The 288,358-nt window shown below is 45.8% G+C and overlaps 4 protein-coding genes and 1 long non-coding RNA gene across 16 annotated transcripts; 3 read left to right on the top strand and 2 right to left on the bottom strand.

The window, feature by feature from the left end:
* Positions 1–32,219: 32,219 nt before the first annotated feature.
* Positions 32,220–37,698, bottom strand: LRRC52 (leucine rich repeat containing 52). The gene is made up of 2 exons (XM_053245898.1): positions 36,996–37,698; positions 32,220–32,479 (listed from the first exon to the last, which is right to left on the bottom strand). Exons 1-2 carry the CDS (start codon positions 37,696–37,698, stop codon positions 32,220–32,222), a joined length of 963 nt encoding a protein of 320 aa, XP_053101873.1.
* A 33,155-nt stretch (positions 37,699–70,853) lies between these two features.
* ADCY10 (adenylate cyclase 10) lies at positions 70,854–191,775 on the top strand. 10 transcript variants are annotated; one of them, XM_053246705.1, is made up of 36 exons: positions 70,854–71,816; positions 79,918–80,029; positions 82,757–82,861; positions 84,464–84,502; positions 85,933–86,076; positions 91,586–91,791; positions 96,739–96,829; positions 98,466–98,554; positions 99,424–99,615; positions 100,920–101,041; positions 112,038–112,114; positions 116,416–116,605; positions 118,734–118,793; positions 125,493–125,642; positions 131,769–131,964; positions 140,019–140,109; positions 142,401–142,680; positions 143,532–143,668; positions 147,972–148,094; positions 152,492–152,776; positions 154,250–154,606; positions 157,835–157,906; positions 160,176–160,247; positions 161,423–161,476; positions 165,883–165,937; positions 174,420–174,651; positions 175,262–175,369; positions 179,029–179,204; positions 181,306–181,465; positions 182,185–182,389; positions 182,471–182,567; positions 185,042–185,157; positions 186,644–186,761; positions 189,245–189,440; positions 190,643–190,831; positions 191,438–191,775. In XM_053246705.1, exons 2-36 carry the CDS (start codon positions 79,996–79,998, stop codon positions 191,636–191,638), a joined length of 5,019 nt encoding a protein of 1,672 aa, XP_053102680.1. In that variant the 5' UTR covers positions 70,854–71,816; positions 79,918–79,995; the 3' UTR covers positions 191,639–191,775. The 10 variants fall into 10 exon arrangements, with proteins under 10 accessions (XP_053102680.1, XP_053102683.1, XP_053102684.1 ...); XM_053246706.1 differs by lacking the exon at positions 70,854–71,816 and adding an exon at positions 71,832–71,961; XM_053246707.1 differs by lacking the exon at positions 70,854–71,816 and adding an exon at positions 72,000–72,234.
* Positions 141,951–173,168, bottom strand: LOC128323485 (uncharacterized). Of its 2 annotated transcripts, XR_008306289.1 has the most exons (3): positions 173,053–173,168; positions 144,288–144,510; positions 141,951–143,622 (listed from the first exon to the last, which is right to left on the bottom strand). It is a non-coding gene; the product is annotated as an uncharacterized LOC128323485 (long non-coding RNA). The 2 variants fall into 2 exon arrangements; XR_008306290.1 differs by having other exon boundaries at positions 141,951–144,510.
* A 12,472-nt stretch (positions 191,776–204,247) lies between the features above and the next one.
* NUF2 (NUF2 component of NDC80 kinetochore complex) lies at positions 204,248–239,760 on the top strand. 2 transcript variants are annotated; one of them, XM_053249412.1, is made up of 14 exons: positions 204,248–204,590; positions 206,192–206,315; positions 208,333–208,407; positions 209,798–209,874; positions 210,783–210,844; positions 212,190–212,287; positions 213,154–213,227; positions 223,545–223,641; positions 225,644–225,706; positions 226,838–226,975; positions 228,232–228,372; positions 229,468–229,643; positions 232,253–232,388; positions 233,214–233,324. In XM_053249412.1, exons 2-14 carry the CDS (start codon positions 206,193–206,195, stop codon positions 233,307–233,309), a joined length of 1,356 nt encoding a protein of 451 aa, XP_053105387.1. In that variant the 5' UTR covers positions 204,248–204,590; position 206,192; the 3' UTR covers positions 233,310–233,324. The 2 variants fall into 2 exon arrangements, with proteins under 2 accessions (XP_053105387.1, XP_053105386.1); XM_053249411.1 differs by lacking the exon at positions 233,214–233,324 and adding an exon at positions 238,952–239,760 and having other exon boundaries at positions 204,250–204,590.
* Positions 213,784–220,282, top strand: LOC128324629 (uncharacterized). The gene is made up of 2 exons (XM_053249413.1): positions 213,784–214,180; positions 214,365–220,282. The coding sequence occupies exons 1-2, from the start codon at positions 213,937–213,939 to the stop codon at positions 215,063–215,065; spliced, it is 945 nt and encodes a 314-aa protein (XP_053105388.1). The 5' UTR covers positions 213,784–213,936; the 3' UTR covers positions 215,066–220,282.
* Positions 239,761–288,358: the final 48,598 nt, after the last annotated feature.

Below are 288,358 nucleotides of genomic sequence, written 5' to 3'. Positions count from 1 at the left end.
GAGTTTTGGCAGGCTCTTCGTCTGTGGAGACTTCTCTCAGGGAAGTGACTGGGGCCCCTAAAATGGCGGTCAGGGAACGGGAGGTGCCTACAACCCCAATGACTTTAGCGATACCAAAGTCTGTTCTCCCAGAGTGGCAGGCTTGGTTTAAAAATGCAATTATCGATACTGTTTACCAACTTAAACCGCCTAAGAAAGATAAAAAATCCTCTCGTAGGAGGAAGAGGGAACCATCCTCCTCGGATAGCGGTGCTTCTAGTACCTCCACTAGCCCCCCTCCTAAAAAGGCCAAAGCAAAGCGCAAGCATCTTAAATCTAAGAAGGCTCCCACATGTAAGAGTGGCACGCATTCTTCTGATATCTCTGACCATGAATCTGGAGACCCAAAGCCACTGGACCCCAGACCTCTGAGGAAACCTAACATAATCCCCTCCCAACCTTTAGAGTCGGAAGGGGAGGAGGGACCCATCAGGAACAGGGACTCACCTCAGGACCCCGAACTCCCTGACAGAGAGGATGGGGAATGGTCAGGAGGAGAGGAAGGTGAAAATGCTTCTGTCTCCCAAAGACTTTTTGTAGCTGAGGACTTCACTCCTCTCATGACTAGAATCATTAAAACTATAGGGCTTCAGCAAAATGCAAACCCCGAAACGCAGGCTACTGAAAAAGGGGACTGGGTGTTTCCAAGAGCAAAACCGAAAGACGTGCTGTTGCCCCTACCTGATTTATTCGCGGAGGTGGTAAAACAGGAGTGGCAAGCACCTGCAGCCAATAAAAAACCATTACCTATTTCTAACCGTTTTTATTCCTTCCAAAAGGAACCCTCTGAGCTGTTCAAGACACCTTGTATGGATGCACCAATTGTGCAACTGGTGTCGAATTCCCTAGTCCCGCGGGACGGAGAGGTCATGCTAAAGGACACAGCTGACAAGGAAGCTGAGTCAGTGTTTAAGCGTACGCATGAGAATTCTGCGCATTCCACCAGGGCAGCAGCAGCTGCTTCCGTGGCAGCAAGCTTCCATGGCAACATTCTCTGCTGTGGATAGATGATTTGTTGAACGATCCGCCAGCGGATTCCGCGAGGTTTAGGCAACAATTGGTTAAAATACAAAAAGCTCAGGCTTTTATAGCAGACGCTACCTTGGACTCTATAAGATACTCTTCCTGGGTACAGGCAGCGTCAGTTCTGGGAAGGAGACATCTGTGGCTGAAGAATTGGGCTGTAGATAGCACCTCAAAGAGTAACCTTACTGGGGTGCCTTATGATGCCACGAAACTTTTCGGGGAGGAAGCCTTAAAGGATGTTCTTGTAGAGTCTACTGACAAACGCAAGACCATGCCCACTGCTGGGCGCAAACCTGATCGGCCACCTTTTAAAAGAAATAATCAGCAATCTCAGCTCTTTTGAGGTTTCCGGTCCTTTAGGGGCCAGGGCAGGGACAATAGGCTGCAAAGAGGTTCCTGGGGTCATCAACGTGCCTCCTACAGGGGTGCAGGCGGCTTCAGACAGTCATCTACCCAATCAAAGCAAAAGTCCCAGCAATGACTCAAATCCGGTTCAGCTGGGGGGCCGCTTGTCGCAATTCCTCCCTGCCTGGGCCTCTTCGGTAACAGACCATTGGGTACTACAAGTGATTCAGTCCGGTTACAGGATAGAACTGGATGCCCCTACTCCCTGCAGGTTCCTCCCAACCCCAAGGTCCCAATCCTGGCAGAAGCATTCCGAAATGCTTCAGGCCATCCATCATCTTTTGGATATAGGGGCGGTGGAACCAGTCCCAACCTGCCAGGAGGGGAGGGGCGTTTATTCAATACTGTTCACCATCACTGAGCCACCACTGTTCACCGTCCCCAAAAAGGACGGTTCAAGGCGGGCGGTGCTCGACTTGAAATTCTTGAACAAATCCGTTTAAAAAAAGCGATTCCGGATGGAAACGTTGAGGTCAATATCGGAAGCTTTGCAACACCTGGACTTCCTAACATCAATAGATCTAAGAGAAGCGTACCTACACGTGTCAATACACCCAGAAAGCAGGAGACTGCTACGCTTCAAGTACGCAGGACGCCACTTCCAGTACACCGCACTACCCTTTGGTCTGTCAGCCGCACCCAGGATCTTCACCAAGGTCCTCGCGCCTCTGGTGGCATACCTTCGTCTGTGCGGAATTCATCTTTTTGCATACTTAGACGACTTGCTTCTGAAATCGAACACAATGGACCAGGCGAAAAAGGACCTGGAAACGACCATCGCAGAACTGGAGTGCCATGGGTTCCTGATAAACCGGCAAAAGAGCCAGCTGACGCCAAGCCATCATCTTCGGCATCTGGGCGTTGTAATCAACACCGCCGAGGACCGTCTGTTTCTTCCGTGGGATCGCTTCACTACGCTTACTCAGGAAATAAGGTCTATCCTGGGTCCTCCATCTGCCCCTCTAGCAACTCTAGCAAGGGTGTTGGGCCTGATGGTGGTGACTATAGAAGTGGTTCCCTGGGCGCGTTTTCACCTGCGCCCACTTCAATGGTTCCTGCGCCCCTTTCAACTGCAGATAGCACAAAAGAAAAGACTGTCTCTCACCCTGCCCCCTCAGCTTCGGAAGGCACTTCGCTGGTGGCTCAGTCCGGACAATCTGTTCCGGGGGAAGGAATTTCTGGACCCCCCAAGAGTCCTGATAACCACGGATGCAAGCGACCAGGGCTGGGGAGCACACTGTCTCCGCCTCTCGGCTCAAGGTCGTTGGGACAAAGACGAAAGTCAGCACAGCATCAATTGGAGGGAGCTTCGGGCCATCCGCTTGGCTCTGGAGGCATTTCAGAACACAGTCCAGGACCGTCACGTCCTCATCAAAACGGACAATGTGACAGCAAAGGCCCACGTGAATCGTCAGGGGGGAACCCGATCGAAGTCACTCAGTCTAGAGGCCAACTTGTTGCTCTCATGGGCGGAGAAGAACATCAAGTCCCTAACAGCACACCACTTGAAGGAGGAGCTGAATCGGGTTGCAGACTGGCTCAGCAGGGAAGATATCCATCCCGGGGAATGGGCGCTGGACCAAGCCGTCTTCAAGCAGGTCACGGAGCGGATGGGCATGCCCATAATAGATCTATTTGCCTCTCCAAAAAATGCGCAGCTGGAAAGCTTCATGGCAAGTTTTCCCTGCAAGGAAGCAGCAGCAGTGGATGCGCTGTCCAGTCCCTGGTCAAAGGGCCTGTTGTATGCTTACCCACCTACACCCTTGCTGGCCAGGGTCCTTCGAAGGGTGCGGACGTTAGAAGCGCACATCATTCTCATAGCACCTTTTTGGCCCAGGAGACCATGGTTCTCGGAGTTGGTACACCTCGCAGTAGCACCGCCCTGGGAACTGCCAGTCAGCGAGACCCTCCTGTCGCAAGGGCCCGTTTGTCATCCCAACCCGGGTTGGTTAAAGGTGACCACCTGGAAACTGAGAGGGGTCTCCTGAACCAGTTTGGATACTCTCAAGGGGTTCTTCGTACTATGCTAGCATCACGCAGACCATCTACCAACCGCATTTATCAGTATATCTGTCGAGCCTTTCTCCGTTGGACATCATGGCATTCCATACCTAGGGGCACAGCAACGCTGAAACATCTCCTGCAATTTTTACAGGAAGGCTTAGAAAAGGGACTGAGACCCAATACCTTGAAACGCCAGGCGGCATCACTGGTCGCTTTGGTTTCCAAAGGAGCACGCTCTTCCGCCCAAGCGGCTGCCCACCTTCAGAGGTTCCTAAGAGGGGCTACTTTGCTGTCGCCTCCGGTCATTCACAGGTTTCCCTCATGGGATTTGCACCTGGTCCTGAAGGCTCTCCAACGATCTCCTTTCGAACCTCTTTCGTCTATACTACTCAAGACCTTGTCCTTTAATTTAGCCTTCTTGGTGGCAATTACCTCAGCCAGGCGTATTTCAGAGCTGCGGCCGTTGTCGATTGGAAAATCACCCATTTGCATGTCCAAAGGTTCCATCAGTCTTTCATCAATCTCAAGACGTATTCTTACCGTCCTTCTGCCCGCATCCGGTCCACGAGCAAGAAAAGTTATGGCATAAGTTGGACGTTCGTCGGTGTCTGAAGAAGTACATCAGTAGGACTGCAGCTTTTCGCACCACGGACTCCTTGTTCATATCCTTCAATCTGCGATCGATGGGGTCAGCAGTTACCGCCTCAACAATAGCCAGATGGATCAGAGCCTGCATAGTGATGGCATATGAGGCACAGCACGCTACACCGCCGACACGTATCATGGCACATTCTACCAGAGCAGCAGCCACCTCGGCGGCTTTTTCCTCTAACGCCCCAGTGCAGGACATCTGTAGAGCAGCTACCTGGTCTACACCATCAACATTCACCAGACATTACAAAATTGAATCCTTTGCCACCATCCAGGCGGCTTTCGGCAGAAGGGTTCTCCAGCGGTACTTCCCCAGGAATAGTCAGGGGCGCCCCCGCCCAGTGTTGGCCAAGCTGTGGTATGTCCCCGGAGATGTCCCTGGCAGCAAGAACTGAGAAAGGAGCGTTGGTTTCACGTACCGTGAAGGCTTCTTCTGGTTCTTGGTGCCAGGGACGTCTTGACCCACCCAGCTGGGCATCTCCTGCCTATTCCTGGTCAAATGCCTTGTTAGCTTGGGTCTGGAATTATAATATTCGGTTACATGACAACATTTCCCCCCTTGAGGGTGTTAGACTATTGCCGTTGTTTTCTTACCTGTTTTTCTTACCTATGATGTCAGCCCATCTCTGGGATCTGTAAGAAACAGCTCAGCCGAAAGAACTGGGGTGGGGTTATCCCCCTCAACCCCGAGTGGGCATGTATCTTTCTGTCTTCCAATCAGATTCTGTCCTGTCTCAGAGCTAGTGGGAGGGGATAACCTGGAGATGTCCCTGGCACCAAGAACCAGAAGAAGCCTTCACGGTAAGTGAAACCAACGATCCTTTTTGGTGAGGTAAGAAGAACACTGTGGTTTCCCAATGGGGAGAGATGAGCAGGACCTGGGCGTGCAAGAGCTTTTCTTGTGCCGCTGACCAGGGGCGTAGCTATAATTGAACGAAAGGGTTCAAAGAACACGGGCCCTCAGCTCCTGAGGGCCCTCCAGCTCCACCCCTCCCTATTTTCTTCATTATCTCCCTCACTCTGGGGGGCCGCCAGAGAGAGGGATGAACACAGGCCCCCTCTCCCCTAGCTACGCCCCTGCTGCTGACACTTGTGCCTTTTCCCTCATTCATGAGCTCTGGTTTCACACTGCAGGATACTCATCGCTAAATGTTCGTGGTCAACCCCAGACTTGGTACATTATATTGGTGCTATTTTTGAAGGCAAACACACAACTCGCTTGCCTGAAATAGGACTGGACATCTACCCTGACGTGAGAGGGACTGGAGTTTTAGGGAATGTATTGACAGATAAAACTAGTTTTGGGTGGTATAAAAATATGTTTAAATAAATAAATAAAAAATAATAAAATAAAATAAAATGAGGATACCTATGACTACTTTCTGGAGATGCTGACTATGAGGGTTAATGTAGAAGTACTCCCTCTAGGGGTCAGTAAAATATCCCCAGGAATTTCAGGCACTGGAGAGAAGCTAGCAGGGAAGAGGGGTAGCCTGAAAGAAGCAAATGAGCCTGTTTGGCTTCTGTTGCCCACATGGTACCTCTGCACAGCTAGCTGCGTGAATGAAGAGCTTGTCTGCATGGCCAGTCATATTTTGTATCACAGCTACTGTGGTAACTCAAGATGCTGAAGCATAGCTGGCCTACTTTTAGGCAGGTATTTATTTAAGACATAATGTGGGAACAAAGAGTTGGGTCTGAATCCAGGAAACTAGGTTCAAGTCTCGTGAGCCTAGTCTCCTTCAAGTCTCCTGAACCACCTTTTAGGCAGAGTGAGGCCATGGCTTGAGGCAGCAAATTCTGGGTGCCTCAAGATGCATGCTGTGTGACTATGAGGGAGGACACTTGGATTTGCCACTTGGACTGCCTTTGTTGTAATAATGTGACTCATATGGACATGTGTTGAGAGTGAATGTGGAAGTAGCCACAATGTCTGAAGTCCTTGCTTTGGCTAGCTGGAAAGATATTTGCAAGGTGTCTCGGGGCATACAGTATCTCCACTTTAAACCTCTATCAGTTATATCCCTGCTAATTAATTCCTGCTAACTTGACAGAGGCACCTTTTAACGTGGTGATTCTCTTTGTTGAGCAGGGGGAGAGTAACTGGCCCTATCCACCCCCAGCACAGTACCTCCAGTGACAGTTGCTGGTGTCTATCTTAGGTTTCTTTTTAAATTGTGAGCCCTTTGGGGACAGGGATCCATCTTACTTATTTATTATCACTCTGTGTAAACTGCCCTGAGCCATTTTTGGAAGGGTGGTATAGAAATAGAATAAATAATAATAATAATAATTAATTATAATATAATATAAGCGAATGTAACTGGCATAGTTTCTTCCCACAACTGTTCAGGGCTAAAGTTTGGCGAGCGTGTTGGAAAGGTTAGCAATCTCTGTCCTGCCTCGCAGAACTAGTTTCCAGGCTTCCTGGGGGCAGAGGGAATGCTGCTTCAACGATGTGGCTATAGTGTGGTATAGGTATGCCCGATGAAACTTTGTATGGTGTACGAAACTGGAACCCTCTCTTTGCAAAGTGTGCAGCAGAGAAAAACAAATTCTACTTAATCGTCCTCTTTACCACCTAACCACTTGTGGGTTTTGTCTTCTTTGGGCTCTTCAGCTGTTCATAAACCAGCACATTGTGGAGGCCAACCAGGAGATGGTGGATTTCATTTTCAAATGTCTCGGCCATGACAATGCTCGGGTACGGAAGCTAAGCCTCCAGGGGATAGCTCTTCTGATGAATTCAGAAGTGGTGAGTGATACCCAGAGAACTAGAGCAGGGGCCAGGGGGTAGACGGAGCAACCCTGACCCCGGGGAGAAAAGGGAAATGGTCTGGAGGATAGAGTAGTACATTGAGGAACTACTGCGTGGAGCTTTTGCACCAGCAGCGACAGGCAGAGACTGTCGAGTATTGATAGAAGTTGGCTGCTCTGCCCCTTCATGGATGTCAGCTGGGTCCTGATCCATGGCAAGTACAAGTAATTGCCTCTTCCTCCCAAGTGGGAATGTGGGAACATAAGCTTCAGGAAGCTTCACAGATGATTCATCACTGGCTGTGAGCTTCTAACCTGGCCTTGTTGCTGCTATCCCTGAGGTCCCAGGGCGTGGTGACTGGAGATCTGGAACTGGGGCAAGGCTCCAGTTGGGGGTCATTTGATCCCTTGGCATCTCAACCCCAGTGGTCTGGGTGTCATCAAAGGAAGGCAGACTCTAGCTGTCCCTCAGGACCTATTGACTATTCGGGATCACCAGTCTAAGGAGTTAACAGCAAGGTCCTGATCCATGTCCTCTCCAGAGCGGGGCTTATCAGGGTCTGGGTATGGTTGAGTTCTAACACATCCAAGGAGGGGAAGCACACACAGGTTCTCTTAGGTGGCGCTGCATTTTTCAGCCCTGATGCACTTTAATGATGCTTCCAGCATAATGCTTTACTCTAGCTGTGAAGGCCATTGGTGGGAATGTTGTGCTCTAGAAGAGAGGCAGCGGGAGATTGAAACACTTGATACTGCAGTTTGCTCCAAGTACTTGTTTGTCGGTCAGGAGCAATATTTCTTTTGGACCTGCTGTTTTGATAACCTCTGTGGCCATGTGTATCTGACTCCATCTGGCAAGAAGCTCTATGTTTGGTGGAAGGGGGTTGGTGGTGATTCCATTGAAACCTTAAGGGCCCAGGTTCAAGTCCTGGTGTCTCCAGTTCCAAGAAATGTACATACTGTAGCTCTACGGGAAAAGAATCAAAGCTTGGAGAGGAACTGCCAGTCAGTAGACAGTACTAGGCTAGACAGACAGACAAACATGTGACTCAGTAGAAGGCAGCTTCATTCTATTTACTTACATTGTGGGAGATACTGTGGGAACATCACCCTCAGCAAAGGATCTGTAGCCATTTCTAGCAGCTGCTGAGGTGTGGAAACTGAGAAACTGCTGGATCTCAAGAGTTCTTAAAGGAGCCATCTCTTTTGACTAGGACCCTTGGACTATACCGGTGGCTCTCTTAAGCTCACTGGGAATGGCATGCAAGCCAGATGTCATTCCCGAGCTAATGATGCTGGTGGAAATTGCCCTCCACAGTAGGGGTGTGTCCGAACCGGTCTGGAGGCCATTCTAATGGCCTCCGAACTGCCGGACCGGTTCGGACTGGGCCGGTCCGGGTCCGGGTGGGGGGGTCTCACTTTAAGGGCGGGAGGGCTTGTTTACCCCTCCCGCCTCTTTGCCCCCGTCAGAGGCCGTAATCTATGGTAAAATTGGGGCGCTGGAAACCAGCCGCCCCAGCCGCCGCCGCTTCCGCCGCCCCCCCCGTGAGCAGATTAGAGAAGGAAAGGCTACTGCCGCCCTGCCGCCCCGCCACCCCCCCACGAGTGCTCACCAAGTTTAAAGAAATTAGAGAGGAGCTCGCGAACAGAGCTCCTCTCTTATCGAAGCCTCCGGACCAACCGGGGCCTTGGGCGCGTGCGCACGCGCGCTAGAGGTCTTTATCCACTAGAGCTTTTGCCGGAGGCCCGGTCTACCCGCCGGGAAGAAGCCGGGTAGACCGGGCCTCCGGCAAAAGCTCTAGCGGATAAAGAGCTCTAGCGCGCATGCGCGCGCGCCCAAAGCCCCAGTTGGGCTGGAGGCTTCGATAAGAGAGGAGCTCTGTTCGCGAGCTCCTCTCTAATTTCTTTAAACTTGGTGAGCACTCGTGGGGGGGTGGCGGGTGGCGGGGCGGGAGGGCGGCAGGGCGGCAGTAGCCTTTCCTTCTCTAATCTGCTCACGGGGGGGGGGGGCGGCAGAAGCGGCGGCGGCTGGGGCGGCTGGTTTCCAGCGCCCCAATTTTACCATAGATTACGGCCACTGGCGGGGGCAAAGAGGCGGGAGGGGTAAACAAGCCCTCCCCGCCCTAAAATGCAGGCCCCCCTTCGGTGCTGGTCCGGACTGCTCCGGACCATGCACATCCCTACTCCACAGTGTCAATGGAGAGAGAAGAGAGGCGTATATGCGGATGCTGGCATTCATCTACTGTGGCTACATTGCCCATGTGAGTATTTTGCATTTGCAAGGCAGCCGAATGTGTGTAAGCCCCTCTTCCTTGGTTCCTGGCAGGTGTGTGTGTGTGTGGTCTTTCTTCAGACTATTGATTTAAATCCCTGTCCCATTTGTCTCACAATAGGCCCTCAAGGCAACTAGCTAAGAAGAAGAACACTCAGTCATGGAACCATTTAAACATGTTTCCAGAATTACTGCTAAAATCCATTCCATATCATTGACCAACACTTACCAATGAGAAAATTAAAGAAATTATAAAACAAAATCCAGCTCAGAAGTCCTGGGAAAAAGTAGCAAGTGTCCTGAGCATTGCTGATGCAATTCTACTCCAGCAGGTCTAGTCTTCTAAGCTGTCTGGATGGCAGAGTGTCGGGGGACCCACATGTTTGTTTGTTAGTTTATTTAAACATTTCTATACCGCCCAAAACCTACGTCTCTGGGCGGTTGTTAGCTGCTCTCAGTTGCTTGAAGGAAGAGCAGAGTATCCGTTAAGCCAATGCATAACCAATCAAACCAGCAGGCCCCAAACACTTGGTGGAAAATGAAAAGGCATTGGCCAGCTTTCTGAAAAGCAGGCCTCTGTTGGGAAGAGGTTCTACAAGGAAGGCTCCACCAAAGAGAAGGCCCTGCTTCCCAAAGAAGCCAAATTAACTTCTGGTGGGAAATGAATGCCAAGCTGGGCCTCTCCAGAGGATCACTGGAGAAGAAAGTGCTCCCCCCAGTGTAGAAGCTGAACATGCCTGGTCTGTGGGATTTGACTGCTTCTCCTGACTTTCCATTTGCAACAAGTGCCAGGAGCACTGGCAGGCAATATTCAGTGCTGCTGAACACAGCTGGATACTAGTTGAGGTGGCAAAATGGATGCCGGAGTGCAGCAGAGTTGCAGTAAGGAAGTGGAAACCGCCTTTGGGTCCCCTGCTCCTCATCTGCCTAACCAGAGCTGCATGTATCCTGCCATTTCACAAGCAGAGAGAAGCTAAGAAGAAACTAAAAAGAAGTAATGCCCCAAAGATGGGTGCCTGCCTCCTTCCCCAAGATAGTCTTTATCAACAGGCTCAACATTGTTTTTGTTAACGACTACATTGGTGGCAATTCTCCCTCAATGGGGGAGTGTATCTGGTGATGCTGGGTTGCTCCTCCCACCTGCTCTGAGACAGGGTCAATCAGGTGACAACAGGGGACTTCCTAATACTGCAGCAGGCCCCGGCAACAATGCTGCTGACTTGCAGCACGGCCTACCCACCCTGGGAGACAACCCGGGAGAACAACCCTAACCTAACAGAAAAATTAATTTAGAATGTTCTATGGTGCTAAATAGTAATTTTTTTAAAGGTTATAAATATTCTAATCCTATCCATCTCAACTTCCTGAGTAACAAATAAAAAATTCCATGCAGAATACTAAATGATATATGTAATGAGTGCAAATTCCATTAACAATGCTGTTTATTAAGCTGATGGATGAATAAAATCCAAGATAGACAAGGGAAATCCAAAAACCTAGAAAAATGCCAGGAATATTCAGTAACTTTAAGATCCTTATTCTAATAAAGCAAGAACATGGAAAAGCTTCTCCTTCAAGCTTCCCCAGTAAAAAGCTTTCTCTCCAATATTAATTTCATGGTGTGAATAGCAGATGAAGGAATTTGGACAAAAGTACAGAATTTCAGTACTAAATACTGTTAGCAATAAATGCAAACTCTATTAGTGGTGTTAAATTAATAAACAGAAAAAGCAATGAGAAAAAATAAATGCAGAATTCTGTGCCAAATCCATGCAGCAAAATCTTAGGCGGATCATAGTAATCACTTCATACTTGCTTTCTTCTCAATGCTGGCTGTCTTCTCATTACACAATATAACTTAGTAACCTTCTAAAAAGTCCATGGAAAGTTCAATACGTTCAGAAGGTATTTTCAACTATATGAGTGTCATTAAAAACAAAAGAGATAACTACAAATAGATCTAAAGTCTGATAAGAGAAGATAAAAAGACAGATTTTGAACCTCCTATTTGGCTCTCCAAACAATCAGAGGGCTTAGAAAAGTAATTAGAAAAAGTTAATTATTGGAGAGGAAGAAACCGACTATGCAAAGACATAAGATATAGATATTTTAAATGCAGAGCCAAAACAAAAGTCCCAACCCATACACACCAAGTACAAAATGTTTAAGCAAATGGTCATGTCTGGTATATTATTTTTTTAAAAAGAAATGAACCTTAGGGAGAAATTGGAGAGAAGGGGGAAAGCTAATTCAAGGAGAAAAAGGGAAAAGATTTTATGAGTCCTTAATATGGGGTTCCTCAATGCAAAATCAAGCAGAGAGTAAATACATCTGGAACTCTCAATCTTCTGGGAATCAAATATATCTTCAATGCCATAATCTAATGCAATACTACCAAGTCGCACTTCAATTTTAACCATGATTTGAAAAAAAGAAGAAAATAAAGAAAAAATATTACCCGTGAGTATAATGATTTCCCTTTTCACAAGAATTTTTGATTACAGCTGCTAAATTAACAGGGAATACTTAAAACCGATTCTACATGTTGGAAAAGACTAATTACACATACAGGGCAAAAATATAACACTAATTATATTAATTAACTAAATGTATAAACTGATTTCCCTAATCTCTGTAATACTTTTGGAAACTACAATAACAGGGAATCCAATGAGAAATTTCAGAAATAAATTCCCCTATATGTCTTTAAGCACAGATTTCCCTGTTCACCAATATCATAAATTTGCTATTTCATCCAAGGGAATAAAATGCATATATTCATATTAGATAAGCATATAATAATAGCCAAAATAACCAACCAAATGTTTCAATTGTATTAACCTAAATGTATACATTTTTACCTTAAAATAAACCAAAAGAATTTAAAAATCTCATTAATGAAAAAAGAGGAGGGATAATAAGGGTAATGAATTTAAAAGGTAAAGGAAAAGGAAAAGCATAATATTTAATTCTCGAGTATTATTTACTTCTCAACATCAAAGCAGAGTCCCAGAGAAAAGTCTTTGGTAGTCCTTCAAGGGGTTAACAAGAAAGTCTTAAAAACATTCCTGGTAGAAAGATAAGAAGAAACTCTGCCAAGAGACTAAACACTGCCAGAACTAGTTCCAAACAAAGAGAAACTTGCGAATGGGAAAATGTGTAATCAGGTCACGTATGGGAAAGTTTTAGGTCTTCTATTTTGACCATTTCAATTTCAAAAGTTGAGTTTCAGGCCAGACTTCTGAATAGGGTTTACACTGTTGAATGATATTTATACTCCATCAGCAGTGATGAAAGATATTCATCTAATTATTATAGAGCAAAAATAAAGAGAGTCCAAAAGTTCCAAAAAATGCCAATATGCTCAGTTATTTCTTTTCTCCTATTTTCCCTTCACTATAATCCATAATATAATGAAAGGGAGGCATCAAAAGATCAGAAACTGAAAATTCCCTTTTCATTTATCTCTACAATCCTAACCGATAATGTTGCTAAAAGTTCCAGCTGTATTCAAGCCATTAAAAACTTTTTAAAAAACCCTCATTCATCTATCCCATCCCAACTTCTGTAATGCTACTAAAAGTCAGAAACAGAAAATGCTGAGCAAGAAGCAAAGAACTTGATTACCAGCAATAAAACACTTTTATCAGTCCCGGAATTCCAATGCTGTGGTTAGAGTTCAAAATGAGAGTAATTAGTCACTAGAGCATCAAACGCTTTGCAAAACCTCTCACAGAAATTCTTCAAAATAGAACTAGAAGCTGATCAAAAGTAAATGCTGAGTTCTGCTAAGAATTTAGCAGTAAAATCACACGGTCATGTAAAGCCTCATTCCCCTCACAGCCGACCCTCTTCCTAAAATTATATATTATTTAATTTTTTAAAATTAAAGAATGAATAAAGGAAAGATACACTAAAAATGTCCAAAATACCAGAGATATCTAACATTACAAATTGTTACCAACATTGGAAAAAGGAGAAAAACAACAACCTCTTCCCTCACTTATCACTGCAAATTTCCTCCATGGATATGGGTTAATTGAGACACCTCTTACGTTCTTCCAAAAATGGCTTTATTTGTATATCTTCTAAAAATTGTCTTATTTTTTGAGGGTCTTTCTTATCTTCTTTGTAGAGTTTAGAATAGTATTCCACTAATTGTTCAGTCATTTCATCATTAAACATAACAAATTCTCTACCATTCCAAATCGATGTTATAGTTCTCTTTTCCTGTTCCTTTCTTAACTGATAGGCTAATAACTTATCAGGTTTGTTGCCTTTTTCAAAGTATCTTTGTTTCACATAAGTCATATTCCTGAATGTCTCTTTGGATTTTATAAGGTCCATTTGCTTTTGAAGTTCTCTAATATTTTGCCAAATATTTTGGGAATGGTTAGTCTTGTGAAGAGTTTCTAAACAGTTTAGTTCATTGGGTATCCAGTCTCTTTGCTTTTGCAAGTCTTTCTTCCTTTTAGAAGATTCAGAAATAAGGACTTCCCTCATAAAGGCCTTGCTCAACTCCCAGACAGAAAAAATAGAAACATCAGAAGTCTTATTTCTTTGGAAAAAAATATGACAGTTCATTACATTTCAAGAGCACTTTTTCTTGTTGTAAAAGAAAATTATTCAGTCTCCACCTCTTTGGTCCAATATTTGAATGTTGAAACTTTACTATCAATGGATTATGGTCGGCATATGTAAGAGGTGCAATTTCTACATCATGTATCCTTGGGAGTATTGACTTTGAGACCATACACATGTCAATTCTGGAATATGAATGATGAGGTTGAGTGGGGAAAGTAAAGTCTCTTTCTAGAGGATATTTATGTCTCCATGCGTCTTCAATCGATAGTAATTTCATATACTCAAATACATTCTTGGGCAGCTTTCTTGAGTTCACTTTATGTTGTCTAGATTTTTCCATCAATGGAGAAAGAACAGCATTCCAATCACCAGAGATTAGGAGTTCACCCTTGACAACATCCAGCAGTGACTGAAAAAATGTTTGGTAAAATTGAGCTTTGTTATCATTAACAAAGGAGCATAAACAGAAACGATGGTAATTTTCGTTTGTTGGATAGTATGAAATTTAAGTATAATAAATCAGCCGAAGTCATCCTGCATTTTTCTAAAGTCCAGTTCAAATTTTTAGTATAAATTGCTACTCCATTTTTCTTCTTGGGACCAGAGGCAACATAACACTGACCCAGTGCCTTACAAGTTAATAAGTTGGTGTTGCTTGCTTTAATATGTGTTTCCCGAAGACAAATTATGTCGGCTCCTTCCTTCTTCGATTTTGAAAAAAATCTTCTTCCTCTTTGATGGGCTATTTAATCAGTTAATGTTAATTAAAATTAATTTTTTTAAATAAGCCATCCCCTCTGAAATCTTCAGTTGATCAGTAGACTAGTAGGCAGAGGTCATTAACTGGTCATTTTTCTGTTCCTCTGATAAATCATCAGCTGGTTGGTTCGAAGCTGTTGTATCCAGAATGTGTAAAGATTCTAAAAAATATGTGGCATCCGAAGGTGTGAAAATCTGTGCCCTCCCTGATCCAAGAATACTTCTAGACAGAAAGGAATATGCCACCTGTAACTTATTTTTTTATCTTGAAGTACAGTTGTAAGGAATTTCAGTTCATGCCGTTTACGTAAAATAGCAATTGGAACATCTGGAAGGATTTGTAAACTGGTATTATGATATTCCAAAGGAGATCTTCTTTGCATCTGGAGAATTACTTCTTTGCTATTTTAACTTAGGAATTTAACCAGAATATCTCTGGGAACTTTTCTCTCCCGGGAATATCTTGAATTCAATCTGTAAACTTCTTGAATATCCAAGGGACTTTCAGAATCTAGATATTCCTGAAGCAAAGTTTCAACAGCAGCCCAAAGGTCCCCTTTCCCAAATTCCTCAGTTCACCCATGAATTTTTAAATTAAATGCACGCTGCTGAGATTCCAGGATTTCAATTCGATTTTCTAATCACCTGAAATCTGCTTCTTGGGATGTTTTCTCAGCTCTTATTTCCTCTTGTATTTTAACAACTTGAGATGAGAGTTGGTCATGTTCTGCGTGTTTCTGGGTAACCTCATCAAATCTTGATGTGATCTCCGTCTGGAAACTATCAAATTTAGCATCTAGGCCTTAAATCCAGGATGAGACACTCTGTATTTCCTTAAGAAACTTCTCTTGAAATTTAGAAAAAGAGGAGGAACCTTCTGTAGTTAATAGGCTCTCAGAGATGTCAGGATCCTCATCAGAATCTTTTCTGGTCTTTGTTGGTTTGCCTTTTTAATGCATTATTCTGATAGACTTTGCGCCAAAATATCTGTACATAGGACAAAAAGGATATCCAAAGGGGATATCTAATAAACAAATTCCCTAAATAGACCCACAGCTGTTAAATCACAGGGAAATATAGAAATATCTATCTATCTATCTATCTATCTATCTATCTATCTATCTATCTCCAGATGAATTCTCTATTCCTGATTAAGTTTTATGCTATTTAAAATACAGGGAATATCTAAATTCAATCTTCCAGTAAAATTATCTAATGTAAATAAGTTCTATCATATATATATATATATATATATATATATATATATATATATATATATATATACAGACCAATTTATGTCCCATGTATTTACCTATATGCCTTTGGATATAGAGATTTCCCTATTCCCAAAAATTTGAGTCACCACTCTTCAATGACAAGGAATAAACCAGTTGTAACCTCTTATTCAATAGACATGTATCAATATGAATATGCAAATAGGAATAAACTCAATATATGCCCATTTATCTTAAAGCTTCACCAGAAATCAGTAGGCCTAATGAGACAGTCTAATTAAATATTGCCTAGGTATAAAGTAAATAATATTTAGTATTACTAGCATACGTTTAGATATTAATATTATAAGTCAGAAAAAAAGCTGATAAGCAAAAAGATCAGAGTCAATAAGAACACAATAAAAGATTCCCGTACATTAAGACTTTTCAAATGCTCACTGTATCTCTAATGGAAATAATAGCTAATGGAAATAATAGCTACACAGCCAAACAGGGACTTTTTTGGTTCATTCAAAATTGGACAGTCTCTGGTTCCATCTTGTGGTGAAGAGAAGCAACTGAAGGTACTGGTGTATCAAAGTTATTGCTCCAGCTGTGATAAAATGCATGGGAATCTGAATTCTTATGCTGTTTTTGTTCTGTAAATTGCCCAGCCCAGAGTAAATAAATCTTCTAAGAATCTTCTTCCAAACGTTCCCAAGTAAAAACAGTAATCCAGTTAGTACCTCAAGTAATGAAGACACCCTCCTTTACAGTTAAAATCCAACGAAGAGAGATGTATAGTCAAGCAATATGTTTACGCAGCATAATTTTTTTAAAAAAAAAATTAGTCTGCCTGAAAAAAGGCTTCACTGAATGAAAGAACAATGAGCTTGGAAAGTAAAGTCTATAATACAAAAGCAGGCATTTGTAATCCAACAACTGTGGAAAAGATTGAAGGAAAAAAAATGTAAAAATAAACAAGGAAAAAGAAAAAAGAACAGACAACCCAGCAAGACTTAACATTGTAAAAGATAGCCCAAACCTAAAAATTAAAAACACAGCCGGAAACCTTCACTGTTAATGAGTCTTAATCCTGCTGGTAATAAATCTTGGAAAGACATAAAACTGCTGAAAAGGAATTACAGCCAAAGCAACTAAGTGCCAAATACATAAATCAGTCCCAAAGCTTAGGTAAAGTGTCTGAGTTCCAGGAAAACCAGCAATAGATGGGGGAGGGGGGAGGGATTTACTTGAAGAGTATGATAATCCTAAGAATTAGAATTAATCCAAGTTCTAATAGTCTAAGAATAGCTGAGATGAATAAAAGTAGAGAGTAATAATTAGAACATGGGGGTAGGGGGGATGGTAACCATAATTACATTTCCAACATCATCTTCTCAGATCTGGGCAGGCTGATGGTATGCCGGAGAAAGGATTCCAAAGTGGAATCCTATACAAAAAGTCAAATCGATGCAGGAGATCCCTGCTGTCAGGAAAATCCAGCTTCTAGCCTCTGTTTCAGCTTCTTCGAGTTGGTTAGTTGCAAAAAACCTGAGAGACGCAGGAGCAACAAGAAATGCTCCCTGCCGGCACCATGATGCCCCTCCCCCTCTCGGCCAACCTTCTTCCTAATGCTATTTACATAATTACCTCAAAGTCAGTAGGGGGTTCAAAAATGGTAAAAACAGAAGAAGAAAAGGTAAGAAAAAGATCTTGGGAGCTCAAAAGCCATTGTCATCTCAGAGATTCAATAAGAAAAACAAAAATGAATAGATAGTAAGGCATGGTGATGTTGGGCTCTGCAAAAACTTAAGCAGAAAAATCAAGTGTGGGTCATACAAAGTTCTATTCCTCTCCCAGTCAATCTTCCTCTTAGCGCCATTTCATCTACTGGGGGGGTCCATGGAGACTCAAAAATGATAAAGTCAAAATATAAGAAAGAAAAATGCAGAGAATCTTGTTAACTTGAATTCCAGTGTTAAGCCATGGTCGTCTCAGAGATTTATTAGGAAAGAAGTTAGAGATAAAATGTAGGAAGGTCGTCCTTCACAAGGCTGGTGGAAACCTTTCTCTATTCAGCCTGGTGCTTAAAGCAGAAAGGTCTCTCCCGGGGGGGGGGTCATCCAGAGTCCTCTAGACTTCCCCAAGGGGGGAGGGGAAGTTCTGCACACATTCTGATCTTCATCTTGCTGATGAAAGATAGTTAGACCAAACAAGAGTGAAAATACCTGAGAGTGCTTCCTTCCAGGACACCATCTTTGCTTTTGGTCTAAGTCCACTCTTGCCAGGTGTATTTGCTAATGTATAGAATTTACCTACTGTGCCAAGGGACTTGCCCCTCCTGGTGGCAGTATGGCCCATTCAACCAGAAGCTGAGCTACCTCAGTGGCATTGTACAGCCTGGTGCTGCTGGCTGACATCTGCAGAGCTGCTACATGGATGTCTTTGTTCTCTTTTGTTAGGCACTATAAAATCCAGAGTTAGGCCTTGGCGGACATCACCTTTGGGAGAAGAGTTTTACAGCAAGTGGTTCCACAGTAGGATTAGCCTGTCTCCCTCTGACTTTGTTTGTCTATAGGGGATCTGGTAGGTTCCTCACTGAGGGAGAATGAATCATTGACACTCACCTGAAAGGTCATTCTCCTCAGTGGCAGGGAGTGTATCCGCCTTGCCCTTGTTTACTTTGGTAATGTGTATCTGTCTGTCTTGTCCTATAAGGCAGTTTCCGCTCTGGGGTGGTCCATCTTCCTGGAGCTTGCGATAGTGATAAGAAATATTCCTTGAGGGTTTACTCTTCCTTGCGCTTGTTGTTTTCATTTATGTTTTGTGTTGTCAAGGTTTGTTGTTGTTTCTTGTTCATGATGTTTAAAGGTAGAGTTCAGTGGCACCAGAGCAATTCTCTAAGACTTCAAATTGAGGATGAAGGGGTAGCTCATCCCAGCTCACCAGAAAAAGTTGTTTCCTGATTGGCCCTGTCTTGGGAGGAACAACCCAGCATCACTGGATACACTCCCTACCACTGAGAATGATCTTTCAGGTGAGTGCCAACAATGCATTCAAACCTTGACTTTGATCAGAAATTTTGTGTCAACCATGACTATACCATCTGTTTCAGTACCAACAAAGTGAATTTCTTTAGTGTGAGTATTAAACTTTCAACTACTATTCAACTTTACAAATCAATTGGAAGGAACAACAGCTGCTGCGTTCTGCTTTGCACCTGGAGACCATGTTCCAGACATCTAAGACACCATTCATGTCTCCTTGCAAAAATTCACCATCTAGAACCACTTCGGTGATGACACAACAAGCATTGGAAGAAGAGAAACATCCTCCTATTGAGTCTAGAGGTGAAAATTGCTACCAACTATTTCCTCAGTATGATCATTGCTGGTACTGTATTGCAGGATCATGGTACTACATTAGGGAAGTCAAAAGCCATACAGAGTTGGACTGTGGTTTCTTCCACCTGGACTGTGAATCCAGATTTCCAGAACCATACTCTCTAGTGTCTACGATGGGAGATTTCATGCACCATCTGTGACAACCAACTACCACAGCAATCCCAGTAACTCCTATCACAGAATCATCTGTTGCACAACTTACCTCAGAACCATTTAGCTGGACTCTTAGTACCCCTTGTTCAAGTTTGATGTACTATAACTTCATATTTGCACTGATTGAACCAATCTACCCATTACTCATAAACATTTTATTTTCTTCCAAAGCAATGCATCTGCCTTATATATTGTACCACAAAATCATACAGGTATCATCTCACACTGCGCAGGAGATAGCAATGGTAAACCTCTCCTGTATTATACCAAAGACAACCACAGGGCTCTGTGGTTGCCAGGAGTTGACACTGACTGATTCTTTGCCTGCTGTGCAGAACATCTCATTATATTTAAGGAAGACAAAGCTGAAATTCCAGGACTAAACTTACATCTATCCCAAAGAACTGTGGCAAACTACTATGGTCTTAATCTATGTTAGATGGTCAAAACCCTGCCACTTTAAGACCAGAGTTAAGGCTATTTCATTTTGGCTCAAACTCCACAAAACTGGAGCACTGGAACACAAGGCTAATGCCTAAATAGACATGCCATGTGATCTACAATGAAGTTTTGCAATGTCACAAATTGTGCTTGCTTCCAATTTGCCCTTCATGTGCACCCACATTTTTCCTTGGTCTTTGAGGCCCAAATCAAGATGAGCATAGTGGAGTGCCCGGCACCAGCCAACTCACCCATGATTTCAGTTTGGTGCACTGAAGACAAGTTGTAAGAGAATTATTCTCCAATCTATAAATGCTTGCCTCTCAAATGTCTTCACACAAGAATTATTCATATGTCCATAGACAGCTCCTTGGAGGCATGGTAACAAAGAAAGCAGATCTCCAAAATACTTAGAGCATACTTGGTGGTAGGGTGGGGCGGGGGAATAAATTGAGACCTCTTTTTTAAAAAATAGCTGCATTAGCGGCTGATAAATTCTATTTAATGTTATAACCAAGTTTATGAACAACATAATCTATTGTCAGTTATGGAGCCGTTCTGGGAAGAGCAGAAGGTTTCAAGTTCCCTCCCTGGCTTCTCCAAGATAGGGCTGAGAGAGATTCCTGCCTGCAACCTTGGAGAAGCCGCTGCCAGTCTGTGAAGATAATACTGAGCTAGATAGACCAATGGTCTGACTCAGTATATGGCAGTTTCCTATGTTCCTATGTTTATCGAATATTGGTGGAATAAGGCACATTCCTCACAAGATACTTCACAAGAACAAATGCATTCTGAAGTTACAAGAGCAGCTCTGCCTGCCTATTTCAAAAATGCATACATAAAAGAAAAATCACACGTTTTTCAGTGATTCTGTAAACTATCTCCATCTGCTGACACCATGGAAAGCAAAGATGCATGGGGACACTCTCTCCTTACTCCATTCCTGCTGAACAACTGGGTGCCACTCTCTGCCTGCCTTGGGTGCCCACCACTCAACCTGTCCATCATAGCAAGCAACAATGTTTTTAAATAGAGATCACTTCCTTCATACTTGCCCAATGAACCATAATCTGCAGTGGACATATACTGGCCACAATCAAGAGAAAAGCCTGGTTAGCTCTATTCATAGCAAATAGCAAACTGATTTTAAAAATTATTTTCCTTCCAACCGAATTAATTTCTCCTCTATGTACACCACACCCAGATGGAAAGTCACTTCTGCAGTTATTTGAAAAGCAGTTTAGACTCAGAAATCCATGCATATGCCCTAAAAGAACTTTTGGGCATCTTATGCCAGTTTCTAATCTAATTAGTCCAGTCTTACAGTTTTCTGTTCCTTCCAATGTTTTATGGCATGTCATTTTGGGAATTTGTCATAAGGCTCTGCATACAGAGCAGTTTAGAGAGCAAGGGATGTTCTACACTAATTCATCCTGCCTAAATCTGTATCAGAGGCTTAAGCCCAAGGTGGCTATGATGTCTGTTGACGTAGCAGGAGATTCTTTGGAGAACTCTGAACATTTGGACTCTGGAGTGCCTATACTATACAAATGCTGACAGAGAGGCTATAAAACTATGATCGAGATGTTATATTAACTTCAGGTCATTGGGCCTAGCTCCGATAACAATATAATGCTTATCTACTAACGTAACCTGAGCTGGCAAGATTCATGTAACATTGATGTACTGGAGAAAATTGTCAGTAAGGATCAATAAGGTTATTTTGCATCTCTTCAGCCACCCCTTTTCTCAGCCTTTCCTCTCAGCCATTCCTTGGAGCTAAAATGCTGCACTTTTAGTCACATAAGAAAGAATTCAGAGACAGCAAAAATCATGCTGTTCCCTATTCAAAGATTATGGCTGGAGAGAACAATAGAGCTAAGTGAAGCTAGCAGAAAGACACTTTTCTATGGAGAGAAGGCTGGAGAATTCTGTGAAAGGGCAACCCAAAGGGAGGGAGATAAGCAGTTTTGAACAGAACAGGCATGAAGTGAGATGACTAAAGAGCAACTCACTTAGAGATGTTTGGGCTGGCTGGTTTTGACTTCTGGCTTTTGGGGATGAGCACGGAAGAGTGAGATGCTCTCTCCAATAACACAGAGTCCCTGCTTGTGATATTTACTGAAAGGCAGATTCAAAGTAGAGACCTGTCCTGTGTTTTAAACCGGGTGTATGCTCTCAAAAGGTCCCAAGACTCTTCAACATCTGTGGCCAAATTCCAGCGAGTACCAGCCTTGAGTCCTAACCTCAGTCAAGCTGCTAAAACCTGGTAATATGAGCACAACCTTTCTTGAGACCCTCAGCTCCACTCCCTCTCCCATCTTCTATTCCAAATCTCTCTCTCTCTCCCTTTGCCCCTTCTTTTCTTTCTCTCTTATAATCTTATTATTAGTAATTTATATATATTAGTTATTGCTAATCATTGAGTCAATAAACACACCGCTTGCCAGTTCTTATCTTTGCAAAAGCTTTTTATTAGTTTATTAAACCTTTATAAGACATTTTGTGTCTGTGCTTTTTCGTGGCTTCTGCCAAGAAACTGCCATATCTCACAAAGGAACCAGAGGGCCCCAGAGGGTAGGGTGGTCTGCTACTTTTCCTCTGAGGTAGTTCCAGAGCATACACAGAGTGCAAAGTAAATGGGAACACAATATCTGAGATGCCCCTTTTCCTGAATGATGTATGGACTTCAGATTGAAGACCTAGGACTTTGTGAATTGGGCAGGTCCTTGGGAGCTGTTTTGCAAGGATCTCAAATTGATGACACTGGAATCCGGCAGGTCCTTGTCCTGCAAGGATCTCAAATGTGTGATATTTAATTGGGCAGGTTTCTCTGCTCTAACACAGAGAGATCTCAAATCAATCTTTGGGATACTGGTCAAGTATCTAGCTCTTGGTCAGATATTTTAAATAGACACTTGTGATAAGCTGGACAAGGTGCTAACCCTCTTGGTTGGAAGCTTTTAAATTGGTGCACACTGACATCTAGTGGCAAAACGGAATTCTGCACAGAATTTATTCCTGTTAGTCTTCTGAGTCAAATACCCCTGGGACACAACAGGATGAGAAAGCAGAGGTTACATTCCTCCCCTCCAAACAAACACAGACAAAGTAGCCAGCAAAAGATCAGACTTATCAATAGCCAGCCAGCCTACTTGCTCTCTAATCAAAATGGTGATTGGATTCTTCTGAGTAACGAAAAGAAAAAGACTCCCCAACCCTCTGGGCACTCTGATTGGCTGCCTGAGGAGTCAATCAGCCTAGACCCCCTCTGTTTGGTTTATAGGGTGGCCCTAAGACTGCCCACTTTGCAAAAACAAAAGTGAGCCTGGTTATTGGTTCCTCTCTTATTAATATAAATATTTTAAAAGATCTGGGGCTTTTCATTTGTTCTGTGATACCGTCGCCCATCCTCACAACTCTTAAAGCAGCAGCAGGCTGTAGGCAAGAGCATCAAGGAACAACAGAGGGAGCCAGTAGGCACACAAAATGGAGACAGAGACAACATGGCTGACTGAGAAATTTAAGGTAAGTGCCACTCACTTGGCCCATAAATAAGATCTGCCACTGTTTCATGTCACTAGTGCCAGCTTTTAGTCTGAAAGCCACTGCCCCAGACACTGCTCTTTCTGAAGAGACACACAGAGTTGCAAGCTCCCAGACTGTGCAAACAGGCTTGCAAACAGGAAAAAGGGAATTTTGTATGGAGTTCAATGGGGACAGGTGGGAGGAAGACCAAGTGCTCAGGAGTTTCACACTACATGGACAGAGAAGCAAGTGTTGTGGTGTGTCCTGCAGGGAATGTGCCATGTTTATTTTCCTCCCTGAAGATCAGCTGCTTCAAGTGCAAACTTGTAGCCCTGCTAGAACAGAAGGTGCAGAGGCTTAAAGCCTCTTTTCACTCTGAAATGTATCAGGGTAGACGTGGAGTTTCGGAACAGGACAGAATAAGCTCTCTGAGAATGACCACAGGAGGAAGAGGATGAGGAAAGCAAATGGAAACATGTGACACTAAGGATCAGAAGACATTCAGTTCCACTGGAGCTGAACAACCAGTACAAATCTCTACCTTTGGAGGCTGACCTACTGCCACCTGGACAAGGATTGCCATCCCAAGCTGCACAGAAGAGAGAGGAAGATGCCCAATCATCTATAACTGGAAGGAACTCAGCTACTGCTGGTAGGAGACATGTGGTGATCCTGGATGACTCTCTGCTGAGAGGGATCGAATCAATTGTGCCCAGACCTAACACATCACTAAGAGAGATATGCTGCCTTCCCGTTGCACACATGTGGAATGTGACAGAGAGATTGCCGAGACATGTCAGACCGACTGACCACTTCAGATCATATAAATCTTTCGCCTTTCACCAGTCCTTTCCATAGGCAGTCAAGACTCACAAAAAGAATGCAGGGTCCTACATATAAACAGCTGGCTATGTGTCATCAAGAGATGTTTGGATTCTACAGTATCTACATGAGAGGGTGCACCTCACGAGGACTGGGAAGAATGTGTTTGGCAGGAGCTTTGCAAACCTCATCAAAAGGCTTTCTGAACCAAATGGGAGAGAAAAACAAAAGCCCAGTACCAAGTATATAACCAGGTACTAGGGAGATGAAAACATGTTCCAAGAGCAAGAAAAAATAGAGAAGGGGGCAAGGAAGCTTGTGGACCCTGGTGTCTATACACTAATGCGCAGAGTTTGGGAAATAAACAGGAGGAATTTGAAATCCAAATGGAGGAAGGCAAATATGATATAAGTATCACTGAACCTTGGTGAGATGAGACTCATGATTGGAATCATCATTCCAGTCATGAGATTCTGGAATCATGACTGGACTCTAATGCTTTAAAAGGTTCAAAAGGAATAGATCCAACAACAAAAAAGGGGAGGTGGTATTACATAAGAACAGCCCTGCTGCATCAGGCCCAAGGCCCATCTAGCCCAGCATCCTGTTCCACACAGTGACCCACCAGATGCCACTGGGAGCCTACAGGCAGGAGCCCTCTCTTCTGCTATTGGTCTCCTGCAAATGGTATTTAGAGGCATCTTGCCTCTTAGTCTGGAGGTGGCCTATAGCCCTCAAACTAGTAGCCATTGATAGACCTGTCCTCCCATGATTTTATCTAAACCCTTCTTAAAGCCATCCAGGCTGTTGGCTGTCACCACGTCTTGTGGTAGAAAATTCCATAGGTTAATTAGGCATTGTGTGAAAAAGTACTTCCTTTTGTTGGTCCTAAATTTCTTGGCAATCAGTTTCATGGGATGACCCCCAGTTCTAGTGTTGTGAGAGAGGGAGAAAAATTTCTATCAACTTTCTTCACATAATGCATGATTTTATAAATCTCTATCATGTCTACCCTCAGTCATCTTTTTTCTAAACTAAAAAGCCCTAGATGCTGTAGCCTTACCTCATAAAGAAGGTGTTTTAGGTCCCTGATCATCTTGTTGCTCTCTTCTGCACCTTCTCCAGTTCTATACTGTCCCTTCTGAGGTATATGGTGACCAGAACTATACACAATACTCCAAATGTGGCTGCACCATAGTTTTGTATAAGAGCATCTCCAGCCTCAGAGGCAAGATGCCTCTGAATACCATTGTTTGTAGGGATGTACAAAGTGATTCAGATTTGAATCAATTCAACCTGAATCTGCTGAATCTGAATCTGGTGATTCGAGCTCAAAATGAATCTGCCCAGACACTCTTGACCAAATTCAAGCTCGAATAGAATCACACCAGATTTTATTCAAATCAATTCGAGATTTGGGTTCCTCCTATTAATTCCCCCAAATTACCAGCTTTCATTTTTAAAAAAGAAAGAAGCTAAGCTCTAGCCTGTGTAGAAGTGGAGTTATGGAGCAAAATGTGCTGTCACTGTTTTTCAAGTCTTTGGATTCTTTGGTTTATAATAACTTTTCCTCAAATCTTTATGAGGATTCATGGCACACCTTTTCTTCTGTTCATTTTGACTGTCTTTGGTCAGTGCCAACTGGCAACTGCCATGTGTCAACTATACCCCCCACCGCAAGTCAGTGAGGTACTACTCAGTTTATGTTCTAGGAATTTTTCAAGAGTTTAGACTCTTTGGTGTCTAATAACCTTTCCTCATAATGCATCCCTATAAGGATTCCTTACACACCAAAGAGTCTAAACACCTCCAAAATTCCTAAAATATAAACCGAGTACCCCAGTGGCTTGCGGGTTCGAGGGTAGTTGGCACATAGGATGCCACTAATTCACCACCCCACCAGTGGGGAAGCAGTGGGGTCAAAATTAACAGAAGAAATGAAGGTGTGCAATGAATCTTCATAAGGATTCATTATGAGGAAAAGTTATTATACACCAAGGAATCCAATCACTTGAACAATAGTGACTGCACATTTTGCTTTATAACTCCACTTCTACAAGGGCTAGAGCTTAGCTTTTTCTTAAAAAAAAATTAAAGCTGGAGATCCATGTTAGGGTTAGAGACAGGGTAACTTCATATCCCCATTATTTCCTTTGACAGAAATATACAAAATCAGTAAAAACTAAAAAAAAAATCATTAAAAAAATCAACCAAGTGCCCCACTGCCTTCAAATAAGGCTGTTAGGTGGCACCCATGGGGACCAACTGGCCACCCAAATTTGGTGCCCCTCAGACCTTTAGAAGTGGGCCAAATAGATCCAAATAGAATCAAATCCAACTCAAATCCAATCTGATCAGATTCAAGTTTCCAGATTTGAGTTTGAATCAAATCTGGATGATTTGATATCAAATCTGGATGATTTGATATCAAATCACAAAAAATTAATCTGTGCTCATCCCTAATTGTTTGTAAATAATGTATATGCCTGCACAGAAATCAGTGGATCAAAGCATGAAAATCCAGTTGAAAGTATCTGGGAGAAAATAAAAGGAGAGAGAAATAGAAACAATAACCAGATCACTTTTATCCACATGACATTCTCAAATAACTCCAAAAAGTTAGTGAGGAAAGACCTGCCCTTCCAAAAGCCATGGTGGTTCTCCTTCAGCAAGGCCTGTTTTTCTATATTTATCCTTAAATATGCTTTCCATCAGTTAAGCTAACCAGCCTGTAAATTTATGGATCCTCCCTGGATCCCTTCCTGAAAACTGGAGTTAAATTAGCTACTTTCCAATCCTCTGTTACAGAGCCTGATGGTAGGGGCAAATTACATATTTTTGCTAGGAGATCAGCAATTACACATTTGAGTTTCATGAAGCCGCTCTGGGAAGAGCGTTCCCTCCCTGGCTTCTCCAAGATAGGGCTGAGAGAGATTCCTGCCTGCAACCTTGGAGAAGCCACTGCCAGTCTGTGAAGACAATATTGAGCTAGATAGACCAATGGTCTGACTCAGTATATGGCAGTTTCCTATGTTCCTATGAGTTCCTTCAGAACTCTTGGGTGGATGCCATCTGGCACCGGAGATTTGTTAATTTTTAGTTTTTCAAGACAGTTTAGAACATCCTCTCTAATAACCTCAAATTGACCCAATACTTCGGCCTCCAAGCCTGAGAAGCTCAGTTTCGGAAAGGGTATATGGTCAGTATCCTCTGCTATGAAGACAGATGAAAGAACTCAGTCAGCATCTCTGCAATCTCCTTATCCCCCTTAATAATCCCTTTCATGCCCTCATCATGCCCTCATCATGCCCATCATCATCATGCCCTGGTGGCGCAGTGGTAAAACTGCCGCCCTGTAACCAGAAGGTTACAAGTTCGATCCTGACCAGGGGCTCAAGGTTGACTCAGCCTTCCATCCTTCCAAGGTCGGTAAAATGAGTACCCAGAATGTTGGGGGGCAATATGCTAAATCATTGTAAACCGCTTAGAGAGCTCCGGCTATAAAGCGGTATATAAAATGTAAGTGCTAAGTGCTATCATTTAAGGATCCAGCCACCTCCCTGGCAGATTTTCTGATGCTGATGTTGTTTCCCATGACACTTCTAGCTATATGCTCCTCAAACTCTCTTTTTGTATCCCTTATCATCTCCTTGCATTTCTTTTGCCAGACTTTATGTTCCTCTCTGTCCTCTTCATTTGGGCAGGACTTCCATTTTCTGAAGAAAGTCTTCTTCCTTTTTATCGCTTCCCTGACTCTATTTGTTAGCCACGTTGGCATCCTCCTAAACTTCGTGGTATCTTTCCTCCTTCTTGATATACATTCTAACTGAGCTTCTATTATTGTTGTTTTGAATAAGTTCCATGCTTACTAGAGTGATCTGACCCTCCTGATTTTCCCTTTCAGCTTCCTTTTAACCAGTCCCCTCATTTTTGAGACGTTTCCTCTTCTGAAGACCAATGCATCTGTGCAACTGATAAAATCAGTTAAACCTGCTAAAGCCCCGGGCAGCGATTGTATTAATATTGAGATCATACGTCAAAACCTGGATTGGTGGGTGCCTGTCCTGGCTTCCCTGTTCACATACATAGATAGAACTGCTAAAGTCCCCTCAGATTGGGGTGTAGCGATAATAGTTCCCATCTATAAAAAAGGGTGTCGAACTGACCCATCAAACTATCGACCTATAAGCCTATTAAGTATTATTTCAAAATTATATGGCAGACACCTTTTGGCTAAACTTACCGACTGGGTGGAAGCCCATAATGTTCTCACCCCTGAACAGGCAGGCTTTCGCCAAGGGCGGTCCACTACGGAGCAAGCATTTATACTACAGCACCTAGTAGAGAAATATTCTAGTAAGCCAGGCTCTGCCCTGTACACGGCCTTTATAGATCTGAAAGCCGCTTTCGATTCGATCTCCAGAGAAAGACTATGGGCAAAGCTGCATGAGTTATTTTTGGATAAGCGCTTGTTAGTGCTGATTTACAAACTTCATGAGAATACCCACCTAAGAGTCCGCCTGAGCGCACAGGGCCAAGTCTCGGCTGAAATTCCTACTTCCAGAGGGGTAAGGCAGGGCTGTATTTTGGCCCCCATTCTATTTAATATATATATCAACTCTATTATTTCCATCATGAGTGTCCCCTCGATCCACCCCCCCAAACTGACCCATAAACATCTTGCCATCTTGCTGTATGCCGATGATATGGTCCTTATGTCCCTGACACCGGTAAGATTCAGACGGGCCCTTTCATTGCTCAGCTCCTATTGTGCTGAAGAGCTTATCGAAGTAAACTATCAAAAACCTAAAGTGTTAGTTTTTGCCAAGCGCCCCAAACGCCACATATGGCGAATGAATGGTCATCACTTGGAACAAGTTAAAATCTTTAAGTACCTGGGCGTGGTTTTCCACTCCTCGGGTCAGCGCCAGGCACATCTAAATTATATTGTGCAGAACGCCCAAGCCTCAGCCCACCTAATCAGATCCTTTTATTTTACAAAGGGGGCTCTTTGTATTCCAGCCGCTCTTAAACTATTTTGTGCCAAGGTCTACCCTTTATTATTATATGGTGCTCAGTTGGGCCCTTTTGGTAATTTCGTCACACTGGAAGCTATCCAAAAAAAGTTTATTAGATCTATATTGCAGCTTCCCAGATGTGTTCCTAATGCTGTCATGAGGCGCGAGGTGGGCCTTGGCTCCTTGGAAGTGGAGTATTGGAAATGCATTTTTGCATTTTGGTTAAAATTAGTCTTTTCTCAATCTGGACTTGCCCCCTTGGTATTAATTGACAATTTCGATTCTACCTGGAAGCGTCTTGTCAAAACAAAATCCCAATCTTATGGGTTTTCACTGGATATGCTTATTAGTTTGGGTTATGATTGTGCTGGGAAGTATATTAAACAACGTATTTCTGACACTGATTTACAGTTAGAAGTTGCCCAAATCCCAAAAGGTGTTTACCTTGGAGATCAGCTTTTCAACACAAAACCCGCTGCATACTTAAATAATATTTCTTTTTCCAAGTTCAGACGGGCGCTATCTTTAGCTCGATTAAATGCGCTCCCTACAGCGGTGCTCCAAGGGAGGTTTAGGGGGGTTCCTTACACATCCCGACTTTGCGGTTCAGGCGATATTGAGACTACTGAACATGTTATTTTACATTGTGACCTCTACAAGAATGATCGATCAACACTTATCTTGCCGTATCTTGTGATGTTTCCTGGTTATCCAGATGAGTCACTCTTAAAAATTTTATTGTCAAATTTTAATCATAAATACACCAACACAGTGGCTAAGTTTTGTTATATTTTATGCAAATTACGTTCTGTTGTGTGTGATAATGTTTCTGGTCAATGACCGAAATAAAGTATGTTCTGTTCTGTTCTGTTCTGTTCCAATGCATCTGTGTTGGACTTCCTTGGCAGTGTTTCACTCGCACATAAGCTGAATTGGATCACACTATAGTCACTATTCCCCAATGGTTCTACAACTCTGACATCTCACCACTCAGGTTCTGGGCACCACTCAGGATTAAGTCCAAAATCACCTTCTCTCTGGTTGGTTCTGTGACCAACTGTTCTAAGGCACAGTCATGTCTAGAAATTTGGCCTCTCTATCAATACCCGCACATGAATTTGCCCAGTCTATGTGAGGGTAATTGAAGTCACCCATTATTATAGCTCTCTCTCTCTTTGACACCTCTCTGATTTGCTTCTCCAACTCCAGGTCATTCTCAGCATTTTGATCCAGAGGGCGATAGCACATCCCTAGTAACACATTTCGTTTCAGTCCTTGTATTGTCACACAATGATTCTGTGGAGGACTCTGTTCCTCTTAGGTTTCCCAGCTTGTTAGATTCTATCCCTTCTTTAACATACAGTGCTACTCCACCCCCAACCCTCCCTTCCCTGTCCTTTCTGTAGAGTTTGTACACAGAAATAACAGTGTCCAACTGGTTTTCCCCGTTCCACCAGGTTTCCGTTAAGCCCACTATATCTATGTTTTCATTAGCTACCAAGCACTTCAGCTCTCCCATCTTGGCTCAGAGGCTTCTGGCATTGGTATATAGACACCTATACACCCAGTTGCTTACCTGGCACTGGCGTGTGCTATCTCCCTTACTGTCCTTTTTGACCAGCTGTCATGTGTTTCCATCTGCTCTACTCCTGGCTCTACTCTATCCCCTTCTGGTTTATCTGAACATTTGCACCCTCGCGAACGTGTAAAAGGACATGGGAAAGGGACTAAGTGTTTTAGTGGATAGCAAACTGAACATGAGCCAGCAGTGTCATGCAGCTGTTTAAAAAGCTAAGGGAGTCTTAGGCTGCATTAACAGAAGCATAATGTCCAAAAAGCAATAGTTTGACTCGACTATGCACTGGTCAGACCTCACGGAACACTGTGTCTAACTCTGGGCCCCACACATTTAAAGGACATTAATAAACTGGAATGGGTTCAGGGGAGGACAACAAAGATGGCGAGGAGTCTGGAAACCAAGTCCTATGAGGCATTGTTGAAGTATGCATTGCTTAGGCCAGGCTAAAAAGACTAAGGGGAGATATGATAGCTGTCTTCAAATATTTGAAAGGTTGTCACACAGGAGGAGGAGTGGACTTTTTCTGAACTGACTTAAATCTACAAGGAAGCAGATTTAAGCTAGATATTAGGAAAAACATATTATCTGTAACTGCTGTTCAACAATGGAACAGTCCGCTTTGTGCAGTGGTAGTCTGTCCTTCACTGGTGGTTTTCAAGCAGGGGCTGGGCAGCCATCTGTCTGGGATGCTGTAGCAGTTCCTTGCACTTGGGTGGGGGTGGACTAGAAGGCTGCTAAGGTCCCATCCAACTCTGCTAAGGTCCCATCCAAGTGCAGTTCCTTGCACTTGGGTGGGGGTGGACTAGAAGGCTGCTAAGGTCCCATCCAACTCATTCTATGCTTATACACCTCTTTCTGTCACATTTGTCACTTGCATTTTGTTAATTTTTAACACCAAAAGCTTGGTTTCATTGCATTCCCATTCGGATCTTGCAAGATACTGCTTTTTAAGATGCTATGTGCATTTACTCAGAAGTACATTCCACTCCCTTGAGAAGGTCTTACTCCCAAGTAAATGCAAATAGGACTGCAGCCTTATAGTGTGGTCCTAAACATATGTACTCAGATATAAGTCCACCTGTGTTTAGTTGGGACTTGCTTGCTACTAAGTATACACATTTAGCAAGGAATAAGTCCCATTGAACACAGTGGCTGACATCCAATGAAGCAACAGTATAGCATCAGAGCTTCTGAAGAGTTTTAGACTAGCGTGCACTGGTGCTGGTGTAGAGGGTGGGATGGGGAATTTTGACAAACTCCCCTTCCCCCAGAAGCACTCTATGCCACCCAAAAAATATGTCCCTGAGAGCTGCATAACCCTCAGGGACATTTTTGATGGCATAGAGCATTTCTGTGGCAAGGGGAGGTTGTTGAAATCCCCCTCCACCCACCAGTGCATGAGGAGTACAGCTGAGTTAGTTGAACTCTTCAGACACACTGGTGCTTCTCCCATAGAACAAGTGCTTCATTCGTCTGGATGTCAGCCAATGAGACTTATGGGTAAACATAAGGAGGATTATGCTGTTGGTCTATCTACAAGTCACACTTCAGAGGTGAGTTCTAGTGGGCTCCTTCCTCTTCATCATCCTCTTCATCCTCTTCTGTGGCAGTTAAGAATTCATATATCACTGCGCACACTCCTAAGAGCCAGGCCAGCACTGTACCGGCAGAGAATATACAAAAGCCAACCAGCCCCAGGAAGAGATAGTCTTGGTCATCAAAATGGATGTAGCACTTGTAATGGAGTTGTTCCTGTGCCTCTTCCAGCATTCTCATGCCATGCACAAAAGCTGGGCTGTAGCAGGTGACATTGTCAGGGTCTGCAGAGGAAACACAGGAGTGATAACATAGTTTGTGTTTAAACTCATGTCTATTGAGGACAATTTGTGCCGGCAATTTTCATCATTTCCAGGGCCGACCTTTAAAACCAACATGTAACATGAAGCCCATCTTTGTATGTGGGTTGCGTGTGGGGTTTGGTTTTTTTAGGAGTCCATCTAAAATGGCAGCCTGGAGTCTCTTCCATTAGGAGGATTAAGTGGACAGAATCACTGGCTGGAAAATGCTGCAAAGGAAAGGTGGATGTTTGAATCTCTAGGAGGAAGGGTTGACTGAGAATTTATGAAGAGAATACATTAGTGGTTATCTGAAGGACCACCTGCTCCCATGTGAACTAGACTTGCTCCATGTGAAGTGAGGCAGGTGGCAACTGGGGACAGCACTTTTTATGTGTTAATGTCCCACTTCTGGAACTTACTTTCCACACACACTTGTACAATGCCAAATTTCTTTACTTTTGGTTCCAAGCTAAGATTTTTCTGTTTCCCCAGGTATTTGAAGTAAGGGACCAACTTGATGAAGATGTCTTTAAAATCTCATCTAGTCTGATCATAAGATAAATGAATGTAGCATATTTGAATTGTACAAGTAACATTATGCACAAACCTCTTTCAACAGTGGGATGTGCAGTGTTATACAGCTTCTAAAACAACTAATGCAGCCAGATCACAAATAATAATAGTTTGATTTTGCTACACTGGTCAGACCTCAGTTGGAATACTATGTCCAGTTCTGGACAGCACATTTTAAGAAGGACATTAACAAACTGGAACAGGTACAGAAGAGGGCAACAAAGATGGTGAGGGGTTCTGGGAACCAAGTCCTATGAGGGACTGTTTGAAAGAGCTGGGTATGCTTAGCCTGGAGAAAAGAAGACTCAGGGGGGATATGACATCCATCTTCAAATATCTCAAGGGTTCTTGCATGGAAGGAGGAGTAGAATTGTTCTCAGTTGCTCCAGAGGGCAGGGCTAGAACCAATGGGTTGAAATTACAAGGAAGCATTTGAAAGCTAGATACCAGGAAGGATTTCTTAACCATAAGAGCTGTTCAACCGTGGATCAGCCTGCCTCATGCAGTGGTGGGCTGGGCTCTCCTTGGCTGGAGGTTGTCAAACAGAGGCTGGATGGCTTTCTCTTAAGAATGCTGTAGCAGTTCCCTGCACTGAGCAGAGGCTTGGACTAGAAGTCCTCCACGGTCCCTTTCAACACTAACATTCTAAGAGGATACCATCCCAGATAAAAGGTGCGACACTAAAATAGGCTCTTAAAAAGATATTAAGTTGTCACAAACTAGAGTTGAACTCAGAAGGTCCAAATTTTACTATAAGGTTGGGAAGTCTAATACAAAGCACCTTCTGGTTGAATGTGATAAATATTGGGAATTTAGCTCCCAATTTTTATTTTTTATTTTTTTGGGGGGGGGGTGTTTGAACTTGTGCTCATTGCCCCACCTCCCATTCTGCACGTCAAGTCCTGTTTGCTACTGAGGAGGTCACAAGCATTGTGTCCTGTGATATTTTCATTGTTGTTCAAAGTGTGGAAAACCCACTAGGTATACTGAAAGTAGCTCTCTAGATCAGAGCCAAAGAATAAAAAGAACTGGAATCCTGCTCCATCATTCTCTACAACTCTGTTTTTATCCCTGCTGGGGAAAATATATTTTCTTCAGCAAGGGTAAAAGTACTTGGGGCAGTGGCGCTCTTACCCCTGGACTTTGGGGCCGAAATCCAGTGCATCTACATCCTCTGGGGGCCTCCAAATCTCCTTTAGATTGTCCCAGGTGGTGTGGCTGTTGTTAGTCTGCACTGTGCCGGGTGGCCAGGTGTGATTATGACCTGTGCCGGGTGGTTTAGAGGCAGAGGGGCGATTGGGGAAAGAAATATGTGGGATGGGAATCTGTTAACCTGCGTGTTGAAATGTTTCTGCTACTTCATATTTGCATAAATACACCCCACATGTTAAAAATATTTTGTCAAGGTGTGTGTGTGTGTGTGTGTGTGTGTGTGTGTGTGTGTGTGTATAAGGGGATGCTGCTTAACTTGCAGTGGGAGGGGAGCCCCCAGGGGTGGTGGTGGCCAAAGGCCTTTAGGCTCCAAAATGACCTAAGTGCACCTTTGACTGGTGATTTTGGGCAGGGAAACAGCCCATTGTGTTCTCTTCTCCAGTCTTCAAATTGAGCCATAGTGATTGCATTTTACAATATCTGTCCTTTAATGAATCATGGAACTGCATGCAATGTGTTGTTCCACCTTATAGTCCTTTTGAGATAAAGAAAACAGGAGATAAGAGTGTGGTCAGGGAACCCATCATGAAACATCTCACCACTTTAAGAGTCAGCCAAAGTCTGTAAAGCTCCCATATTTTGCCACACTTCCACCTTCCAAAATGCAAATTTTTCATAGATTTAAAAATATTTTGAATTTTTGTTCAGCACCCAGATTTCCATTTTTCTCATTAATTTTACATTCTACATTTGGGAGGAACTTAAATGAACTTCAGGCTACTTTAGGCATTTTAAAGACGCTACAACAGATAAAGTGAAAGTGACTCACTTCTTTTCCCAGCACTTCCACTTCACACTCATAAAGCAGAGGTGGGAGAGACATCCATTGGTCTTAGTCCATTGGTCCACATGGCCCAGTATTATCAACTCTTGCCAGCAGGAAATCTCCAGTGTCTCAGGCAAAGGGGCATTCACAGCCCTGCTATCTGAGATCCTCTTAACTGGAGATTGTACCTGGGACCCTCTGTGTGCAAAGAATATGCTCTACGTTATGAGTGCTCCTGAGCCAGGGTGTTCTCCTAGCGCAGAGACAAAACATGCACCTTCTATTCTCAGATGTGACCCAGAAGCATGGGGAGAACGTGGGGCTATTACCTCTTTTGAATACCCAAAGCAGCTCTGACTTGTCTGAGGAAGCTCATGGTCACCACCATGATTTGTACACACCACAACTGCTGAAATGATTGCTTTCAGGTTGCTTTCAGGCAATCTAGTTTCACTGGACTCTCACCACTTGCAAGTGCAGGCTCTGCACCTTGTTGGGGGGGGGGAGTGCTGGGGACAGGTTGCCTGAATCCACTCTCACATGATAGGCAGTGGTGGCGGTCAAACTGAGCCACTAAGTTATTAGTAGGACTATCTTGTGCCACTAGCTGACATGGAACAGGGTGTGTCTTATTTCACTTCCAGAAGGAAAGAAGAGCCCTTGCCATCAGATAAGTTTACATCCAGCATTAAAGTTTAACCGCTGCTCGCACACAGAGCCTAGAGAAATGCAAAATGATGTGTCTGGTTAACACACACTGTGTTGCTGAGCCGCAGAAAAGCTAGAGAGGAGTAGCATGACATAAGTCAGAAATGGAGCTGCTTTGGCTACACAAACCTTCTACCCTTTCTTTCAACTCTTCACCCTTCCTTCTCTAATAGTCATGATCCTGGCATAGAAAATTATCCCGGCAGCGTAGTTTTGCCTGTGTGTGCAAGAAAGAAGAGGCTAATCCAGAAAGAGGGTGCCCTGACATTAATAGGAGAAGCTTTGATTTCAAGAAGTGCAAGGGAGAAGTTTAAAGGTTTTGCAAATCATATGAGGGGTTGCCAAGATTGTCAAAACAGCACTGCTAGCATTTGGGGTAATATGAGAGCCAGCATGGTGTAGTGGTTAGAGTGCTGGACTAGGACTGGGGAGACCTGAGTTCAAATCCCCATTCAGCCGTGATAATTGCTGGGTGACTCTGGGCCAGTCACTTCTCTCTCAGCCTAGCCTACTTCACAGGGTTGTTGTGAGGAGAAACGTAAGTATGTAGTACACTGCTCTGGGCTCCTTGGAGGAAGAGTGGGATATAAAATGTAATAATAATAATATCCCAACAATTAAAAAGCAATTCCAATAGAATGTTATGACCTCAGCAAAAGTCATATGCAATCACGTGTAGTTTTCTCACTCAGAAATTAATCCAGGGTAGTTAATGAACAGCACTAGGGAACTCCTGTGGTCTTGACTGGATAATGGGCAACAAGGATACCACCCAAATAGGAAGGGGGGGGGAGTGTGTTTCCCCACTATTCTTAAAGACAAATCATTTACTCCCCATTAACTTCAGCAATTAATTACTTAGCCGTTACTTCACTTCTGTACTGTTGCATTGCCACTTCAGTGGGAAGTGAATGACTGCTCTTCCTCCCTGCTTTGTCCCTCAGACAAAGAAGATAACTAGTGGCAATTCTATATTCTTTTACTCTAGGTATAGAAGTAGGGAGGGTTTGTTTGTTTGTTTACGGCAAAAAAGGCACCCTGCTCAGAAGGGCAGAGGTACGTACACTGGACAGCCAAACTATTTGCACCATCTAATTCAGCCAGCCCAGGGGAAATGGTAGCAGTGTAATGCCAAGCCACGGGAAGGCAAGCATGAATCTCACAGGTCATTTGGTGAGAAATTCAGCACTAAAATGTCTGTTTGCGTATAGTTGTAGTTTCTAACCATGCAAAACTCACCTGAGACAGTCACCCCACTTCCTTTCATCCAGCCAGTCAGTTCCATAAAGGAGCAGTTGCAGAACCAAGGGTTCCCACTTAAGCTCAGGCTCCTCAGGTTTGGCAGGTCCCTGACAGTGCTTGTGTCAAGGAACGTCAGGCTGCAGCGACTCACGTCTAGGTGCCTCAGCCAGGTGTTGTTGGCAAAGGAGTCCTTCTCGATCTCCACCAGACCTGGGTTGTCTGAGAGCTTTAGCACCACCAGGCTACTGAGCTGTGAGAAGGTGCCAAATGTCACTTGTGTGAGGTTGTTGAAGCTGAGGTCCAGGTAGACAAGCTTGATGATGCTGACAAAAGTGAAATCCAGGTTCTCACCGAGAGCATTGCCGCTGCAGTCTAAATAGATCAAATCACTGAGGAAGTTGAGCTCCACTGAAGGCAAATAGCTGAGTTTGTTTTGAGCCAGGATCAGCTGCCTGGTGTCCAGTGGGATTGCTGCTGGGAGCTCTTCCAGCTGCTTCCCTGTGCAGTTCACCGTCAGGTACTGGCAAGTGCATTCCTTTGGACAGCTCATGCTTTCTGCTGCCCAGCTGATTCCTACAAGCAGCACCATCCACCAGACACTCTTGAAGCTGTTTGAAGGGGACAGGATATGGCACCTCCAGCAGCACACCTCCCTCTTGACAGCCTGTTGGTCTCTGTGCAGTTCAGGGAGCAAGGCCATTTCTTCTCTGGATTAGCCCTGAGGGGAGCTGAGGCTGTCTGTTTCCTGGGAGACTCTGCTCAGCAAGATCTCTGGCAAACTGCCGGCTTTATGCACCTGGGGCAGAGAGCTCATCTCCTGGGAAGTGCAGAATAGCTGCTTGCTGCTGGCAGCATCTGTGTGTCAAGTTGACTGCCAGTTGACACCTGTGTGTGACATCCCTGGGTAAGTGCATGAACAGAGAGGTTTTGGATAGGTTTGTGTGTATATTGAAGGTGGGGTGGGTTATGTTAGTGGCTGACACATGTGCCAGCTTCCAGGGTGAATGCCTGGACTTTAGGATTTCTAAAACTGACCAGGCAAGTAGAGTTGTATGAGGGACTTTAACTCACATTTTCCCTTTCCCCACACATACAAAACAATTGCATTAGGGAGAAGGCTAGGCTCAACTCTTTCCCATTGATGCGAATATGGTGTCTAGTTTTCTGCATGAAAAGAATGATCTGCTGCTTGTGTGAAGTGAAGTATGTCTTGTATCTGAAACACTGAGGTACCTAGAAAGCTGTTCTGTCTAGGCAACAGAACTCATTATTCCTCAAAAGTAGTGGTTTTATTTGGAGCCATGGCAAAATGGGCATTGGAAACTGTGGGTTTTTAACCACCAGGAACTGGGCTACAATGACAGCAGTCTATATGGGACTGGACCACCAGTAGATTCAACACATGATTGGGTAATGGAGACCACAAGCACTGAGAAGGTACTCACCAGTCCTCTCACAGCACACCTGGCAGGAAACCAATATGACTGGCAGGCATGGGGCATTTTTGAGCTCGGAGGTCTTCTGCCCAGATCAGAGGCATATCTAGGGAAAATAGCGCCTAGGGCAAGCACTGAAATTGCGCCCTTGTCCAAACAGGAATGATGGAACTTGTAGTCAACAATATCTGGAAATCCCTGTTAAAAGGAACACTGTACCATCTAGGCATGGTTGTTGATCAAAACCTGAAAACATGAGCCATCTCTGTAAAAGACTTAGAACAACAGTCAGGAGTTATGTGAGGATTCCAAGTATCATTTTCTCTGTCTCATATCATGCTTTTTAAAAAACATGACTTTGTCCTAGACTAGAGGATCACCTGCCCAAATAGCCACTAGCAAAATAGGGGAAGAAGAAGGTGGTGGTGTGTATGTGTCTATAAATCAGTGAATGATTCCTGCCAGCCTTTGTCTTACGATGACTGTTGGCTCATGATGGGGTACAGTATATGTGCATTCACCACACTAGTGCTTACTTTGACACCAGGAGGGAGGAGGATACATTAGTTTGCCACACTAGATAGAGGAATTTTCAACAGGAGCAGACAGCCAAGTTCTGCCAGGGCCAAAACAAGCCCCTGCCCGACTAAGAAATCATTGTAATTTGCCCCTTCCCATCACAAGCAGTGTGCTGTTCTTTTATTATTGATTCTAAATCTCAGATATCCCAGTCATGGATGGAAAATTCAAGGTCAGTTTACAAGAGACACATTTTCTACATGGAAGTTTCTTCTGTGCAGGTGTTGTGCAGAAACCCATGTGTAGTGACTGCCAGGGACATAGCAAGGTTGGAATGGGCCAAGATGAGATTTTAAAATGGGCCACCAGCCCCTCAATGTCCAGGGCCTCCACGCACCCCAGGCCCCCAAGGATTTAAGTCTGATATTTCAAAATAAGTATGCTGCCTGGAAATACATTTCACTGAATACACACACAGACACTTCACAATATATAGTGATACTAGTATTTTAAAGCCCGTTATAACAACGGGCGCTAGCTCCCCCCCCCTTTAAGCATTCTTCCTTTCTATTGGGTTAAATTTTTAAAAGGAAAATGCTGCCGCCACCGTTGCTGCCGAACTTCCACCCTGCCTCCCAGCTTCCGAGACCACCTTACCCCGGCTGAACTAGCACCCTCCCACCCAACTTCCAAGACCACCTTACCCCGGCCCATGTCAGTTGGGCGGAAAAAGTCCTTAATTGAAGAGGGAGAGAGGAACTCGCAAGCAGAGCTCCTCTCTCTGCAAAGCCTCTTCCGGAACTGGCGCTTTGGGCGCGAAGGACACCTATTGGGTCCTTCGCGTCCATAGTGTCAGTTCGGGCAGAGCCTTTGCTCAGAGAGGAGCTCTATTTGCGAGCTCCTCTCTCCCTCTTCTATTAAGGACTTTTTTCGCCCAACTGACATGGGCCGGGGTAAGGTGGTCTTGGAAGTTGGGTGGGAGGGTGCGAGTTCGGCCGGGGTAAGGTGGTCTCGGAAGTTGGGAGGGGGGGTGGGAGTTCAGCGGCAATGGTGGCGGCTGCATTTCCTTTTTAGTGCTGTTTACGGCCTCTGCTCGGCCCCTGGTCCATCTCCTCTTGGTGAGGCGGCGGCTCTGCCGCCGCCTCGGCCATTTTCCCCCGCCGGCTTCTCTCCTGCCTCGTGGTGGCCGCTTCTGGCCTTGCTGCGGCCGGGCGAAGCGGCCAAGATGGCGGCCTGGTCCTTGTCTCCATTTCTGTCTCGGCGCGTTCTGGGCATGTGCTCCGCGCATGCCCAGAACAGACGAGGCACGAACGCACGCTTGGTGTCCGTCCACGGATGGACACCAAGCGTTTTATTAGAGAGGATACATTGAGTACTATATATTTGTGCTACTTTTAATACCTAGAACACACCAGAAACACTAATTATTAAAATGGCCTCCTCGCTGCAGATTAGCAAAGAAGACTTTCAGCCATGCAGGGTGAGCCTATGTTTGTTTTCTCAGAATTCTTGAACAAATTCAGTAAAGTTTGATTCCAGGAGGTTTTTCACATGATGCTTTTAAAGCCCTTTAACACACATCTCCTCTGGAATGGAGGTTCTGCATTCACATGTTGTCCAGATGTACCCTGAAGTCCTGTGAGTTATTGGAGAGCAGTTCACACACAAGAAAAATAAAATAAAATAAAAGCACAACACATGCTTCACAGTTCTCACTCAGACCTTCTGGGGTGCAAAACAACTTGAACATAAGTGCATTTATACATGAATGAATGAATGAATAATATTGTTTGTTCCAGACTTTTTGTAATTTTCTGCAATGAAACAAGCAACAGGCCTTTTTAGAAAGTAAAAAGCCAGAAATTTAAAGCCAGAAATTTTTCAATCTGTTTTAAATTAAATATCCAGAGACTTCTCAGTCTCTCCCCCAACACCCCCATCAAAGCCCTATGGCAAGCAGATCCCTATATACCTGGAGTGGTGGGCGGAGGGGGGGGTAACCACAAAAAGGAATTCACAGTCTACCTTGCAAAAGCTGTGTCGGATGGTCTGGGCAGAGAGTCTGCTGCAGAGAACTCTTCCTGCCTCCTTCCTGGCTTGCTGGGGCATGCCAAGTTCAGGCTTCAGGGAGGCCCACACGGAGGCCTCTCTGGAAGCCCCGCCCACCTGCCAATCAGCTGAGAGGCGGGGAGAGAAGAAGAGCTCTCTGCAGTTTGCAGGCTGCTCGGATCCTAGGCCCGAGCCGGAGGGCAAGGCAAGCAGGATGGCAAGTGGCTGAGGGGCCCTGGGGCAGGGCCGGTGGGCAATGGGGTGGGGGTGGCAGGAACTGGTGTGGTGCCCCCTCCTCAGTGGCGCCTAGGGCACGTGCCCTGGCTGCCCCGCCAAGTTCCACCCTTGAATGCAGGTGGTGTCCCTTTCTCTTGACAAGATGCATCCTTCTTGCCTCATTGCAGGCACTGTCATGGTTAGGTGTGCAGTGGCTTGTGATATCCATGTTGAGATCTGATTTGGCTATTTTGCTGAGCCAAGGCAAAGGGATGTGTATTAGTTGCTAGGCAACAGCAAGGGACTTTCAGCTGCTGATTTGTTGGCTCCCCAACCACTGGGCCAAATATCCCATTTACTTTTGGAGTTGGCCCTGGGCTAGCATATATTGATACAGATATGAACTATTCCCTATCAGAAGAAAAGAGAGAGAGAGAGAAACTATTTGCTAAATGTGCTTACAACATTCAGCCATCTGGTCTTGGCAAAATAAGGAAATTCTATCAAAGTAGTTCCATTTTTATTAAGGGGCATCCAAAACAGTCATATCTCCTGGAGCTGTTTATTTCTCTTAAAACGATTAGTAGACTAAATGTTGGTCACTCTGGCCAGGAAATTGAATCCTTTTAAGAAAATCAATGTATGACCATCCAGTTAGCATAATGTTAATACAAAGTAATAATGGTGTCAGGATTACAGAAACTCTCTCTTCACTTTTAAAAGGAAACTGACATTGAAGATTGGATGATATTCCTGAATCATTGCCATAGGATCAAGCTTGTTGCCTAGAGCTGTCTGAATCAGGCGCACCATTTGTCTGAAACATCACCTCTTTGCATTACTGCATCCATGGGCACAGCACTCCCACGGTGATGTGTTGTTCTAGGTGCAAACACTCAGCCCAATGTATCCCATTAAGAAGGCATCTTCTGTTGATTCTAATGATTCTTCTCAGTGCATGCACAATGAGTCTCAAGAGCAAACGTATTCTTGTCCTTACACTTGACCATCTTTAAGGGCTCTTAGAGATGGTCAAGGACAGGCATTCGACCACTGAGTTGTGTAGCTAATGCAGTGGTCCCTGCATTGCTGTCTTATTTCATTGTCATATCAAATCTAACATCTGCAGTGACAAGTGTTCTCTTTCAGGCTTTCCTTCTTCTCTCTTCTCTGGCAGAAAAACAGCCTGGAGGCTAAAGGTCTAATCTCATTGCTGATCCTGCATTTGGGAGGAGGCCTGCTATGTAGGGGGCCTCTTCATTCTCTTTCCCTGAAGTATCAGCAGGGATGGATTGCCCTGGGTGGAGGTCTGATACAGAGCTCTCATGATATAAAGGTGGTCTCCTTGGGTTCTTCTGCCAGAGTACAAGCAAGGCTGGAAGGTCTTGTGAGGTGGCCTGATATGGAGGCTGCCTTTTTTGGTTCTTTCCTGTCATGCTCTGCAGAGAGCCACACCCACGGCTTTTCTTCCTGCAAAGGAAATGGAGGTGCCACCTCCTAGCTGTTCCCCCAGGGCCAAATCAGTCACTCAGTTTGACTCCGCCTGGATCTAAGCCTCCAGCTGCTACTTTGGCTCTTGGTGGAAAATAAGAGGGCTGGAGAATAACATTTGGCCTCGAACTTGGGCCTTCCAGCTGTTGTTTGATTACAGCTCCCATAGTCCCCAGTAGTCACAGTAGCCAATAGTCAGGGTTGATGGGAACTGTAGCCAAACAGCAGCTGGAGGGCTGGAGTTGTGCAGCCCTGCCCTAAATCAAGCTTCCTCTTCCGCATCACCATTCCATCCTCTTCCACACGGGGCAGATCTCTCTTCAGGGCCAAAATCCAGCCTCCTAGCCATACATGTTGGGGCAGACAAGCTCTGTATGAGCCTCCTGGCAAGGAACTGTCTATCTTGAGCTACATCTTGAATCTCTCAAACATCTCTTGGCCCTGAGTGGACTGGCCAAGAGAATCTTTTCTGTAGCTGAGTTTGACCCAAAGACCTTTTTACCCAACTCTACCCAAAGAATATTCAAAGCAAGACAAATGTATTTTCTTTAAAATAAAACATTTTATTTTTTAAAAAACAATAAATATGCAAGTTTTATTGCTGTTCTATCTCTACATCCTATTAAAACAAATATTTAATTTTTAAAAAATATATACACAACATTTTATTGCTACTTATGTAAATAGTAGCACAGTTGTCTCTTTTAATTTGCCTTCCCCTTCTTCCTCAGCAACGTCCAGCTCCCTTGGAGGAACCACGATCCCCATAGTGGCTTCCACCCTGGCCAGTCTGCTCCTTAGCCGCCTCAACTGTCCCCTCAGTGCCTTGAAGCTTTGTAAGCATTCCTGGCAGCTGCGGATGTCTCTTTGGCCTTGAAGGAGAGAAAACAAACAGGGTGAAGGGGCCTGTCCTCCACCATGTCAGTCCCTGCATGGACTTCTAGTCCCCTTCCATGCCCAGCACAGACTCCTCCTCTCTGTCTTGAAAACCCTCCATGGCTATGTACCCCCCGGTGAACTTGCACCTCATCAGGTTGATTTTTGCTCTTCCAGCTTCTCTGTCTTCAGGAGCCACCTGAAGGTCTCCTGCTCTCTAAATCAACTCTTTCTCTTCCCTCTCGCTGACCCTTGGGTCTGGAACAGCCACTCAGATGTGGCCCCTCATCTCTCTCCTATCCCTCCAATGATACCTGAAAACCCACCTCCACTGCGCAGCCTTTGGCGTAATGCCTCAGTAGAGGCAGCTCCATCGGCTTGAATTGAATGCCCCTTATACTTTCCTCTCCCATTCCTCCTCTTCCTCACTTCTCTCTCCAAAGCCAAACTTTAGACTGTATGCTCCTGGTGGCAGGGAACCTTTGCCCATGTACATTGATGACACTATAAGGAGGATTTGCAACATGCACAATTGTATATCATCCTCCTTGGTTTCCTGTTTCATCTCAGCTTAAACTCAAAAGGGCTGATATTTGTTTTCCTTTTAGCATTCATATTCTGCTCTTCCTCAAGCAGCTCAGGGAGGTTTATACATGATTATTTTTTCCTCACAATAACCCTAAGAGGTAAGTTAGGCTGTGGGACAAGTGACTGGCCCAAAGTCACCCAGCGAGTTTTATGGCTGGATGAGAATTCAAACCTGGGTCTTTCTGGTCCTATGGAGCTGCGGCTGAAATACATACACATCTTTCCCCCACTTGCCCCCACCTCAGCTTCCCTCTCCTTCCTCTGTTGTATCCCTGCCTCAGTTTTTAGACTATAAGTTTTTTAGATTCTAAAATCACAATGAGGATGGAAAAGGTAGAGGTTATGGAGTGCTGCCTCTGTGAGACTTACGGTCACGCAGCTGATGGACCTGCATCTCTACCAAACTCTGCAGAGTTCCTTTCACATTGCTGAGGTCCGGCTCCAGAGGAGGTGGGGAAGGAGGAGGAGGTGGAGAGGGATGCAGGAGGAGGGAAGAGGTGGAGGTGGAGGGTGGGATGGAGGCAACCTCCAGGGAGGCAGAGGACAATGATGAATCAGACCCAGAGGGCTGGAGAAGTGCAGCAGGGCCTGCAGGAACATCTGCAAGAGAGAAGAAGAAGCAGGAGGTCAGCTGCAAAGGCTGACATCCTACCACACCCACCATCACTTGCCCTCACTGCTCACTCTGAGAAGCTGCTTGAATTACAGGCACTGGAGCTTGGACACATGAAAGACAGAAAACGAAGGAACACTTCAGCAAGCACTGACAACCCACTCACAGGCCTCCCCCCTGAAACTTTAGATGCAGACTCAAATCAAGCATTTCAACATGAAATAAACAAAAGAGAAGTTATTAGCCCAGCAGCAATTTCAGGGGCATGCTGTGAACATAAATTCCCTTTCCCACCGCTGCAGCCGAACTTCACTGCGGATGAGCCTTGTCCGCATGTGTCCAATTTGGAGGTTGATGGCCTGGAGAGAACGAGGGAACTGTTGGGAAATGCGGCGAACCCTCAGTTCCGCAACAAAGAGAGCAAAAAGGAACAAATGTTGTATGTGCTGAGCAGGCTGAGTACTGGTGACTTGCAAAAAGGACAGTGTTAGGGCTTAGTCCATCATCCGGGCTGGGTATCAAAACTGCAGCTGATCTTTGTGCTGGGTGTATCTGCAAAAGGTTTCTGAGGCGTCGCAATACTTACGCTGCTGGACATAGTCATGCTGTAGCCATTTGAGGAGTTCTACTTCTTGCTGAAGATAATTATCAGCAATGGAAGGCTCTAGTAAAGGCTCTGACACAGAAGCTGCTTCCTTTGGAGTGTCTGTGAGGATGGAAGGACATGGCACTGAAGTATCCTAAATGAGCACTTTCCCCAGTAGGTCATTGGTGATGCAAGGTGTTGGAAGGGGCCCTGGCATCGAGGTTTCCTCAATGAGCACTTCACCCAGGATGTTGTTGGTGATGCGAGGTGCTGGAAGGGGTTCTGTCACGGAGGGTTCCTCAATGAACCCTCCCCCAGGATGTCATTGGTCAAGTAGGAGCTGGAAGGGGTTCTGTCACGGAGGGTTCCTCAGTGAGCTCTTCCCCCAGGATGTTGTTGGTGATGCAAGGTGCTGGAAGAGGTTCTGGCATGGAGGGTTCCTCAATGAGCTCTTCCGTCAGGATGTCATTGGTCATGCGAGGTGCTGGAAGGGGTTCTGGCATAGAGGGTTCCTCAATGAGCTCTTCCGTCAGGATGTCATTGGTGATGTGAGGTGCTGGAAGGGGTTCTGGCATAGAGGGTTCCTCAGAGAGCTCCTCCCCCAGGATGTCATTGGTCATGCGAGGTGCTGGAAGTGGTTCTGTCACGGAGGGTTCCTCAGTGAGCTCTTCCCCCAGGATGTCATCGGTCATGCGAGGTGCTGGAAGTGGTTCTGGCATAGAAGGTTCCTCAGTGAGCTCCTCCCCCAGGATGTCATTGGTCATGCGAGGTGCTGGAAGTGGTTCTCACATAGAGGGTTCCTCAGTGAGCTCTTCCCCCAGGATGTAACTGGTGATGTGAGTTGCTGGAAGGGGGTCCGGGACGGAGGGTTCCTCAGTGAGCTCTTCCCCCAGGATGTCATTGGTGATGTGAGTTGCTGGAAGGGGTTCTGTCACGGAGGGTTCCTCAGTGAGCTCTTCCCCCAGGATGTCATTGGTGATACAAGGTGCTGGAAGAGGTTCTGGCATGGAGGGTTCCTCAGTGAGCTCCTCCCCCAGGATGTCATTGGTCATGCGAGGTGCTGGAACTGGTTCTGGCATGGAGGGTTCCTCAATAAGCACTTCCCCCAGGATGTCATAGGTGATGTGAGTTGCTGGAAGGGGTTCTGGCAGGCAGGGTTCCTCAGTGAGCCCCTCCCCTCAGGATGTCGTTGGTGATGCGAGGTGCTCATAGAGGTTCTGGCATGGAGGGTTCCTCAGTGAGGTTTTCCTCCAGGATGTCCTTGGTCATGCCAGGTGCTGGAAGAGGTTCTGGCATGGAGGGTACCTCAGTGAGCTCCTCTCCCAGGATGTCATTAGTCATGCGAGGTGCTGGAAGTGGTTCTGGCATAGAGGGTTCCTCAGTGAGCCCTTCCCCCAGGATGTCATTGGTCATGGAAGGTGCTGGAAGAGGTTCTGGCACGGAGGGTTCCTCAATGAGCACTTCCCCCAGGATGTCATTGGTGATGTGAGTTGCTGGAAGGGGTTCTGGCATGGAGGGTTCCTCAATGAGCACTTTCCACAGGATGTCATTAGTCATGCGAGGTGCTGGAAGGGGTTCTGGCATGGAGGGTTCCTCAGTGAGCCCCTCCGCTCAGGATGTCGTTGGTGATGCGAGGTGCTGGTAGAGGTTCTGGCATGGAGGGTTCCTCAGTGAGCTTTTCCTCCAGGATGTCCTTGGTCATGCCAGGTGCTGGAAGAGGTTCTGGCACGGAGGGTTCCTCAGTGAGCTCTTCCTCCAGGATGTCGTTGGTGATGTGAGGTGCTGGTAGGGGTTCTGGCACGGAGGGTTCCTCAGCGAGCGCTTCCCCCAGGATGTCGTTGGTCATGCGAGCAGCTGGAAGGGGTTCTGGCATGGAGGGTTCCTCCATGAGCTCTTCCCCCAGGATGTCATTTGTGGTGTGAGTTGCTGGAAGAGGTTCTGGCATGGAGGGTTCCTCGGTGAGCTCTTCCCCCAGGATGTCATCGGTGGTGTGAGGTGCTTGAAGGGGTTCTGGCATGGAGGGTTCCTCAGTGAGCGCTTCCCCCAGGATGTCATCGGTGATGTGAGGTGCTGGAAGGGGTTCTGTCATGGAGGGTTCCTCGGTGAGCTCTTCCCCCAGGATGTCATAGGTGATGCGAGGTGCCGAAAGGGGTTCTGTCACAGAGGGTTCCTTAATGAGCTCTTCCCCCATGTTTTCGTTGGTCATGCGATGTGCTGGAAGTGGCTCTGGCATGGAGGGTTCCTCAGTGAGCTCTTCCCCCAGGATGTTATTGGTGATGTGAATTGCTGGATGGGGTTCTGGCATGGAGGGTTCCTCAATGAGCTCTACCCCCAGGATGTCGTTGGTGATACAAGGTGCTGGAAGAGGTTCTGGCATGGAGGGTTCGTCAGTGAGCTCCTCTCCCAGGATGTCATTAGTCATGCGAGGTGCTGGAAGTGGTTCTGGCATGGAGGGTTCCTCAGTGAGCTCTTCCTCCAGGATGTCCTTGGTCATGCCAGGTGCTGGAAGAGGTTCTGGCACGGAGGATTCCTCAGTGAGCTCTTCCTCCAGGATGTCGTTGGTGATGTGAGGTGCTGGAAGGGGTACTGGCACGGAGGGTTTCTCAATGACCACTTCGCCCAGGACGTTGTTGGTGATGTGAGGTGCTGGAAGGGGTTCTGGCATGGAGGGTTCCTCTGTGAGCTCTTCCCCGAGGATGTCATTTGTGGTGTGAGTTGCTGGAAGAGGTTCTGGCATGGAGGGTTCCTCGGTCTGCTCTTCGCCCAGGATGTCATCGGTGATGTGAGGTGCTTGAAGGGGTTCTGGCATGGAGGGTTCCTCAGTGAGCTCTTCCCCCAGGATGTCATCGGTGATGTGAGGTGCTGGAAGGGGTTCTGTCACGGAGGGTTCCTCGGTGAGCTCTTCCCCCAGGATGTCATCGGTGATGTGAGGTGCCAAAAGGGGTTCTGGCATAGAGGGTTCCTCAATGAGCTCTTCCCCCAGGATTTCGTTGGTCATGCGAGGTGCTGGAAGTGGTTCTGGCATAGAGGGTTCCTCAGTGAGCTCCTCCCCCAGGATGCCATTGGTCATGCGAGGTGCTGGAAGTGGTTCTCGCATAGAGGGTTCCTCAGTGAGCTCTTCCCCCAGGATGTAACTGGTGATGCGAGGTGCTGGAAGTGGTTCTGGCATAGAGGGTTCCTCAATGAGGGCTTCCCCCAGGATGTCATTGGTCATGCGAGGTGCTGGAAGTGGTTCTGGCATGGAGGGTTCCTAAATGAGCACTTCCCCTGGATGTCATTGGTGATGTGAGTTGCTGGAAGGGGTTCTGCAATGGAGGGTTCCTCAATGAGAACTTCCCCCAGGATGTCATTGGTCATGCGAGGTGCTGGAAGGGGTTCTGGCACGGAGGGTTCCTCAGTGAGCTTTTCTTCCAGGATATCCTTGGTCATGCCAGGTACTGGAAGAGGTTCTGGCACGGAGGGTTCCTCATTGACCACTTCGCCCAGGACGTTGTTGGTGATGTGAGGTGCTGGAAGGGGTTCTGGCATGGAGGGTTTCTCAATGAGCGCTTCCCCCAGGATGTCATTGGTGATACGAGGTTCTGGTAGGGATTCTGTCACGGATGTTTCCTTAGTGAGCTCTTCCCCCAGGATGTCATTCGTGGTGTGTGTTGATTGAAGGGGTTCTGGCACGGAGGTTTCCTCTGTGAGCTTTTCCTCCAGGATGTCCTTGGTCAGGCAAGGTGCTGGAAGAGGTTCTGGCACGGAGGGTTCCTCAGTGAGCTTGTCTTCCAGGATATTCTTGGTCATGCCAGGTACTGGAAGAGGTTCTGGCACGGAGGGTTCCTCAATGAACGCTTCCCCCAGGTTGTCATTGGTGATGCGAGGTGCTGGAAGGTGTTCTGGCACGGAGGGTTCCTCAGTCAGCTCTTCCCCCAGGATGTTGTTGGTCATGCGAGGTGCAGGAAGAGGTTCTGGATGGAGGGTTTCTCAATGAGAGCTTCCCCCAGGATGTCTTTGGTCATGCAAGGTTCTGGAAGGGATTCTGTCATGGAGGGTTCCTCAGTGAGCTCTTCCCCCAGGATGTCATTCGTGGTGTGAGTTGCTGGAAGGGGTTCTGGCATGGGGGGTTCCTCAATGAACGCTTCCCCCAGGATATCATTGGTGATGCAATGTGCTGGAAGGTGGTCTGGCACGGAGGGTTCCTCAGTGAGCTCTACCCCCAGGATGTTGTTGGTCATGCGAGGTGCTGGAAGGGGTTCTGGCATGGAGGATTCCTCAATGAATGTTTCCCCCAGAATGTCATTGGTCATGCGAGGAGCTGGAAGGGGTTCTGTCATGGAGTGTTCCTCAGCGAGCGCTTCCCCCAGGATGTAATCGGTGATGTGAGGTGCTGGAAAGGGTTCTGTCACGGAGGGTTCCTCAATGAGCTCTTCCCCCAGGATGTCATTGGTGATACGAGGTGAAGGAAGCGGTTCTGGATGGAGGGTTTCACAATGAGCGCTTCCCCCAGGCTGTCTTTGGTCATGCGAGGTTCTGCTAGGGATTCTGTCACGGAGGTTTCCTTAATGAGCTCTTCCCCCAGGATGTCATTCGTGGTGTGTGTTGCTTGAAGGGGTTCTGGTAGGGAGGGTTCCTCAATGAGCACATTCCTCAGGATGTCATTGGTAATGCAAGGTGCTGGAGCGGTTCTGGCACGGAGGGTTCCTCAGTAAGCCCCTTTCCTCAGGATGTCGTTGGTGATGCGAGGTGCTGGTAGAGGTTCTGTCACGGAGGGTTCCTCAGTGAGCTCTTCCTCCAGGATGTCCTTGGTTATGCCAGGTGCTGGAAGAGGTTCTGGCATGGAGGGTTCCTCAATGAGCGCTTCCCCCAGGATGTCATTGGTCATGCGAGGTGCTGGAAGGGGTTCTGTAACGGCGGGTTCCTCAGTCAGCTCTTCCCCCAGGATGTCATTTGAGGTTTGAGTTGCTGGAAGAGGTTCTGGCATGGAGGGTTCGTCGGTGAGCTCTTCCCCCAGGATGTCATCGGTGATTTGAGGTCCTGGAAGGGGTTCTGGCACGGAGGGTTTCTCAGTGAGCCCCTCCCCTCAGGATGCTGTTGGTGATGCAAGGTGCTGGTACCGGTTCTGGCATGGAGGGTTCCTCAGTGAGCTCTTCCTCCAGGATCTCGTTGGTGATGTGAGGTGCTGGATGGGGTTCGGTCACGGAGGGTTCCTCAATGAGCACTTCTCCCAGGATGTCATTTGTGTTGTGAGTTGCTGGAAGAGGTTCTGGCATGGAGGGTTCCTCAGTGAGCGCTTACCCCAGGATGTCATCGGTGATGTGAGGTGCTGGAAGCGGTTCCGTCACGGAGGGTTCCTCAGTGAGATCTTCCCACAGGATGTCATTGGTGATGTGAGGTGCTTGAACGGGTTCTGTCATGGAGGGTTCCTCAATGAGCTCTACCCCCAGGATGTCGTTGGTGATACAAAGTGCTGGAAGAGGATCTGGCATGGAGGGTTCCTCAGTGAGCTCCTCCCCCAGGTTTTCATTGGTCATGCGTGGTGCTGGAAGTGGTTCTGGCATAGAGGGTTCCTCAATGAGCTCTTCCCCCAGGATGTCATCGGTGATATGAGGTGCTGGAAGGGGTTCTGTCACGGAGGGTTCCTCGGTGAGCTCTTCCCCCAGGATGTCATCGGTGATGTGAGGTGCCGAAAGGGGTTCTGGCATAGAGGGTTCCTCAATGAGCTTTTCCCCCAGGATTTCGTTGGTCATGCGAGGTGCTGGAAGTGGTTCTGGCATAGAGGGTTCCTTAGTGAGCTCCTCCCCCAGGATGTCATTGGTCATGCGAGGTGCTGGAAGTGGTTCTGGCATAGAGGGTTCCTCAATGAGCGCTTCCCCAAGGATGTCATTGGTCATGCGAGGTGCTGGAAGTGGTTCTGGCATGGAGGGTTCCTCAATGAGCACTTCCCCCAGGATGTCATTGGTGATGTGAGTTGCTGGAAGGGGTTCTGGCATGGAGGGTTCCTCAATGAGCACTTCCCCCAGGATGTCATTGGTGATGTGAGTTGCTGGAAGGGGTTCTGGCATGGAGGGTTCCTCAATGAGCACTTTCCCCAGGATGTCATTGGTCATGCGAGGTGCTGGAAGGGGTTCTGGCACGTAGGGTTCCTCAGTGAGCCCCTCCCCTCAGGATGTCGTTGGTAATGCGAGGTGCTGGTAGAGGTTCTGGCATGGAGGGTTCCTTAGTTAGCTCTTCCTCCAGGATGTCCTTGGTTATGCCAGGTGCTGGAAGAGGTTCTGGCACGGGGGGTTCCTTAATGACCACTTCGCCCAGGACGTTGTTGGTGATGTGAGTTGCTGGAAGGGGTTCTGGCATGGAGGGTTCCTCAATGAGCACTTCCCCCAGGATGTCATTTGTGTTGTGAGTTGCTGGAAGAGGTTCTGGCATGGAGGGTTCCTCAGTGAGCGCTTACCCCAGGATGTCATCGGTGATGTGAGGTGCTGGAAGCGGTTCCGTCACGGAGGGGTCCTCAGTGAGATCTTCCCACAGGATGTCATCGGTGATGTGAGGTGCTTGAACGGGTTCTGTCATGGAGGGTTCCTCAATGAGCTCTACACCCAGGATGTCGTTGGTGATACAAAGTGCTGGAAGAGGATCTGGCATGGAGGGTTCCTCAGTGAGCTCCTCCCCCAGGTTTTCATTGGTCGTGCGTGGTGCTGGATGTGGTTCTGGCATAGAGGGTTCCTCAATGAGCGATTCCCCAAGGATGTCATTGGTCATGCGAGGTGCTGGAAGTGGTTCTGGCATGGAGGGTTCCTCAATGAGCACTTCCCCCAGGATGTCATTGGTCATGTGAGTTGCTGGAAGGGGTTCTGTCATGGAGGGTTGCTCAATGAGCACTTCCCCCAGGATGTCATTGGTAATGTGAGTTGCTGGAAGGGGTTCTGGCATGGAGGGTTCCTCAATGAGCACTTTCCCCAGGATGTCATTGGTCATGTGAGGTGCTGGAAGGGGTTGTGGCATGGAGGGTTCCTCAATGAGCACTTTTCCCAGGATGTCATTGGTCATGCGAGGTGCTGGAAGGGGTTCTGGTACGGAGGTTTCCTCTGTGAGCTTTTCCTCCAGGATGTCCTTGGTCAGGCAAGGTGCTGGAAGAGGTTCTGGCACGGAGGGTTCCTCAGTGAGCTTTTCTTCCAGGATATCCTTGGTCATTCCAGGTACTGGAAGAGGTTCTGGCACGGAGGGTTCCTCATTGACCACTTCGCCCAGGACGTTGTTGGTGATGTGAGGTGCTGGAAGGGGTTCTGGCATGGAGGGTTTCTCAATGAGCGCTTCCCCCAGGATGTCATTGGTGATACGAGGTTCTGGTAGGGATTCTGTCACGGATGTTTCCTTAGTGAGCTCTTCCCCCAGGATGTCATTCGTGGTGTCTGTTGATTGAAGTGGTTCTCGCATGGAGGGTTCCTCAATGAACGCTTCCCCCAGGTTGTCATTGGTGATGCGAGGTGCTGGAAGGTGTTCTGGCACGGAGGGTACCTCAGTCAGCTCTTCCCCCAGGATGTTGTTGGTCATGCGAGGTGCAGGAAGAGGTTCTGGATGGAGGGTTTCTCAATGAGAGCTTCCCCCAGGATGTCTTTGGTCATGCAAGGTTCTGGAAGGGATTCTGTCATGGAGGATTCCTCAGTGAGCTCTTCCCCCAGGATGTCATTCGTGGTGTGAGTTGCTGGAAGGGGTTCTGGCATGGGGGGTTCCTCAATGAACGCTTCCCCCAGGATATCATTGGTGATGCGATGTGCTGGAAGGTGTTCTGGCACGGAGGGTTCCTCAGTGAGCTCTACCCCCAGGATGTTGTTGGTCATGCGAGGTGCTGGAAGGGGTTCTGGCATGGAGGATTCCTCAATGAGTGTTTCCCCCAGAATGTCATTGGTCATGCGAGGAGCTGGAAGGGGTTCTGTCATGGAGGGTTCCTCAGCGAGCGCTTCCCCCAGGATGTAATCGGTGATGTGAGGTGCTGGAAAGGGTTCTGTCACGGAGGGTTCCTCAATGAGCTCTTCCCCCAAGATGTCATTGGTGATACGAGGTGCAGGAAGTGGTTCTGGATGGAGGGTTTCTCAATGAGCGCTTCCCCCAGGCTGTCTTTGGTAATGCGAGGTTCTGGTAGGGGTTCTGTCACGGAGGTTTCCTTAGTGAGCTCTTCCCCCAGGATGTCATTCGTGGTGTGTGTTGCTTGAAGGGGTTCTGGTAGGGAGGGTTCCTCAATGAGCACATTCCTCAGGATGTCATTGGTAATGCAAGGTGCTGGAGCGGTTCTGGCACGGAGGGTTCCTCAGTCAGCCCCTTTCCTCAGGATGTCGTTGGTGATGCGAGGTGCTGGTAGAGGTTCTGTCACGGAGGGTTCCTCAGTGAGCTCTTCCTCCAGGATGTCCTTGGTTATGCCAGGTGCTGGAAGAGGTTCTGGCATGGAGGGTTCCTCAATGAGCGCTTCCCCCAGGATGTCATTGGTCATGCGAGGTGCTGGAAGGGGTTCTGTAACGGCGGGTTCCTCAGTCAGCTCTTCCCCCAGGATGTCATTTGAGGTTTGAGTTGCTGGAAGAGGTTCTGGCATGGAGGGTTCGTCGGTGAGCTCTTCCCCCAGGATGTCATCGGTGATTTGAGGTCCTGGAAGGGGTTCTGGCACGGAGGGTTTCTCAGTGAGTCCCTCCCCTCAGGATGCTGTTGGTGATGCAAGGTGCTGGTACCGGTTCTGGCATGGAGGGTTCCTCAGTGAGCTCTTCCTCCAGGATCTCGTTGGTGATGTGAGGTGCTGGAAGAGGTTCTGGCATGGAGGGTTCCTCAGTGAGCGCTTACCCCAGGATGTCATCGGTGATGTGAGGTGCTTGAACGGGTTTTGTCATGGAGGGTTCCTCAATGAGCTCTACCCCCAGGATGTTGTTGGTGATACAAAGTGCTGGAAGAGGATCTGGCATGGAGGGTTCCTCAGTGAGCTCCTCCCCCAGGTTTTCATTGGTCATGCGTGGTGCTGGAAGTGGTTCTGGCATAGAGGGTTCCTCAATGAGCGCTTCCCCAAGGATGTCATTGGTCATGCGAGGTGCTGGAAGGGGTTCTGGCACGGAGGGTTCCTCAGTGAGCCCCTCCCCTTAGGATGTCGTTGGTCATGCGAGGTGCTGGTAGAGGTTTGGCATAGAGGGTTCCTTAGTTAGCTCTTCCTCCAGGATGTCCTTGGTTATGCCAGGTGCTGGAAGAGGTTCTGCCACGGGGGGTTCCTTAATGACAACTTTGCCCAGGACGTTGTTAGTGATGTGAGTTGCTGGAAGGGGTTCTGGCACGGAGGGTTCCTCAATGAGCACTTCCTCCAGGATGTCATTTGTGTTGTGAGTTGCTGGAAGGGGTTCTGGCATCGAGGGTTCCTCAATGAGCGCTTACCCCAGGATGTCATCGGTGATGTGAGGTGCTGGAAGCGGTTCCGTCACGGAGGGTTCCTCAGTGAGATCTTCCCACAGGATGTCATCGGTGATGTGAGGTGCTTGAACGGGTTCTGTCATGGAGGCTTCCTCAATGAGCTCTACCCCCAGGATGTCGTTGGTGATACAAAGTGCTGGAAGCGGATCTGGCATGGAGGGTTCCTCAGTGAGCTCCTCCCCCAGGATGTCATTGGTCATGCGTGGTGCTGGATGTGGTTCTGGCATAGAGGGTTCCTCAATGAACGCTTCCCCAAGGATGTCATTGGTCATGCGAGGTGCTGGAAGTGGTTCTGACATGGAGGGTTCCTCAATGAGCACTTCCCCCAGGATGTCATTGGTGATGTGAGTTGCTGGAAGGGGTTCTGTCATGGAGGGTTGCTCAATGAGCACTTCCCCCAGGATGTCATTGGTAATGTGAGTTGCTGGAAGGGGTTCTGGCATGGAGGGTTCCTCAATGAGCACTTTCCCCAGGATGTCATTGGTCATGTGAGGTGCTGGAAGGGGTTCTGGCACGGAGGGTTCCTCAGTGAGCCCCTTCCCTCAGGTTGTCGTTGGTCATGCGAGGTGCTGGTAGAGGTTCTGGCATGGAGGGTTCCTTAGTTAGCTCTTCCTCCAGGATGTCCTTGGTTATGCCAGGTGCTGGTAGAGGTTCTGGCACGGGGGGTTCCTCAGTGAGCTCTTCCTCAAGGATGTTGTTGGTGATGTAATGTGCTGGAAGGGGTTCTGTCACGCAGGGTTCCTCAGTGAGCGCTTCCCACAGGATGTCATCGGTGATGTGAGGTGCTGGAAGCGGTTCTGTCACGGAGGGTTCGTCAGTGATCTCTTCCCCCAGGATGTCATCGGTGATGTGAGGTGCTTGAACGGGTTCTGTCACGGAGGGTTCCTCAATGAGCTCTACCCCCAGTATGTCGTTGGTGATACATGGTGCTGGAAGCGGTTCTGGCATGGAGGGTTCCTCAGTGAGCTCCTCCCCCAGGATGTCATTGGTCATGCGATGTGCTGGAAGTGGTTCTGGCATGGAGGGTTCCTCAGTGAGCTCTTCCTCCAGGATGTTGTTGGTGATGTAATGTGCTGGAAGGGGTTCTGGCACGGAGGGTTCCTTAATGACCACTTCGCCCAGGACGTTGTTGGTGATGTGAGGTGCTGGAAGGGGTTCTGGCATGGAGGGTTCCTCAATGAGCCCATCCCCCAGGATGTCATTGGTCATGCGAGGTGTTGGAAGGGGTTCTGTCACAGAGGGTTCCTCAGTGAGCTCTTCCCCTTGGATGTCGTTGGTGATACGAGGTGCTGGAAGAGGTTCTGGCATGGAGGGTTCCTCAATGAGCGCTTCCCCCAGGATGTCATTTGAGGTGTGAGTTGCTGGAAGATATTCTGGCATGGAGGGTCCGTCGGTGAGCTCTTCCCCCAGGATGTCATCTGTGATGTGAGGTGTTGGAAGGGGTTCTTGCACGGAGGGTTTCTCAGTGAGACCCTCCCCTCAGGATGTCATAGGTGATGCGAGGTGCTGGTAGAGGTTCTCGCATGGAGGGTTCCTCAGTGAGCCCCTCCCCTCAGGATGTCGTTGGTGATTCGAGGTGCTGGTAGAGGTTCTGGCACGGAGGGTTCCTCAGTGAGCTCTTCCCCCAGGATGTCATCGGTGATGTGAGGTGCTGGAAGGGGTTCTGTCACAGAGGGTTCCTCAGTGAGCGCTTCCCCCAGGATGTCATCGGTGATGTGAGGTCCTGGAAGTGGTTCTGTCACGGAGGGTTCTTCAGTGAGCTGTTCCCCCAGGATGTCATCGGTGATGTGAGGTTCTTGAACGGGTTCTGGCATGGAGGGTTCCTCTGTGAGCTCCTCCCCCAGGATCTCATTGGTCATGCAAGGTGCTGGAAGTGGTTCTGGCATAGAGGGTTCCTCAATGAGCTCTTCCCCCAGGATGTCATTGGTCATGCGAGGTGCTGGAAGTGGTTCTGGCATGGAGGGTTCCTCAATGTGCACTTTCCCCTGGATGTCATTGGTCATGCGAGGTGCTGGTAGAGGTTCTGGCATGGAGGGTTCCTCGGTCAGCTCTTCCTCCAGGATGTCCTTGGTTATGCCAGGTGCTGGAAGAGGTTCTGGTACGGAGGGTTCCTCAGTGAGCTATTCCCTTTGGATGTCGTTGGTGATACGAGGTGCTGGAAGAGGTTCTGGCATGGAGGGTTCCTCAATGAGCTCTTCCCCCAGGATATCATTGGTCATGCGAGGTGCTGGAAGGGGTTCTCTCACGGAGTGTTCCTCAGTGAGCTCTTCCCCCAGGATGTCATTTGAGGTGTGAGTTGCTGGAAGATATTCTGGCATGGAGGGTTCGTTGGTGAGCTCTTCCCCCAGGGTGTCATCGGTGATGTGAGGTGTTGGAAGGGGTTCTTGCACGGAGGGTTTCTCAGTGAGACCCTCCCCTCAGGATGTCATAGGTGATGCGAAGTGCTGGTAGAGGTTCTCGCATGGAGGGTTCCTCAGTGAGCCCCTCCCCTCAGGATATCGTTGGTGATTCGAGGTGCTGGTAGAGCTTCTGGCATGGAGGCTTCCTCAGTGAGCTTTACCTCCAGGATGTCCTTGGTCATGCCAGGTGCTGGAAGAGGTTCTGGCACGGAGGGTTCCTCAGTGAGCTCTTCCCCCAGGATGTCATCGGTGATGTGAGGTTCTGGAAGGGGTTCTTTCACAGAGGGTTCCTCAGTGAGCGCTTCCCCCAGGATGTCATCGGTGATGTGAGGTGCTGGAAGTGGTTCTGTCACGGAGGGTTCCTCAGTGAGCTGTTCCCCCAGGATGTCATCGGTGATGTGAGGTTCTTGAACGGGTTCTGGCATGGAGGGTTCCTCTGTGAGCTCCTCCCCCAGGATCTCATTGGTCATGCAAGGTGCTGGAAGTGGTTCTGGCATAGAGGGTTCCTCAATGAGCGCTTCCCCCAGGATGTCATTGGTCATGCGAGGTGCTGGAAGTGTTTCTGGCATGGAGGGTTCCTCAATGTGCACTTTCCCCTGGATGTCATTGGTCATGCGAGGTGCTGGTAGAGGTTCTGGCATGGAGGGTTCCTCGGTGAGCTCTTCCTCCAGGATGTCCTTGGTTATGCCAGGTGCTGGAAGAGGTTCTGGTACGGAGGGTTCCTCAGTGAGCTCTTCCCCCAGGATGTCATCGGTCATGCGAGGTGTTGGAAGGGGTTCTGGCACAGAGGGTTCCTCAGTGAGCTCTTCCCCTTGGATGTCGTTGGTGATACGAGGTGCTGGAAGAGGTTCTGGCATGGAGGGTTCCTCAATGGGCTCTTCCCCCAGGATGTCATTGGTCATGCGAGGTGCTGGAAGGGGTTCTGTCACGGAGTGTTCCTTAGTGAGCTCTTCCCCCAGGATGTCATTTGAGGTGTGAGTTGCTGGAAGATATTCTGGCATGGAGGGTTCCTCAATGTGCACTTTCCCCTGGATGTCATTGGTCATGCGAGGTGCTGGTAGAGGTTCTGGCATGGAGGGTTCCTCGGTCAGCTCTTCCTCCAGGATGTCCTTGGTTATGCCAGGTGCTGGAAGAGGTTCTGGTACGGAGGGTTCCTCAGTGAGCTCTTCCCCTTGGATGTCGTTGGTGATACGAGGTGCTGGAAGAGGTTCTGGCATGGAGGGTTCCTCAATGAGCTCTTCCCCCAGGATGTCATTGGTCATGCGAGGTGCTGGAAGGGGTTCTGTCACGGAGTGTTCCTCAGTGAGCTCTTCCCCCAGGATGTCATTTGAGGTGTGAGTTGCTGGAAGATATTCTGGCATGGAGGGTTCGTCGGTGAGCTCTTCCCCCAGGATATCATCGGTGATGTGAGGTGTTGGAAGGGGTTCTTGCACGGAGGGTTTCTCAGTGAGACCCTCCCCTCAGGATGTCATAGGTGATGCGAGGTGCTGGTAGAGGTTCTCGCATGGAGGGTTCCTCAGTGAGCCCCTCCCCTCAGGATGTCGTTGGTGATTCGAGGTGATGGTAGAGGTTCTGGCATGGAGGGTTCCTCAGTGAGCTTTACCTCCAGGATGTCCTTGGTCATGCCAGGTGCTGGAAGAGGTTCTGGCACGGAGGGTTCCTCAGTGAGCTCTTCCCCCAGGATGTCATCGGTGATGTGAGGTGCTGGAAGGGGTTCTGTCACAGAGGGTTCCTCAGTGAGCGCTTCCCCAAGGATATCATCGGTGATGTGAGGTGCTGGAAGTGGTTCTGTCACGGAGGGTTCCTCAGTGAGCTGTTCCCCCAGGATGTCATCGGTGATGTGAAGTTCTTGAACGGGTTCTGGCATGGAGGGTTCCTCAGTGAGCTCCTCCCCCAGGATCTCATTGGTCATGCAAGGTGCTGGAAGTGGTTCTGGCATAGAGGGTTCCTCAATGAGCGCTTCCCCCAGGATGTCATTGTTCATGCGAGGTGCTGGAAGTGGTTCTGGCATGGAGGGTTCCTCAATGTGCACTTTCCCCTGGATGTCATTGGTCATGCGAAGTGCTGGTAGAGGTTCTGGCATGGAGGGTTCCTCGGTGAGCTCTTCCTCCAGGATGTCCTTGGTTATGCCAGGTGCTGGAAGAGGTTCTGGCACGGAGGGTTCCTCAGTGAGCTCTTCCCCCAGGATGTCATCGGTGATGTGAGGTGCTGGAAGGGGTTCTGGCACGGAGGCTTCCTCAATGACCACTTCGCCCAGGACGTTGTTGGTGATGTGAGGTGCTGGAAGGGGTTCTGGCATGGAGGGTTCCTCAATGAGCACCTCCCCCAGGATGTCATTGGTCATGCGAGGTGCTGGTAGAGGTTCTGGCATGGAGGGTTCCTCAGTGAGCTCTTCCTCCAGGATCTCGTTGGTCATGTGAGGTGCTGGAAGGGGTTCTGTCACGGAGGGTTCCTCAATGAGTACTTCTCCCAGGATGTCATTTGTGGTGTGAGTTGCTGGAAGAGGTTCTGGCATGGATTGTTCCTCGGTGAGTTCTTCCCCCAGGATGTCATCGGTGATCTTAGGTGCTGGAAGGTGTTCTGTCACGCAGGGTTCCTCCGTGAGCGCTTCCCCCAGGATGTCATCGGTGATGTGAGGTGCTGGAAGCGGTTCTGTCACGGAGGTTTCGTCAGTGATCTCTTCCCCCAGAATGTCATCGGTGATGTGAGGTGCTTGAACGGGCTCTGTCACGGAGGGTTCCTCAATGAGCTCTACCCCCAGTATGTCGTTGGTGATACATGGTGCTGGAAGCGGTTCTGGCATGGAGGGTTCCTCAGTGAGCTCCTCCCCCAGGATGTCATTGGTCATGCAATGTGCTGGAAGTGGTTCTGGCATGGAGGGTTCCTCAGTGAGCTCTTCCTCCAGGATGTTGTTGGTGATGTAATGTGCTGGAAGGGGTTCTGGCACGGAGGGTTCCTTAATGACCACTTCGCCCAGGACGTTGTTGGTGATGTGAGGTGCTGGAAGGGGTTCTGGCATGGAGGGTTCCTCAATGAGCCCATCCCCCAGGATGTCATTGGTCATGCGAGGTGTTGGAAGGGGTTCTGTCACAGAGGGTTCCTCAGTGAGCTCTTCCCCTTGGATGTCGTTGGTGATACGAGGTGCTGGAAGAGGTTCTGGCATGGAGGGTTCCTCAATGAGCGCTTCCCCCAGGATGTCATTGGTCATGCGAGGTGCTGGAAGGGGTTCTGTCACGGAGGGTTCCTCAGTGAGCTCTTCCCCCAGGATGTCATTTGAGGTGTGAGTTGCTGGAAGATATTCTGGCATGGAGGGTTCGTCGGTGAGCTCTTCCCCCAGGATGTCATCGGTGATGTGAGGTGTTGGAAGGGGTTCTTGCACGGAGGGTTTCTCAGTGAGACCCTCCCCTCAGGATGTCATAGGTGATGCGAGGTGCTGGTAGAGGTTCTCGCATGGAGGGTTCCTCAATGAGCCCCTCCCCTCAGGATGTCGTTGGTGATTCGAGGTGCTGGTAGAGGTTCTGGCATGGAGGGTTCCTCAGTGAGCTTTACCTCCAGGATGTCCTTGGTCATGCCAGGTGCTGGAAGAGGTTCTGGCACGGAGGGTTCCTCAGTGAGCTCTTCCCCCAGGATGTCATCGGTGATGTGAGGTGCTGGAAGGGGTTCTGTCACAGAGGGTTCCTCAGTGAGCGCTTCCCCAAGGATGTCATCGGTGATGTGAGGTGCTGGAAGTGGTTCTGTCACGGAGGGTTCCTCAGTGAGCTGTTCCCCCAGGATGTCATCGGTGATGTGAGGTTCTTGAACGGGTTCTGGCATGGAGGGTTCCTGAGTGAGCTCCTCCCCCAGGATCTCATTGGTCATGCAAGGTGCTGGAAGTGGTTCTGGCATAGAGGGTTCCTCAATGTGCACTTTCCCCTGGATGTCATTGGTCATGCGAGGTGCTGGTAGAGGTTCTGGCACGGAGGGTTCCTCAGTGAGCTCTTCCCCCAGGATATCATCGGTGATGTGAGGTGCTGGAAGGGGTTCTGGCACGGAGGCTTCCTCAATGACCACTTCGCCCCGGACGTTGTTGGTGATGTGAGGTGCTGGAACTGGTTCTGGCATGGAGGGTTCCTCAGTGAGCACCTCCCCCAGGATGTCATTGGTCATGCGAAGTGTTGGAAGGGGTTCTGTCATGGAGGGTTTTTCAGTGAGCCCCTCCCCTCAGGATGTCATTGGTGATGCGAGGTGCTGGTAGAGGTTCTGGCATGGATTGTTCCTCGGTGAGTTCTTCCCCCAGGATGTCATCGGTGATGTTAGGTGCTGGTAGGTGTTCTGTCACGCAGGGTTCCTCAGTGAGGGCTTCCCCCAGGATGTCATCGGTGATGTGAGGTGCTGTAAGCGGTTCTGTCACGGAGGGTTCGTCAATGATCTCTTCCCCCAGGATGTCATCGGTGATGTGAGGTGCTTGAACGGGTTCTGTCACGGAGGGTTCCTCAATTAGCTCTACCCCCAGGATGTCGTTGGTGATACATGGTGCTGGAAGAGGTTCTGGCATGGAGGGTTCCTCAGTGAGCTCCTCCCCCAGGATGTCATTGGTCATGCGATGTGCTGGAAGTGGTTCTGGCATGGAGGGTTCCTTAGTGAGCTCTTCCCCCAGGATGTTGTTGGTGATGCGAGGTGCTGGAAGGGGTTCTGTCATGGAGAGTTCCTCAATGACCACTTTGCCCAGGACGTTTTTGGTGATGTGAGGTGCTGGAAGGGGTTCTGGCATGGAGGGTTCCTTAGTGAGCTCTTCCCCCAGGATGTTGTTGGTGATGCGAGGTGCTGGAAGGGGTTCTGTCATGGAGGGTTCCTCAATGAGCTCTACCCCCAGGTTGTCGTTGGTGATACATGGTGCTGGAAGAGGTTCTGGCATGGAGGGTTCCTCATTTAGCTCCTCCCCCAGGATGTCCTTGGTCATGCCAGGTGCTGGAAGAGGTTCTGGCACGGAGGGTTCCTCAGTGAGCTCTTCCCCCAGGATGTCATTGGTGATGTGAGGTGCTGGAAGGGGTTCTGTCACAGAGGGTTCCTTAGTGAGCGCTTCCCCCAGGATGTCATCGGTGATGTGAGGTGCTGGAAGTGGTTCTGTCACGGAGGGTTCCTCAGTGAGCTGTTCCCCCAGGATGTCATCGGTGATGTCAGTTTCTTGAACGGGTTCTGGCATGGAGGGTTCCTCTGTGAGCTCCTCCCCCAGGATCTCATTGGTCATGCAAGGTGCTGGAAGTGGTTCTGGCATAGAGGGTTCCTCAATGAGCGCTTCCCCCAGGATGTCATTGGTCATGCGAGGTGCTGGAAGTGGTTCTGGCATGGAGGGTTCCTCAATGTGCACTTTCCCCTGGATGTCATTGGTCATGCGAGGTGCTGGAAGGGTTTCTGGCACGGAGGGTTCCTCAGTCAGCCCCTCCCCTCAGGATGTCGTTGGTGATGCGAGGTGCTGGTAGAGGTTCTGGCATGGAGGGTTCCTCGGTGAGCTCTTCCTCCAGGATGTCCTTGGTTATGCCAGGTGCTGGAAGAGGTTCTGGCACGGAGGGTTCCTCAGTGAGCTCTTCCCCCAGGATGTCATCGGTGATGTGAGGTGCTGGAAGGGTTTCTGGCACGGAGGCTTCCTCAATGACCACTTCGCCCAGGACGTTGTTGGTGAAGTGAGGTGCTGGAAGAGGTTCTGGCACGGAGGGTTCCTCAGTGAGCTCTTCCCCCAGGATGTCATCGGTGATGTGAGGTGCTGGAAGGGGTTCTGTCACAGAGGGTTCCTCAGTGAGCGCTTCCCCCAGGATGTCATTGGTGATGTGAGGTGCTGGAAGTGGTTCTGTCACGGAGGGTTCCTCAGTGAGCTGTTCCCCCAGGATGTCATCGGTGATGTGAGGTTCTTGAACGGGTTCTGGCATGGAGGGTTCCTCTGTGAGCTCCTCCCCCAGGATCTCATTGGTCATGCAAGGTGCTGGAAGTGGTTCTGGCATAGAGGGTTCCTCAATGAGCGCTTCCCCCAAGATGTCATTGGTCATGCGAGGTGCTGGAAGTGGTTCTGGCATGGAGGGTTCCTCAATGTGCACTTTCCCCTGGATGTCATTGGTCATGCGAGGTGCTGGAAGGGTTTCTGGCACGGAGGGTTCCTCAGTCAGCCCCTCCCCTCAGGATGTCGTTGGTGATGCGAGGTGCTGGTAGAGGTTCTGGCATGGAGGGTTCCTCGGTGAGCTCTTCCTCCAGGATGTCCTTGGTTATGCCAGGTGCTGGAAGAGGTTCTGGCACGGAGGGTTCCTCAGTGAGCTCTTCCCCCAGGATATCATTGGTGATGTGAGGTGCTGGAAGGGGTTCTGGCATGGAGGGTTCCTCAATGAGCACCTCCCCCAGGATGTCATTGGTCATGCGAGGTGCTGGAAGGGGTTCTGGCATGGTGGGTTCCTCAATGAGCTCTTTCCCCAGAGTGTCCCCAAAAACATTGGGGAGTCCCCCAGAAAATGGTTCAACATGGGTTGGGTTTCTGGGATGACCTGAAAGAGAGGAAAGAAAGCTGGAATCAGGAAATGATCGTGGCTTGTACGCCTGATAGAAATGGCCTCCCTTTTCTGCCTAGGTTAGCCAGCTCGGAAGTAGCCTGGGATTGTGGGTGAGGTGGGCCACCCAAGGAAACAAGCAAGGAATGAAGAGGAGTACATTGCATAGCACTGACTGGCAAGACAGCCCTCACCAAGTACACTTCAGAAGGGAGTGCAATGGCTGCCTTCTACCAAGTCATACTTTTGGCTCCCTTTGCCCAACTCTGGCTGGCAGCCACTCTTGTGCAGAGGTCTTTTCCTCGCTCGCTAAGATCCTTTAACAGAAGATGATGAAGTCTCAACAGGAGACCTTGTGCATGCAAAGCAATTGTTCCACTACTGGGCTATGGGCTCTCCCTTCTGTGTGAGGAAAGAAGCTTCTCCTTTGAGCAGAATGGGAGCTGATGGTTGACATGGACTATCTCTGGTTCACGAACCAACCCCCAGTTACAGCCTCTTGGCCTAGTGGGGTGGGGAGTCTTGAAAATCTGCCTGGATGCCATAGGCAGGAAGCATAGCTGTGATCTCAGGAATGCAGGCCTGGCTCCTAGAGGTAGAAAACTGTGGCCGGAGAAAGAAAAAGTCTCTTTGGTCCGAGCTCAGAGCACATTGGCCAGGAAATGTTGCCCTTGTTTTCAGGTGATCCTCCAGTTCAATCTTGACCCATGTAATTGCCAATAAATGAGATACTTTGGAAACAATTAGCTTCCTCTTCTTGAAGGCAGGGAGAAAAAGACCCAGAGGATGTCTTGGGTCTGGGTGTGGGCAAAGGGTTCTCGCAGGACTTTTTCAAAAGTGCACAATCTATAAAGGAGAATGACCAAACCTACCTGCCTGCTGCCACAGCCCTTTCCCCATCTCCTCCTCGAATGGAGGATAGCTTGATGTGACTCACAGAGCCCCCCCTCCCTTGTCTCCTCTAACACTTTCGGCTGCATCAACAGCAAAGGATAGAGGTGGCTGAATCTGCCCTCCTGCTATCCATCCATCGGATGGATGTCTGCCCATCTCTCTCTATTGTCTAAGAGAAACAATTCTCCAAGGAGGCTTTCCCTGGGGGGCTGGGGAGCCCTGAGGAGAAGCAGGCACTCTCATCATCCACTTACCTGTCAGTGTCCCCTCTTCATCTTCATCCCTGCAGAGATAAGGAGAAATATTCTTAGTAGCAAATCACAGGAAAGAGAGGGTCTCCTCCCCCAGTAATACTAGGAGTATTACTAGTATGTGTGCTCCCTCTATTTTTAATTCACATGCAGCCAAGTATGTCCTCTCCCCTAATCCTTCTAGTTGGCCCTGCTAATTTTGGATTCCATAGTTGGGAGCAGTGAATGTAATTACTGTTGAATGTCACTCACTGCATTTTGCTCAGAGTATTTTTCATTGAGGATTGACTGGTTGTGGCGGGGCGGGGGGTGGGCCTGCTCTCGTAGTTCACAGTCATGAGGCCAGCTTTCCCACCCCTCTCCAGTGTAGTTTATCCACTTTTTTAAAAGTCCCCCCCAAAGGGACACATACATGCTGTTTTGTGTTTTAAATAGGAGGGAGGCAGCCTGCCAAAGGTATCAAGGGGACAGTTGATGAAATTGGCATTTGATTCAGCAGCCAAGTACTGGCATTCTGAACATGGAAAGGAGATGGGCTCACCTTGATGAGGCAATATATGCCACACCTGGGTTTGGGCTATGTCTGAACACCTCCCCCTCATCACTCCCCCCCCCCGATCCCTTCAGCTGGCCACACCAGAGCCAAAAGCATTAAGAGGAGTCAAGGGTAGAGAAGAGAGAAACTCACTTTGGTTCTGCCTCTGGGTGAGATCTATGGGAACATGAAAGAAGAAAAGGTTAGGCATGTTCTTGGAAATAACATGGGGGTGCTGGGGGGCAGCTTTTGAAGTCAGCTTCAACTGGTGGGCAGGATTTCCCCACAACCCCCCAAGTGGGCCCACAGGAGCCAGCCAGTAGCTCCTGAGTGATACAGCTTCACCGGTCTAGGACCTCCAAGCTTAAGAAACAGTGGAAATCAGCCAAGCAGGTGACCTTCGAGGGCAGCCTGCATTTCAAGGAGAAGCTGTGTGGTGTGAATAGTGGTGGTGAACTTGTGGCCACTGAAGTTCCCACAGGGAGCACAAACACGTGTGAACACAGCAGGCTGGGCTTCAGTTCTCTGCCGAGACAGGCTAAAACAACGGAAGGGCATCTTTAAAAACCAAGTCCACACCGCCATTAGATTTTGCTTCACCCACCATGCCAGAGACTTACCTGCAGGCCACACATGACCAACAGCCACCCATCTTGACAACTAAGCTGATAAACTGCTAATAAACTGACAGTCGAAGACAGCCAATTTATCGAAGATGCTTCCGCTAATCTAAAACGCTGCCAAGTGAGCCTGCTGCAGAATCTTCGCAGGTTTCCAAGGGGAACCATGATGGCAGAATTCTGTGGCTGACTGTGAAGTCACAAGTTACTGTTACTGGTCATGCTGGCTCTGGTTTGAATCCAAACACTGTCTTGGGGGTGCAGTTCAAAGTGTCAGAGCACTAGGGGCAAGTCATCCCAGTCCTGCCCTCCCTGCTCCCCACATGTCACTTTCTATTCATTTGACTTTCCCCTTCTGTTAACAAATTCTGAAGGAAGAGGATGCTTGTGGATAGGGGTGGGCTGCAGCTGCTACTTGTACAGTTGGATACTAAGTTTATAATAAGCCTTGCATGAGTCCTCTGTAACATGTAAGAGGGCAAAGGCAACAGCCACATCCATTGCATGTCCCCAGCTAATTTCCCACCTACTCACTTAGATTAGATTTCCACCTAATCACTTGCTGAAGTCCTTTAGCTAGGAAATTCCTCTAAATCACATTCAGCACTGAGGCCTGTCTCTGTTCAGAATACACAAAAAGAAAGCCAATTAACTTGTGGAACTTACCACCTCTAGATGCAGTGATGACCACTGGCTTAGATGGGCTTGAAAGGGGGTTAGAAACATTCACAGGGGAGGAGAGATCCCTCTGTGGCTATTAGTCATGATGGCTATAGAGAACCTCCAGGTGCACAGGCAGAATTCCAGATGCTGGGGACATGCAGTGGGTGCAGCTGTTGCCTTTGCATTCTTACATGTTACAGAGGAAGCATGCAGGTTTATTATAAATTTTGTGTCCAACGGCACAAGCAGCGGCTGCAGCCCACCCCTACCCACAAGCATCCCCTTCCTTCAGAATTTGCGTACAGAAGGAAAAAGGCGAATGAATCGAAAGTGACCGAGAGGGAGGGAGGGGAAATAAGAAGGACAAAGAAAAAGGGGAAGCACAAAAAATGAAGATGGCCCACAAAGAATGAGAGGGCGCAACAGAAGGCTGTAATGCACTTTTTGTATAAGGTTATGACAATGGAAAGCAAACAATTATCCCCGCCCCCTCTGTTTCTTCTTTGGAAACAACCCACATCCTTATTAAACTCAATAGGCCCAACTGTACAAAATCTTAGTTTCTGCTGCACATAGTTTGATGCACTGCACATTAATATGCACATTGGACAAAGGGGCCTCCTCTCTGTCCTCTCAAAAGACCCACCATGGTAGCTCATGGCTCCACAGGGGATGGATGAATCCCGCTAAAGATGCTACTCTTACATTTTTAGGCATTCTAGCGATTGCCTCCTTACAGCTATTATTTCTGCCACTATATTTAAACCATATGTTGATGTTGGAAGTGCTTTTGCTTAATGTTTTGTTGACATTCTGTCAGCTGGTATGTACCCCTCACTTCCTGCCCCTCTGGCTGCTGCCGCCACCAACAGCACTGCAATTACTCTCCAGTATATTATTTTTTCAGGAAGCAAAAAGGTGTCACATAGAAATACGGAAGCACTCAGTTGCTGTTGAAAGTCACTTTGCTCAGAGTGTTTTTTGCTCAGAATGTTTTTCCTTGAGGATTGACTGGTTGGTAGGGCGGGGGGGGGGGGCAGAGGCGCTCTTACCCCCGGACATTGGGGCCCTGGTCCATGGCCTCCAGGGACAGACTCCAAATGTTCAGGGGGGGGGCCCTCCTGCAACCACCTGTGCCCGCCTTGGCACACCGTACCTCCGGTGTTGTTGTTTTGTATAATTTAAGCGAGGAGTGGCAGCTGGGGAGTGAGCTTAGCAAGACTTGCCTACCTGCTCCCCCAGTGTTGTCCGAAGTGACCGCTGGGCTTGTCTATTCAGCCCAGTGGCTCTTGATAACTGCGAGGCGCTCCAGCGCATGGCATCATGGGCTTGTGGCAATCTATTTTAACTGCACCGGTGTGCTGTAGCGCCTTGCAGTAAACAAGAGCCTCTGGGCTGAATGGACAGGCCGAGTGGTCACTCCGGCCACCACCACTGGGGGGTGGGAGGCAAGTCCTGCTCAGCTCACCCCCCGGCCCACCCCTCAGCCACACACATGCCATGGTGGCTTGAATGATGCAAAAACAAAAAACAGAGGCATGGCATGGCGGGCGCAGGGTGGCCGCTGGAGGCACCCCAATTGCCTAGGTGCATCCCTGGCACGGGGAAGGGCGGACCTGCTCTCATAGTTTACAGTCATGAGGCCAACTTTCCCACCCCTCTCCACAGAAGTTTTTCAACTTTTTAAAGATCCCCCCCCCCACAAAAAATAAATAAAAAGAAAGGACATGTTTCAGGTGAAAGAATGGCAACAAAAAGAAGAAGGACCTAGGTGAGTCCCATAGAAACTCTATATTGCACCACAAGAACCCACCCACACAAAACCTTTGCTGTATGCAATATTAAATAAATCTGTAAAAAGGCATTAAGGGGACACATTCAACTGCAACCTAATATTGTAAGGATTTTTCTCAAAACATACCAAAGGATGAAAGTTGCTGGATATTTAATATATACTGTTTTAGAATTACCCACATATATACTCAAATCAATACATAAATCCTTAAAATCATCAAAATTCACATATACAAACACATTAAAAGAACCAATAATACCCATTACGTTAATATTTCATATGGGCTAATACATAAAATCTAAAAGCACCAACTATTCTTTCATCATCCCTTCGTTTTATAACTTCATGAGTTCCAAACTTCCAAAAGGTGCACAAATGCAAAGAAGGGGTCACAAAACTCTATATGGACTTCTTGTATCACATGTGCTGGTGTTTTAAAATCCACATCCAGACACATCCTCTGTCTCAAAAAGGTGATAAAACCAGCTCCACATTCTACAATGCATGTGCAAACACTCCTTTCTGTACTGAGCTGAAAATGCCATCAAATAAATTCTGATTTTCTTTATATCTATAGCCCTATTCAGATGTTAGATTATGTTCAGATGTTACAGATGCTACACATGTACACATTTTTCTGTGAATGCTTGTACATGGATTCATTTAAAAGCTGGACCTGGGTACAGGCCCCCCAAACACAGGCTACAGATATGAAGTGTACCATTGTTTGTGCATTGAACGTAACTTGTGAATAGGGCTCATTTGTACACATAATATGCTTTCAAGGACACTGATTCCAAGTATGCTTACATGGCAGTCCAAGGAGCACACTTCAATTTCCTTAAAAGGAAACAGCACTAGCATTTTTTGCTGTTTTTGTAATATCTTTTATTGACCAACCAATCAATCAAACTATATCAGGGGCTATCAATGGCCAGTTATGGAGACGATGGCATGATTCTGTCATGAATACAATGTAGCATACGAATGTTTACAAAATATATAATGCATAAAGGTGGCATAAAGACACTGGTTGATACCAATGCTGACAAGGCACATGTGAATCCCTGTCAGCATCCAGACTTCTGCTGCTCCATTGCACTCATGGGAGCAGGGGCATATCTAGGGTGGGGCAGGCAGGGCACGTGCCCCAGGCGCCACTTGAAGGGGGTGCCATTTTTTAAAGTTAAAAAAATAAAAAATGGCCACCAAAAACAAAATGGCCACCGTGCATGCTCAAATGTCCTCTGTGAGTCCCTAGGCCATGCCAGGCCTCGCAGAGGCCATTTAAGCATGTGTGGAGGCCATTTTGTTTTCAGCCATTTTTTAAAAAAAAAAATTTTTTAAATGGCCGCTGCACATGCTCAAATGGTTATCACAAGAAGCAAAGTAAGAGCAAATGAATACAATCCTAGCTCATAAGCTTCAGCTCCGTATTCACAAGCCCTGATTCTCTGTACATAGTGCCAATCTGAATATGTGTACAGTGACTTATATTAATTTTTTTAAAAAACAATTCACCTGTAGACCCTTCGAGGGGCTTCCTGAAGGCCATGAGGGGGTCTGCAAAGGTTCCCCTCCCCCCTCTGTCCTCTAGGGCCTCGCAGGGACCATTTGAGCATGTGCGGTGGCCATTAAAATTTTTTTTTTAAAAAAATGGCTGAAAACAAAATGGCCTCCACGCATGCTCAAATGGCCTGGCATGGCCTAGGGACTCACAGAGGCCATTTGAGCATGCATGGTGGCCATTTTGTTTTTGGTGGCCATTTTTAAAATTTTTTTTTATTTTAAAAAAATGGCACCCCCCTTCAAGTGGCGCCTGGGGCACGTGCCCTGCCTGCCCCTCCCTAGATATGCCCCTGGCCCAGTTGCTAGACATACGTTTATGCCAAGAGTGGAGACATTAAGTTTCTTTTCCCAGATGTGGGGCTTTGTTCTGCTCCCATATATGAGGGCTATTGAGGTTTAATAGTGGGTGCTGCAACCACTGAGGCTCTGAAGCATTCCTTCTGGGAGTACAGGAGGACCATCAACTCCTGGTTGAACATGCAGGTCAGCATGAAATTCTGCTGCCAGTGTTGATTAGGATGGTAGAAGGCAAATGCACTGGGTCCTTGGGGACTCCTTCTACCCTTCCACCTGCCTCCCAAATGAAAGCCCCAACTGACAGCAGGCTGTTTTGGGCCTCTTTGCGTGTGTATGCAGAGGCCCAAAATGTGCTGCAGCAGGTCCATGCTCTTGCATGGGGCATCCTGGAACTTCCAGGGGCTGGTCAGCCCCCGATCCCCACCACCTCTGCCAGCTCCCTGACGGAGCCGACAATTGTGTGGGCAGCCGATCCAGCTGCCCAGGGCTCTGGGCAGTATTGTCTGAGGGGACAGCGGACTAAGCCTGCTCTCTCCGCACACCCAACAGAAGCTCTTCTCATGGATCCCGAGAAGACCTTCACTGTCTGCTGTACATTGTTTTATATGCCCTTTAGCAGCATCAGGACCCAAAGGCATTAGAAACTGAGGGGAGAATCCATGTTTGCCCAACATAGCATAGTCTTGTTTATGCCAGCTAGATTGAAAGCTGTATTCCAAAACGAGAGTGGGGCTAAGCCTTTGGGTCAAAACATGATTTTGATCCAAAAGTTGAATACATTAGCCTCCACTCTTGTTAGGCTGGCCTCCAGCTGTAGAATGCCATTGGGAATGCATCTAGGGGCCGAGAATAGAGTACACAAGAATTTTGATTGGACCGTCTCCATTTGTTTAAAAGTGTACAGAGCACAAATAGCAGCACCATACAATTGTGAGTGCACTTTAGCCTCGTAGACCTTAATTGCTGCACTGGTATACAGTGGCCACCCCTGTGGAAGAAAAACTTTAAAATAGCAGAATTACTCTTCTGGGCATTTGCCTAAGTAGGAATCACTCTGACTGGTTTGTGTACACCTTTCGAGGGGTGGGGGAAAGAAGTGAATAAAAGGAGGGAAGAGGGAGAAATGTGGAGGGAGCTGACAGGTTGGATGACTGAAGACTTGCTGAGAAAGGAAGAGCTGAAGCTGCTGGGGAATTGGCAGTGAGGGAGTTGGGCCTACTGGAACCTGCTAGGCCTTAGTTTAGAAGGCTAGCAAGCTTGTTTGTCCAGTGGTTTTAATTATACTCTTGCTTAACTGAATTTCCCTGTTTGTTCCTGTACTGTCTTTTGGATTTTTGTTTGATGATTTTATTGTTTTGCACTGTTTTACCATTGTCTCTGTCTGTTGTTTTGTTCCCATCTACTTGCCCTATTGATTTTCCACACTACTGAGTTTATGTTGTTTTTGAGAGACAGAGGTTTCAGTGACAGGGAATAGAGCCAGTTTCAAAAGGTAAGAACCCTAAACCGGTGGCAGTAGCTGTTTAGAATGAGGGCTAGCTGAGGCCAAGCCCTCACAGGGGGAAAGAAAATACTTGTTCTAAATTCAGCAGGTCCTGGAGGATTTATTTTAAGAGTTCATCATCCTGTAATCTAAGGTGAAATGCAAGGTTGGGGGAAGGGGTGTGTGGGAGTAAGTGAATTGTATAGAAACTGTTCAGAAGAAAGTCAGCAGGGATATAGGCAAAGCTGTAGCCAGGGAAAGTGGAGTCTATTCCACATCTTGTCCTGTGTGATTTTATTGTTAGGTGGGATCAGGGATAGGTGAGCTGTGGTTGTGCTTTTTTGTCTGTGGTAACACCAAGGGGAGGAGAGAACATACGAACAGCCCTGCTGGCCTAAGGCCTATATAGTCCAACATCCTGTTTCAGGTAAGGTAAGAAAGGACCCATAGCTCAGTGACAGAGCACCTGCTTCGCATGTAGAATGTCCCAGGTTCAACCCCCAACATCTCCAGTTGAAAGGAACTTGGGTAGCATGAGCTACTAATTTCCTCTAAGCTGGCAAGAGTGAAGCTCTTCCAGTCCCCTGGGAAGGAACTGTACATGCTGGCCTGGAATGATTTGTTAATTTGCAGTTGATTTAGGAATGTTAGGCCTGCATAAGAACCGCCCCACTGAATCAAGCCAAAGGCCTATCTAGTACAGCATGCTGTTTCACCAGAGGCCCACCAGATTTATTTGTTTATTTATTACAATCATTTAATATACCACCCACTCCGAAGACTCTGGGCGGTGTACAAAAACAAGCAAAGTAAGACAACATTAAGATGACATTCTAAATTAAAAACTAAAGTAGCTAACAAAAAAGAAAAAACCAAATAGGTAAACTACAGGGCAAAAGCCTGGTGAAAAAGAAAAGTCTGAGAAGCCCACATACTGTAGATCTTGCACTTGGCAGTTCACCATTTCCTGCCTCTTGTCTTTCATTTGGGGCATGTAAGCAGCTGTTTGGGATATCCCTCTGACCATCTTGGCATGCTGTTGACTTCAGGCTTCCCATCCAGTAGGCTGTTTGACAAAAAGCTGTATACCTCTGCACCAGCAGCTGAAAATACACTACTTTCATTTCTTCAGGTAGCTGACTCAAAAACAAATGATAAAGATAGTACATTCACAGTGGCCATCTGTGGACACAACACGGAACCATAGCTCCAGTGGACCTGCGGTTCCACTGCCCCTCCACTCTCCCATCTGCTTTTGTTGAACTTTATTTTTATTAGTTTTTTGTATACCAATGTGACTTTCAGTTCATCTTTCAACATAGTTATACTATAACATTCATATTTGCTCTCATATAAATATTTCACTCTCCCATCTGCTTTTGGATGAAATGGAGAGCTATCTCTCTGCAGTCTCGCTGACTGCAAGGAGGGGGAACTGGCTGTTCAGGCTTCCTCCTGTCATTAAGGACAGCTTGAAGAAAAATAAGGAGGACACACGGGTCCCCACACAGGAAACAGGCTACAAACTACCTAGATACCTGCTTGCCTAGGATACCTCTTAAGAATTTACAGCGAATAACAGCAAGAATGGAACTTTTGGAGCAGTAGCAAGATTGAGTAAATATAAGAACTGATCCTGTGACATACTACAGGATGCTTTTGATTCATTATACATCTGAATGGAACTTTTGATCACTTTCTGACCCTTCAGCCACACCCTTGGGACTCTCTCTTTGCCCTTGTGTGCATTTTCACTGTTAACATGTCCATACAATTGTCCATTGTGAAAATTATCACAGATATGTAAGAAATTTGTTTGTATGGCATTTTTTGGATACTATGGCTTTCTGGAAATATGATATTGTTTTATGGTGTGTAACTTTTCTATATATTATATACACGGTTTATATACATGTTCTTATGTATATGTTTTTTCCCCTCATTAAGGACAGCTTGCACAGCCAATAGCAGCTGGAACAATGGAGGAGCTTCCTCCCTCAATTCTGGTTGCAGAGCAGGGAAACTGCGGTGCCAGCATTCGGACATAATGCTGGCACCGCATAACCAGAGTTGGAGGCAGCAAAACCTTGTGATAACCAAAGCTTAATTCCACAGTTTGGGGAGGGAAACTGTGGGCCCATTTCTTGTCAAAACAGTGGTTGCCCGCATTTGGCCATATAGTTTTGGAAACTGGAGATGAAGTGACCTGACCTCCAGTTTTGTGTTACGTGCGAATGTGGCCAATAGTTCCTTCACATATTGTGTGTGAACCCTTTTTCCTAGCTTATCTTATGCACACATGTTGCATGCAGTTCAAATGTTGGATCAGCTCTCAATCCACCCCTTCCCTCATGCTTCAGGTAGACTGTCCATCTTATTAAAAATAGTTTGAAAGAAGAAACATTATGTTTGTTTATACACCTGACCAAATATAAATAAATCACACTAATTGAAAAATTGCAGAACTGTTCTAAGGAGAGCCACCTTCACATTTGGCTCTTCTTCACCAAACTGGAATCTTGCAGAACTGGACTTTATGCCCAGAGTTCACGCTGGAACCAAAGAATGTGTGTGTGTGTTCAGGACAGTGAAGTGCATTCGAACTTCTTCCAGCACACTGGAAATGTTACATTTCTCCATCTTCACACTCCTCTCTGTACAAAACACATCTTGCAAGATGATACCGACTATCTTGACTTACTCAGCTTTAAAATACTGGAAAGAAGCTTTCAAGCAGCTTGTTATTTGTCAGTGTTAGAATCAAGGGGGAGAGAACATTGAGTAGACAATGTAAATTAGATTAAAATAGTTTGTTCTTTAGAGAACTTGTAAAGAATCTCCAAACCCAGACTCCCAAAACCTAGCTGGGGAGGACATGTAGCAAATTTAATATAATGAGTGCCTACTCTGTATGTCACAGTATTAACACTGCACTTCTAAAAGTATCTGGAAACAACAAGCATCTATTATGAATGTGGGATATTAAAACTGCACTTCTAACACTGTTTCCTGCACTTCAAAAGCATTATGAACATTTTACAAGTGCAAGAATGGATCTTGGAGAAGGCTGTTCAACAATTACTGAGTGTTTGACCTTTCTCGGGCTTAGAAGGAGAGTGGGGCAAGACTCCAATAATCCTATTTGGTTTCCAGAGTCTTTGTTGGTCTATGTATAAATAGAACTAGCATGTGGTGGTGATCTAGAATTTGGGGAAAGCAGTGAGGTGGCCAAATTTGAAGATGACATTAAACTATTTAAAGTATTGAAACTGAAAACCGATTGTGAGGAACTCCATAAGGATCTCTCCAAATTGGGTAAGTGGGCAACAAAATGGCAGATGTGGTTTAGTGTAAATAAGTGTAAAGTGATGCCCAGGGGGACAAAAAACTCCAACTTCACATATGCATTGATGGGGTCTGAGCTGTCAGTGACTGACCAGGAGAGGGATCTTGAGTGTCAACTCAGTGTACGGCAACTGTGAAAAAGGCAAATTCCATACTAGGGATCATTAGAAAGGGGACTGAAAATAAAAATGTGAATATTATAATGCCCATATACAAATCTATGGTGCGACCACACTTGGAGTACTGTGTACAATTCTGGTCACCGTCAGGGGCAGAGCCACTATTGGGCAAATGGGTTCAAAGAACCCAGGCTGCACCCAATCAGGGGCTGCGAGTGCGGCCCCAGACACGGCCCCCCACGTCTGACATGAGACGCAGGGGCATTATTTCATTTGGGAAAGTGCAGCTGGAGCAATTCTACGATCAATCTCCCTCCCAAACGGAGCATCCCCCTCCATCTTTGCCCAGAGGCACAGAGCTGGGGCTGCACGAGGGCTTTGCTCCCCGTGTGTGGGGGTCAAGGCGCGGAGGGCATTGCCATGGGCTGCTGGGATTGAGGGTAAGCCCAGGCTGCTGCTGTGGCGTCGTTTCTGCCTGACTTAGCAGCCCCCATGTTTGTGTGGCTGCGTGGGGGGGGAGCGATGGGACTCTTCTGGGCTGTGGCGAGAGCGTCATCGTCCTCCTTGGGGTCTTTGCAGGGCCGGCAGCCAGGCGGGGCTCATCGCAGTGTGCTTCCTGCTGCGCTTCAACAACAGCCTGTGGCACAAGCGGTGTGTGCGCTGCGCCTCCTGACAGGAGCCCCTGGAGAGCAGCTGCTTCTACCACAACCAGAAGCTGTACTGCTGCCTCTGCCTGCATTTGGGGGTGAGCCTTGCCGCCGGGCTCTGACCTGGCTGGCTGGTTTATCACCCCAACCTCCCTGAGGGTGGGTCTGCATCTGCTTGCTTGCAACTGGGAGCAGGGACTCACCAAACAAGGGGCCTTCTGAGTACAACTGTAGCCCTGCAAACACTGCCTCTGACCACTCTGTGCAGTGGGAGGGTTGCTTTCACATGGGTCTTGCACGTGGGATTGAGCTGAGTGTGGATGGCAGCCATGCAGCACCCCCCCCCCCCACATCCTATGCACAGAGACCCAGGGTGGGGCTCAGAGGATTGCTGGTCTCAATATGCATTGCTATAGTCTGCTTTTCGTTTTAGCTATATTGTCCACCATAGCACATCCTAATAGGGTGGACCATATGTCCACCGTAAACGGCTTAGGCCCTGGGTATTTAAGAGAGCTTCTTCTCCACTACAAGCCCCACCGTCCATTGAGGAGGAGGTCCGTCTCCAGTTACCGCCAACTCGTTTGGTGGCTACACAGAGACGGGCATTCTCAGTCGCTGCCCCGAGATTGTGGAATGCGCTCCCTGCTGAGATACGATCCTCCCCATCTCTGGCAATTTTTAAAAAACACCTGAAAACCCATCTTTTCACCCAAGCTTTCTCAGCTTTTAAAAATTGTCTGTTTTAATTTTATGGTTGATTTTAAACTGTTGATTTGTTTTAACTTTTATATGTGTTCTAATTGTTTTATGTTAACCCTCCAGAGACGAAAGTTTGGGTGGTGTATAAGTTTGATGAATAAAACGAATAAATAAATAAATATCTCCAAAGGGAGACCATGTCTGACGTCAAACGCGGGGTGGGGGGCGGTGCCAGGAGGCCACTGCGCTGGCCGCACACAGGCCACCGCCAGCCTGGCTCCGCTCCTGGTCACTGTATCTCAAAAGGTGACCCCTGCTGACTTGGCAAAGAGGCACCTTTTAATGTGGTGATTCTCTTTATTTAGCAGGGAGAATGTAACTGGCCCTATCCACCCCCAGCACAGTACCTCCAGTGACTGTTGCTGGTGTCTATCTTACGTTTCTTTTAGATTGTGAGCCCTTTGGGAACAGGGAGCCATCTTATTTATTTATTATTTCTCTGTGTAAACTGCCCTGAGCCATTTTTTGAAAGGTGGTATAGAAATTGAATTAATAATAATAATAATAATAATTAATAATACCAAACATCTAAAACATCAAGTAAAATCAACCATCTGCTGTACATGGACGATCTGAAGTTGTATGGAAAGTCCCAGTCAGAAATCGAATCACTGCTAAACACTGTCCGTATATTCAGTAGCGATATAGCAATGGAGTTTGGACTAGACAAGTGTGCTGCATTAATAATGAATAGAGGGAAAATAAGAAAAACAGAAGGAATAGAACTGCCCAATGGAAGCAAGATCAAGAACCTGGAAGAGAAAGAACCTTACAAATACTTGGGCATTCTCCAGGCTGATAACATCGCACACACTGAAGTTAAAAGAAAAATTGGAAGTGAATACATCAGGAGAGTTAGAAAAATCCTCAAGTCCAAACTCAATGGCGGGAACACCATACAAGCCATAAACACCAGGGCTATACCTGTTATCAGATACACTGCAGGAATAATAGACTGGACCCAGGCAGAGATAGAGACGCTAGATAGTAAGACCAGGAAAATCATGACCATCAATCATGCTCTGCACCCCCGCAGTGATGTCGATAGGCTATACCTCCCTCGCAGCTCAGGTGGAAGAGGAATGCTGCAAGTCCATCAAACAGTAGAGGAGGAGAAAAGAGGCCTTGAAGAATATATCAAGGACAGTGAAGAAGATGCACTTCAAATGGTCAAGAACGAGAAACTATTCAACACCAATGAAAGAAAGCAGGCCTACAAGAAAGAACAAGTCAAGAACCGAGCAGAAAAATGGAAAAATAAGCCACTGCATGGTCAATATTTGCACAATATAAGTGGAAAATCAGACATCACCAAGACCTGGCAATGGCTTAAGAATGGCAACTTGAAGAAAGAAACTGAGGCTTTAATACTGGCTGCACAAGAACAGGCACTAAGAACAAATGCAATAAGAGCAAAAGTCAAAAAATCCACCACAAACAGCAAGTGCCGCCTTTGTAAAGAAGCAGATGAAACAGTGGACCACCTAATCAGCTGTTGTAAAAAGATCGCACAGACTGACTACAAACAAAGGCATGACAAGGTAGCAGGGATGATACACTGGAACATCTGCAAAAATTACAAGCTACCTGTAGCCAAAAATTGGTGGGACCATAAAATGGAAAAAGTTGAAGAAAATGAAGATGCAAAAATATTATGGGACTTCCGACTACAAACAGACAAACATCTGCCACACAATACACCAGATATAACTGTAGTCGAGAAGAAAGAAAAACAAGTCAAAATAATCGACATAGCAATACCAGGGGATAGTAGAATAGAAGAAAAAGAAATAGAAAAAATCACACAAAGAACTACAAATTGAAATGGAAAGGCTGTGGCAGAAAAAGACCAAAATAATCCCAGTGGTAATTGGCGCCCTGGGTGCAGTTCCAAAAGACCTTGAAGAGCACCTCAACACCATAGGGGCCACAGAAATCACCATCAGCCAATTACAAAAAGCAGCTTTACTGGGAACAGTCTATATTCTGCGATGATATCTATAACAGCAACAACATTGACAATAAAATTCAGCCATCCCAGGTCCTTGGGAAGGACTCGATGTCTGGATAAAACAAACCAGTCAATAACACCTGTCTGACTGTGTAAATAAATAATAATAATAAATAAAAATAACATTGTAGCACTGGAAAAGTGTAGAAGATGGCCAGGGGCCTACAGCACCTTCCATGTGAGGCAAGGTTACAACATCTGGAGCTTTTTAGTCTACCATGATTGGAGACATGATAGACATCTATAACATTATGTGTGGTGTGGAGAGAGAGAAAATATTCTCCCTCTCTCATAACACCAGAACCAGGGGTCATCCCATGAAACTGATGATAGGAAATATAGGAACTGACAAAAAGATGTACATTATCACACAGCTCATAACTAATCTATGGAATTCTCTGCCATGGAATGTGGTGATGGCCATCACTTGGATGGCTTTAAAAGGGGCTTGGATAAATTCATGGAGGACAGATCTATCAATGGCTACTAGTCTTGATGGCTATAGGCTACCTCCAGGTTCAGAGGGAGCTTGCCTTAATACCAGTTGCAGGGGAGTAACAGCAGGAGAGAGGGCATGCCCTCAACTCCTGCCTGTGGCTTCCTGCGGCATCTGGTGGGATACTGTGCGAAACAGGATGCTGGACTAGATGGGCCTTGAGCTTGATCCAGCAGAGCTGTTCTTATGTTTTTATGTTTTTATGTGGTGATACCTTGAGGCTTAAGGTTTGACTCTAATGCAGACCTGCATTGCTTAGCTCTACCTCCTGTATGCCTTTACCTTGTGGCCAGTCTGTTTGCCTGTCACAAGGTAGTTCAGCAACTAAGAGGAGAAGCTGCTGCCAGTTCATTGTGACACATGTCTGGCAAGAATTCTATCTGAGCATGAGTAGGAACTCTCACAGTATTAGGGCACCAGAGCAGAAGATCTAATGCCTCTCCTTAACAGCTCTGAGACGGTGCCATAATGAATCGCTTACAAACACCAGGCACTGTGTCAATAATAATGAAAGATGGGGACAAAAAACAAGCCGAAATCTCACCCCTTGGAAAAATAGCTGCTCATGTCCCTGATCTCATAGTGTATGGAGATTTCACCCAGGAAGTGCCTTGCATTGAAAGCTTTGATGGTGTTCTGCTCTTTGTAGACATTTCAGGTAGGCACAGGAAGCTCAGTAGGTGATATGAACAACCAGACCCCCAGTTATTTCCCTCATCCTCTTTTCTAGGTACAAGAAGTTTTACCTGTGGGGAGAGGGTAGCAGGTGGTGGATTATACTTGTGACCTGCTCTCAAATAGTTTCATAATGAATTTTGCAAGTTCTACACATAGGAATCCAGGTTTGCATGCATTTTATTGATTCACATATTTTTTCTCTCTGGGTACATTGGCTATGGACCTCAGGAACCTTTTTCCTTCCCTGAGTGATGTGCCTATCTGCCTCCCTCTCTGAAAATGGGAAGTTGGCCCAAGCGTAGGGAAATTTTTGTGTGTGGATGATTGAGAGGTGAGTGTGAGGAGGTATAATGGATGATGGGAGAGACTTGCAGCCATGCAAGAGATTTGTGGCAGTGTTGCCTCTTCCCAGCACTCCCCATTTGAGCCTTGGAGGTTGGCTGTGTGCCCTTGGACTGGTGCCTCATTTGGCTGATCCCTGATGCCTCTCCTATGTCCTGGAGTGGGAACTAAAAGGATGGTCTTGGTTATTATTTTCAATCTGGAGGAGTTTAAGGATCAGGGAGGTTTCAAGCAAGGCAGGGTATGAGGCTGTGTGAGTGGTAATATAATTGCTGTGAACATAGGTGGAATGGAGAGATGGAAAGGTGGAAGATGTGAGGTTTTGGAGCTTATCATGTAATGCAGATGATAAGAAATGATTTTTTAAAAATGAAAAACAGATTTTTAAAAAATTCAAATAGTATATTTTGTTTGGTTTTTTAAAAAACAGGTTTTTCTTTTAAAAAACTAATTAAAATTAAATCTGACTCAGATGATTAGTTAAGAAAACTTCATACAAATTAAAGATGTCTGACTAGATGCTTACTGAATTGTTAAATGGACAAATTAAAGCTCTTTTTTACAGGTTAGTTTTTCACATATACTTGAGCCTGTATTGTCTGAACTGGCCCAGTGATTTGGTAGCTATGATTCCTGAAGTGGAGTGGGAAATGGTGGTGATTGTTCTCTGGGTAGAAGCTGAGGAGCCCAGAAGCATACACAGACACCAGAAAAATGTACAGATGTGCTGACATGGTGCACTTTATGCTCTTGAACAATATCACACACAGGGGCGTAACAAGGCTGGAGTGGGCCCAGAGACAAAATTTAAAATGGGCCCCTCGCTGATACACACACACACACACACACACACACACACACACACACACACACTTCACAATATATAGCCATGTGACTTGCCTCTGGGGGGCCCTTCGAGGTGTGGGGGCCCCCAGGCAGCTGCCTCCCCTTGCCTAATAGTAGTTACGCCCCTGATCACACACACATAGCACACATGCATCCCAAATGAAGCCCCACCAGCTTGAAAATTAACCAGTCCACTCCAAGCCTTGCCTCCCTTCTGCATAGGGTTATTTTTGTGAATACCTCCAGCCATCAAACTTGGGAACAAAAAATTCTATATTAAAACATTATTAGAAAGCTATGGTTGAGTGGATGGGGCCAAAGAGCTATCTGAGAGTAATTAACAAAGAGCTAAAGAATACACTAATAAGTTTGACTTATTATTAGTAGTGTGCATGGTTCGGTCCGGCACACTTGTACAGACCTCCGGACCGGTTTGGCGGTCCGGAGGTCCGGATGGGCGGGGGCCTGTTACTTTAAGGGGTGGTGGTGGTACTTACCCCCCCGCCGCTCTTCCCCCTCCGGCGCTGTTCCGTTTAAAGATCTTCTTGGGGCGGCAGGGAGCTCTGCCGCCCCTGCCCCCGTCGTTAGTCCTGAAGGCTTATAAGCAACGAGCACTAGCGGCGCGCATGCGCCCTTTGCGGCACGCGCATGTCTTTGACGCTGGCGTGCGCGCGCCACAAGCATCACGTGACGTATGCAGCGTGTGGCGCATACGTCACGTGATGTTTGTGGCGCGCGCCAGCGTCAAATATGTGTGCGCGCTGCGCAGGGCACATGTGCGCCGCTAGCGCTCGTTGCTTTTAAGCCTTCAGGACTAACGACGGGGGCAGGGGCGGCAGAGCTCCCTGCTGCCCCAAGAAGATCTTTAAACGGAACAGCGCCGGAGGGGGAAGAGCGGCAGGGGGGTTAGTACCACCCCCCCTTAAAGTAACAGGCCCCCCCGTGCCGGACTGGGGGGCCTCCGGACCTTGCACACCCCTACTTATTATTGTGAAAACTATAGTTAGAGTTTTTCCCACCTAGCAATTAACAGATGATGAGGAGCTTGGTGGTCCTGGAAATGTGTCTATAGTCTTCAGGATGACATACACATCTGAGTTTGGGGTGGGAACAAAATGAAAGAAGCAGTTTGACTTCAGACACAGAACTAGAAAGAGAACTGGGAGTATTTAGTTGTTGTTTGCTAAAACTGAACTATTTATGGGCGGGGAAAATTGAGCTTTGGAAATCTAATAATTATGCTGCCTTGCTGTTGGAGTCTGTTTGCTTTCACTCATGTCTCATCACTGAATTTCAGGCTTGTGCAATAAATTGGACAATGTATAAAAACTTCTTGAACATGGAAAAGATGAGGGCAAGGGCAATAAGGAGGACAGGACCAATTCTGTCCAGAAGCATCTACCATGATGCTAACAATGCTGCTTTTCTTTCTCTACACATTTCTGGTGCATGTAAATTGCAGTAGGGAAACTTGCTGCTCTTCATCTAGTAATTTTCAGGGTGTTCATTGCCTTCCTATATATTCAGAGCCAAATTCAGTGCAGTAGGTAATAGCAGGTCAGACTGATGCAATCCCATGCAACACACAGAATGCAGGTTAAGTCCATCAGACTCCAGCTGTCCTTCCCATTTCCATAAGCTCAGCTAAAATTCATAGTCCTAAGTCATGTTTCATTAACAGCAATTGGTTATGCATGTTAAAGGTTTCACAGCGCTGACAGAAAAGTTCAGCATGAACACCAACTTGGACTGTGGTGCTGACCAGCTCACGCAGACTCTCAATCATTATGTAGGCGACATTGTGGAGGGTGAGTATGGCAGCAGAGTATGATCTATCACAAAGAGCATCCATGTGATGGCTCTATCCATTGTTCTTCCAGATAGCATTTTGTGAAGGAACACTTGTTCCTTTTTGGGAAGATAGTTTGGGCAACTGAGGGCTTGTCCAAACAGTTAATATGTCCATAGTGCAATAAATTCACTGTTATTGCTCCATGTTACAGAGGTTGTTTTAGAGAGATCAAATTCTCCCAGCACTCACATAGTAAAATATTGTTGTTTGACAATAGGTGGATAATAGGTAAAATATTGTTGTTTGACAATAGTCAGGCCATTGCTACTTGGAATGCTCTTTGGGAGATGTTTGCCCATGGATGTCTATTGAACTCTGCCCGCGATATTGTTTGGCCCTGTGTTATTTGATAAATAGCAGATGCAGGGATTTCCAATCTAGATTGGGACCACAGCATAGGGGCAAACAAGTGACAACATGCCCGCCCACCCACCTCTCATGGTGATGGGATCTGAGCTGTTGGTGACTGACTAGGAGAGGGAACTTGGGGTCGTGGTGGACAGCTTGTTGAAAGTGTCGACTCAGTGTGTGACAGCTGTGAAAAAGGCCAATTCCATGCCGGGAATCATTAGGAAGGGGATTGAAAATAAAACTACTAATATTATAATGCCCTTATACAAAACTATGGTGCAGTCACACCTGGAGTACTGTGTACAATTCTGGTCACCACATCTAAAAAAGGACATTGTAGAACAGGAAAAGGTGCAGAATAGAGCAAACAAGATTATCAGGGGCCTAGAACACCTTTCTTATGAGGCAAGGCTACAACACCTGGGGCTATTTAGTTTAGAAAAAAGGCGACTGCAGGGAGACATGAAATAGGTCTAAAAAATCATGCATGGAGTGGAGAAAGTGGATAGAGAGAAATTCTTCTCCCTCTCACATAAACCTAGAACCAGGCGTCATCCCATGAAATTGATTGCCAGGAAATTTAGGACCAGCAAATGGAAGTATTTTTTCACACAATGCATAATCAACTTGTGGAATTATCTGCTACAAGATGTGGTGACAGCCAACAACCTGGATGGCTTTAAGAGGGGCTTGGATAACTTCATGGAAGAGAGGTCTATCATTGGCTACTAGTTGGAGGGCTAAAGGCCACCTCCAGCCTCAGAGGCAGTATACCTCTGAGTAGCAGTTGCAGGGGAGTAACAGCAGGAGAGAGGGCATGCCCTCAACTCCTGCCTGTGGCTTCCAGCGGCATCTGGTGGGACACTGTGCAAAACAGGATGCTGGACTAGATGGGCTATGGGCCTGATCCAGCAGGGCTGTTATTACGTTCTTATGACACTCTGAAACCATCAAAAGCTGGTGTTGTGAAGTGGCTAAGAAATGGAGCTGGGAAGCAGGACTTTGGGTTGAATTTTGCTATGAACTTGCTCTTAGAAGCAAGTCACTCCCTATCAGCCCCAGCTGCAATATGGAGAGAATACTGGCATAAGGATTTACAGTATTTTGGCATTTAAAAGGTTTGTTGAAAAATGTAATAATTCATTTTCCCTCTAGGTCAGTAAAAGATCCTCCTATAACCCTTTTCTTCCTTCCTTTTCATGAACAGATGTGCTGATTTTTGGAGGTGATGTTTTGAAATTTGCAGGTATGGATTGTGCAGAAAAGATAGTAAAAATATGGTATCATCTAGTTTGGGGGTAAATTCTGATTATGTTTGAAAATGGAGCCTGACAATATCCCAACTCCAAAGTGGTTACTTTAACTCCAGATATGCCCCAGGTAATAATTAGCATTTATTCTCTATGTGCTGTGTTGTCACAGTGTTCTGTGTAACCACACTGATATAACTAATTACTGGATAATTCTGCCCTTTTTGAAGTTAAATGTGTTGTCACCATATGAGAAAGTGCAGCTCATGGAAGATGTGAATCAGTACAACTGTGCATCTTCCTTATATGCTGGGTTGCATTGGGCAGAATCCAGCCCAGCATCCCCTGAGATTTCCATCTCACAAGCACAGTGGAGGCAAAATTGTCGCCATACATAAGATGGACTGGTGGACTGTATATGTGGGATATACAAGGCTACGCCCACACACTTCTAGATTTGGAGACACAAATACAATGGTAGCTCCTTAGCACATTGTTCTTATGGCAGTCCCTCATATTATTCATTTGATAAATTTGTTCAAAAACCAAAGTGGCAAAGCAACTATCTTTGATTCCAGGTGGAAAGCTTGAATCCTGCTGTGCGGGCTTCTATACCTCAATTACCCCAATATGCCAAGAAAAGGCAAGAGAGCACAGTGGAGCCTGAAGTAGAACCACTGACACAGCGGTTGGGTTCAGGGTTCAGCTCAGAAATGATCTTTGGGAGCTTATAAAACGCACTTCACAGAACAGGCGAACTTTGCTTGTGCCCAAATTCTTCTCCAGCTTGGATTTAAAATCTAAGATGGAGGTAATTCCTGGCTTACCTACTACTTCACCAATACCCCCAATCCCCTCTCCCTTTCAGTAAAACCCACCTATCTGGCCAGGCTAACAGCAGCTCTCCTACCACTGGAAGAGGAAAGGAAGGCAATCAGATCTCTTCTTCACTTACCTCCCCCGCATGTTGCTAGCATGTCAGAAGGAGAAAGGCCATGAGGGCTATTGGGGAACGTTGTTTTCCCAAGGGCTACCATCATTGTAGGATCACCCTCCTCTTCTCTTCCTTCGACAGGACAGCTGCCGTATCACTGCTGACTTGGCCAGATAGGCGAGTTTTTCTGAAAGGGGAGGTGTTTGGGGAATTGGGGATTGGACAGAGAGAAGGCATTAGGAAGCAAATTTGGATTTTCCTGGAAATCAGTAAATATATTCACAACTAGTAGCCACCAAGAAGTGCAAAGTATGGATGGACACCATCCGTTTCCATTGCAGGTAACAATGCATGAGCAGTCTATACTGTAGGGATTTTGTCAGCAAATTGCTTGAGAAAGGCCAGGTGTTTGCAGACAAATGTGTCCGGATCAGATGAGGCAATGGTATCAGTGCTCCTCTAAGTCCAATCCTTTCTCTCTGACCTCCCCAGGGGATGCAATCCTGGCGCTCTGGAGAGTGGAGCGTTGCCATATCCATGACATCATCACACTGGCAGTGAAATGTAGCTTCAGCATCCAGCAAGTTTTCAGCGATTATGATGTTGAGGTGGGACTGGAGTTGAAAGTGAAAATAGGTACGGACTCTCCTCTCAGAACACATTCCATTGCTTATGAAAAGTACAAGGCTAGTGTGAGTGTTAGTCAACCCCACTGTGTGCTGGGAGAAACAGAAGCAGAGAAAGATGGAAACTGGGCCAGAATATGCAGGGTTCCTTGCTCTTTTCAAGCCCCTGGCTTTAGGCAGCAGGCAGCCCCTCTCTTTTACCAGCCATACATTATACAATACTGCACTCTTCTTTTGGTTACTGCCCCTTTCACAGATTAGCCTCTTATTCAGATTATACAGACACACAAGGAAGCCCTTCTCACTATCAGTGAGAAGGGCTACCTTCTCTTGCAGCAAGGAAGCCCGAAAGTGCTTACCTCCCCACAGGCGATCACAGAGAAGTCTCTGGGTGGGTGGATCGCCCGCCCAGATGAGCGGCAACTTCCCCAGCCGCTCTCAAGGCAGCTCCGGGGGTTGGGTACAGGGAAGCACCACAGCATGGTATCCCGCCCCCTGGAGCTCAAATAATGCACCACATGAGTGTGCGTGCATTACTGGGAGCCCCCCTCCCCCTTGAGTGTGTCAGCCGTGGCTGCAAGCAGCCATGGCAGGCACAGGATCACTTAGCTCATTTTTTGAGTGTGTCCATGCCCTAAACCTAGGTTAAGAAGCAGTACTTAAGAGGGCTTGCTTCTGCACCACTGCCAGGCGCCACACAGCTAGCCCTTCCTGGGGTAGCCCTGTCCCATCTCCCCCAAATGGCTCACAATATAAACAGAAATAAACTACAATAAAAGCAATTTAACAGAATGAAAGCAAAATAATAGCTGCATTAAAACCATGGTTCAAAAGATCTCCCTGAATCAATCATCCTCAAAGGCATGATGAAATAATGATGCCATGTCCAGCTGTCAGAAGTCCAGAAGAGATGGGGCCTCACAAATCTCCCAGTGGAGATAAAGCCAGAGGTTGGGCACTGCAGTGAAGGAGCCTGCCTGATCACCAGCCATGTAGCCTGCCCAGAAGATCTTAATGGGCAGCTAGAATTGTGTGAGAGCAGGTAGTCCTTAAGAAGAAACACATAACAAGCAAGCTATACTGTGAGCATATTGACAGGGTATAATGACAGATTTTGCATATTTGTATCTAATTTTTTTTAATGGCCACCACACTATGAGGGCACTGTCATGAGGGAGCAAAACCGGGCTAAGGGAGCCCAGCCTGGTTTTGCTCACTTGTGTGAACCATTGGGATCGCGCCCAATACCAGTGGTTATACGGCAGCAAATCCGCCTAAGTAGCCGCCAAGTTAAATGAAGTTAAGGGAGCAAACGCTCTTTTACCCTCATTTTTAAAAACAGTGAAGCTATTCTCACGACCAGCAAAAACAGGGCTTGAGGTCTGAAGGTGGGGTTAGCACTACCATGTGGAACCTCGGCAAGCTCTCAAACAGGGCTGTTTCAAAAGAGGGTCACCCAGTTCCCAGCCCCTCCTCTAAAACCAGGTTCAGCAAGCAGGGGAGGTTGCCTACCCCCTCCCAGTGCCCGTGTGGAGCCACGGAACGCTGTGGGACCCTGCTTGAGGCTCCCTCCCTGGGGATACCATAGAGACTGGATAACAGTGGGCTGCAAAGCAAGCAGAAGTTTGCTTGGGGAAAGCCTGTCCAGCAAACAGCACTGAGCTTCCTTAAAGTGGCAGCCACCTTGCAAATTAGCCCAAGGGAAAGTATGGACATAGGAAGCTGCCTTCCACTAGGGGTGTGCAATTCAGATTTTTGGTGTTTCGGTTCGGACCCGAACCGAAACACCCCTGTTCTGTTCTGTGCATGAATTTTGCCCACCCGAATCACCCCCGATTCGGTTCGGAGCTGAATTAATCCGAATCTGAATCTGAATCAATTTGGATTAGAAAAATGGGTCCTGGGGCCAAAAGAGTGGGGTGGGGTGGTAGTGCCCAATGGGTGGATGCTACCACCCAAATTTCAGGGGGATTGGGCAAAAGGCTGCTTTTTGGGGAATTTTTGAAGTTTTAGTGTCTTTGAGGCAGATCGGGGGCAGAAAGTGGGATCTGGGCCAGAAGGGTGGGGTGGGGTGGTAGTTCCTAATGGGTGGAGGCTACCACCCCAATTGCAGAGTGATTGGTCAGAGGGCTGATTTTTGGTGAATTTCTGAAGTTTATGCGTTTTTAAGGTTTTCCCCCATTAGTTAGAATGGAGGGTGTATCGCTTCATGTCGGGGGGAAAGGGGTGGCCTAGAGCGGTGTGGGGTTGGTGGTAGTGCCGGGTAGGGGCAAGGAAGCTACCTGAATTTTTTCAAAGGATTTGGGCAGAGGGCTGATTTTTGGTGAATTGTTGAAGTTCACATATCTTTAAGGTTTAGATTCTATGATAGCAGATGAGAGTGGATTCATGGTGTGTCATTGAAAATCTCATTTGCTATCACAGAATCCACACCCAGAACACCTCAGAAGCAACAAAACTCCAACATATGAAATCACCAAAAATCAGCCCTCTGCCTAAATCCTTTGAAAAAATTCAGTTAACTTCCTTGCCCCTACCCCGCACCACCACCAACCCCACCCCACTCTAGGCCACCCCTTTCCCCCTGACGTGAAGCGATTATACCTAAAGGGGGAAAACCCTAAAAACGCTTAAACTTCAGAAATTCACCAAAAATCAGCCCTCTGCCCAATCCCCCTGGAATTCGGGTGGTAGCCTCCACCCATTGGGCACTACCACCCCACCCCACTCTTCTGCCCCAGATCCCACTTTCTGCCCCCAATCTGCCCCATAGACACTAAAACTCTCAAAAAAATCACCAAAAATCAGCCCTCTGCCCAATCACTCTGTAATTGGGGTGGTAGCCTCCACCCATTGGGCACTACCACCCCACCCCACTCTTTTGGCCCCAGGACCTTTTCAATTAAAGTGAAAGGAAAGCAATTTCTGCTTTGAAATCAATGGAGGCAAAAAGGCGGGAAATTCAAATAGACGTCAAACTGAAAATGGAGGGGGAAGAAGAAGACAAGGCTGGCACTTTTCTGGGGCACAAAATGGAGACCCGAAACACCCGAAAAATTCGGACCTGAAACAGGGGTGATTAGTTTCGGGTCCAAAATTTATCGGAACTTGTTGGGGGTGATTCGGTTCGGCTCCGAATCACTCAAAATTGGTCGTTTCGGGCACAGATCGTTCTGTGCCCGAAACGTTTTGCACATCCCTACCTTCCACTGAGTCAGACCATTAGTCCATCCAGCTTAGTGCTGTCTTAGTACTGTCAACACAGACTGGCAGTGGCTTCCCGAGGCTCTCAGGCAGGATTCCTGCTCAGCCCGACCTGGAGATGCCAGGCAGGGAGCTCAAATCCTTATTCCTATAGCAGCCCTATCCCCTAAGGGAAATAGTTGCACAGACACATGTCATACTATTCATTCATTATACATTTTACTAGCTGACCCTGCACAGAGCATCTGTGTGGTCTTGCACTGAGCCTGTGGCATTGCACCCCCACAACACTCTTGCCGCCCCCCGCAATACTCTTGCTCGCTCTCGCCACCCCCCGCTCTCCCCCGCAAGTCTCTCGCCACTCCCACAACGCTCTCGCTTGCTCTCGCCACCCCCGCTCTCCCCCCGCAAGTCTCTCGCCACTCCCGCAACGCTCTCGCTTGCTCTCGCCACCCCCACTCTCCCCCCACAAGTCTCTTGCCACTCCTGCAATGCTCTCGCTCGCTCTCGCCACCCCACTCTCCCCCCTCAAGTCTCTCACCACTCCTGCAACGCTCTCACTTGCTCTCGCCAGCCCTGCTCCCCCTGCAAGTCTCCCCCCCCACAAGTCTCGTGCTCGTGCTTGTGCTCTCTGTCCTCCGTCTTTCTATCTCTGTCTCTCAGTCCTTGCTTGCCACTGCCAGAGACTGTCACCTGCTCGCCTGACAGCATCCAAGCTCCCTGCCACTTCACAGTGCAGCTCAGCCAACCGTCTGCCGCCCGCAGCCCTCAGAGCCAACTGTCCAGCCCCCGAAACTGCCCCCAGCGTCCGAGCTCCCTGCTGCTTCACAGCGCCCCCGATCCAACGATCAAACTGCTTTCCAGCCACCCTGCAGGGCGCATGGCCCATCTAGAAGAATTAATAATATAGAATATAATATCCCACTCTTCCTCCAAGGAGCCCAGAGCAGTGTACTACATACTCAAGTTCCTCCTCACAACAACCCTGTGAAGTAGGTCAGGCTGAGAGTGAAGTGACTGGCCCACAGTCACCCAGCAAGTATCATGGCTGAATGGGGATTTTTGTGCTCCTTCCTGTCCCCTGCAAGTCACTGGACAAGAGCAGGAGTGTCCCTGCCCTTGCCTGCAGCTGCCCTTGCCTGCAGCATGGTGTAGTGGTTAAAGTGATGGACTAGGACCGGGGAGACCTGAGTTCAAATCCCCATTCAGCCATGAGACTTGCTGGGTGGAGGCCATTTTCATGGCCAACAAATGGCCTGCATGCATCTGCAGAGGCCAGGTGAGTGGTGGAGCTAATCACCCACCGCAGGAGGTGCTGGGCAGTGTGCCGCTGCTCAGAGAAACTTTCAGAGGTTTATTAGCAAGGTAAGCACCTACTCATTTACACTTAAAGGTGCCTCTAGCCACCCCACCAGCAGCATCCGCACCAGCCGCTACTGTCCTAACAGGTGATCCAGGAGGATACCATAGTCAATGGTCAAAAGCTGGTGAAGTGTTGGTCCAAGAGGACCAACAGAGTCGCACTCCCCCTGTCAATTCCTAATTGGATAATCCAACAGTCCAGCCAAGGTCATCTCCACTCCATAGCCTGTCCAGAAGCCAGTTTGAAATGGGTCCAGATATTTCACTGCTCGGTTTGCAGAAGGTGAAGTCTGTGTGTGGGATTTCTTGTGGCGATGAGAACTGGGTGATGTTGATGGCCCTTCTCTTGGCAACTGCTTGTGGTCACCCTGTTTTATTTTGTTTTGTTTAACTTCTAAAACTTTTTATTTTGGTATGTTCACAAAATACATAAAATAGCATAGTTGAAATCCATCCTCATTTATTAAAAAGCAAAACAAAATGTCACCTGTTTTTTGACCCTGAGATCCCCTTACCATAACATTAAAATTTTAAAATAGGCCAATTTCAATTGCCATGTACAAGGTCAAGTTCCATCAGGAATGCATGATACTTGCATATTTTAAATCTGCCCTTTCAAATCCTACCTATCAGATAAATGAGTATTTCTTGCAAATAAATTGCCCTAGCTCTTCAAGAATTAATTAGCAATCTTTCTTACAGCTATTTTTGTACATCTCTTTTTATTTTGTTTTGCTTAAATGTGATTTCTTTTGATTGTTATTTATGAAAAGACTCCTTATGTGAGTTAGTCAGGTTCCACAACAAAGATGTAGAATGAAGATTTGTAGCTCCCCCCTCCTTTTTTTTTTTGCTAATGTTTTAAATCTTTTATTGCATGTCACTTTGGCGACTTTTTAGTCTCAATATATTTTATAATAAAACAATAATGATAATGGTGCACTTCTTGGCAGGGCTATCTGCAGGTCACATCTCAAAAGTTCTTATTGGAGACAACAGGCACCAATATTTCCTGGTAATTGGCCGGGCAGTAGATGAAGTGCGGCTGGCCCAAAACCTAGCAAAAGCAAGTGAAATTATCCTGTCACCAAATTGCTGGGAGCTATGTGACCGGAACTTAATTGAGGTCGAAAAAATTCAAGGTGAACGAGCTGTCAGGGTGAGTGCCTACAGTAGTGTTTGTTGCAGTGGAGAGCCCTGCCTACTGTTATGCTGATTTGTTTCTGTATCTAACTTTTAAACTTTGAGCAACAGAATGTGATTGACTTTAAGACAGTGCCTCTGATGGATATGTGAAAGGCATAGGATGGGGCACCACAGGGTATTGGCCCTTGACAAATGTGGCCCTTGCCTCCTTTATGTTAGCTCAAGGCTTGAGCATATGTGGCTACCTTGCACTGAGTCTGGGTGAAATGAGGTGTGTGTGTGTGTTTTAACATGTTTCACCACAATTTCTCTCCATAGGATCTATGTGGCCTGGGACACAGAATTTCAGAGTTGGTGCCACAGGCATCCTCTTTTGTAGACGTGTCTATGAGAGCTATGAAAGATCTCTCTGGAAGGGTTGCAAGCTCGAAGGGCACTAGGTCTCTCTTTGCATTGTGCTGCACTGTACAATGGGATGCAGTGCTAAACCTTATTCTCATCCCATCTCTGGGTTCTCAGCTGCTTCCTTGTGTGCTCACCTACAATCTCCAAAAGCTCTCATAAGTGCACATATAAGTTATGGTGGACAGCTTTCCATCCCAGTTCTCCAGCAGCCTGAAAAAAACCTGCCTTGGTGAAGTTAGTCCATGCTTTTGTTAGTGCATGCTTTGGCGACATTCTTCTGTAGCCTCTTTTTCTGAGATGTTTCTACCATCATTGATGCATGCTATTACGGCAGAAATTGGTGAGAAAAACTGAATATGTTGTTGCCCCAGGCAAGACATGGCTGACAAATATTTGTCTTCCACCTGTCCTGTCCTCCTTGGGAAAAATGCATTAAAATATCAGGGTGCTGAAACTTAAGAAAAACAAAGTCAACGAAGCTGTATGAGACCATGAAGAGAGCCATCTGTGGTGCTGAGTGAACAAATGGGGATGTGTCTGACCATTCATTTCACAGTCAAGTTTACTTCACACAGAGCATTATTCTGAACTAGGTAGAATGACCTTCTTCCAACCACCAGAGCCTCACTGTGCTCTGATAGGTCAGAACCATGTTTTAGCTGGACATACACACACACACATTTTCAAAGACTGCTGTCTTATGCTTATTTACTTCTGAGTAAATATGAACAGAATGGGACTGCAAGCATTTATTCTATTAAACATTGGGGTAAGTGCTCTGCTATAATACACAATGTTGCATCACAGTGCATGACTTTTACAGATAATTCATCGTGCCTGCACTTCAAACAAAGCAAATAGCAACTAAACTGCAAATTCTGAGGAGGAATGCAATAATGCACACATCAGGTTGAGCCATATATAGTGGGTTCGAAGTGGAACAGGGCTCAAAATTGGGACTGGGAGAATCAGGGTTCTTGGCAGATAGCCAAGAACCAGGGGGCAGGAGATGAAGTGCAAGTCAGAGTCATAGGGCGCCAGAACCCACATACTGTAGATTGACCAGGATAACACAGCAAGCCTTAAGTCAAGAATGAAGTCCAGGTCAAGCTGGGTAGACAAATCAAAAGTCAAGGGGTCAAGGGTTAATCCAAAGATCAGAGACACTGAGGCTATTCACACAATTGCAGAAAATTGGGTTAGCCTCAGCTAGCCCGATTTTCTGTAACTGTGAGAACCACCAGGCTCAGCTGCGAGACCGGTGGTTCTTGAGCGGGTAACCCGCTCAAGTAACCCGCTCAAGTAGCCTGCCCCTAAAACCGCTTTTGCGGAGCAAGTGCTCCGCAAACCCGATGTTTAAAATCACGAGTAGCCACAGTGTGGCTCCGCGCAGTGGCTACTCACGAGGAGACCCCTGGTGGGGAGGCGAAAAGCCACCTCTCGGCTCCAGGGGTCTCGCCAGCATGCCCTGCGCACTCACGCAGGGCATGCTGGAGCTTCCGGAGGCCTATCAGCCCCCGTTCCCCCCAGCCCCTGCCAGCTCCGTCACGGAGCTGGCAATCATGAGGGTGACCGATCCAGCCACCCAGGGCTCCCGCCCTGCTCATGTGAAGGGAGAGCGGGCTTAGCCCGCTCTCCCTGCTCACTCTCGTAAACTGGGTCTCACTGATTGTGAGACCCAGCTCACTAAGTAGCTATGCCAAAAAGATCAAGACCATGGAGACCTTGAAACTGAGGCAAGGTTTGTCTCAGGCGGGAGGTTTCTTCTATCCTTCCTGCTAAAGAGGAGCCAACAGTTGATCTCCCAGGGTGGAGCTTGTCCAGGGCTTAGAGCAGTGGTTCCCAAACTGGGATCCTCCAGACGTTGCTGAACTACAACTCCCATCAGCCCAAGCCACAATAAATTATGGCTGGGGCTGATGGGAGTTGTAGTTCAGCAACATCTGGAGGCTCTCAGTTTGGGAACCACTGGCTTAGAGGCTTAGAGACCTTCTGCAGCCTCCCACAATGGGGATGATGGACCAGATGTGGGCTAGCAAACCGAGATTAAATCCAGACAAGACAGAAGTGCTGCTGGTCAATGGAAAGGCGAATCAGGATAGGGTGATTCAACCACCTCTGCTTAGGGTTGTATTGCCCTTGAAAGAGCAAGTGTACAGCTTGGTGTTTTGCTGGACCTGGCTCTGCTTCTGGATGCTCAGGTGGAGGTGATGGCCAGGGGTGCCTTTGCACTGCTTCGGCTAGTGTGCCAGCTGTGTCCCTTTCTTGAGAAGACAGATCTGGCCATAGTTACCCACGCCTTAGTCACATTGCAGCTGGATTACTGCAGCACACTCTGTGTGGGGCTGCCTTGGAACTTGAAACTGCCCTTGAAATTTGGAAACTTCAGTTGGTGCAGAATGCAGTTGCCAGGATTTTATCTGGAACTGTTCACTTGGAGCATATTACACCTATTTTGAAAAAGCTGTACTGGCTGCACCTGCTCCCAAGGATTTCTGCCTGCTCATCAAGGTTTTCAAGGCCTTTGCTTTGTGTGCTGACATTAAGAGAGGCTGAATTGTTGTGCATGCTGGACAGGGCCTTCTCTGTTGTTGCCCCCAGGCTTTGGAATGCTCTCCTAGTGAATGTCTGATCTTTGACATTTGTGGCTGGTTTTAAAAACACAACTAAATACCTTTTTATGTGTTCAGGCTTTTACCCCTTAGGGGTTGCCTGGCCTCCCAGCTAGGGGTGTGCATGGAACCGGCTGGCTCAGTTCGGTTCGAGTCCGAATGTGACTTGAACCTGACCAGACCAGTTCGGTCCGGGGGAGGTTCGCAAATATTCCCCCCCCCCTTTTTAACCTTTTCTCTTCTCCGGAGGAGTTCCTAGGGGTGGGGTTCCACGGAGGTTCCCTCTACCTCCACTGTTCGGGCCTTCCTAAATTGGCGCGGTGGCCAAAATGGTGGCCGCCGCACATGCACAAATGGCATGGCCCAGGGCCTCACAGAGGCCATTTGTGCATGCGTGGCGGCCACCATTTGGACCACCACGCCAATTTAGGAAGGCCCGAACAGCCCAAAAAATGGGCTGAAAAGGCCCAAGGGAGGAATTTGAAGCCCGGTGGGGGGAGGAGGAACCTCCACGGACACCCCCCATTTATTTATTTATTTATTTATTTATTATTTTACACAGTCAGACAGGTGTTATTGACTGGTTTATTTTATCCAGACATCGAGTCCTTCCCAAGAACCTGGGATGCCAGAATTTTATTGTCAATTGTTATAGATATTGTCACAGAATATAGGCTGTTCCCAGTAAAGCTGCTTTTTGTAATTGGCTGATGGTGATTTCTGTGGCCCCTGTGGTGTTGAGGTGCTCTTCAAGGTCTTTTGAAACTGCACCCAGGGCGCCAATTACCACTGGGATTATTTTGGTCTTTTCTGCCACAGCCTTTCAATTTCAAATTGTAGATCTTTGTATTTGGTGATTTTTTCTATTTCTTTTTCTTCTATACTGCTATCCCCTGGTATTGCTATGTCGATTATTTTAACTTGTTTTTCATTATTATTATTATTATTATTATTATTATTATTATTATTATTATTATTATTTTCCCGGGGATTTTTTTTCCTCCCCCCCAGGAACTCTCCCAGAGGGGAGAAAAGGTTAAAAAAAAAAATCCCCGAAAAAAATAATAATTTGCAGACTGGTGGTTGGTCCTGGTCCGGATGGAACCGGGGCGGGGGTGTGTGCTTCTGGTTTGACCCCGAACCATTGAACCCCCAAACCCCTGAACCAGTTCGCACATCCTTACTTTCAGTTCTCCTGCTTCTGTTGTCTTTTTTTAAAATGGTGGTTGGGGTTTTTTTTGGTGTTTTATGATTTTTACTGTTTAATTGATTTTAAGGTTTTAAATCATGTTTATGGAATTTTACTGTATTTTAACTTTTTAAAACAGCCTTGGGATGCTTTATGAAAGGCGCTATGTGACTTGAACAATAAATAAATAAATAAAATGGACAGTAATATGCAGAGCCTTGGCTCAGGCAGAACATGACAACACATGTGTAACACTATGAACCAGGGAAGAATTCTCATAAGGAAGCTGAGTTTGTTTTGAGCACCCAATGAATTAGCTTGATTAGCCTAAACCAAAAACAATTTGGACCAGACTAGAGTACGTTGGCATTCACTGGCTGCTTCTTGTTTTCTCAAGCATTTTTATGACTTTTTCTGTAATGGGATACCCTGCCTCAGCTCTGATATGCAGACTTCCAGATGACATTGGTAACCCACAGCCTCTGAAATCATTCCTCTGTCTGGCATTCAAGAGCATCATTCAAAACCTCTTTAGCTTCTGTTCAATATGTCAGATTCCAAGGACAAAGTTTTTTCACCCGTGGAAGTGACTTTTGGGTAAAAAAAATCCATGCCTGTCCTGATGGGGCTGAGGCATGAGGACAGGGAAATAAAACAGGTCTTTATTAGTGTTGGGAAGATGACTTAAGTTGGCTATAGATAGCAGGGATGGGAATGAACACTGTGCCATGGCTGTGATTTTGTCCAACTTCAGGTGAGATACATTAAGAATGATTTTGACAATGAAGAGTTCTTTGAGAGATGCACAGCACACTTGTATCAACATCACACTTGTGAAAATTTTGGTAAGTCCTTTGACTCTAGTTAGGTGTCTGATAATTTAGTGGTTTCCATGCTCATGTATTGCTACTCCAACCCCAAGTCAAAGGCTATTGGGTGGGCAGGTTTTGTGCCCGGGAAGTGGGAGGGGAGAGCAGAGCAGATATGTAGCCATCTGCGGCCGCCTGCTTGAAGAGGAGCCACATGGTTTCTCCTGGCCAGTGGGGAAGTGAGGCATTGCCACGCTTATATAGCATGGGGTTTGCTCCTTCCCCCTCACTCCGTTTAGGCTTCTTGGCTCCCACTCACCCACCACTGTTCCCTCTAACAGGGATTCCCAGATGTTGTTCACTACAACTCCCAGCATCCATAGCTGCAATGGCCTTTGGCTGGGGATTATGGGAGTTGAAATCAACAATATTTGGGAATCCCTGTTGGAGGGAACACTGTCACCCACCCTCTACCCAGTGAGAAATTAGCTGGTCGCTTATGGGCCAACCCCTTCAGGGTTTTATGACCTGGGGAGTGTCTGGAAATGGACCACTTTTAGGGCACCATTGGCTCACCCACTCAGACCTTTGGGGCTCAAGGTGTGTGTGTATGGGTGTGTGTGTGACTGGGGCAGCTACCTCCTTGGCACAGTAAACTGTGGTGCTTGGAAGATGCTATGTTGCTTGTGCTGCTGGCATCCTTCAAGCCTGGTTGAGTCACCCACCTAGCAGGGGGTGGACCATCCTCTATAGGAGGCTGAATGCCCCTTGACAGGGGTGGAGTTGTGCGCACTCTAGTTAATGGTTGTCATGTTCTGTTGCAGATTCCTGATAGTTGTAGTTAATAAAGTGTGGCCCTAGTTGAACCCATACACATGGGAGAGGAGAGCTGGTCTTGTGGTATTAAGCATGACTTGTCCCCTTAGCTAAGCAGGGTCCACCCTGGTTGCATACAAATGGGAGATGTGATGTGTGAGCACTCTAAGATATGCCTCTCAGGGGATGGAGCCGCTCTGGGAAGAGCAGAAGGTTCCAAGTTCCCTCCCTGGCAGCATCTCCAAGATAGGGCTGAGAGAGATTCCTGCTTGCAACCTTGGAGAAGCCACTGCCAGTCTGTGAAGACAATACTGAGCTAGATAGACCAATGGTCTGACTCAGTATATGGCAGCTTCCTATGTTCCTATGACTTGTCTTCTTTGGGGTCTGGGTGCAATATTGCACCTTGTAGCCTAGTTATACTACCTTATGCCATATACTACCTTACCACTGAGTTTGGACTTGAAACTTCTAGTGCAACACCGAAACAATTTATAAAGGACTTCATTTTGAGAGCCAGTAGCCCTGTTCAATTACAGAATGGTGCATGTGCGGTGGCCATGTCCATGCTGGCACCATGCAGGGGCAGCTGGGAGAGAACACCACCGGTGCATGCTGAAAGCTGGCGAGCACCGCCAGTATGGCAATGGAGGAGGAGCAGGGATGGACCTGCTCTTCTCTGTGTTAAAGGGGCTGTGGATGCCCTCAGTTTTAAAGGGATTGTGCAGTGATTCCGAAACCGAATCGCATTTTAAGCACATCCCTAGAAAAATTATATCAAATATCTTTCAGAATATATACATTCTGGAGGAGAGCTGGTCTTTCTTAATTGAAAATGCTAATCTTCTGTCCCTAGAAATCTTGAGATATGCCTCAGTGTTGGCTCCAGATGAAGAACTTGAAAAGAGTTTGAGAAAATATGTGATGAGGAACGTTCTGAGGAAGGTACTGAGTGCTCAGATTGCTGATGATTTTATAAATCTGTATTATGATACTTTCCAAACAGTAGCCACTGACTTTAGGAATGCCTTTATCATTCTGTCTGAATATGTATAAATGCAGATTAATGAAAATGTCTTTTCCCCTTCCTTCGTGGAACTAATTCAGCCTTGTTACAACAGTGTCTGGTACAGTGTTGTATTTAAGAATGTGAAATAGGACATTCCTGGTTCAAGTCTTTCCTTGGCCATGAACTCACTGTCCCTCTCTACTGCAGCTTCCTGTCTGTAATCTGGAGACACTGACCTCCTTCACAAGGTTATTGTAGGTCATGTAGGCAAAGTGGTTTAAGCACTAGGCAAGGTCACTAGAAAATATCCAGAAAAGTTAGTCGTTATTAAGCACCATGGCTATCTTGTCCCACTTATTTTTATGGTGTTCAGTCATGACTGACTAATGTAGATGGTATTGTAACTTTGTTAATAGCAACTACATTTTTCAAGATTAAGTTGGGCCTGTATATCTGAATGTGCCTACTTTCCTTCCCCTTAATCTTTTCATGGTTACACACTGCCATGAGAAAAGCACTATGCACATGCTCAAAGATCATCCTTTAATATGCCTTCACACCTCCTAGTGATGAGCTCTGGCAATAAACATAGATTCTGGTAGCAAGCCTTAGTGAACCCCTGGTTTAAGTGGGGCTTAAAAAGGATATGCCACTTGTCCTTTTTTTGGTAACTCAGATACAATTAACGTGAATTTTTTAAAGACCATCTATTCCATTTGCAAGAGCAGCTGTGTTTTGGCTCAGGGTGGTGTAATAGAATATAAAACTCCATAGAAAAGTGAACACACAGTGCCCTATTTTCCAGATTGATGACAACCAGCCTTTGGAATATTTATCAGAGCTTCGACCTGTTACCATTGTCTTTGTGAACTTGCAGTTTGATGAAACTGCCAACGCTCTCCACTTGTGTAAGGCCATCCAGGATGCCAATGCTAAGATCACAGGAATCATAGACCCACTCAGTGGCAAGATTAACAAACTCTTTATGTTTGACAAAGTGAGTATCTAGTAGGCACACCTGCTGTTCCAGGCTGAAACCAGTAAGGGCATATTGGCAAAGCACAGAAAGAGCCACAGTAGGCCACTGGTCCCCAGGACCATGGATAGCTCACACTGGGGCTACATTAAGATAAAGCAGGTAAGGGTATAAGGCAAATTGAAGGGAGTGTTGCTCCAGGAATAGTCAGAATGAACTATGATTTTAGGTGATCCTGTGCAGAGGTGTATGTCTCAGGTTTTGCCTCCTCAGAGAAAACCTAATTGGGCTTAATTGACCTGTTCTGAAGGCATGTACTCCAGTGGGACTGTGAAGCTTTTTCTGCTCTCTACAGAATCTAGATTTTAAAATAGTGTAGGGAATTCCCAGTGCATCTGCTTCCACTTAGAAATAATAGAACCCACTAATTCAGAACTTCAAAATCCAGGGAGATATCCAGATGAGTAGAATGTAGGGGTGTGCACAAAACTGGTTTGCCTGGTTCGGTTCGAGTCCAAGCTGAACTCAAACAGAACTGGACATGTCCCCCACCACCACAACAGCCCCTCCCGGCTTAGTTCTAACATCAACATTTTTTTTAAAAAAAAACCGCCTCCAAGGAGGGTGCTGCCATGGCTGCAGGGTGTGCGTGTATCTGGCAGTTCCCACTCCCCCCACACCAGCCTCCCCCCATCTCAAAATGGCCTGGTTCAGGCCATTTTCAGCCCGTTCTGGACCCTGTACTGGCAATGGCCATTTGGGAGGCTGCCACACATGTGCACTGGCCATCTGCATGACCTGAGAGCCCTCGAGGGGGACCAGTTCTATGGCAAACCGGCTCAAGGTCAAACCGGTTCGCACAACCCTAGTAGAATGCCCATGAGTTGATTAGACTTGCAGTGAGGGCTGAAGTGTCACTGACAGTCTCAAAAAGATGTGCTCTCTATCCTATCCAACTCCCTGCAGTTGCTAATAGCCCTTCTAGCAATCTTCACTGGTGGATAATATGTCTGCCTTATCACTGCAAAAGGGAGAATTGATTTGATTTTCTCAGGGGAGTACATTTGGGACCAATGTGAAGGACAGGGAGATTTCCCATCATGAAAAGAAAGCAGCCTGAAAAGGAGAAAAGGGGTCAGGAATAATTGGAGGCTTAGAAAAAGAGATGATATTTGGAAGGTGCAGTGTGGACACAAGAAACTCTGGGACAACTCTGAGCTTTCCCTGTCATTGTCTTCTCACACTTCTCATTGCAAAAGATACTTAGCTGCTCTTTGAAACAACTCTCTCTGATGTTCTTTTCTCCTCCCCGCCCCCACCTCAAGGGCTGCACTTTACTTTGCATCTTTGGTCTTCCTGGGGATAAACAACCCAACGAAAGCACGCATGCTCTTGATAGTGCCCATAAAATCCACCTCTTCTGTTCGACATCCCTCATGAAATTAAAGTAAGTGATTGAGAGTGGTATTTGAGCGATATCGGATAGTGTTACTTGCATTGCTCAAATTCTTTCCCAACCCCCAGCCTGCAACACCAGGGACTATTATGAGACCCATGCCTTTGGGGAGAGTAACAGTTGGATGCACTCTAGTCCCAGCTGTGCATGCAGAGTATCATAAAGAAACATGGCAGCTGGGACTCCCTAAAAGTCTCTCATCTGGAAAGGTGCACCACAACTACTGGGAAGCTGCCCTGTCATGCCAGGTATAGTCCAAATTTCCTTGTACATTAACTTTGAGCAATCATAATCTGCCACAGGTGTGTTCCACTGAAACTGTTATGCCATTGTAAACTCCTTTTGGATACTTGAGCGTCACACGTTCATCACTAAAGGTTGCAATACTGCTGACATTGGTAACTACCTGTGTCATGCACAAATTTGCCCAGCTCATAATAGCTTTATTTTGAATCAAACATTATTTCCCTGGAAGTCCTTCTGTGGCCCTCAATGTAAAACACAATTCTGCACATGAGCAAAATATGTTTTTAAACTGAGTGTATTTTTGAACACGTCTAGGGTCACAGCTCAGACAGATTTTCTAGATCTTTTTTGCTTGTGGTGAGACCAAACTCTTCTCCCATCCCCTCCAAAGCCTCAGAACAGATGTAAACCAGACGCTTCTACTACTAGAACTTAGAGGGGACTTAAGTGAAAAGTTCAGAGAGAGAAATCAGCATTTACTTTTAAAATGATTCATTTTATGATTGTTGGTTTGCTTTTACTACAACACAAGTAGTAAAAACCCTCTAATTTGCAGTCATTTGAGGAGGACAAACTTTGTCTCATTACAAGCAAAAAAGCTAGAAAACAGAGCCCGGTCAGCTGGGGGGAGGGGAAACACAGAATATGGTAAGAGGCTTCTGCATAATATATAAGTAATTTGGGTTAAGAGTTTTCCAGAGTTTGGTCAGACAAACTCTGGATGGCCCAGTTCTTTGTTCTTAGGGCTCTAGAGCTTCCCTGGCCTTACCTATACTTCCCCAGAATCTTGGTTTGTTTGAAGCTTGGTTTGAAAATGCTATGGTAGTATGATTATTTGCAACCAATACTGTGTTGATTTAGAACTTCTGGGCGGGGGGATTTCAAGAGCTTTCCAATTGTGTTTGTAATTGCTGAATATATTCCAAACTGAATTCAATGAAGCTTGCCCCTTGTTACCAAAGTTTAAGAACAATGAGGGATTAGTTCATGGATTCCTGGGATCAATGCAAAATGGTGGCTGAGACTCTGACCTCCTGGTTGTATTTCAGTGACCAGGTTAGTTTCAATAATTGCCTTCAGAATTTTACAAAACTCAAGATTCTTCATATACACACTTTTCTTAGAGTACTCCCCTTTAAACATGGTGCCCAACATGTTGCACAGTCTTCTGCTGGTGTTTCTGCTTTTAAAGAAGGCGGTCTTGTGCAAGAGCAGAAATACTTAATGTTGTACACTGGCACTTTGGAAGTGCAACGTTATTGTTTCCAATGCACAGCTTTAAGTATCTGTGCTCTTGTGCAAGTCCACCAGTGCATCCTTAGACACCCACAACAGTACGGGCTGATCAGAAATGCTGACATAAGATTGTGAAGCATGTCAGCCATTAAGAGTAACTTCTCCATAAACATGCATAGACTGAGCTGAATATTTGCTAGTAATACTATTAATAACTGAACAAACTGCAACATTTAGATGACAGAATAAGTATAGAAGGAATAAGTCTAGCTGTCATAATAATCATCATTTGAAAGACGAACAAGAATACGCAGGTATGCAGTCTAGGGGTGCTTCTGGATCTGAAACTCTCCCTGGTGTCCCAGGTTGAGGTGCTTTTTATCAGCTCCGGTTGACAGTGGCGTAACTAGGGAAAACGGTACCCAGGGCAAGCACTAAAATTGCGCCCCCCCACCACCACCCCCAACATACATCTGACTGACACACATGTTTCAGAAAACTTTTATTTTAAAAATTAAAAAAAATACAAAAATTACCAATATCATACATGTGGTCAAGCTCCTATCTACCACTTCAGATTTATTTTTTAAAACTATCCCAATTGTGGGGCTATCATTAATTTGTTTGGATAGCTCATGTTAAAATGCTGGAAAACGACAAATTTCAGTATGCTGGGGCTCATGAAATCCCCAAATATTATGCGGAGTTGTACTTGGAAAAACTAAAAGAAGTGCCTGTCTAATTCTCTGCTATGCATTGTAGCATCACGATTACATAAGTTTTAAAAATAAATGGAGAATGTGACTTTTCCCAGATACTCTGAAAATAATTAAATGATATGCAGAGTAAACTGTGTCACTGCTTGGAATATATTATGGTATTTCAGAAAGACAGTAAAAATGAGAGAAAGAGCAAGAAACTCCCAGTGGGCCTTAATACTAAGGATTTCACATTGATTCAAAGACAAACTGACCATTAATAGCCATATTATTAAGACATCACATTTAACTCACTTATCACAAGAAGCAAAGTAAGAGCAAATGGATACAATCTTAGCTCATAAACTTCAGCTCAGTATTCACAAGCCCTTATTCTCTGTACATAGTGCCAATCTGAATATGTGTACAGTGACATATTATATTAATTTTTTTTAAAAAAAATTACCTGTAGACCCTTCGGGGGACATCTTAAAGGCTGTGGGGGGTCTGCAAAGTTTCCCCCTCCTCCCACTGGCCTCTAGGGCCTCACAGGCACCATTTGAGCATGTGTGGTGGTCATTTTTTAAAATATTTTTTTTAAAAAATGGCCGCTGAAAACAAAATGGCCACTGTGCATGCTCAAATGGCCTCTGCGAGGCGTGGCATGCCCTAGGGCCTCACAGAGGCCATTTGAGCATGCCCAGTGGCCATTTTGTTTTTGGTGGCCATTTTTTTTAATTATTTAATTTTAAGAAATTGCGCCCCCCCTTCAAGTGGCGCCCGGGGCATGTGCCACCCCTGCCCCCCTATAGATATGCCCCTGCCAGTTGATACACCAGCTGTGTCTGTTTCTTGAGATGAACGACCTCAAAACAGTGGTACATCTGCTGGTAACCTCTAGGCTGGATTACTGCAATGCGCTCTACGTGGGGCTGCCTTTGTATGTAGTCTGGAAACTGCAGTTGGTTCAGAACACAGCAGCCAGGTTGGTCTGTGGGTCATCTAGGAGAGACCATATTACTGTGCTGAAGGAATTGCACTAGCAAAATACAAGGTGCTGGTCATCTATATATTTAATTCTCTTAAACTATTTATTTAATTATCTTAAATGTACCCATCGCTAATCCCATGTGTGGCAGCTCTCACAAGAGTTTCCAAGCAGCTGCTGGATAGGATAGCGATGGGGACGGGGGAAAAAATAGGGATGCTGGGTGGTGGCCAGAGGAGGCAGTAGTGCTCCGGCCCAACCGGTGGGACGAGGAGCGGCAGTGGGATGGGTCAGCCACCGGGAGCAGGAGGTGGCAGCAGGCTGGCCTGGCCCAGCTGGCAGGAGGAAGCTGCTGCTGCCAGGAGTTGGTGGGTGGGCGGGTGACGGTCCGGCTTTTTGGCTAGCCCACCAGCCAGAAAGCACCGGGGGGGGGGCACGGAGGAGAAGCGGGCTGGCTGGCCAGCCAGAAAATGTGTGTGTGTGGGCGGGGGAGAGAAGTGGGCTGGCCGGCCAGAAAGCCGAGCAGGCCAGTGGGGGGAGAAAAAGGCAGTGGTGGTGGGTGGGCCGGCAGTGCAGATGCTCTGCACCCGGCCCAGCTAGTTACCTATAAAGCCCTAAACAGCTTAGGCCCTGGGTATTTAAGAGGACTTCATTGCCATAAGACCCACCACCTGCTAAGATCATCTGGAGATGTTTGCCTGTGGTTTCCGCCAACTTGTCTGGCAGCTACTCGGGAACAGGCCTTCTCCGTTGCAGCCCCTGGACTTTGGAATGCACTCCATGTTGAAATAAGAGCCTCCCCATATCTGGCAACTTTTAAAAAGGCACTGAAGACACACTTATTCATCCAGGCTTTTAATGAGATTTATCGTTTTAAATAATTTTAATATTGGGTTTTAAATGTTTTTAATCTTTTAAATGATTTTAATTGTAAACCACCCAGAGACTCAAGTTTTGGGCAGTATACAAATATTTCAAAATAAAAATAAAAATACAGCAGGAAAAGTGAAGGAGGGAAAGTGAACAAATGGCTTGGAAGCAGCGGAGGGTGGGGGAGTACTCACCTGCCAGGCACTCAGATGTTCTTTGAGCCCCTGGGCTCCTTGGCATGCTTTCTAGGCCAGTGTTTCTCAATGGTTTTGGAGTCCTGGACCAGTACATTTTTGATGCAAAGTTTCCCAGACCAGCAGTTAGTAAAGGGGTCACCCCCCCCTCACCGCCACCCCTTCCCCCAGTTATGTCATGTGCAAAGTGGGTAGGGCCCAGGGTCCACAGAGCCCAGGCGAGCTCTCCAAAGCTCATTTCTAGGCAGGCAGCTCTTGCTGCTGGATAACATTCATTTCACTTGCTTGAAATGAACATTATTGAGCAGCAAGGGCTGCCTGGAAATGAGCTTTGAAGAGCTCCCGGTGGCGGCCCCGCCAGCCTTAAATTGTTTTTTTGGGGGTGATTTTTATTAGTGATGCCTCACGGATCGGTACCCAACACTTCAAGGGCTGGCACTGGTCTGCGGACCAGCAGTTGAGAAACCCTGTTCTAGGCAATGGTAACAATGGTGACCTCAGCTTCACTCCTGAGGAAGATTTTGCAAGCCAAGAGCACTTGATGGTCCCACATATTGGATGTTCAGCACTGTCCTCTTAGAAACTGTACCCCTACCCCAGTCTCCCTCTGACAGGATGGCTGGCTCATTTTTGGATCCCCACTGGACTAAGTTGCAAGCTAGTTCAAGAGCCAACCAGGTCTCCTATTCACACAGCAGACATTGTGATGGAGGCAGGCAATACTTGCTCCAGCCAGGGAAATCAAATTGGACCAGTCAAGGCTTCTGAGGCAGAAAATGGGAAATTGACCTAAGAGGAAACTTAGAATCTGTTGGTGGTTTTCTCTGGGATTTGGAGTTGAGACCATCTCTTTTCTTTCTCCATTTTCTGCAGAGGAGTTCCCAAGCCCCTCTGTTCTAGGCATGTCCCTTTCTCATTCAGAGCTGCTTAGCTCTGCTTCCACTTGTGCTCTTTCTGGCACAGGATAGACGGAGTCCCAGCAGAGCTTGCATCTTCCCCTGCCTTTGGTACATTTTTTTATTGGCCCACTGGAGAGTTCATTAAACAAAAACGTTTTAACCTTTGAAGTATCTTTCTAATTCTCTAAGGAATATACATACCTTTGCAAAATAGGTATTACTCCCCTGCTTGGGTAGGTGAAAAGCAGTTGGGTCACAGTACTTGAGGAGTGGTCATGAGGAAACATAGAAGGAAACCCAGCTGGCCTGCAGCCACAGGCATGTGTGTGTCGGGTGGCAGGGCAGGGTGGGGGGCTATCTCTCCAGGAATATCCCAGAACCTCCCCTGAATTTTCAGCTTTCATTAAAATTAAAATCTCCAGCTCTTTTGCTAGTGGAGGTATAAGGAAAGCAAGTAGGTAGTTTTCTATCCAATTGCTCACCATGAAGTAATATGGTTAAATAACTTTCAGTGTATAACAGTCAAGCCATTTTTGATGCCAGAAGCGTCATGATAGTTTCCAGCTTATTTATTTATTTATTTATTTATTTTTACATTTCTATACCGCCTTTCGTTAAAAGAAAACCCCAAGGCGGTTTACAAAAAATAAAACATACAATAAAAGCAGTAAAAACATCAAGCAATAAAAACATCAAGCTAAAAACATATAGCGTATTTTACGGACTATAAGACGCTACAGACTATAGGACGCACCTTAATTTTAATCCAGTTTTTCAGGGTTTTAACATATTAAACTGTTATCAACTGTACCGAAAAGTCCTGCTACCGGTAGCGCCAGGAAAGGACTCTCAGCCTTGCTTCAGTTTGTTCTCCTTTCTTCTTGCCTCAGATAAGTCCTCTTTCAATTGCTGCTACTCCACTCCTTGTTTTCTCTTCAACCTGCTTCTGACTCTATTAAAAAACAACAACACCTCTTTCGTTTCCCAGCTCTCTGCTCCTCACCAGTATGCACATACCAGATGAGGGAGCTCTGCTTTCTTAATTCTTTTCACTTTCTTCACTCCTGCTAGCTCCAGGAAAGGACTTTCAGCCTTGCTTCAGTTTGTTCTCCTCGCCTCAGATAAGTCCTCTTTCAATTGTTGGTACTCCACTCCTTGTTTTCTCTTCAACCTGCTTCTGACTCTATTTAAAAAAAACCAAAAAAAAAAACCACCCTCTTTCGTTTTCCAGCGCTCTGCTTCTCATCAGTATGCACATACCAGAGGAGGGAGCGGCTACCACTTCGGCTTTCTTAATTCTTTACACTTTCTTCAGCTGAATATGCTTTCAGAAAGTAAAAAAGAAAGCTGAAAACAATGGTGTTGCTGGTGGTGATGTAATTGCACGATCGGGGAGTCCACAGCCCTAGCGGCGGAGGGTGAGCTGGAGCGGCAGTCCCCAGGCTGCACAGAGTTAATAGCATCGTTCAGCATTGTTTGCTGGGGGATACCCCCCCCCCTCGGGCAGGCTTGCGAGTAAAAGACACACCTGAATTTTGGTGGCTATTTTTCGAGTGAAAAAATGCGTCTTATAGTCCGTAAAATACGGTAAACAAGCATAAAAACATGACAACAGATAACAGATAAAAACAGAGAAGCCGCAGTAAAAACGATCATGTAAAAGCCTGGGTAAAAAGCCAAGTCTTTAAAAGCTTTCTAAAAGCCGTGATGGAGTCTGAGGAACGAATGGCCACCGGGAGAGCATTCCAGAGTCTAGGGGCAGCAACAGAGAAGGCCCTGTCCCGAGTGCACGAAAGCCGGGCCTCCCTCATTGTCGGCATCCGGAGCAGGGCCCCCTCAGATGTCCTTGTCAAGCGGGCAGCAACCCTTGGGAGCAGGCGGTCCCTCAAATACCCCGGGCCCAAACCGTTAAGGGCTTTAAAGGTCAAAACCAGCACCTTGAATTGGACCCGGAAACGAACCGGCAGCCAGTGCAGCTCTTTCAAAATGGGGGTGATATGTTCCCAACGGGCAGCTCCAGATAACACCCTCGCTGCCGCGTTTTGCACTAACTGAAGTTTCCGGATATTCTTCAAGGGCAGCCCCACGTAGAGCGCATTACAGTAATCCAACCGCGACGTGACTAAGGCGTGGGTAACCGTGGCCAGATCTGCCTTCTCGAGAAAGGGACGCAGCTGGCGCACCAGCCGAAGCCGTGCAAAGGCACCCCTGGCCACCGTCTCCACCTGAGCTTCCAAAAGCAGAGCCGGGTCCAGTAGTACCCCCAAGCTGCGTCCTTGCTCCTTCAAGGGGAGTGCAACCCCATCCAGAACCGGTAAAATCTCCTCATCCCGATTGGCTCTCCTACTGACCAACAGTACCTCCGTCTTATCTGGATTCAATTTCAGTTTGTTAGACCACATCCACCCCATCACGGCCTCCAGCCCCCGATTCAGGGCATCCACCGCCTCCCTAGGATCAGATGACAAGGAGAGATAGAGCTGAGTGTCATCCGCATATTGCTGACAACTCAGTCCAAATCTTTTTTTAATATTAAAATAGCAATATTAAAGCTTTTAAATATTAAAATAGCAACCCTGGGAAGGCGGGGATCAGGATTGGAATGCTGCCTGTCATGTGGGGAAGGATTATTTCACCATTTCCCATTGCACTGTAGTCCCAATCAAAAACACGTGCGCACACGCATGCACACTTCTGAGGGAAATGTCCCTTTGTGCCAATGCAAAGTCCCCAAATACATATTTACATTTTTAGAAAAAGTTAAAAAAAATTTGTAGCTATAGACTGGGTGGCTGGGAGACTTGCATCACTGGATAAAATGACATTAAGGATAATGGCCAGCTGGTAGCTGTGACACTAGTGCATGGAAATCACAATAGGAATTGATATGTTGTCTAAGGATAGGGATGTATCTTTCAAAGTAGAAAATATTTTACAACCAGTGTGATTGTGATATCCTTGCAAAAGTGTAAGTGTGTGTGTGTGTGTGTGTTTGAAATTTAAAAAAATAGTGGCTGACATGATGAGGAAAACTACTCAAAGTAATTCCACAATGTCTAATTTCCCTCCTTATGTCAGCCAGTGTAGATCTGGGCAGGCAGGGGAGGGGCTTGCAACACTGGCTGACATCCTGACTAACGAAGCATGTGTGTAAGGGAGGACTACGGGGATGCATCAGGAACCCTTGTGCAACTCCTCCAGTCATCCTGCCCTCAGTGATGTGTTTCCAGTCTTCCAGAATATACAAGCAGTGCTTGGAAGACTTAGCCCTCTAGTGCAACAGTGCAAGAGCAGGAGGACTAGGGAAGTTGTGCACGGCTCCTGGCACATCCCCCTAGTTCTCTCTTAAACACACACTTTATTAGTTAGAATGTCATCCACAGGGTATTAATGATATCACAGGCAATGGCCAGTTGGTGCTTGTGACACTAATACATTCACCTTTATGGAATCACCATAGGAATTGCTATTTATTTATTATTTATTTATTACATTTAATATCCCGCTCTCCCTCCAAGGAGCCCAGAGCAGTGTACTACATACTTACACTATGCTGTCTGGGCGTGGCATTGTATTTTATCAAGTAGAAAATATAGCGCAATCATTGCTGGAGGACTGTGATATCCTTATAACTGTTAATGGAACTATTCTGGAGTGATTGGCAGAACACCCCTAAATGCATCCGAGCTTGTGTGGGGGAATTAGTGAGCTAGAGTGGAGCAGTCCTGTGTCAGAATAAATTTGTGCAAAGTTCTAGTCTCAGTAAAATGAACTGACAGAGACCAAGTTAAGTTTCACGAAAATAATTGGTTTATTGAAGGATTTAGGGGTACAGTGGAGAAAAGAGTTGATTAAGGCTATATTATTACCAAGATGCGTTACAAAGATTAACCAGGTAGCTTGCAAAGAGGCAATTTAGCTTGGTGTCTGAATTAAATGAACTCCAGGCTGGCTAGAGAAAAGAAGGCTTTAAAGAAACAGGTTTTTGGATTTAAGAAAGAGCAGGGATTGGAAGAGCCCAGAGGGGCGCAGTGGTTATCATACAGCCTCGTCCTTTCATTTAGTGGCAATTGGACCTTCATGACGCAGGCGCAACCGAAGGACCTCTTTCCTCAGGAACAAAGCTGGGAAGCAGCGGGGAACCAAAAGCAATTCAGGGGTTGGACAGCAGGGGGAAATCCAAAAGGTGTCTGTTCTTCACGTGGCAGTGAGGCATGCTGGACAGATTGGGCCATCAAGAAAGGCCAGCGTGGAGGCTGAGAGCAGGAATGGCGCAAAGAGCAAGACACGGCCTGGTGTTATGGCTGGTTTCAAGTCAATCGCCCAAACTGTGGGTGACTCCAAGGTATAGAGACCAAATGAAGCACACTGGTTCATGAAACCAGGACCAGTTATAGCCCAAAATATGCCCTGAGCTGAAATACCAGCTGCTCCTCCTTCCTGAGGAGGGAAATTCCAGTGGATCTCAAAAGAATCCATTGACTTTGTTTGCTGTGCTTGAGCAATACAATGGCAGGAATGGTCAAGAACAACCTGTATATAAATGGACTGAATGAATGTGCAAGGAAGGCATATATCAGGTTGGAAGGACCTGGTAAACCAATCAGTAATTTTAATGAGCACATATCCTGAGTTCATATTTCCCACTTAGCTTTTTTGTGATGGGGAAAGGAGTAGCGTTCACAGTGCCTCATCTGCTTTCCTGCTGAGGTGATTATTGTTACCTTGTTTGAGGCAACTGTAGAGCATTGGGGTCAATCTTTGGATAGAGAGACCTTGAAGGGGAGTAAAACTGAAATCTAACTCCAGGTCTGCTTAGACATTCCCAACATAGGGAAAGGCGCGAGGCTAATCCCCTTTCAGTTCACTGAGTAGCTAGTGAACCTGGGGATGATCATCCCACTGCCTGCTAAGTGACCTGCCCCCATGGACGGACAAGTGGTGAGCCCATGATCCCGTGAGGCTCCTGAGCATGTTAAGAGTGGAAACTACAAGCCTATATTCCCAGACACAAGCAGAGTTGCTTCTGGGAGCCCACAGAATGGCAGTGCTAGCACATAACAGAAGGGCAACTTCTGTTGGGGTGGGGCCGGAGGAAAGATGACTGGATTGTGAAGAAATGAGTCCATGGCTGACCTGGAATCTCAATATCTCTCTCTCTGGCTAACATTCAGTCCACTGGGTCTGTGTCCTTTTTAGAGTGAGGTGAGAATATGGCTCCCTCAGAGCAGCCATTTAGCTCAGGTTATGAAAACACGCTCATTTTGTCCTCTCCCTGGCTGAAAAGGTCTGTTCATAGGCAGGGCCATGTGAAATAAAATGAAATGTAAAGAAAATTCTATACTGTGATAATTCAAATTCAGACCTAGAAAAGCTGAGAGGTATGATTTGTATAGTTATGTACATTAAGCAGATCTGCATATATTTCCTTCATTTCCATAACTCAGTCAGCTTTTAGTAGTCATGGGAAAGCGCACTGGACTAGGTGGGCCCCTAAAGCCTGTCCCCTTAATACAGAAAATCCTACGTCAGAGACTCCATCAGCCATTGTGGTCCACACACTTTCAAACGTATCTTCACAGTCATAAAGCACTGGCACTTTAATCATTTTTAAAAGAAGAAGGGAAAAGAAAGAAAACTGGGATTCTCAGGATGATGAATTCTACACTCATGGTTAACTTCTGAGACTTTTCCACACTTGTGCCGAATTGCAGGATCCACACAACCTGTTTATAGCTCTGATATTTAGGCTGCTAGGTAGCAAGACTGCACTAAGCAGTACTCCAAGGGTGAGGATGGCTGGAGTTCCCCTTTGGAGGCTTACTCACCTTGTGTGTTTCTCTCTTTGTAACCTAGGATAGTCTCTGTTGGGGTTACCAGTGGGCCAGTGTTCTGTGGAGTTGTCGGCCATCGTGTGAGGCATGAATACACAGGTACAGTTATGGTAGGCCTCCTGTTCCTTCCTCATGTCTTAGGCCACCCTTAGGCCTAGGGTGCAGTAGGCAAAAAAATTAGCTCTCTCCTCCTCCTTACAAGATATGAAGGCAGTTTCTTCTCATCGATTCCACCAGGGCCCGTGGTTTGTCAAACTCTCAACACAGCTTCCTTCATCTACTCGCCATCCTTCTGCTTCAGTGAGCAGCTCTGTGCTGGGACCCCTGGCTTGCCCACCCCAGAAATTGCATTTCTCAGTGGAACATGTTCTCTGGCTCTTGTTTCTTGATGAGTTGCTTGTATGAATACTCCCACACCTTACACCCTGCTGTGGACCCAGAGGATTCCTTTTCCACCCCCTCTTGCATACTGGAAAAGAAAGCATGCTGATTAAGAAAGAGGCAAGGTTACTGTACACGGAAGCAAAGACACACCTGGAAAGAAGAAAGACATTTTAAAAGGGCATGAAGAAAGTAATATAAAAATTTAAGTGCAAAGATAGATACCTGAAAGAGAAAAAGAAAAGCAATTAGATTAGGGGAGAAAAGAGAGATGTTCCATTGATGAGATGTTACCCAGAATCTACCTGCATGGTATCCATTTGTGTGTGTGTATGTATTCTGTCTGAAAGCGATGATGAAGCAATAAAATCATATTAACCCCCTAAATTTTTTACAGTGCTCAGTTGTAACAGAGGCATAGCTATGAACCACCTGATGGTCCCTTGTCCAGTCAAAAAATGCCATCCTCAATTTTTGGGGGAAAGTAGCTCTATCCCCAAACCTTGGAATTCTTCAGAATATGCATAGGTTATATGCATATGTGCTGTTATGTGCACAACAGCAGCTTTCCTTATGTCTAAGGCAAAAATCACACATAGATTATAGGGATGTGCAGAATGTTCCGAGGCAGAATCTTCTGCCTTGAAACAGGCTGTTCCGAGGGTTCCAAGCTCAGAAAAGAACACCCTTAAAGAGGGGGGCCAATTCTGAGCATGGAACGGAACTACCCATTCCGAGGCAGAACATTCCACCCTTTTCTGAGCACCAATTTGGATTCCAAAATGGCATTTGGAATGGATCAACAGAATGGGGTTGTTCCATCGGGACAACCAGCCCAACTAGTTGTTCCAACAGAACATTCCATGCATTTTGCATTCTGTTCTGGGCTTGGAATGGAACGCAAAATGCACTTTGTGAACAACCCTAGTAGATTAATCAAACCACCTGTATCAGTAACATTCACACAGGCCTAAAAACTAGGGATGTGCAGAATGTTTCATGGTCAGAACGTTCTGACTTGAAATAGGCCATAATGAGTGTTTCGAGCTTGAAACAGAACGCCCTTCAAATAAAGGGCCTGTTTCGAGCTTGGAAATAAAAACCCTGTTTCAATTGGAAGATTTTGAGTCTTCCAATCGCCATTTTGGAGGGCTGTTTTTCCATTGCTAATTGGTATTCTGGAATGGCTTTCAATTGGCTTGCGATCTCCTTGCTTCTTGGTTGGCTTGTTATCACACAAATCAAGTGTTATTGTGGGCAACTATGACCCTATTGCCTGTGGGGGGAGGGAGGCGGGAGGGGGGAGCTAAAGGAGGGGTTTTCGAAAGGAATTTAAGGGATTAGGTGGCCAGAGAGATCTTATAGTGTGCCTCTCAGGAGAGGAGGAAGGATCAGAAAGATTTTAGCAGCACAGACTGAGACTGCTAGTGGCGGCCAGGGGCCTGCTTGGCCCAGTGAAGAGAGAGAGACAGAGAGTGTCTGTGCTTGTGGCTCCTCTTGCTCTCTCCCTCTCCCCCCCCCTTTTCAGTGCCAACCAACTGCTTCCCCCTTTAAAAAAAATTCTACCAGCAGCCCCAGTGGCTTTAACTGGATGCTGCTGTGAATTTCTTCTTCTTCTGTAGATTTCTTCATCTTATTGTAGCCGGCCCCCAGTGGCTTTAATAACTGGGGTGCTGTGCTGCCTTTGTCCCCCTTTTATAGCCCCAAGCTGCACCTCTGCTGCTGTGTGCCTGGATTGGCACTCAAGCCATTCTTTGTTGCCACGAACAGCTTGTGTGCCAAGAGAGCAATGCTGAACCAGACTTTAGCTGCCGCTCTTCTCCTCAAGAAGATGATGAGTGAGCTCCAGTCCACACTGACTACTAAGGAAGGAATCGCCTTGGCAGGTCGGTTGAGGACTGAAGTGGTGTATCAGCTCATTACACCCTAGGGTGCATCCTGCCTATGTGACCCAAGGATGAAGGGCAAAGTAGTCACTCTGACCAGCTGGAGATGGAGGGTCCAGATGGAGGGACCTCCTGGCTAAGTAGCTTAGGCGAGCCCAGGAGAGAAGGCTTGGGCACAACCAGGAGAAAGGTGCTGGAGTGCCTACTGCTAATAGGCAGCATCCCTAGCAGCAGCAGCACCACCGCTTCCTGGTCCAGCAGCATAGCATCCCTGGCAGGGCCAAGGGAGCCAGCAGTTCTGCCTCAGCGTTCCACCTGCTGGAACAGAGGGCTTCCTTGGTACCTTGCCAGGGGTACAAGAGGAGCCCTCTGAGCCCTGCAGCAGTACTGAGCAGTGTGTTCTTCTTATGTGGATTTCTTCTTCTTCTTGGAGCCAGCCCCTAGTGGCTTTAATAACTGGGGTACTGTGCTGACTGAAGAAATCCACAGCATAAAGTGGCTGAGCCTTCTATTCATTCATTCATTCATTCATTCATTCATTCATTCATTCATTCATTCATTTATATCTATGTAAACTGCTTTGGGAACTTTTGTTGAAAAGTGTTATATAAATATTCATTGTATTTGTCATCATATTTGTGTTCTGCAGTACCTGCAGGAGCAGGTGGCAGGTCAGTAGACTGAGTTGATCCAGTTTTGGGCAAGACATCGCCAAGTCTGGCTGGGCTTGGCAACGGTTGCTGGACAGTTCCTCTCATGTACTACAAGCCATGTCCAGAGTGAAAAGGTGTTCTCCATGGCCAGGGATGTGGTGACACCCCATTGCTCACACTTGGATGCTGATTTGGTGGAGTGGCTGGTCTTCCTGAGGGCCAAGCTCCCCCTGCTGGGCTATCCAAAACTAGCCAAGGAGAATGAGTGACTGACAGTCAACCCCGCCCACAGCAACACCACTGGCAGCTCGCCCCATTCTGGCCAACCTCCAAAACAAATGTTTAAATCTGCCCGTTAGTGCTGCGGACACATGCAGACATGCACGCATGACACCACCATGGCCCATGATGAGATGGACTGGTGACTGGACCTCTGTGTCAGACTGTCAGCTGAGGCCCAGCACCAATCTGAGGCCATGGTGTTTTCCAGATGCAGGCAGGCAGGTCACAGGATATATGCTGGAGAAGAAGACAAAAAAGAAGAGTTCTTCTCATGATAAGAGTCTAGAAGCTTTGCTTCTCGTCAGACTCTTCCGAGGCATGATGCCTCTCAATATCAGTTGCAGGGGAGCAACCGCAGGAGAGAGGGCATGCCCTCCCCTCTTGCCTGCGGGCTCTCCAGAGGCATCTGGTGGGCCACTGTGTGAAACAGGATGTTGGATTAGATAGGCCTTGGGCTGATCCAGCAGGGCTGTTCTTATGTTCTCATGTTCTTATATCTGCACCAGTCCATGACTGCTCTGTCCTCCTGTCTCTCTATGGCAGGCAGGATGGAAGAAAGGAAAGTTTGATTTTGTGGATTTCTCAGCACTGAGTATAATATGGTGTGCTATTGCTGCTAAAACTATCTCGTTTTGCTGGATCTCAGATTGAAAGGCAGAATTTGGGTGCCTTCCTTCTTTGAGGGGGCTTGGGAGAACAATTAAAATGTGTTAAAAATTGCCAGCTTGCCTATTTCTTTTGTGGGTTGGGTGGTAGGTAGCACCCATCATGCCCTACTGCCCAACCCACTTTGGTGTCCCTAGGAATTACCCATGGGGAACAATGGGTGTTTTGAGTTCTCCATTGTTCCCTATGGCCAGAACAGTCAAAACAGTTAGCGTTTGTTCCATCAAAGCTGGCTGTTTTGACGGAACAAACTCAAAATGTTCCAGCCGTCTGCGTTTCATTTTGAGTTCGAAACGCAGAATCCATTTCATGCACATCCCTACTAAAAACCTGATGCCACTGAGCACAGTTTCAGATGTCATGTTCTCCCAGGCCCACCAATCTGCTTAGAGTGGCAAACTTGACATGGGATTTTTGGCCCAGATTAACATGGTCCTGTTTGTATGAGTTAGTAATCAGCTAGAAGAAGAATAAAATGTGTGTCAATGAGAGCATGGACTTGAATGAAAGTTTTCCTCTTCCCATGTTTCAGTCATTGGTCGGAAAGTGAACCTTGCTGCCCGGATGATGATGTATTACCCAGGATTAGTGTCGTGTGATGCAGTCACCTACACCACATGCAAGCTGCCCCACTACTTCTTTGAAGAGCTGCCATTCATTGAGATGAAAGGTGTTATGAACCCTGGAACCGTCTATAAATATCTTGGTTTCAGTGAGAAAACGTAAGTTCTACTCTACCAAGAGGCAGCTGGATAAAGAAAGGGATTTTGGAGATAATGGCTGTTCCTCTGGCTGTATAAATCCTTGAGGTGTGTCATTCTTGAATGCAGAATAGGCTCAGAGAACTTTGCCATCAATAGATTTCACTCCTAATATTCAGTGCCTGACATCGAGACCAGTAGCATGATCAGAAGATATGCCGGTGTGCGAGAGAGCATTTCTATCTGTCCTGCGGCCTCACAACTTTGGGCATGCAGCAGTTAGTTATTGCAGTTAGTAATACTTGCTAACAGTAGACACAGGTTCTTGCTCTCTCTGCTTCAATAGATTCCATGAGACGTTTCATGTGATTAGTGTGAAGTGCCTTACCGGGTTCTGCGAGCTTAGCCTGCTCTCCCTGCAGATGTTCAAACCTGCAGCCCTGGCTGGTCAGATTGGCCGCCCACACAACTACTGGCTACGTCAGGGAGAAAGTGGGGTCTTCAGGGATCGGAGGCCTCCTGGCCCCCAGAAGACCCAGGATGGCCTGCATGAACCTACAGAGCATTCTGGAGAGACACCTGAGGCTGGGAGGCTGGCTGCCGCCTCCCGGTTGGGAGTCTACATGTGTGTTGCCATGTGCCGCAGCAGCACACGAGCAAAGAAACAAGGTTAACGGAGCGCTCGTTTAAGGAGAGGGGGAAATCAGGCAGGCTAGCCACTTTGGAACCACCAGGCTCGCCTGTGAGCCTGGTGGTTCCCACAAGCACTGGAAAGCAGGCTAGACTCCTTTAGCCCGCTTTCTAGTGACCATGGGAATAGTTTCCATGACTATGCAAAGAAATCATGAGTTTTCTCCTCTTAGCACAGGAAATCTAAGCTGAGTCTAGTTGGTTGTATATTAGATACAAGAGAAAAGAACATCAAGCTTTTCATGAAGCCAGCTGTGTCTCATTCTTTCCAAGAACCTGACATCCAAAGTTTGCTGCAGAATGTGGTAGTTGACTCTGCATGCAAGCATCCTTTAGAACGTACAAGAAAAAAAAAACAAATATGTTAATTAATTCCAAGTAAGAAGCAGATGTCATCTGCCTCTCTGTTTGCATCAAAAGACTCTAAAATGACTTCGCTGGTTTCCATTCACTAAGTGTCATTCCAACATCCAAACTATATATGGCTTATTGAACAAGTTGCTCATCAACTTTAGAATTTCAGTTCCTCCCACATTCCCTTAGCACTCTGTGGCCTGACCAAAGGCTGCCTGCAGCAGCAGAACAGCTCTGCCAGTGACAACCAGAGGGGCCATGTAAGCTCTGCTTGACAAGGCCCACTGTGAAATCAGAGAGCAACCAATGGCATCGAGGTAGGGTGAAAGGGACAGCTGTTGAGGCTGAGGAGATTTCAGAGGACAAGGGAAAAGATATAGCCCAACATAACATACTTTCTAAGTATATTAGAAGTGGGGGGAAGCTGAGGTGCTATTAGCCTTCATTGACTGGTGAGGACTGCAGTCATGGGCAAATGGGCTATAGAGTGAGATGCACTCCACGGAATTATAGAATTTTAGAACAGGAAGGGACCTTGGAGCCAGTCTACTAGACCACCCCCCTGCTCAGTGCAGGAAACTGCTACAGCATCCTTGACAGCTGGCTGTCCAGCTTCTATGTCAAAACCATTTACACCATTGATTTGTCTTCAGAGCCTGCTACTACATCACACAATCACTTTTCTTGACAACAACTGTGGGTTCTGCTCCTACTAGAGGATCATCGAGCCATTGTGAGTGTGAAATATGAGGGTTCCCCCACCCCACTCAAAATATTATCCCAAATCACATGGAAGTGTGCTGAAGTATCTCAGCGCACTCAGAAATGACATTGATCAGAATTTTGCAAGAGAAGCTCCAACAGTAACATCATTCTAGAAAGCCACACCCAAGAAAGAATGTTATAGCTTATTTCTCCTTAGGTATTTGAGCACCCCCAAGTTGCACTTTTAGTTGTCTGTTTTCCCTTGCTCCTAGAGAAAGAGAAGGGTTTATGCCTGACTTCTTGTTGTGTGCTGCTGTAAGTAGCCTATTTGAGCTGAAGAGATTATTGTGCAGCTGAAATCTCCTTTTCTCCCCCCTCCACCCCCACCATCCCATTTTAGAATGATTTACAAGGCCTATCTGACCCAGGAGCAAAATGATCATTACCCTTTACTAGGTAGGTGACTTTTGAATCCCAGTCTCCTATGATGAGTAGTTACTGGGACAAGAGAGCAAGTGTACTGCGTTTGGGGGAGATGTTAGTGTGGGGTAGGTATGATTGTTCTCTGTTGGTTTTCTGTTAAGCTTGCCTATATTATTATTATTATTATTATTATTATTATTATTATTAATAATTCGATTTCTAGACCGCCCTTCCAAAAATGGCTCAGGGCGGGTTACAAAGAGAAATAAAACAAATAAGATGGCTCCCTGTCCCCAAGGGGCTCACATTCTAAAAAGAAACATAGGACAAACACCAGCAACAGTAACTGGAAGTACTGTACTGGGGGTGGATAGGGCCAGTTACTCTCCCCCTGCTAAATAAAGAGAATCACCACGGTAAAAGGCGCCTCTTTATCCAGTTAGAGTTATATAACAGCTTCTTCGATGTGGTATTTGTCTTTTACACAAATGGGCTTTGAGCATGCATGAAGACCACATTGGATTCTTCCAGCTTCAGCTCTCCTGCTTTTTGCTGGGAACCCCATCCCCAACCACTATACGTGGCTGCACCACTCCTCATCCCCTCAGTCTTTCGCTGTCTGCACTTCAGTCGACATTGTTGGATCCTGGCTGCAAGTAGAGAGAAAATATTTGTTAGTTTACGTTTATCTTTACTTTTCTTCTCCTGTTTCCCTCTATCTTGTTATTCTTTCTATCTTTATTTAGTCACTTCATTTTGTTTTTGCTTTGGTGTTTTTCTTTCCTCGGTTCCCTCCCCCGCCCTTCCGTGCCCAGATGGGTTGGGAGGACTTTGGCCTTGCTCATGGCGCACAGTGAGCAAGACAACATTTTAAAAGTGTGTCTGCTGTGGGAGCAAATTGCCACCTTCTGACACCAGATGCCTTTTTTTGTTTGGGGGAAGCACATGTTTGGGGGAAGCACATGCTCCCACTGTTTGAAGTTCACAAAGCAGGCCTCAAATAATGCCTACAATATGCTTTGTGGGAGCAGGCACTGCAGGTCTTTGAGCCCGAGCACTGATCTGGTGACCCTGCATTCACCGCATTTTCAGTTGGTACTGACAGCTCTGGTACCAAAAACACCTATGCTGTCAATGCTAAGTATTCCATCTACTGCCTCAATGTTGCTTCTGCCAACCCCTCTACCATTGGTCTTGGTGGGCTCATCATCAGTACCGGCTATTAAAAAGAAAAAGTTGTTCTAGTAAGAACTAATCAGCCTACTTTCCTTTCACTGTCTCTACATCTGGACTAAATTTGGTGCAGATCGAGGTCCACAAATTAGATCTCTTGCATCTCAAATGTTCGTGTGTCTGCCATCTTGGATCGGGGTTGATATCATCATTACAAACTGCGCCATTGAGGTGTCCCTGTGTGTCACTCACTACAGCTGTTCAAATTTGGTTCAAATTGATTAGACAGTACTCAGGTTAGTGCACTTGTGCCTCAAATATTTATGCATCCACCATCCTGGATCAGGGTGGGTGACAACATCACAAACTACACCATTGGGGCATCGCTATGTATCCATTCAGCTTTAGCAAATTTGGTTCAAATTGGTTAGACTGTCTAAAAGTTAGTGCACTTGCACCTCAAAGGTTTACGTGTCTGCCATCTTGAATTGGGGTGGATGACATCATCACAAGCTTTGCCGCTGAGGTGTCCCTATGTGTCCCTAGAGTTGTAGCAAATTTGACTCAAATGGTTAAGCGGTTCACAAGTTAACTCACTTGCACCTCAAAAGTTTATGCTTCCGCCATCTTGAATCACGGTGGATGACATCACCGCAAACTACACCACTAAGGTGTCCCTGTGTGTCACTCACTACAACTTTATGTTTTTGGTTCAAATCAGTTAGATAGTCCACAAATTAGCCCACTTGCGCCTCAAACATTTATGCGTCTGACATCTTGAATCAGCAAGGATTACATCATCACAGGCTATGCCATTGAGGTGTCCATGTGTGTCACTCACTGCAACTATACCCAATTTGGTTCAAATAGGTTAGACAGTCCACAAGTTAGCTTGCTTGTGCCTCAGATGTTTACGTGACTGTGGCAAATTTGGCTCAAATCAGTTAAACGGTTCACAAGTTAGCGCACTTGCGCCTCAAAGGTTTACGCACCCGCCATCTTGGATTTGGGGTGGATGACATCATCACAAACTATGCCATTGAGGTGTCCCTATGTGCCCCTACACCTGTACCCAATTTGGTTCATATTGGTCCAGGCATTGCATAGTTGATGGGGAGGACACACGGACGGACACACACACTGACACACACACAGAATGCCAGGTGATCTCATAAGCCTACTGCAAAGTAGTCTAAAAAGAAACACATACAACATCTCACAGTTATCTAATACATCAACTTTGATTCTACTTCCCCATCTTGTCTCCACCTATCATTTCGTTCTAACCCAATGACAGCTGAATAACATATCCACAGATCCATAGAAACATCAAAATTGCAAATATAAAACTTGTAGTCCAGCTTACAAGGAAAATCCAAATCTTGATTTTGCATTAAACCATGAACCAAATTATACTGTATAAATGGTTCCCATTTTGAAACAAATTTATCCTCTGATTTATCCTTTATGTATGAAGTAACCTTGGCCATTGATGCATATTCCCAAAGTTTAAGTAGCCACTTTTCTAATGACAGAATTAAATTAACTTTCCAGTGTAAAGCACAGAGAATCCTAGCAGCAGTTATCATATATAAAGGCAGTTCAGTATATTTTACAAGTATATAAGGTTTTGTAAAATGTAACAAAAAAATCTGGTAACAAAGGAAAGTCAATAATCAAGATTTGTTGCATCTTACAATGAATTGTCTTCCAAAATTGCTGAGCTTTGCCTCATGTCCACCACATATGATAAAAAGTTCCCACCTGATTCATACATTTCCAGCATTTACCAGATTTATTGTCCTATCTTTGCAATCATCATGGGAGTAAGATACCAGTGAAAGTACCTTTTTTACCAGTTTTCTCTTAATGTGCTATTCACCTAAATTTAATAGTCACCTTCCATTGATACTCCCATTGTTGCATATCAATTGTTTTTTTTAATGTTTTGCATCCATTTAATCATGCAATCTTTTACCTATTCCGATTCCGAGTCATATTTCAATAACAACTTGTATATAAATCCTAATAAGTGCTCTGAGTTTTGTGTTATTAATATTTAGAATCCCATCAATTCTCTAAGCTCCACCTCCCTTTTAAAAAATCTCCTTCTGAACTATACTGTTTATCTGCGAATATTGAAACCATGAAGGGGCACTTGTCCACTCTGCAGAAAGAGTCTCAGCTGATTTCATTTTTGTTTTACCATCAGTTAGATTTTGCAGATTATATGCCTTTTCTCTTCATTGTTTAATTTTTTTAGTAATTTCCTCTTTTGAAAATATACATTTATTATTGAAGTAGAGGCGATAAAGCCGGACTTATTCTTCTTTTATACCTGTCTCAAGTATTTAAAAAACTGTTTCTAATAGAGTGATTTTTAATACCTACACCTGTTCTTTTTGTATCGGTCCATAAATATTTATGTAATCCATCTGAAAGTCCTGCTCCTTTCATATTCATGATCCATCCATATGGTGCTTTAATCCAATCTGCAATCCACATCAAACAATGAGCTTGGTAATATCAAATTAGTGACAATCATTCCTCCACATTCTCTTATGTCTTGTGTGAACTTAAATTTAATTCTAAGCCTTTTATAGACCCAAATAAAAGAATTTATTTGTCTTTGCCACTCGTTCAGTATCTTTTCTTCGATTCTTATTGGTATCATTTGGAATAAAAAATTCATCCTTGGTAAAATATTCATTTTTCCTGTTGATTTTCTCCCCAGCCAGGAAAGGTTTAACTTTTTCCACCTCTGTGGATCAGCCAATATATTTTTCCACATTAACAAATAATTATTTTTGAATAGGGTTGTGTGTTTTGTTTGTTTTTCTGTTTTGTTTTTGGCCCGAATCCGAAACACTCCCATTTTGTTCTTTGTTCAAAATCAGCCAATCTGAAACACCCCAATTTTGTTCTTTGTTCGAAATTGCAAAATCCAAATCTGAAATGTTTTGGATTTTAAGAAATGGCCCTGGGGAAAAGCTAGTGGGTGGGGGTGGTAGTGCCCAATGGGTGGAAACTACCACCCAAATTTCAGAGGAATTGGGCAAAGTGCTGGTTTTTGGTGAATTTTTGAAGTATAGGATTTTTCCTATAGGGAAGAATGGAGGTTTCAGCAAAAGTAAAGCTTCATGTTGGGGGGGAAGGGGTGGCCCAGAGCAGAGTAGGGTGGGTGGTAGTGCCCAGTGGGGGCAAGGAACCTGCCAGAATTATTTAAAAGGAACTGGGCAGAGGGCTGATTTTTAAAGATGTAATGGAGTTTGCGCATCTGTAAAGTTTCCCCCCATGAATGATGGACCTCCATAATTCCTGCCCCATAACTGCACTTGGGGTGCACCAGGGTGGCCCAGAGCAAGTGGTGGTGTAGAGCACATAGGGTGCCAACCACCCCCATGGGTTGCTAACCCATGAGGTACTGGGTTCTGTTGTTTCTGAGATGTTTTGAGTGTAGATTCAGATTCTCTGGTAGCATATGAGAATGGATTCATGGTTTGTCATTGAAAATCTCATATGCTACCAAAGAATCTACACTCAGAACACCTCAGAAACAACAGAATCCAGCACCCCATGGGTTAGCAACCCATGGGGGTGGTTGACACCCTATGTGCACTACACCACCACTTGCTCCCAGCCACCTCAGTGACCCCCAGGTGGAGTTATGGGTCTGCTGAAATCTCCATTATTCCCTGGTGGGGGGGGGGACCTTAAAGAAGTATAAACTTCAACAATTCCTAAGAAATCAGCCCTTTGCCCTATTCCTTTGGAATCTGGGTTGTGGCTGGCACCCCTTGGGGCACTGCCACCCAACCCACTGTTTTGCCCCTCAGGCCCCCTTTCTGCCCCGAATCTGCCCCAAAGACATGTCAACTTCAGAAATTCTTTAAAAACCAGCCCTTTTCCCAATTCCTTTGGAACCTGGGTGGCAGCAGGCACCCATTGGGACACTACCACCTGAACCACCCTTCTCCCCCGAATCCACCCCAAATAACATCAACATCGCACATTAACAACAGCAGAGCTTTGGAAAAAATCAGGCAGATTTCTAAAGGTTATGCACATCCACATTCCCCCCGCCTGAAATGCAATTGATCTACACACAACAATGAAATGCACACTGCCCCACTGGCCAATGAGGGTAAATGCACACTGCCCCACTAGGCAATGAGGGTAACATTTACCCTTAAATTTGTTTAAAAGGAATAAGGAGGCAATTGCCAGCAGATCAGCCTATGCTTTCGCTGGCCAATCTGGAGGCTGGAAGGGCTTGAAATTCTAACATATGTCAAAACTCAAAATGGAGACTGAAGGAGAAAGACTTTTTGCGATTGCAAAATGGAGTTCCAAAGCAGCCGAAACAACAAAACGTTTTGTATCCGAAACAGGGACGTTTTGTTTTGGCTACAAAATTTTCTCTTTTGAGCATTGGGTGTTTTGTTTTGGCTACAATATAGCTGAAATGGCCTGTTTTGTGCACAAAACGTTTTGTATCCAAAAAGAAACGCACATCCCTAGAATAGAGGCTTATTAACAGCCGTTAAATTTATCCCCAAGTATTTAATTGGTTTAACATTAATATGGAATCCTTTTCTCTCTCTTTCAAATATTGTTGTTCCTCCTCCGTTAAATTCCCTGTAATAATCTGCATTTTATTTTTGTTAATCCTGTATCCTAAAACCATACTATAGTGATGTATATGTTCCATTATTGAATTTAATGAGTTCTTTTGGCTAAGTAATTGTAGGTACTACATCATCCACATATAATTTTATTTTATGTTCTTGCCTGGCCATCTTAATTCCAGATATTTTAATCTCTCGCCAACTCTTCCTTGCTAATGGCTCAAGAGCCAATATGAACAATAAAGGAGAGAGTGGACATCCCTGTCTTGTCCCTTTCATAATGGGACCTGTATTAGATATTGTCTCATTCATTATCTTCACTGTTTGTTCCTGATAAATATTTTGAATCCACAGTCTTTTCTATACACATTTACTGCTGTTTACAGCCCCAATTGGCCAACTTATCCCAGTTTTTCAAAAGCAGTCCTTCTTTCTAGTAACAGTGAAGTGATCAGAGAGCCAGCATGGTGTAGTGGTTAGAGTGCTGGATTAGGACCAGGGAGACCCAAGTTCAAATCCCCATTCAGTCATGATACTTGTTGGGTGACTCTGGGCCAGTCACTTCTCTCTCAGCCTAACCTACTTCACAGAGTTGTTGTGAGGAGAAACTTCAGTATGTAGTATACTGCTCTGGGCATCTTGGAGGAAGAGCGGGATATAAAATGTTTTTTAAAATCATGTAGAATCAGACATGACAATGAACAATGGTAATTCATTTTTGACAGTATTTGTCAGCTGATGGTTTTTGAAATTCCCTGTTTTGATTCCTGTTAAAATTAAAATAAAATTAGGAGATGCCAAGAAATCGAAAGCATTCAGATTTTGAACATTGGGGTAAAAAATTCACATTCAAAATATGAGTGCAGATTTTGAATCCAACATTTCTCATTTAAAGATGTCTCACCTGCTTGCTTCATTGTTTCCCCCCCAGGTAGAAAGAAAGAGACTGACATCTTTGAGAATTCACTGAAGACCTTTAAACAGTCGAGAAAAAGTCAAGTCATAATGTATGATGGCCCAATGGGATATGGAAAAAGCCAGTTAATGGCTGAAATTGCCTTTTTAGGGCAGGCTCCTGGCCAAAAGTTAGTGCTTTTAACTTCACTTCGTTGCATATCCTCAGCTATGTTGAAAGCCCACCTTCTGTTCCCAAGCCTTTTTAACATTCTATGCACTCAGCTCAAACCTGGGCTGCAAGAATGTATTATTCACATATCATACCTTAATCCCAAACCCTTGTTTTCAGATTACATATGCCTCAAATATGCATCTTTTCATGGGCTCACTCATGAAATGTGAAAGAAAATGGCTTCTGTTAGTTTAGGCTGCAAACCAACTTTTTTCCCCATCTAATGATGCCCAGCACATTTTTACAAAAAATTGTTTATTTGGATGTAAACAGTTAGCTCTACTTTCACTAGGATAGAGATAACTCTTTCTGGCAGCTTTACTGCAGTAGGGATAAATATCAAAAATCGATAGATTGACTGATCAACTTCAAATTAAATATACAGAGCCCTCCAACCCTGTCCTACATCTGAGCCCAATATCAAAGCCCTATGCCAAGACATTCTAGGAGATCTAAAGGGTGGGGCAAAAAGGAGGCTTTACCATTTTTAAAATGAAGACAAAAGGCAGATTCCCCCACATGGGAGTGGAATGATGGTCCAAGGGAGGGCTTCTTTTGCAGAGGTTTTTGTAATTTTCTGCCAAAGAACAAGCCACTGATAGGACTTTTATTTTTTATAATTCAAAAACTCATTAAAAACCAATAGATTGACAAAACAGCTTCAAATTAAATATAGAAATCCCTCCCACCCTGCCCCACATCTGTGCCCAATATCAAAGCCCCATGGCAAGCCATTCCATAAATATACAAAGGGGGAGTAACTACAAAATGGAAACCCCATACCTTCCCTTATTGGCTCTGAGGACAAGGCAAGCACAGCAGCACACCAGTAGGCAGTGGCAGGGTAGGGCAGAGGGTGTGCAGAGTGCTCTGGTGGGCAGCCAGAGCTGCCTGCTCTGCCCTCTTTCTTCTCTGCTGCCTGAAATCAGCCTGCCAGCCCATGCTGGAGAACTTCATGGAGGCTGGCAGAGAGGCCTCTGGAAGCCCTGTCCACCCAACAGCTGATAGTCAGGTGCGGGGAGCTGTAGTAGGCAACCTGCCCCAGCACGGGGGAGCTTCCTTATGGCCAGAGAAGCCTTCTGATGATGGCCAGCCCCATGCTGCCAGTATGCTGGGCAGGGAGGAGGCATTACAGAACCTGCACCAACTGCAGGGTGGGGAGGCAGTCACGCTGGGGGGCCCCAGAAGAGAGAGGCCTCTGAGGCCACAGATCTGAACCCCAAGGTCTGAGCCTAACAACACCTCTGTGTTCAATGACGTAGGAAAGACAATTTGTCCATGCTGACATGGCATGGAGAAGTGCCTCTCTCTAGCCAATATGTATATGTGTGAACAAAGTGAAGTGAGCCCCCCAGTATTGAAAACAGGTTCTGAGGATGAAGCCCTAGTGAGCTTATATTAACATGATGTTATATCTTTGCATCCTTGCTTAAACATTGAAAATATCAGGGAAGTAGAAAAGGAGATACTGGCCTGTCACACTATAATTTGAATCTCGGTTTCATGTAGGTTACCAACATTAGTGTGGTTCTGCAAACCCATGTCAAGGTGGTTCATAGCCCAAGATGAATCTGAAATTCCAACCTGGCATGGGTTCACACAATCACACTAATATCAGTAACTCACATTAAACCTAGATTCAAATGATTGTGTGAATTGGGCTACTGATGAGTTGTTTCATTTGCCCTCTACATAGACACAATGAGGTCATTCACACAATTAAAAAAACTGTGTTCTACCCAGGTTTGAGAGAAGAGTGTGCTTCCAATTTTTGGTTGTGTGGAAGCAAGGTAAGAGGAAAACCTGGGTAGAAGTGATTATGTGGAAGCAAGGTAGAAGGGAAACCTGGGTAGCTCTTCCTCCTGCCTTGCTTCCACACAATCACTTCTATCCAGGTTTTCTTCATACTTTCTTCCACACAGCCAAACGTTGGGAGCACACACAGCTTCCAAACTCAGGTAGAACACAGTTTTTGATTGTGTGAATGATCTCAATATATGGGTTCAATATATGGGTTCAACTATGGCCTTAATACAAGTTTGATCTGCATATTATTATTTGAAACATTAATTCTACCCAAGCAGTGTGAGCACTTATCTACCAAACTGAGAGCCAGGGAAATAAGTTTCCCACTCTTCCTCTTGGAGAGGTTGGTGATTCTTCTCTGGCTCTAAGCAGAAGATTAGATTTATTCTTCATTGTTAACATATGTAACTGTATGTTGAGGGGTCCTTAGACTTGTCAGCACTGAGCTAGATAGTTCTATTTTGGCAGGCCTGTAGTGGTTTGATGCATTAATGATGCTATTGTTTGGAGTCACGTTGACATTTTATCTGCTGCTAGTCCATGTGGTCCCTCAGCCAAGTGTCATTGTAGGACCCCCACATTAGCAGGGTGGTGAAACAGCCATGCTTCTGGCAGCCATCTTTGTTTATTAATAATGCAATGCACTTGTTTGCATCACTGCACCTAGTGACATAATGGGATGAGCATGTTACCTTATTGATAATCAGTGATGGTGGACACCAGCAGTATAACTGCTAAATAGCACTCTAGGATGCCATTGCCATTAAAGTAAACCCCTCCCCCCACCCACACACAAGGATTTTGGGGAGGCTTACCTTGGCAGCAGAGTGGCTTGGCATGCTTTTCAGCCACCACACTTGTGGCTTCCATCTCCCCCCCCCCCACCACCGTGCCTCAAGAGTTGGGTGTGGGTTCCTAGGCCCTCAGCTAGTGCCCCAGATTGCTGGCCTGTGATGCCAGCCCTGTCTGCTGCTATTTTTTCTGTTATTACTACAGTGGTCCCTCTACTTACGAAATTAATCCGTTCCGAATGCACATTTGTAAGTCGAAAAATTTGTAAGTCGAAAAGCGGTTTCCCATAGGAATGCATTGGGAACGGATTAATGCGTTCCGGAGCCTAGAAAAAAGACCCAGACCCCCAGTAAGGCTTGCAAACTGCACAGGAACATTTCTTTTCAAGAATAAACAGGCAGTAAACAGTCAGGCAAGTCAAGGAAACTGCATGTAAAATTTGTAAGTCGAGGAAACCCCATCTAAAAATTTGTAAGTTGAGGAAACCCCATCTAAAAATTTGTAAGTCGAAAAAACCGCATCTAAAACCGGATCTAAAACTGCCATTTGTAACTCGAAAAATACTTATGTCGAGTAGTTTGTAAGTCGAGGGACCACTGTACTTAGTTTAATTATTACGTTGTTATTTCTATGTGCTAGTAGCTGGCTTGGGCATCATTAGATGGAAAGACAGGCACAAACATTTACAACAAACAAACTAAACAAACAAACACTTTCTGGGAAATATGTGAAATTACCCTATGAAGATCATCAGTGCCCCTGTGGTGAGGCGGTTGAAACCATGACCCATGTATTGTTAAAGTGTTCAATCTATCAGGAGATAGGTATCAATTAACTAGCCCACTGATGAATGACTTGAAGGGACAATCTGACGATTTTGTTGTAACATGTTTACTGGCTGATAAAGATGCAACAACTTCTTATGAAGTAGCCAAATATTGTTATATGGCCACTAGATTGTGAATCTTAAAGGAATAGTTGGTTATATAGTACTGTGTGTCTTAATGCCTTAATGTTTTAATTTTATACACACACACACACGCACACACGCACACACGCACACTTTTTATTTTATTTTACTTTTTTCTTTTTAAAATTAATTTATTCTGTTAATCTTTTTGGTCAAAGACTGTAAATAGATGATGATGATGATGAACAAACAAACAAACCTTTGGGGTTGACAAGGCTGTCAGGGCCCCAGTGTTCTCCCATTCTTGTTTTTCACTCAAGCTAATAAATCACAGCAGTTATTGCTAGCACACCAGATACAACTTTCATACTTTTCATATTTTGTGCATGTCAAGAGTAATCAGGTTATATCTTCAGAATGTATTCTCAGTTCTGGTTTTGTTCACACATATTCCATGAGCCAGGCCCACTAATTTTGGCTAATGGTACCATCTCAGGGGATGAATGCTCCTAGTGATTTTTGGCAACACCTACCCCTCAGATATGAAAAATAGCATTGTTGCACTTACAGTTTTCTCTGTGTTTTCACCTCTTCTTTATCCCTACTGCAAAATAATTAAAATTGCAGTCATTTTTGTACAGAGAACAGGGGTAGGGGTAGGGTAACAATGAACAGATTGTTCAAATTACTCCATGGAGTAATTTTTGGAGGATATTCCTGCCTATTTCCATTTCTCTGACATTAATTCAAATTTATAGTAGTTTTTGTGGATTTGAAATATTGAACAGCTTTTAACAAAAACTATTTATATGCTACCTTTCAACAAAAGTTTCCAAAGCAGTTCACACAGAGAATAAAATTAAAACACCATTGATTGATTGATTGATTGATTGATTGTTAAATTTATCTACCGCCTTTCATTAAAGCAATCCCACGGCGGTTTACAGCTAAAAAAATTTAACACTAGATGGTAAAAAAGACATAATTAAAATATTAAGTGGGGGGAAAACATTAAACAAATCTGATTTAAAAATTTAAAACAAAAAGCATAAAAGCAATAAAGAGCAGCAGCAGAGAATCAAATAAATCCCTGGGTAAAAAGCCAAGATTTTACATTTTTTCTGAAAGCTGTGATGGAAACTGAGGAGCGAATAGCCACCAGGAGAGCATTCCAGAGTCTGGGGGCAGCAACAGAGAAAGCCCTGTCCTGCTTGCACGACAACCAAGCCGCCCTCATTGTCGGCACCCAGAGCAGAGCCCCCTCAGATGATCTTGTCAAGCGGGCAGCAACCCTTGGGAGCAGGCGGTCCCTCAGGTATCCCGGGCCCAAACCGTTTAGGGCTTTAAAGGTCAAAAACAGCACCTTGAATTGGACCCAGAAACAAACTGGTAGCCAGTGCAGCACTTTCAAAATGGGTGTGATGTGCTCCCACCGGGCAGCTCCAGATAAAACCCTAGCTGCCGCATTTTGCACTAGCTGCAGTTTCCGGATATTCTTCAAGGGCAGCCCCACGTAGAGCATGTTACAGTAATCCAGCCGCGACGTGACTAAGGCATGGGTAACTGTGGCCAGATCTGCCTTCTCGAGAAAGGGACGCAGCTGGCGCACTAGCCGAAGCCATGCAAAGGCACCCCTGGCCACCTGAGCTTCCAAAAGCAGAGCCGGGTCCAGTAATACCCCCAAGCTGCGTACTTGTTCCTTCAAGGGGAGTGCAACCCCATCCAGAACCGGTAAAATCTCCTCATCCCGATTGGCTCTCCTACTGACCAACATTACCTCCATCTTGTCCGGATTCAATTTCAGTTTATTAGCCCACATCCAACCCATCACGGCCTCCAGCCCCCAATTCAGGACATCCACCGCCTCCCTAGGATCAAGTGACAAGGAGAGATAGATCTGAGTGTCATCCGCATATTGCTGACAACTCAGTCAAAGTCCCCGGATGACCTCTCCCAGCAGTTTCATGTAGATGTTAAACAGCATGGGAGACAAGACTGAACCCTGTGGGACCCCACAGGCCAATGGCCACGGATCCGAGCAGTAGTCCCCCCATTGTATATTTGGCTGCTGCAGGGCTGATGGTCAGGACAATCAAAGCATGATAACACACTGAAAGATGAAAGTATTGCAATGCAATTACCTATTTTGCATCTCCAGGGGTGTCGACCCTGTCAAAAATGGTTGTGAGTCACTCTGAGCAGGGTATAAATATTAATAACAATAACAACAACAATAATAAAAAACTTAATAATTAATAATAATTACAATGAACATTTGTATCCACCCACCCCCGGATGGTACTGACCACCCCAGCTGGCTGGGGTGTACTAACAATCTGTTTGGAGTTACTGCTCTTTTGTGTGAAAGAACTATATGAATGATGCTTCAGTACTTGGGGAATTCTTATGTGGTAGTTTCCATGTTTGTTCTCAGTGCTCTCAATTTCAGCAATGAATCTCCAGCATCAGTATGCTGGAACAAGAGATGTCTTGTGATCACTTAACCAGGTATAGTGGTGTGACTTTTCATTGTTCCCAAATGAAGGTGGTTCACTTGTTGTTCTTGTAATCAAGCAGGGTTGTGGCAATAGAGCTAACAAAGATAAATATATGGCAGAACTTCTTTGCTGTACGGACACTCATGGCTATGTTCCTGGGGATTGATACCTGTAAAACCTATGATGCAAGACAGTACGTTCTTGTGAACAAACTCCGTGGGATAGTGGAAGATGAATATCTTTGCCTCCTCAACAATCTCTTCCATGTTAAGGTAAAGATGCAAGCATGCTAGATCCTTTATCTGTTCAGAATTGGTTTCTGGTGTTTGAAGGAGACTTGCAGAAGATTCACCATTCCTCAGAGATCTAAACTACATGCAGTATTCATTGTATCATTTAGTCCAAGATACTTGGTTTTTTATTAAGTTAAATAGCAGCCGCCTAGAGCCTTAGTCCAAAATGGGATGGGGGAGAGGGCTTTATTAGGGAGGGATGTGCTGTGCATGAACCAGTTCAACAGTCTTTTCCAGACCACCAGTTCGGAGGTCCACCGGTTCCACCTGAGGTCCATCGGCAGTCCTTTCCAGACCACTGGTTCAGACCAGTTCAAAGGGCCAGAGTTCGGGCCAGTTCGGTGCGGGGAGGGTTACCTTTAAGGAGCAGGGGAGGGTGCTCATCCCCCCTGCTGCATTTTCCCCCGCTGGCGCTGACTCCAAAATGGCTGGTGTGGAGCGGCATCATACCTCCTTGCTGCCCGAGTCAGTGTTGGACCAGAAGTGGCCAGTGCGCATGCAGCACCGGCCACTTACAGTCCAACACCGACCATGGAGGCAAGGAGGTACACTGCTGCCCCGTGGCAGCAGTTTTGGAGACAGCGTCAGCAGTGGAAATGTGGTGGGGGGGATGAGTACCCTCCTTTCTCCTTAAAAATAACCCTTGTCGCTGCTGAACCAGCCGAGCACCAGTTCATGCACATCCCCAGGCTTTACCCCTTTGTCCCTGCCCTGGACCTGATATGGATTCGGTCCACAGCAGGGGGTAAAGTGTTAGAACTCCTCTCTACCTACACTGTGGTTACAATTCAGATTGACGGTTTTGTGACTGGTGTTTACATTATAAACATACACATAGACATGTACATGTGTACAGACACATGTATACATGTACCACATAATATCTGACTAGGGCTTTTGTTTTTTCATATATTTCAAGACCACTGCTTTACATTCAACCAAAATACTAGTTTGAACTGTTATTTGGGTTACAAGTAGAGAGATGATTTAGACAAACTGCCCATATGATAAACATGCTTGCCCTATTCACACATTTTCAACATTTATATGAGTGTTCAGCTCAGTAATGGCGCAGCGGGGAAGCAAATTGCCTAGGGAGCAAGAGGTTGCTGGTTCAAATCCCCACTGGTATGTTTCCCAGACTATGGGAAACACCTATATCGGGCAGCAATGATATAGGAAGATGCTGAAAGGCATCATCTCATCCTGCATGGGAGATGAAAATGGTAAACCCCTCCTGTATTCTACCACAGAAAACCACATGGCTCTGTGGTCGCCAGGAGTTCACACCAACTCAACAGCACAACTTTACAGTGTACAAAGGTACAGTGATTCATATGTTAAGGTTGTTCACACAACTTAAAATGTTGGGAAGGGCTGGGGGGAAGGCAGGACACAATCTGCCTTCCCCTACATGACCGAGGGCTCACCTGTGCTCCGCCATGCCAAACAGCCACATTATTGGTGTGGTGGAGATGTCAGGAGCAGGGATCAGAACGAGGAAGTCCTCCAGTATCCCACAATGCCTTGCACAGGCAATGGAGAGGCAGCCCATGTCAATGCAGCAGCTCCCGGCTTCTTGGCCGTTCAGTGGTGGAGCGGGAGTCTGACTTCCTGGAGCTGCTGCAAACAGCCCTGATCACACACATGATCGGGGCTGTGAGGTAGGATGGGGCTTTCCCCCTTTCTCCTTGCTTAAAACCAAGATATAACTATGGGTAGCCCTTCTCTGGTGAAGCTGGGTAGGAGTGAGACCCAAGGATCCACACAAGCCTCTCTACACCCTGGTTTTTCCACTCCTTCCCAACTTTGGCCAGTCGTGTGAATGACCTTACTATGTTGAACATAGGCAAAGGAGCACATTTCCTATCTGTACCACTTTAAAATGAAAGCAGGTACTGTTATTCACAAAAAACATGTACAAGTGTACAGATATCTGTACACTAGTACAACATAATGTTTGAATACGGCTACTGGGTAGGGATGTGCACAAACTGATTTGGCAGTCCTTTTCCGGACCGCCGAACTAGTTCAGAGGTCTGGTGGCAGGGGGGTTACATTTAAGGAGCAGGGAGGGTGCCCTTAACCCCCGCCACATTTCTCCCACTGGCACTGCTGCCAAAACTGCTGGTGCGGGGCTGCTGTGTACCTCCTTGCAGCCCTGGTCAGCATCAAACCAGAAGTGCCCGATGTGTTTGATGCTGACTGGGACTGCAAGGAGGTATGCAGCAGCCCCCGCACCAGTGGTTTTGGCGCCAGTGCTGGTGGGGGAAATGCAGCCGGGAGGGGGGGAGGGCACCCTCCCTGCTAATTAAATGTAACCCCGCCCCCCGCTGCTAAACTGTCCAACCAACAGTTCATGCACATCCCTGTTACTGGGAAGACATCATCTGGGAAAGACATCTGTATGAGTGCAATCACAGCAAACTCCCCCTATAATTGAGTGGGCCAGAAAAATATCATCCGAACCAACCCAACATGTATGAGTAATATCAATATCTATAAGATGACAGTTGACCTACAAAGCCTTCATGTTATATTGATGGTGGCACACCACAACATGATTTGAATTTTTAAAAGATTAAGCTGAAATCCCATTAACATCAGATAATTGCTGCAAACATTTCACATCCCAGAATCATTTACTATAAATTAAAACCATTAAAAGTTAATGGATTGACTGTTTTACTTGAAGCTCAATACATAAAGTCTTGCCCTCTTTCACTACCTGTGTGGCAGTTTTCAGAGCTCTCTGCCCAGCCATTACCATGGTCTGAAATTTTTCTCTTTTTCCCATAGATGGCTGTGTTTTTTGATTTGAGAAGGTATTTTTGTGCAATTGCGCTACTTCAAAAGGATTTCTATATTGCTTTCTTCCTTTTGCATAGTGGGGAGTGCAAGAGAACCTTGTCAAACCAAAAAGAGAGGGGGGAAATTCAGGGCATCTGAATGAGCTTGCCTGCATGCAAGACTACTGAAAACAACAACAACAACAAAAATTGCAGAAACTTGGAGAACTTCACATGAGAACCACCCTGACAACTTTCTGCCCCTCATCATTGAGAGTATGAAATTTCCTTTGGATCAATGACTGTAGATGGGATTGATTGGTCTTCCATGCAGATATCCTTACACAAGTACACTGAGATGTAGGGGAAAAAATCGAAACATTAATTAAAACAACAGCAACCAGGCACCACACATGCACACACAGGTACTCCTTGCCTACTAGGGCAGAAAGTGAATGCATCAATAGAAAGCAGAAGGCGAGGCACCCCACCTCCTCTTGAACCCTATTGGTCAGAAAGGGGCAGAATGGATCAGGATAGATCGGGGAAAGCCTGCCATGTAAACAAAACAGCATTTGGGGCAAATGCAAGTAACAGTAATCAAACATAATAAAAATCAGCAATGTGAATGGCCACAATTTACTTTGGTTTATGCTTATGAATGCTTATATGCATTTTATATACTCTTGTCTTAACTTACACCATAATAAAAACCCCAGTCTGGGGAATCTCCAGATTGGTAATAGCTAAAAATTGGAAGAGTGCCACAGTCTGTCTACATGTAAAGAATGGATTAGTAAAGGCTGGTAAATAATACAGTTGACCAAATCAACTGAGATTGTTAAATACAGAGACAAATAAAGCTCACTTTTGGATTAAAATGGCAATGTTTTGTAAATGTTTACAAACAAGTTCTTATATAAATATAATGAATATGAATACATAAAGGTCTTTTCCTGAATGCTAGCTAAGTTAGAAATAATAATCAACCACACATACACACACATGCATATACATAGATACATATATACACACACACACCACAGTCAAAATGGAAGGTTAAATATTAATCCTTGATGTGATCCCAGTGTATTCACATCACTGGGATATATGCCTGTGCAGGAGCCCGTTCAGGAAGATTCTAAAAGCTTTGTGTTATGCTCCCATCTCTGCCCATGACGTGCATGCATCCACCAGAAGCGGTGGCCGGAGCATTGCCAACTTCAGTTCGTTTCCAACCGCCAACAAGTATGGACGCCTCAGAAGGTTCTTCTGCTTGGTCTGAGGTTCACCGCCTCAGGCCACAGATAAGTGAGAGAAAATTTTCTTCTTGTTCTTTCTTAGCTGGATTGTTTTAATGACTGAGAGAAAGAAAAAAATACTTTTAAGAGGTGTGAAAGCTGCAAGACCGCCTCCCCCTCTTCTGACAGACACTCCTTGAGCCTCCTCTGCTTAGGAGAAGAACATAATATAGAAACCTGTAAGATTTTTCAGGAATTTTCTAAGCAGACTAAGAAAATTAGGGTTTTGAGGTTGAAAGATGCACTTTACAATTTGGCGCTAAAACCGCAACCCTCAGTGTTAAGCTAGAAATACACCTGGTGTTGAAACTGACTGAACCTTTGGTGTCGAAATTGTCAACCCCATCTACTAAGCCTTCAAAGGACTCCAGGGCTCAGATGAGTCTGACACCTAGACATGTGACTCCGAGCCCCGAGGCTGAACAATCTTCAACACTGGCACTGAAGGAGAAACATGCTGCTCATAAAGCCACTCCCTCAACCTCGAAAGAGGCCAAAATGGGAAAGTCTAAGCCTGATATGAAGCAACATTCTTTGTCTTCTTCAACGTCTACTGGTCCCAAAAATCGAAAGCAAACTCAGTGTTAAAGCCATCGACATAGGAAAAGTTTTCAACATCGGGAGAATCCTTTATGTCGAAATATTCGAAACTAACCGTGCCCACACAAGTACCAATATTGCACACATTGATGTCAGGAAATATGCCAACACCTATGGTGCTGAAGTTTATGATACCGAAACTAAACTTTGTACTCATCGTCCAACAACAAAAGGAATCTTCAGGGCTGCTAACCCTTGACTCTTTGATGACAAACCATTCACTGACTGTGACTACGGAAGTTCCCCCATGCAATATTTTGGCGCTGCCAATAAGGCCAATATTGCAATGACTCAGGGGGTGTATCCATGCTCACCTTTGCGGCCGAGTATCATTGACCTCAGCAACACGGATGATATGATAGAGGTACCCCAAACTCCTTCCTTTTCGTTTATCACACTGATAAACTGATGGAAGATGAGAGATGTAACCTGATCAAATGGAAAACCGAAAAACCATGGAGTGCACACACATACAGTCCTATGCACCCCACTCCAACTCAATGAGGTGACTTTGCCTACCAGGGAAGATCTTATCAGATGTTCCCCTCTACACCGTGCCCATCCTTTAGCAGATATATACATACCGATCACTACGCCCAACCACTACGTGTTATGCTTTTCACTGAACCCTCCGGAGATGAAGGTATCTTTTTGCATCCACAAGATTTACACCATCCACGAGCTGTAATCCGCACTGTTACTTCAAGATCAGCTTCTGTACTGACCAGCCATTCAACAATAGCAACTCAGACAGACCTGACCTCACCACTCATACCAATTACTCCATCGCTTCCATTACCATCAGTTGCACCATTACTTCCTCTACAACCTGTTGAGCCTGCTCCAGCTAGTTTACAAAGTCCAGCACCAGTACCTGATTATACTACCCTTAGGGGAACCCCATCTTCAGGTGCCCCATCTTCTCATCCTGAAGACCCAGCACTGGACTCAGATACCGAATCACAGGTTATGGAGGTACCATCTGAACCGTTTTGGGCATCAACCTCTAACAAGTCACTGAAGACATTCAGGATCCTGTGTATACATTTTTGCAAACTGCAAAAACCTCGCAACCTCTTGCTTTGTCTGTGTTACTGGTGCTACAGGTTTCTAAACAGGCTTGGAAGAAACCATCTACTGCAGCATCCACTTCCAGGCACCTGGAAAATATGTATAAAGTGCAGGAAGATGGCTGCAAATATCTATTCAAACACCTGCAACCCAACTCTCTAGTGGTTAACTATTCCTCTGCCTCTCTCTCAGGCAGGAAACACGCAGCCCCTGTTGACAAAGGGGCATGAATTAGACTCCCTTGGGAGACAGTTTTACTCGGCCAGCACACTGGCTATGCATATTGCCAACTATACAGCTTGCATATCCTGTTATCAGCACTCCCTATGGGAGGGACTTGCCGAAACGAAACCAGAGGACATGGGAAACAAAGCTAGGGAACTTCAAGTAAAATCCGCAGACATAACTAGGCAACAGATTAGCATGGCCCATCACCTGATGGATTGTGAATCAAAGAATATGGTGGGTGCTATTGCTTTATGCCACCACAGCTGGCTATTTTTTTTATTATCCTGCAATATGAAACCAGGGAGAAAATAGATGACCTTTCCTTTGAAGGTGAAGGCCTCTTCAGCAATGAGACTGATGACACTCTCGAAAAGCTAAAGAAATTTAAGCTCACTGCGAAATCATTCACTGTGTTGACCAGTCAAACCAGATACCAAACCGAAACCGACTAGGGATGTGCAAACTGGTTCAGGGGTTCGAGGTTTGAGGTTTTGTCTCAGGGGTTCAACAGTTTGACTCTCGAACCAACACCCACCCACCCCGGTTCGGTCTGGACCTGGACCAAACATCCCCTGAGGTTTGGGGTTTGCGGACCGCAAGTTTTTTTTTAAAAATTTTTTTTTACCTTCTACTCCCCTCAGGGGAGTTCCTGGAGGTGGCAGTGGCAGGTGTGTGTGTGTTTGTGTGTCTGCAGAGGTTCCCCCTCCCCCCACCAGCCTTCTAAATCACCCCTCATCCCGTTTCGGGTGCTCTTCAGCCGGTTTTCAGTCTTCTCTCTCACTTACTGCCAGTATCTGGCCACCTGGCAGGGTAGTTCACAGTATCAAATGGAGCTGCAGAAACAAGATACGGCTGGCTCAGACACAGTTCTTCGTTATCGGGCTTGGCTACAAGCTGTCGACACGGAAGTTGACAAACGTCGCTTTCCAGCAGTGAATAGAAAGCTGGTGACGTAATTTATAGTACAAGCCAAGAGCTCCCAGCTGGCAGGAATTCAAGGCTTATCAGCCCTCTGCAAGAGGCGTTTACTCCTCCTGATAGTTTCAAGCCTTTTGATCCGCCTCTGTTGTGGAGTCAGTGGAGGTTGCTTGCATAGCTCCTCTTCTGATTGGTCCATCACAGTTTCTGCTGTCTCAGGTTGTTGTGCCTGCTCTGAATCATCTGCCTCAGCCATTCCTTGGAAACTGACAGCCGGGCTCTGCCCCTCAGACACCCCAGCATCGGCTGAAAAGTTGACAGCTTCCCCTTTCTCCTCGCTGTCTGAGATCGAGGGCGTGACACTTACCTTATCCAGTTCCTCTTACAATGGTCACTGAAGTACAGTGGCCATCTAGGAACCAATTGTGATGCTCTGGCCGCCCCTTCTGGTGGACGCATGGGCATTGTGGGTGGAGCCAGGAGCGTCATGTGAAGCTTTTAGAATCTTCCTGAACAGGCTCCTGAGCAGGCATGTATCCCAGTAGTGTGAATATCTAGGATCACTCAAGGATAATCTGTTACAGGTAAGCAACCTGTTTTTCCTGTTTCTCATATTGGAATGTTTACATGTGTATATTTAATATTTATTTGAGAGATGCGTGATTTTTAGATGGTTAGCTTGTCTGTTTAATTGCTGTATTCCTATTTTCTTGTAAAAGTGTCATTGTCGTTTAGAAATTTTCTTAGATTTTGGTAAATTGCATTATTGATTGTTTCTTTGATATTTCTGTGATACTGATGGGTGTTTAATAAAAGTAGCTAACATGCTTCACAGCCTTAGGAGGGCAGGGCAAGAGATATGCCATCTCAAAGAACAGAAACACTAACTGCCCTGCAAACCTGTCTTGCAGAGCAGTCTATGGGGAGTGGGATGTGATTTTTGCTTCTCTCCCCTCCCCACAAAAGCCCTAATCATTTGTAGAAATGTGTCCTGGCTGCTCAGTGAACAGGGCTTTTGCAGGGAGGAGAGATAACTGAAAATTTCATCCCCTTCCTCATATGCTTCCCTGTGAGACAAGCCCGCAGGGCAACCAGTTTATACCCACTCTTTTTTTTTCTTGATTAGTTTCCCACATCGGAAGTGGTTTCCAGGATGGACAATGACGAGAGAAACACTCAGATGGAAATCATGCTTAGACACATTCTCAAACAGATAAGTGATCTTTTTCATCATGCAGCAGTGGGGTTTCCAGAGTATACAGCAATTATACATTTCTTGGCAGCTCCTAATACACGGAGTTGATCACTTAGCTCCCCAAGACGATCTCAGATATTTTGCGGGTTTAGATGATATGTGCATTATCCTACATGATCATAATTCTGTAAAGGCAGTCTGTTGCAGAGCCCCTTGTTCCCCACTCTCTCTCCCCACTGTATATATATCAGCTGCGAGACTATGGGTGGAAGGAGGCTCCTAGCAACTGTTCCAGTTTTAGTCTAGCTATGGCAACAGCTTTGGCCACAATTTCACTCATATGGAGAAGAAGAAAAATATTTTCACATTCTACACAACCAGTGATAATGTTGATGTAAGAAAGAGAGAGATTCCTTACTTTCTCTCATATATATTAGGGGTGTGCACAAAACACATTTTGTGTTCTGTTCCAAGTATGTCATTTTGCTGCCTGAAGATCCCCATGGTGCTTTACAGTAAATAAAATATAATTAACCTAAATCACTTGAACTATCTTGTACCTAGATCACTTATATTATTTAGTGCTCTTTAAAGTGTCCAGAAGTCTGCTAGGGGAAGCAGATCACCTCAGCTTGCCTAATAATACCAGACCTGTTTCAGGCACACTGAAATATATACTTTTCTGAGTTCACCAAGGTTGCCATTTTGGATTCAAAAATGGCGGCCTTTCTGCTATCTGCGCAACAGCCATTTGTGTTATCAGCACCACCATGCAAATATGCTAAATAAATTTTTAAAATAAAATGACTGCTGTGCATGCACAGAGGTCAGAAAGACCACCCTTTTGGAATCCAAAATGGCCATCGGAATTTTATGTATTTTATTTTTTATTTTTACATATTTTTATACTGTCCAAAATTTACGTCTCTGGGCCATTTACAACAAAATAAAAACAGAAAGAAAAGAAAACAATATTAATTAAAAGCCTGGGTGAACAGATGCATCTTTAAAGACTTTTTAAAAGCTGTCAGAAATGGGGAGGCTCTTATTTCACTAGGGAGCACGTTCCAAAGCCTCGGGGCAGCAGTGGAGAAGGCCCATCCCTGAATGGCCACCAGACGAGCCGGTGGCAAATTCATGGAATGGTTGGAACGTTCCAATTGAAATTGTGTTGTTCTGTTCCAAGTTTGGAACAGGACTCCTTTTTAAAGAGCATTCTGTTCTGAGCTCAGAACACTTGAAATGCCCTATTTCGAGGTGGAATGGTCTGATATCGGAACATTCTGCACATCACTAGTATATATGCATTGTAGAAAAGTACAAATTTCAGTGTGCCACTATTCCTGAACATAATGTGCTCTGTAACTGCAGAGCCCTCACTACAAGATGACTCCAACTTTATTATAGAACCTGACCATTCATGAACAAATCAGTCTGTGTGACAAACAGGTCTGATCCTATTATTATATAGGCTGAGGTGATCTGCTTCCCCTGGCAGACTTCTGGACACTATAAAGGGCACTAAATAATATGGTCCATGATTTAGGTTCAAGATAGTTCAAGTGATTTAGGTTAATGATTATATTTTATTTATTGTAAACCCCTTGGGGGATCTTCAGGCAGCAACATGACTTGGGTCCCTAAGAATTTTGAAATTGGTCTTATCTCTGCAATAGAATATTAAAGAGAATGGAATGGAAGGATGCAAGTAAGAGGATGTATTTTTCAATAAGGACTAAACTGGGGTAAGAGAATTCCACTTTATGCTTCAGAAAAACATGTTCCAAATTAATGATGTACAGTAGCTGTAAATGGTGTGCTACTGACTGAGTAAGAGATAAGAGCTCTGTGACTATAGGACAGTGTCGCTCAACCAATCATTTATTTTACATTTCTGTAAACATTATGATCACATGATTTTGTAAACATTATGACAACATGATACTGCTCTATTGGACTCAACCGCATCAGAAGGAGAGATGGCTGGGGTGGTGGTGCACTTGTGGCAAAGTGTAGTTGTGTCATGGCGAGCCCTTCAAAGAGGCACAAGTTGAGGAAGGAGGATGGAGGATGTAGAAGCAAGGAGAGAAAGGGAGGCAGCAACTGGGGAAGCCTCTCCCTCTCTGTAGGGACAACTGCAGAGCAGCCATCTCTGGTGGCAGCAAGTATTCACAGAAGTGGTCCCTGTGAAGTGGTTCTTGCAAAAAAAGAAAAGAAGTCCTGCAGAAGGATAACCTTATTCTGAGATTTTGCTGCTATTGTTGTTGTTGGTTTATTTATTTATTTATTTACATATTTATTATTTTTAGATAGGGGATAAAGAAGTTGTCATTTTTGTAATTGATGAATCTCAGTACATTGATACAGTCTCCTGGCAATTCTTGGAAAAGATGATAAGGACTGTTCCCATATTTGTCGTCATGTCTTTGTGTCCTGACAACCGCAAGGCGCGACTGCCTTGTCCTGCTGCAGCCCGAATAAGAAACCATCATAACACTGTCTATATCCATTTAAGGGAGTTACCTCCTTCAGTGATTGTTCAGAAAGCTTGCCAAGACCTTGGGGTGGTCAGTATCGCCAGGGAGCTTGAGATGTAAGTAGGAAGTGTCTGCACATTGGATCTTTTGGCACCATTCTGTGAAGCTGAAGGCAGAGACAATCCATAGCCAGAAAGGAGCAGCAACAGTAGGATAGGAATATGCACAACGCCCCCCACCCCCAACACCCATTTTGTTACACCATTCATTTTTGTTATTAAGCGGTTGGTTCATTTGGTATTCATTCATTCATTTGTTTTTCATGTTGATATTCATACACTTTTTTCATTTCATTATTCACATTTATTTTGTTAGATTTTTTCCTTCTTCCTTTCAATCATTTATGTGACTTCTTGCCATTACCTATGGCCATGGTGGGCAGTTGAGGTCCTCTGAACAGGTACCTCCTGGTGGCTGCCATTCTCTGCCCCCATGCCCAGATTGATGCTGCACCTAGGGTATTGTGGGGAAATGGAAGCTAGCAGGAGGTGGCTTCGCAAAGGGCTTCTGCTGTCCACCAGACAAGGTAAGCAACTCCCTGAATGCCAAAGGATTAATGAATGGGTATGAATGGCATTCCAAAAATGAGCCCATTGATTGCACATTTTTAAAATTTTGAATGCATATATAATTAACATTCAGGCCCCACTGAACGCACACCCCTTATAGATAGCAGAATCTCCTTGTTGCTTGGACTAGCAAGTCAAATTGACCCAGAAGCTTTTATAGGGACCAGAGAGTACTAGCTGGCCTATTTTGACATTGGATATTTTGACATTTGACATTCCTGGCATTGGCTGTGGATCAATTGCATGTGTGCTGATGCTAGAAAAGGGAAGGTTCTGTACAGTAAATGGATTATGCCTTTTATTCCAGGAACTGTTTCTCTCTCTCTCCCCACTTCTAGATTCTTAATACAAAGAAGCCACGGAAACCCATTTTACTGTGAGGAGCTTCTCCGGAACCTCCACTTCAACAATGTGCTTCAGTTTCATGTGCTGGAGGAAGATGAAGAAAAAGAGGATGAGTGGGACAACATTTTCAGTATTTATTTTACATTTTTGTAAACATTATGATCACATGATTTTGTAAACATTATGACGACATGATACTGCTCTATTGGACTCAACCTCATCAGAAGGAGAGATGGGGTGGTGGTGTACTTGTGGCAAAGTGTAGTTGTGTCATGGCCAGCCAAAGAGGCACACATTGAGGAAGGAGGATGGAGAAGCTACTGGACATTAACTATCTACATGATATAGCTTTGTGACAGCTCTCAGTGCATGTGCGTGAAAGTGTTGGTAGTGGTGGTACTCCCATTTTAACAGGAACCAGTCGTACGTCATGATTTTTGTCACAGCCACAGCTCAGTGGATAGTGAAGGGAAATCCCAGAAGAGTTACTGTTAATGACTGAGAGCCAGCGTGGTGTAGTGGTTAGAGTGCTGGACTAGGACCGGGGAGACCCGAGTTCAAATCCCCATTCAGCCATAAAACTAGCTGGGTGACTCTGGGCCAGTCACTTCTTTCTCAGCCTAACCTACTTCACAGGGTTGTTGTGAAAGAGAAACTCAAGTATGTAGTACACCACTCTGGGCTCCTTGGAGGAAGAGCGGGATATAAATGTAAAATAATAATAATAATAATAATAATAATACTGTCACCCAGGGAAAGGGGAAGGGCTGACCCCATCCATTGCTTCTTCATTAGCCAGATGTATGTGAGGCCAGTATTAAGCCCGAGGCTTCCAGTCTTGGAGAATATCCATCAGGAGAATAGCTGCATAAACTTCCCTCAGTCTTTCCTTCTGTTGAAGCACCACTGATGGGGAGTTCGTTTCCAGAGGCGGCCAGTGAGGGCGGTGCTGGGGGCGGCAGTGAGAGGTATCTTAAAAAAATAATGACAGGTGATACAGCAGGCACTTATAAGCCGCCGGGAGCAATGGTGCCCTGCCCAGCATCCTGTGCGGTGGCTGCCACAGCTACGGCACTCACCTGGCTTGAACGCATGCATGGCAGCCATTTGAGTGGTCAGCATGGTGTTGCTAACCCTGCAAATGGCTGCTGCATGTGCACAGAGGCCAGGTGAGCACCATAGTCCTCGGTCCCGATGAATTACGTCCCCAGTTGCTGAAGGAACTTGCAGGTGTGATCTCAAACCTCTGTCTATACGCTTTGAAAACTCCTGGAGAATGCATGAAGTGCCAGAGGATTGGAGACGAGTAAAAGTTGACCCATCTTCAATAAAGGACAAAGGGAGGCTGGGAAACTACAGACATATCAGAATGATATCTGTATTTGGCAAGATCCTAGAAAAGATTTGCAGTGTATCTGTGAGCACTTAGAAATGAATCTGGTGAATAGTGGAACCAGCATGTACTTGTCAAGGACAAGTTATGCCAGGCTAATCTCATCTGCTTTTTCAATAGATTTACTAATTTGGTAGATCATGGCAATGGCATGCTCATAGTGTAATGATTTCAGCAAAGTGTTTGACAAAGTCTCCCACAATATGTTTATTAATGTTGGTCAAATGTGGGCTGCTGTTAGGTTTAGTCACAGCTGGTTGAACCAACTGTACCCAACGAGTACTAATCAATGGGTCTACATCCTCTTGGAAGGAGGTAGCAAGTGGAGTGCCACAGGACTCTGTCCTGGGCCCTGTGTTACCACGCTTGCTCAGGCACATTTTTGTTATCATTCTCTGTGACTATGCTTTTGCTCTAAGTGGGGGAATCAGCTCTGAAATTTGAAAACATGCATACAGCAATACGTTTTTGGGATAGTTGGTCATAGATAAAATCAGGTTGGTGCTAGGTTACTCCTAAGGGAGCAACAGACTCAAGATAAGGATTATTAAAAAATATAGAGGTGCTTCACGCGACCTCCCAAAAGCGGGCTAAGGGAGCCCAGCCCACTTTTAGTTGGTCATGTTGCAACGGGAGCCGCGTGGGTACTTTGGGAGCAAATCTCCCAAAGTAAACTCCCCTTAAACGATGTTAGCAGAGTAAGCGCTAACCGCTCATGGTTAGCCGTGGTGAGGCCCCATGCCATGGTGACACAAGTAGACCCCCAACTGGGAGGCTGCAGCATGCCTCCCAGCATCGGGGATCCCCCCAGAATGCCCCGTGCACTTGCGCAGAAGAGAGAAGAGAGCTGGTCTTGTAGTAGCTAGCATGAATTGTCCCCTTGTTTAAGCAAGGTCCACCCTGGTTCCATATGAATGGGAGACTAGAAGTGAGCACTGTAAGATATTCCCCTCAGGGGATGGAGCTGCTCTGGGAAGAGCAGAAGGTTTCAAGTTCCCTCTCTAGCTTCTCCAAGATAGGGCTGAGAGAGACTCCTGCCTGTAACCTTGGAGAAGTTGCTGCCAGTCTGTGAAGACAATACTGAGCTAGATAGAACAATGGTCTGACTCAGTATATGGCAGCTTCCTATGTTCCTATCCTGGGACTTCTGGGGCTGGGTGGCCCCTGATCCCCGCTGCCCCTACTGGCTCTGTGATGGAGCCGGTAGTCATGTGGACAGCCGATATGGCCACCCAGGGACGGCTCCCTGCTCGTGCTAAGGGAGCCCTGCTCCCTTGCTAAGCCTGCTCTCCCCACAAACCACCTTGAGGTGCTTTACTTTGCTCATGTGAAGCACCTCATAGAATATCTTTATCAAGAATAGAAGCACACAAGTAAACAATTGTAGTTGGCAACCCCGGGACAGGGTTCCCAACTACAAAATACCATTTCTTAAGAACAGCACCAAATTCCAATGAATGCAGACTTGAGAGGAAGTCATAGCATAGAAGGGAGAGAGACGAGGGAAGAGATGGGGGTGATAGACAAAGTGGAGAGAGACAGAGTGACAATCTGTATAACTGTCCCAGGTTTGGCTGCAAAGCTGGTGAGTGTAGAATTCAAGATTTCTGTCTTTCAATGAGAGAAGGGGTGGAAAGGCTTTGCCATGAAGACAGAGCACTGTGGGAGCCTAGGCAGATTAGGAGGCAAGTTTAGAACTTGCCACCAGCCCATGTTAGGGAAATCTCCTTAACTTGTGCTGTTAAGTATTGGGGAGGACTTTGAGGATCCTGGGTAGTCCATGGCTGACCCACTTCTGGGAGACTATGGCCTCAATGGCTGACAGGGACAAAGGTTGATTTGATTTTGGAGGGAAAGGGAGGTTTGATTTCATTGCTTATCTTTTAAAAAACCAAGGGAACTTATGCTATGCTGACTGGGTTGTTTAAAAAAATGGTTCAGAAAAATTGTTTATAAAAGGAGGTTGCTTTTAGCACAGGTTCAGTCCAAGTTGGTTGTAGCAGTCAGTGTTGTTCAGAGTCTGAAGTTACAAGTTAGAGAGCTGGCAAGAGCAGAGCCTAAGTGTGCAGTGAAGTTCAGAAGAGTACCAGGAGTGCAGAGCTGAAGAATCTAAGGAAGAAATTGCCAGCACAGTTTGAGAGAGGCTCAAGGCTGGGGCCGTAGCACGAGCTGTGGAATCCCCTGCAGGGAGTGGAGACTCTCTGAAGGGCTGAAATCACTCACAAATAAGAACCAGTCTGGGTTGGACCCCAGGACTGTAAAAGTGCCCAGGCCCCGAGGCTGCACAAGGAACAAGCCAGGTTGCTGCAAAAGGAGGTAACTGCAGAGGACTCTGAGTTAGGGACCCATTTTAGATAGGTCAGTTGGATACATTTCCCCCCAACCATTTTATTTCTTCCTTATGCTCTTATGGTAACTGGTCCCCCTGCTAGAGATGTGCATGGAACGGGCTGGGTGAGGCTCAAAGGCAGCGGGGGGTGGTGGTGTACTGCTTTAAGTGCGGGAGATAGTACACTTATCCCTCCCTTTGCTTTCCCCCCGCTGGTGTTCCATTTCCCCCCAAGTCCACTGGGGTGGCAGCGTACCTCCCTGCTGCCCCATTGCCACCTTTACCAGAAGTAACCGGAAGTATCCGACGCACCTGTGCATGCCAGGCACGGGCATGCACATGTTGCACTCACCACGTGCACATACCTGCTGTGTGTGTGCCCACCCGTGGTGTGCACGTGTGCTCCCGGCATGCACAGGTGCATTGGATACTTCTGGTAAAGGTAGAAATGGGGCAGCAGGGAGGTACGCTGCCACCCTGATGGACTTTGGAAAAACAGAGCACTGGCAGGGGGAAAGCAGAGGGAGGGGTAAGCACATCCTCCCCTGCCCTTAAAGCAGTACATTCCCGCCTTCGGACCAGCAGAGCCACTCACCATTTGAACCAGCTTATAAAGGGCCTCCGAACCTGTTCCATGCACATCCCTACCCCCCACCCCCCTCTAAGGTTATGTTGTACTAAGAAACCATCCTTTACTTCCTTTCCATATAGCCCGTGGTGTTCTCAAGGCTCAAGCCTCCAAATCACCTGAAAACAAAGAGGAGGACTTGTACATTTGCACAATCAGGCAGAATGTGAAACTTCACAATATAATGCTTCCTCCAACATTAAAAGGTGAGGAGCTGGGCCAATCTTTACAAATTTCTGCCCTACTGAGATTCCACATGGGAGCTGTAGTTGGGAAGCCAGTTTGCCAGGCAGCTCCCAAGACCCATGATGATCTTGGTGCTACTTTGAGCTTTTGATGTTTTCACACATGAGACTTCAGCTACATATGACCAGAGGTAAGGGCTGCACTGAAAATGGCATTCCTGTATCCTCCTCTGTTTTCCTGTAGCTTGTAGTAATACTTACCCTGCCATTATATTGTCATCACGGTAGAGTAAGACCTCAGCAGCCATGGGCAGAGAAAGCCACAATGTGCTGATGCTTCATCATGGAGTAAGTGTTACAACATGTCATGGGGGGTTGCAGGAGAACTTGGCATGGGGATGCCCATGTTATGTTTGAGAGCTCTGCCTTTCAAATAGTCTTGCCTCAGTTGAGTTTGTATTTAATGTGAATATAAAACCTGTATTAGCCAGAATGCTCATTTGCATTAGAAATGTCTCTTTTCTTACTCCTTTTCTTCATTAAGCACCAAACCAGATGTGTTGTCAGTTGTTTATTCATGTTGCTGTCCCTTTCATGTACAAAGCAGGGATTTGGTGGGAGGTCCTAATTTTGACTATAAAAGGTGTGCATAAATGAGAAGAGCTAAACTCTTCCTTCCCACACAAGCATAGATTGCTGCCCACTGTTGTTACAAGTATCCTCTACAACCCAGGTCACATCCAGTATCAGGGCTAGGCTGGAAGAAAGTGCCCATAAAGGCTGGAACGTGAATGGATGAATATGGCCACTTCTGTCAAATCTAGTTTTCCCCTAACAATGATCACAGGTTCACATAAATGGCATGAGAGAATCTCATAACTCAGTTAAGCACCCAACATTAAAAGGCCTTTACAGTACTGGTGTCATGACTCAAATCTGCCTCTCCCCAATTGGGGGACAAGGCAGACAAGGAGGATGCCCCAAGTCCCTAGCCCTGCTTAGAAAGATTGGCAAGACTGCTTTAAGCAACAGAGCTTTCCCAATGGAAGAGGGAAGGGCCAATTCACTCTGGCAGAAGCCATAAAACCTGGCAGTCTACTTTAAGCAGCCGCTGGAGCAACTTTCCTCCTATATTACTAAACCCAGCTCTTGTGTGTTGCTGCTCCGAACTAACTAAGGTGCTGACCCCTTTCTCCTTGGAGTTATCCAAGGTCTGTGTCTCTCCCAGATTCCTGCCTTGGCAGAGACCCCGGCTCCGCCTAGGACAGCTGGATAGGATAGCTGGGCATTAAAAATCACTCCGTTGTGACCTATGCTACAGCTAACCTAGCTCTTCTTGGGTTGGGACTGGCTCAGCCACATAACGCTTCACCCAACAATTGTCATGATCCCTGTCCAGAAAAACAAACTATACAGTCTGCCAGTAAAGTGCTGGCTGACAGGATGCTTCTCTCCAGTCCCTCTCTGGGCCATGGCCTTATGTCAGTGTGCTTCTGATGCCAGCACAAAGGGAGTGGCTGATGCAGATGTTCGGTGGGGAGACACTGCGAAGACAAATAGAGGTGGCGAGCTGTCCCAGGGCTGCCACCAACCTACTTATGTCCCTGTAGTCAATGGGCCAGAAGAGTGAATAAATGGGTTAGTGTTTACAACTTTACTAATTCAACATTTTCTATCTGAAATAACAGACTGACAGCTAAAAATGAAAAAGAGAGTTTTCCAGTGGTGATATTTATTATTTTATTAGTATTTTGGAAGTAGTAATCTACAGACAACACTCAAATCACAATATTTCTGTAGAAATGCGTAGGAATCTGCAAAGTTTTCAAGTAAAGTTAATTTAGCTAATCATAAAAGTTTTTGTCATCATCTGCCTATTTCAAAGTAGTCCTCATCTTTGTCAGCTTGGCCGTCACATTGCTCTACATGGCATATTGCCATGCATATCAAATCACTCTTCATACAAATACACGTGAGCACGGCACAAGACTGTTTGCACCTACAGGACATCAGTTCAAGAACTGAATCTGGAGCTGGTTTCCCAGCCATCCACTGAATAGTAAACACCTCTTACTATTCTTCCAGACTTCCCAGTCTGGACTGGGAATTTCTGGAACTGGGTCAGGTGGTTTTCCCAACTAAACCTTGGTCATTAGAATGGCGAATGTGCTGTTGTAAGGAGTCATGACAAGGTGTTAGTTGATATGATTCTGCTGCACCAGGGGTAGGTAACCTTAGTTCTCCGTATGTTGCTGAACTGTTGGATGATGGGTATTGTAGTTCAACAACAGCTGGAGAGCCAAAGCTGCCTACCCCTGTACTACATACATTTTTGCACAGAAGGCTATGTAGCGTAAACTCATTTATGTCTTAGAGCTATACAAACAACATGTGAAATCTTCAAGATGTTAGAAGAGTTCTGAGTTATGACATCTGATGGGTCATAAACAATCCAAAAAACACTACTCCATTTATTCACAAAAAGGACGACCCATTTTTAGATCCCTGGCCCATAGACTACTGCTTTAGAGACTAGTCACAGCGGGTTTTTCCACATATATTGGATATCCAGTTTCTGTATTTGGCATGACAGGCATACAAGCCAACTGAACACTGGTTCAGCCATGATTTTCCCCCTTTTTCTTCTTCTTCTTCTTATTTATTTGATTTCTTCATGCTTCCTCTTTGCTTTTTTGTTTTTTGTTTTTTTGAAGTGGCACATATGCATGTGTTCATTTATACATTCATATTTTGCTTTTGCTTTTTTAAAAAAGGCATACATTTTAAATGCAAAACTGCTCCGAGTGTTTGCAGGGTGTATTGGTGAAGTGTGTTCATGACATCAGAAGCTCTTGCCAGTTGGTGCCTTCCACAGCCACCTATTCTCTAGTTCAAACTGAACTGAACTGTAAACTTACGAGCTGTTTTTTAAGAGCGCCGTGGTAGAAAAAAGATCTGTTTGTCCTGAACACAGTGGCTTCAGACTAGCCTGTTGCTCTGGTATAGAAGACTCTGCAGAGAAATGGAGGGGCTGCTTCTATGGAGTGGCATCTTAGCCAGCCTGAGTCCGTCTGAAGATAGGCTCTCATAAACAGCTCCACTTAAACATTGCATCTTTTAAATATTATTTACATTGTACAATAAATTGCTTTGAGAGCCTCTTCAGGCTGAAAAACAGGATATAAAATAAATAAATAAATAACTTCCGTCTTCACCCTGATTGTTGCTGTTGAAGGTGGCTAAAGCTAGTCACACACTGGCTATGATGATCTTCATAGCCAACCTGGTTTCCCTGTAGACAAACCAGAACGCTACAGAAAGATCTGTAGACAGAAGATCCAGCTCTCTCCTAAGGCTGACACTGAGGTCATTCACACAACCATTTTTGGCAGTGGGGGGAGGCAGGAATGAACCTACCTTCCCCCCAGATGATGGATGGCATGCAGGCACACACAGTCCACACTGCTCAGAGCAGCGCAGATCACTGGAGGCTGGGGAAATGAGCCCCAGCCTCCAGGAATCCTGAAATCCACTGCGCAAACAACACGGTATATTGGGGTATTCCCCTGTGAGTCAGGTGCTCTATGCCTCCTGTGTGCGCTTGGGCTGCAGGCACACACACGATCCCAGCTTCAGGGTGGAGGGTTTAATAAGGGGCGGGTTAAAAACTTAGGCTGACAGTAACCCAGGATTGGGGCCAATCCAGGTGCAGCACACGAGCAGCCCAACCCAGGCTGGACTGCCCTAGTCTGGGTCAGTCTGCTCGTGAGAACAGTCTTAGTGTCTGTTTAATATTTCTGCTGTTTTATTCCTCTGTTGCATTTTTAAGATAACGAAGCTCTTCTCATGATCAGTGAGAAGAGCTTCTGTCATGTCTGTGGGGAGAGTGGGCTTAGCCCGCTCTCCCCGCAGACGATCAAGCTCGTAGCCTTGGGTGGCCGGATCAGCTGCCCACAGGACTGCCAGCTCTGTCACGGAGCCGGCGGGTGCTGCAGTGATTGGGGGCTGCACAGCCCCCAGAAGTCCCAGGATGCCCCACGTGAGTGCGCGGGTCATCCTGGAGATACCCCCAAGCCCGGGAGGCTGCTTGTAGCCTCCCGGCTGGGGGTCTGCTCATGTGTTGCTGCATGCTGCAGTGACACACGAGCAAAGAAATGAGGTTAACAGAGCGCTTGCTCCATTAACCTCATTTAAGGGGAGGGTGTTTTAGGCGGGCTAGCTGCCTTGGGAGCACTGGGCTCACCTGTGAGACTTGTGGTTCCTCCGACCAATGAAAAGCGGGCTAAGGGAAATTAGCCTGCTTTTTGTTGATTGTGAGAATAGCCTCAACATATTTCTCACATTATGACCTAGGTTTTGATGTGCCCTTAAATGCCTGGCTGCTTCTCTATCTGTGTTTTGGCTTTTTTTCTGGACAGGGATTGCTCTGGCAGAATTAGACAACATGACCCCTTCAGAGCAGATGGTGGTAAAATGTGCAGCCGTCATTGGTGTGACCTTTGAAACAGAGTTGCTGCTCCACATCCTCCCTGAATGGACCAAAATGAAGATGAACCAAACACTGGCAACCCTGGTGGACTCTCGTATCTTCCAGTGCTTTGGTGAAAGAAAAGAAGTGCATGCTGTGAAGAGTACACAATCCGTCTCCTCTGAGGAGCTCTGCATCTCCTCGCAGACTGTGAAATCAATAGGACAAGGGTCAGGTGAGATAAGAAAGAAAGAAGGAATGATGTAGCGAGATCCTTGAGTGCTTCTGTATTTCATGATAAACCTCTAAGGAATGTTCTTGAATGATACAATGAGGCTATTCTCATGACCAGCCTAACCCTGCCTGGTCTGCCCCAGGCAGGGTTAGGCTGGTAGTGAGAAGTGGCGGGATCCTCATGGATCCCTCCACTCCCCACCCACCTAACCCCCTTAATGAACCTGGCTTTTAGCCAAGTTAAGGGGGCTCTCGCACCCATACCCTGGCTACCATGTATTGTGTGACGCTTCGAGCTGGGTGAAGCCTGAGGAGTCACAGAGATGGGCGCATAGAGCACCTGCCTGAAGGGGGAATCCCCAATGTGATGTGCGTGCCACGCGTTGCAGTGAGGGATGCCCGGAGGCCCTGGATCCCTCCACCCTGCTCCGTGCTTCATGGATCTGCATGGATCAGGGCTGCCTGTGTGGGTGTGTGGGAAGCACGCTGAAGAGAACCTGCTTGGTTGTCTGGTGGGAAGGTAAAGTGAAGGCAGCCTTCCCCCTGCACCCTCCGGGCCCTCCCATGGCAATCATGTGAATTGCCCCATAGTCTTTCCTGCCCCATATCCCTTTTTGAGCTTCAAGCATGATCTCTGTTTGAGTTTTGACAAGCACATTGTGCTTTGGTTAGTTTGGCACCTATTTTGTGAGATGACCTGATTCATATTGTTATGCACTCCCAACTTCCCCAACCAATGAGAGTTCTGGGACAGCACCATCTGGGTTTTGGGTCCTGTTGGAGGAGAGTTCACTGGAAGCTTAATATGTCTTTGTAATATTTTGATTCTTTACAAATATAAAAGTTGAGCATCAGTTGGAGGTGGTGAGCATTATATGGACAACAAGGCAGCAACAGATCACATTGGATTCCCAGAGAGACACTACTGTACCCACAAAGTGCATTCCGTTAGTTCTCAGCTCAGTCTCTCTGTCTCATTTCTCTGAACTCAGTTTGTCTTGGTCTCACCCTAAAACTGCAATTCCTTTTACACACACATACACACCCCTTGTTTGGCTCGGTCCACTCTACTTATCTGAAGGGGTTCACATGTGCTGTGTTACCAAACATTGATGGCTTTTCCCATCATATGCAGAATATTCCAGATAGATCCCCGGATATCGCCCAATGATTGCATCAACACAAGCATCCAGTTGCTGAGCATCATTTCTCTGAGCCTGATAAATATTTGTAACACACCCTTCCTTGACTTGTTTATTTATTTATTTATTTATTTATTAAAGATTAAAGGATTTCTGAGTGTCCTTTAGCTTATTTGTTTCAGCATGGGATGCTTGCAGGGCCCAAGCATGGGGCAGGGGGGAAGGGTACACTTTATCCAGGGGACCTGGCCCAGTAACAGTAGATTTTTGCAGGAGGAATTCAGTGCTTTTAGAGAGCAAAGACTAAGAGCAAACTCCATCTTGTCTTTCAGATCTCGGACCATTGGTTGCTGAAAGACTCAAGCAAGAGGAGATGGTGATGCACTGTAAAGTCATGGGGTTTTGCACACCCCTGTTGCAGGAAGCAGCCTATGAGCTCTGGCTCAAAAGCCAGAAAGAAGCCTTGCATCTCAAGTGTGCCAGCTACCTTCAGTGGCATGCTCACCAATGCAAGTGCTGTGGGCAAGGAGACTTCATTTCCTTCCATCGCTATGCAGTGGAAGGCATGCTGCACAACATAGATACACAGGAGTCTAGAATGCAGTTCCTCACAGAGAGCACACTGAATGAGGCTGCCACCGTCCTAGTTTCTGAAATGCTGATGAAAGTGGAATTAAGCAGACGTAATGGTAAAGCCAAAATCCTTAGGTGGCACAGGGCTTCAGTGATGTTGGTGCAAGAGTTGGTTTTCCTACTGGATCAGATAAATCCCTGAGAGATTTAGGGAATTGTAGTAATCACAGGATCATGACTGATATTGCAGGGAGCCCAAAGGTCAGGAGAGACTGTAGCAAATGAAAGCCCAAGAGGGTGAGTTAAAGCTGGTGAGAGAGTTGCAGAGAAAAGCAAAGTAAAAATCTGACCAGATACAGTTCAGAGAACTACAGAGCTAGAAGGAGGAACCTTCTAAAGTCAGCTACTCCAAACCTCATATGAAGACAATATCCCCTAAAATAATCCACAGTGGATGCCTAATTCCATCTCCTCTGAAACAGAAGTCCTTGGACAGAGCTTCCCATCACGTGTTACCCCAGCGTTCTAATCCTTAGAAAGAACTTCCTTCCTTATAGTCAGTGCAAGACAAAGTTCATGCTGTGGTCCTGGTCTCCCACCCAAGACCAGGATTAGGTGTTAATCTGAGTAGTCACAGAGGGTCTTGGGTGTCAAGAGAAATCTTCCCTAATCCCTGGAGGGCTAAAAAGGCCTCTTGGGATGAGAGAAAGCGGCTGTTGGGGATTAGTGCAAGCTGAGGAAGGGGGAAAGCTTAGTAAACTCTACCCACTTACAGAAGCTGAGTCCTCCTAAGCAGTGTAGTGTTGCAGCTGCAGCTGCCTCCAGTAGGATGCAAGCTGGTTGGCCAAGATGGAGGGTTTGTTGCTTGTAGCTTACTTCCCTGTCACCTTTGTCTCCAGAATGCCACTTCAGATAGCAGAGACAGGTTCTTATATAGCTGAGTTGCTCATAAGTGGTTTTTTGACCCTGGGTACTTCCTGGCCTTAGTGACTTACTATTTCCTTCATTGGCTTGCGGATATGGTGGAACAGTCTTGTGGCAGATCTGGATTGCTTTTCCTCAATGGGTTGACTGTCATAAAGTAAGGTAAAGTGTGCCGTCAAGTCGATTTCAATTCCTGGCACCCACAGAGCCCTGTGGTTGTCTTTGGTGGAATTCAGGAGGGGTTTACCATTGCCTTCTCCCTCACAGTATGAGATGATGCCTTTTAGCATCTTCCTACAGTGGGTATAGGAAAGAATCACCCCCTTTGATAGACCTTAAATTCTGGTTCCCTTACATCCTGAAATGAAAACACCAAGAAAATTCCCTTCACCAGCTGTACTTATCCAATGCAACCTATAACATCCAACTGAAAAACATCACAATTACAGTCCAGAAAAAGTGTCAGAAACAAAAAACAAGAATTACTGAGATTGAAAAAGGATCACCCCCCCCCCCAATGTCAATATTTTGTTGAACCACCTTTTGCTTTAATAACAGTCTTGAGTCTGTTGGGAGTTAAAGGACTTCATGGCAAAGAGTGGTTGTTCTGTGCATGTGACAACAATTTCACGAGCGCTCCACAGATGTGGCTTGTTCGGGAGGGTCGCAAGGAGAAAGCCACTTCTCAAGAAAGGCCACATTAAAGCTCGTTTGAGCTTTGCCAGAAGGCACCTTGAAGATTCTGATGCCAAATGGAAAAAGGTCTTATGGTCAGATGAGACCAAGATTGAACTATTTGGCCTCAACACCAAACAGTACACCTGGCGTAAATCCAACACAGCTCACCATCCACAACACACCATACCTACAGTGAAGCATGGAGGTGGCAGCATCCTGTTGTGGGGGTGTTTCTCTGCCTCAGGGACTGGGGCTTTCGTTAGGGTAGAAGGAAAATGGATGGGGCAAAATACCGTCAGATTCTGGAAGAAAACCTGCTACCCTCTGCCAGACAGTTGAGGATGCGCAGAAGATTCACCTTTCAACATGACAACAATCCGAAGCACACAGCAAAATTGACCACACAGTGGCTGAAGGAGAAAAAAGTGAACATCCTCATGTGGCCCAGTCAGAGCCCAGACCTAAATCCCATAGAAAATCTGTGGAGAGATTTGAAGATAGCAGTCCACCAACACCTACCATCCAATGTGACTGAACTTGAACAGTTCTGTATGGAGGAGTGGGCAAATATTGCTCCGTCTAGATGTGCAAGGTTGATAGAGAAGTATCCCAACAGACTCAAGGCTGTTATTAAAGCAAAAGGTGGTTCAACAAAATATTGACATTGGGGGGGGGGGTGATCCTTTTTCAATCTCAGTAATTCTTGTTTTTTGTTTCTGACACTTTTTCTGGACTGTAATTGTGATGTTTTTCAGTTGGATGTTATAGGTTGCATTGGATAAGTACAGCTGGTGAAGGGAATTTTCTTTGTGTTTTCATTTCAGGATGTAAGGGAACCAGAATTTAAGGTCTATCAAAGGGGGTGATTCTTTCCTATACCCACTGTATATGGCTGCTGCCCGCTATAGTACCAGCGGGGATTCAAACCAGCAACCTTGTTAGTCAAGCATTTCCCTGGTGTGTTGACCTAATTCTGCTTGGGCTTTCCTTGTACCCATTGCTGTGGTTTCTGTTCAGCCAAGTGCAGCTTGGCTGTGGCACTCTACATCAAAAGGGATAAGAATTTCAGTCTTCTGGTCATATTTCTTAGACCCCATATCTGTGATCACATAGGGCCAAAGTTTTGATGGGATACCTGACCCGCTTAGCAATTCCAATGAGTTAAGTTCTTCTTGGAAGTAGTTGTAAGAAAAGGAAATATTTATTTATTAATTTATTATTATTTATTTATTATTTATTCTATTTCTATACCGCCCTTCCAAAAATGGCTCAGGGCAGTTTACACAGAGAAATAACAAATAAGATGGATCCCTGTCGCCAAAGGGCTCACAATCTAAAAAAAAAAACATAAGATAGACACCAGCAACAGTCACTGGAGGTACTGTGCTGGGGGTGTGTTAGGGCCAGTTACTCTCCCCTTGCTAAATAAAGAGAATCACCACATTAAAAGGTGCCTCTTTGCCAAGTTAGCAGGGGTTAAGTTGAAGGTTTAATTATGTTAATATGAAGGCTCAGGAACTAAGCCCACATTTAGGAACCTAATGTTTTGCAAGCTACCATGTGAGCAATCTCCTACTTCCCCACCTAATACTGCTGTGTTGCAAATTGTCCCCCTTCTGATGCTATTTTGCATGAAGCAGCAGCTATCAGGGTTATGTTACTGTAGCGTAACATGTAGGTTAGCTCTGCAATTGGGATTTTCATGCCTCAGTCTCAGATCAGCATCTATTTCAATTTGGCAGGGAGTAAAGATACCATGCCTGCAGTCCATACAACAGAATTTTCAAAAGAAACTTTCCGAATGCCAAGTAAAGGTAAAGTTATTTTTGCTTAGTTTCTCTTCATGCAGGCCTTGTTGCACATACCCCAGAAAGATGCCATATCCCGCATTTGGGAGGTATTCTCCTTCATCCTGATACAAATACAGCAAGGAGTGTTTGATCTTCAGGTGAGGGACAAGAAGCCCTTCTCCAGTCATTAATACCTGCCTCAAGTAACTTCACCTTGCACCTAGCACTAGCCATGTGCCTTGGTTCTTTGCACATCCACACCCTGCTCTGCAACATATCTAACAAGCTGATCATCCTTGAGATCCTGGCCTTGATTAGTGCATAGTCCTGGGCTTCGATGACAATGGGCTTGCCTGGCCTTAATCTCAGGTCATTTTCTCCCAAGTGAATCAGCATGACACAGCTGGCCATGACACAGCTGGCAACAGAAGACCAGAAGCAACTGGCTCCAAAGCATACAACACTTCCCATCCCAATCAAATCTGGCAAGTGAGCTGAGGCCTACTTACATTTCTGTTATTCGAACCTCTGATCCCATGGAAAGCTGTGTTGGCAGATATGTACCTGCCCTCTCCCCTCCTGCCCACATCTGTTGAAGAAGCAACCATTAAACACTTGGACACAACAACCTGCTTGCCCAGTAAAGAAGTCACACATGGGCAAGTATGGCATAGACATGACTATTTCATTCCCTGCTATGCCCTGCACTCGGAAGGCCCAGTGCTGTTGAGGGATCAGGGCCTTCCAGATCCCCTAACCTAGAATCCTCTAATGATGCCAGGACACACCTTCTTAAATCCAAACTCTACCAGCCCTGTGCCTCATGGCCTATTGTCTAAAAGCTTTTAGACCACCACTTCCTGATCCCTTATATCTGACTGTCACAGAAACCCAGAGTAATTGCCATGGATGCTACCTCGATTCATAAAGAGTGTGCTTCAAAGACAGGGGGCAGCCCTGCTGAGGGTGAACTTGACTATTGTGAACATGTGTACTCGGCCAGAGTTGTCACAGGTCACAACAAATAGTCGCTGCTCAGTGCTAACTTAATCACATGTCCCTTTTAAATGGAAGCCGCAGAAGGCAAGGCACCTGAATGAGTGCTCCCTGCAGAGCAATGAGGAAGCAATGTTGCCTGTCCCCTGCCCCCACAGTCAAAGGAAAAGGAGGAGGTGGAAGAGGCAGTGAGAGGGTCTGATAAACATGGCAGGTCTCTAACAGTTCTGCAGCAACAGCAGGAAGCCTCCCAACGGATCTGTCAAAGTCACCCTGTTGTCATTGCAGAACTCCCTCTGATGATGTCCAAGAGGGCATGTCGAGTTTGACATCTCTCTCTGGTCTGACACAATGCACAACCCTAGTTTCTACATACTCAAAGGACTTTCTTAGGTATGCAGATACTTTCTAAATGAAAACGATTCTTTAAAAGCCCCCAAAGAAGGGCTGTGCTCAGTGACTTTCCAGGACCTATGGAATGTTGGACCACCGAATCACAGAATGTTGAGATTGTCAGCTGAAAAAAGACAGAGAAGAAAATGGAAGGGGAGACAAGAAGTTGGCCTATATACAAGCTTCGAAAAAGTTATAGTATAAATCACTTGCAGCCTTAGAGGCAAGATGCTGCTAAATACCAGTTGCAGGAGAGCAACAGCAGGAGAAAGGGCATGCCCTCACCTCTTGTCTGTGGGCTTCTCAGAGACATCTGGTGGGCCACTGTGTGAAACAGGATGTTGGCCTAGATAGGCCTTGGGCCCGATCCAGCAGGGCTGTTCTTATGAATTGACATAATATATGAACATAATATATGAACATATATATGACATAATATGTGAACATAATATATGAACACATGGCAATGGGATGCTTCTTGACCAGAGACTAAGCCAGCAATTCTTTGGCTTTATATTCCAGTTTGCCAAAATGTAACCCTTCTAGCCTCTGTCAAAGGAATGAACTCTTTCAAACAGGGGCTCTCCCTGTAGAGTTGCAGCTATCCCCTCTCCCAGTTCAGGCAAAGGACGATCCATTTTGTAAGGCTGGCTACAGTCTGTTCTTGACTATGAACATTTTTAACACAAGGAAACAGTCAGCAGTTGGTTGGAGCTGCTTTGATTCTTAGTACGAGGGAAATTATAAAGTAATATGTACTTCCAGCTGTTGGCCACTGCCTTTTGGTACAGTTGCTATGATGTTAATGTTGATAGCTCAAACTGGCATTACAACATTTCCAGGTAATTATGATTCGGAGACAGATACCTCCTAACCTTACTTTTGAAATCTGTTTCATTTCCAGTACGTAGATCCTTGTCCTTTCTCTTCGGCAATAAGCGCCACTCTCCAGACTTTTTGCTGAGATCAAGTGCTGGTAAAGTTATTTCTTTTACCCTGTAGACACAGAGTCTTTGAGACAGAAGGATGAAATGTGGGGAATTCAGTGGACTCTTGTGATTAAATGTATGTAGAGTGCAGGTTGTCTACAGACTGCATTTCCTCCCATAGCTCCCCACCTGTGAACTACTTGTGAACTACTATGGTGATGGTTCCCCTGAAGCTTCCCTCCCTTCTCAATATCCCACCAACCATCTCTCTCCCCTTCCCAATATCCAGCCCACTTGCTTCCAATTCCACTATCTTTTGCTCTGCAAAGAAGATAAAAAGAGTAAAAAAAAAAAAGGAAATGGAAAGATGTTAAGACAGCACTTCCCATTTTTAAAATGTGTTGATGCCACACCATCATCCTGCTATAGCTTTGTAAAAACCTTTGGCTCTGTGGGTACCTGTTCCTGTACATGCACGTTAGAGAATCCACAGTGTGGTAGAATACGATGTGTTGTTTATGTTCTGCCATCTGGTCATGGCACCATAATTAATGTCTCAAGATATCTTTATTTCAGTCACTGACCAGCAATAATAAACAAACACCCCTAATTAAGGAACATTAACTGCCATGCTGCCATCCTGCTATGGCCTTTCAAAAGCCTTTGGCTGCCTGTAGTTAAAAAATCGTACCCCTGCACAGGTGTGCGTGTTGGGAAGGTGCTATGCCACCAAGGCACCTTTAAAACGTTGGACAGCCAAGGATTGGAGAAGAACACCTTGATGGGTTAGAAAAGGACTGTGTGTAATTGCCAGAATCCGGAAATGAGTGAGTATGTGTGCGGGAGTGGTACTTCATGGAGCCAATCCTCTCATGCATTAACACTGACACAGGTAACCACACTCTACAGCTTGTGCACAATCTGCCCACACACTGCTCCTGCTGGTAGAATAGTTCACCATCCTCATTCAGAAAAAAAGTAGTATTGGATATTGAAAAAGTCCAGCTCTCTCACAGATTACAGGGCTAATTCTGAACAAAATATGCAGGAAGGGCAATATGTCATCTCACCATCCAGTAACATTGGCCACAGGAATCAGCAGCCAAGGTGGTATAAACTGCCATCTGGAAAGACTTGCCACAAAAACCACAATCATCCTTTGTCTTGAAGACAGAACCATATCAGACATATCCTTCTATATACATTTCTTTCTTTCCTTCAGACCCTATTGTTTCTTCATTGTCCACGGAAAGTACAATGGCAAGGAACAATGAAGGTAGGCTGACCATTTTAATTGTAGGAGAGAACTATTGCCACCAGCTTGTTTTGTGGCTACTTGGGGACGGGCCTTCTCTGCTGCTGCCCCAAAGCTTTGGAATACGCTCCCTGCTGAAATAAGAGCCTCCCCATCTCTGACAACTTTTTAAAAGTCTTTAAAGATGCATCTCTTCACCCAGGCTTTTAACTAAATATTATTTTAACAGTTTTAACATTGTTTAAAATGCTTTAAGGTTTGAATTGTTGTAGTGTTTTAACTTTTGCTGTATCATTTACTTTGTTTTAACTGGTGTTTTAATTTTTGTTGTCATTTATTTTAATGAATGTTTTAACTTTTTCTGTTGGTTTGTTTTTAAACCACCCAGAGACGTGAATTTTGGGTGGTATAAAATATGTTTTATAATAATAATAATAATAATAATAATAATAATAATAATACCTGTAGCCGAAAATTGGTGGGACCATAAAATGGAAAAAGTTGAAGAAAATGAAGATGTAAAAATATTATGGGACTTCCGACTACAAACAGACAAACATCTGCCACACAATACACCAGATATAACTGTAGTCGAGAAGAAAGAAAAACAAGTCAAAATAATCGACATAGCAATACCAGGGGATAGCAGAATAGAAGAAAAAGAAATAGAAAAAATCACCAAATCCAAAGATCTACAAATTGAAATGGAAAGGCTGTGGCAGAAAAAGACCAAAATAATCCCAGTGGTAATTGGCGCCCTTGGTGCAGTTCAAAAAGTGAATTCTCATTCTATCATAGCAAATGAGATTTTTTTCAATTAAACAACTCTCATGACCCCACTTTCACTTTTTCACACTCTCAATTACTATGAATATGAGGAAGTAATCAATTTAGCACACTTCACCTTATGAAGACAAACCTCAGAAATTCACCAAAATCCACCCCTCTGCTCAATCACTCTGAAATTGGGGACGGGTGGTAGCCTCCACCCATTAGGCACTATCTACCAGCCCACCCCACTCCTTTGGGGCAGATCCACTTTCTGCCCCCAATCTGCCCCAAAGACACCAAAACTTCAAATATTCCCAAAAAATCAGCCCTCTGCCCAATCCCCCTGAAATTGGGGTGGTAGCCTCCACCCATTAGGCACTACCACTCCACCCCACTCTTTTGGGGCAGATCCACTTTCTGCCCCCAAACTGCCCCAAAGTCACTAAAACTTCAAAAATTCCCCAAAAATCAGCCCTTTGCCCAATTCCCCTGAAATTGGGGTGGTAGACTCCACCCATTGGGCACTACCACCCCACCCCAAAATTTTGCCCCTGGGCCCCTTCCCCCCCAATCGATTCGGATTCGGATTAAATCCGAATCCGAACCGAATCAAGGATGATTCGGGTGGCCCATATTCGGGCACAAAACAGAACAGGGGTGATTCGGTTCGGGTCCCGAACCGAATCACCGAATAGCACACCCCTAGTAAATACCACCATCAATACCTAAAGGGCAATCAGTTTATTTCATGGTTGTCCAAAGCTTGTCCAGTGACTGTTAGCTGTCATGGATTCTTGTTGGTTTTGCTACCACAGACTAAACACAGCTACTGTTCTAGAATTATTTCTCATAGGGAACCTGCATTTTTTTAAAAAAAGAGATCTATGCTAAAACAGCAGTGCTGGAGGAAGCTTTGCCAGAATGCATCCGCTATTCTTCCCTGCCTGACTTTCAAAGGGTTCCAACATCCCTTTCAAGCCCACTAAGACCCCTGTTTTCAAAGAGCCTAACCTGATCGTACTTACCGGAGAAGGCAACGTCACCCAAGCACCTTCCCCAACCTCGCGTCCCCATAGTCTTTCAAGCACACACATACATCCAGCCCCGAAATCTGACTACTCCATAAAGCTGATTTGGTGGTGGGCGGGGGGGGGGAGAATCTCCCTCATAACAAGAGGCTTTAGCAGATGTATGCTTTTGCTTGGTGTCCATGGGCTATGGGCTCTCCCCTTTTGCAGGCTAAGCCTGCATACATGCAGCGGGCAGTCACGCAGGCAGGTGGGGGGGGGAGGCAAAGCGGGCTGTGTGGGTGGATGGGGAAAGGAGGAGCTGCGCAGGCCATGCCCAGCCATGTGGCGGGCGGGCAGGGAGGGGGAGAGAAGCAAGTGGGCCATGCCCAGCCATGAGGCAGCTGGGCGAGCAGGGAAGAGGGAAAAAGCTGTGGGCCATGTCCAGCCATGTGGCAGGCGGGCGGGGAGAGAAGCAAGCGGGTCATGCCCAGCCATGCCGGTGGTCACGCAGGGTGGGTGGGGAGGGGGAGAGATGCGGGCCATAATGCCCAATGCCCAGCCATGTGGGCGGGGGCGGAGAAGCGGCGGCAACCACTCAGCTAACCTGAGGGCTCAGAGTCCTGCAAGTCCTCGTGCCACTCCGTGTCTTCTTTAACTTATAAGTTAGAAAAGCTCAGGCTTCGAAGTGACCTCTTCCGTTCCAGACAGCAGCCGACCCACCAGTCATGCGGCTTTCTGGATCATGTGGGGTGCCGCCAGCCAATGGATGGGGAAGGAGGAGGATCCCACAAGGCAAAAGGGTGGAGGGAGGGAGAACTGAAACAAGGAAATACGGCGAAGCGAACAAGGAGAGAATGTTTTTTTAAAATAAAATAAAATGATTCAGGGAGAAGCTGTGGCGGGTGCTGGGTGGGGGAGACGTGACATGTCTCGGGGGGGGCCAGATGCGGGGCCCCCTAGACAACTGCCTCCCCTTGCCCGATTATAGTTACTCCCCTGGCTATGAGGTAATACACACAACCGTCAGCCACTGCTTCCAAGGGCTGCAGGGAAGGCTGGAGCTCGGCTGCCTTCCCCAGGAGACAGGTGGCAGCCGTGCTTCCTTCTGCTGTGCCACATGCCCACATGAGTGGTGGCAAGAGCTGGGAGCAGGAGGACTTCCCCCTCCCGCATCCAGGAGGGCCCCGCACTATGAGCTTGACAGCTGCTCCCCCCACCAGCTTGCTGCCAATAATGGCAGCAGGCAGGGGGGAGCTTTTTAACCCAGCAGTGATTGTGCTCACGATCGCCTGCTGAGCTTAAACAAACCACAGGCTCATTTAACCTTTTGTCAAATGCTGAGTTTACAAGTTGGGCTAGTAGAGGCAGAAGGGCCGGGATCAGCAGTGATCCCGGCGCTCCACACAAGCAGCCCAACCCAGATTAGGCTGCCCTAGACTGGGTTGGGCTGCTTGTGTGGATATCTTTGGCATTTTCTATTTCTAAGAGGAAGCTGGTTCATTTTCTGAATAAGTTTGAAAATGCCAAGCCACCTTCATTAATAAGGTAAATAAGCGGATCGTTCACCACTATAAGTATTTAATGAGGTTGTTGCTGGGGAGGTGGGTGTACTGTGGGGAAGGCAGCAGCTCATCTGCCTTCCCCGGGAGATGAGAGGCTGCCGTTCCTCCGCTCCGCTGTGCTGGGTGCCCACATGAGTGGTGATTCAGCAAAGGGAAATGCTGCGCGTGGTAGGATTCCCCCCTGCCCGCATCCCAGGGTGCCCCAGGGCGCCCCAGGTGGCTGCTCTCGTTAGAGCAACCACCGCACCCTCACAGCTGCTCCTCCCCCCTGGCTCTCTGCAGGAAATGGCAGCGGGCCCGGGGGAAGCTGCTTAACCCAGTGGCAATCGCCCAGACAACTAAGCAAATACCACACGTTTGCTTAACCTCGGCTAAACACCAGGTTTCCAAGCAGGGCCTGGAATGAGTGCAGTGCTGGGAGTGACCACGGTCCCGGTGCTTCACACACTCAGCCTAACCCAGCCTGGGTTAGGTTGTGTGTGTGAATACCCTTAAGGTATAGCAAAATCTTCACTCCTCTAATAACATTTTTGCCACCCCTTTGCTCCCCTACACTAGTTATTCTAGAGTTGTCCCTGATTTCTGGGAACTGTGGGATGCCTTGCAAGCTTAGTGCTTCTTCAGTGAAAAGATCAGTAATGGCAGTCAAGCATTCCTGAAAGGAACCTTGCTTTCCATCACCAGTCATTAATTCTCCTGCAATGAATGCATACATGCAATGCTTCTTCCTGCATTGGGAAATACTGGGTCTGTTTTAGGACACACTTTCAGATCATACAAAGCCACAATAAAACCCAGCAGAACTATCCATCACCCTAAACATGCCTGCCATGCACAGGAGTTCTGCAACTAGCAAGTTAAGTCAGTCTCCTTTAAATTCAATGAGAGTCAGTCCAATGAACATTAATGCGATGCAATCTTGGTTGCTTCCGTATAAGCTGAGTTCAAATGAATGCTTAGTGGGTTGCCTTAATGTCTCTCATTTGTATCTCTCCTTTTTTACTGAACAAAAAGCCATGAACTGTTCAGCAATGATCTTATAGGATAATGCATTTATTGTTCTTTGTTTTCTTTCTTCTCTTAGAAACGATACCATCTTTACCGATTCAGAGACCCTTAGTCATGCAAGACAGCTTTAGGTTTGATTGCAAAAACTTTTATGTTCCTGAGTATTCATCCCAAGACTAGGGAGTGAGGCATCTGGCTTTGTGGTTCTTTGCTAAGGATCTAAAAACTTCCCTTATATGGAATCAAATGAATAGTCAGTCTTGTACAGTAATCATAACCCTTACTAATATTTGATCTCACATCAACTGTAGCTGTTTGGCCAGAGGTATTTCCCAGTCATGTTAATTGAGATCTCTTAACCCAGGGGTCCCCAGGGCGTTTTCCGGACTATGAGATTTGCAATGGGTAAAGCATTACAAAGTGTGATGGGATAGTGCAATGGTTTAAAACCGAGAGTAGTGTTATCAAATGCTTTGTTGTAGACTGGTGGCCATTCATATTTTTTGTCCATTGCAACATGTTTTCAACGATACCATCCATATTGGAATACTGTCCATATTATCCTTGAAATGTGTTTATCTGCCCCTCCTCCTGCTCCATTAGGGCCAATGGAGTTGCGCGCGGGAGGGGTTGACGTGATTTTTTTTTTTTGGTAACTTCTTGGCTGCCTTGTGCAAATCCGCCAGCAGGGGGAAGTGCTGCTCCAAAACAAAAATCTAACTTTGTCTTGCATCATTCCAGTTTTACATAGGCGATAACTGGGGGGAGGGGATTAAAAAAGAGGGGGGAGTGGGGTGCGTGAGGCGATCCTTTGGAATGACAAAAGAAGGGAACTGCTTATTGGGGTGGGGAATGAAAGGGAATGCTGTGACGAGCCAGGAAGGAGGAAAGACCGGAACTGGAGAGAAAATTTCATCTCCAGAGAAATAAATAAGTAAATAAATAGGAAGGAGGCGGCGGCAGGGAAGAGAGTGTTCCTCCAATGAGGGCTGTGGGATTGCACAGAAGTAAATGAATCATAATTCAGTTCAATGGGCTTCTTTTTAAGTAAGTGACTGTTCTCGCTCCCTGCCCTTTGCCTTGAGCTAAGCAAGTGGGATTGCACAGAAGTAAACGATTTAGTTCAATAGGCTTCCTCTTCAGTAAAAGTGCATGAGAAAGGGTTGGATTCAGAAATCTGCTCAGCTGCACTAGTATGAGTCTCTGGCCAAAGTAGCAAATTAAAAGGGGAATGCACAAAAGAACCCCAGTGGAAAAATAATAATAACAAAACCTTCCGATCTCTCCCCTCCCCCTCCATATCCCCTCCCCTTCTGTGTTGACAAGCTCAAGTTATATTGGAAGCAGAGGAGGAGGGAGATGTGGGGTTTGGGATCTGTGGGGAGAAAAGGAGGGGAAAGGCCTGCCTGTCCTCTCTGCCTAGTGCTCTCCTCCCTGCCTGTTGCTCTTCTTATGGCGAGGGGGCGGAGGAAGCAATCATGGGCGGTGGGGGAGAACTGTCCATACTGCAACATGCTGCAATCCATAAATTCTGTTGCATGCTTCCCTACCATGGAAAAATACAACTACTTTCTTGCAATGCTATTACCACGTTATAGGGCCATAGCTCATCATTAAAATTTGAAACAAGGCATCGGAAATATGGATGGCACCCTGATGACAGCACAGCGAGCACGGAGTCAAAACACTGGCAATATGGAGGGGCACTTATGGGACACGTGGCAGCATGTAATATGGAAAACGCCCAGGTGTTGTTGGACTTCAGCTCCCATAATTCCCATCCGCAATGGCCAAAGGGGTGTATGGGAGCTGAAGTCCAACAACATCTTGGACCCAAGTTTGACAACCCCTGCCTTTACCTGGAGATCTAAGAGATTAAAATAGGTACTTCGTATAGAGCACCAACTGTATCTCTAATCTATGCAGTTTGCAGCCTCCCAAACAACTCTGTGGTAAGAATTAAGGGTTGTAGACATGTGCATTTGTTTTCAAAATTGTTTTCATTTTACACTACTTTCATTGGAGACTCATCCCATATTTGTAACTTCAGTGTTTTCAAACCAAACTGCATGGAAGTTTCAGGGATTGTAGAGCACTGTACCTGCCAGAGATGGGTAGAAGGAATCTATTTTAGTTGCACTTCCATAAAATATGTCAATTGACTTCATTGACAGAAATCCAGCAGGTTTTCTGTTGCTTGTAACTTTTCATATTTTCCAACCATATTTGGCATGACATCTTCACATTTTCTACCACTCCACTATGTCATCATATCTGGGGTGGGGGTGGGGATCCGATATATAGGGCAAGCTTTTCTCATTTTATAGGTGATTTAAACAGATGCACAACTAATACAAGCTCTACATTCATTTCACTGGGAAAGACCCTCCAGTTCAGATGCGTAGCTATAATTGAGCAAATGGGTTAAAATAACCTGGTGGCCCCAGCTCCACCCATCCCTATTTTCTTCATTATCTCCCTCATTCTGAGGGGCTGCCAGAGAGAGGGGTGAACACGGGCACCCTCTCTCCTACCTATGCCCCTGCTCCAGTTTTCCTGAGTTGCTAATGTCCACTTTTCTAACTGTAACCCTTGAGTCTAACTGGCGGTATCCTGCTGCCCCGATTACTGAAGAAAGTACGGGCGCGCGCACAAAAGGCTTCTAAAAGCCTTTTGCACTGCAGCAGGGAAAGCCTTTTGCACTAAGCAGGGGAAGGGGCAGCAGGGAGGTATCCTGCCACCTCGATTACTAAAGAAATCGCGCGCGTGTGCACAAAAGGCTTCTAAAAGCCTTTTGCACTGCAGCCAAGCGCCGGGAGAAGGGGCGGCAGGGAGGTATCCTGCCGCCCCAATTACTAAAGAAAATACGGGCGCTGGATGGGGGAAAGCAGCGGGAGGGGTACCCTCCCCTGCCCTTAAATGAACTCCCACCCCAGTGCCGGACTGCAGCTCCACGGTTCCGTGCACACCCCTACCGCCGAGACCTCTGGTATGGCTGCCGAAGCGTTGCATCCCTTCCCGGATGCCACCATAACTGTGATTTTGTGCCGATTTTAAAACTGCAATCATAGAGATGGTGGTGCAGACCCACCTGGCTGCAGCGCTTCTCCCTGGCCACCTCTCCAAGCAGCAGCCCCTCCCCTCCTGTCACCTATCCAGCTATAGAGTTACCAGGTAACAGGACGCCGCAACATCCCATCCCAGGCTTGTCAGCTTGTCGAGTGGCACAGTCATACAAGGGCATTCCCACTCTGTCCCTCGCTCCTCCCACCTGGCTAGCAGGAGGGAAAGGGGATGGGATGACAGGACGGGCACTACTACGTGCTTTGCTCCCTGAGAATGAAGCGGCAATGAGTGATATTAACAAGCACAAACACTCTAGGTAGCAACATAAGCAAGGCACCTCATTAGAGTGCCGGGAGGGGAACAAATGGCTGGGAAGTGTGTGTGCCAAGGGTTGAGTTTAAAAGGCAGCCCCAACCAGGGATTATTGAGCCACCAAGTTCTATTTTCTCCACAGAAAGGTTGGGGAAGGGGGCCTCAGCCAATTCCCCTTGGGGGTTTGTGCTCTCTAGGCTTATTCATGAGCAGGGCCAGTCACCAGGCTCAGCATTGCTCCAGTCAGAGAAGCGATTTGATATATGTTGACCCAGGGAGGACCGTGCTGGCTCAAAAGGGTGCCAGGCCATGGGGACACCCCCTCACAACTCAGGAGAAGACCCATCAGAGGGGAGGGGAGAGAATTGCCAAGCAAAATCTCTAATCATGTGTGACAACACAACAACCCCTTCTCCCATGGACCGCTCCCTCGTGAGAGTATCAGGCCACTGGGGTTTAGTTTAGTTGTTTATTTACGATCTTAGATCAAACATACCACTGGGGCTTGTATGGAGCCAGGTTGCTGTATGGAGGAAAGCCGCAGGGACAGGTACCCCGGTGACTGCTCTCCCTGTCTCGGAGACTGCTGTCAAGTAGCTATCAGAGCTTGCCCTCTGCCAGCCCGTCCGCCCATGTGGGCATGTGTAACTTTGCTTGTGCCTCAAAATGGCGACCCCACTCTCCTGGGTCCACCCTCCTGGGGCTCTACTCTCATGTGATTCTGCACAGCAGCAGATCTGCATACAGCGCAATGCCAGACCGAACCTGGGAATTTTGAATGGGTTTAAAGATCCTCCTGCACATCCGGTGTTCCCCACATCTGCACACATTGCCAGGTTCTGACACATGGACTGCCAAAATCTCATTTGGGTGCATGCAAGGCTTCACAGCTAAGGTGGGGGTGGGGTTTGCAGTGCTTCTGTTCTATCTTTTACCATGTTCTGTTCTATCTTTTACCCCACACAAGTGGGGCTCCCTTTGTTGAGTTAGCTCAACTTGTGAGCATGCAGGCCAATGGGAGACCTAGGAGTTACAGCCACATGGTCCTCCCCAGTAGACTGGCCCCTTATAAGAGGGATAGCCCACCGGCAGCAAGCTGCCAGCAGAGAAGGATAGTTGTTTGGTCTGCATGGACTGCTTTGACAGGGTGATCCCTTGCAACAGCATCCTAGGTCATGGTGGGACAGACCCCCATAGGATCCTTTGTTCTCTCTCATATACCTATCTCCTCCTAGGAAGTCTTCATGTTCCCTTCCATTTCCTGAGTAACAGGGAAATTATGCTCGCCAATATCCCACCCACCCCAAAATTGTGCTTGTGCAGGACTATTTAGGTGCAGGGCTCTTAGGAGAGCAACCATGCCATGACTGTCTGAGGAAGTGTTGGCATGGCATTTAAAGGGATTAAAATTCCCTTTCCATGCTGAGGGCAGGCAGATGGCTCTGAAAATGCATGATCATGCTTGACACGCCCCTTTCAAGATCGTGGCCAATCACAGCCACTCCATTGGCATGCTGATGCTTTGCCCATAGTCTGGCCATGGAGCTTGCTGGGATTAGCCTCAGCAGCCAAGTAGCAGGGAGCCCCCCGCCCATCTCCTGGAACTGAAGGTTGGTGGACCATGGTTGGAAGAACATCTGCATTGCATTTTAAAGTTTCAAATTGGTTTCATGTTACTTCTGAATTTGGCCATTGTAATGGTCCAGTTCTTAAACCTTTTAGGGACATTGTCAAGAGACTCAGTGCTGCTGACACTGCCAACCTTGGGCAGGTCATCTTCTTGAGTAACATACTCAAGTGGATGATGGAATAATGCCTTGTCCATAAATGTGGGAGTTGTCTTTGGCCAAGGATGATGGCCTTGGTCAAAAGATGGCACAAAGGAGTGGCTGCAATCTTCACAGGCATTGATGAGTACATGTTAGACACCCTGTGCAACCTCAAGTAAAAAGGGAACATGGCACAGCAGACCAATTCCCTCACCATTTGGAAAGAAGTGCTGGTGATGAGGATGTACCAGGTACAGAGGAACTGAGGTGTAAGGGAGGAGGAGGAGGAGGAGGAGGAGGAGGAGGAGGAGGATCCTAGCAACAATCCCAGCATCATCTCTTCCAACAGCAGAGTACTACCATCCCCATATCTCCAAGCCTAGGTGGGCTAAAGTAGGGCAGGCTATCCGGGCAGAAGCTGTTAGGGTGGTCACTGGCAGAACTGACATCTGAAGGAAGAAGAGTAGGAAGGAGAGTGCAGGGGTTATCATGCCATGCTACTTGGCTAAGCACTGAAATATTCCGTTCAGATTCCCTGATTTATTGGGCACACAAAGTTCAGATATGGCCAGATCTGGCACCTGTGGCCCAGGAGCTGCTTTTCTGCCCACCAACCAGCATGTTCAGCTAACTGGCTTTCTTAATAACAGAAGACATTGTCACACCATACACTTCCAGGCTGTACCACCTGAAGTGGTGTAGCAGCCGAGCAACTTTTAAGAATAAGTGAGCTTCCCATGTTTAGGATAGCTCAGTCTTACTCTACCCTTCAGATAGAGTAAGTGCTACCACACTGACTGAAAGGGCCAAGAAAATGCCTACCAAAAGCCTCTCCTTCTTTTGCTACAGTCTGCGTTGTCTCCCTCCTTCTCTGTCTCTCAGAGGGACACAAAGACCAAAATAGCCTGGCAAATACCAGCTAGCAAAAATACCTCTTTGCCTTGGGATTCCTCAATACCAACCAAAGATTTTTGGGTGCCAAATGGCTCCCACACCTACTTCCTGATTTCCCCTCATCTTTTGTGGTGGCCACTGCCTGACTCAGCAGTAGCATGCAATCCACTCTGTCCAATTCCTGTGCTTGATGCACTTGAAAAGGAAGAGAATTTCATTTTGTTAGATTAAACCCAGTTTCCCATTTTTATCAAGGTCATTTTGAATTTTACTCATGATTTCTGAAGTGTTAGCTACTCATCTCAGTTTTGTACCAGCTGCAAATCAGAAAAGGATTCTCTCCACCCCTTCATGAAAGTCATTGATATAAATGTTGTAGAGTCAGGGGTGTAGCAAGGTTGGAGTGGGCCCAGAGACAAGATTTTAAAATGCCCCCCCCCCCAAAGTCCAGGGCCTCCGCACACCCCAGGCCCCCAAGGATTTAAGTCTGATATTCCAAAATAAGTATGCTGCCTGCAAATACATTTCACTGAATACACATACACACGTCACAATATATAGTGATATACATTGAGTACTATACATTTGTATTACTTTTAATGCCTAGAACACACTAGAAAGATGAATTATTAAAATGGGCCCCTCGCTGCAGATTAGCAAAGGAGACTTTCAACCATGCAGGGTGAACCCAGAATTCTGAACAAATTCAGTCAAGTTTGATTGCAGGAGGTTTTTCACAGGAGGCTTTTAAAGCCCTTTAAGACACATCTCCTCTGGAATGGAGGTGCTGCATTCACATGTTGGCCAGATTTACCCTGAAGTCCCTGCAAGTTATTGGGGAGCAGTTCACACACAAGAAAAATAAAATAAAAGCACCACACACATGCTTCACAGTTCTCACTCAGACCTTCTGTGTTGCAAAACAACTTGAACATAAGTGCATTTATAAATGAATGAATGAATAAATAAAATTAATAAAATACTGTTCCAGAAGTTTTTGCAATTTTCTGCCATGAAACAAGCCACTTATAGGACTTTTTAGATAGTTTTTTTTAAGTCAGCAAATTTTCCAAGCTGTTTCAAAATAAATATTCAGAGACTTCTCGGTCCCAACCCCCCCCCCATATCCAAGCCCTATGGCAAGCAGATCCCTATATATGGGGGGGGGCGGGAAAGGTAACCACAAAAAGGAGTTCACACTCTACCTGGCAAATGCTGGTCTGGGTTAAGCAGGTCAGCAAGGGGTCTTCTGCTGCAGAGAACACTCTGGCTGCCTCCTCCTTCCTGGCTTGCTTGGGCCCTACTCGAGTTCAGGCTTCACTGCGGCCTACACGGAGGTCTCGTGGAAGCCCCGCCCACCCGCCAATCAGCTGAGAGGCGGCAGAAAAGGAGCTCTTTGCAGCTTGCCTGCTGCTTCCATTGCGGGCCAGCAGAACAAGCAGGAGAGACGGCGAAGAGGGCAAGTGGCTGAGAGGCTATGGGGCTGGGCAGGGGGCAATGGGGAGTCACATGAGGTGCCTCTGGGGTGCCCCTCCAGGCAGTGGGGCCCCCAGACAACTGTCTCCCCTTGTCCTATCATTGTTACGCGCCTGTGTAGAGTATCAAGCCCAAGGCAGAACCCTGCTGCACTCTACTCAAAACCTCCTCCAGTTTGATGAGGAGTCCCTGATGAACACTTTTTTAGTATGGTTTTCCAGCCAGATGTAAATCCACCACTTATCATCTAAGCCACATTTGACCAACTTGCTAACCAAAATGCAATTTTTCAAATGCTTTGCTGAAATCAAGATAAATTACATCCACAGTTTTCCTACAATCCACTAAGGTAGTAATCCCTTTTTTTTTTTTTTAAAGGTTAATTTTATCTGGTACGATATGTTTTTGATAAATCCATATTAGTTTTTACTAACCATTACATTGGTACCAAAATTTCTGCAGTATCAAAGTTAGGCTGCTCAGTCTGTAGTTTCCCAGATCTCCCTTCTCCCTTTTTGAAAACAGTGACAACATTAGTCTATCTCCAGCAGAGGTGCCCTTACCCCTGGACTTCCGGGCTGAAGTCCAGAGCCTTCACACACCCTGCCCCCCCCCAATCCCTTTTAGACTGTCCCAGGTGGTGTGGTCATGTTAGAAATGTGTTAAAAATACTGGGTGGGCCTCCAAAAGCCTTTAGGTCCAGGCTCCAAAATGACCTAGGTGCACTTTTGATCTCCAGTCTTGTGGCACCTCATCCATTCTCCAGGATTTATCAAAATGATGAACACCAATTCTGTGGGTTATTTTATTGTTCTAGGATGCAATTCAGCTGACCTTGAAGACTTAATCTCATTTATGATACTTAGGTATTTCCTGACCAAGTCTGTGTCAGTCTTTAGTTGCAATCCTCACCAGCCATACCACTTTTGTGAGGCTGCACACCATTCTCCTTTTAGGATATGATAGAGGCAACAGAAGAGTTGAAGAGTTCCACCCTCTCTTTGTCACCTGTTGTAAGATGGGCTTAAGTTGAGTTGAGAGACAAACTTTGCTTTAGGAGTCAATGAACCTTTCCTCCCCCGCTCCTTTTTGCCAGAGCTGAAGACACAGAAATTGAATTTTTAAATAGGATGGATGAAATCATTCTGCTTACTGAGATGGACAAGAAAAAAATCAAGACAATAAGCTCCTGTGAATGTGAAGAGATTTTGGAATCTGTCATTGTGCCCTTGTCCCATCACTGTTTGGCTGTGGAAGACAATGCTTGGGCCTTTTATTACTTGCTGGAATGTGCAGCTGCTTATGTATATCTTGCCAACAACTACATGGTGAGTGGGACATAGCTAATCTTATCTCTTCAACCTCACAACTCCTCTCATCCTTTCCTTTCCCCCTACAATTGAAGATCATCGTATATCTAAGTATCTTAACATTTTTGTGCATGACAGTATCTCTGTGAAAGTCCAAGGCACTTAATGATAGCCCCTGGACTGGATATTATAGAAATGTATACTCTTAAGTCTAGTGTTGTGTAGGAGACACACTAGTGGTATAAACAAACCACTGCTGCCAGTTGTATCTTACCTTAGCTCAGACAATCTTCTTGTGCTAGACAGATTTCCCCCTCTTTCACCTTTAGATTGAATGGGTCAGCTTAGGTTTGCCAACTGACCAAAACAAAACCCCTGGACCCATTCATTCATTCCTTACCAGAAGGACCAAGGGCAAGGATGCCCCCCCACCACACACCATCATCTCTTAACTGTACTATTTCTTCTAAGGTAAATAGGCAGCTTGTGCTGAACGGAACCCCAGATCTGCCCCAACCCATGTACCAGAATATTTGATTTCAAGAGCTGGCAACCCTAGTGGGGAGGGGAGGTGATAAATAGATATACAGAAAAGTAAATTATCTGTTCTTTGGTGTTCTTGTTTGAGGCATTTACGTATCTGAATACAGCAGAGACCCTGCTTAAATCTCTTGATGCCAAGGAGAAAGGTATTAGCCAGTTTGAAGAGTCACTTTTGTACAGCCTCAAGGGGGAGGTAAGAAGACATATTGGAGTTAGTTAATACTATGGAGTGGGGCCATCTGAAAACAATTCACTGCTTTCCCCCCAAATAAGTCTATTGTACTGTTGAAATGAAATCCTACCAATCATGTGAGGTATATTGCCTCCTTACTGTCAGGCACAATCCCAATACAAGTCCTTTCAGAAAATGAGTTGTGGGGAGGTAAGCAAGGACCACAGACTGTTGTGGCCAACCTGACTACCACATTAGACCCAGAGTTACCAGTCCAAAATTATGTGAAATGCAGGCCTGTGTCTGATTCCACTTTAAGAAATCAATTAATGCCTGAACTAAGATGAACTGACTAGGTCTCATGACTTGCCTCTGGGACAGGTGGCTTTGTGAAGGTAGGGGCAATCCAGCATTGTTTCTCAATGTTTGTGAAATGCGTAATCAAGAGACACAATGGGCAGGCTTGGTTTCCTGTCTCACACGTATCCAAATTCTACCACTGTGGAATGCCTTTACAGATGCATGTTAGGAAGATTTAACTTGCTCTCGGGTAATCTCTCTGGGCGAAGCTAGGAGATGAGCTTGCATTTCCTTTTACAGAAAGTTTACAATATTCATTGGTCATAGCTTTGCTATCCGGTGAATTGACTGGAAACGGGATAATCCTGTCTTTCTCTGAGGAGATATTTGCAGTGTAGAATTAGAAGCCTTGTTCATATCCTCTTGCTGTTTTTAGAATTACACCCTAGATAGATGTACACAAAAGAAAATGATTTAATTGCTCTTTCACACACAGCCTTGCTTCTTCTTTCCTAACACCTTTGACTTTTAACATTCTTGAAGACCAGGCGCCAGAAAGTCTGGGGACAAGAGAAGATGCCCATTTGCAAGCTCAGGGATGCAGATTTGCTTTGGGAATGTCAATAGAACAATATTCTTCCCAACAACAGTTAACAGGAGATGGAACCCAGATCTTGTTTACCCTGGACTGACCTAATATCCTGAACTGATCACTAATTAGAAGACAGGATCTAGAGGGTAACAGCAATTGACACCTTTTGTCAAGGAAGGATGATGATATTTCGAATAGACTCTATGGAGATCAAATGATGGAACAACTATAAGAAGGGAGCCCACCAAACAGAGAGCAGCAAGCTTTGCCCAACCAGCAGATCTTTGCTCATGTGCACATCCCAAGTGCCTGCTGTTTAGCTGCAGAGCTAACAGAGGCCTGGAACCTGCAGACATAGGAAGATAGGAAGCTGCCATATACTGAGTCAGACCATTGGTCTATCTAGCTCGGTATTGTCTTCACAGACTGGCAGCGGCTTCTCCAAGGTTGAGACAAGAGACTGCTCAGTGATTCTTGCCGTGGGGCAAAGACTCAAGGGCTCACTCTGTCTGTGAAATCCAGCACCAGCTTTTCCCATCTGAAGCCTCAGCGTTCCCAAGCCTCGTATCCAAGCTGTGTACACTTGCTGCCCCATGTCAGACCCTGGTAAATATGCTGCTTCTACAGCCTTGTTTCCACTTCCCTTTCCGCTTTCCCCCTTCCTCCTCCCTTTACTAACTCCTGATTCCGTGCCTTCCTTACCTCCCCGCTCCCTCTTTCCATCTATCTCTGAATTGTGTTAGGTTTTAGGAAGATTTCATACTGACCTGACATGCATCCACACACATGTGATAGTTAGGAACATTGGGGTGATGTTATTACTAGCTATAATTGAAATATTTCTAGTAGTTCTGATTGATTGTTCTGTTTTCTGTTCAGTTAGGTTGATACTATTGCTCTCTTATATTCAACTAGTATCTTTAAGCCCGTTAAATTAACGGGTGCTAGTACACCTTTGGGGCCAGCCTCCTCCTCCTCCATACCTCCTCCGCTGCCTCCACCTGACCGTGCCCATCGCCTCCACCGTACTGTGTCCTCCTCCACCTGGCCGGGCCCCCCGCCTCCTCTGGCTGAGGTGGCGGCTCCGCCGCCGCCTCAGCCGCACCTCATCCACTGGCCAAGGCGGTGGCTCTGCCGCCGCCTCGCCCGGCTTCCCCCGCTGCCTCCTCGCCCACACCTCACTCTTTGGGGCTGGCTGTTCCCTTCTCTCTACTGCCCCACTCTCCCTCCCTCCCTTCTGCCCCACACTCTTGCCTCTCTTCCCCTCCCTCCCACCCTGATTTCTTGCCCTACCTCCCCCTCCCACCCCTCTCTCTCACCCTCCCCTCCCTCTCAGCCTCCTGCCCCAGTCCCTCTTGCCCTCCCCTCCCCCACTCTCTCTTGCCCCTCCCCCTGCCCCACTCCCTTTTGCCCCTCCCCTCCCCCACTCCCTCTTGCCCTCCCCCTCCCCCATTCCCTCGTGCCCCCCCTGCCCCACTCCCTCTTGCCCTTCCCCTTCCTCCTCCATTTTGAAAGTTCTACTTACCTGGCCGCAGCCGCTCCTCCTCCGTGCTGCTGGGCTGCCCCCGCCCCGCCGCTGCCGCACCACAACGGAGACCACCCGCAGGCTCGCCTTCCCCGCTGTGTCCGCGGCCGCTGGCTCACCTTCCCCGCTGCGTCCGCTGGCTCACCTCCGCCACTGCTGCGGCCGCTGGCTCGCCTCCGCCGACATCTCACCTCCGCAGCCTGGTCCGGGCCGCCGCCTCGCCTCCGCGGCCCGGCCTGGCCAGGCCCGCCGCCTCGCCTCCGCGGCCCGGCCCTCCGCCTCACCTCCGCGGCCCGGCCGGTCCCGCGGCCACCGCCTCCGGCCTTCCCGCGGCCGGGCCGGCCATCCGGCCAACATGGCCGCCTGGTGCCTGCAGCCGTATCTTCCTCGGACGTTCTGGGCATGCGCTCCACGCATGCCCAGAACGGCCGAGGAAGACACGGGCGCAGAGACACGGGCGCACACACAGGCTCTTTATTATAGAGGATAAATCCCACTGAATTATTTGGGAGTGTTTTGTTGTTCTTTCTGCTTTCATGCCCAGACTGTACATGGTCACTGTATAAAGAACTGGTCACTTTGTGACACTGGTAATATCATATGCTAGCTCCGGAGCATATCTAGTGTACAAATCAGACTTGGCTCACAACAAGACCAGAAGATTCTGGGGAGTCACCATATAAGATATAGTGTATAGTTCCAAGGTATTTAAGAACACCTAGCCAGGCTCTTGGGCTGCAGAACACCAACATTATCCAACAGTTTCCTACTGTGCCCTTGAAATGATTGTAAATTGCAGCCCTTTTCTATGTACACAAACACATCCCAACATGCGAGTCTACTGCAATTTTTTTTTTTTAAAAAAAGAGGATACATCAGCTAACCTGCCTTCTGGACCTGCAACCTGATCTATGCAGAAAACCAATGCATCTCACAAGATGGGAAGAACAGTTTCTTTCTGCACCCCATAAATGAGATATTTGCTTCTGATTTTAGCAGTGTATGAATAATTGTTTCTGCACTCAGGTGCAGATGGCTCTCAGTTTCCAATGCAAATGGCTATCTGCCACTGATCTGTGTACCTGTGTACTATGCATGTGTACACATGCATAGAGGTACTCACGCCTTTCTATGATTCATGCACATCTCTGGCTTGAGGCCAGTGGTACCGGCAGGAATTTCATTGTAAAAAGTGTATTTTGAGTATGTTCAGAGTATGCTGAAGAACTCACCACTTATTGTTTCTCACATTTGTCTCTGTAGGTCTCTTACAATATGGGCCAAATTAATTTAGCAAAAAAACTGATAAAGAAAGCTTTGAATTTATTGAAGAAAGGCTTCCCATTGACCATTATTGGAGCCTTCTTCATGTCCATGGTGGAAACTTCAAAACATATGTCTCATCAGAAGAAGCAGTTTTCTTGGCAAACACACACTGGGTAGGATGCTGGCGAACTTTTAAAAATGAGGAATTGAATGGGCTGTATAGAATTGAAAGCAGTTGTATGTGCCACCTTGACCATCCCCTAGACCTCAAGACCCTTGCAGCTGGATACCTGTGTTGAGCCTGTCTGGAGAACCACCCCAGTCAAAGGATTTCACAGGCAGCATCGTATTTCTTTGCTCAACTGTCTTTGGGCCAAGACATTTTCTTCTACACCTGCCTTAGTGCAGTCTAAATTCATTGGCCACAATCCAATACAGAGTCAGGCTTAAGCCTGCTGATATCCATTCTAACTATGCTGAATTGTGCCTATTGCATTTTATCCTACTCTCAATGAATAGGGTGAACAATCTTCCCTAGTAGTTTGAGAGGATAAGAAAGACACCCTATTTACCTGAATCCAGGACTATGCTTTTTTCAGGGTTTTTTGCTGTTAGAAATCAGGGGGTTGACATTAATGTCTGTCCTCTTCCTTTCAGGTAAATAAAGGTATGACCTGTATTTAACCTGTATTTTTGAGGGGGTCATCTTAAATTCAGTCATCTTTTATTTGAGTAAATACAGTTATTTTAGATATTTGAACATTGTCAATGTAATTAGGCTTTGTAATCTTTTTTTTTTTTTTTTTTTTGGTAGCCTGATCTTTGGGATGGCATCTGTGGACAGAGCTAGTCTGTTTAATATCAGCCGATATAGAACAGACTCACCTATATTCTTATGGCTCCAAAGTTATTTTCAGCTGTAACTCCTCCTCCACTTCCACTTCCACTTCCACGTCGTCGTCGTCGTCGTCGTCGTCCTCCTCCTCCTTTCCCTTATCAGTGGTAGGAGCATATCACTACCCTAAATGCAGTGATATGCTCCCTACAGGAAAACAGCAGCAGACTCCTACATCACAATGTTGACTCTATTCATGTCCAGACCTGGTTTATCCATCTCTGATGGACATCTAACTTCATATCACAAGAGAGAAGTAGACATCCGCTGCTCTGCTTGCAAGTAACCCATAAGAAAGTCAAATGACCCACTTCCCTCCTCCTCTGCCCCTGCCCAAAGGGCAGCCACATTCTAGATGTGTGTTGGAGTCCTGTTCTTTATATATTTATTTTCTTTTTGGAACAACTTTCTATGTTGTCACTATGTTGTCACTAGTTTGCCATAGGAAACTATTCTGTGGTCAAGGCATTCCTGCTGGATATCATACAAATTATCACACAGTGGACCTTATTTATTGTATTGGCCAATTTTTCAAACACATGTCCATATCTTAGCAAGTAACATTTCCTTTTTCTGAAGGGATTTACAGTGGATTCTTCTTTTATCACTCCTGGAGCATTTCCAGACAGCAGGCTTTACTGTGGGTTTACTGCGAGGCTTTCCTGTGAGTTCGAATTTGCCCCCCAAAACTGGCGCAAAAAGTGGTTTGTTTTTTTAACCCTGGACATAAATCGGGCTACACTCTAATGTGCAGTGAAAAACCCAAATTGTGTGTGGAGTGCTCCCCAATAGCACACAGGGACTTCCGAATAAATCTGGCTGATATGTGAACGCACAGCCTCCATTCCGGAGGAGAAGTGAGCTAAACGCCCTGTGTGGAAATGCTCCTGGGAACCTTCCTGATACTTAGATGAGTGCTGTCTTCCTACCTTCTCAGAATAGCCTCCCATCCTCTCACCCTCAACCCTCTCATGGGCTCCTGTGGCAGGGAGTGGCCATTGAGCTCCAAAATACTGGCCGGGTGACCATCTGCTCTCCAGATTTAGCCATGTAGGTTTTCCCTCTAAATCTAGATTAGGCTTGTACAGCTTTGGATGCATCAAGCAAACACATGCATAGCCCTCTCAGAGGGCACTTTTGCTGCCTTAGTGTAACACAAGTTATGCAGGCCTGATCTAGATATAGGCAGGCCTCATGAGAGAGTACTTCTGGCCCAGAAAGCCAACATGGACCTGGCTGGGGTGTGTATGAGTTTCTCTGAGCCATCTGGTAGGTCCCTGTGTTGCTGCTGTAGAGTCCAGGATCTCCCTGGGTTATTTCAAACTGGAGAGTCTCTGGTGCTCTGCATTCTCACAATGCTGTGGTGGTGTCTCTTGTAGCAGGGAGAAGAGACTGGCTACACTGTACCAGCAAGGCCACTGCCTTTCCTTGTTATGGCAGATCTTCAGCTTGGATCTTGCCATAAGCAGCAAGAAGTTTGCCCGCTTGGCAGCACTCATGAAGGTGAACTGTGCAGAAGAGACTCAGGATGAGTCCCAGGTATATCTACTACAGCCAGGAAGCTTTTTCTCTTAGCTCTGTGGTTTGCCCCATCTCCACATTGTTCCATTATTGTGATAAAGTATGTGCCTGGTAATGGCTGAGAGCTCACTCCATTTGATTCATGTGGATCAATTACCCTTTTCCACCCTGTCATATACAGGAGAACTTTGCTATTCGTGGGTCCAGCACTCACGGTTTCACGCATCCGCGGTCAAGTAATTAGTACCCAATCTCAGGATACACAGAAGAAAATGGAGGAAAAAGGGTTAAACCTTGCTGGAGCTGCCTTATAAGGTGTGCAGCAGCCATGGGGGGTCCCTACTGTCAACAGAGGGCTGCACATCATGTTGGCCAGTGAGAATTCTCATCTATATTGATTACTGTAAATACAGAACCACAAGATGTATTTATTCCAAATTAAACAGAGAAGTACAGAGGTATAACCTGTGTGCTTTTCACCCTGGGTAAAATAAGATTTCACACATAAGATTCACACAGTGGCTTCTTAAGACATGAATGCTTTCTCCAACACTGAGATTATTCATGGTGATCCTGCAATGAAAGTCATATACTTCTTTTACACCAATTTGCGGTCTGATAAACTCTGTGGGCTGATTTGTAAAGGTGACTCTTTTAATCCGACTGCAAATGCTCTGTAATTGAAAGTTCTAAACAGGCAACAAGGTTCACTTGTTTTCTTGCTTGCAATATCACAGATCATCTCCTCCTACATGGAGTTCTCACTCTGCTGTCAGCTGATGGGCTGCCAACATGAATGGATGAAATATGAGTTAATGGCCATCAAACGTAGCTCCCAGCTTCGCATTGTTGGAGGAGGTCTATTAACAATAGCTAAGCTGGCACTCTCATTGGCCTACATGAAGCTTTGCTTGGGGAATATGGCCTTAGCCATCCAACTGGGTAAGTCAGCCAGACAGCTTCCAGTGGCAAGTACTGTTGTAATCAGGAGAGAGGCCATTTTATGCATTGCTTTCTTTGCAGGCTACCGAGCGCACAAACTGTGTGTGCTGCTGAAGAAACCTAAACTCGACTATATTGTTCTCTCCGACCTTTTCCGTGCTCTTTTTCTCAACACCAGGTATTTGCCTATTGTATCTCCCTGTAACTAAAACACTGGTTTTAAAGTTTTCTGACTAACATTCTCACTAATGAAGTGAGTGTGTAAATCGCAGCTGCTGGCATGCAGTGGGACTGCTCTTGTGCCATGCTGCTGGAGAAGTTTTGGAGAATCCACCCTGGCTCCTGTCATGCCAGACTGAAAATGCCACACCAGGCTCTACTGCTGCCTCTCATCACCCGCAATGTATTTGGGGTCTGCCAGTTCCAATAATGTGTTCCCATCACCTTGGCAATGGTGCTGTGTTACCTCGAGGTTCTGATGAACTGATTGCATCCCAAGTCATGGTGCATTGGTGGTTGGATGATTTAAGCTGAACACCTCTTCCCTCTGCAACAATTCCCAAGAGTAGGGGTGGGACTCCCAAGTCTAGGGCCACATCGTTCGATAGAAAAGGCATGTAAAGTTTCATGCTTACCCCACATAAATACACATAATACTCCCCATGGCTTTGCACAGTGGGGTGAGTAGGCTGGTAGTGATGGGCATCCTTGCTTTTTTGAGGAATGCTTGATAAGCTGCTAAGGAATTTTAGGATTCCGCAGAGTATGATTTGCAAACCATTAGATCAGTGGTAGGACACAGTTTGGTTTGGTTTTCACTTGGCTGCTTGATTGGCCTTTTCTTCCAGCACGGTTTGCAGATAAATTATGTCAGCTGGGTTGGTCAAGTTTGATCCTGCATGCCACCCTGTTGGAACGTGCTTGTTAGTAGAACAGAAGCTTTGGCTCTACGTACTGATACTCACAATATTATCATTGTATAGTTGTTGCTGAAGCATTTCAATTAACTAGCCTACCCGCACAGAGCATCTGTGTGCTCTTTGGGGCCGACTGCTCCCTCCTGCCCCACTCTCTCTTGCCCCCCCCTTCTCCTCCTTCCTGCCCCACTCTCTCTGCCCCACACTCTCTTGCCCTCCCTCCACCTCCCTCCTGCCCCACTCTCTCTTGCCGTCCCTCCTGCCCCCCTCCCCATCCCTCCTGCCCCACACTCTCTTGACCCCTCCCCTCCTGCCCCACACTCTCTTGCCCTCCCTCTTGCCCCTCCTCCCTCCCCTTCCATTCCTCTCATCCTCCCCCCCCTGCACTGTGCCTCTTATCGCAGTGGGTGGCAAGCAGGGAACCTCCTCCCGAATGGCAAAGTCCTGCCGCCCGTTTCCCTCCCACTCCGGCCTCCAACGGGAGCCGGGGCTTTGCGCCGCCTCCCGTTTCCCACTCACCCTTCTCACCGGTGCCTACTCTGGCCGTCCTGCTGCCGCTGCCTCCCGCTCCCACTCCCGGCGACCCGGCCAGGCTGGGCCGCCGCCGCCTCCTTGTCCTTATCCGGGACGGCCTGACTTAGCCAGGCGTCCTGCCACCACCCAGCAGCTAGCTGAGCCGGCCTCCTCAGGCCATTTTGCGGCCCACCGCTACCACCCGCTGCCATTTTTTTGCCCTTTGGCGGCGGAACTCTCGCAATGTGTCACGAGCGTTCCGCCGCCAAATTCAAGACACGCATGCTAAGAGAATTAATTATATAGATCCTATAAAACAGTGACATTCCAATAAAATGTTATCAAAGTGACTTGCATCAGATCAATAAACAATAAAACAGTAAGCAATTAAAAACACAGCAACATTCATTTCAGGAGGTGGTAAATGCCAGTTTAAAAACCACTAAAGGCTTGAGAAAACAAACATTTTAAGCTGTCACTTACATGATGTTAGGTTTAGCACCTTTAAGTTTAGTTAAGTTTAATCTGGCGCATTCCAGATTAAACCCTACAGCAGGGTCACTACGGATCTGCTAAGTGTGCTTCTGTACTTCTGTGTTGTTGTGACACCGCAGTCCCTGCACTGACAGCAATGCTGTTCACATTTCCGATGTCTTCCTTCGGATTTTATCTTTGCGATATAGTCGTACAATGTTGCATGTGTATCACAAAAAAGTAGCTGTATTTTCCCAATGTAGAAGTCTGAGATTCTATGGATCGTTTTCAACACGATCCTGCCAAGCTGAAACATTTTACCCCTGTTGTGTGTAATCTGGAAAGCGTCCAGATAAGCTGATAAAAAGTTGGAAGTCCACAATTTGTGGTGTAAATATGCCCTCAGAACACTTTCATATATGATGCTCAAGTCTCCTTTGAGCCGCTATTTCTGTGAAAAACAAATCATAGTTCATGCAGGAAAAGAAAGCAGGGGAAAATGCAATTGGCAATGTGAATGAACATTCTGGCCAGTGTAAGTTTTATGTCTGGAGTACAAACGGTACAAACTATTTTAGGCAAAAATGAGTTACAGTCTACTGTGACAATCAATGGTCTACTAATTGGCTGCTGTGCTCGGTAGCTAACATGTGCAGCCACAGTTCTTCACAACAAATCAAACTAGTCTTGTTGGGAAATGACTGACCTGACTGCTCAGAGATACTTGGGGGGGGGTATTCCTCCCTAGATTCTCAGAAGCTGTGGAAGTCCTGAGTTGGTTGGAGGAGCTCTCTTTTCGAGATGACAATGTCATTGGGAAGGCCTGCTTCATTTCTGGCTGTCTGGATCTCATGCTTTATGCTGGTAAGTCCTGTGTACTCCACATACAGAAAGCAAAATAATTCCTGACAGAAGGTCTTTCTAAACATACTTTTCTCTATGCTAGATTCCGAAGCCCCAAAAGCCTGGGCTTCATTCCCCCTTGAAAACTCACCAAAGATCCTGATGAGATCAAGCCTCCTGCAATCCTGTCTTTCACGGATCTGCAGAGTCACCATGCAGGGGAGCAAACTCCATGCTGGATTTCCTACCCTTCTGCACTCTCCTGTTGGTTGGCATTACTGGGAAGCTTCCAAGGCCCCAGGACTCATAGGACCCCAGTGTTGATCACTGGGACAATCTCTGTGCCCAGCCGCAGAGGGAGGCCAGTGGCGGCCCGGGTTCTGCCACGGCGGTGGCCCCCCCAGCCCTTCCCCCGTGTGCCACACACACCCATGTTTGATGCCAGACACGGGAGCTAAATTGGCCAGTGCTGTGTTCACAGCATGGCTGGAGCTACTCTCCTTGCCTTTAAAGGGCAGGGAGAATTGCTCCGGCTTTGCTGTGTATGCAGAGCTGGCCAATTTAACTCTCAAATGGGGCCACGTAGCCCTTTTTGGGAGCTAAATCATGCCCCCTGAGTCTGACATCAAACATGGGGGGCATGTCTGGGACATGGGGCACCCTGAGGGGTGGTGGCCGGGGTTCTTTGAACTCGTTGGCTCAATGGTAGCTCTGGCCCTGTCTGTGGCCAGAGCTTTCGTGTGGTGGTGGCAAAGCAAATCCCTCAGTGCTCACCCAGGTAGGAGAAGTCAGTTGGCCAAGGACCCCCAGAAACCTGGAGCCAGGGCTGCCCAAGGTCACCCAGGAAACTCCATGGATAGCTGAGTGGGGATTTGAGCCTAGGTCATCCCAGCTCTAGCTCAACACTCTAAAGTCTACCCAGCGCACCACACTGACTCTCAAGTGTGGCTCTCGGCATTACAGGCTTCAAAACAGAGAGGACTGTACCCCCACCGCAACATTTGAACAAGGTCTCCATGGAACTATTCACACACATATGGCTTATATGAGCACACAATGCAGTGACATATATTGTCTCACTTTCCCTGCTCCACACACCCCCTTTGCCATATTATTTAAATGGCTCACATGCATGTACACATCTTGGAACACACGTAGGGCCAATAGTGTGCATCCCTACCCCTTTAGATCAGGCAGAAGGGGAAGAGAGATGGCACATTTTGAACCTCTATACAAATTGCAGTGCATCATGATTACAAAACACATGAATGTGAACCAAGGCTGCAGGGCAGGCAGGCATGCATGATCCCACTGCTATACTGTTCACTGAGATGACACACTTTGCCATATATGTTATGAGGCCTATGGACACCATCAGTGAGTTCCACTGTGTCCTCCTGCAACTGGTTATCTTCCTGTCCTTTTGCCATGCAACTTCAACCCTATCATTTGTTTTTCAGGCATTTGACCATCTCACCTGCTTATTGATGCATGCTTTCTTCTGCAGGTTTTTCATTTAAGCCATTTAAACACTGTCTGGACTTTATTCTCACCAATGAAACAAACTGCATCCTTATGTCTCAAAACAGCATCATGCTTGACCTGTATTCTTCTCTGGCGATTTGGTAACATTAGTGTTTCCTATTTCAGTACCAGCACATTATAGCCTGTGATATTTCATTGGCACTGTGAGCCAACCAAGAACATTGTGCTTGGGACCAGGGGTGGAGGGAGACCAACGGTGGCTTGGGTTCAGCCCGCTGCCGCAACCCTAGCCCCGCCTCCTGCATCAGACATGTCTGACATCAGAAGCAGGGCATGTGGTTAAGCCACATGCCCTGCGTCTGACATCAGATGCAGGGAGCGTAGCTTAGCTCGCAAATGGGGTGAATGCAGCGCAGGCGAATGCGGCACTGGCCCTGTTTACGAGCAAAGTCTGGCCAGTGCCACATTCACAGCATGACCAGAGTGGCTCTCCCTGCCTTTTAAAGGCAGATTTTGTAACATTTAGTACTTTGTGTTTCCTATTTCTGTACCAGGACTGCTGGAAGTAAAGGCAGGAGCGTCGCTCCCAGCCACGCTGAGAACGTGGTACTGGTTTTGCTCGCAAACGGGACCGCACAGTCCCGTTTGCGATCAAAATAATGCCCCTCCATCTGACGTCAGACACAGGGGCTTGGCTGGGGTACAGCTCACGGCCCTTGTGGGGCGGTGGCCTGGGTTCTTTGAACCCGTTCATGCAATGGTGGTTCTGCCCCTGCTTGGGAGCAGAGAGATGAACCTGATCTGCTAAAATAGTAACAGCCAGTATCAGCTAAGGCAGCAATGTTCTGCAAAGTCCATAGTTAGATGACAGGGTGTGGTGAGGTTTCCTGGATGTAAGCGTTGAATTTGAACCAGGTGCACACGAGCTCAACCCCACAACCTGCTAGACCTAGGTTGCAGTAGACATACATTTCTGGAATCCTGGACTGACATTCCAATCACCGTCTTGGGGGAAGGGGTCACTGTTGAGTGCTGCAGCTGTGTGCAAGAGCATCAAATATTGCTTCAATTGCAGAATATATATATATCCCACAGAATCCTGAATAACTGGATTTCATTAAAAACAGGATTGGGGTGGGAGCAGATAGGCCAGGTAGGACATTTCTGTTGATGGACAAGAAATCAAAGAGTCTGGATGGGAATTCTATTGACTGATGGTGGAATGCTGATATCTAGCATGACTCTAACTCTCACCCCACAGCCCTTGCACCATATACCTATTGAGTAGCCGTGCTTTGTCACCGTTTCCTCATCACTAATCTAGGGCACGCACACACACAAAAGCTAGAGATTAAGCAGCGCATACCAATTTCCATATTTTGAACAATTTATTCCAGCTGCAATATTTGACTTTGCTTCAGTGGAACTGACCCAGGGTCGGGATGGCTCATCAGTGAGGCAAGGTGAGGCGATGGCCTCAGGCAGTCCCTGCGCCCTGGGGTGGTGAGCGCAGGAATCCCACCTGCCCTCACTGCCAGTGGGGGGGGGGTCACCATCTCCCTCCTCCTGCTTCCACTCCCTGGCTCTTTGTCGTCCTTCCCCTTATCCACATCTCCCAGCTGTGGCAAGGCTAGTGGGGAGGAACAGTGAGAGAGAAAGTGCTCCGGCCCACTCTTTCCAGCTCCTCCCTCCCACCTCCCTCACATGGGGGGGGGGCTCTCCAGCTGCTTAATTTTCTGGGCAGCCAAGCATTTGTACTGGAGATTGCCAAGGAGCTGATCTCCAGTGTAACAGCCTGGCTGCCCAGAAAATTAAGCAACTGGGAGGTCTGTGTGTGTGAGGGAGGCACAGCCGAGCCGGACACATTTTCTCTTGCTCTCCCCCCACCCACCCCGCTTACTCCTTCCACCTATAGGTGTTCATCTAGTAAGATGTAGGTGGAAGGTGTGGGGTGGAGAGAGAGTGAGAGAGAAAGTGCCCAGCTCCACTCTCCCTCCTGGCCCCTCTTGCACACAGATCTCCTAGTTGCCTAATTTTCTGGGCAGCTGGGCTGTTAAATTGGAGACCAGCTCCAGATTGGAACTGAAGTGCCTGGCTGGCTGCCCAGAAAGTTAAGCAGCTGGAGAGCTGTACTCAAAGGAGGCAGGAGGGAAGGGGTAGAGAGAGAGAACTGGGAGCGTTACCTTTTGCCATCCCATGCCTTCCGCCTACAAGCGTCCTCCTAGCTAGATGGATGCCACACCTTGTATGGGGCAGTATAAAAATGAGCTAAATAAATGGAGCCAAAGATTAAGCAGCCAGAGAACCCCACTTCAGGGAGGCAGGGCTGGCACCACCCTTGATCTAGATGCTAGCATTAGGGGGCATGGCTAGTGTTGCCTCAAACCAGCTTGAACTGGCACAGCCCAGGGTGGTAGTAATTTGTGTGAGTCCATGAGGCTGGGCCTCATTGGCTTTTACACATACGTGCTTCAAGATCACATAAGGTACTTGCAGCCCTGAAACTATCATATCATTCTAGCTCCTAATGCCCTTTTCATGCTGAACCACAGACCCTACTTATTTAGAAAGGGAAGGCTGACTCTTTTCCAGCCAACATGTGACTTCTGTGCATCTTTTATAGGTTTGCTAGACTTCAGTTGTGGGATGACTTTAAGGAGCCATTTGAAAAGGCAAGAAGACTGCTGAGGAGAACAAGCACCTCATTCTCTGCGAACCATGGATTCTGCAAATTTGTAGAGAGCGAGGCTCTGTTGCTGCGAAAATATATCGAGGACTCCCCTGAAAAGGCCCGTGAGACCCTCGGCAAGATGGCAAGGGTGAGAGGCTTGGAATGCTGCAGTGCATGCTAGTTATTGTGGAGGTTTGAGCCCACAATTTATAGGAGGTGGAGCTCAGGAGAATGTCCTCAGTCTTGAGCATTGTAGTTAAGGGTGTGCACTGTGCACAGATTACCAAGAGATCACTGCATAAACTAAGCGGGCAGCTGCTGAGGGCTCAGTCTCCTGGCGTGGGGCTCACTGCTGTATCTTCCCTGGTCTCCTGGGAAAAACTGGACTCAACCAACAACTCGTGGCTGCTGGCTACGAGGGCCACCTCCCTCGGCTGTGATGGCAGAGGATCAGGGTGCTTTCCAGATGACATGCTACAACAGTGGTAAAATGCTCCGGCTTGGCAGGATCATATTGAATACGTAAAGAAAAGGTCCAGCCATTTCTTCTGCAAAGCCACTAGCAGGGGGAGCAGTCTTTTGTAACTCGCACAAACCTCCTACAACAGGAAAATATAGCTTCTTGTTACTGTAGAAGAGTAGAAGTTACTGTATTTTCTGAACTCTGAGGATGCTAACCTCCAAGGCCCTTCCTGCCACCCAACTCCCTGCCTCTTTCTTTCCAAGTTCTGATATCACCCCAAAATAGATGGTGCTCAGTTTTATCTCTAACCTCACCTTTTCCATCTAAACCTGTAACACACACTCTCTCTCTCCCCCTCCCTCCCCCACCATTTTTGCCTGGATAACTTGCTGAGCAACTTTTCATCAAAGTTTCCCTCAGCTTGCTTTATTTTCTCCCATCTCTGTCAAAATCACCTTCTACTTCATGCAGACATACAGCTCTTGGGCTCTATTTTTCATTTCTTCAGTTCTGCTTCCCATATTGGATCCAGTGGCAAGTCCTACCATTTCTCTCCCTTATCCCACCTCATTGCTCAAATCCACTCTTTCATCTCATCCTTAAATTGTGCCAGAATGCCTATCAATGTGCTTATCCTCTCTCCCCATGGCCACTCCAGTTTCTTCACATGCCTCATTGTTTTCCACTGGCTGTGACAGCAGCAGCAGCAGCAGCAGGTTGTTGTTGTTAAAGTTTTAACTCTAAAGGGAAGAGAGAGGCAACAGTACCCTTTTTGTCTTTACCCTCAAGTCTCCTTAAGGCCTTGTCCAAGTCTGCCTTCCATCTTGCCTCTGGTAATACCCTGTCCTGACTCTGCCTGACCTGAGCCTCTGTTGCTCTCTTGTTAGGATTTGGAGCAGGCAATTTCTCAGTGCTCTACAAGCCCAGTCTACTATCCCAGGGTTTACCACCTGAAGGCTTATGTCCAACTGATGCTTGGATATGATGATTACAGCCAAATGTTTCTAGAGAAGGCAATCCAGAGCAGTGAGATCTATGGAAATCATTTGGAGCTGTCCTGGCTGGAGATTACCAAGGTAAGGCCTTGAGAATTGATTACCAGTCAGAATAACATTCAGTACTTTGACACAAACGGTGACATTCTAGAATAACATGGGGCATGCAGTAGACTGGGAATGAAACTTAATGGACTTTACCAAAAAAAAAAAAAAAAAAAGAGGGGGGGAAAGATTGGCTCCAAATGGGACCCAGGAAACTAGGAACTTCTCATGTATTCCTGCTCAGCTTGGAGAATGGGCATAACATGGCTGGCTGGACAGTCAACAACTGACTGGAGAGGAAGTGTTGACGTGTTTTTTAAACAGCTCTGCTTCCAAAGCTCAGGGCAGGTAATAACACTGAGAAACAATATATAAATGAATAACCTTCAGAGAGTCTTCATCCCTTCGTGTAGCTACTTTTTCCAGCTTGGTGGGGGACTTTCCTCCAAGCAGGCTGATGCACATACTAATGGCTCATGTATGTATACATCGAGATCTCAGTGAGTAGCCTCTGACAAGTAATGGCAGTGGAGGGCATAAAGAGATATGCAGTCCCTTTCTCCCCTTTTCTAAATTATATCTAAAATTGGCCCCTTCCAAAGCTCCTGTCTGATTCTGAAAAACTGCCCTCTTTTATCTTAGGAGTGGTGGTTCACTGGTACAGCCCCCATGGAAGACTGTTGGTTAAATACAGCTCCAGATTTCCCTGTGTGGAAAACAGGATTGGCCTTAGACAAGACAACCTACAGTAAAACCAAGTATCTTCTGAAGGTGCCAGAGTTTGAATCAGACTCTCTCTTCTCAGAATTGGAGAGCGAAGAATCGAAGACAGAACAGTTCTGAAGGGTCTCATGTAAGGGAATCCCTTTCTGCAAGCAAGTCTTTTGACACCAGGTCTCCTCTGCAAAATCTATCTCCATTTGTTAAATCTAAACTCCAGGGTCTGCCCTGTTTCCCATCTGTTGTCTGTTCATCATTAAAGTCATCATTAAAGTCATTTTGTCTAGTGGCAGAACTCAGCTTCAGTACAAACTTCAAGAAAACTTTGAATAGAGTAACATATGTTTAAGGGTATTTTCTTGCTTTCTGTTCCTCAAAATCCCAAATGTACACCTGTTGTATAAAGGTAAAGTTGCGCCATCGAGTCAGTGTCGACTCCTGGTGACGACAGAGCCCTGTGGTTTTCTTTGGTAGAATACTGGAGGGGCCTACCATTGCCATCTCCCGCCCAGTATGAGATGATGCCTTTTAACATCTTCCTATATCGCTGCTGCCCAATAGAAGTGTTTCCCATTGTCTCAGAAACATACCAGTGGAAATTTGAAACAGCAACCTTTTGCTCCTAGGCAAGTTACTTCCCTGCTGCACCATTAGGTGGCTGTACACCTGTTGTGGGTTCCTGGAAATAAAGGCCACTGAACAGTGCAGGGATTAAGAGAGCAAAGTGCAATGCACACTGCCAGAGAGCTGCAGCCAATCATGCTCCTTTCTGTGTGTTGGTGAGGTGGAGTAGAAATATGTAGTCACTTTGAAGGTGATGGTGTATACTGCCATGTCCACGTAAAATCCAGAGTGTGAGCATCTGCACCAGAACACTGTATATGCAAATTATGATAGCCACTGGGGTAGTAATTAAGGCTGCAGTCATATGCACATTTACCTGGCAGTCAGCCCCATAGAACACAGTGGAATTTGCTTTTGAATAACCATGCACAGAATGAGAGAGCTCAATCCAGCTGTGGGAGCTAGTGAAGCAGAGGTGATGAGGAAAGGCTGCCACTGCATGCAAAAAGCTCCTCTCTCATTGTTGCCACCACAGACCTGCCACTTAAAACAGCAGTGTGCCTGGAAGGTGAGGCAGTCCAGTGAAGGGGAAGAGGGCAGCAGCACTGCCTGAGCAACTGGTAAATGATTTAGAGAGGTCTTAGCACCCAGAAGGAGGTATCAGAAATTCCAGCTAGCAACAAGATAAAACCTCTTTAATCTGCAATGTTATTCTGACTTCAGTAAGTAATCTTGTTTAATCTGATATGTTTTCATTTCCCCCCTTTGCATTTACTTTGACTAGCCCACAAACACGTTGCTTTGAGAGAGGTGCAGTGCAATTCCCCCTCCCCTTCCACCTTCCACCAACTACCTTGTGCACTTTGACTGCTTCATTTTGGAGCAGGGCCAGCAAGAAGGGAGGTGAGGCCAGTGTCTTCAGCGGGGTGGAGCCAGCAGGCAAAGTGTAAACACACAGGGAGGGCAGTGTTGGCAGCAAGAAAGTGGGCCTGTGCCTGGTGGGGAGGGGGGATGCAGTTCTCCAGGTGCAGTTGCCACCTGAGGTTGTTGCCTCACCTTGCCTCATGGGGGAGGTGAACTCAGCTCTGATAGACAATACCTTTCTAGCACTGCTCTCTCCCTATTCAGCTGGGAATACTTTGGAAGCCACTCACCTGGGAATACTTTCCTGCACCCTATGTACTATCTGATGTTATTTCTTATGACAAGATTCATCATCTGCACCTGGTAACAGATAAAGTTAGAACCAAACTAGGAGTGACATTAGGAGAACTGTGGTATATCTCCTCTCTGTGTATGTTTTTAAAAAAAGGAAATTGTAGTAACAAAGATAACACGCTGCTGCTGCTCCTCTTGCTGTGATGTAGCAGGTGGGCATATGTACCACTCCTACTGCTGGCAGTGCTGCCACTGCTATGTAGGATGGAAAGACAGGTAACTGTGCTACTGGACTGTCTGACATCACTGCTCCAGCTTTTCCTATCCCCACAAGCCAATTGGAAGGAGAGGAGGAGATGAAGTGAAGCAGTGGCAGGGATGGGAAGCAAGGAGGAAAAGGAGAAGCAGTGCAATGCCTGACCTCAGAACTGGGCAGTGAGAGAAACAAAATGGCGGTGGCAGGACTGCCACGACCCATCTGCAGTTTGGGCTTGATCCACTTCTGGGTCATGACTCATACACTGAAGATTTCTGCGTTACTCAGCAAGCAGGATTGTATCAATTGGCTAATATTCAAATAGATGCTATTAACATCCCTTTATTGTTGCAATGGTCCTCAAGAAGACCAGCTTTAGGGGTCTTCTTGACAAGCTGTTTTGCTGATAATCAGTACCCTTTTCTCTCAATATGTCCAGTACTAGGGATTGGTTCATCCCATCCCCAGCCCTAAAATCTGTTTCTCAGATCAGTTTATCTGAGTTTATCAGTTTATAATGAGTGGCCTCATTAATTTCCCAGATAGTCCCCAGATTAGATTCCGATTAGACACCTCAGCACTGACATGTAGCAATAACAGAACTTCAATACACACAGCCTGATTTGGCTTGACTTTGGACTGGAACCAGGCCCTGGATATAATAGTGTGAGGTCTGGTCTGAGATAGATTTGTGAGAAAGGCAGCTCCCCAAACCCAAGTTCAGAATCTGATTTTGGCAGAGTTTCCTGACATTCCTATTCATTGTCAGCTTTTCATTGAACATGCGACAGTTTGTCAGTGGTTGGCTTAGCTCTGTTCTACCTCCCACAGTCCTACAAAACTACATTTCTCAGCACTCCTGAGACCAGGCTTGCAATGACACTAGCATGCCAGGCAGACACCAAGAGAGAGGTGAGACAGACTGCCCTGCCCCCCGCAACCCCCTGCCTCCTTCCTACCACTGCCAGAGCAACCATGAAGGTAAGTCAGTGGAAGGAGAGAGGATTTGACTTTTTCTATGGCTCAGATTAAAATCCAAGTCAGAGAAGAATGTTCAGAGCCATAATGCTTGCCTTGTAAATATGTGTATTACAGGTAGTATGAGTTGCTGCAGCGCATATTTCTGAACCAGGGAACACAAAGCAACATCGCTACTTTCACTTGTCCTTCATGGATATGTATACAGTATAGGTTTTCAGTTTCAGTTATACAGTATACTCCTTTTCAGTTGTGTGTCCTGTAGAATGCTTTGCATTGTAACAGAACAGCAGGGATTCTTTTTATTTCTATTTGGTAATGTTTGGGCCATATTTTAGTGGTAGGGAAGCAATGCAACAAGCCCTGCCACATGGTTCTGAATCCTGTACCACAACAGTCCTGGAGTGACATGGGGAAAAGCCACAGAAGCTCCCCATAGGCTGCTGGCAGCCTGCTAAGTTTGAACTGAATCCAAATGGATGGCTACAGATTATACAACAGTGACATCTTGTGGCTGTATCAGACTTGGCTATGGGAAGTTATTTTCAGGCTAAAATACTCTATGTGGGGCTGCTTTTGAAAAGCTGTATTCAGAGCCACCAGAATATTGTCTCGTATAAGGCTCTTGGTTCGCATCACTCCGGTACTGTTTCAGCTGCACTAGTTAGCAATTTGCTTCTGGACTCAATTCAAAGTGCTGCTGGCCTTAACCTTAAAGGCTATAGATGGTCGGGGCCCAGGATCTCTTGAGGACTACCTACTGTGTGAACTTGCTCAGGTGCTTCATTCAACACCTGAAATCCTGTTGATTGTCCCCCTGTTGATTGTTTGAGGTTTGGGCGGTAGGGATGCAAGACGGGGTCTTTTTGATAGTGACACCTCAACTGCAGAATGCCCTCTCAGGCAGACCTATATGGCTGCCTGGCTGCCTCACTTAGGATAGCACTTCTGGTGAGCAGCTACAACTGTCTTTTAAAGAACTCGTTAGTCTTGAATTAATTCCATTTATTTTATTTTATTTATTTAACATATTTTTATACTGCCCAAAACTCATGTCTCTGGGCAGTTCACAACAAAGCAAACAAAACAGAAAAAGATTAAAACATCAGTTAAAATAAATGACAGCAAAAATTAAAACACCAGTTAAAACAAAATCAATGATACAGCAAAAGTTAGAACACTACAACAATTCAAACTTTAAAACATTTTAAACAATGTTAAAACGATTAAAACAATATTTCGTTAAAAAGCCTGAGTGAAGAGAAGTGTCTTTAAAGACTTTTTAAAAGTTGTCAGAGATGGGAAGGCTCTTATTTCAGCAGGGAGCATGTTCCAAAGCTTTGGGGCAGCAGCGGAGAAGGCCCATCCCCGAATAGCCACCAAATGAGTCAGTGGCAACTGCAGACAGAACTCTCCTGATGATCTCAGTGGACGGTGGGTTTCATAACGAAGAAAACGTCCTCTTAAATACCCGGGGCCCAAGCTGTTTAGGGCTTTATAGGTTATAACCAGCAGCTTGTATTTTGCCGGGAAACTTATCCGCAGCCCATGTACATCTTTCAAAATGGGAGTAATATGGTATTCCTAGATGACCCAGAGACCAACCTGGCTGCTGCATTCTGTACCAATTGTAGTTTCTGGACTACACACAAGGGCAGCCCCACATAGAGCTCATTCCAGTAATCCAGTCTGGAGGTTACCAGCATATGTACCACTGTTCTGAGGTCTTTTATCTCAAGAAATGGATGCAGCCTGCATATCAGCCGAAGCTGATAGAAGGCACTTTTGGCCACTGCCTCAATCTGGGACACAAGGGAGAGGCTCGGATTGAGAAGCACCCCCAGACGGCATACTTGTTCCTTCCGGGGAAGTGTGACCCCATCCAGAACAGGCAGATCAAACTCATCTCTAGAGTTTCATCCCTGCACAATGAGTACCTCCATCCTATCTGGATTCAGTCTCGGTTTGTAATCCCTCATCCAGCCCATTATCGACTCCAGGCAGGGATTTAGGGAGGTTATGCCTCTCCCAGTGAGGCTGATATGGAGAAATAGATTAGGTGTCATCAGCATACTGATAGCACCCTGCACCAACTCTCCTGATGATCTCTCCCAGCAGTTTTATGTAGATGTTAAACAACATCAGAGACAATACGGAGCCCTGAGGGACACCATACAAAAGTTCACATTTTGAAGAACAATAGTCTCCAAGGGACACCATCTGGAACCTTCTGAGAAGTAGGAGCGGAACCACCGCAAAGCAGTGCTGCCCACTCCCAACCCCCTCAGACCTTCCAGAAGGATACTATGGAAAGTATCGAAAGCCGCTGAGAGTTCCAAAAGGACCAACAGAGTCACACTTCCTCTGACAATTCCCAATTGGAGCTCATCCATCAGGCTGACCAAGGCAGTCTCCACCCCATAGCCCGCCTGAAAGCCAGTTTGAAATATATCTAGATAATCAGTTTCCTCCAATTTTAATCTGGATTTTTTATGTTGGCTGTTTTGAAATTCTCCTTGAGGTTTTAAAAAAATATTAACATTTTTAAATTGACATAAGGATCTCTGACAGAAAGGTAGCATATACATGTTTTAATAAATAAAATACACAGAGTACCTAACTGTGTTTTGGGATATCATATCCTGACAGTAGATTGTTCTAATCATGCCATGAAAATAATTCTGCCTGTTGTTATCAAAGGAAGGGTGCATATGAAACTTTACCAGCATAATCGGTGCAGCTTCTATGTCAAAACTTATTAGGTTTGTTCACACACAACCACTGGAGGGTAGAAGGAGTGCCCAGCCTAGGTAGGAGAGTGGGCATGCTCCAGATCAGCAATCATGAGAACTCCAGACATTCAGGTAGGAGGTGGGGAGCATGATCGTGTGCAAGGTAGCAGCTGGATAGGACAGCTTTTCTTCCTAGCTTGGTGAAATGCTAGAGTAGGGCATGCCCATCTTACTCAGCTGTCACCATACACACCATCATGCTCCCCACCTGGAGAGTTGGTCTTCTGGGGAAGCAAGCATGAATTGTCCCCTTTGCTAAGCAGGGTCTGCCCTGGTTGCATTTGAATGGGAGACTACATGTGTGAGCACTGTAAGATATTCCCCTCAGGAGATGGGGCTCCTCTGGGAAGAGAATCTGCATGTTTGCATACAGAAAGTTCCAGGTTCCCTTCCTGGCATCTCCAGATAGGGCTGAGATTCCTGCCTGCAACCTTGGAGAAGCTGCTGCCAGTCTGTGTAGACAATACTGAGCTAGATAGACCAATGGTCTGACTCAGTAGAAGAGAGCTTCCTATGTTCCTATGTACCTCCCACCTTAATGTTTGGAACTCTCACAACTGCAGGTGGGGAGCACACCTGGCTCTCCTACCCAGGCTGGGAACACCTTTCCTTCCTGCCAGTGGTTGTGTGAATGACAGTGGCATTCCTAGAGTCTTTTCACATTGCCCATACAATGAACCGATTGCTTGAGGCAACGAAGCTTCTCAGTCTATCACTGCCGGAATTCTCTTTGAAAAGCCAGCAAAATGCTTATTGTCATTTCCCCCTTCCACTCCATTTAGTATGTACACATGAGATGGTGCTAATTCATTGTTTCCATTTTCAAATGTAAACAGTAGGGATGTGAGAATTGATTTGGGCAATTTGGAAATGAAAAAATCGCCCCTGAGGTCCATTGGCTAGATTCAAGTCCAATTCGAATTGCGCCAGATTTGTTTTGAATCTATTTGAGATTCGGATACCTCGTATTAATTCCCCCAGATTCCCAGCTTTCTTTTTTTAAAAAAGAAAAAAGAAAGAAAAAGCTAAGCTCTAGCCCTTGTAGATGTGGATTTATGGAGCAAAATGTGTGGCCACTATTTTTCAACTGCTTGGATTCTTTGGCGTAGAATAACTTTTCCTCAATGAATCCCTATGAGGAATCATTACACACCTTCATTTCTTTTATTAATTTTGACTGTTTTTGGACAGTGACAACTGTCAACTGCCATGTGCCAACTACACCCCCTTCCCACCCACAAGGCAGTGGGGTACTACTCAGTTTATGTTCTAGGAATTTTTTCAAGTGTTTAGACTCTTTGGTGTCTAATAACCTTTCCTCATAATGAATCCCCATGAGCATTCATTACATACCGAGTCTAAACTCCTCAAAAATCCCTGAAATACAAACTGAGTACCCACACCTCAAAAATTCCTAAAACATAAACTGAGTACCCAGTGGCTTGCGGGTTGGGGGGTAGTTGGCACATAGGGTGCCACTAATTCCCCACCCCCACCTGCAAAGCAGTGGGGTCAAAATGAACAGAAGAAATGGAGGTGTATAATGAAGACATCAAATAATCTAAACACTTCAAAAATTCCTAAAAAATAAACTGAGTACCCCAGTGTGTGGCGTGGGGAGTAGTAGTTTTGTTTTGGTTTGTATGTTCACACGCCAAAATGATAGGTACACCTCAACAGCATAGTTTATGATGATGTCATCCACCCCAATTCAAGATGTTAAAATGTTTTTTAATTTTTTTTTTTTAAGGTGGTGGATGCATGCATGTTGGAGGCACAAGAGGGCTAACTTGTGAACTGCCTAACCATTTGAACCAAATTTGGAACAGTTGTAGGGACACATAGGGACACCTTAACAGCGTAGTTGGTGATGATGTAATCCACCTCATTCAAGATGGCAGATGCATGAATGTTTGAGGCACAAGTGGGCTAACTTGTGAACTGCCCAACCAATTCCGAAGTGTCTGGAGGCGTTGTGGGCTGCACTGGTAGAGAAAGTTGTGATGATTGAGTTGGCTGAGGAGCTGAAGGAGGCTGAGAGTTTGGTCTCAATGGGTTAGGTAGCTTATGGTCCTGAGAGTTGGCAGTGGAGCCCTATACCTTTCCTGGTCTCCCTCATGGCTCCAGAAAGGAGCTAATTATTCCATCGGACAATGGTAGTTTCCGGACTACGTACAAGGGCAGCCCCACATAGAGCACATTGCAGTAATCCAGTCTGGAGGTTACCAGCAGATGTACCACTGTTTTGAGGTCATCTAATTCAAGAAACGGACGTAGCTGGTATATCAGCCAAAGCTGATAGAAGGCATTTCTGGCCGCTGTCTCAACCTGAGATACCAAGGAGAGACATGGAATCAGAAGCACCCATAGACTGCGTACTTGTTCCTTGTAGTGTAGTTGTGGAACTTCTGAGGTAGTTAATCATACGTGCTTGTCGGTAGTTACTCATATGTGCTTGCACCAGAGTAACCCCCCTTCCAGCCCCCCTTTCTCCTGAGTTAAAAAAAACCCACTCAGAGAGGCGTGTAAAAGAAAAGCACAAAAAGAAAAACAGTTTTATTCAAATGCTACAGACTGCTTATGTCTGAGGGTCTCTCAGCTTTTAGCTACAGGTAAAAATACTCAGTAGGTTACAAGAATACTTCAAAAAGCACCCTGAATGATTTTGGGGTGGATTGCTTTAAAAATCATGGTTACCCAGTTGCAAGGAACAGGTATGTATGAAAATACAAAAGCACCTTAAAAAACTTACAGAGTCTTATGCAATGCCCTGGCTGGATGGGCGAAAGCTAGTGATCTGGAAGTGATCCATTGTCATCATGAGAAATGGGTTACTGCGCCTGCGCAGGGACCTTCCAGATGGATTAATTATCTCCTCTCTGGTGCCCCTCCCTGCCATGCATGTGCTCAGTGCATTCCTTTTTCGGGCAGTCGGACACCATTTTGATTCAGATCCTTTTCTACCGCTGATGCGTTGAGACCTTCAGGTTATTCCTCCTCAGTATTAGAAAAGAAAGTGTTATTGAAATTGAATTTTTTGTTCTGAAGTCGTTTGCGCCCCCTTTAAGAAACTACACTGTTCAGCTTCAAATGGACAATACTACAATGATTGCTTATGTCAACTGACCAGGCAGCACAGTTTCAAGGTCTCTATGTGCACTGAGCATACAGCTTTGGGACTGGTGCATTTCTCAAGATGTTTCGGATAGCCATCCACATCAGGAGAGCTGGTCTTGTGGTAGAGGAGGAGAGCTAGTCTTGTGGTAGCAAGCATGACTTGTCCCCATAGCTAAGCAGGGTCTGCCCTGGTTGCATCTGAATGGGAGACTTGATGTGTGAGCACTGCAAGATATTCCCCTCAGGGGATGAAGCCGCTCTGGGAAGAGCAGAAGGTTTCAAGTTCCTTCCCTGGCTTCTCCAAGATAGGGCTGAGAGAGATTCCTGCCTGCAACCTTGGAAAAGCCGCTGCCAGTCTGTGAAGACAATACTGAGCTAGATAGACCAATGGTCTGACTCAGTATATGGCAGTTTCCTATGTTCCTATCAAGGGTGTGGAGAATGTCTTAGCGGACGACTTGAGCAGGTCATTTGAGAACCAACAACATTACGAGCAAGCGTGTCTAAACTGCCTTATTGCCATGTGGGGCACTCCCCAGGTGGATATGTTTGTGACAGAAGGGAACAGGAAGTTTCCGCAGTTCTGTTCCAGACTGGGCATTGGGTGAGTGTCTCTGGGGGACGCATTTCAGTACAATTGGAACAAGGGCCTGCTGTTTATGTCCCCGCCCTCCGCCCCTAGTCAACAGGGTTGTGGGCAAGCTCATACAAGGGCTATCTTAGTGACAACATGGTGGCCTTGCCAACACAGTTCTTCTCCAACAAAGTGGTTATACATAGTGATCCATATTTCTTGCCTAAGGTGGTAACAGAATTCTGCTTAAATCAAAGCATTGTGCTCCTGTCTTTCTTTCAAGAACCTGAGACTCGCTTGGAATGGGCTTTACATTTGTTAGATGTCAGGCACTGCCTTCTCCACTACCTAGATAAAACAAAGGACTTTCAATGTACAAAGCTGCTCCTTGTGCTTCTTCAAAGGCAAAAATAAGGGCATGCCAGTATCAAGACAGAGGCTATCTCATTGGTTAGTTGAATCAATTTTCTTAACATATAAGTTGCAAAACTGACAACCTCCGAAAGTAGTAAAATCACACTCTACAAGAGCATACGCCTACCTCAGCGGCTCACTTATCTGGACTCAGATTTAAGGGCCTGTGTGCTGCTGCCACCTGGACTACACATATGCCTTTATAAGGCATTATGCCATAGACTTACACATGGCTGTGGAAGCCAAATTTGGAAGAGAGGTACTGAAGAGAGTTCTGGAGTAGTGAGCAGAACAGCTGCACCCTCCGCCATAGCGAGAGAAAGCTGTTTAGTCACCCATTTCTCATGATGACAACGGATCACCTCCAGATAGACAGGTTGCTTATGTGTAACATATGATCTGGAGGTGATCCGTTGTCATTTGTGAGACCCACCCATACCTCCCTGCTGCAGCATTAGAAGCTGGCAGATGACTTACCTGTATGGTCAGTTGATTGGACACTTCAAGGAACATCTGAACGTCAGGTGCTCTGCAAGAAACTGAATCAAAATGGTGCCCGACTGCCGAAAAAAGGAATGCACCGAGCAACACACACACCTCAGACAGGAATGTGGGTACCCTCACGATCGAGAGGGAGACCAAGAATGAGGATGTGCTGAAAAACAAATCAGGCTATGACTGCCTGGTTTGGGGTCTCAGAAATTGCCAAAGGGGACCATCCAGGGAGCCTAATTCTAGATTTCAGGGAGCTTTTTGCAGACTCCTGTAAGGATAGAATGCAATAGCCATGCTTCCTTCCTAGCTAGACTTCCTAGGCTGCCCTTAGCTTCAATGTTAAAAAGTTGCTCCACCCCACTCCCACCCCCAGACTCTTTCTCTCTCAAGCACAGAGCAAGCCAGACTGGACAGTTCTATAAGAGTGTCAAGGAGAGTATACAGACAATCCAAGTCCATACCCCATAACAAGACTCTATGAAATATAAAGCTTTTGGCCTCAGATGTTGCTTATTGTTCTCATAATTAAAATTCTCACAATTAAAAGCATTCAGTGAAATTCAATGAAACCGTTCAGTGACATTATTACTAATAGAAATGATCTTCCGCATACTCATTCTGTTTCCCACCCCCACCACCCATTCCCAACGAGGCATACTTGTTATAACTTGGTCTCAGATGCCCTGAGTAGTTTGAAGCTATGGTGCATTAGATGCTGTCAAGTATATAACACTGAACTACATTGTAGTGTTATCACCATCACACACATGAAATGGGAATAACAGCACTGCGCTGTTGCTATAAACCACACTTTCAGCTACCTTACAGAAGCTACTCTCTTTCAGCTGCAGCCCACCTTCTCAATCTGCATAAGAGGGAAATAGTGATGTAATATTTTATTCCATTTGAATTGCCAGGGCAATTTTTAGCCTACTCTTCTTAAAGCTTATGAGATCACCCAGCTCTTTGTGTGTGTGTCCCTGTGTGTGACCCTATCAACTTTGGAATGTCTGAACCAATTTGGGCACATTTGGTACAGTTGTAGGGCTACATAGGCATCCCTACAACTACTGGCCCTATCCACCCCCAGCATAGTACCTCCAGTGACTGTTGCTGGTGTCTATCTTATGTTTCTTTTTAGAATATGAGCCCTTTGGGGACAGCGATCCATCTTATTTATTTATTTCTCTGTGTAAACCGTCTTGAGCCATTTTTGGAAGGGCGGTATAGAAATCGAATAAATAAATAAATAAAATAGGTACACTTCAATGATGTACTTTGTGATGATGCCATCCACCCCAGTTGAAGATGGCAGACGTGTGACTGTTTTGAGATGGAAGTGGGCTAACTTGTGAACCACCTACCTGATTTGAACCAAATTTGGTACAGTTGTAGGGACACACAAAGTGTGCCATCAAGTCAATTTCGACTCCTGGTGCCCACAGAGCCCTGTGGGTTTCTTTTGGTAGAAAACAGGAGGGGTTTACCACTGCCTGCTCCCATGCAGTATGAGATGATGCCTTTTAGCATCTTCCTATATCGCTGCTGCCTGATATAGTACCAGCAGGGATTTGAACCTTCTGCTTGTTAGTCAAGCATTTCTCCGCTGTGCCATTAGGTGGTTAGGGACACATAGGGAAACCTCAATTGCATAGTTTGTGATTATGTTATCCACCTCAATTCAAGATGTCACATGCATGAATGTTTGATGTGGAAGTGGGTTAACTTGTGAAGATGGTAATTATCAATTAAGATTATAGTGAAAGAAAAGTAGCTAGATTAGTTATTACCAGAACTTCTTGTTAAATATTGAAAAAATAAAAATAAAATAAAAATAATCTCATCCACACAAATAAGGCCTGAGTTAGAAAAAACAGTATTAATTCTTGTATTTGCTTCTCCCTTTTGTTGGCGAGGTGGAGAGGGAAAACAGGAGCTACCCAATGATACAGCCACCACACATTGAAATCCTCGATTTTCTCTAGTTTCCTGCAAGCAAATGAACAAATCCCAGCTCGACCCCGATCCAAAGAAGTTCAAAAGCTATTAGGAAGTCCCGTCTTCTGCCAACGTAATTTTTGAAAAGTTTTATTTTTAAGTCTATTTAAAAACTTGTTTCCACTCTCCATGCACAAGAAGTATTGATTCACTCTTTAAAAATTCATTGAAGATTTATTTTTAAAAGCGAAGCAATTCAATTTATTCGTTAACCGAAACGCTTTTAAACCACTTTTATTGCAGGGAAAGGAAAAAAGAAGAAGACGGAATGGTGCAAGAGGGAGGGAGACCCTGGGCGTGGAAGTCCATGAGTTCGCACAGCTTTAACTTCTAGAATCTGGCCGCCGCCATGACACCACAGGCAGGAGTAAGCACTTGAGGTAACTGGTCTAATCGCGATACTGAAAAAGCATCGCTAGCTCGGGGAAGGGGAGAGAAACTAGCTGTGCTTTCTCCCCCTCTCTGTCTCCTTCCCGCTTTTGTTTGATTCTATGTTTTCAGCGTTTTTCCTCCTTAAAATATAGCCTGGGTCAATACAACTCTTACAATTTAACAGAAAATAAACGAGAAGGTTAAAAGGAAGAACAAAACGCTCCTCATAAGCTGGCTGAGCGTGACGTAACTTGACGCTCTTGGATGGGGCGGAGCTCCCGCCAAATTCAAACAATCCGCTCCGGCATCTGAGTGTTTTTTTTGCTGTGGAGGCTGAGACTAGGCCAGGCGTGGCGAGTAAGTTTGTTTGAAAACTTCTTAGGAATTGAGATGGGGGCGGGAGGGAAGCTGACCCGGAGAACGATGACGGGCGAGCTTGGACTTGGAGCAGTCTGGCGGGGCGGGTTGGGGCTTCTTTTCCGGAGGGGAAAAGCTTTAAACATGGGGGCTACTGAGGCTATGTCAAGGAAAACCAAACCTCCATGTGCATCCTCTGGATGCTTGGGTCAAAGAACAGCGGGTGACCCACCACCTTCGTTCTGTGAACTTCCTGGGGGCACCTCGCTGTCTGGACCGCCTGGTCAGCTCCAGCCAGACGGTTACTGTTTTCATATGGGGAGGAGTGGAGGAATACTTTCCAATCAAACCTTTGAACTTGTTTAGAATATAACATTCAAACTGTACTAAGTAAACATGTGTCATTGATTTTGTTTTCTTCTAATCAAATACAAATTTTAATCTGTTTTTGCTATTGAGCCCTGCCAGCCATCACTAACCATTGAGATAGGTATATAGTAAGGCAAATTAACCCTGTGTACTTCCTTACTTTTGTTTACTGAACATAAGCCACTCCTGCTAAATCAAATCCTAGTTAGTATAGGAGATACTAAATTTTGTGGAAAATCACATTACTGGTGGCAAAGTAAAAAGGACAGATCTCCCTGTTCTTCATACACAGAAGAAAGTGATCTGAGTGAGACTGAAGTTGAGTCCACACACTTATGCATGTACAGTTTCTTATCTTCTTGCAGCACTATGTTCTCTTTATTAATCAAATAAACTGCACTTACTGGAAAGAATTCCCTCTTCTCTACTGTTATGAAAGGGGCATATCTTGACACCATCTAGCTATTTTGCAAGATTGTTAAGGTTTGGTTTCTTTCTATTTCCCCAAGATTCAGAGCAGTTTCAGTTAGTGCTGTAAATCTTATGAAGCTTTCCAAAACTGGCTACCCTGAAACTGCTGCTTGCTTTGTTTAAAACTCTTATGTCTCTTCGGTCTCCAGCACACTGCTGCTTGCCTTACATTAACTCTTACTCTATTCATTCATAGGGGTGCCATGAGAACTTTTTCTTGCCCTTATCAGCATTTTTGCTGGGGCAGCTGCTGATAAAGTATATTCTAAGTAACACCTCAGATTTGTCTTGCTACTCTCTACACAGAGTTATAATGTATGAAGCATGTTGTATTGTCCTTTCTACATGGGCTGGACTTCTTGATCAGTGTATTCTCATGTCAGCCATCTGGATGTAATCTCATGTGTTGGTATACATATGGTAATATAAAGTAAAGGTAAACTTGTGCTGTCAAGTCAGTGTCGACTCCTGGCAACCACAGAGCCATGTGGTTTTCTTTGATAGGAGGGGTTTTCCATTGCCATCGTCTGTGCAGTTTGAGATGATGCCTTTCAGCATCTTCCTATATCGCTGCTGCCCAGTATAGGTGTTTCCTATAGTCTGGGAAACATACCAGTGGGGATTCGAACCAGCAACCTCTTGCTCACTACGCAAGTTACTTCCCCGCTGCGCCATTGGTATATACCTGTAAGGAAAAACTGAAGTATAAAGTGGTGATCTGCTGTAACTAATTGCACACTAAATGTTTTCTTTCCTTGCAGGATGGATAATTGTACCTTTCCAAGATACAGTGACAATGACATTGTTGTACACATTCGCAATTGCTTACTGACTGGAAGTGAGGCCAAAAGCTTTTCCAAAAGTGACTTATTTCCAAAAAGCAAGGTAAAGACCACAAAAGAGCTTATTTGTTAAGCAGAATCCTGATGCCCAGCATCAGGATTCCTCAGATTCACTGGCATTTGTACCAAGCCACACTTTGTGGTTTCCAGGATGTTTAATTTGGAGTCCCACTGTCTTTAGTTGGGCTTCTAGGAAGGTATGCAAAGCATTGTACCTTGATCCCTGACCTCACATTAACCTCAACGGGAAGGTCGGGGACAATCCTCTGCTCCCCTCGATAATGATTGGATATCGTTGTGGAAGACTTTGGAAGCCAAGTGCAGCTGCAGGGATGATCTCTCTCGCTCGCGCGCACACATCTAGTAGTAAAAGCCGAAGTGCCCCTACTGCCCAAATAATCTGATCTAGCCTTCCATGCCCACTTGGATCTGGACTAGGGTTGGAGGGGAGATTTTTCCATAGCTGGACTGTGGAAATTCCTCCCCCTCCCCAATTTCAAGCTGTAGAGGAAGGTGGAGCTCCTCTCATCATCCTTGCCAAACGGTGATAGGTCATCTGCCATGATTAGTGAAATTATGGAACTCCGCCCAGCAACATGGTTTGTGTCCAGCATTTGTTTTGCTTGTGTACAGAGCCAGAATTGCAGTTGTTGCTTGATGGTAAAGCTACTGTGTTGATCTTTGTCTTTCAGATGTTTGTGGAAGTTTGAGTAACAAGCTATGGTTTGCTGCTGCCCACTTATCCTTTGTGCACAAGGGATGGAGAGCAGAAGCTTTTTCTAGTTTGTGGCAAACCATAGTGTGCTCTCAAACTAGCATCCAAAATTGTGCTTTGGGAACTTGGTGTGAGGATAGACACCATAACGAACTATGGTTTGAATAAGATATGTAAGCTTCTGATCTCCTTCCCTCATTTGAAGGAGAGGGGAGAAGGAAGTGCACGAGTCTGAGACTACCCACTGCTCATTCTCATTATTTATTTATTCATGCAGTGATATAAATGGCAGACCATATCTGAATTTAGCCGTTGTCCCTGTATAATGCATGAAAGATAAATTTCTTACATTGTGCATGCACTTTATTTTTAAAGAGGTGACCATTTACCATAGTTACAGTGGTATGTACTTGCATGCATTTTTCAGCTAAAGACAAATGGTAACAACCCATACAGCAGAGGAGTTGTGTATGCTGTTGTACTAGATGCAGGGCCACTTCCTATGACTGGTGGAAATAATGTTCCTGAAAAATACTACTTCAGGGTGCTGGTGACTGAAGTATTACTGATTTGCTAATTCTGCTGAGCCATTTTCAACCTTATATTTTCAGCAAGCTCTTCTGCATGAAGAGCTTTGGCCCATTCTCTGGGGGGGAAACAATCTGAAGGCTTCTTAATTATGTGTAGTTTTTAAATGGTTGACTGTTCTTGGTGCATATAAAGAACATGTTAACTTTAATAGTTCCTATATAAGCACTGAAGGAGGATGCATCCATTTATTATATTTTTATACACACACACATACCCTTTATCCTGGGTCCCGAGGACAGTACACAAAACTGAAAAACATCACGCTAAGAACAGTACCATTAAACAACAAAGATTAGCAGCCTGTCAGTGGCAAGCATGCTTTTAAAAAACACACACACACACACACAAAAACAGACTTTGGTAAGGATGGGTGTTGGTTTATCGTGCTTGGCATAAAGTGAAAGTCTGTTTCTCACCCCTACCCACCTACCCCTCCCTGAGTTCTCTGCAATGTGTGGGGAACCTGGGAGCAGAAGGAGGTCTTATTTTGTGCTTGGTGTGCGGAGAAGGGGCACCTGCCAGACGTAAATTTATGGTCTCTACTAGGCAATTGCATCTGTGGATCCCTTGCTTTGGGAATTCATCCAAGCATATAAAGTGGCTTAGTGATCCATTATAGGGCTGTGAAAATATACTAGTTTTATAATGCAGTTTTGTCTTTGCAAGTGGAATTTTAAACCAAATAAATGTAAATGCAGTCTAAATTTATTCTGATCTCTGAATCTCCCCCCCCCCGCACTTTTTTTTTTTTTAGCCGGAAGTACTTCAGATGATTTTTATGAGAGCCTTACAAAGTGTATATGGAATCCGACTGGAACACTTTTATATGGTAGGCATATAGTAAGGCATGAGTAATATGCACTGGATTCAAAATAAAAGTGGAACTTCAATGTGCCATAATTCAGGGGATAATACCTGCTAATATGAAGCAGTTGTGGTTTTTTAAATTACCTGATGCAAACTAAAAGTCAGTGTTAGGCTTCTCAAAAGACTACATCAGGAGTCTGCAACCTGCTGCTCTTTGAGCGGTGCATGCATGAAGCGCTCTCTTTAATATGACATGGTAAATGAAATGTAATCTTGACATATTCATAATAACAATGCATGTGCAACTTATTTTTCTTCATACTGTTCATTGTATTACTTGATATGTATAATATAGGAACATAGGAAGCTGTCTTATACTGAGTCAGACCATTGGTCCATCTAGCTCAGTATTGTCTACATAGACTGGCAGTGGCTTCTCCAAGGCTCCAGGCAGGAGTCTCTCTCAGCTCTATCTTGGAGAAGCCAGGGAGGGAACTTGGAACCTTCTGCTCTTCCCAGAGTGGCTCCATCCCCTGAGGGGAATATCTTGCAGTTCTCACACTTCTAGTCTCCCATCCATATGCAACCAGGGCAGACCCTGCTTAGCTAAGGGGACAATTCATGCTTCCTACCACAAGACCATCTCTCCTTACGAAAGAGTTAGGACTCGACACAGCCAGAGCTACAGAGTACACTAGTAAGGAAACACCAGGGGAGAAAGTGAAAGAGAGAAGAAATAATAATGCTTTAAGAAATAATTGGAATGCAAAAACAATAAAATATAACCATTAAGCTGCTTGGTAATGAACAGAAGTGGGCTGCATTTGATTCCCCTACGTATTATTGTGAAGGCCGTTAGTCAAGGTGTTCTCAGTGGATGGAGTGACTTCCTGGAGTGTGTTTGATTGTCAGAAGCTGGGTGTGAACAGTTATCCAAACAGATTATAATACTACAGTAATTTGTAAACTTCATCAAAGGGAAGTTAATATGTTATGGGATAAACAAAGAGCTAGTAAATCCATAACTGATGGTACTTGTATTTACTAGAGTAGTCCTTGAAGAACTGATACTGTCAAATTCCAGTCTTTTCACTGGGATGGCACAAGTTGCGTTTTCCAGAATAACAACTAGCATGATTACAAACAGGATGGCAGAAAGCTACTGTTCCTGTTTTAGGGCTGACTTTCATCTTTCCTTACAGTTATTTCATACATTTACTTTTATTTGACTGTTGTAGTTTAATAAAACCAGTATCAATTTTACCAGACTTGTGCTGTTTGGATACTTCACAGAAAAGCAGTCTACAATGCTGCAGATAAATTCTGAATCTTCACTTGTATCTAGAGAACTAAATAAAGCAAGAGATTGAAGTCCTTCATGTTACAACTTACTGGTTTTGTTGTCTTCTTAGATGCCAGTGACATTTGAAACTGCATATCCCCAGATCTTTGAAGGCTTCCTACCGATAGGAAATCTATTTATTAAAATGTGAGTGTGATAAAATTGCGTTTGTAACAAAATTCTCTACTTCGAATTTGATTTGTGATGGAATTTCTGTGTAGTAAAGGCAAACCTTTCAGCTTATTTCAATAGATTGAAAAGGTTCTTACTCCGGTCAAACTCCGGGTTTGGATAACTTCATTGAGGAGAGGTCTATCAACGGCTACTAGTTGGAGGACTGTGAGCCGCCTCCAACCCCAAAGGCAGGATGCCCCTGAGTACCAGTTGCAGGGGAGTAACAGCAGGAGAGAGGGCATGCCCTCAACTCCTGCCTGTGGCTTCCAGCGGCATCTGGTGGGCCACTGTGCGAAACAGGATCCTGGACTAGATGGGCCTTGGGCCTGATCCAGCAGGGCTGTTCTTATGTAACATATTAAATGGTTTGGATATTGACTTAAAATTTCTGCAGGTTCAGTACAAGGACACCATTTTGTGTTGGCACTTTGGCAGGTTTTTTCTGTTGTGGAAGGGGCAATTTGTGGTGATCCACCCTGCTTCCCTCTGCAGCCATCTGGAAGAGCCCGGCACATCCATGAAAGGCTAGTCTGGTTGTCAGCCACTAGTGTCTTCTGTTACATTTACAAGCAAAGCACTTTTATGTTGCCTGCAGTTCTAAATGCATATGATTTTGGCACAGGGATTTAAAATACCATTTATCTATTTCTTGGTAGACTAAACATGTTTCTGCCAGATTACTTTGGACTTTTTAAAAGAGAAGTAAAGACAGAAATTCCCTTTATCATTTGTTAGGTTATGATGATTTGCCACAATAACTAGCCATATAGTGTAATTTAATGCCAGATAAACCCACAACTGCATTAGAAGCTCTATCAGGGAAGTAGGTTCTATAAGCTGGCTGCTTACAAAATGCTAACTAATTTGTACAACTTTGATAGGGAGTCACTTTTCCCCATCTGCCGTGTTCATGACTTCCAGGTTGCTGATGTCATAAGTCCAAGTAAGAATTTTCACACTTCTTTGGTGTTCTGTTGTGTTGTGCCCTAGGCTTAACTTGTGTTGGTTTTCACCACAGGCTAGTTTACATGGTCAGGATTCCCCTTCACAGTGGTAATGTTGGCAACGGTAGGAGCTGGTGCAATCATGAGAAAATTCTTATGATTCTACCTGACTAGCCTTGATATTTGTTTGTTCGTTCTGCACTGCCTGCCGTGTGATCTACCCCTTGTAGGTTGTGTCCTTAAGCTCCCTTGCTAATGAGTGATTAAAAGGGGGCTTGTTTCCATGTAAAGATAGGCTTCTGCCCATGGAAATGGGCCCTGCAGTACAGTACTTTATATACCATTATATCAAGTGCTGTTTTGAGCCACCTTTTAATTTTGTCTGCAGCTCATAGTAGAAAAGTCGTGCTTCTTTAGTGCTAAAAGGTCCTATTGTGGAAACAGTTGTAGTTAGCCCTTAAAACTTAAGGTATATTATGAAATCTGAAAGTATAAATGCCTATTGTAAACAATAATTACAAAAATATCCAATATTGGAGATGAGCAGCTGCACTCCCAGGTATTTAAGTACACTTTTTCTTTTGCCAGTTGGGAAATGATATAAAACAAAGTTGCGAAGTGAAACCGCCATCATTGTAGGAAATAAACTTTTATTTTCAGGTCTTGAAAATAGTATGTAGATAGGAGAAATTCTTGTTTTGGGGGTGGGAGAGCACAGAAAATAAACAGTCCCATTATGTAATTGAGTAGCAATAAATGCGGATATTAATATAATGTTCTAGGTATTAAGGCTTTAGTCCTATCCACACTTTATTGAGAGTAAACCATTGAATTTGGTGGCATCTTGCTTCTGCATAAACATTCACACAAGTAGGCTGCAAATGTCACAGTAGAGAAAATAACTATCCTGAAGCCATGCTTATTTTACATCTGTCTTCATCCTAGAAGCTTGCTGTGCGGTCAGTGGGACAAATTTGGACAACCTCCCCATCTCCTGGAAGCACTCCATGCCACCTGAAAATATGTCCCTGAGGGCTGCACAACCCCCAAGGACTTATTTTTGTGTAACACAGAGTGCTTCCAGCAGATGGGGATGTCACTGAAATTAACATCCTGCCCTACGTGAGCATCTGTACTGTCTTAGTTAAACTCATCAGCAGCACCAGTACTTCCGTGAAGTGCACACACTTGGTTTAGTTAGAATGTCAGCTACCATTTCTATCTGGTAGACTTCATATTCAAACTACTATGATTTTAAGCTTGGCACAACCTTTTGAGTTTAAAAGTTGCACACTCGATAACTGTGATCAAAGTATTCATTCTATGTTGCTGTTGGTATTCTAGAAGCAAAGAAGATTGCTCGGTTTTTGAGTGGCATTCTTAATTTTCTTTTCTTCCGTGACTCGCGCCGTGAGGTCTACCTGGAAATCCAGAGCACATATGTAAGATTATTTAAGTACACTTTTTTTTTTACAAGTCAGAAATGTAACATTAAAGTTATGTTAAATCAGCCATGCTGTATTGCTTGGGAAATTTGCTTGTCTCATGTATCTGCTTAAATTTCTGCTGGAGATTGTAGCAATAGCTTACTTGTAGTACATGAGAGCTTGGGGTATGTGTGTGTGTTTGTTTTTAGTATTCCAGAATGGAGTGTATACATCCATGTCAAGATAGTGGGTTTCTAGATCCCAACCCCCCAATTTATTTATTGGTTTAATTTAAAATATTTATTCCCTGCCCTTCCAGCACGCTAGTGTTCGGGGCGGCAGAACTGACTTTCACAACATTTGAACTATGATAGAATTAAGTTTGACAGAACAAGTCTTTACATTCTTCCATTTGTATTTATATTAAAATATGCTAAGTGATTTGTCTTGACTTTCTGTTTCTGCAAGAGATATCATGACTAGCTCAAAACTATCTCACGAGTGTTATGGATAAGTGAAGATGTGAACCCAGGTTTTCTTAGTCCACCATTCTAATCATTATACCAAATAGCAGTTTAGTTTCTGTGAACAAAGTAAAAGGTTGATTTGGCAAGACCTTCCTTTTTCAGCAGCTGCAGTTCTGTGTCTCTGAGATATTAATCTACTTTCATCACCAAGGCAGGCAAGTAAGAAAAAGAGCAAGTAACTTAGATTAGGCTGGATAACATGTGAACTAAAATTCAAGCTAATTGTTATTGCCTTTACTGGGCCTGGCTGAGGAAGTGCTTTTAGGGGTGTGTGTGTGTGTGTGTGTGTGTGTAAGTGTAAGTGTAACATTGAGGTGCATGCAACATGAACTGTACAACTATCTCATTTCACAGAAATCAGCTATGGAAAAAGTGCAGCGACTGCAGATGACAATCCAACAGGCGGCACTGAAACTGGAGAAGCTCGAGTAAGCTGAATAGGAATTTATCTCAACTTGAAACAATAATCTGTGACATTTTGAGAGCCATTTAATATGTTCCCAGAGTCACTGAGCTCTACGAGTCCAGGCACTCATTGAGCCCTACGAGTCCTGCTTACATGATCTGTTCTACATGGTTACATGTGCAGCTGGGAAAGTTGTGTGAGCTCAAGATTTGCTCTGAACTCTGCTGCATGTATAGACATGCTTGTGTAAACTAGCACTAATTGAAGTTATTTGGTACAGAACATTTTAAGAGGCAAAAAGTGCCCAAGAAACTTCATTTTCTCGGCTGGTGTAGGAGGTCACCCAAGCTTGAGATTACATCCCCCCACGTGCTCCAAAAGGCAGGAAGTAGTCATACTTGAAGATCCTTAACCCAGTGCATGTGGGCGGATCTCCTCAGTTCTACTTCCTGCCTTTGCTCCAGAAGGCTTGCATTACAGCTCGCTGGCTTTGGCCTTGTTAACTAGGCCTCTTCTTTTCTTCTGCTTATATTCCTATTATTTTTGACTATTTCCAATCTATTCTTCACCTGGTATTCTACTACTATTAGTTTTCTCTAGTTACTAAAGAAAAAAGAAAATAATAATAATTTTAAATTTTTTATATATATATATATATTTATATCTATATCTATCTCTATCTCTCTCTCTCTCTCTCTCTCTCTCTCTATATATATATATATATATATCTCATGTCTTTTCTTCTACTGTCTGTTCTGTTATTCGTTACCTCTCCTCACCTCTTGCCGACCTTTTGGCCGATGTCCGCTAAGAAGACCTTCGGACTCCTGGCCATTAGGGAGAGATCCGCCCATCAGCGCCTGTTCCCGCTAAAAACTCGGGACTGCGCAAATCCTGTAAGGAAAATGGCGGATGTATCAGACGACCTCACTGGCGCCTGTAGGCCACAGCGGTCCTCTCTGTCGCCAGATACCGGTGAGGAGACTGGGCACAATCCATGCCACCAGCAATCCACCGTAGCAGGACGCAGGTGACGGCACCAGAATCGGAGGCTTCCCTACAAGGAGGCCCCGTTGGTGAGAGAGCTTTCGCCCGGCAGCGTGAGCAAGGTAAGCTTGTGATATTTGGCCTTGCCCTCCCACCCAACTCCTTTCCCTAGCAGTTGGGCGTGCAGGAGGAGGACTGCCTCAGCGAGTATTGGGGCCGCGCCGAAAGGAACGTCAGCAGGAGTGGCCGCCCCAGAGCCTGTCGGAATCAGACGGGGAAGACATGCAGGATGATGAGGCAGGCGGTGCTGAGCCCGTGGATGGGGTGTCGGAGCACCCAGAAGGCCATGAACAGCTCCCCCCAGTAAGATCGGGACTTGCTCGGGGGGAGGAGGTGAGTGCAGATGCCCCCTATGTGGCCCCTCCCTCAGGGCCTACTCCTACAGGGAATGTGGGGGTTCCCAGTGATGCTGCCACTGTAAAGGGCTGGATTCAGGAGGCTGTTCAGGTCTCACTGGCAGCGGCGCTTAAATCGCGGAAGCCTGCAAGGCAGGCTGTGATCCATGTGTCGCCCTCAGACTCTCAGGAGGAGACGGTGCCCGCTAAGCAGCCCAGGGTGGCTATACGCCAGGACTCTGTGCCCTTGGGTAGGGGGAGGTCTTCAGACGAGTCAGGAGAGGACTCCCCAGATTTATTGCGACCCAGGGTCAGTGGGTCGGAGACATTGCTGGGCAACCCAGACAAGGGGCCCTCCTCCTCGGAAGAGGGGGAGATGACTGAGGACTCTGCAGCAAACTTACACAGTCAGAGGCTCTCTCTTATGGTGGATTTTCAGCCACTAATTAACCAGGCTATTGCTGCACTTGATCTGTAGCCAGTTACAGAGGAACAGATCTCTCCTGTGTCCAAGGGCTCCTTGGTGCTGCCTAAGGCTGAGGTACCACAGATTAAATCAGTGATACCTGAGGGCTTTACTAATACCATCAAGGAGGAATGGGCGGCTGTTGCGACTCCCAAAGCGTATGTTGGCATTGGCTAGCAGATTGTACAACTTTGAGGAGGAGACTCTGGACTTGTTGAAGGTGTCACTTACGGATGCTCACTTCAGGGCCCTACTTAGTAGCATAGTGGTACCCAAGGATGGGGACTCCTCTTTTAAGGAGCCAGGAGACAGAAAAGCAGAATCTGCACTGCGCAGGGCCCACGAGGCTTCAGCAATGGCCATCAGAGCTGACACCACTGCGTCCGTGGTGTCTAGAGCATCGGTCTTGTGGATCGGCGAGTTACCCAATGACCCTCCCACTGATCAATCTAAGATGCGGCGTAAGCTACTTCGTCTGCAGAGGACGGCTGCTTTTTCAGCGGATGCTACTCTGGACAGTGTTCAGTTCTCGGCACGTGCGGTCAGTGCAGGTGTCCTGGCAAGACGCAACATATGGCTAAAATTTTGGAAGTTGATAATACGTCTAGGGTTAAATTAGCTGCTGTTCCCTATGCTGGGGGGGAAGCTAATTGGGGATGAGGCCCTGAAAGAGGTACTCATTGAAACTAAGGATAACTGCAGGGCTCTGCCATCAGCCCCTAGGAAGAAGGACAAGAGTTTTAATCGTAGACCGACGCAAACCTTCAGGGCGTTTGGACCTCAGTTTGTCAGAGGGAGCCTTTTAGGCCTTTTCAATCGCAGTGGAACAGATCCAGAGGCCAAGGCAGGCAAGGGTTCAATCAGCAGAACCGTCAGTCTTTTGGAAACCAGCAGCAGGGCCCCAAGCAGCAGTCCTGACTCCCACTCAGACAAAGTAGGGGTCCGCCATTTGGCCCGTTTGGAAAGAATCCATCGACAGGTGGGTTCTTTCCATTAGCCTACACGGGTACGAAGTGGAGCTGGCCAGCCCCCCAGGAAACAGATTCCTCCTTACCCCTAGATCCGGGAAACCGGAAAAGCACAAGGGGTTGTCCATGGCCATTCAGTATCTGGTGGCTATAGGAACCATAGAGGAGGTCCCACTTCTTCAGAGAGGCAAGGGCATCTATTCAGTGATTTTTACAGTGCCAAAAAAGGACAGATCGGCCAGGGCAGTTCTCAACCTACGCCCAGTCCACCGTTTTGTGATAAAAAGGAGGTTCAGGATGGAAACCCTTTGTACCATCTCAGAGGCATTGCAGATGGGGGACTACATGGCTTCAATAGATCTCCAGGAGGCCTATTTACACATCCCCATTCATCCACTCGGTCGACATATATTCCGCTTCTGCTACATGTGGAGGCATTATCAGTACAGAGCCCTTCCTTTTGGTCTCTCATTAGACACCCAAGTTTTTACGAAGGTTCTAGTCTGCTAGTGGCCACTTCATGCACTAAGGGGGTCCACCTGTATTGTTACCTCGACAACTTGCTCAAGAAGGAGCAGTTCAGTCGGCTCTGTCCAGAACAATGTCTGTGTTACGTGCCCATGGGTTTCTGATAAATGTGGGCAAGAGTCACTTGATGCCCACACAGAGCCTTCGTCATTTGGGCATGGTAATGGACACCTCAGTAGGCAAACTGTTTCTGCCACAGGATCGGATGGAGGTCTTATCGTCACTGGCTCGTGTGATTGCTTCAAGACTGTGGGCCAGCCTTCTCAATCTAGCAAGTTTGTTGGGTCTCATGGTGGCGGCTATGGACTCGGTGCCTTGAGCGAGGTTTTCATCTACGCCAGTTACAGTGGGCTTTCTTCCCTTACCAGCACAGGATTGCCCTCAAACGTGACAAGAACATTCCTCTCTTGGTGTCTCTTCATGAGTCGATTTGTTGGACGGCCCGGGGAACCTAGACAAGGGCAAGCTGTTCATAGAACCCGAGAGAGTGATGGTCACGACGGATGCCAGCCTATCGGGCTGGGGGGCTCACTGTTGGAACAGTTCTGCCCAGGGGCTTTGGTCGGTGGAGGAGTCGCTCCATAGCATAAACTGGCTCGAGCTGCAGGCTGTCTTTCTGGCCCTAAGGGCCTTCATGCCCTTGGTGAAGGGAAGGAACATCTTAATGTGTACAGAACTACTTAATATCCATTCTGGGCCATCATGTAAACGGAATTTCCAATGTTCGGGCAGATTGGCTAAGACGGCAGGAGATCTAGCCGGCAGAATGGGGCCTGCACCCTCAAGTATTTAGGTGGCTGACAGAGCGGCTGGGGACCCCAGATAGACTTGTTGGCATATCCTCAGAATGCCAAGATTCAGAGGTTTTACTCACGTTTCCCGATGTTGGGGGCAGAAGAGACGGATGCGCTATTGGTGCCATGGCCTCCGTGTCTGCTGTATGCATTTCCTCCAGTGCCGCTGCTCTCCCGTTGCCTCAGGAAGCTGCGGAGTTCCCGGGCATCCCTGATATTGATTGCGTCTTTTTGACCCAGAGGGCCTTGGTTTTCCGAGATCGTCGACTTGACCGTAGGTCATCCACTCAGTTTGCCAGACCATCCAGTTCTGCTGTGTCAAGGTCCGATTTACCATCCTTGCGTCTAGAAAGTGTTCAGCCAACAAGATTTACCAATCGACTTGGCGTAGTTTTCTGCGCTGGACAGCAAAGCGCTTCCTGCAGCTGGACAAGTGCAGGTCGAGGGGATTACTAGGTTTTCTTCAGGATGGCCTTGCGCTTGGTCTGAAACCCAACACGCTTAAACGCCGGGCGGCGTGCTTGATCCAGATGTTGTTTCCTCATCAGCGTTTGTTCAGGCGTGGCACTCTCTTCTACGCAAATTATTGAGGGGGGCAGCTTTGTTGTCTCCTCTGGTCTGCCATTGTTTTCCGTCATGGGATTTGCATATTGTGTTGTGGGGTCTGCAGTTTTCTGCCATTTGAACCACTTTGATCTGTATCATTGCAGATTTTGTCCTGGAAGGTGACCTTTTTAGTAGCTGTAACATCGGCCAGGAGGGTTTCTGAATCGCAGGCTCTGTCAGTTAAGAGTAATTTGTGTATTTTCTCTAAGGACTCTGTGAGACTTATCCCGGATCCTTCGTTTATCCCTAAGGTAAAGTCTCAGTTTAATCGTGAAGCGGACATTTAATTACCTTCTTTTTGTCCGGATGCTCGTCACCCTGCAGAGGAGGAGTGGAACCGGACGCAGGCTTTTCGTAAGTCAGATGCTCTTTTTGTGGCCTTTAAGGCTTCTAAGATGGGATGCAAGGTCTCTTCAGCCATTATTGCTCGATGGTTCCGTTCATGCATTACGATGTTGTCTGAAGCCCAGAAACTTTCGGTGCCTGGTCAGATTACGGCGCACTCAACTACATCGGCAGCCACTTCCGCTGTGTTATCTTCACCGGCGTCCCATGAAGAGATTTGCAAGGCGGCTACTTGGTCATCGCCTTTTACATTTTCAAGGCATTACAAGTTGGATGAACATGAAGCTGCTAGAGCGGCATTTGGTCGGAGGGTCCTGCAACAGGTCCTTCCGGGTCAGTAGCTCCAGCCTGGGTATTTTCCCTCCCGTGGTTGGTGCTGTGGTATGTCCCAAGCTTGGGTGACCTCCTACACCAGCCGAGAAAGGTACATTGGTACTCACCGTGAAGGTGTCTTCTGGCTGGTGTAGAAGAGGTCACCCAAGGCCCGCCCGGGTTGTGTTAGGCTGGAGCTGATGATCTGGTTGTAGGGGGACAGTTTTTCTGTCTTTCTCTGCATTATTGTTTGTATATTGTTGTATATTCTCTGTTGTGTTCTGTGGTTTTCATTCCGTAGCTTGAGCTGTTTTAAGCACTGAGGAGATCCGCCCACATGCACTGGGTTAAGGATCTTCAAGTATGACTACTTCCTGCCTTTTGGAGCATGTGGGGGGGATGTAATCCCAAGCTTGGGTGACCTCTTCTACACCAGCCAGAAGACACCTTCACGGTGAGTACCAATGTACCTTTTTCTTGAGAAGTACAATGTAGTGCTCATTTGTGGCCAATGGTGTTGGCACGGAGGACCAAGAAAGGCATGGCATGTGGCGTTTCTTCCATTCTCTGCAATGGTCAACACTTACCAATTTCTCATAAGTGAGTAAAGTACATAAAGCTTGCAATCTTTCCATCAATATTTTTTGACTGTTCTCCTGTTGCCCTGGCTTTGATTCTTTTGGTCTTGTATGGAGTAGGGGATTTATGCACGAGTACAGATACAGCATACAAATAGGGATCCGGGGTGGGGGTTGGGTTGGGTTTGCCAGGCCTAAAAGGAGCCCTTCTACTGGTGGACAAAGACATCCCGTGTGGGTTATCTCCTTCCACATGCTCCAGAGGCAGGAGTATGGAAATTGGAAGAGCCTTTGAGAGCCAATGGAGGAGATACTTTTGTCCTGTGGCTCGCTTCAGAAACAGCCACTCTTCTTGCTCTTACCTCAAGGCCTATTTTTTCTCCGGTTTACTCTTTTTAAAATTCCTCTTGTCCCTGATATTTCTTCCACTCCTTTTTTCCAAATTACATTCTATCCTTCTTTCTTTCTTTCTTTCTTTCTTTCTTTCTTTCTTTCTTTCTTTCTGTCAGCCTTTCTTTTTGTCTATTTCTCCTCCTTTTTAAAAATTCTCTGCCTGGATGGCATTGGGATAACAGATGACCAAGTATATGTTGTTTCCCAAAGGAAAACTTAGGCCAGGCACTTTACTGCCCAAACAACTGCTGGTGGAGCCATCATCTTTTCATGTGGTCCCTAGATGGAGCATTTGTTGTGCACCGCCCAGAGCCTTTTGGATGGGGCGGTATAGAAATGTAATAAATAAAATAATGATAATAAATTAATTAATGGTCAGCACCTCCAGGTCCTTGCCTCCTCTCTGCCACTCTTCAGAGCCTCACTTATGAGAAAATGGTGTTGACCATTGGTGAGCCTGGAAGAAAGACAGAGTGCTCCACTCCAACACCATTGGCCCTTTCACTATTGTGGCAGTGACCTCTCCTCCCCTCTGCAAGCAAAAGAGGTGAGCCACTCTACCACAAGCAGGCAATCAAGCAAACAGCAGCTCCTCTTTGCAACTCTGGCAGAGGAGAATAGAAGAGGTGCAGTTGTCGACTCTTCCAGCTGTCCCTTCTTGGCTGGTGTAGGAGGTCACCCAACGTGGGATTACATCCCCCCACATGCTCCAGAAGGCAGGAAGTAGAAATACTTGAAGATCCTTAACCCATCGCATGTGGGCGGATCCCTTCAGTTCTACTTCCTGCCTTAGCTCCAGAGGACACAATTTGCTTAGCTCACTTCATGTTTTTCTCTGTTGGCGTTGTTTCTGTTCACTTTCTATCTCTCTGACCCTTTCCCTGTTTTGACTTGTATTGCTTCTCTCTGTTTTTGCATATATCTTTTTTTAAAAAAAAGAATTTTTTACTATTTGTTTCTACTGGCTCCTCTGTACTTCTGCAGCCCTATTCTCTCCTTCATTTGGGGTGGTCTTAGACTTGATGGCCACTAGGAAGGGATTGGGCCTGCTCGCCTTCAGAGAGCATTCAGCCCGTCAACGGCTTTTCCCGCCAAATCAGAAGAACAGCGCGAAGGTCCCGGACAAGATGGCGGCTGCTAAGGGGAGCCTTGCTGGCACCATTAGGTCACAGCGGCTATCCTCCCAACCCGATGGCCGCGATCGGGATGCCCGTCGTGATTCCGGGCATGAAGATTGCAGGCAGGCAGCCCCCCCGAAGTCCAAAAAGCAGAAGAAGAAAAAGCGCACCGACAGGGAGCTCTCGTCGGGCACTTCGAAGCACCGCGCGACTTCTTCTGCGCTAGTGGGCGAAACGGCTGGGGGGGAGGCGGCTTCTCTATCGCCGCCCCTCTTGTCACCAGCGGCCAGATGCCCTCCCGGGGAGTCTGTGGGCGAGCCGCAAAGGGCGGGCCAGCAGTCATCTAGCCCCGGGTGATTGAGAACAGCGGAGGAGGAAACAGCCTGGGTTGGGGGAGCGTGCTCCGTCTTGCGGAGGCAGTCCAGAGAGGCCGATCCTGGTGAGAACGGGGCCTGCCCGGGAGAGTGGGGAGGAGGAGGAGTCCCTCCCCGTTGATAGAAGTTCCCCCAATGTGGCAGCCACCATCTTGTCCGGGACCTTCGCGCCGTTCTTCTGATTTGGCGGGAAGAGCCGTTGACGGGCTGAAGGCGAGCAGGCCCAATCCCTTCCTAGTGGCCATCAAGTCTAAGACCACCCCAAATGAAGGAGAGAATAGGGCTGCAGAAGGACAGAGGAGCCAGTAGAAACAAATAGTAAAAAATTCTTTTAAAATATATAAATATATATATGCAAAAACAGAGAGAAGCAATACAAGTCAAAATAGGGAAAGGGTCAGAGAGATAGAAAGTGAACAGAAACAACGCCAACAGAGAAAAACATGAAGCGAGCTAAGCAAATTGTGTCCTCTGGAGCTAAGGCAGGAAGTAGAACTGAAGGGATCCGCCCACATGTGATGGGTTAAGGATCTTCAAGTATTTCTACTTCCTGCCTTCTGGAGCATGTGGGGGGATGTAATCCCACGTTGGGTGACCTCCTACACCAGCCAGAAGACACCTTCACGATGAGTAGCAATGTACCTTTTTGCTTAAATTCTGCATTGTACATGAATCCATCCAAGCCCGTTGCCGAGTTTCTACAAAGTCTGAAATGGCTACATCACCCCCCTCCCTTCTTTTTAACTTCTTGTTGCTTTCCGACAGCAGCATCTGCATTCAAGTCATGCTTGTTGGAGGCTGTTGTGGGAAATGATGATGGAAGCCTAAGTTGGGAGTCTCCCCTCCCTGCTCATGACTGTTCCAGGCTCTTGGACATCCATAGCGATGGGAAGTGATCTGAAGTCAAGTTTCCATCACCAGTGCTCATGGCAAACTCCACCCAAGGCCCAGATGTTAATTAGGGCAAGCTAAATTGCCTTGCTTTTTGTCTATTATTCTGTTGCTCCTTTAATAATAATGTCCAAGAATGAAAAGGGAAGAGGCCAAACAGCATAATGACAGATGGACCTGGACCAAGTTAGCAAGTGATGAGCCAAGTGTGCCTCTCCCCACTCGGTGGTGTCTGAGGCTAGAGCAGTGCTAGTTCTGGTCAGAGACTCCTTGCTGCCTTGGGGCCCAGTACAATAGGGTTGCTTATACTTTCCTATTGGCAGCCCTGCACACCCTTTATGAGTGCCATCTAGGGGTGTGCACGGAACTGCCAACTGCGGTCCGGCACTGGGGTGGGGGGGTACCTTTAAGAGCGGCAGGAGGGTTTACTTACCCCTCCCGCCGCTTTCCCGCTCTGGCGCCGTAATCCTAAGAGTAATTGGGGCGGCAGGACACCTCCCTGCCGCCCCTTCCCCGACGTTGCTTGAAAAAACTCCCGGGAGTCGTTTGTGCGAGCCCATCCCTAGTGCCAGCCATAAGGGTAGGTGCTAAATGGATTTAGGACACTTCACCAATGGTGGGGGTTTGATTTCTTTCACTAGGGGTGTGCAAACATGTTTGAGTGCAAACCTGTTTAATATCGAACTGGTTCAGTTCTAAGGTTTGGGGTTGAGCCAAACAACCCCTGGTTCAGCTCGACCCCAGACCAAATACCACCACCACCTGTCCCCCCAGTTTGGGGGTTCATCGAACATTTTTGAGGAATCCCCCCCTTTTTAACTTCCCCCCCCGGAGGGATTCTCCAAGCTGGTGGGGGGTGGTATGTGGAGGTTCCCCCTTCCCCCCACTGGCCTTCCTTGTTGTAAGAATCTCCCTATTTGAGCATCTTTGGCTGGGTCATGACCCCATCACCTTGGAGAATCCCTTTGGAGGGGGTAAGTTCAAAAATAAAAAGCAAATAATTTTTCACTATAGGAAAAATTTGAAGAGCTTTTCGGCTGAGTGAATAAAGACATCTCCCAAGCCTACCAAAGCACCTTTATCAGGCCCCATCTGGCCTCACTGCCTATCTAATGGGTGAGGCAGCTGCCACTATTAGAACGGACACATCTCTTTTTGCTGCCGTGGGACAGGCACTTTGCCATCCATCTCTTCTTTTGTTCAGTAGCATAGATGGGTGGTGGGTGGGTTTCACTTACAATGCTTTCATTGGCTTAATACTCCAATAAGTAGTTTTATGTTAAACCTTTTGCAGTGAGGTACCCCACCTGGGATAAACATAGCCCTGTTTTACATCCCACTGCTGAATAACCTCCACCACTGAAAGAGAGTGTAACTCTGGACTCACCTTCTGATAAGAAAGATGTCCACATTTTATACACTTTCTCTGAAATCCTGAGTTTACCAGTCTCTGCTTATTACAACATCTAAGATGGTAAAGTAGTTCTGTTTCAAAGCAACAACTTTTCTAAAGCAAAAGTATAATTAGACCTCTGTGTGTGTACATATATAACAAATACCAACTCACTTTTTCTGCACACTCAGTACTATCCCTACAGATCAGCAGGCTGAGTTCAAAGAGCTGTCTCAGGATATTCAGGAGCTGGAGCACAAACTGAACCAAGAATATCAACAGAAAACGGTAGGTGTTTTTCTTATAAGAGTCAGTTTAGATGAAGAGTTATTAATTAACCTCTGTGGAGCTACCTCAAAATTATATAATATCTTGTTGAATTTTGATGCTTTCTTGTTTTTAGGAATAAAACTTTCCTGGGAACAGGATATAGGAAATTGTATAGACTCAGGAAATTGGGTTAAGTTAAATAAACCTTTAGAATGGACAAGTAATGTTAGAATATGGGAGCAACAGATCAAAATATTACCTAAATGGCAAATGACCCCAAGGAAGTTGGCGAAGATTTTAAAAAAATCTCTAATGCTAACTATTGGGGAGGGTGTGTGGAATTAGGCTCTTATAAACATATGTGGTGGGATTGTGTCAGAGTCAAAAGATTTTGGCAAGCAGTAGAAAATGAAATAGTAACTAAATTCAGAGTTTTGATTACACTTAATATAGAATTGGGACTGCTGCTTTTGTTTACTGGAAGTAATATAAAATTGAATAACAATGTTTTGTTAAGGTTATATTAGTAGCTCAAGCATTAATTAATTGCTTGTAATTGGAAAACTGCTGAAAATCTTAATATCAGTAACTGGTATAAAATAATATGGGAATATATGCTTGAAGAAGTTATTTTAGCTCGATGCAATAATATACGACAAAACCTAAATAGATATGACTTTAAGCAGGTATGGAAATCAGTTATAAATATAGTGGAGACAAATAGGGTTTATTATAATTTGAGTGAGATCTTGGTTGAAATGGTTAAGAAGACGATGGATTGAATATACAAGTATGACTGATATACCAGTAGAATAAAACTTATACCAATTGTACAATTTTTTTCCAGTTTTTCTTCTTCCTGGCATATTGCAAATGTTTCTTAATCTGTTGTACCATCTTGTTGTAATGTTAATGTATATTTCTAATATTTAATAAACTAATAATAAAAAGAGTCAGTTTAGATGCAAAGTTACACTGGTTTTGTATTCTGGCCATTTGCTATCAAATAGTAACTTTGGGCTTTGGGAGGGGGCTCAAAATATGCCACCTTGATCTGTGAATTTATCCTTCTATCTCTGGACAACATTAAAGTCAATGATTTGTTCTTCAGTGGTTGGAAAAATCTTTAGCTATAAGCTGTAGGAGCATGCTGATATCTTCCTCCATTGAAGTAGGGGTTTGCTTGTGCCCTTGGCAGGGAGAGATGGGGAGTTTGACTAGTGGTCTTGTACATGGCCTGGTGAGTCCACTGACCAGATGCCAACCTTGCTTTCCCCCCTTGGTTGGCATCATGTGTTTAGTTTCCAGCTTGGGTGAAGAGTTTTCTCTCTAGGTGCACTGGAGGAAAGAGTGTTCTTCAGTCTATTCTTGACCAATACAACGAGAATTGGGGCCCTGGAGTTGCTAGCTTCCTCAAAGTGACTGCAGTTTGCCTGCTTTGGAACTCTTACATTTGGTTAATGCATTGCTGTCACAACTAGTGCTTTGATTTGGTCAGGGGGTGTGACCTTTTCAAGTGAGCAGGCTTGGTCACCTTGCAGTAGCCCTTGGGAGTTTCTTATGAGGTCTGGGAGTCTTTGGTTACATTGGACCACTCCACCAACTGAAATGGAGTCTGCTCACCCACAGGGAGATGGTCCATTGGCATTGGGATTCAAAATCTTTAGGCTTCCGTTCACTCATTATTTCTTCCAGGCTTTTCCAAGCAGATGGGCCATAGTGTAAGCTGCTTCCCAGCAGATTGGGCAAGAAAAGGCCCTACCTCCTCTCAAATTCCAAAATCTTATGTATATTAACACAAATGATGGCCTATTATTCATCCAGTTGTGTTGTGCTGGCTCTGCCATCCTTTCCCTCCACACTCCTGCTGTAAGCCTGGTGATTCTTTCTAGCCTTCGAATAAATGGCTTCATAATCCAAAGATCAAAATTTAAGATAAAAGGCTAGATTCTTCTGAAGCTCAAAGTAGAGCAGAACCTCCCCCCGCCCTTAACTGTCAAACAACTGTTCTTTCTGCTAGAATGCTTTGCGAGAGGCGAACCAACAAAAGAGAATAGAAATTGCAGAAAAAACCCAGCATCTGGTAAGTGTATTTTAACTGAACAGTAGATGTGAGTATAGCCACAACATACAAGACTGAACATGGCCTTATCTTCAGCTAGCTATAAGCAATATGGGAATCTCCTAGATGTTTCTTAGAATTTTGTTTTAAAGCCTTTTTAATTAGTTGAAATAAGAGCCTCCCCATCTCTGGCAACTTTTTAAAAGGCACATTTATTCACCCAGGCTTTTAATTAGATTTATGATTTTAAAATTTTAATGTTGGTTTTAAACAATTTTAATTGTTTAATTGATTTAGTCTTGATTTTAATTGTTTTGCTTTTATTTTGCTGTAAACCGCCCTGAGCCATTTTTGGAAAGGCAGTATATAAATAAAATAAATAAATTCATTTGAATTTTCCTTAAGTGATTTTTTTTACCATTAGAACTTTACCTTCTACAGCAAAGAATTTCTGAGCATTCCAGCTACCCACATAGGTTCTTTCCCAAGCATTTAAACATTAATGTACCTTATTTTGAATACAATGAGAGCAGAACATCATTTTGCTGCCCATAATGGCTTTTTGGGTGAATTCAGAAAATGAATAAAATAATGAATATTTATTTATTTATTTATTTATTTATTTAATAATGAATAATTAAATAGTGGCTTCAGTAGTTTCTAATGAGGCAGCTATCATGTGGTTGATTTGTTGTGACAATCTTCTTCATCTCTCCTAAACTGGTCTAAAGACTATGATCACATGCTGTTTTTAATATGTAACACTGCACTGCAAGTGTGTTATCTTAATTTATAAAAGAGGGATTTGGTGGTGTGTTTAGCTCAATTTTGTCTTCAGCTGTTCATAGTTCTCACAGTTTTGTTGGGCAGCTCCTCTACTTTAAGGCATTAGCTGTTATTTCCAAGAGGCCATTGTGCTCATTTTTGTAGAACAGGTTCTAGAATTGCCCTTCTCCAAACTATGCACATAGAAGTAGAAGAGTTGGCTGTTCTAAAATTTGCTTGACAGTCAACTTAAATCTCCCTATTTTGAAAGATAAAAATTGTCATGCTCTATAATGACTCGCTTAAGGACAATTATTTATTCTGATTAATATTGTTTAAACTGGTGGCACCATTATGATAAGCCTTTTATTAACTCTTGTTAATTAGAATGAGCTAAAACTGGCCATATGTAATCTAAAAGAAGAACAAGAGCAATTGAAATCCAAGATTACAGAGTCTCCAGAAGAGCTGATGAATTGCAAAGAACGACTGATGGAAACACTGCAGAAAATCAAGAAAGAAAAGGTGAGACTGCCCTCTATTTTTACTACTTTGTTTGCATATTATTTTCAAACTAGCTTGATGAATGAGCAAAAACAGCATTTCTCATTCAAGCAAGTGAACAAGCAGAACATTTTCCTGTCTAGGAGAGGTATTCATATTGGATCAAAGAGAATCTGAATGCTCTTTCTGCATCCTTCTGAAAAACCACAGTAGTTACCAACATTTACAACTGTAATTGTCTAGCTGTTTGTTTCCCCCACTTCTTGTCCTGTTGTAGAATAATAATAATAATTTATTATGGTCCATGACCAGCCAGCAATTACAACAATCAACAGTTACAGGCAGTGCAACTTAAAATATTAAATAATAATGAATAATACTAGGACTACCATCACAATAACACACATGACAAGGGTTTACCATTTGTTTCCTAATATTGCAGGCAGTAGTGCAGAATTTAGCCACACAATAGGTAATCTCAGAATCAGAAAGAAAGAGATTTACATAAAAGTCATTTGGCCTACCTGGTTAATGTAACAAAATTGGACCAATAAGAAGTATAAAACACTGTGTATTTTATAAAATGCACAGTAAAGTACTTCAGGCTCCACGGACTCAATCATTCCTGAAAAGCAGGGGCAGAGCCATTGGGAATATGGCATATGGTGAAATCTTCCCTCCAAAACTGCTGAAGTAAAAGCATGGCAGAACTTAGGGAGAGTGATTATATAAATAATTAGCTGGGGATAAGATCTGTCTAGAATTCCCTACAACCACGCAGTGTGTAATTCTCACTCGGGCGGGGGGGGAGGAAAGGGCGAGCAGGGGGGAGAGCAAAGGGTGAGCGGAGAGTGGGCGGGGGAGGAACAGCTGAGTGAAGTCTTGGGTGATGGGATAGGTTGAGCTGGGGGGAAAGGCCGAGTGAGGGGGGCCTTCTGCCACCCTGCCAAGTCTCTGGAGTGGGGAAGGCTGAGTGCACTAGCGCACAGATGCTCTGTGCGGGTTTAGCTTGTTTTACTATTAAGCACAGTAAAAAATCACCTATTTCCCTAGCAACTATTTTTTTATTTTTCTGATCTTTAAAGGTGGTTTTTAAATTGACAAACATAACAAATGCATCCAGAACTGCCGTCCTTTAGAAAAAACTCTCAACGTATATTTTTACTCCGAAATGCCCAACAATGTTAAACTTCCTTGAAATATGACTAATCTAAATTTCATGAAGTGCTAAAACTCTGCTTAGTCTGTGGTTTGTTTGTTTTTTTAAACTTGTAAAGCAAGAAGTAATTAAGAAGTATGAAGCTTACAGAGATCTGGTAGAGATATTGCCACCATGCCAGCTGGAGATACAATTATACCAAAAGAAAATGCAAACCCAAGGAGCAAATGTGGATAAGCTGTGCAGTATATTGGCGGAGGTTAGTATTGTTCATTTCCTTCCCTCTTACTCTAGCAATGAAACTCCTGTTTCTTTTGAGACAATGAAACTGCTGTATCATTTGAGGCATGATCCCTCCTGGCATGAACTCAGCTCAGATTCCAGATTTGTGAGTGGAGAAACGGGAAGCACATCCAACTCCTGTTTTAGGTAATAGCCATTATGCGGCATGTGAACAAAGGAAGGGGAGAGGTGGAAGAAGACCTAGTTGGGCCCCTGCAGCAATGTACTGGCACAAACTGCAGCACTTGAGGATTGTGCCTTTGTTTTTTGCTGCCTTGTTCCTGGAAGACGTTTTTCTCTTGAGATGCAGCAATGAATAGTCCTCATGTGTTCAAGCACATAATAATAAAGACTAATTTGAGAAGTTATACGTGAGCAAACAGATCTCTCCAGCTCTGTAGTAAATCCCAGTTCCATACTCTGTGTGTGTGTGTGTGTGTGTGTGTGTGTGTGTGTGTGTGTGTGTTTAATATATCAGTGAAGAGTGCCTCTCCAAAGACATTTAAAACATAAATCACTGGCATGTAATTTTAATGCAGAGTTAGATGCATATTTTTGAAATGGCTTCTCAAACAAAATACCATTTGGCCATTCTTGTTATTAAATAGACATTTTAATTCTGCCTGTAAATATTAATATAATTAGGAACTTAAATTTCTAATCTTTCCACCAAGATAACCATACAAAACTATAAATCGCCATAAAGTCAAAAGGCTCCATCCAAAAGAAGAGCAAAACAGAAGACTTGGTGTTCAAAGGGTTGGCAAAACAATGCTTTAGCTAGTTTGAAAGTTGCAGTTTTTTATTTGCAAGGATATTAGGTAAGCATTCCTCTCTCTCTCTCTCTCTTTTTTTTTTTTTTGGTAAGCTCTTCCTCATTTATTTTTAGGCAAGTTTTTAGTTTTGGGATTGGCCAAGTATTACATCTCATAGCTTTGCAGCATTTTGTTTGAACCAGCAGAAAATATGTCTGTCAGAAATATGTCAGAAAATATGTCAAAATCTGCTTTTGTCCAGCAGAAAATATGTCTTAATTGCTTCTGGTATTTCTTCCAAAACATGCACATTCTAGATCCGAACTTTAGAGGACCAGATTGAGAGTAGCAAAAGTGAATTTGCAAGTGCCGAGACAGAGAAAATGTCCTTGAAGAGACTGATTACTGCTAAACGGAATAAACTCTCCATTGCTGAAATCAAAATGAAGAAGATCCACGAGGATACTGAACAGCGCAAGCAGGCAATAACTGAGTATGAATAAGCTGGCATTTTGGTTTTATCCTACTTAGTGCCTTAAAACAACTTAATACAATTTCAAAACTATATTCCTGATGAACGCATACTCAATCATGTTGTCTTCTGAGAAATGGGTGTAATAATTTTTTGTGTATGAAGACAACTTTACTGGTAGGCAGGTGGTTTGGTGCTCTAATCAATGCACATTAACAGCAACACTCAGCATAGCATTCATTTAACTTTTAATGCTTCTTCATTCTTTCATCATCCTAGAAAGTGTCACACTGGGATAACTTTATGGCAAAGTAACAAAAGCCTATTGGCCCCTCATTAATCTTTCATAAATTCCCTGCCACATCTGCTCATTCTCAAAAGCCTCAAAACCTGGGGGGAAACGGGGATTTGTGTCCCAACGGGATAGTATCCTGACATAACGTTTCTGAGGCAAAAGCAGATTTGATCAAAACCTTCCAGGCGGTCTTCTCTCCTTGCCACTGCAGTGAATTTGCATGGCAACATTTATAACATCGCAGTTATGTTCCTGATTACAGCACTACCACCTGTCTTCAAAGGACTATGACTTCATTAAGAGACTTAGAAGCTCTCTTTCAACAGTGGGAATTATTAATCCAGTTGATCACTTAAAGATACTTAAGCATTATAGCTGGATCAATGAAAAAATACTTTCCCAAACCCAAGGTTTGAATTTTGCAACAGTATTGATTTTTATATTTAAATTTTATTACCTATTTTACTGCCTATAAGGACCCTCAAAGCAGCCTTCTTACTCACTAGCTTAGAAAACAAATCTGGGAAGGGTGCAGGCCACAGTAGGCAACTTGTTCACACTGCAAGTATTCCGTAAGTGAGCAGGCTAAGCTGCATGTGAATAAAACATTTCATTTCATGGAAAACCTTGGTGCCAAACTCCCCTTTATTATATTCTTCTTCTGGAATTGTTTATAAATGTGCCCATGAAGTTCCGCTTTGAGTAACTTTAGTGGAAATGGGTTTTCTCAATCATTTAAACAGCCATTAAACTGGTCAGTGCCCTGTTTCCAATAGCCACTCACCTCATGTTCGATGGAGGGTACAGGAGAAACTCAGGAAATCATTTTAGTGCATGGGAACGTTAATGCAGGGGCAGGCACCCAGATTTCAAGCCATGAAATCCTCTAGGCACCCAGATTTCAAGCCATGAATGGCTTTAAAGGTAAGTACTTTAAATTGTGTGGCACTTAGAAACTGACTGGAAGTCAGTGGCACTACCAAATTTAAAATATTGCTGCTAGATTAAATAGTTTCTGAGCAGTCTTCAAAGACAGCCCTATGTACAATGCATTATAATATTCAATCCTGCACATTAACAGATTGTGGATAACTAGCAAAATTATCTTTATCCAAGAAAGGCTGTAGCTGGTATAAAACACTCTATGCCACAGAGGCCATTTGGGCTCCTAGTGACAAGGCTGGATCCAAGAGCACCCCCAAACTCTGAACCTGATCATTTTAGGAGAAGTGTGGTTCCAGCTGAAACCCAAACCGATGAGGTAAAGAAAGAAACTGTCTCTCTGTAAAGGAAGTACAGAAATACAAACTTCATAAGAACATAGTAGGGCTATTACTGTTGTCAGAATGAGGATACACCACCCACTTAGGGGTGTTTCCATAGCCTTCATCCTAGCTGGTGGTTTGATTGAATTCTAGCTCTCTAGTTTCCCATTTAAAACACCTGAAGCATTCAAAAGTTCCAGTAACTTCTCTCTAGGTGTGTGTGCACAGAACTGGTTCTGTGCACACCTGGGAGGTGGGGGGAATCGCTTTAAGGTGTGGGGAGGGTGTCCTTACCCCCTCCCCCCCCGCCACGCTTCTCCCTCTGGTGCTGCTTCAAAAACTGCTGGTGCAGGGCAGCTGTATTCCCTTTTGCTGCCTCAGTCAGTGTAAAACCAGAAGTGGAGGGCGTGCATCACGCACATGCATCTGCCACTTATGGTTTTACGCTGACTGGGCCAGCAAGAGGCGCCCCGTGTCAGCGGTTTTCGAAGCAGCAGTGGCAGAGGAGGTAAGGGCACCCTCCCCACGCCTTAAACAGCCCCCACACATTTGCACTGGTTTGAATGTGGGGTTTCTGAACCAGTTTGGTGTTCTTGGAATAGAACATTTGGCGCTCTAGGAATATAGTGCACATCCCTACTTCTCTCATCTCACGAGGAGACTTGCCTGGATTACTCCTGTGCAAGTGAAAGCAGGGCGGCACTCCTGTGTGACACCCAAAGAGATGACACTCGGAGGGGTGACTTCCCTGTGATGTTGCCTGTGTTGGGCCCAAGGGATATCCTCTGTCCTCCAGAAGTGGCCTCAAGGGCCAGAACTATTGAAACAGGAAGCTGGTAAGTTTGGGGGAAGTAATTGCAACAAAAAGCCAGTAAAGCTGGCTGTTTTACATGTCCTTCTGCTGGGCTCAGATATCTTGACAGTAGCTTAGGGGATGGGATCCAGATGATACCATCTCTACAGAATCACTGGTGTGTGAACTAACATTTGCAAATAATATAAATATATATATGTATATATCTGTGACTAATGTAGGAGTAGCAGTGCTAACAAGTTAACTTATTCTCTAGGTATTGCAGCCAGTTTCAGGAGAAGAGAGGAGCAGTCTGTGAGAAGCTGACAGCAACTTGTGCAGAAATAAAGCAGTTCAAAAGTGCTATTCAGCAGCTAAATGACAATGTTGCAGAAAAGAAATCAAAATCTCAGGTGAGTGAGGCCACAGATTAGATGTGATATATTCCTACTGGAATAAGTTTACAAGATCAAAGAAACCAAGTGGAATAGAATACTATTTAGGTTCATCGGGCACCCTAACAAGGGAGTTCTCCAAAACTCTGTTCAGCTTTAACCAGATCTAACGTTGTTCAGTTTGGATTCTTTCTTATGTTTGACTTGCAATGATCCTGAATAGAGATGTAAAATTTCTGGAAACTGAAGCCATGAGGGGTGCGGGGGAGGGAAATCTGTGTTTGGAGCAGACAAGAGTGGTGGTAGAGAGAAATATTTTGAGAAAATTTGAAATATACACAATACTTTTTTTTAGCATTCTTTACAGATCTAAGGTCACTTTTTGTTTCTTTAGGAGTATAAAACTTATGTATAACCTGCTTTGCTAATTATATTGGTCATATTTGCTATTTTATACATAAAAGTATAGTTTTTTCAGACAATAAGTACAAATGTAGTAATTTAATTTACTTTTAAATATTACTTAATTTTTTGTTATAAATGACTACTATCTGCTGAACTCCAAGAATCCATCTCTTAAGTTTTTGACTGTTACTTCGACGTGTTCTCAGAGTCACACTTCTTGGCTCTGCAGCTGTGCAGAGACCACATATGGGACTTTCCAAGCTTCTAATTTTGGCGGGAGCTCCACCTCTTTGCCGTATATGTGGCTGCGAGTCTCCTTATCCCCTCAGTCTTTTGTTGTCCACATTCAGTCAACTTCATTGGACATTCTCCGAGCTTCTCTGAGTTTCTAGAAAAGAAATATCTTCTCTCGGTTTTGTTTCTATTCCTCTGTTTCAGGTAGTACTCCTTTTTTCGTTTGATTCCCGTTCCCTGCTGGGACGGAAAGAAAAACAAGGGTGGCAAATGTCATATGGCGAGCTAAGTAACTTTTAAAAAAAATTGTGTGAGGTGCGTGGCTAAGTTGCCTTTGTCTGATGGCCACAGCAAGTGCTTGTTCTGTCTCAGAGAGGTGCATGTGGTCAAATCTTGCCTGCAAGGTTCAGTTCAAATCTGAACTGTTTATTCACCAAACAGGTGTGAAGGAATAGGGCGTCTCATTTGCACTCTGTGCTTTGGGAACAAGCCTTACGATTTTCCCATTCCATATCATAGCGAAGGGGTGCAAACGTGTCTGCTGAAACGCCGACAGTTGCAGGACTTGGTGAGCTGACACAGTCAATCTTACACTTGCCTAAGGACACTTTCCTTCTACTGAAGTAGACTGTACTTTTATTGCACCATGTTTATTGCACCATGCCCCGGTACAGTGTACTTCCAGAGAGGTGCCATAAACTATCGGTTCTAGGCGTGACCGTTGGATCCTTCAGGGGGAACTTTGAAGAAAAAGAAGACAACTTAGAGATCTACGAAGCCACCAGCTTCATTGCTGTGGGGCAGCATTTGCTGAAAATACCAAAAAAGCAGCAAGCTTTGACACCTGCTACAAACCCTTTGGAACCTAAGAAGGTGGTGCAGCCCTCGGGCTCAACACAAACCACACAGTACCGGGGCAAGACCCACACACCAGTCAGTCACAACCAAAGACACTGATTACAGGTGAAGTGGTTCCCTTAGCCTCTATTCTAGAGGCATGACAGGGCTCAGCGATGGGCGAGACTTGAGACCTTACAGATTTACCAGATTACCACCTGGCCTTGCTCTCCAGAACCCAAGACACCTCTGTTGGACCCGAGTGACCACATTGATACTGAGAAACAAGAAGTGTCACTACCTACTTTTCCACAGCCAGTTTCGCCCCACTGCAGTTGGAATCAATGACTATAATATATCTGATAGTGTGGGCATCTGCATGTGATCTGAGAAGAAGGAAATGGTCAATGCAGTAATAAGCCTTGCTGGCACCATTGTATGAAACCTCATGAAACTGAAAAATTCCAAAAGTTTTGAAAATTGATCAAGATGCCTAGGACAGTGTTGTCAGTAACATACTATGAGCCCTGAACATTTTTTAGTTGAGCTCTGGCCATCATCTTGGGTGGGGGGGAAGGTGGCCAAAATTAGGGTTGTTGTTTTTTTGTGTATATCTCACAAAACCTTGATCTAATGGGGAAGAGTATAACATGAAAATTGATAATAACAATCTCTATACAAGAGTCAGAATCACTGTAAAAATGTAGAATTCGGTTTAGAATTGAATAGTTCTGCTATAAAATAAAGTTTTTGTGGAATGTTATGTTATAGCAACTCCACTGTCCTTGCCCCCCGCCCCCCCAGCTCACCTGCAAAACTGAAGAGAGCATGACATTTACTATCAGTCATGAGGGGGCAATGGGGGCTTTTTGTCCTTTGCTAATTAATTTCAGGAACACATGGGTGTGTGTGTATGCAGACAGTTAAATGTATCTCCTATGTAGTCAATGGAGATACCAAAGTGGATTTGGGGGCAAGGCACCTTGTGCTCCCAGAAGCCAGTGGGGCTCAAGGTTTTTAATTTTTTTTAAAAAAGATTTTAGCTTGTCTCAATGCAATGGATAAGAATTCCTCCCCACTCAAAAATATAGAACAGTGTGTGACTTAATGAACTCTGTGTGACCTCAGAGTTCACTGCGGTGGGGAGAGAAATTCCTATTCATGCATTGAGACAGGCTAAAATCTTTTTTAAAAAACACAAAAAGACCCCAAACCATGAGCCCAACTGGCTTGGGGCTGCTGAGGGGAGTTGTGGCACAAGGTGCCTTGCCCCCAAACCCACTTTGGTGCCCAGGAACCCCCAAGGGGGCAGTTGGGGCATCCTCAAATCCCCATTATTCCTTATTGGGGAAATACAAAAAACTGAAAAATCTTCAAAAAATCATTAAAAATCACAGGAGTGTCTGATTGCTTTGGGATGTGGGTGGTAGTTGGTACTCATGGATCCCTACCATCCCAACCCAGTTCTTGGGGCTCAAACTGGTTTGAATATAATCAGTCTCTGTTTGGTTCAAACTCAGACCAGCATTGCTAATTCAGTGCTCTGTTTGGTTCGGGTTCAAACCTTCAAACCGGTTCAAATTTGAACCTGTTTGCACATCTTTAACAGGGGTACATAATTTTGGACAGTATCATTTTCATCTGCTGCAGACAACTCTGGTGGATTTACAGTAGGGCATGACTGTCCATGGCATTGGCCACAAATTGTAGAACATTTCAATCCAGCTTTTTGGAATTGGTAAACAATGAACTCAGTAAATGGAAGAGGATTGCAGAAAAAATTGAGGAGAAATGGCAAAACCTGCAAACATGTGGATTAAATGTTTTCATTTGGTGTCTATTTTGAAATACTATAAGTAGAAATAATGGGCCATTGGAACCTTCATGTTCATTATGCACAAGAAATGATTCCATATTTTCACACCAATGGACACTTCCCATACACAAAAGCATGCCAACTGGACTTGCAGGACATGTTAAACTTTGAAGCAATTATTGTCAACAATAGATATTTTACTGAGGACAGACAAGTTTTGGGGAGAAATTTGGTCTGACATGGTCAGGGATCACATTTATGTGCTCCATGAAAACAGGAGATCTTACTCATGGAAGAGAAATTACAAAAAGCTTATTGGGTAGATAGATTCTGGGAATGCCTGCTACTTATAACATATGTGGCAGCTTAGAAGATTTCTGTAACATAAACCTTTACATTACAGAACAGCATGTTGATATTAGGAAATTGCACATAGTGAGAAATGATGCAGATGTTCAGAAGCATGTTCAGTGGTTCTTGGCTTATTATCCCTTTCCTGATTTTGAACAAAGTCATGTCTATAGCATCAGGAGTTAGTTTATTTTTCAGTTGCCATCTTGATGTATTCAAATCAGGTCATCCTGGAGATAGCTATCTATGTGGTTGCTAAGAGTCGACACCAACTTGATGGCACTTAATCGTTCAAAACAATGAGTCAAGTTATTATCAACTTTGAAAAATTTCAGCTGAAACAGTATAACAGGGTACTTCTACTGTTACAATGAGCATAAAACTCCATGACATGATTGTTCAGATGATCCATTGCTACTTTTTAAAAGAATATGTACTACGGGGGGAAATATGAACTACTGAACCATTTCTAGTGTGAATTTGGTCCTTTCCCACTTCTTTTCAATGAAACTGTTGTGCATAAAATGAATAAAGCTGCACTGCATGATATTTTTGATCCTACAGTAGTAATCAATTATCATGATGCATCATACAATGGCATTGCTTTGGCAGGAGAATGCTTTCTTCTGACATTGTGTGGTGTACCAGAAAAGGAGCCTTCTTTTAACATTCATGGATGCAAGTGCTTTACAAGGTTTACCACAAGAAATCAGCATCAGATTGCTGCGTCCTGCTTGCATGTATTCTGAGTGTACCAGCAAGTCCAGCAGTGGCATGGTTTTGGGTGGGGGGACCACATGTTGGGGTTGGAAACCATCAACCACCAGCATTACTCCCATTCTAGCCATCTAGTATTCTCTCTAATTGTTTTCATCTCTGTGCAGAATGAGTTTTGTTCTGGGCAGCAGTATCAAGGCAGTGTGTGTGCATGTGCATTCAGAATGGGGCCTTCCTGATTCAGCCTAAGTGGGATCTAAAATTAACTGAGTGGACATTAAAAAATGTGTGAATGTGCGCGCAAACACACACACACACACACACACACACACACACGCCTTAGAGGGAACACTGCAGCTATCTGTTGCAGATAGTCTCCTGCAAATCTGTTGCATGCAATTGCTCAAAAATACGTGGGCCAGGATGTGGCTGTAAAAAAGCTGAGTTGGAATGTTCCACAATTCATGGCAAACACCATGGACAGTCATGCCCTAATGAAAACTCACCAGATGTGTCTGAAGCAGGTGAAGATATTGACCAGAATGTTGTATCTCTGAATTTTCAAACACTTGAAACTGAAAATGAAGTAGTAAAAGTCCAATGTTGCTAGTGACCTACAATTAAGATGGTGATGAACATTTTGAACAGACATTCTTGAGCAAAGTTATCAATTTGATACTCCTAGAACAAGCTAAGCTGTGATGATTGTTTTTCCCCTAAATTACAACTTTTGTTAAAATGCACACACAGAGACACTAGTATTCTGACTTGGATGGAATGGAAATTACTACATGGGTGGTATGTCCACGTATGCTTGCCACATATAGAGGTATGTCCACATATGCTCTCTCCCCATGCATTCCTGAAATTGCTTAGCAAAGAAGGGTGGAAAGCCCCTCTATAATTGTGGCTGACATTAAATTTTGCACTCTTTAATTATGTTGAGTTTTGCAGGGGAAATTGGCACATGAACAGACAGGAAAAAAACAGGGGCAGTGGAGTCACAATGAAGTACCATTTTACTAAAAACTTCATTTTGCAGCAAAACTGATTGTATTCTACATTTTTAGGAATGTTGATGCTCTACAATTTTCATATTAAATATTTTCAGAGCAAACAGATCTGAGCAAGGGTTGCAAGATATATGCAAACCACTATTTTTGGTCGCCACTTTTTCCAAACTGGCCACCAGAGCTCAACTTGAAATGTTCAGGACTTTAGTATGTTACTTACTACATTGTCCTCTGCATCTGTACCAATTAAAACTTTTGGAGTTTTTTCTGCATTTGCTAAAAATGAATATAAAATGGGCTAACTGTGCTAGCCTCATCTGATAGCTGGGATACAAGGTGGGGTGCCTGGTGAGTTTAGCACAATTCAGGTAACTAGCTGAACCCACACGGAGCATCTGTGCGGTAGTTCACTTCCTTTTGGGGGTTAGTTGGGAGAATTTGTTTGGCTGGTCCTCCCAAATCTCTCTTGCTCACGCTCTCTCTCCCTCACCACGCCTCGCTCGCTCGCGCCCTCTCCCCCCCCGCGCGCGCCCTCTCCCCCCCGCGCCTCGCTCGCGCGCGCACCCTCTTCCCCCTCGCGCGCGCGCGCCCTCTTCCCCCCCCGCGCCTTGCTCTCGCGCGCGCCCTCTTCCCCCCCGCGCCTTGCTCGCGCGCGCCCTCTTCCCCCCCCGCGCCTTGCTCGCGCGCGCGCTCTCTTCCCCCCCGCGCCTTGCTCGCGCGCGCGCTCTCTTCCCCCCCACCGCGCCTCGCTTGCTCAATAGAGTCTGAAAGGCATTGCCTGATAAAATCAGGCAATCAAAAGCCAGAAGGTAGCTGAAAAATATCAAAAGCCAGAAGGAAACTGCACAGGTTTCTGGTGTTCAAGGACTAAAGCTTCTGTCAAGACAGAGCCATGGTGCAGATACTTTTGGGGAACGGCCACCATGATTGCCAGGCTAGGCCCGCCAGCGTTGGCTGGCCAATTCTCCTCCTCCTGGGTGTGCCAGCCAATCAGGTGCCTCCGCAGCCCAGCCAATCAGCTCGGCTGCCGGGACGCATTTTCCCCAGGCACACCTAGGAGAAATATATGTATAGATACTGCTGTTTCTCTAAAAATGGTAAATAGATGTATTTAGCTGAAGAATATGATAATCTATTGGTGTACCCAGCATTTTACTTCTCTCTCCTAACTACTAATGATTAATCTCTAATTTTTTCCTCTACCTAAGGAGATCTACCTTAGCCTGAGGGTTGGCTTGGAGAAATACCATGAAAATCTAGTGAAGACTGTGGAAAGGCACACATCTACAACAGAAAATAAAATTACTGAATTAGAGAGACTGTTTTGATTTCCCAGTTTTGCTACTGATTTCATACTATGCTTTTATCACACTAAACTTCAGAGTGCATTTTCACTGCACGAGACCATTTTAAAAACAGCTTTCTTTTCTCCTTGGCAAAGGAGAAAAAATCAGGTCCTGTTCACTGTTGGACAGATGTAGTAATACCAGCTTGAACAATCCCATTAAACAGAGGTTGCAAGCTGCACTGTATTCTTTGTTTGCCAGTTCATCTTGTTTCTTGTTTTAAAATATGGATAAACCTGTTAGGGACTATTATTCTTGAGTTTGCTGATGATTCTCAATGGGAAAATGTGGTAAAGCAGAAGACCAGAGAAATCTCCTGATTTATCTTCTCTAGGGTATGGCTGCACAGAGGTGAACAAATGGCTTCCTTGGGATGGGAAGATGAAAGTTCCCATTCACTTTTAGTTGTGCTCATGCTCGAAGGGGCTTTGTTACACCCTAGAAATAGAGACGCATATATATTTGTAGTGATAAGTTCACTGCATCTTTGAACAATGTTGGATTGGATACGTTTTTAAAGCATCACTCTTGTGGGTTGTACTTCTGAGTATCAGGTAATATTTGAAGGGAAGTTAAAAGTTATTTTGAAGCTTAAGTTGTGCTTAATACTTGTAGCTATGTTCACCTTTGGGTGTGTTATGTATAAAAATAAATGAATCCTTTGTATATGCCTTATATGTATTTTCATTGACTGATAAAGCACAAACTCATTCATATGTCCTTCATACAGTATCTGCTTAGGATTATACAGACAGAAGCATGCATTGAATTAGGATAACTGTTTCTCCTCTGGCCCAAATTTATTCATTTAAAATGTGTATACCCCGTCCCTTACTGCTCAGAGCAGCTCACAACAATAAAATAGATGCAATGTAAAATAAAAGTAACAAAATTAAGTAAACAAGTTAAGTCAGGCTTAAACCACAATCAGAATTAAGTTTCACATTAAGTTATTTTAAAAGCTAAAAATTGAGAATTATAAAAACTAAAAAACCTACCAGTGATACACAAGTGAAACATTTAAAAATTCACTTTAAAAAGGTGTGTTTTAAATTGCTTTTTAAAAACACTGAGGGGAGGGAGCATGGAGAATCTCTTCAGGGAGGGCGTTCCAAAGCCAAGGGGCCACAACTGAAAAGGCCCTGTCTCTAGTTCCCACCAATCGGCTCTCAGTGGCAGAGCCATGAGCAGGGCCTGAGATGATGAACTGAGGGCCCTGGCAGGTTCATATGGGCGAATGTGGCCCAACAGGTACCCCAGCCACAAGCTGTGTAGAGCTTTAAAGGTCATGACCAGCACCTTGAATCTAGCCTGGAAGCGGACTGGTAACCAATGAAGCTGCCGTAGGATGGGTCTGACATTCGTGAAGTAACTTGTGCCCACGAGCATCCTTGCAGCAGCATTCTGGACCCGTTGAAACTTCCGAACCGTCTTCAAGGGCAGCACCACGAAGAGTGCATTACATCCAATGTGGAAGTTACCAAAGCATGAGTGACTGAGGTCAGGTCTGACTTCTCCAAGTAGGGTGGAAGCTGGCATACTAGCTGTAGCTGGTAAAAGGCACTTCTGCAAACCACCACCTGTACCTCCAGGACAGTTTTGGGTGCAGAAGTGCCCCCAAAGATCTACCTCTTTCCTATCCACTAACTTCTAAGTTTCGCTTATCTTTTTCAGCGACACTATTTCATTGTTGATCTCCTGAGTTATTTCAAAATAAACTAAATTTGTGGGCAGTCTGGGATCACCATGAGCTGCAAACAGCAGCCTAATCTCCATGTTTGTTTACAGTACCTCTGCTACAGCTATTGCTTATACCACTGAGCCTACATCTCTTTAATAAAGGTTCTGTACACTTGTCCATCTGACCTAATATTCAAAATTTGGTGTAGGTAGGTAAGGGAAACAGTTCTGAAAAGAATATGTGGCATTTGCTCTGTACAGTAGATGCTCTCTTGCTTATTGTATAATACAATACTTCCCTTTTCTAACCCAAGCTTAACTAAGATACGTCTTCTACTTTTTTCATTTAAAAAATCCCAATTGGTTATGGGAGAGTGATGCCTTCAAAGACCTGGTATGCTAAATTCTAGGAGTCACTCTCAATAGTTGCTGAGATCAGTAGGATCTTAAAGACTTTTCTGGTTTCAAACTCCACAAGTGCTTCAAGATCCAAATATTTTTAGATTTTGGGTCTATGTAGAATTTTATACTGATCATTCATTTGGTTAGAGAAAGAATTCGGTTAACTATCAGCCTTCTGTATTTCGGGGGCCAAGGATCTTCTTATCCTGCAGACTGGAGAAGTACAATTTCCAAAAGTTCTGAAGCCATGAAGAATCCGCCCCCACCCGAAAAAAGGAAAATATTGCATTATACATATTTTGTATTTTAAACTTTACTGTTTAAATACATAAAATGGACAGTGTACAGCTTAGCACAGTGGTTCCCGAACTGGGAGCCTCCAGATGTTCCTGAACTACAACTCCCATCAGCCCCAGCTATAATTTATTGTGGGTGGGGATGATGGGAGCTGTAGTTCAGCAACATCTGGAGGCTCCCAGTTTGGGAACCACTGGCTTAGCACATAGTTTTATTTCATTTTTTAAAAGACATGTATACTTCTAAATGTCATAAGTATATCACAACTACAAACCTATCTCGTGCTAGAGTTTGGCCTGCAAGTTGCTGTTACCTGAGATACCTGAACATATATGAGATTTTTCCACTTGAAAATTGGGAGCAGGAGGAATTGGAAATAACTATCGACACTGTTGTAAAATTTAAAAATGCACACGTTTGTAATTAGGAACAGTGTCTCTTATAGTGCACAAGGAACTGCCAATCAAGAGGAGAGGCAAGCCTGCTGCTGAGCCACTCTAAAGCATGCCCATGCAGTAGGGATGTACACAAATTGATTTTTGCAATTTGAGTTCAAACTGAATTAGCCTAATTTGATTTGAACTCCAATCTGCTGCCCTCAAATCTGGGCAGATTCAAATTTGATTTGAATCGATCCGACATTTTAAAAGGCTAAGAGGCACCAAAGCAGGTTTGGTGGCAGGGCATCATGGGTGCTGCCTACCACTTAACCTGCAGAGCAAACAGGCGATGTTTTAAAGGAATCTTGGGGTTTTTCCTGGTTTTGTCTTTTCTGCCATGAGGAATAATGGGGATTTGAAGTAGCCCCATTATTCCCCTTAGGTAGCGCCAAGGTGGACAAAAGTGGGTTGGAGAGTAGGGTTACCATGGGTGCCAACTACCACCCAACCTTCACTGCCTTGAAGGTGCTCTCAGGTAATATTTTAGGAATTTTCATGTATTGTAGACTTTTGGGTGTTAACTAACTTTTTCTCTTAGGGAATCCCTATGAAGAAGTTATGTAACATCTGAGATGTTTGGATTTCAGGAAAAACTAAAAAAATCCTTTAAAAATCACCTGATTGCCCTAACGCCTTGTGGGTTGGGTGGTAGGCAGCACCCATGGCCCCCAATGCTTTGGAGCACCTAGGTGCTACTCATGGGGGGGTGGGGGCTGCTTTGAATCTCCATTATTCCCAGTGGCAGAAAAAAAATAAAACCAATTAAAACTAAAAAATTGTTCCCCATGATTGGTAGGGATGTGCACAAAACCGGTTCGCCCAGTTCGGTTTGAATCCGAACCGGGTTTGAACCGGGAGGGGGTGGTCCAGTTTTGGTTTTGTCCGAACCACCCCCTGGATCGGTTCGAATCCGAACCGGTTAGAATTCAAACTGAACCGGTTCGGATCTCGAAAAGTAGCTAGGATGAAAGCTAACCTTGGGTGCCACCTACCACCCAAACCTCAAATCGATTGGACCTCCCTCTGATTTTTTACAAATTTTTAAAATATTTTCAAGTTTTGCCCATAACTCCCTATGTGGAGCACTTAGGGGCAAAAAGCTGGGGTGGGTGGTAGGCACCCATGGGTGTCCTCCACCCCAAAAATCCCAAGGCAATTGGTTGCTCCTAGTATTATTGGTGAATTTTTTTGGGGGGGGGGGATTCCCATTGGATTGAATGGGGATTTTGGGCAGCCCCGGACCCACCTCTGTGGGGTGGCAGCACCCCCAAAGTGGGTCTGGGGCCATGGCAAAAATGGTCTCAGTCCCTCCCAAGCATCCCTGGATGGATAGGAGTGAAGGGTTTTTTTATTAAGATTTTCTAAGGGATTAAATAATATCTAATTGGAATGTGTGTCAGTGGGTGAAAGGTAAAGCCAGCAAGCTCTGAGAGAGATAGTTATTTAATGCCTTAGGAAATCCTAATTAAAAAACCCATCACTCCTATCTATCCGGGGATGCTTGGGAGGGACTGAGGCCATTTTTGCCATGGCCCCAGACCCACTTTGGGGGTGCTGCCACCCCACAGAGGTGGGTCCGCGGCTGCCCCAAATCCCCATTCTATCCAATGGGAATTTTTCTTTTCTTTTCAAAAAATCCACCAACAATACAGTACTAGGGGCACCCATCAATTGCCACCCCAGCTTTTTTGCCCATCTCTGGGCACCCTAACACGTAACACCCAGTCAGTCCACCTTAATACCTACCACCTATCCAAGCAACTAAGATGACACACAGACAGACACCAACTATTGACTCTCTGATCTAACAAAAGGCCACTGCTGCTGCTGCCTGCCAGCAGTACAGCACACACAGAGAGAAGAAGCAGGAGGCGGAGCAGAGCAGCAGACCTGCTGCTCTGCATGATGGATGATGTGATGCCCAAAGAAACCACCGCCTCACTCAGTGCCTGCCACTGAGGCCACCACAGACAGACAGAAGCCAGCCAGCCTGCTCTGCTGCTCCTCCCCTCCATGGATGATGCACACACACCCTACATCTGAGTTCTGATTCTTCTGAGACTGAAAAGGCCAAGAAGGCGTCCAGGCAGGCCAGGGGACCAATCTGAACCAGACCAAGCGCAGAGTCAGCACAGGCCAGCAGCCAGCCCAGCAGCAGCAACAACTACTACTACTACCACTACCAGTGCAGTGCTACACCAACATTACCAGTCACACACACCACAGCCTGAGCATAGATAGCACACAGCCAACAGCTGCTGCCAGCCAGTGCCTAGCAAGCCAAGCCAACAAGAGGATTGCTAAGTAGACGGCGCAACTGCAAGGGGAAAGGGCACAATTATAGGCAGGAGGAGACGAGGCAATTCTAGCACAGATTTGAAAGTTAAAATTCAGGACTTCTACCACCAGTGTGTCTGTAGTGTCTGTCTACATAGTCAGTGAGTGCAGCTGAGATGAGCTGCGTGTGAGGATGACAGTTAGAGCAGACTCAGAGCATTGAGCATGGGCAATGGCATTGGCAAGCAACACAACACAACACTCACCTGCTGGTTCAGTACTACTACTAGTTGTCTTGTCCACACTAGTGTCTTCATCTCTTCTTCATGTGTGCAGTGAGTGCATGCCTTTTGCCTTACTTGGGGAAAGAAATGGTTCTCTGGTCCACCACATATTTGCTCTAGGACACAGAGAGGCCCAAGGCAGGTGGTGGCACCAGTGTGAGTGCATGCGTGTTTGTGTTTGCCAGGTGTTGTGTGTGTGCTGCTAGTTAGGAGGGGGGAGGGAGGGAAAGGGGAGGGGGAGAGGGATGTAGCAGAGGGGATTAAAGGGGGAGGAGGGTCCGGCTCAGAGTTGGTCAGCCACATATTATGCACACACGTGATGTGTGTGCTTCGGTGGGAGACCAGATTCTCATCAGCTTGCCAGACCAGGGGCAGGTGAGGTGGGTGTGGAAGGGAGGATGGAGGGTGATGAAGAGGAAGGAGGGAGGATGAGGGGAGGGATGGAGGGAGGGGTTGGGGGGGAGGAAAAAAAACATGTAGACACATACAGCACAGACAGAAGACAGCACACTACACAGCAAGCATCCACACACAGAGACAGTGCTAGGCATCCATTCACACAGACAGACAGACACAACAGAAAGAAACAGCCTGCACCACACACACGCACAGACACACACAGACCCAATTCCCTCCCCTCCCCCCAAATAACCCAGACAGACAATCAAAGCAAGCAATAGTTATCAATCAATATGTTGTGTTGGCAGCCAGTTCATTGCTATTATGATGGTTTGTGTTTTTTTGCCATCAGCCAACATCAACAGTGACCATAATCAAGAACATAAGATGAGAACTCATTCGTGAAGCAAGGAAGTGGGGTAGCATTAAAAAGATATTAAACTCATTTTTCATGTAAACCAACCCCCCACACATGATTTTTTTGGTAACATTTCCCAGAAAATCAATTCATTCAGCAGTCATTTTATTATTCCTTTGTTACCAGTATGATTTTTGAAAAAATTTGAGGGTTGATTTTAACATGAGATTTTTTTTAAAAAAAAATTTACATATTTATGTACATATTTACACTACAGAACATATACCTGCCGCTGCCACTGAAAGTCTAGTATTATTAGGGCTGTGCTACTTTAGGTGTGTGTGCTGTGCCCATGCCAGGTCCCCAAATGCTGACAGGTGGAGAGATAAGGGCCTGTGCTGGTCAGCATTGGGTTTCTTTTTAGGTGGGCATGGGCGTTGTAAACGTATGGCCAGTCGCAGCACTACTACTACCACTACCACTGCATTTGTGTGGGCACTGCATGCTGCAACTTGGCTGGCACGGCTCAGCATCCGTCACGTCAGCTCAGCTAGAGGTGGAAGGGGGGAGGGTAGGGATGAGCGCAGAGGTTGAGCCAGGCAGGTGACCAACCATGGGGCAACCACGGTAATCACTCACCCAGCTGAATCTCCAGCTTGGGGTTGCCCAGCAGGGGGAGGTTGATCTTGAGGAAGACCAGATGCTCCACCAGACCAGCGTCCAACCGGGAGCGAGAGGGTGTCACCACGTCCCCGGCACGTGAGAACACCCGCTCGCTCTGGACACTGGTTGGGGGGCAGGAGAGGAGGCGCACAGCAACCACCGCTAGGTCCGGCCAGACTTGACGGCAGGTTACCCAGAACTGTGTGCAGTCCACGCCGTCTTCCTCCACAGGCTCCTCTAAGTACTGCACAAGGCATTGCTCAGCACTGGAGGGGGTCCTGGCAGGTCGAGCCTTGAGCACACCAGGCAAGGCGCCAAGGCACACCCGCTGAAACCACTGGGCAGATTTCACGGCAGGAGCAAGTGGCTGCTGCGTTGCTGCTGCCTGGGATGCCACGCTGCTGGACTGGGAAGAGGAAGGGGAAGCTGACGCCGGCTGGCCTCCCACGCTGCTGCTGGGTGCGGGTTGGGCGGCAGGGGCTGCCCCCGTACCACTACCAACCTCCTGGTCTCTGCAGGCCTTAGCGGCCTCCTCCTCCCTCACCTTCTGTACCAGGAGGTTCCTCCTCCCGGGCAAGTCGCCGGCACTAACAACATTGCCCTTGATGGCTGGGTTGCAGAGACAAGCAAGGACATACTCCTCCCTGCTTCCCAACTCACCAACGAGCCGCTTGGCCACCCCAGACTTCAGCCTCCCAGCCAGAGCATGACCCTCTGGCGTGGTCAGAGAAGTCTGGAGTTTGCCCATCAGCTTCTCCAGACCCAGAGCTGTGGGCAGCACCTGGCTCAAGGGAGTGGTGTCGGCACACAAGCCCTTCGTGGCAAGCTGGAAGGGCTCGAGTGCCAACACCGCCTCGGACATCTGCTTCCACTCTGCATTCGAGAGGTCGCATATGGCCAAGGACTCGTCTCTCCCTGCCCCTGGAACAGGGAGATGAGGAGAGACGAGTCATGGACGCTGGAACAGGAGGAATGTGGAGTTCCACTGCGTCTCCACATCCGTTGGGATGAGATGGCGAGGAAGCCCAAGGTCATCCTGCTTCTGGCGAAGCAGTCTCCTGGACTTCTCGCTGCGGTGGAAGTGGGTGGCCAGCTTGTGAGCCTTCTCGACAAGCGTGGCCGTGGCAGCAGCAGCACCTGGGGGGGGGGCTTCTCCTGGCCCTTCAGCTCCTTAAGGCCGAGGGCATCCCTGATGGTCAGATGGAGCATGTGTGCCATACACCGTATGTTCACGCAGCCCATGACTTTCTCGACAGCGGCGGTAACGTTGGATCCATTGTCTGTGACAATGAATCCCCTGGAGAGGTGTGGACACCCGCCAATCCACTCCTTTATCTGGCGGTCGAGTACGGCCGCCACCTCCTCCATGGTGTGCCTTGTGTCCATCGTCTCCACGTGCAGAACGGCCCACCTGTGCCGTAGTGCAGCAGGAGCCGCGCCGGACCCAGAAGCATCGCCCAAGGAGGTCCCCTCACTCTCCGGTTCCCACCAGTGGGCAGTGATTGCCAGGAAAGCAGCGTGCATCCCACTGACACTGGTCCAGAGGTCAGTCGTGAAATACACGCTGGTGCCTGCTGGAGCCACACGCAGCCCGGCCGACACGAGCTCCCTGCACCAGCGGTACAGGGAGGGGACCACGTTCCGGCTGAATGTGGTCCTTGAGGGGATGATGTATTCGGGCACAAGGTACTGGAGTATCCAGCGGAAGCCGGAGTTCTCGACCACCTGAAACGGCTGGTCATCGGTGGAAATCATCTCCCCTATGAGGTGGGTGAGGTGATGATGATCCACACAAACAGTACGCTGACTGCCCGACACCTGTGTCCACTGCTGGACTGGCAGTGTAGCCTGATTTTTGGCTGGTGCAGGCACACTGCCCTTGTCTGCCCTAGTGGCAGGTGCACAAGGCGCACTAGCGCTGCCAGCCTGGCCAAGGAGACCTGGGTGGTGACGTGCCATGTGCCTCCACATGGGTGTCGTACCCAGGTGCTTCGCATCCTTGCCACGGCTGACCTGCACCCTGCAGTGGACACAGCAGGCATGGTATGGGGCATTTTCAGGGATCTCAAAATGTTCCCAGACACCACTGCCCTTGGCCTCCCGTGCCCTGGACAATGTCTTAGGCCACTTTTGGCTGGGTGGCTGCAGTCCTGGGGGAGGGGGCAGCCACTGCTGCTTGCCCACTGCTGCCACCCAACCCACCCCTTCCGCCCTCCACACGAGAGGAAGGGCCCAGCTCCACTGGCAGAGGAGAGGCAGGCCTCTCCTCCACCACCTCGGCAGACCATTCCTCAGAGTGGTGGGCTTCACGAGGGGGGGACCCACTGAGTGGCGAAAGGATGGGGGAAGGGCCCCAAGAGGTAGGGAGAACCTGGCTGCATCACTGCCAGCCGTAAGATCCTCATCGCCCTCTACCTGCTCTCCCACACCAACAGTCTCCTCCACTGGCGGTGCCCCAGCAGCACCTGGTGCCGCCGAGGAGGGACCCCCCACAGCCCTAGTGCCTCTGCCTCTGCCGCGATTGCCAGCAGCAGGCTGGGGGAAATCGAGCCTGCGGACAAAACCCGGAGCTGGGGCAAAGATTTGTGCAATGGGGAGGACCAGGGTATCCTCAGGCTCCCCGTGTCCTCTCCCTCTTCTCTGCACCACAGCCGCCGCAGGCACAGCCCGCACCTGGCCTCTCCCACCTCTGCATGGCAACCTTCTGCAAGCCCTGCCTGCAACACGGCACTTGCGTTGCTCAGACATGTTAGATTTTTTCTAAAGGAGGGAGACTATAAGTGGAAGGCCAGAAAGGGGCAAAAAAAATAATCTGGAAGGGGTGGGAAGGGGTGAAAAAAAGCCAATTAATTGGGAGGCAGCGGGAGGGAAATTTGATTGGAAAAAGCCAATTGGGGGGAAGGGAAGACTTTTTGATGTGGGGGGAAAGCCAATTGAGGTTAGGGGGAGGGTAACCTTTTGAAATTGGGGTGGGTCAGGTGTGAAGCCATTTGGGGATGGGGATGGGTGTTTTTTTTAATTTGGGAAAAGAGTGGACCCCTGGGTGGGGGGGGGGTGGCACGGGCAGTTAGGTGGAGTAGTTGTGGGGGTGGGGGGGCAAGTCTGTGGATTATTATGGGGAAAATGGATGGGGGAGGGCACAACACCTAGCGGGGGGGGGGAGGGACACAGTCAAAGCTTGGGAACCTGAAAATCAAAGGAAACCCTTCTTTAGTGAACTGAACACAGTGTGTGGATGGATTGGGTTGTGGGGTGGTGGATTCCAAGTAATGCATTGCTGGGGTACCAAGCATGAACCTTGCAGCCTATTTAAGAATTTGCACTTTCACAAAACCCACCCACTCAACCCAGAGCAAGCAAGCAAAACACATGATAGCACATCATATATATTCAAAACATGACAACAATGACCTGGGGTGGGGTGGGGAACCTGTTAAAACAAGAAACAACCTGCAAGAAAAGCATGCAACACAACAACAATTTCTTCAGCAAGACTCAACAACAGTACATCTCCAAGTGTCCCTCCCCACATCCAAATGCATTTCAAAATACAGGTGTCCCTATTTGAAACCGCCAACTAGGGAGGGAAAGGGGGCAACAAAAGGTGCACACAATTGCGCACGCACACAAACCCCTCTTCTTCCGGACCTTCTCCTGCTGCACACTGCTGGTCACAGATGCGCCAGCCAGCCACCCCTGGGTTGGGACACAGACAGGGCGGCTGCACGGGGCACAGGCAGCCGAAGTGGGTCAACGATGGAGGGGCAGAAATGAGGAGACAACACTATTTGTGTTGCTCAACTCACCCCCAAGCAGAGACAAATGAAATGAAATACTTTAAGAAAAAAGAAAAAAACCGATGACAGGGACCAGGTGAGGTCAGTGATGGTAGGGTACTGTGTGGCTACAGCTGTGGGAAGAAGGGATGGATGAGAGGAGGAGACAGACTAGAGAGAGAGAAGCAGAGAGAGAAAGAGAGAGAGAGAGCAGCACGGAGGGGGTGGGTGGAGGTGTGATGTAGCAGGGAGGGAGGATTCGGGGGGGACAGCAGCAGCAGTGGGGTGGGGTATCAATGTAGCAAGGGGGTGGGGTGTTTGGAGGCAGGGGGCAGCAGTCCCAAGAAGAGACCAGAGGGGTGGGGTATCAATGTAGCAAGGGGGGTGGGGTGTTACACGGCAGGGGGCAGAAACCCCAGAAAACCAAACCAATGTGCTGCCAGAAGCAAACCAAATGGGGAAAAATCTCAGGAACAAAAAGACCCAAATAAATAACTGGTAATACTCACTCAGCAACAACAGAAAATCCTTACAAGAAAAGACCAGCTCGGGCGGGCAGCAACAGCAGGGAGTGTGGGTGGGTGATTGGGGGTGGGGAATCTGGATGGGAGGGGGGAGGGTGGGAGCAGAGGGGGCAGCAGGAGCAGGCCCAGTCAAGGGACACACAAATTAATTAACAATTCAACCAAAGCAGAAAATATATAAATTAACAGCAGCAGCAGAAGCAATAATCCAAATGAATGAATGAATCCAAGGTGTGGAACAAAAACAAGGCACAAATAATGGAACAGCAATAAATGAAAACAATGCAGATGGGTGGGGGAGGGGAAGCCAAATGATAAAGGAGGAATGAAAAAAAATGGAGGGTGAGGAAAGAGGACAGGAGGACAACAGAAGAAAAACAACAGGAATATGTGGAAAGTTAAGAAAAAAGTAAGGTAAGTAAAGAGAAGAGACAGACACAGGGCAGATGGACAAAAGAAAGAGCACAGCACAAGGTGGTATACACACAGACAGACACTAAAGGACACACAGTCAGGGGCTCACGCAGACACCAGCAGCAAACGAAGCAAGGGTCTCAGATGATGATCCCACAACTGCAGCCAAAGAGAATTTTCTAGGCAAGAGGCTTGGTTTAAATAGGTTTGAAACTCCCTCCTTTGGGAGCCCCCACCTTTACACTCCCCCCCCCCCCCGGCGAACAGGGTGCCAACTCTCAACAGTGCAACAGCCAACAGCCTACCAGAGCGCAAGACTCATTCTGGCCAATCAAAGGATCAATAGCGCAACCAATGCAATGCCTGAAAAATAGCCTCACAAAATGGATGCCAGGAGCAAAAGTTGCAAGAAGGAGCCACAAAATGGAGGACACACTATTCAATGAATACAGACACAATAGAGCCCTATGGCACATCCGAACCGGTTCGAAATGATCCGAACCGGTTCGGATCTGTACTGTGGATTTCATGCATTTAATGTTGCAATTACTTTTTGGGTTCATTCTGGATGCTGTGGATTTCATGTTGCAATCCATGTGGATTTCATGTTAGATTTCATCTTGCTGTGCGTGTTGACATCTTGTTGTGCTCATTGCACCAGTGTGGGGCAGAAATTGGGATGTAGGGGGATGGGAATATGGAAGCTCTTATCTGGCATGGGTAAGAGCTACTGTTAAACATCCCTTTTGCACAATGTCCAATCTGATTTTCTTTTTCAAAAAGTCTGCAAGTTCAGTCATTCAAAAACCTTTGATTTAAACTGAGAGTTAAGATGTTTTCTATTTTACTCAGAATCTAACAAGAATCTAACAGAACTAATCTGCATACTTTCCTCTCACTATCCCTGCAACTGGACTAAATTTGGTTCAAATCAGTTAGGTAGTTCATAAATTAGCCCGCTTGTGCCTCAAACATTCATGTGTCCATCATCTTGGGTGGGGGAGTCCAGTGTGTGGATTCCATTTTTTGAGAAAAGCTCAACCTAGCCTTTGTAGAAGTGGTGTTATGGAGGAAAATGTGTGGCCACTATTTTCCAACTGTTTGGATTATTTGGTGTATAATAACTTTCCCTAAATGCATCCCTATGAGGATTCATTACGCATCTTCATTTAGTGTGTAAGACTCTTTGGTGTCTAATAACCTTTCTTCATAAGGAATCTCTGTGAGGATTCATTACACACCAAAGAGTCTAAACACCTCAAAAATTCCTAAAATATAAACTGAGTTCCCAATGGCTTGCAGGTTAGGGGGTAGTTGGCACATGGGATGCCACTAATGTCCCACCCCCACCCCCATTGGGGTCAAAATAAACAGAAGAAATGGAGGTGTGTAATGAAGACACCAAATAACCTAAACACTTCAAAAATTCCTTAAAAATAAACTAAGTACTGCAATGTGTGTGTGTGGCAGGTGTGTGTGTAGTTGATTCATGTGTGTAGTTGATTCATTGATTCATGGCAGTTGACACTGTCCAATGACAGTCAAAATGAATAGAAGGAATGAAGGTGTGCAATGAATCCTCATAGGGATTCACTGAGGAAAAGTTATTATACACCAAAGAATCCAAACAGTTGAAAACTAGTGATCACACATTTTGCTCCATAACTCCACTTCTACAATGGCTAGAGCTTAGCTTACCAAAAAAAAGGGGGGGGGAAGCTAGGGATCCATGTTAGCTTTAGGGCAACTGCGAATCCCCATTATTTCCTGTGGTGGAAATATACAAAATCAATAAAAACTGTTTTAAAAAATGAAAAATCAACCAAGTGCCCCACCGCCTTGAAATTTGTGTGGTAGGTGGCACCCATGAGGACCTACCCACCACCCAAATTTGCTTCCCCTAGGACCTTTACTAGTGGTCCGAATCGATTTGAATTGAATCAAATCTGAATAGAATCTAGGGCGGCAGCTTCAGACACAAAACAAATCAGGGGTGATTCGATTTGGACACAAATCAAATTAAAAAAATTGATTCGTGCACATCCCTAATAGTTCCTAAGTGAGCCCAGTTATGCCTCAAACATTCATGCATCCTCCATCTTGAATGGGGTGGATGACATCATCACAAACTATGCCATTGAGGTGTCCCTACAACTGTACCCAATTTGATTTATATTGGTCCAGGCATTGTGAAGTTGATAGGGACACACACACACACACACTCACTATATGCCGGGTGATCTCATAACCCTTCTTTCCTAAAGGAAAGTAGTCTAAAGAGCATAGAAATTGCAAATTATGGTGCCCATCTTCACATGTTCTATGTCTGTTCAGTGAAGTCAGATTCTGGTTCTGGTTTCTAAGGGAGTTAGATAATTATTGGGTTTGTTTATTTTAAAGATAAATGCTTTGTTGATATGAAATGGTTTGCTTCTGCTTCTGTGTATTGAATTATGATTCCCACCCCCACCGCTCACCCCAAAGTGGTAGCTATTCAACTGACCTGTAGTTTCTGTTTCTCTTTCTTCCCTATCCTCCATCTAGAGAATATGGAAGTGTACCTCTAAGAGAGAGCCTATGTGTTTGTCCACTGGGTGACACTGTTGCACCCTGAAATGTGTGCTGTCAGAGTGGGATGAATATGTATTTCTAGGCACAGATATGCTAGAACAAAGGTGAATCTCCTGCCTCTTGACAGCCCCTCAAAAAGCAGCTTTGAACACAGGCAGACCTGCATGTCACAGGAATTGCTCTAAAAACAGAGATTGTACGTGTTTCTGTTGCCCATATCTGTTTTTGTAGAAGGCTTTGGGCATGATCCAGCAAGCCTGAGTCAAAATGCCTGTGGCAAATTCCTTATGTTATGTTGTAGAAGCATAACAAATGGGATGCAGGGGTTGATCAAAGCTCGGAATTGCTGTTAGGTAATGATCTAATCTGAAATGAAAAATGGGGAGAGATGTAACAGAGTAAAATCAGATTTATTTGGGGAAGGGTAGACCTAGGCCTTACATGCATATGTGAGAAGCCATCGAGTTCATGTGAGGAGAAAGAATTCTGGAGACTTATGGCAGTGTTGTTTACAAGTCTTTTGCTATTACTAGCTGAAGGGATACTGGGAGTTGAAATGCCAACTAGCTCCTACTCTGTTCATTGGCTGGAAAGGAAGGTTTCTTTTTATCTTAAAAACTAGCAACAGATTTTATGGATTCGTCACTGGCACAAAATGGAAAGATTCCATCACTGAAGTGCTCTCATTCTTTACTGGAAACTCCACTCCACTACAGCTCTTCTCATGTCAAATTGTATTCTAGGAGGAAAAACCTCCAAGTTTAAGAGAAACATTAAGGTGCTTACCAATTCACTCATGCACCCAAAAGCATGTAAAATATGTTAAGGGGCCTGCTCATACGGCACAAAAGTCAGTTTATGTCAAACTTTAATAAGGGAGATATGAGGCCCATTCACACAGTAAGGATATTCACACACTAGGGTAGCCCAACCTAGGTTAGGCTGCAGATGTGAAGTACCAGGAGCAATATCGCTCCTGGCGCTGCACCTACACCAAACCCCACTTTCAAATATGCCATTTAGCTTAACATCAGCCAGTGATCGTCTGGGCGATTGCTGCTGGGTTAAACAGCTTCCAACCGGCCTGCTCCCATTTCCAGCATCAAGCCACGAGGAAGGAATGACTGTGCCGAGTGTGGCGGATGCTCCAGCTAGAGCAGCTGCTGTGTTCACCCTGAGATACAGTGTGGACGGGGGAGTCCTCCTGCTCCCAGCTTCTCCCTCTGCCACACCACTGCCCATGTGGACATGTGGTGCAGTGGACTTCAGGACGGCAGCTGCTCTTCTTTTGGGGAAGGCATGTGGGTTCCTGCCTGCCCCGCAGACCACCCTCTACGGTGATGTTGTGGGCATGACCTCAGTATGTTCAACACTCATACAAAAAGTGTACAGTTGACACAGGTACAGAAGTACACTTCCTATCAGTACCATGCATTTGAAGGGCGTGTACCAGGGTTCACTTTTGAAATAAACATCAGTACTGTCATTCACACAAACACATGTATGTGTGTACAGACTTCTGTACAATCATACAGCATAATGTCTGAATCGGGCTATAGTTACTTCTACTCTTACTTCTGGCAACCAGCCACTTGCATAGCTTACCTTAAGCTGCAGAATCCAGTCTTGTGCATGTGGAACCAAAAATGAAGCCAGTAAAATTATTTTTTGCGCATAAGATAAAGCTTTTTCTGCTCTACAAGTTTTTGTAAATTCTAAAGGTTTCATTTCATTACTTTTAGAAAGAGACAACCTGCCCTGAGCTAGAAGGAAGGGAAAGATCTAAATATCCTATTAATCAATAAACTTGTTTGAAAAGGCTAATCCTCCGCAATGTATAATCAAATATGGAGGGAAAGAATGGGCATACCCGCCTGTCTCTTCCACCATTTGGCATGCCATCCTGCCTTTACCTATTTCTGGGGGGAGTAGTTTCATTCAAACCACCCCTCAATGTGTGAATTAAGCACAAACAGGCTGACAGGTTATTGTCCAAGCTGTCCTATGCTTTTTGGTGCATGGGTGAATCTGCAAATGCCTTAACACTTCCCTCTAAACCAAAGAGGTTTTTTATTTTAAAATTCTAGAGTTGTCTTGTGTTTTGCAAAGGAAACACATTAAATTACATTATCCTCTTCAGAGGGAGGAAAATTTAACTTTACTGTTATTCTGTTTTTAGCATTTATCCTGTACTTTGTACCATTGAAAGCTGTAAGCTTTGATTGATCGATTGATTAAGTGCCGTCAAGACAGTGTTGACTCCTAGCGACCACATAGATAGATTCTCTCTAGGATGATCTGTCTTCAACTTGGCCTTTAAGGTCTCTCACTGGTGCATTCATTGCTGTTGTAATCGAGTCCATCCACCTTCAGACATCCTCTGGTCATCCTCTTCTTCTCTTTCCTTCCACTTTTCCCAGCATTATGGACTTCTCAAGGGAGCTGGGTCTTCGCATGATGTGTCTGAAGTATGATAGTTTGAGCCTGGTCATTTGTGCCTCGAGTGAAAATTCTGAATTGATTTGTTCTATGATCCATTTGGTTGTTTTCCTGGCTGTCCATGGTATCCTCAAATGTCTTCTCCAGCATCAAAGTTCAAAAGTGTCAATGCTTTTTCTATCTTGCTTCTTCAAAGTCCAGCTTTTGCACCCATAGAGTGTCACAGGAAAAACCATTGTCTGAACAATTCTAATCTTTGTAGGTATAGATACGTCACAGCATCTAAATATCCTTTCCAAGGTCTTCATTCCAACCCTACCAAGTGCTAGTCTGCGGCGTATTTCTTGACTGCTGGATTCTTTACTGTTGACGGTCAATCCTAAAAGGCAGAAGCCATCCACCATTTCAATGTCTTCGTTGTCAATTCTGAGGCTGGTTGCTGTACCCGTTGTCATTAGTTTAGTCTTCTTGACATTTAGTTGTAGTCCCATTTTTTCACTGTGCTCCTTGACTTTCATTACTAGAGCTTGCAGATCATCCGCATTCTCAGCTATCAGAGTGGTGTCATCAGCGCAGCACAAGTTATTGATGTTTCTTCCTCCAACTTTAAAACCATGCTCATCTTCTTCCAATCCAGATTCTCTCAGTATATGTTCAGCATATAAATTGAATAAAGAAGGAGAGGGTATACAGGCTTCTCTTACTCCTTTACCAGTCTGAAACCAGTCTGTTTCACCATGTTACGTCTGGACTGTGGCTGCCTGTCCTGTGTATAGGTTTCTCATGAGAACAATGAGGTGTTCTGGGACACCCATTTTCCTAAGGATATTCCACAACTTGACATGGTCCACACAATCGAAGGCTTTTCTGTAGTCAATAAAGAATACTTCTTTCTGGTATTCTTTGGCTTTCTCAATTATCCAGCATGCATCAGCAATGATGTCTCTTGTTCCTCAGCCTTTTCTGAAACCAGCTTGAACATCCGGCATTTCCCTTTCCATGTAGGTCTCTAATCTGTGTTAGATGATCCTGAGCATTATTTTGCTAGCATGTGAAATTAAAGATATTGTGTGATGGTTTGCGCAATCTGTTAAATCTCCTTTCTTTGGTATGGGTATGTAGACTGACCTCTTCCAATCTGTTGGCCACTGTGTCGTTCTTCAAATTTGCTGGCATAGTTTGGTTAGAGCCTTGACTGATTCTTCTTCTGTTGCCTGCCATATTTCTGTAGCTATTCCATCAGTTCCTGTAGCCTTCCAACTTGGTAATGACCAGAGTGCTGATCTAAGTTCATCTTCCCGTACTAGAAGTTCTTGTAAGTATCATATATTTTCTATATATTTTCTAGAGTATCTTGGATGTTGACTCCATTGCTCTACAAATTTTCAGTATGCTCCTTCCATCTCTGTTTGGACTTATCTGAATCAGTTACTATCAGTCCTTTGGCATCCCTTAACATACCAATTTGAGGTTGGAACCTCCCTCTGAGTTCAGAGATCTTTTAGAAAACTTTCCTTGTTTTTCCATGTCTATTTCCATCCTCAAGGTCTTTACAGATGTCATTGTAATACTGTTCCTTGTCTCTTCTAACAGCTTTCTGAAATTCCCTATTAAGTTCCTTCCTGAGGTCTTTATCTTTCTTGACTTTGACTTCTCTCCTTCTTAGCAATTTCCACCATCTGTTCTGACATCCATTTTGCTTTCTTCTGTTTCTTGGTCTTTGGCAGTCTCTTTTCACATTCGTCCTTAATCACTTCTTTGATTTCATTCCACAGTTCCTCTGGTTCCCTATCAATGAGGTTCAGAACTTCCAAGAAGTTCCTTATGTTCTGCTTGAAAATGGTGGGTACATTCTCAAGATCATATTGTGGAAGCTGGATAGCTTTGTTTTTCATCTTTATCTTGACTTGGAACTTGCGCATGAGCAGTTCGTGATCGGTTCCACAATCGGCCCCTGGGCATGTCTTTGCTGTTATGACTGTGCTCTTCCACCTCCTTGCACCAATAATATAATCAGTTCAATTTCTATGTACTCCATCTGGTGATGTCCATTTGTATAGGTGCCACTTTGATTGTTTGAAGAATGTGTTAGCAATGAAGAGATCATTGGCTTGGCAGAAACTAATAAGTCGTTCTCCTGCTTTGTTTCTGTTTCCTAGGCCATATAGGCTGACTTTGTTTTCCTCCTTACCTTTTCCAACTTTGGCATTCCAGTCTCCAACCACCAGCATCCCATCTTGCTTGCATGTTCTGTCAATTTCAGACTGGACTTGAGCATAAAACTCATCAACTTCCTCTTCTTCTGAATCAGTTGTTGGGGCATAGACTTGAAGAACTGTCATGTTAAAAGGTTGTCCACAAAATCTAATTGATATTAGTCAGTTACTGACCACATTGTATCCAAGTACTGTCATTGCTATATCCTTCCTGACTATGAAAGCAACACCGTTCCTTCTTTGGTTTTCATGTCCTGAGTAGTAAATGGTATGATTTTCTGACTGAAAGTGTCCCATTCCAGTCCATTTTAATTCACTGATGCCCAAAATGTCAATCTGTAGTCGATTCACTTCATCTTTCACTGTGTTGAGCTTTCCCATGTTCATGCTTCTTATGTTCCACATTCCCATTGTAATTCTGTCTTTGCAGCTTAGGATTTTCTCTTCCCACACAGCAACATCAGCTGCTAGACATCCAAAAGGCTTTAGTCTAACCGCGTTAAACACCAGCGGTACTCTGAGAGATCCTCAGCTCTTCCTCAGTAGCATGTTAAGTGCCATCCAACCTGAGGGCCCATCATCAATCATTCTATTTGGTCTATCCATGTGGTTTTCTTGGTAAAATACAGGAGTGGTTTACCATTGCCTTCTCCCGCACAGTATGAAATGATGCCTTTGTCGTTGTCACTGAAGTGATCGTCCGCCTTCAGCACCTTCCTATATTGCTGCTGCCCAATATAAGTACCTGCTTGCTTTAGCTGGGCAGCTGAGATGACCTTCACACTTTAGGTGACCCTACTGGGAGTATACCTCCAGGCGTACTTCGCTCATCCCTCCCAGGAACAGTGCCCACCCCTCGCCACAATGAGGCAGCATAGCAGGACTTGGGTGGGGACTTGTAACCTTTACATCAACTCTATATGGCAGATCATTTTTTATCCCAGTTATATTCTTTTCTTTAATTATCATCATTATTTGGCCAATAGCTCAAGTGTGTAAAAGGCACACAATGCAGTCCACTGTTGTTAAGTCACAGGGGTGGAGAGAACTAAAGCTGGGACAGGGTAGCTTACAACATCCCTGGAATGTAGCCTGTTGTTAGCACATCCTGCAGGTCAAGTGAGCACAACAGAGAGGTTGAAAGGTAAGTATAACAGAGCACTAGAGGAAGCCAGACTGCAAGTCAATTGAAGTTGTGGGTACTCTCTTTCACACATGCAAAATGCCACACAGTCACACACAAACACATGCCATGTTCAGCCACAAACAGTAGTGTGGTCCCATACCAACAAGTGTGACTATGCACAACAGGCAGCACAACGACACAAACTCACAGGGACATGCCACATGCAATAAGCCAGTGGGAGCAGCCATAGGCAGCATCATGCCACACAAACGCACTCAGCAGTATACAGAAACCTGACATGGAAAAACACACGATGATGCAGGTCTTCTTCCCCCATATACAAATATATATACTCAGCAGCCTGCTCACGGGTGCTGGCCATTTTTCTTTTGAGAATCAGTTTTTGCCAAGAAAGCTTCAATATTATTTTATTTATTTATTTAGTCTAACTCATGTCTCTGGGCGGTTTATAACAAACATAAAACAAATTAAAACCACAGTTCTAGTTAAAAAGCTTGGGTGAATAAATGCATCTCAAGAGGTTTTTTTAAAGGCTTTCAGAGATGGGGAAGCTCTTATTTCAACAGGGAGCATATTCCAAAGCCTAGAGGCAGCAGCAGAGAAGGTCCATCCCTTCTTTGTTGCCTTCACCAGACAAAATGGTGGCAACTGCAGATTGACCTCTCAGGTGGTGGGGCTCCTGCCAAAAAGGTCGTTCGCTTAAATACCCTGGGACTAAGCTGTTTAGGGCTTCATAGGTTATAATCAACACTTTGTATTCTGCCCAGAAACCTATTGCTAGCCAGTGTAGTTCTTTTAATATAGTAGTAATATGATCTCTTCGAGATGACCCAGAGACCAATGTGGCTGCCGTGCTTTGCACCAATGGCAGTTCTGGACTACATGCAAAGGCAGCCTTACATAGAGCACATGTCAAACAGACATGAGTTGCACTGTCTATTAGATGAGTTATTTAATATATGGGAACTTTCAAAGATTATGATTTTAAAAATACATAATGCACCAAACCACCTAAGGGGCATCTTTGCAATATCCTTGGATTGTTGAATCTAAACTGCCCAAAGGAGAAATTTTAAGATCTGTTTTGGAGAAGCACAAAAATGGTTGCAAGTTCAATGCACGCTTTTTAAGCTACTCTAGCTTGTTGGTTTTTCATCACACTTCATTGAAAAGAGCCACCTAATGACTGAGCGGGGGAGCAACCTGCCTAGAGAACAGGAAGTTGTTGGTTCGAATCCCTGTTGGTGTGTTTCCCAGAATATGGGCAGCAGAAATATAGGAAGGTGCTGAAAGGCATCATCTCATACTGTCTGGGAGGAGGCAATGTTAAACCACTCCTGTAAAGCCACTCCAAGAAAACCACATGATTCTGTGGTTGCCAGGAGTTGACACCAACTTAATGACACAACCTTTGCTTTGCTTTCAAAGGTGGTCAGTTATACCCCACAACATAAATTCTCCATGCCGTTTCATATGATAAGACAATTTGTCTTGACTTTATGATGAACAGAATGTTCAAGCTTTATAATGGTGTGCTGGAAAAGCCACTCCTGTTAGCTATAGAGTTCATGCTCTTAGCCAGAGGCCAAGGGGAAAATAAATAAATAAATAAATATATATATATATATATATATATATATATATATATATATATATATCTCAGAAAAGTTAAATATCTTGTTTGAGGAACAACATTTATCAATTTAAAAACTGAGGGACAATTTAAAAACACACACCTAATTTTATGAGCAGTTAGACATGCCACTAGGTTCCAAGTCACTTAATAAATTCTCAGTATTGGCTATGCATATCTGTTACCAATGTCTTCCAAAATCTTAAAGATCCATCAGTTTAGTGCAACTGTCTTGCATGATGTTGGTTGCAGGGGATTACAGCATGTTAATACATCATCTAATTACTGCAGTGCTAGAAGTAAACCTCTGTATTTATACAACGGTAAGTTATTGTCTGTTAACAAACGTGAGGTTTTGTGAGCGTGTAGCTTCATTCCTGTACTACATCAAAAATGCATGAGGTAGGTACTTGTGGTCCAACAACCTGTGTCATTTAAAAGAAGAATGAGTGTTGCTGTTGGCTGATAATATATAGCAGAGAGGCAGGGTTCACACATAACATAGAACCTGCTTGCAAAGTCAGTAACCCACTTTTCTGTGCCTGTCTGAACCAAAACCAAGAAAGGAACCTGAGGTTCATTCAGAGCCTCAAACCAAGATGTGTAACCAAGATCTGAAGTTGGCTTGTCAAACCAAACCCCATTCCTGCTGAGGTTCACATTGTGTCTGAACCAATACTCTTCATAAATCTTGATTCATTTCAGGTGAACCCGTTCCCTTTGTCATTACGATCAATGGCTGTGAGGCAGTGCAAGGCAGACTTGGAAAACATCTGGAGCTTTGCTGGAAGGCCTGGCTAGAGGCAAACCTCTGGCTCAGTTCAGCTACTTCCACAAACCAAGATATGTGATGGTTTGCAGCACCAGGTTCAGGTTCCCTCCATATCATGGGCTGGGTGCGTTATGTGTGAACCCATCTGCTGTTTGCTTTTGTTTGCTGCTGGTAATTTAAAGACTAACATTGTCTGCCTGGGTCTAGTCTACTCAGCTTGAATATTTGTGAATAAATAGATATAATACCATAAGTCTCTAGTACTCTACCCTGACAAGAAATCTGAGCCTACACCCAGAACTTCCTCCCACACAGCATAGGTGGTTTCTGCTTTAACACATTGCTGTTTCCTATAAGCCCCTCAGGATTGGAGGGTGAGGTGACAGTGATTTAAATATGGGCGGTTCCATTCTCTGCTACAACTACAGATAATGGAACAGCAGATAATGAGGTACTGGGAATTGTATGGTTAGGTTCCTGGAGACTGGAAGAATAGCTAAAAATTGTGGGAAATGGCCCCCAAATGGCAAAAGTGCCCTATTGTGCTCCGTGGATCTTCAGCTGTCCAGCAATGCCCCCTCCCCAAAGTCCCAAATCTTCAATTTTCCACAACACCCCACCCGAATCTGAGCTTTCCCCTTCAAAATGGTAGCCAGAAATGACCTCAGCGGTCTTTTCTGGCCATCCTGAAGCCACAGATATGCTGAAATTAACCCTTTCCCTACATATACTGAGGTCCAGGGGTGTAGCTATAATTGAGCGGATGGGTTCAAAGAACCCAGCCCACCAGCTCCTGAGTGCCCCCCAGCTCCACCCCTCCCTATATTATTCACTATCTCTCTCATTCTGAGGGGCCACCGGGGAGGGGGTGAACACAGGCTCTCTCTCCCCTAACTACACCCCTGCTGAGGTTGGGTGTCAATTGCCCAACTGCAGATGTGTGGAACCATGGATGTTGGGACGACAGCAAGGTCCACCTGTAGGTAGATTAGAGTCAATATTTGCTTCTTTCAAAACCTGTTATGATCATTCTTCACAAATCCCTTAAATGTGTAGATGTGCAATCTTACTCAGGGATTATTCTTTGAAGCTCTCCACACGAGCAGTGTTGAGAGCCAGATGGTGTTTGGCAGGGAAAGCACCCTGCTCTCTCTGCAGACAAGCCCAGTGGTTCTCACGAGGGGGAAAACTAGGCTAGGTTCCCTTAGCCTGGTTTTTCCCCATCATGAGAATAACTTCTTTGAATGAAGCTGATTCTTAACGAATGTCTACACATCAAACTTAACTATAGTCCTATTAACCATCTTATTCATTTACATTATTTTTCTATGTAAAATTCTTTGAGAATTCCTGTTGAAAAGAAGTAGTAGCTCTATTCATACATTATGTTGTACATGCGTTCAGGTATCTCTACACATGTTGATTTTGTGTGAATGCCTGTACATGTGTTCATTTTAAAAGTGAACCTGGGTACTAAGGATTTGCCAAACTGGTCTGCAGTGAACCAAGGCCAGTCCAACCATTTCAATTGCAGAATGGACCACAAGGTGAAAGGGGTCCAGTCTGTGACTGAACTGGACCAAACCTGGTTCATCCACAAATCAGTCCTCCAGTTTGAGTGCCTGTATAGTATATGCACATGCAGGTATTCACATGCTGAACACATGTAGAGCAGTACACTTCCTATCTGTACCTGTATTTGAGAAGGTCTGCATCCAGTAGGGGTGTGTGTGGAATTGGTTTGCGCGGTTCAGTCTGAACCATCCAAGTTCTGTGAACTGGTTCAGTCGAACCAATCTGTCCAACTGAACTGGCTCGAACCGGTTCCCCAGTTTGAATGCCTGTAAAGGGGAATCCAGTGAGAGTTCCTGTAAAGGGGAATCCTACAGTTTCAGTGGACTGTTAGTGTAAGCCAAGGTAGTTAACATGGATTAAAATTGGGATTGGTTGTAGTGCGGAAAAATCTTATTGTGGCTTCTCTGATGTTCACAGCATTATGATATTTGTGTTGCTCCTTTTCACAGCAACCCTTCCTCCAGCCTTAAGTCTTGAGAGTTCCCAAAAAGACTTGAGAATATATTCTCATCAGAATGTAAAGAATGAAGCACTGAATTGGATCTAAAGGAAATTTTAGATCCAATATGTGGAGGAGAGGGTTTTTAGCTTGGTAGTCAAGTACATTGACTTGAAGGGCAACCAGGCCTGGCTGAGATGGACCATTGGCCTCACTCCTTATATCGAATACCACCAGTCCTGGTTACCCACTTATAATATGCTCCCTTGTATTTCTCTTGACAGCTACCAGTTAAACTTTCTGACCTGTTTGTAGAAATCAGAACACCCTCTGTCCAAAGGATACGTACACATTTGCAAACTTCATTTCAATGGGCATTAAGTAAATTATTTCTTTAAGATCATATGGCATATCTATAATTAATTAAACCTCTCCACAACATTAGCACAAGATGGTGTAGCCTTTTTGAAAAGGTGCATGTAATTTGCCAATGTGGTATTCGGGAATGCATGCCCCCAAATCAATTCCTTTAGTTTCCAGAGAATAGAAATGAGAAGCAATCTCATTTTAATTATATCTCTTTATTGCTAACAAAGGAATGATTTATGCAATTAAATTAACTGGCTAGAAAATTATTCTCAGCTGGGCTGTCCTAATTCTTTGCTTTCTGAATTGCAGGCTCTCACTTTTCTATGGAGATTAATTTTTCTGATATGCAAACAATGCTCCTTGTGTTCAGTTGGAACACTTTTTTTTATTCATCTCCCCTTTTCTTTACGCAAACGACATGAGTAATATTTGTGAACTGCTAGGCTCTGAGTCGGGGCTTTTTTAATGTAGAAAAGAGGTGGGGGGTGAAGAGGGGAACTCTTTTCTTTTGAATCTCATTACAGCCAGCTTTGAAGTTATTTTATCTGTTGCCAAGGAACATGAACGAATTGCAAAGATACAAAAGAGGCAAACTTTGAAGCAAAGTATGTTAGCACAGGAGGGAAAGGGCAGTCTTGGTCAGGAGCCATGCTTACTCCATTCGCTTCTCCTTGGCTACCAGTTCAAAAGACAACTTGGCCAAGAGATGTGGGTCAATCTCTCAGCCCAGAAATGTAATTAGTCATCAAAATACTTTTTGTTTCCCTTAAGATATCTTGAATATTTCACCTAAGCAAAAACCTCCAAATTTACTTTGTGATTTTGCTTTAAGTGAAATTTGATTGCGAGTCTACTTACTTGTCTAACCCAGGAAGTTGATGCCAACTAACCTGCCATCACACCTTTCTTAAATCGCTACTTCGTTTGCTGTTGAACACAAATGAGTACCATCTCCTTTGGGGCTCTGCATTTGTTTTTGGGAATAAATAGGAACCAAACCAAATGCAGCCCATACGAGTTGGTTTCCACTCAATGAAAAACAAGCATGCTAGGGACCAAATAGTATGAATGGATTTTTTTGAACCAGTCTGTCGGGTTTTTAGCCCCCTCCATCTTATCTTGACAATACGTTCTTGCTGCCACCAGTTGTTGAGGGCAGCAGAATATTACTATGCAGCAGCCTCTTGGCAGATGTCCTTATGACTATCCATTCTGCCTCAGGATGAAGCAGCATCCCCAAGCAACCTGGGTAAAAATATATATAGTGGCCACCTTCTTTTCATGGTGCTGTGTGACACAGTTGGTGGCAAAAGCTTCTTGGAAAAACAAGTCTTTCCCATCTCTTTTCAAAAAAACCCCAAACCCAAATGGGACTATGAAAATGAATTGGGACCCAGTTCACCTACACAGAGAGGCTGTTATTACGATCAGCCAAAAGTGGGCTAAGGAAGCCAAAGCTGGTCTTGGCTGCACATCAGAACTATTAGCAGCAACGTAGCTGCCGGCCGCACTTCAGCGGCAAACCTGCCTGCGCAGCCACCCTCTTAAATGAGGCTAAGGGAGAGCTCTCTCCCTTAACCCCATGTCCCTGCTCCTGTGCAGAGCTTTTAGCCAGCACTGCAGCAGTGACAGCACTGTGCATTATGGTCCTGAGTAGGACGGCTGCATCGGTCTCCTTGACTTTCCCCCTCTGCCGTGGCTAAAATGTCATGGCTAAACAATCCTTCCTTTCTCCAACAGCTACAAGCTGCTGAACTGTCTTGCCTATGCAAGGGACACAAAGTTAAGTATGTGCTGTGAGGAGAGGGAATATGGGCTTGAAGCCATGGACCCCCACATCCTCATAAGCTCTCTGTTGGTGAATGTCAGGCACTCCACTCCAGTGGAGAAATGGAACCATTAATTTGACCTGGTGGGTACAATTGTTCAGCCAGTTCTGAATCCACCTAGCTGGGAAAGCATTCTCTACTAAAGTCATCTAGCCTGCCTGTTACCATCTTGTCAACAAGGATATCATGGGAGGCCTAATCAAATCTCTTGCTAGTAACGATGTTGAAAAAGGAGATGACATTAGTCTGGCATGATCTGTTATCAACAAACCAAGGCTGGTTTCTACAAATCACCAGATTCTTTTCTATGTGGTCACAGAACTGCTTAATAATCTGTTTCAGGATCTTGCTAGGCATCAATGTCAATCTAACCAATTGTTTCCTGGCTCCTTGAAGAAACATTTGTCTCCAGTCTTCCCACACTTCACACATTCTCCAGGAGTTCTCAAAGAGTACAGGCAATGGCGCTGAGAGCACATTTGCAAGTAGCCAGAGAGATGTAATTCATCAGGACTTGAAGACTTAAACTCATTGAAGTAGCTAAGTATTCTCTTCCCCTCTTTTTACCTGTACTGAGCTGTGATTCCCTCCCTTCTTCATTAGTGCAACAGATGGTTGGTTAGGCCACATTTCCCTTGTAGGAGAAGGCAGATGCAAAATAAGCATTAAGCAGCTAGAGCTTCTCTAAGTAATAGACCCACAACCTCCTTGACCTTTGCCTTGTATCAATGATAACGGGAAACACATTTTTTGTTTGTTTCTGGAATCCCTTGTAAGCCTCAGTTCATTTGGAGCTTTCACTTTCCCTGACACCATCCCTTCAAGTTCAGGCTACTCTTTTGAACTCTTCCTTCCATATCCATGTCCTTTTGGCTTCTTGGCTGTACAGGGAGCTCTTCAGTTTGTTAAAATGTCTCCCATTTTTCCTTCTCTTGGGAACTGTTTGCAGTTGTTCCTTCAGTATCTCACTTTTCAGAATCTCCCATTTGTTGCATGCTATACTTTAGGATTTCTAGCCAGGCAGTTATTTGCACATGGCTTCATGTTTCAGGGTAAATGTTGAGTGAAGCCACTTTGAACTGCACTTGCAGCATTGAGGGAAGCAGCCCCTCCCCTCTGCTCTCAGGTTTTGTTTTGAAACAAGTTTACATGGCATGCATCAGTGTTTTCCTTCTAGCCAATGGGGCAGGGGGAAGAGAGCTTCCTAAAGAGCGATATCTGCATTTCAAAGACAGTATCCCTCTTATCATGCTAATGATTCTACATCAGTGTCTCTGATTCTACATCAGTGCTCCGGCATTTTCAGAAAAAGTAGCTTAAAACCAGCATTTTAAAAATCTGGAAAGATGTCAAGATAAGCTAGAATTTGTATCACAAAGCCCGATTGTTGTGTGGAGTCGATCTCAAAGGGACTTCGGGGTAAGTTTGGCTGGTGTGTTAATGCACACACTTTCTTCTGAAGGAAATTCGGGGTAGAAGCCCTGTCTGTAAAGCCTCTATGAGATCCTACCTCCATGAGATCCCTCCCCCCTGCCGCCCCGCTTCCAGCTAATGTAAATCAGCCTTCTTGAAATCCAGGGTACACATCTGACTTTCCCCAGTTTTCCCTCCTCTAATACCCCATCTTTCCTCCAGGGAACTCAGGAGGCTCGTACTGTAAGTGGTCTTTCCATTCAAGTGCTGATCACACTCAGACTTCATTTCTGCAAGGCTGCTGTCTTGCATCCTCAAAACATGCCCCTGGGTCCCCAGTGTTTGTTCCCATTCTATGACCCCAGTCCTTCCAAGTTGCACCAAAGGTTAACTCTGGTACCTGTTTTTAATTCCAGGGCTCAGCCATATCACATGTGAAGTAATAGCAGAGTGCCTTGACTAACTACAGAGTGGATTTCCTTAACCACTGAATTACCACAACCTATTTAAAATAAGAGCATTTAGAGCTTTGAGGCAGCCCAGAATTCTGGAGCTGAGAAGTTGCTCAGCAATTGAGAAATTGCTTGAAATTAGACCGTACAAATCATGAGCTCTCCTGCAGTATCAGAGTATGAATTGGGATAGGATGGATCCAAGTCCACTGAGATTAATCTGGATATGGCTAAGGTAAATGTCAGTGGCCAGAGTGCTTGCAGGAAGGAGGCCTGATTTGTGATTCTTCCAGGGGCTTGTTTGAGGCAAAACTCATCTCTGGATCCATCACCTTTAAAGATCTATCTCAGCCAATTCTTCTACATTCTATTGATTCTAAACTTCTTTTGAAATCATGCTATAATGAGGAAGCAGCTTGGGGGATGCAGGTTTTTGTAGACTATTTTGGCCTCTGTAGACCTCACTTTCATGCAAATCAAACTTGGCTGGATGGATTGTGTTACCCATTGAAAGGTAGTTTCAATTAGAAATTCAATTACACTGTCTTGGGGAGGCAGAGCTGACAGTTTCTTTGAATTTGGCACATTATAGAAAGTTCCAAAGAACCATAAATCTGCTAATTGATTTCTGTACCTGTAATGTTTGATTAGGTGTATTTTATTGTCTCCTTGGTTTTAATTAACCCCGGGCTTGTCAAAGTGCTTCCACTGACAAAGGAGGTATGATGAACTGTGATAAACTATTAACAGAGGCTGACTCTTGTCAGTAATTGCTATCATGCCTAGGAGTTATTAGAAATTAGCATACACGGGGGGGGGGGGAGAATGGAAGAAACTGTACTTTTGGAAACAACCTTTAGTGGCTGCTATAAATCATGGGCTCACCCCCAGCATGTGAAAGAGAAGCAAATGTGAATGACCACAGAGTCCCACTGAGGATCAATCACTTGCCAGAAGTCTTATAAGTATGAAGGATGACAAATTGGGAAGAATTATGAAGTCTTAGTGCTGAAAGTTAGAAGGATGGCAATATTTCCCATTGGTTTACATAAGATTTGTAGAGCACTGATGGAGGGGGAAGTGATGATGGGGAGCAAGACAGAATAAGCTAACTCATGGGGAGGTCACTGGATAGGTCTGGGACCTTTTTCATGATTTTCTCTCTGTGATGTAACCTACTGTTGTTTGTTCTGCTGTTTCAACTCTATCGAGTGCTTAGCCTGTACATTTGTAAAGAAGTCTAATATTACAAAGTAATATTATTAATATTATACTAATATTGCAAAATAATATTAAGCCTCCAGTGATTTCTCTTCCAAAATAAGCCAGATCCAAGTAGCACTGTGCCTCTAGAAAGTCCTACTGCTCAGGTAAATGGGGAACAATTCGCATAACCATATTTAAAGCCTCATGTGAAGAAAAATATCTATTTTTTAAAAAAACCAAACACATTGCTCTTCTGCTTTGAACTGAAGTAGAGTTTTTGACATTTCTAGCTATGTCCCATGGCCACCTGCTAAGTGGAGACTGTGCCCTTCAGCTTTTTCGACCCCCCCGCTTAGAAATATCAATATTTCATATCCTATCATAAGGCCAGGAATTTCAGCACAACAGATCACAATCTCTACAAATAACACTTATACACAAATCCTTCCCTAAAGTCTTGTAACTGGTACTGAGCAGACTCTGAATACAATATTGCTAACCCTGACTTATTTCAATGTGTCCAGGGCCTTAATTAACACAATCCCTGCCCGCTTCTCAGCAACAGTTGCTTAAGAACTCCCTCTCCCTCTCTCTTTGCCCTGGCCTAACTTTGGAAGTGGCAGTCTCTTCTAAAGTGTGGGGCTGCTGGTCAGACCTGATGTACTGCAGGCTCACCATGTAGCACAAGCTGCCCTTTATGGCCCTCTCAAGACGTCATGTTCTGTGTTCTGCCATATGTTAGTTTATGCTTTATAGTCTTCACTTTTTTCTCCCAAAGAGCTTGTTTGGTTCTAGTACAGTCTGAGTGTTTGGGGACAGCAGCTGCTTCTGCAGCTTTGTGTGACAGCTGCGGCAAGCGAATGTATTGTCAGGACTGCAGTCCTCACAGGTCCCTGAATCCCAGTCCCTGCATTCTGCCCAGCTTTGCTCTAGGGCAGGGGCAGGCAACCTCAGCTCTCTAGCTGTTGTTGAACTACAACTCCCATCATCCTCAGCCACAATTTATGGGGAGTGGCTTGGGATGATAGGAGTTGTAGTTCAGTGGGTGCAGACAGCTGAACAGTCAAGGTTGCCTACACCTGCTCTAGAGTGTGATGGTTGTTGTTTAAAGCAGGGATTCTCAACGTTGGGTCCCCAGATGTTATTGGACTTCAACTCCCATAATCCCCAACCAAAGGCCACTGGAGCTGGGAATTATGGGAGTTGAAGTCCAATAACATCTGGGGACCCAACGTTGAGAATCCCTGGTTTAAAGGAACTCTCAGGCTGATGGTGGATTGCCTTGCTCTAATGTGTTTCTTGGTGAGGGGCTTAAGTTTGAGGGTGCTTCCCTGCTAGCCTCTTTCCTTGGTATTCCTCACTCTTTGGGTTGCCAACTGTCCCGCATTGTGCAAGATGTCCCTCTTTCCTTGGGAGAAATTCTCATCCCGTTGGGGACTCAATTTCTCCCATTTTCAAACTTAAAAAAAAAACAACTTTTAAAGATGCTGCTGTGCAGCCATGGCACAGCGGGCATGGATGGCGGCAAGAGCTCCACCACACGCCAGTCTGTCAAACCATGACAGCAGGTGGGCTGAGCAGGAGGCCGAGCGCACTCAAAGCAGGGAGCAGGCAGGCTCAGAGCGGCAAAGGAGCTCCTCCTTCCCTTGGCCCGAACTTCTTCCCAAATGAGGCAGAGCGGTCGTTTTCAGGCTTCTCCTTCACCACTCTGAGTCTCCCTGCTCCTGCTGTGCTCGGCTGCCCACTGCGACCCTCCTGCTGTCATGGTTTGACAGGTGGGTGCAGAGCTCTCGCTGCCATCCATCCCCGCTGAGCCACCACAGCACAGCAGCATCTTTACAAGTAAAAAGAGAGAGAGAGTAATAAAGAGGGACCACTCACTGCCAGTAAGCGCATGCCCTTGCCACCTGGGGCCAAGTCCCACCCCTCGGTGGCCTGCCCCTGCCCCCAAGACTCCCCCCACCGACTTCTGTCCCAATTTTGACCAACGCAATTTAGGCAACTCTACTTGGACTCTTGCATCCCCTGTCTTTTTCAGGTGTCATCCTGCTGGCTTGTTGTGATTTTTGGAGTTTCCATCCCAGTTGTAGGGTGGTTCTTTCAGGTATGAGCTTTCCTACCATTATTGCCTCACCTGGTTGAAGGATGGTGTGTAACCTTCCCTCACTCCTTTACCTACTCACCTCTCCTACATTATTTCTTCTACCAAACTCGGTGGTGGTGGTTGTTAAGTATATACTGCTTTTCAACAAAAAGTTCACACAGCAAGCTACATAGTGGAAGTAATGAGAAAAAGGTTCCCTGTTCCCAAAGGGCTCATGGTCTAAAAAGACAAGCAGGAAACACCAGCAACAGCCACTGGGAGGGACAGTGTGCTGCTGGGTGAACAGGAAGAGAGCCACAACTTCAAAAGGTGCCTCTTTGCTTATAGTGGAGGGGGCCAGCTGAGGGCAGGGGGTTATGAAGTTCCTGCAGTTGAAACTGCTAGATTTTTCAAAGCAAAATTGATTAACATTGCAGTAGCCACCTTAAGTGGTGCAGCGGTGAAATGCTTGACTAACAAGCAGAAGGTTGCTGGTTCGAATCCCCGCTACTACAATATCGGGCAGCAGTTATATAGGAAGATACTGAAAGGCACCATCTCATAGTGCGCAGGAGGAGGCAATGGTAAACCCCTCCTGTACTCTACCAAAGACAACCACAGGGCTCTGTGGGCACCAGGAGTCAAAATCAACTTGACATCACACTTTGCCTTAAGTGAAAGTGGGACCATCTTCTCAATTTCACTAAAAAATGTGCTTTGTGTGTTTCCTTGTTCCAGGACTGGCACACATACAAATGCTCCTTTATAAAGAATGGAACACTTTCACAATAAAGGGGTGGACAGTTATCATTTCCCAACATACTGTGTGTATCTCTTACCTTCTCCCAGTACAGAACGCTATCCATTGCATATGAAGTACAGGTTGTACAATCGGCATTGAACAGGGCAAGTGCAAGTAGCATTCGCCCATATGAATCTGCCAGGGCCTTCCACTTATTGTCTCAGGCCCTACTCATGACCCTGCCACTATCAGAGATCCGGTGGATGGGGACTAGAGACAGGGCCTTTTCGGCTGTGGCCCCTCAGCTTTGGAACGCCCTCCCTGAAGAGCTTTGCCATGCCCCCTCCCTGTTTTAAAAAAACATCTTAAAACACACCTTTTAAAGGAAGTTTTTTGATGCTCCATTGTTTGTTATGTCTGGTAGGTTCTTTAGCTTTTTATAATTTTCAGTTTTTAGCTTTAAAAATAACTTTTCATTTGAACCTAATGATGATTGTGGTTTTTAATCTGACTTTTAACTCGTTTGTTTAATTTGGTTAATTTTATTATTTTTATTGTATCTTGTATCTATTTTATTGTTGTGAGCCACCCCGAGCAGTAGTGCACTGGAGAGGCGGGGTATAAATATTTTAAATAAATAAATAAATAAATAGCCCCAAAGCCCACCCACCCCCTTTTTGCCTTGTTGTCTAGAAAAATTGCTACTTTCCTTGCAAGCTTTTGGATTTTTTCATTTAAAAAAAATTATTCATTCATTCATTCATTCATTCATTCAATTTCTATACTGCCCTTCCAAAAATGGCTCAGGGCAGTTTACACAGAGAAATAATCAATCAATCAATCAATCAATCAATCAATCAATCAATAAGATGGATCCCTGTCCCAAAGGGGTCACAATCTAAAAAGAAACATAAGATAGACACCAGCAACAGTCACTGGAGGTACTGTTCTGTGGGTGGATAGGGCCAATTACTCCCCCCCCACCCCACTAAATAAAGGAGACTCACCACGTTAAAAGGTGCCTCTTTGCCAAGTTAGCAGGGGTTAACCCAGTCATCCAAATATTTTTCCTTAACATTAGGCCATGGGAAATATTAATTTACATATAAACTTAACGAACATGCCAAGTAACAGCATGTCTGCTTTATTTTCCAGTGGTAAAAAATGATAGCCATAGAACCATGGACAATGTAGACTCTGTTATAAGCAGCTGGGAGCAGGACGGAGGGGGGTTGGGAAAGAGCTTGATGAGCAAAACCATCATGAGACCTAGTACCCAATAGAACTGAGGCCATTGGGAGTCTGGAGAAAATCCCTTGGTGATGCGAGAAAAGTCACTATAGTGTTTTTGGTTAAACCATTCGTTGATCTGGGCCAGCTTTTGAATGGGGCTTTAGTTACTTGTATTCCAGTCCTGGAGTAGAGCTGGGGCTAACAGTCAGTAGCAAGAGCACGGAAAAGCAGTCTGTACTTGCCTCTCTGTAATGAATTTATTTTATTTTATTTTATTTTAACATTTATATTCTGCTCTTCTTCCAAGAAGCCCAGAGTGGTATACATACTTAAGTTCCTCCTCACAACAACCCTGTGAAGTAGGTTAGGCTGAGAGAGAAGTGACTGGCCCAGAGTCACCCAGCAAGTCTCATGGCTGAATGGGGATTTGAACTTGGGTCTCCCTGGTCTTAGTCCAGCACTCTAACCACTACACCATGCTGCCTCTCATCTGTCTCATTAAACTATTAATATTCCTGATTCAATTCCATTGCCTTGTCCTTGCAGACCACAACTCTTTCCTCTGGATTCTACAGCCACCAAACATGGACAACCTTGAAGGTATAATATGCTGACTTCCTCAGTATAATTTTTCAGAGTTCTTTTTTTAAATTGATTTTTTTTTTTTTGGAGTACACCAATAAAAACTCATGTGCGGATATTTACAACACATTTGTATAAAATAGACAAAAACATAAGTATTTCTAAATAGTGAATCAATCACCCCCTTGGAGAAAAAGAAAGGCAGAAAAGAGGAAAAGAGGGTGGGGGAGTTGCTCTCTACTCTCATACTGAAAATAGGTTCAGAAATTCAGACCAGATCTTGTTATAAGAGCAGCCCTGCTGGATCAGGCCCAAGACCTATCCTGTTTCTCACAGTGGCCTACCAGATGCCTCTGGGAAGCCCACAGGCAAGAGATGAAGGCATGCTTTCCCTCCTGCTGTTGCTTGCTACTCTGCAACTGGAAAGACACATTATTTCATGGAAAAGGAGACACTGATGACCTGCTAAGAAGTAAGAGGTCATTAGTGAGAGGTTATAACTTCTATATCAGGAGGTAAGCCCAATAATACTGAAAGTACATCAAGGGGTATTTTCTTGGAAAACAAAGCTAACACAATCAATTACCTCCTTCTACAATGGATATATAACTTTACAATTCAGAAACAAATGTAATGAAGTCCACTGCCTAATATTCAGCAGTTAACGTGTTCACTAATACCCAACTTGCACAATCTGAACCTTAAGCCTCAGATCACAAGATACTTTGGCAGTTCCATCAAAAATCATGTCCCACTGGAATGGCAAAATAGACACATTCAATTCTAAACTCCATTTAATTCTATCATAGCTGAGTGAGACCACTACATGGGTTCCAACAAAAGCATAGAGCATACTATGAACGTGATAGAATCCTGCAATAGAACGGTAAAATATTATGAAACTGTGGCTGTGCTAAGAGCATTGGGCCCAAACCATTTAGAGATGCTAAACTTATTTCAGAGTTCTTAAGAGGATGGAAGTCTAGAATTAAGCTGGTAATGCAATTGAGATTGGGTTTGGACTTTTGTGCCACAGTATATATAGTAAGCCTTCAGGAAATATATTTAGCCACCTAGCGGTGGGAACAAATTCTTCTTGAGGAACTGGCTTCGAGTAATCAGGTTTGAAAAACTGGGAGTGGTTTAGAAAGGAATACTTACCCTATGCGGTTTGATGGGGCTTATTTACATGTTTAACTGTAGAGAGGTTTTCAAAAGTAGGAACAGCTCAGAAAAAAATTGTTAAGGCTAGAACTAAACTTGTAACCTTTGTAGTTGGACCTCGGCATTAGAGGAAGAAATGGTGTACTGCTACTACCACTTTCTAGGGGTGTGCGGTTCAAATTGAACTGGCCCAGTTAGACTAGTTCAGCCTGATTCAATCAGCTTGCAGGGGGAGCGCTGATGGGACCGCCACAGAGCTGCTCCTGCCACCGCCACATCCGCTGCAAGGTTAGGGGCCCTCCCCCCAATCCATTTTTACATAGGCAATCTCCCTTTGCTTGTACAGGGGCATCCTTACCAGAACCCCCTTTACAAGCAAGACAGTTCAACAGCCATCGTTTTATTTTACATTTCATTCATTCATTCATTCATTCATTCAATACATTTCTATACCACCCAAAACACAAGTTCTCTGGGCAGTTTACAAAACAATAAAAACAGCCAATAAAAGATAAAAACATTTCAACAATTAAAATTAAAAAGTTAAAACTATTTAAACACAATTAAAACACAATTGAAACAGTATTTAATTAAAAGCCTGGGTGAACAAATGCATCTTGACTGCCCTTTTAAAAGTTGTGAGAAATGGGGAGGCTCTTATTTCAGCAGGAAGTGTGTTCCAAAGCCTCGGGGCAGCAATGGAGAAGGCCTGTCCCTGAGTAGCCACCAGACAAGCTGGTGGCAACTGCAGACGAGCCTCTCCAGATGATCTCAATGGGCAGTGTGGTTCATAGCAAAGAAGACGTTCTTTTAGATACCCAGGGCCCAAGCTGTTTAGGGCTTTATAGGTTATAACCAAAATGTTGTACTCTGCCCAGAAACTTACCGGCAGCCATTGTAGATGTTTTAAGGTAGGAGTGATATGGTCTCTCCGAGATGACCCAGTGACCAATTTGGCCGCTGCATTCTGCACTAACTGCAGTTTCCGGACTACGTACAAAGGCAGCCCCACATAGAGCGCATTGCAGTAGTCAAGTCTGGAGGTGACCAGCAGATGTACTACTGTTCTGAGGTCATTTGTCTCAAGAAATGGACGCAGCTGGCTTATCAGCCAAAGCTAATAAAAGGCACCTCTGGATACTGCCTCAACCTGGGACACCAAGGAGAGTTTTGTGTCCAGAAGCACCCCCAGACTGTGTACCTGTTCCTTCTGGGGAAGTGTGACCTCATCCAGAAGAGGCAGATCAAAATCATCTCCCGAGTTCCAACCATGCACAATAAGTACCTCTGTCTTATCTGGATTCAGTCTCAGCTTGTTACCTCTCATCCAGCCCATCACTGCTTCCAGGCAGGCATTTAGGGAGGTTATGCCTTCTCCTGATGACGTTGACATGGAGAAATAGATTTGGGTGTCATTGGCATACTGATAACACCCTGCACCAAATCTCCTGATGATCTCTCCCAGCGGTTTCATGTAGATGTTAAACAACATTGGAGACAATATGGAGCCCTGAGGGAAACAATACCGAAGTTCAGTTTTTGAAGAACAACAGTCCTCGAGACACTGTCCGAAATCTGCCTGAGAGATAAGAGTGGAACCACTGCAAAGCAGTGCCTCCCACCCCAACCCCCTCAGACGCTCCAGAAGGATACTATGGTTGATAGTATCGAAAGCCGCCGAGAGGTCCAAAACGACCAACAGAGTCACACTTCCTCTGTCCATTCCCAGTTGGAGATCACCCATCAGGCCGACCAAGGCAATCTCAACCCCATAGCCCACCCGAAAGCCAGTTTGAAATGGGTCTAGATAATCAGTTTCATCCGAGACTGCCTGGAGTTGGGAGGCCACCACCCTCTCAATTACTTTGCCCAGCCATGGAAGGTTGGAGACAGGCCTATAGTTGCTCAACTCTGAGGAATCCATGGCAGGCTTCTTCAGAAGTTGTCTAATAATTGCCTCCTTAAGACAAGGAGGGCATCCTGCCCTCCCTCAGAGAAGCATTTATAATCTCTACCAGGCCTTCTACAACATCCTCCCTGTCAGATAGTATTAGCCATGTCGGGCAAGGGTCAAGAGAACAGGTGGTAGGTCGCATCGCTCCAAGCTGCTTGTCCACATCCTCATGAGTCACAAACTGAAACTAATCCAGTCTAACCACATAAGAGCTGTCGCTGGACACCTCCAATTCAGACACTGTAGTAATTGTGGGGTCTAAATCCAAGTCAGTCCAAATACGAGATATTTTATCCAGAAAGAAATCATTAAACATGTCGCAGTGGGTAATAGATGGTTCCAAATTCTGATTCAAGGGAGGAGAGGCATTCACTAGCTTTCTCACAACCCTGGAGAACTCCACCGGACGTGAACTTGCGGATGCAATATGGGCCAAAAAGAATCACTTCTTGGCTGCCTGTATTGCCAGAGCATAGATCTTCAAATGTCCTCTATATTGTAATCTGTTAGATTTGAGTCGAGTCTTCCTCCACTTGCACTCCACTCGTCTACCTCGCCGCTTCAGCCCTCGTAGTTCTTCTGTATACCAAGGGGCCAATTTTGAACCGGGTCAGAGAGGATGTTTAGATGCGATCATGTCTACTGCCCTAGTGAGCTTGCTGTTCCAGTTCTCCACCAGGGCATCAACAGGATCACCGGCAAAGCCAACACTAAATCCCTCCAAGGCTTCTTGGAACCCTATTGGATCCAATAACCTTCTCGGGCGGATCATTCTAATGGGCCCCTTGCCCCTGCGAAGGTGGGGTGTAACTGTGAGTCCAACCTTAACCAGATGGTGGTTTTACTTCTATTTCTGATTTTTATAGTCTTTTATAATACGCTTGCATTGTGTTACTCAACCCTAGTCTTTTAATATCTACTTTTGCTCTTAATATGTAATATGTAATCACCCCTTATACTTTATGCTGGTCTATGACCACAATAAAGATTGATGTGATTTGAAGCAAGGCAATTAAGCCAGTTAAACTGGGCCAAACTGGTTCAGTTTGAACTTGGACCGGCCCCTCTTTTGTGGCGCTGGTCTGGTTCAAGTTCAAACTGGTTGAACCTGGCCAGTTCGAATTGATCCAGGTTTGATTCAAACTGGTTCTTCAGACCCCTAGAAAGCGGTAGTAGCAATACACAATTTCTTCCTCTAATGCTGAGGTCCGTGTGAAGTGATTGTGTGAAGCACCTCACTGACTGATAGATTCACCAGGTATTTGGTATCTAAGAACATAAGAACAACCCAGCTGGATCAGGCCCAAGGCCTATCTAGTCCAGCATCGTGTTTCACACAGTGGTCCACCAGATGCTTCTGGAAAGCCCACAGGCAAGAGCTGAGGGCATGCCCCCTATCCTGCTGTTGCTCCCCTGCAACTGGTATTTAGAATTTGCAACTAGAATAGAACTTGTAACATTCAGCAATCACATTCAAAGTAGGGTTGAAATGATCATTTAAGACTTGAAGAGCAGCTTCATAAGAATTGGCATCCTCTTTCCAAGTTGGCAGGAAAGGGCAAATGATTATATACTTTCTAGCCTTCAGGGCCCAGGCAGTGAAGCAGTATAGCTTTCTGCTCTGCTGGAGTAAAATCAGGGCTCTGTATGGTGAGGAGATAATTGCAGAAATAGGATCTCCATTGTTTCCAGGAGAGCAGGTTCTCCTGAGGTGGACAAGAAAAAAGGTGGTGGTGGGATCTGAGCCATGAGCATCCAGTGATCAACATAGTCCAGGATTGATAAGAAAAAGTGAACCTTGAAAAAGTGATAAAAAGTGAAACACCCTTCAGGGGTTGTGCAGGTCAGGAACCTGAAGAAACAATCAGCAGCAGTAGTGACAGTAGAAAGCCATGCAAGAATGTGGGCCCAGTGGTGCAATGAAATGAGGTTGCAAGAATATTCACAAGCTTTGCAGCCTCACATGCTTAACTGGTTCAAAATCTAATCACCAAATGTTTGTAGCTGCTTCCCTATAAACATAAGGGAATCGTTCACAGAGTTAAATACAGATTTATTCAGCAACAACTCCATTTCTCCTTCTCCTTTTTCTCTCTTTTCATTTCTGACTCCTCCCCCACATGCTCTACACAGGATCCCCACTGGGACAAATTTCCAAAAAAACCTGCAAAATATTACTGTATAGTAACAGGGCCTCTTTGCCCCAGTGTGCTTCACTAACTGGGATGGATGGTTGACTCCCAAGGTATCAGTTTATTTTTGATGAGCAAGCTGTAAAACCCAGATCAGAAAAAATGCCGGACCAGGAAAATTCAGAGATAGAGTTTTCAGCTGTGCAGCTAAACTTTGGGAGACGTTTCCTCGGACCTGTGGGGTACCGGTCCCCGTGTTTGTCAAAGCAGCTAGCTTTCTGCATTGATGTTCCTTCTTTGATATTTTGACAAATGAATTTTGGTTTTGTTACATCTCAGGTGTGTGAAGCTCCTACCAAGACACATACCAACTGGGTCCCTAGGATTCCTGGGTGGAAGGTTTGAGTCATTAGCAGAAAGAATGTAACCTTGTGTTAAAATAACGGGCCAGGTGGCTTGGATTCAGAGGTGGGTTGCCATTGGATTGCTGACTCCTGTTAAATAAATATCTCATCTGCCTGATCCTCCTGGCCATACCAGGCCTATCAAGCTCTCTTCCTCTTCTGTCAGCATTGCCAGATTCTCTGCTGCTTCCAGTGGCTGCCAGTAACCCAGTTTGTGTGTCCTTATGATAAAGGGCATGGCTTGCATAGCTCTAGGAGCGGTAGGCACGTGAGACTGATGGCAGCTGCCAGGGCAGTCACTTGGAGTGGGGCTGGGCTGGCTTTGCCCACCACTCAAAGAGCACCACACTGTCGCTCCTCAAGGATTCCCAGCAACTCTTTCTGTCTAGCCAGTTACCTCTCCTCTCTCATTCCTGGAGCACGTGCCGGTAAAAAAATGGCCAGGAGGCTTAAATTCTGGCAATCAGGGCACTTCTTGACATATATGCAAATATAGTCATGCATATTCATTGAACATAGTTTTCAAAGAGAGGTCATTAAGTCATTTAGTTAAGATTTACGGAACTGCAGCTATTATGCAGATGGAGATGACAGCATCTGAGTAGCGGCTGAAGCAGAGTGACTCTTGGGCTACCCCCCGCCCCCACCGCCGCCGCCCCCTGGTCCTAGGGGAATGGTTTTGTTGAGCCCGGAAGGCAATTGGTGAGCTAGAATGATAATGCACTGGGATTTGGAAGGGACCCAGGGCATTCCTGGCCAGACTGCTTGCCTTCGCCTTCGCCCTTGCCCTCCCCCTGGGATAGCTGCTAATAGCCTGGCTGCCTACCTTTCTTGTCTGTTTGTTTAATGAACAAGCTGATGAGTTATGGGCAGTGCAAACTGCATCCCAAGCAGGACACTCTGGGTTTATTATATTCACATAACTCAGAAACCAGCCACATTGATTTCGTTTCCTCATTCTGTAAATCTTGTGAGTGGATTTAGTGTGGTTGGGTAGAGGTTGGACTGGCAATGTGGAGAGCAATGCTCCGAGGATGCAGAAAGTGGGCAACTCTAGGAATGGTAAGAACACTTCCAGACAACAATGAAAAACTCTGGAACGGCATTTTGACTCTCCTTCGCACTTTCAGGTTTCCGTGGTCTGAGGCAGTGGGAGTCCATGCTCTGTCTGTATGGAAAACAGAGCCCAAGGGCATTTTTCTCTCAGCGCCACCTACTGGCCAGCTCTTGTTTTCCGTGAAGAACCACCATTTTCCAGAAACGTAAAAATCATTTCTTCATGGAAAGCAACAGCTGGCCATCAAGTGGTGCTGAGAAAATAATGCTAGGACCCGTGCCGAGCATAGGGATAGAGAGTTAATTCCTGCTACCTAAAACTATGGAAGCCTGCTGAAGCATGTGGAAAAAGAATAAAATGGCACTTGGAAAAGCAGAGTCCCAGCACTTTTTATTGCTGTCTGGAAGTGGCCTAAGTAAGGATGGTCCTGCTGGTCTCTGCTGGGAGACACGGAAAGGGAGAGAATCAAACTGGCACTTGGGGATGGCCGGTTGTCCTTTTGGGGTATGAAAGGCATTGTTGTTTGTAGTGTGCACCCTTATCCTAGCATTATCCTTAGTAAACAGGTTTTGCAGGGTTTAGTAATATTTCAGAAACCTGTGAAACATGTTTGACTGGAGATGATAGTGGAACCAAAGAAATGAGCATACACACCACTGACAATGGTGCCTCAGTGATCATGCCACATTTACTCTCTTTAAAAAACTTATCATCTGTCTCCAGTCCTATTGTGTAGGTTTTCCTACACAATACGTCTAAAGACCTTACAGATACACACCAACTTGGAGGGTAATTCTTGGTTGTTCAGAACCCTAAACAGGCAGTATACAAAGTATGGAGCTGTGAGAGGAGAGCTGGTCTTGTGGTAGTAAGCATGACTTGCTGCCTTAGCTAAGCTGGGTCTGCCCTTGTTGCATATGAAAGGGAGACTAGAAGTGTGAGCACTGTAAAGTATTCCCCACAGGGGATGAAGCTGCTCTGGGAAGAGCAGAAGGTTTCAAGTTCCCTCCCTGGCTTCTCCAAGGTAGGACAAGATTTATAGGACAAGATTTTTTTTATTGAACCAACAAACTATTTGTTGTATTTGTTGTATTGTATTTATGTCTGTTTTTATATTTTTAACATGATGTTTTTATTGTCTTTTTATTGTATGTTTTTAACTTTTGTAAACCGCCTTGGGGTTATCTTTTTAACGAAAGGCGGTATATAAATGCAAAAATAAATAAATAAATAAAAATAAAATAAATAAATAAACTACCAAAGCATACAGTACGTGCTCCAAGATAGGGCTGAGAGAGATTCCTGCCTGCAAACTTGACGAAGCTGGTGCCAGTCTGTGAAGACAATACTGAGCTAGATGGACCAATGGTCTGACTCAGTATATGCCAGCTTCCTATGTTCCTATGAACACAGACACCACCCCACACGCCAAGATGGCCTCCTCACTGCTGATGTGCAGTAGTGCTTGGTTAATTGACAGTCACTCATTTTCAGAAACCACTTTAGAATATACCTTGAAACAGACCTCCTAAAATGGAAAGTCTTGAAAACAGTTGGTGTCGCTGCCTTAGTAAAAAGTAGGAGTTCCTGTTGAAGGCAGAGGGCAAAGCAGTTTGGATTTGGGTGTTTTGGGCCGGCTGAGGGGTTAATATATTGGGTACATGTTGATGTGCCTGCCTAGTGTGAAGGTTATGGACATCATAAACTGCCTAGATAGGCTGGCAGATGGTGTGAAGGAGAAGAAAGTCATTGTGGTATATGTTGGCACCAATAGTGCTGGGAAAAATAGTCATGAGATCTAAATGACAAATTTAAGTTTCAAGTGAGGAAGGTGATGTGGAGGTCCTGGACTGTAATATTTGCTTCATTTTTTTGAGATGCTACTTGTTTCAGCTAGACTGTTGGAGCTGAGGGGTCTCCATGCATGGATGAGATGGTGGTGTTGAGAAGGAGGGTTATTAGATGCTGGGGACCATAAGACTTCAGTTTCTCTTTCTCCGTGGCACTCACTTTCAGCACAGACAGCACTGTCACCAACTTCAGCTCCTGCACACCTTATCCCCAATGCTGAGACTCCCCCTGCCCCATGGTTTCTCTTCCTCACTGGGGCCAGTGCCCAGACAGATGAACCCTCCTAGTTCTCAGCTACTGACTGCAAAACCTCACTGCCCAAACTTGGTTCCTGGGTCAGCTTTGGCGGTTTGTTGCTTCTGCCCTTATCTCCCTTGTATTGAAAACCTAGACTCTGCGCCAGCTGCTTCCAGGATATTTTTCTGGCTGACTCCTTAAGCTGTGATGAAGTCCCATCTGCTCCTCATCTCCAATTGCTACTAGTACTTGACTTCCAGGTTTGCTTCAAGACTGCCTTTTAAGCTCTGGTTTTGCCACTTGCAGGCCTCCATTTACCAACGTGCTTTAGGAGAGTTGCTCATGCATTCTTAATTTGGGATTCATTGTACCAACAGCTCACAGTGCTCCCCCGCTAAAGGAACCACAAGCCTACCATCGACACCAGCACAGCACAAACTTCCCTGAGCAGTAGGAACTTCCTGTAGGGGAAGAATGGAAGTTCAATCCCCAAATACAGCAGAACCAGTTTGGTGAGAAAGCAGCAAAGCAAAAGGTCTTGAGACAGTTCTTAAGGACTGAAGAACAACAAGGATTTATTTGAAGAAGAGGTTACAAACATATATTAAAGAGCCTGCCGCTTAATTTAAGCTGTAATTCATGGCTGAAGAGAGAGACCAAGACCAAAACAAACAGCCATCTCTGGAGAGACAAAATGAAGACTAACACTGGAAGAACAAAGAGGGGAGGAGTCCAGCACTTTTATCCATGACTTTAAAAATCCCCAGTGGTCACTATGAGACATTGCAGCTGAGAGCTGATGCTGCCAGAGTCCTAGCTCCAACACTTCCAGGGTAGTTCTAGGGTCGGTCTTCCTACCTGGGTCTGATTTCCTATAAAGGAGAGAGCTCAGATGGTGGTTTGATAACATTTGTTTTATTTACAAGTAGAGCATAGGTGGAGAAGTATGCACAATCTTGCTAGGTGGCACACCATTACCTTACATCAGATCCCCAGCAAGAGGTGCACTTGCACCCAGGGTGCCTTCGGCTCTATTCCGAAAAGCCAGCGTGGTGTAGTGGTTAGAGTGCTGGACTAGGACCAAGGAGACCCGAGTTCAAATCCCCATTCAGCCATGATACTAGCTGGGTGACTCTAGGCCAGTCACTTCTGTCTCAGCCTAATCTACTTCACAGGGTTGTTGTGATGAGAAACTCAAGTATGTAGTACACTGCTCTGGGCTCCTTGGAGGAAGAGCGGGATAGAAATGTAAAAAATAAAAATAAAATAATAATAAACCCTTCTATCTGTTTCTGTCCATGTCTGAACCAAAAACTGTTCCAATGTGCGTGTGTGTGTGTGTGCGCGCACACACACACACACACACACACACACACACACACACACTTGCTTTAGGAGGGGCTGCAATGTATCGCTTTCCCCAAAGTCTGATGGCTTTCACATTCCAAACATTTCAGAACAAAGAAACCATCTTTACAAAGAAACCATCTCCTAACAATACCAATTGACCATTCTGGGCCATTAACACCATGACCTGTGTGGGCCAGCCAGCTGAAACAATAGCCATGGCATGGTTGCATTTGGAATACCTTTGCTTGGATTTGGCTTGCTGCCTTAGACTGAGTGGAAGTGGCCAGTCAGCATCACATGAGCTTCCCAGCACTGCAGAAGTGAAACCTCCCCTCTGGTTTCCCATTGAACAATACTAGGAAGCTGGGGGAGGGGAGAAAGAGGGAAGCTGTTTGGACAGAGCCATGGCAAGTGCACTGCCAATGTGAGAGATTCTTCTTTTTTTAAAAAATGCTGCCAACCACTCCCCAAACTCACCAGGCAGAACCCAAAAGAGGAATGCCCAATACAAAGAGGATATCTGGCTGATTGATTGATTAAGGGCTGTCAAGTTGGTGTCGACTCCTAGCGACCACATAGATAGGTTCTCTCCAGGATGATCTGTCTTCAACTTGGCCTTTAAGGTCTCTCAGTGGTGCATTCATTGCTGTTGTAACCGAGTCCATCCACCTTGCTGCTGGTCGTCCTCTTCTTTTTCCTTCAACGTTTCCCAGCATTATGGACTTCTCAAGGGAGCTGGGTCACATAATGTGTCCAAAGTATGATAGTTAGAGCCTGGTCATTTTTTTCCTTCGAGTGAAAATTCTGGATTGATTTGTTCTATTTGTTTGTTTGTTTTCCTGGCTATTCATGGTATCCTCAAAACTCTTCTCCAGCACCAAAGTTCAAAAGCATAAATGCTTTTTCTCTCTTGCTTCTTCAAAGTCTAGCTTTCGCATCCATAGAGTGTTACAGGAAAAACCATTGTCTGAACAATTCTAATCTTTGTAGGTATAGATACATCACAGCATCTAAATATCCTTTCCAAGGCCTCCATTGCAACCCTACCAAGTGCTAGTCTGTGGCATATTTCTTGACTGCTGGATACTTGACTGTTGATGGTTGATCCTAAAAGGCAGGAGTTATCCAGTACTTCAATGTCTTCATTGTCAATTCTGAGGCTGGTTGCTGTACCTGTTGTCATTAGCTTAGTCTTCTTTACATTTAGTCGTAGTCCAATTTTTTCACTGTGCTCCTTGTTCACTACTAGAGCTTACAGATCTTCCTCATTCTCAGCTATCAGAGGTTATTGATGTTTCTTCCTCCAACTTTAAAACCACGCTCATCTTCTTCCAGTCCAGGTTCTCTCAGTATATATTCAGCATATAAGATGAATAAATAAGGAGAAATTAGACAGCCTTGTCTTACTCCTTTGCCAATCTGGGTGGTTTTCTTGGTAAAATACAGGAGTGGTTTACCATTGCTTCCTCCCACGCACTATGAAATGATGCCTTTGTCGTTGTCACTGTAGTGATCTTCCACCTCCAGCACCTTCCTATATTGCTGCTGCCCAATATAGGTGCCTGCTTGCTTTAGCTGGGCAGCTGGGATGACCTTCACGCTTTGGGTGAACCTACGGATGATGATGATGATGATGATGATGATGATGATGATGATTTCTATACCGCCCTTCCAAAAAATGGCCCAGGGCAGCACTGGGAGTAGACCTCCCAGTGTACTTCACTCATCACTCTCAGGAACCCTAAGTGAAATGGAGGTTACCCTAACTGGCTACCCTAAGTGAAATGGAGTCATTTGACAAGGAAGTTCTTAATGAATCGTCACTCCCCACTATTTCATGGGGAGGGTGAGCAAGTTGAGGTGGAATGGGGCTGCCCACAGGAGTAGGCTGCTCCTGAGGGCAGCCTCAGCTCCCCCCCCCCGCACTTGGTCACCTGCTTGTTCTAGGAGTGAGCAAGAACAACCTTTGAGGAGGAGAGACCTCTTCTAGAGGGTGGAGCAGCTACTCCTTGCAATCTTGCAATGCCCAGCCTACCCTGCCATGCCAAGAGATAGGGCAAGGCAAACACACCTCTCTCTTGCTTGCTTGTATAACAGAGTCACCATTGCTGCACCACCCAGAGGGAGAGTGCAGGCAAACAAGAGGAAGAGCTATTACTGCCTCATGGTCATTCACTCGCTGTCTCAGGATGGTGCAGTGGAGAGAACTGGGTGGTGTTGATAGTTGCAAGGAGTAGACACTGCTGCTTCTGATCACTTTCCTCCCTGCTCCTCTCAAGGACTCTACCTGCTTTCTCCCTATGGCCCAATTCAGATGTAACAAGAAACCGGAGGTCCCTTTACCTCCAGTTTCCTAACCCAAACATCCAAATTCGGGGAAATTGAGTTTGTGGGGAAAGCGGCCTGTTGTTTCCCTGGCCACACTCCACTCTGAACCTTTGGTCAAAGTGGAGTTTCACTGCCGCAAACTCAATTTCTGCAGTGCTAGCATCACATCTGAACACTGACACCGCGGTTTGGGCCCCATAGAACTGGAGTTGAGGGAGGAAGCTCTTCCCTCACTCTGGCTCAATTGGCTATGTGGGCTGTCCTTCAGGAAAGAAGGAAGCTCACACATTCATCTCCCCTGCCTCTCTCCAGTCTCACTGACTGCAAAGAGGCAGCTCTCCTCCCTAGTGTCCAAATGTGGACGGGAGAGCAGGGGAAGGGGGGGGGGCGGAACCATGGATCCATTGGCCCCGCAGTTCCATGTTACATCTGAACCGGGCTACTCTCTCTTTTGGCAGCACAATGAGGAAACCTGGGCCCAGCAGGACTGTCTTGAGTTTGCCAGGAAATGGAAGCCGTGGCTATTCCTCCTGTAAAGTCTTGCTCCCCCTCCCTATATCTGAGTAGTAATGCAGGGACAATTTAGCTCACTGTGCTCAGTTTCCAGCTGCACCACCCAGAGAGCACAGGTGAGCAACCAGGAGGCGGCAGCTGCTTTTTCCATGAGCTGCTGCATCTGGGTACCACGGTGGTGGGGAATGAGTCCAGTGGGCCCAATCTGCATTGCTTGATGCCCCAAATGAATGGGTAGAGGTGGCAGCTCTCTCTCTCTGCAACTTGGTAGGAATGTTGCTGAGGGACCCCTGTGTCCCAGACTGAGTCTCTCTCTGGGCCCAGTCCTCCCTTCCATACTATCCAGAGAGAAAGAATGTGAGTGAGTAAATTGAGACCATAAGCAATACTAAGCATCCTGGCCATATTAAAAAGCAAAGGAGCAGTACAACAATATGTATTTCCAGTGAAATTGAAAAGCAATTCACAGCAGAAGAAAGAGGAATGGAAGGAATGCTTGAAGCAGAAAACCTCTGGATCAGCTGAAGAATGAAATGAGTTAGTTTTGCTTATCCCTGTTTTGAAAAGCAAATCTCTAGCCCTTATAGTTATGCAGTTCGGTTTGAAAGTGTTTGCATAATGCCTGGTAAATCTCAATGCCAGAGTAAGAGCTGAGCAGAATTTCCCAGGGATTGAGTATGTTGCTTCATGACCTGTAGAACTGTTTCCTATGATCTACAGGATTGGCTTAATATGCATAGTGTGTATAAATGTTGCAGAATTCTGCTCTTCTTGATGTAGTTTTTTTTTAAAGTGCAGAATCTATGCAAGGCTAAGAGAGTCAGAAGTGCCTCCAGGTGACAAAGCAAGCAGAGGAGGTTTTTCAAATTAGAAGAGAGTTGGCTCTTTTTTCTCTTTGTTGCCTCTGAGTACCACAAGTATTTGGGGGTATAGGGACTATGGAGCAAGGGGGAGCCATTAGGGCCTGGGTCGGGGTGTGTGTGTGTGTGCCAAGGCACCACTTGGGCAGGGCCAAAGCACCCCTTGCCCCTACCCACACCCAACTGGTGAACAAAGCACTCACTGGCTGGGGACACAAGGCCTACCTCTCTCCTCCCTAACCAGTGTTTCACTTAAAGGGGCTGTGCTGGGGGCGGGGTGGGGTGGGGGAGCTGAGCCAGCCAGTGTTTCAATGAAACGTGGACTGGGGGCAGATGGAGAGGGTCAGAATGGACCCTTCCCCAGGCATTGGCCCTGCCCCTCACACCTGCCATCTGATGCAAGGGGGCTGGGCCAAGGCCAAGGATGGGGTCCCTTTGCCCCGACAGAGCTTCCTTCCCCAGTCAGCGGTTAATGGAATCTCTGGCTGGGAGCTCCTTTCCCTGCCTCCTCAATTGTAAAGCCTAGGGGTTGGGGGAGGCACCAGAGGACTTGGTTGTCTGGCCACAGCCAAGCTCCCTACGTTCCTGCTGGTATGTGTGGCCAGGCAATTGCCCTATCTGGCTAGTACAACTATATAGTCTATCTGTCTTGAGAAACGAATCTTGTAGATTTTCTAGTGTAGTGGTTAGTGCAGGATATTGTATGATTCAAAATAGCATATAAAATTAGGTTCATTCAGATGTTACTGAATGCAGTAGCGGTAATGGACACAGCTTCAAAAGCAGGAAGGAAGTCCATTCCCACCGCTGTCTCTCAGCCCCTCCTGCTGGCCATTTGTGTGAAGGGGTAAGCACTGTAACTGTGATGCCACTCACAGAAGCACTGCCCATCATGGTTACGGTGCTTCCCCCTTCATACAAAGGGTGCCGGAACCATGAGCGCCTGGCAGGAGAGGCTGTGTGACAGTGCTGGGGTGGGACTTCCTCTCCGCTTTTTGAACCCTAAGCATGAGTGCTACTGCTCTCAGTAATGTCTGAATGGGGCTATGGTCACCTTTGTGCTTTCTGAATGATAAGAACATATAATTTAGAAACTGAGATTCTAAAAATCCTTTGTGATGACATAGAATAGCAATTTGCTCATTTAGCTTTTCAATACCACTCTATGAGTCGGAGCGTAGCTACAATTGAACAAAAGGGGACA

This window comes from Hemicordylus capensis, chromosome 4 (genome assembly GCF_027244095.1).
Source record: "Hemicordylus capensis ecotype Gifberg chromosome 4, rHemCap1.1.pri, whole genome shotgun sequence".
Lineage (NCBI taxonomy): Eukaryota > Metazoa > Chordata > Lepidosauria > Squamata > Cordylidae > Hemicordylus > Hemicordylus capensis.
Note: the sequence above shows the minus strand (reverse complement) of the source record. Positions and strands in the feature narration are given on the sequence as shown.

Excerpts from the sequence above, each read along its gene's own strand:
- NUF2 (XM_053249411.1), top strand. The coding sequence starts at position 206,193 with ATGGATAATTGTACCTTTCCAAGATACAGTGACAATGACATTGTTGTA. Across the intron at positions 213,228-223,544 it reads CTGAAACTGGAGAAGCTCGA|TACTATCCCTACAGATCAGC; the intron begins GTAAGCTGAATA and ends CTGCACACTCAG. Across the intron at positions 228,373-229,467 it reads TGTGCAGTATATTGGCGGAG|ATCCGAACTTTAGAGGACCA; the intron begins GTTAGTATTGTT and ends TGCACATTCTAG.
- LOC128324629 (XM_053249413.1), top strand. The coding sequence starts at position 213,937 with ATGTCTTTTCTTCTACTGTCTGTTCTGTTATTCGTTACCTCTCCTCAC. Across the intron at positions 214,181-214,364 it reads CTCTCTGTCGCCAGATACCG|CAGTTGGGCGTGCAGGAGGA; the intron begins GTGAGGAGACTG and ends TCCTTTCCCTAG.
- LRRC52 (XM_053245898.1), bottom strand. The coding sequence starts at position 37,698 with ATGGCCTTGCTCCCTGAACTGCACAGAGACCAACAGGCTGTCAAGAGG. Across the intron at positions 32,480-36,995 it reads AAGTGGGGTGACTGTCTCAG|ACCCTGACAATGTCACCTGC; the intron begins GTGAGTTTTGCA and ends TTTCCTCTGCAG.
- ADCY10 (XM_053246701.1), top strand. The coding sequence starts at position 79,656 with ATGAATCGCTTACAAACACCAGGCACTGTGTCAATAATAATGAAAGAT. Across the intron at positions 154,607-157,834 it reads GGAATTAAGCAGACGTAATG|GGAGTAAAGATACCATGCCT; the intron begins GTAAAGCCAAAA and ends TCAATTTGGCAG. Across the intron at positions 175,370-179,028 it reads TGTACAGCCTCAAGGGGGAG|GTCTCTTACAATATGGGCCA; the intron begins GTAAGAAGACAT and ends TTGTCTCTGTAG.